This window comes from Salvelinus namaycush, chromosome 28 (assembly GCF_016432855.1).
Source record: "Salvelinus namaycush isolate Seneca chromosome 28, SaNama_1.0, whole genome shotgun sequence".
NCBI lineage: Eukaryota > Metazoa > Chordata > Actinopteri > Salmoniformes > Salmonidae > Salvelinus > Salvelinus namaycush.
Window position 1 is genome coordinate 17,476,914 of NC_052334.1, and position 288,358 is coordinate 17,765,271.

The 288,358-nt window shown below is 43.5% G+C and overlaps 2 protein-coding genes across 2 annotated transcripts; both read left to right on the forward strand.

Annotated features, from left to right (window-relative positions):
• Window positions 1–39,892: 39,892 nt before the first annotated feature.
• crim1 (cysteine rich transmembrane BMP regulator 1 (chordin-like)) lies at window positions 39,893–217,303 on the forward strand. The gene is made up of 17 exons (XM_038967679.1): window positions 39,893–40,204; window positions 61,956–62,129; window positions 129,701–129,943; window positions 130,850–130,970; window positions 131,110–131,231; window positions 162,935–163,117; window positions 174,750–174,947; window positions 187,490–187,618; window positions 190,141–190,297; window positions 195,483–195,604; window positions 197,348–197,560; window positions 197,801–198,016; window positions 201,079–201,300; window positions 201,606–201,794; window positions 205,485–205,607; window positions 212,676–212,866; window positions 213,370–217,303. Exons 1-17 carry the CDS (start codon window positions 39,904–39,906, stop codon window positions 213,553–213,555), a joined length of 3,090 nt encoding a protein of 1,029 aa, XP_038823607.1. The 5' UTR covers window positions 39,893–39,903; the 3' UTR covers window positions 213,556–217,303.
• Window positions 217,304–244,253: 26,950 nt separating this feature from the next.
• Window positions 244,254–285,723, forward strand: LOC120023237 (sodium/potassium/calcium exchanger 4-like). Its single transcript, XM_038967282.1, has 17 exons — window positions 244,254–244,332; window positions 247,975–248,088; window positions 275,018–275,094; window positions 275,600–275,674; window positions 276,382–276,466; window positions 276,685–276,788; window positions 279,576–279,650; window positions 280,469–280,494; window positions 280,598–280,651; window positions 280,941–281,032; window positions 282,610–282,779; window positions 284,193–284,349; window positions 284,540–284,706; window positions 284,956–285,070; window positions 285,202–285,314; window positions 285,429–285,494; window positions 285,571–285,723. The coding sequence occupies exons 1-17, from the start codon at window positions 244,254–244,256 to the stop codon at window positions 285,721–285,723; spliced, it is 1,722 nt and encodes a 573-aa protein (XP_038823210.1).
• Window positions 285,724–288,358: the final 2,635 nt, after the last annotated feature.

The following is a 288,358-nucleotide window of genomic DNA, read 5'->3' on the forward strand; positions in this document are numbered from 1 at the left end:
CCACCGAGCTGTCTGTTCAGATGACTAGCACAGAGTTCAGACACCCATACATACCCCACAAGACATGCCACCAGGGGTCCCTTCACAGTCCCCAGTCCCCAGAACAGACTTTGGGAAATGCACAGTACTAGAGCCATGACTACATGGATCTCTATTCCACATCAAGTATGGGGCATTCTACCTGCCCTCCAGGACACCTACACCACCCGATGTCACAGAAAGTCCAAAAAGATCATCAAGACAACAACCACCGAGCCACTGCCTCTTCACCCCGCTATCATCCAGAAGGTGAGGTCAGTACAGGTGCATCAAAGCTGGGACCAAGAGACTGAAGAACAGCTTCTATCTCAAGGCCACCAGACTGTTAAATAGTCATCACTAGCACCTTAGAGGCTGCTGCCCTATACACAAAGACTTGAAATCACTGGGCACTTTAATAATTGGAACACTAGTCACTTTAATAATGTTGAAAAATGTTGCACTACTCATCTCATATGTATATACTGTATTCTATTCTATTCTACTACTATTCTATTCTATTCCGACATTGCTCGTTCAAATATTTTTATATTCTTAATTCCATTCCTTTACTTTAGATTTGTGTGTATTGTGTGTATTGTTTGATATTACTTGTTAGATATTACTTGTTAGATATTACTGCATTGTTGGAGCTAGAAACACAAGAATTTCTTTACACCCGTAATAACTGCATGTGACCAGTACAATTTCATTTGATTTGATTTACATGTACATTGTAACGTTTCAAACACACCGACAGCGTCATTGCATTTTGCTACACCCTAATTATATTAATTTCCAATGAAACGCTGCGTTTACCTTGTAGCATTGCATTGCAGAGGCAGTTGCAGTGCGTTCGGTGTGGTGCAGACGTTGGATTTATCAAACGTATGCGTCAAACAGTATGCGTAGACGGCTTGGCAGAAATGGTAGCAGAAGGTGAAGGTTGAACTTTTGTTACATACATATCCAGATGATGCTGTGTACTATTTTGCGCAATGACGCTGTCGTTGTGTTCGAAGCGTAATGTTGTAATATTGTTGTATTGTGGTATTATACATTTTGTATTGTAGATATGTAGTGGTAGAGTAGTGGGGTTCTAATGTGTTGTATAATGTAATATTTAATTTTTTACATTTTAAAATGTTTTTTTTATGTAATTGCCTTAATTTTGTTTTGACCCCAGGAAGAGTAGCTGCTGCCTTGGTAGCAGCTAAGGGGGATCCTTAATAAATAAAAAGACATGTTTATCAGAAGGCCTATAACTCTGTCATTACCTCATCCCTGGTTCCCTACGGTAAAAGTGGATTTCAATTCTGTGTTATGAAAATGAGTCATAGCAGCTCCTTGTTGTTCCCTAGTAAAGTAGAAGGATGCGTCCCAATTGGCACTCTATATCCTGTGCACTAGCTACTTTCGATCAGGGTAGGGCTCTAGTCAAAAGTAGTGCACTATGTAGGAAATAGTCTAGGGTGCCATTTGGGATGCAAGCAAAAGGTCAAACCCTGGCCACCATGGCTTTGCAGACTAAACAATAAGATAAGACCACAATAGGTATACAACTTCCATTTTGCTTTAGTGGAGTTGGAAAGAACACCACGCACAGATGACAGGGACAATCTGACAAAGAATCTGTTTCCTTAAGAAACTGGAAGCCTAGTTAATTTGTAGAACAGCAACAGGGAGATGTAACCTAGGTTATATAGTATATACCGAACCTATATACCAAACCTACCGAATATGCAGATAGGTCATATGGAGAGGCCTACAAATGACAAAAAATTATGAAAAATAGTTGCTGACAAAAATACTTAAAGGGATAGTTCACCCCCCCCAAAAAATGTTATATTGGTTTCCTTACCCTGTAAGCAGTCTATAGACAAGGTATGACAGCAATCCATGTTTTGGTTTTGTTTACCTGGCCACTGTATCAAATGTTAACTTTTTAGCATTTGTGGCATTTGACTTTTTGTTTCACAAAAAGTCAATATTACGTATATTAGCATTTTTGCACATCATGTCCAGATCATCTACAAGTAACTTTGAGTTACACAATCCATTTTTTTATATTTTAGGATGATGTGGACAAGAAGCGTGAACATGCTAATATACAGTGCATTCGGAAAGTATTCAGACCCCTTTACTTTTTCCACATTTTGTTACCTTACAGCCTTATTCTAAAATGGATTCAACTGTTTTTTCCCCTCATCAATCTACACACAATACGCCATAATTACAAATCAAAAACAGGTTTTTAGACATTTTTGTTGAAGCACCTTGAAGCACCATTGGCAGTGATTACAGCCTCGAGTATTCTTGGGTATGACACTACAAGCTTGGCACACCTGAATTTGGGGAGTGTCTCCCATTCTTCTCTGCAGATCCTCTCAAGCTCTGTCAGGTTGGATGGAGAGCGTCGCTACACAGCTATTTTCAGGTCTCTCAAGAGATGTTTGATCAGGTTCAAGTCCGGGCTCTGGCTGGGCCACTCAAAGCCATTCAGAGTCTTGTCCCGAAGCCACTCCTGCGTTGTCTTGGCTGTGTGCTTAGGGTCGTTGTCCTGTTGGAAGGTGAACCTTCGTTCCCATCTGAGATCCTGTGTGCTCTGGAGCAGGTTTTCATCAAAGATTTCTCTGTACTTTGCGCCGTTCATCTTTTCCTCGATCCTGACTAGTCTCCCAGTCCCTGCCACTGAAAAACATCCCCACAGCATGGTGCTGCCATCACCATGCTTCACCGTAGGGTGGTATTGGCCAGGTGATGAACGGTGCCTGGTTTCCTTCAAACGTGATGCTTGGCATTCAGGTCAAAGAGTTCAATCTTGGTTTCATCAGACCAAATAATCGTATTTCTCATGATCTGAGTCCTTTAGGTGTCTTTTGGCAAACTCCATCGGGCTGTCATGTGCCTTTTACTGAGTCATTTATGTCTGGCCACTCTACCATAAAGGCTTGATTGTTAGAGCACTGCAGAGATGTTTGTCCTTCTGAAAGGTTCTCTATCAGAGTGACCATCGTGTTCTTGGTCATCTCTCTGACCAAGGCCCTTCTCCCCTGATTGCTCAGTATGGCTGGGCGGGCCAGCTCTAGAAAGAGTCTTGGTGGTTCCAAACTTCTTCCATTTAAGAATGATGGAGGCCACTGTGTTCTTGGGGACCTTCAATGCTGCAGACATGTTTTAGTACCCTTTCCCAGATCTGTGCCTCGACACAATCCTGTCTCGGAGCTCTATGGGCAATTCCTTCGATCTCATGGATTGGTTTTTGCTCTGACATGCACTGTCAACTGTGGGACCTTATATAGACAGGTGTGTGCCTTTCCAAATCAAGTCCAATCAATTTAATTTACCACAGGTGGACTCCAATCAAGTTGTAGAAACATCTCAAGGATGATCAATGGAAACAGGATGCACCTGATCTTAATTTCGAGTCTCTTAGCAACGGGTCTGAAATACTAATGTAAATAAGGTATTTCTGTTTTCGCTTTGTCATTATGGGGTATTTTGTGTAGATTGATGAATAAAAACAGTAATTTAATACAATTTAGAATAAGGCTGTAACTTAACAAAATGTGGAAAGGGTCAAGGGGTCTGAATACTTTCTGAATGCACTGTAGGTACCATTGACTTGAATTGGATTTGTGCCACAAATGCTAAGCAAACAAACATGTGATTTTGTCATTTGGATGAAATATCCCTTTAGCAATAAATGTACTTTTATAAGTATATAAACAATAGACTACTATAATGACTAGGCTACTCGAGAACAAAGGCAAAATAGCCTCAAACACAGGGTAAAACCCTCATAAATATTTGAGGGGGTAGCAGAGCTAGGCCTACAGTATGTAGAGTAGGCTACCTGCATGTTACCTCAACAAACTTCTCTCCCTGAATGAGGAGCACGGGCGTCCTAAAAGGACCTGCCCCAACCTGGCATGACCCATTCATACATACGATAGACGGTGATAATGACATATGAAAGGCATTGCTACTGCATACTTTCCATTACAACAGACATTACTTCCCTTGTTAATAAGTCAAAACAAAGACATGATTGGCATAATTATTAAACATGCAGTCCAGGATCTTAAGCACGACAAATTCATAACATATTGTATGAATTTGTCAGGGTTGTGTGCGGAGAATATTCGGAGTCAAACGCAGGACACAGGTGTTGAGCGAAACCACAGTGTTTTACTCAAAATAAATGCAAAATTCCACAAATGGAAATAATCAGATACATACACGTATAAACCACAACCACTAACGCACAAACAATCACGGACAAAACAGAAATGAAAGCCAGAGGGTTAAATAAGGAACATGATGGGGGAATTGAAACCAGGTGTGTATAATACAGACAAAACAAAACGAAAGTGAAAAATGGATCGATGGTGACTAGAAAGCCGGTGACGTCGACCGCCGAACACCACCCGAACAAGGACAGTACCCCTCCCCTGACGCGCGGCTCCAGCAGCACGGCGACACCGGCCTCGGGGACGACCCGGAGGGCGAGGTGCAGGGCGATCCGGGTGGAGCTGGTGAAACTCTTGTAACATGGACGGATCTAGAATATCCTCCACCTGTACCCAGCATCTCTCCTCCGGACCGTACCCCTCCCACTCCACGAGGTACTGAAGGCCCCTCGCCCGACGTCTAGAATCCATGATGGCCCTTACGATATACGCCGGGACCCCCTCGATGTCAAGAGGGGGCGGAGGGACCTCCCGCACCTCAGACTGCTGGAGCGGACCAGCCACCACCGGCCTGAGGAGAGACACATGGAACGAGGGATTAATACGGTAATCAGGGGGGAGTTGTAACCTATAACAAACCTCGTTCAGTCTCCTCAGGACTTTAAATGGCCCCACAAACCGCGGACCCAGCTTCCGGCAGGGCAGGTGAAGGGGTAGGTTTCGGGTCGAGAGCCAGACCCGATGCCTCACTGCGGTGGCGGTCGGCACTCGCCTTTTGTCTCCTGATGGCCCGTTGTAACCGCACATGGGCAGCGTTCCAAGTCTCCTCTGAGTGCCTAAACCATTCATCCACCGCAGGAGCCTCAATCTGGCTCTGATGCCATGGTGCCAGGACCGGCTGGTAACCTAGCACACACTGAAACGGTGATAGGTTGGTAGAGGAGTGGCGGAGGGAGTTTTGGGCCATCTCCGCCCAGGGGATGTAAGCTGCCCACTCCCCCGGCCGGTCCTGGCAATAGGACCTCAGAAACCTACCCACATCCTGGTTGACTCTTTCCACCTGCCCGTTGCTCTCGGGGTGGAAACCTGAGGTAAGGCTGACCGAGATCCCCAGGCGTTCCATAAACGCCCTCCAGACTCTAGACGTAAATTGGGGACCCCGATCAGAAACTATATCCTCAGGCACCCCGTAGTGCCGGAATACGTGGGTGAACAGAGCCTCCGCAGTTTGTAGAGCCGTAGGGAGACCGGGCAAAGGAAGGAGACGGCAGGACTTAGAAAACCGATCCACAACGACCAGGATCGTGGTGTTACCCTGCGACGGGGGAAGATCCGTCACAAAATCGACCGATAGGTGTGACCACGGTCGCTGTGGAACGGGAAGGGGTTGTAATTTCCCTCTGGGCAGATGTCTAGGTGCCTTGCACTGTGCACATACCGAACAGGAGGAAACATAAACCCGCACGTCCTTAGCTAAAGTGGGCCACCAGTACTTCCCAGCAAGGCAGCACACCGTCCGACCGATACCAGGATGACCAGAGGAGGGTGACGTATGAGCCCAACAGATCAAACGATCGCGGACATCAAACGGAACGTACATACGCCCAGCTGGACAGTCAGGTGGAATGGGCTCTGAACGTGACGCCCGTTCGATGTCCGCGTCCACCTCCCATACCACCGGTGCCACCAGGCGAGAGGCTGGAATGATGGGAGTGGGATCTGAGGACCTCTCCTCTGTATCATACAGCCGGGACAGTGCGTCTGCCTTAACGTTCTGGGAACCTGGTTTGTAGGAAAGGGTGAAATCAAAACGGGTGAAAAACATGGCCCACCTTGCCTGGCGAGGGTTCATTCTCCTCGCCGCCCGGATGTACTCCAGATTGCGGTGGTCAGTCCAAATGAGAAAAGGGTGTCTTGCCCCCTCAAGCCAATGTCTCCACGCTTTCAGAGCCATGACAACAGCCAGCAACTCCCGGTCCCCCACATCATAGTTTCGCTCCGCCGGGCTGAGCTTCTTCAAAAAGAATGCACAGGGACGGAGCTTTAGTGGCGTACCCGAGCGCTGAGACAGCACAGCCCCTATCCCCGCCTCGGACGCGTCCAACTCAACTATGAATGCTAAGGAAGGATCAGGATGAGCCAGCACGGGAGCTGAGGTAAACAGAGCCTTCAGCTGACCAAACGCCCTGTCCGCCCCAGCTGTCCACTGCAGTCGCACTGGTCCTCCCTTCAGCAGTGAGGTAATGGGAGCCGCTACCTGACCAAAACCCCGGATAAATCTCCGGTAGTAGTTGGCAAACCCTAAAAACCGCTGCACCTCCTTTACCGTGGTTGGAGTCGGCCAATTACGCACGGCTGAAATGCGGTCATTCTCCATCTCTACCCCTGACGCTGAAAAGCGGTACCCTAGGAAGGAGATGGACTGTTGGAAGAACAGACATTTCTCAGCCTTGACGTACAGGTCATGCTCCAACAGTCTACCAAGCACCCTGCGCACTAGGGACACATGCTCGGCGCGTGTAGCGGAATATATTAGAATGTCATCTATATACACCACTACACCCTGACCGTGCAGGTCCCTAAAGATCTCATCCACAAAGGATTGGAAGACTGATGGAGCATTCATTAACCAGTACGGCATGACGAGGTACTCATAATGCCCAGAAGTGGTGCTAAATGCTGTCTTCCACTCATCTCCCCCCTTGATAGGCACCAGGTTGTAAGCGCTCCTGAGGTCCAATTTTGTGAAGGAGCGCGCCCCGTGTAATGACTCGGTCATACTCGCTATAAGTGGTAGCGGGTAACTGTATTTTACCGTGATCTTATTTAATCCGCGATAATCAATACACGGGCGCAAACCTCCATCCTTCTTCTTCACAAAAAAGAAACTCGAGGAGACAGGTGAGATGGAAGGCCGAATGTATCCCTGTCCCAAAGATTCGGTGACATATGTCTCCATAGCCACCGTCTCCTCCTGTGACAGAGGATACACGTGACTCCTGGGAAGTGTAGCGTCTACCAAGAGATCTATCACACAATCCCCCGGTCGATGGGGTGGTAATTGAGTCGCCTTCTTCTTACAGAAGGCGAGTGCCAAATCGGCATATTCGGGAGGAATGTGCATGGTGGAAACCTGGTTTGGACTTTCCACCGTAGTGGCACCTAAGGAAATACCTACACACCTCCCTGAACACTGACAGGACCATCCCTTGAGAGCCCTCTGTTGCCACGAAATAATCGGATCATGAGAGGCTAATCAGGGAAGACCCAACACAACAGGAAACGCAGGAGAGTCGATCAGGAAGAGACTAATTCTCTCCTCGTGATCCCCCTGCGTTCTCATAGCGATGGGCGCTGTGACCTCCCCAACCAGCCCCGACCCCAAAGGACGACTATCTAAGGCATGTACAGGGAAGGGAACATCAACCGGAATAATAGGGATCCCTAAGCTATGAGCCAAAGAGCGGTCAATAAAGTTCCCAGCTGCGCCTGAATCTACTAGCGCCTTATGCTGGGGATGTGGGGAAAACTCAGGAAATTCTATAGATAACCACATGTGTGCAACAGAAGGCTCTGGGTGAGTTATGTGCCTACTCACCTGAGACGACCCACCAGTGCTCCGCCTGCTATCTCGACTTCCAGGAGAAACACCCCAGCACCGGACAGCAGTGTGCCCTCTGCGTCCACAGTTGGTACATGGAGTGGTTCCCCCTCCGGTCTCCCTCCTAGCAGCCCCTCCCAACTCCATAGGGGTTGGATCCAAGGAGCTGGGTAATGGAATGGACGGACCCCGATCTAGACGCCCGCGGGAGGCCAACAGGTTATCCAGCCGGATAGATAAATCCACCAGCTGGTCCAGGTTGAGAGTGGTGTCCCTGCAGGCTAGCTCCCTACGAACGTCCTCTCGTAGACTACACCTGTAATGATCGATCAGGGCCCGCTCATTCCATCCCGCACCAGCGGCCAGAGTACGGAAGTCCAAGGCGAAATCTTGAGCGCTCCTCATCCCCTGTCTTAGATGGAACAATCGCTCTCCCGCCGCTCTCCCTTCAGGTGGATGATCAAAGACTGCCCGGAAGCGGCGAGAGAAGTCATCATAGTTATCCAGGGTAGATCCCTCTCTTCCCCAGATGGCGTTGGCCCACTCCAGGGCTTTACCAGTCAGACAGGAGATGAGGGCGCCTACCCTCTCGTGTCCCGAAGGGGACGGATGAACAGATGCCAGGTATAGCTCCAGCTGTAGGAGGAAACCCTGACACCCGGCTGCTGTTCCGTCATACGCTCCTGGGAGCGAGAGCCGAATTCCACTGGTTCCGACCGGTGGAGGGATGGATGGTGGTGTAGGTTGAGGTGCGGGTATTGGTGCTGGGGTATGATTTACTGGGAGACCTCCTCTCTCCCATCTGTCCATTGTTTGCAGCACGCGATCCATGGCTGTCCCTAAACTATGCAACATGGTCGCGTGCTGTTGAACCTGCTCCTCTACTGGGAGAGAAGGGCTGGCTGCGCCTGCTGACTCCATTTGAAGTTGGTCCGTGATTCTGTCAGGGTTGTGTGCGGAGAATATTCGGAGTCAAACGCAGGACACAGGTGTTGAGCGAAACCACAGTGTTTTACTCAAAATAAATGCAAAATTCCACAAATGGAAATAATCAGATACATACACGTATAAACCACAACCACTAACGCACAAACAATCACGGACAAAACAGAAATGAAAGCCAGAGGGTTAAATAGGGAACATGATGGGGGAATTGAAACCAGGTGTGTATAATACAGACAAAACAAAACGAAAGTGAAAAATGGATCGATGGTGACTAGAAAGCCGGTGACGTCGACCGCCGAACACCACCCGAACAAGGAGAAGGGCCGACTTCGGCGGAAGTCGTGACAGAATTTAATTTGTAACATATATGAATTGCAGTACGTTACATATACGAAATGGATGACGTAGTACACAATTGGATGACGTAGTACACATAAAACGGGGAGCTGTTTTGGCTCATAAGCACCACTTTCAAAACTACTGGCTGAAATTATACAAAAGTTCCTGAGCATCCTTTTAATGTTCCTAATAAGCAAAGAAAACCACCAGAAATGGGAGAAACCAAATAAAGAGAGGCTTGCAACCTGTGGCAAGAGCTTTGAACTTGCCGGCATGCATCGTTCATAGCCTAAGCAGCCAATAGTGAGCTCTAATTGTGCACTATCGTCTAGTATTGATGTCCCCAGCCGGTAATACACTTGTGTCCCCCATGGACTGGATCGTACATAAAGCATCCTCTATTCAGGCTGCAAATGCATAATTTCCCTCCTTAGCTAGTTTTAATGGTGAGAAGTCGGAAGAAAACATGAAAAATAGGTGTACAGTACACAATTTTCCACCACCTATTTTGGGATGATTTTTTTTAAGACAGTTGATAAGCTTGTTAAGGAGGGAAATTATGCTTTTGCAGCCTAAATGGAGGATGCTTTATGTATGAGACAGGCCACAGGGGACACGAGTATATTACTGACTGGGTACATTAATCCTAGACAATAGTGCAGATCTCTAGCGCCCACCATCGGATGCCAAGGCTACATCGTTCAATTAAGGCATACAGAGTTTTTCCTGATCTCATAACTAGGTCAGGTAAAACTCTGGGTCCTATTCGTAGGCTATGATGACAAAATATTATTATTATAGATAGCTCCCTTTTCATCTTTGCTATGACTATAGGGCTGGGGGTTTTCTTGTTTGGTCAGGTGAATTGGAAACACTCATAGCCTAAGGTGGATCACAACCAATTATTTGTTCATCTGATTACAGTGCTCTTCTGCAATTATTCATTCTGTAAGCTTTATGTAAGGCAGAGTTACATTTAATACTATACACAGTAGACTTTGTAATAAGGCAGGGTTACATTTAACACTATACACAGTAGACTTTGTAATAAGGCAGGGTTACATTTAACACTATGCACAGTAGACTTTGTAATAAGGCAGGGTTACATTTAACACTATGCACAGTAGACTTTGTAATAAGGCAGGGTTACATTTAACACTATGCACAGTAGACTTTGTAATAAGGCAGGGTTACATTTAACACTATGCACAGTAGACTTTGTAATAAGGCAGGGTTACATTTAACACTATGCACAGTAGACTTTGTAATAAGGCAGGGTTACATTTAACACTATGCACAGTAGACTTTGTAATAAGGCAGGGTTACATTTAACACTATGCACAGTAGACTTTGTAATAAGGCAGGGTTACATTTAACACTATGCACAGTAGACTTTGTAATAAGGCAGGGTTACATTTAACACTATGCACAGTAGACTTTGTAATAAGGCAGGGTTACATTTAACACTATGCACAGTAGACTTTGTAATAAGGCAGGGTTACATTTAACACTATGCACAGTAGACTTTGTAATAAGGCAGGGTTACATTTAACACTATGCACAGTAGACTTTGTAATAAGGCAGGGTTACATTTAACACTATGCACAGTAGACTTTGTAATAAGGCAGGGTTACATTTAACACTATGCACAGTAGACTTTGTAATAAGGCAGGGTTACATTTAACACTATGCACAGTAGACTTTGTAATAAGGCAGGGTTACATTTAACACTATACACAGTAGACTTTGTAATAAGGCAGGGTTACATTTAACACTATGCACAGTAGACTTTGTAATAAGGCAGGGTTACATTTAACACTATACACAGTAGACTTTGTAATAAGGCAGGGTTACATTTAACACTATGCACAGTAGACTTTGTAATAAGGCAGGGTTACATTTAACACTATGCACAGTAGACTTTGTAATAAGGCAGGGTTACATTTAACACTATGCACAGTAGACTTTGTAATAAGGCAGGGTTACATTTAACACTATGCACAGTAGACTTTGTAATAAGGCAGGGTTACATTTAACACTATACACAGTAGACTTTGTAATAAGGCAGGGTTACATTTAACACTATGCACAGTAGACTTTGTAATAAGGCAGGATTACATTTAACACTATGCACAGTAGACTTTGTAATAAGGCAGGGTTACATTTAACACTATGCACAGTAGACTTTGTATTCATGTTTTTTTTTATGTGTAAGTCATAAAACCACTAACCTTGTGTTGTTGTCCTCGGCACCATCTGCCCACCAGAGCTTGTGTTGTTGTCCTCAGCACCATCTGCCCACCAGAGCTTGGTTCCCTGGTTCTCACCGTAGGAACGGATTGCCTGTAAAATCCATATATTTAATCATTAAATCAACTACTTTCAACATTTTTATTGAAAATAATATCCTCCTTTTCATGAAGTAGATTTTATTGAATGTCACTCATTCTACTGCACTCTAATTTTTTATATATATAATTTTGGTCACTTTTTAACCTTTTTTTTCAACCTAATTGGTACTTACAGTCTTGTCCCATCGCTGCAACTCCCGTACTGACTCGGGAGAGGCGAAGGTTGAGGGCCATGCGTCCTCCGAAACACGACCCTGCCAAGCCACACTGCTTCTTGACACACTGCTCGCTTAACCTGGAAGCCAGCTGCACCAATGTGTCGGAGGAAACACCGTACAACTGGCGACTGTGTCAGCGTGCATGCACCCGGCCACAGGAGCCGCTAGAGCACAATGGGACAAGGACATCCTGGCAGACCAAACTCTCCCCTAGCCGGGACGACGCTGGGTCAATTGTGCATCGCCTCATGGGTCTCCCGGTCGCGGCCAGCTGCAACACAGCCCGAGATCGAACCCGGATCTGTAGTGACGCCTCAAGCCCTGCAGTGCCTTAGACCGCAGCGCCACTTGGGAGGCCCCTACTGCACTCTATTCTAACCAAACCTGCATTACCAGTTCATATCATTAGATGTCACCATGCACTGTATTTGTGAAAGTTATGGTGGTGCTAGAATCCCTCAATTCTCTCTTTCTGCATTAGCCATCCATCTGTTATGGTTGGACAAATGTGTTCATTTTGTCTGTGCAGACTGCTCTGTGGCGAAATGTGTAGGTTTTTTACTTTTAAGAAGGTGAAATTTGAACCACAAATGTTTGTGAATAAATTAAATAATAACAAACATTACTGGATTAACTGGCTGCATGATTGCATCAACCTAACTAGCTAATGTTAGCTATCTACCTATCTAGCTAGGCTATTCTAAAGCTACCGTTAATAGTTTTGTTTGCTAGCTATAGATTGGATTATTCTAGATCGTTTTAGAGGATGACTAAACTTCTTTTAAGGAATTCCTTTTATTAGCACATGCCTTGTTTTCCATGAAAATGTGTGTTCACTCTATCATGAGGCAGGCACCAAGACAGGCAAGAGAGGAGGGTTTCCAATAGATAACACAGTCACAAAGAAATATTTAATTTCAGAATTTCTTAGGTTAGGGTAAGGGTTAGGGTCATGGTTAAGGGTTTGGTTAAGGTTAGGGTTAAGGTAAGGGTCGGTTTTAGTTTTTGGCTTGTCAGTTTAAGCGTCAGCTGTGTCCTTGTAGTCTCTCCCAGTCAAACAACGGGGTGCTGGTACAACCAAACTATACTGAACAAAAATATAAATGTAACATGTAAAATTTTGGTCCAAATGTTTCATGAGCTGATATAAATTATTCCAGAAATGTTCCATATGCACAAAAAGCTTATTTCTCTCAAATGTTTGTTTACATCCCTGTTAGTGAGCATTTATTTCTCCTTTGCCAAGATAATCCATTGTACTGACAGGTGTGGCATATCAAGAAGCTGATTAAACAGCATGATCATCACACAGGTGCTCCATGTGCTTGGGACAATAAAAGGCACCTCTAAAATGTGCAGTTTTGTCACACAACACAATGCCACAGATGTCTCAAGTTTTGATGGAGCATGCAATTGGCGTGCTGACTTTAGGAATGTCCACCAGAGCTGTTGCCAGAGAATGTAATGTTCATTTCTCTAACATTTTTTATTTATTATTTATTTTTAACAGCTTTACTTAACTAGGCAAGTCAGTTAAAAACAAATTCTTATTTACAATGATGGCCTACCAAAATGCAAAAGGCCTCCTGCTGGGACGGGGGATTCAAATAAAAATTTAGAAGAAAACACACATCATGACAATAGAGACACCACAACACTACATAAAGAGATACCTAAGACAACAACACAGCATGGCAGCAACACATGACAACACAACATGGTAGCAATACAACATGACAACAACACGGTAGCATAAGCCATAAGCCACCTCCAATGTTGTTTTAGAAAATGTGGCAGTATGTCTAACCGGCCTCACAATCATAGCTGAGAATCAGGTTTGTGTGTTTATTGCATTGGACTGCCTTTTCATATCATTACTGAAAGGTTGTTGGATCGAATCCCTGAGCTGACAAGGTAAAAATCTGTCGTCCTGCCCCTGAGAAAGGCAGTTAACCCACTGTTCCTCGGGTGCCGAAGACATGGATGTCGATTAAGGCAGCCCCACGCACCTCTTTGATTCAGAGGGGTTGGGTTAAATGCAGAAGACACATTTCAGTTGAATGTATTCAGTTGTACAACTGACTATATATCCCCCTTTCCCATTATAATAGTGAGTCGACAGCACTTCGAGGGATCCTAGCAACTTGTGATTGTTCCTGGAAATGTTATCTTTACTGGTGCAATGAGTTGTAGTGGAGGAAACATGGGGAAATGGATTCTGGCTTGTTCTTGGATATGGATAGGGGTGACAATGAGTTTTAATAAGAAACAATATCATTTCTAGATCGTATAGAACATGTTTTTGACTAGGAATTTGAATTAAAAGAGATTCTGTCAATTTATGAAACAGAGAATTGTGAATTTATCAGACAGAACAGGGCTCTTAGCCCCCACACTGGCATGCATCACACTGGGAATACTATCTGACTTGGCATCAGCATCCCTTTCACTACACTGTTCCTGATAGATAGCCTACACATCAGACGTCTCTTTGCAGAGCATAGTGCATGGGGACAAAAAGGAACTAGCTAAGGGATGAGAGTCTCACTAATGAACCTGACCTTTAGTGAAATGCTGTTTGTATTTAGTGATTTTTACGGGGGATGATGGTGATACCAATCTATAGATCTTATAATGAGAAAGTGACCGGTAGGCCAGCCGCTATTATTAGTCTACTGCTCCTTTTCTTAGTGGTAGTGACTCATACATCTCTTTAGCCTTCAAGTGGCTTGGGGTAAACAACAAGACAATGAGATACAATGATAGGAGGAATAGGAGGACAATGATATGAGGAAAAAAATATAGTTTCTATGGACCACTTGGTCTCATCATACGTCCGCTTCATTATTTGCACATAAATGCATGTTCATTATAAAGTATTTGATGCTTAAAATCCCTCTTTTTCACTGTGCCAGCAAACAGTATCATTACAAGTAATGTTCACGTGTTTATATGAAACTCTCCTCAAGCTATCACGTACAGAGTAGCTTACAGTTGTAGATCTTATGATACAATTATGATTTGACTCGTGTGAGAAACTAAAAACAGTGCTTTTATTTGATTTGTTGTTTTTACCCCTGGGGATGTCCCAGTCTACAGAGTCTAACACACACACACACACACACACACACAGGTAAGCACTTTCCAGAGACATGAAAATACATTTCTCTCTCTTTTCTTTTCCATCTCTTCATTCAGCCTTGATGGAAAGGGGAAAAACACTTGGAGTGAAATTGAACCATACAAAGATCAATTCTTGGAAATGCAGCAGACTGAGCATGCATACAGTACAGCCTTTATGCCTTGATATTATTATGTGATTCATACTAGAACACAATTGCCCCTAGGTAATGACTGTTTAGGGTTTGCTCTTGAGTTGCTTGACTTTCTTTACTGATTCAAAATCAGACGTCCCCAGAGGTAAAAATAAGAATGCTGAGAAAAAAGACTGCCGGTCCCACGGTAGTTGACCGTTCATTAATATAAACACGTTTAGTACCTCCAGGCCTCCACACATACAAGCTGCATACAAGCCACTGATGGTCTTACAATTTCCCCTGGTCTCCCCTAAGCGAGTGCGCGTCTCTCAAACAATTTCCCCCAGTCTCCCCTTCCAGGGGAGCAAGGAAATTTCGAAGAGTGTGAAGATTTGAGGATATGTTTCAATAAAAGTAAAGGACAGTAGTGGTATGAGTAAAGTAGAAAGCCCAGGTTTTAATAGGCTATAAGACACAGGTATAAATGAGTCATGAAAGGAGTGTGGATCTCTGGCCTGGCAAAGCAGTTTTAAGCACTGACTGAACAGGGGCTAATAATTCTGAGATTTAAAAATCTTGGGAACAAACAAAACATTCCCCTAAACATGCGTGTGCCAGTTTTCATGCAAGAGTTGGCATTTATATAAACTTGACATGAGAATGTGCTTATCCTCCTGCAATTTTTAGACCATGCGTACACACAGTTTCTAGCGGTTGAAGTATTGCAAAAAAAAACACTTGGAGCTTTGTGCAAATGGGGAATATACATTGAGTGTACAAAACATTAGTAACACCTTCTCTTTCCATGACTTCGACTGACCAGGTGAATCCAGGTGAAAGTTATTATCACTTATTGGTGTCACTTGTTAAATCCACTTCAATCCGTGTAAATGAAGGGGAGGAGACAGTAATCCTTAAGTCTATTGACGCAGCCGTGCGTCAATCTAAGTGAAATAATTTAAAAAATCCCCATCACAATCTGTCAGTTTAAGCTAGAGATATCTGGGCTGCGTGTCAATCCACCGTATCCACCTATGTCGGCCTTCTGCATCTGTGGTTAAAGATAGCCGAGCTACAGTGGTGTTTGTCAGACCATGAGACATCCCGAAAATCGGTCTTGTCATGAAAAAATGTAAGAACGGTTTGGCCAAACTAACATGATCATAGAAAGATGAGACTCTCACAAACACAATGGTGTCCTAGGTTTTTCTATACAACCCCCACAAGTATCAAGGGACTCGTCTGAAATAAATGGAAGTGTGGAGGTAGTTTTGTGCCAACAAAAATAAGTGGTTAAATATGTGTCCAAAAAACTCTTATATCTCCTAGATATTGGACAGACACTTCAAAACCTTATTCCTTCTTATTTATTTTCACCATTTATGAATGTGTTATTCATTGCGTTACTATGGGTTATAGTAGTAAAGGCCAAATTCTATATTTTATCAAATACATTATTTTATTTTTTTTGATACCTAAAGGGGTCCTAAAATTCTAAATCCCCCCCACTGGCTTAGACTTTTAGAAGCATTTTAGAATGATTTTTAAGCCTTGAGACAATTGAGACATGGATTGTGTATGTGTGCCATTCAGAGTGGGCAAGACAAAAGACACAAGTGCCTTTGAATGGTGTATGGTAGTAGGTGTCAGGCGGTTTGAGTGTGTCAAGAACTGCAATGTTCCCAGGTTTTTCATGCTCAACAGTTTCCTGTGTGCATCAAGAACGTCCTTTACCCAAAAGACATCCAGCTAACTTGACAAACTGGGAAACATTGGAGTCAACATGTGGCAGCATCTCTGTGGAATGCTGTACTGAGGGGAAAATGAGGTGTTTTGTACACTCTGTGCATGATGACACTTTTATTCACAACAAAAAAACAGGTAGCTAAATATAATAACAAGATGCAATCGTTTGCCGTTAGTGAGAAGGCAGTTATATACACTGCTCAAAAAAATAAAGGGAACACTTAAACAACACAATGTAACTCCAAGTCAATCGCACTTCTGTGAAATCAAACTGTCCACTTAGGAAGCAACACTGATTGACAATAAATTTCACATGCTGTTGTGCAAATGGAATAGACAAAAGGTGGAAATTATAGGCAATTAGCAAGACACCCCCAAAAAAGGAGTGATTCTGCAGGTGGTGACCACAGACCACTTCTCAGTTCCTATGCTTCCTGGCTGATGTTTTGGTCACTTTTGAATGCTGGCGGTGCTCTCACTCTAGTGGTAGCATGAGACGGAGTCTACAACCCACACAAGTGGCTCAGGTAGTGCAGTTCATCCAGGATGGCACATCAATGCGAGCTGTGGCAAAAAGGTTTGCTGTGTCTGTCAGCGTAGTGTCCAGAGCATGGAGGCGCTACCAGGAGACAGGCCAGTACATCAGGAGACGTGGAGGAGGCCATAGGAGGGCAACAACCCAGCAGCAGGACCGCTACCTCCGCCTTTGTGCAAGGAGGTGCACTGCCAGAGCCCTGCAAAATGACCTCCAGCAGGCCACAAATGTGCATGTGTCTGCTCAAACGGTCAGGAACAGACTCCATGAGGGTGGTATGAGGGCCCGACGTCCACAGGTGGGGGTTGTGCTTACAGCCCAACACCGTGCAGGACGTTTGGCATTTGCCAGAGAACACCAAGATTGGCAAATTCGCCACTGGCGCCCTGTGCTCTTCACAGATGAAAGCAGGTTCACACTGAGCACATGAGCACATGTGACAGACGTGACAGAGTCTGGAGACGCCGTGGAGAACGTTCTGCTGCCTGCAACATCCTCCAGCATGACCGGTTTGGCGATGGGTCAGTCATGGTGTGGGGTGGCATTTCTTTGTGGGGCCGCACAGCCCTCCATGTGCTCGCCAGAGGTAGCCTGACTGCCATTAGGTACCGAGATGAGATCTTCAGACCCCTTGTGAGACCATATGCTGACACATGCACATTTGTGGCCTGCTGGAGGTCATTTTGCAGGGCTCTGGCAGTGCACCTCCTTGCACAAAGGCGGAGGTAGCGGTCCTGCTGCTGGGTTGTTGCCCTCCTACGGCCTCCTCCACGTCTCCTGATGTACTGCCCTGTCTCCTGGTAGCGCCTCCATGCTCTGGACACTACGCTGACAGACACAGCAAACCTTTTTGCCACAGCTCGCATTGATGTGCCATCCTGGATGAACTGCACTACCTGAGCCACTTGTGTGGGTTGTAGACTCCGTCTCATGCTACCACTAGAGTGAGAGCACCGCCAGCATTCAAAAGTGACCAAAACATCAGCCAGGAAGCATAGGAACTGAGAAGTGGTCTGTGGTCACCACCTGCAGAATCACTCCTTTTTTGGGGGTGTCTTGCTAATTGCCTATAATTTCCACCTTTTGTCTATTCCATTTGCACAACAGCATGTGAAATTTATTGTCAATCAGTGTTGCTTCCTAAGTGGACAGTTTGATTTCACAGAAGTGTGATTGACTTGGAGTTACATTGTGTTGTTTAAGTGTTCCCTTTATTTTTTTGAGCAGTGTATTTTGTCTTGCCCACTCTGAATGGCACACACAGACAATCGATGTCTCAATTGTCTTAAAAATCCTTCTTTAACCTCTAAAAGTCTAAGCCGTTGTGGGGGTTAACATATGGCATTGTTTTAAGATGGTCATACCATGGATAATTTAGCTATTTGATTTAGAGGACCCCTTTAGGTATCAAAAATATATTTAAAAAAATGATTTGATAAAATGAAGAATCTAGGCCTATTTATTTTATCTTTGGATTCTAAAATAATTTGAAATAAGCATCTAATTCCTATTATTTATTTCATTTCCATGATCATTGCAGAATAAATTCCTCACCTTTTCTGACCGTGAAGAGTTCATATTTACGAAGTAGCCATACAACAAAATACCATTGACATCTCTCATTTAATTAGACCTATTAGATTGGACCTATTATATTTGGTTTTTGCTCTATGCATCCGAAAGGGAGTGCGGTTATAACATAGGCCTACAGTAGAATTTGACAAGTGAACAGACAGTTGATCTTTTGCGTTGGTGTGGGCTACCACTGTAAGTAGGCCTACTATAGTTTTCATTTTTTTTTCAGAGTAGACAATGTTTCAGAATTCGCGGGCAGTGCAGCATATTTAAGTTTGGGGAAAAAGTAAATGCAAAACATTAGTGTATGCAAATGATCTGTGTACTGGTCCAAAACAATTTTCAAATGTTTTTCTCTTTCGGAGACGGTAAGATACATCAAAGACATTTGATCAAGTTCGCCAATGCTATTTTTTGGCCTTATTCCAATACTGCAAAAGTATACAGCAAAGAAGGGCATTATTGTCAGATTAAAAGGGGAACGATGGGCATTTTTCAGGTGGAGTTATAATGCTTGTTCATGGGCTCACAGTTTTACAACAGGTCTGATATATAAGGGAAACATGTATATGCATGGCTTGCAGTCTCGAGTACTACAACAATGATTCTAACAATTAGCATATTTGAGAACCCCCCCCCCCCCCCCCCACAACATATACAGTGCATTTGGAAAGTATTCAGACCCCTCGACTTTTTCCACATTTTGTTACGTTACAGCCTTATTCTAAAATGTATTAAATTATTATTTTTTCTCCTCAATTTACACACAATACCCCATAATGACAAAGAAAAAACATATTTTTGGAAGTGTTTGCAAATGTATTAAAAATATATAACAGAAATACCTTATTTACATAAGTATTCAGACCCTTTGTTATGAGACACCAAATTGAGCTCAGGTGCATCCTGTTTCCATTGATCATCCTTGAGATGTTTCTACAACTTGATTGGAGTCCACCTGTGGTAAATTCAATTGATTGGACTTGATTTGGAAAGGCACACACCTGTCTATATAAGGTCCCACAGTTGGCAGTGCATGTCAGAGCAAAACCAAGCCATGAGATCGAAGTAATTGTCCGTAGAGCTCTGAGACAGGATTGTGTCGAGGCACAGATCTGGGGAAGGGTACCAAAAAATGTCTGCAGCATTGAAGGTCCCCAAGAACATAGTGGCCTCCATCCTTCTTAAATGGAAGAAGTTTGGAACCACCAAGACTTCCTAGAGCAGGCTGCCCGGCTAAACAGCAATCGGGGTAGAAGGGCCTTGTTTAGGGAGGTGACCAAGAACACGATGGTCACTCTGACAGAGCTCCAGAGTTCCACTATGGAGATGGGAGAACCTTCCAGAAGTACAACAATCTCTGCAGCACTCCACTAATCAGGCCTTTACAGTAGAGTGGCCAGACGGAAGCCACTCCTCATTGGAAGGCACATGACAGCCTGCTTGGAGTTGCCAAAAGGCACCTAAACACCTAAACAACAACAAGATTCTCTGATCTGATGAAACCAAGATTGAACTCTGTGATCTGAACGCCAATTGTCACGTCTGGAGGAAACCTGTCACCATCCCTATGGGGAAGCATGGTGGTGGCAGCATCATGCTGTGGGGATGTTTTTCAGTGGCAGGGACTGAGAGACTAGTCAGGGAAAGGGAAATGGAGTAAAGTACAGAGAGATCCTTGATGAAATCCTGCTCCAGAGCGCTCAGGACCTCAGACTGGGGTGAAGGTTCACCTTCCAGCAGGACAACGACCCAAAGCACACAACCAAGACAACGCAGGAGTGGCTACGTGACAAGTCTATGAATGTCCTGGAATGGCCCAGCCAGAGCCCGGACTTGAACCTGATCGAACATCTCTGGAGAGACCTGAAAATATCTGTGCAGCGACTCTCCCCATCCAACCTGTCAGAGCTTGAGAGGATCTGCAGAGAAGAATGGGAGAAACTCCCCAAATTCAGGTGTTCAAATCTTGTAGTGTCACACCCAAGAAGACTCGAGGCTGTAGTTGCTGCCAAAGGTGCTTCAACAAAGTACTGAGTGAAGGGTCTGAATACTTATGTAAATGTCATATTTCTGTTTTCTATTTTTACTAAATTTGCAAACATTTCTGAAACCTGTTTTTGCTTTGTCATTATGGGGTGTTATGTGTAGATTTATAAGGATGAATAAGGATGTAATGTAACAAAATGTGAAAAAGTAGAGGGTTCTGAATACTTTCCGGGAATGCACTGTAAGGGAATTTCTGAGCTACACTTTGGCAATGTCATACAAGTACTTGTGAGATATAGCTAGCTAGATAATATTTCTCAGCGCCTCTTCTTTTTCTCAGTCTGCTGAAGTGCCCTAGCCGCCAGAAGGAGCAGTAGGCTACAGGCGACGATAGGATGAACGAGATGCCATTACAAAACTCACACAGGCTTATGCTTTCTCTGACACTTAATGAACAATGTCACCCAAGCACAAAGCCATAATCTGGTAATGTGTTTGATTTCCCATAACAAGTTCCAATGGGCAGGCTTTGTCACCTCAATACCGGGGTTGCTCTGAACAATATATAGCGATTGTGTTCATAGCCAAAATAATTTATAGTTATAAAAACCATATAATGTCAATCTAAATCATCTAAACCAAAACTGTCAATCTAATTTCAGCATCCCATAATGATGACAGATAAGCTATCATTACTGTTGCCCTGGCAACCACATTGTTTCTTCCAGATTATAGCCTATGATTTGTTCATTGTTTGTTCTCTACAAAAACATCTGGCTGTGATTTCAGTTTCCCTTGTGATAGCAGAAGAGAGGGAATCGTTTTGAACATCAAATAATAGTTAGGGAGAAAGCAAAAGAAACACATAGTTGGCCACCTCTGTATAACATGAATATAGCCCATGTACTTTATCAATAATGCTTTCACTAGGTGTCATTCCCAAATGGAACCCTATTGGCAATGTAGTGCATTACTTTTGACCAGATTCCTATGGGTCCTGTTCAAAAGTAGAAGGCCTACAGGGAACACGGTGCCATTTGAGATGTAGCCAAGGTTTTACTTCCCCCTATCCATCTTTCCATTCCTTCAGGCCATTTAAACTCATTTCCCTATTCCATTATTCTTGTGTACTTTCAGACCCTTAAAGGCTTATGTGTAACAGAGATAAGTATTCCAAATGCCACCTCATTGAACTGGGCTCAAGAAAACATATAGGAGCCTACCAGACAGACTCTATTGGTAAACAAAAGGGTATTGGCCATTTAAGAGAAGTGGTCCTCTGTAGCTCAGTTGGTAGATTATGGTGCTTACAATTCCAGGATAGTGGGTTCAATCCCGGGGCCACCCATACGCATAAATACTATATATTATAGGATTCACCCCGTGGAAATGAAGGTCTGAATGGATTGGAGCCATGATGGAGGACTCCATCAAGCTGTGTGACACCATGGTGGTGTCCCAAATGGCACCCTATTCCCTATATAGTGCACTACTTTTGTCCAGAGCCCTATGGGAATAGGGTGCCATTTGGGACATAATACGTGGTCTGGATAACGTCCTCTTTGGCAGAGCCACCATGACATGATGGAGCAAGCTAAGTGATTATCATGGCTGTCTTGTTTCAAAGATAATCATTTTATGCAACAAAAAAACTGTTATTATAGTGAACAAAAATATCAACACAGCATGAAGTGTTGGTCCCATGTTTCATGAGCTGAAATAAAAGATCCCAGAAATGTTCCATACGCACAAAAATATTATTTATCTCAAATTTGGTGCACAAATTTGTCTGCATACCTCTTAGTGAGCATTTCTCCTTTGCCAAAATAATCCATCCACCTGACAGGTGTGGCTTATCAAGAAACTGATTAAACAGCATGATCATTACACAGGTGCTCCTTGTCCTGGAGACAATAGAAGGCCACTCTAAAATGTACAGTTTTGTCACACAACACAATGCCACAGATGTCTCCATTTTTGATGGAGCGTGCAATTGGAATGCCGACCGCAGGAATGTCTACCAGAACTGTTGCCAGAGAATGTAATGTTCATTTCTCTAACATAAGCAGCCTCCAATGTTGTTTCAGAGAATTTGGCACTACGTCCAACCGGCCTCACAACCGCAGACCATGTGTAACCATGACAGCCCAGGACCTCCACATCCGGCTTCTTCACCTGCGGGATCGTCTGAGACCAGCTGATGAAACTATGGGTTTGCACAACCAAAGAATTTCTGCACAAACTGTCAGAAACCATCTCAGGGAAGCTCATCTGCTTGCTCGTCATCCTCACCAGGGTCTTGACCTGACAGCAGTTCGGCGTCGTAACCCACTTCAGTATGCCAATGCTCACCTTTGATGGTCACTGGCACACTGGAGAAGTGTGCTCTTCATGGATGAATCCCAGTTTCAACTGCATCAGGCAGATGGCAGACAGTGTGTATGACATCATGTGGGTTTGCTGATGTCAGCGTTGTGAACAGTGCCCCATGGTCGCGGTGAGATTATGGTATGGGCAGGCATAAGCTACAGACAATGAACACAATTGCATTTTATTGATGGCCATTTGAATGCACAGAGATACCATGACGAGATCCTGAGGCCCATTGCCGTGCCATTCATCTTCCACCAGCACCTCATGTTTCAGCATGATAATGCACGGCGCCCCCACTGGAAGCTGAACATGTCCCAGTTCGTCCATGGCTTGCATACTCAACAGACATGTCACCCATTGAGCATGTCTGGGATGCTCTGGATCGACGCGCATTCCACTCCCTGCCAATATCCAACTCCACACATCCATCGAAGAGGAGTTGGACAACATTCCACAGGCCACAATCAACAGCCTGATCAACTCCATGTGCAGGAGATGTGTCGCGCTGCATGAGGTAAATGGTGGTCACACCAGATACTGACTGGTTTTCTGATCCATGCCCCTACCTTTTTTTTAAGGTATCTGTGACCAACAGATGCATATCTGCATTCCCAGTCATGTGAAATCCATAGGTTGGAGCATAAGGAATTTACTTCAATTGACTGATTTCCTTATATAAACTGTAACTCTGTAAAATCTTAGAAATTGTTCAGTGTATTTTGTAGTCCTTTGAGTGTACTTTTGCCATTGTCGTGTAATCTGTAAAATGCTATATGACAATGTCCCCTCATGTAAAGTAACAATATGAAGGTGTATTGCTACTTTACATGAGACCTATACTTAATTAAATGTTCCCATTGACATGCAGAACCACTCTATGTTCTCCCATTTAATTTACAATCTACTGTGACCTTTTGACCCAGAGTAAGTTAGCACACTCTCCCCTTTCAAACAGTCACCTCTTCCAGTGCAGGTTGAATCCCCAGCAGGACCTTTCCTGGCTAAGGTCCTTAAACAATAACAGAACTTTGGTCCAAAAGGCTTAGTGCAATATTGCAGGTATTAATGTTGTTATGAAGTATATATTTTCTGCTAGTCCCAAGGGGGTGCTTGTCAGTCGCACAGCTGTGATTAATTTTTTTGTGAACATTGTTTGCTAAATTTAAAGTAATGAGAATTTGGGATGTGTCACAGGGGCTCCGGACCTTGACAGTATGCAGAGTACATGTGTAATCAATCTCAGCTAATGCTATCCTGGGCTGATGCTAGACCTACCAACAACGTATCTGACCTTGCAGAACATTTAGGCAGCTGTACTGTGCTGTGCTGGTCTCATGGATGCATGCAAGTTGCATAGCCTACACATGGCTAAGCTTTGTTAAAACATCATTATCTACCTTACAGTGCCTTAACTGATACAGTATCATTATAGTGAGCATATTAAGATGGATTTAACCTCTCTGTGTGATACATAGTTGTAATGATACACCCTATTCACTTAGTACAGGTTCATAGACTGTAGCTCTAAAGGACGGATGCCCCTTCCTGAACTCCAAGGCCCTGTGATAACATAGTCATTGATAACCATCATTGAACTCCATTGTTAAACATTCATCTTGCCCCCTTGAGCCTAGGGGACACCACATACCTCCCACTACACCACACAACAGAGCTTCTTTGTTCAGTCATGTTGTTTCATGACCGACTCCATAAAATGCTAAACTAAGCTTGCATCCCAAATGGCACCCTATTCTCTATATAGTGCACTACTTTTGGCCAGAGCTCTATGGGTCCTGGTCAAAAGTAGTGCACTAAATAGTTAATAGGGTGGCATTTGGTACACGCTCCTAAATAAAAAATCTCTCTGGGTGCTTCTTTGTTATTCCCTTCATCACATTATGCTTCCAGTCAGGGCAGTGATAATGTCTCCATCTCTGTGGTTCTTAATGGGAGCCATGGTAATGAAGTCTCTCAGCTCGCTTGGTGAGCCAAGACCAATGTAATTTTGAGTGGGCATTAAGGTCTGAGCAGTACAATGACTGCAGTGGGCTGTACTTGTGGCTGGCTAATTGATATGTGAGGACAATACTTTTATGAGAGCTCGCTTCCTAATGGTAGCAATAAAAGTGTTAAGAGCTTCAGCGATCTAAAAGGCTCACTTTGTGGAGCTGTTGCCGATGTTATTCTATACCGCAACTCGGCAGGGTTCAGCATGAGTTGTACAGAAATTAAACCTATAAAATGTTGCAGAAAACAAACTCCAATCAAAAGACATTAAATACCACAGAGAATTGTCATCTAGCTTATCTCAGGCATCTTCTCATTATCTTTTGTTGGATCAGCAGAAATACAGTTATTGAGCTAAATAAAAGCATGTATACATCAAAGTGACAGGAAACAGTGCAGTACCTATTTCTCTCACGCTGGTTCATATGCACACACACACACACACACACACACACACACACACACACACACACACACACACACACACACACACACACACACACACACACACACACACACACACACACACACACACACACACACACACACACACACACACACACACACACACACACACACACACACACACACGCATGCACACACACACATGCATAAATAAAAGCACACACACAAACACAGCTCAATGAAGGTACAAAACTGTAGTTTCCTATATACAGACAAGGGCATACCAGGACAGATTTTCTAAGTTTTACCATTTTATATTCTTCAGAGCTGAAGCAGGTGGATATCTCAATAAGATTAAAACATTTATGCTTTGAAGGCTAGAAACTGCAATCACCCAGGCAAAGGTAGCAAATTACCCCCTTCAAAGGAAACACATATCCAACACAGTATGTTAAAAAGCTGGGATAATGACGAGAAATTGTGATCTGAATCTTGGAGGCTTAAATTGAATTTCCTTATAAGGGTTTGAATTTAGAAAAGAAACCCATATCTGTGTCTATAATGGAGCAGCAGATTGCACCAAAGGTTTTATGGGGGTATAGCCTAAGTGAATTCTCTCCTTGCATAATGACTGCCTTTTCTCCGGCATTTATGAAGCGGTCTCTTTTGTGTGTGTCCCTCCATTCTGTGTCAGCTTCATCACAACCTGTGGTGCCACCTGCTTAAGGTTCAGATACCAGCAGTGGTGGAAAAAGTACCCAATTGTCATACTTGAGTAAAAGTATAGATGCCTCATTAAAAAAGTTACTCAAGTAAAAGTGAAAGTCACCTAGTAAAATATTACTTGAGTATTCCATTTAAAAAAATGTTTTTTTAGTAAAAGTCTAAATTCAAAAGGCACTCGCAAATCTGAGCAATCTTTTTTGCAGGTGCATGATAACAGTTGGACAAGATGAGGGAAAAAGGAAACCGCACACTGCTCTTGATAGTATCACTGATCTTTAATAAGCTTACGTATCGGCCTCATGGCCTTCAAAGCTTCTTAGTAAAAGTCTAAAAGTATTTCGTTTTAAATATACTTAAGTATCAAAAGTCACTTTAGTTGCTAAAATATACTTAAGTATCAAAAGTAAAAGTAAAAGTTTAAATCATTTAAAATTCCTTATATGCAGCAAAGAGGACGGCACCATGTTCATGTTTTTTAAATTTACGGATAGCCAGGGGCGCACTCCAACACTCAGACATCATTTACAAACTAAGCATTTGTGTTTAGTGAGTCTGCCAGACCAGAGGCAGTAGGGATGACCACGTGTTCTCTTGTTAAGTGTGTGAATTTCACAATTTTCAAGTTCTGCATACAAAATGTAACGAGTACTTTGGGTTGTCAGGGAAAATGTATGGAGTAAAAAGTACAATATTTTCTTTAGGAATGCAGTGAAACAAAAGTAAAAGTTGTCAAAAATATAAATAGTAAAGTGTGTGTGTGTGTGTGTGTGTGTGTGTGTGTGTGTGTGTGTGTGTGTGTGTGTGTGTGTGTGTGTGTGTGTGTGTGTGTGTGTGTGTGTGTGTGTGTGTGTGTGTGTGTGTGTGTGTATTCTTTTTTTTAACTTCAGATTCTGGCATTAAATCTAATGTAGGCTACTGTTGTTATTCATAGTGTTTGAAAGTTGTGTCCCTGAGGTGTTCTTCCCTGGGGTTGGAGTGTACGAGGGCCCCAGACATCCCCTCACATTCAGGTTGTCACATTGAGCAGTGGAGCTGAAAATGACATGGAAACACCCTCCTGCAGTGCACAGTAAGTTATGGCAAATTTCTCCCTCCCTCCCTCTCTGTCTCTCTCTCTCTCTCTCTCTTCTACGAGTAGGGGGATTAGTCTACTTGCTGAGGCTGTGGTATGTGCACTTCTTTATATGGAAAAAAGCTATAACTTCCCTAAACACAGTAAAAAGCCCAGACTTCCAGGACCCTCCCCTCCCCTGCCTCCCAGTTCTCACAGGCGGGTGCTACTGCAAAGGCTGCTGGCGCCGTGCTCACTGGCATTCCCAGCATTCTTTCATCATGTGCTCATGAAATGAAAACGGAAAAATGGAGACAGGGAATAGACAGAGAAAAATTGCAATGAGTTAACCATTGCATACTTACAGTGCTTAGTGGATAGTGGATTTGGTTAGTGTTTAGTATACAGTATCTGTCTGTGGGGCACCATGTGAAATGAGGGATCCAATTGAAAGAATAGAAACTACATTTCATGGTATTAAATTAATGTTTGGGAGAAAAGGGGGAAGATACAGAACACGAGATAGAGATGAAATGAGACAGAGAGAAAGAGAGAGAGAGCTGGGTAGGGAGAGAGGAATAGAGGGAATGAGACAGAGAGAAAGAGAGCGATAGAGGGCTCCACTTCCAGAAAATATGCTTTGTGTTTGTGCACATAATTAGACACAGTTATCTGCAGTTATTTCATAAATCAATACCAATTATCAAACTAGTTTTGTGAGAATTTTAACAGCCCAATTAAAGCCCACAGCAATTGAACATATTTGTCATATTTGGAATGTTCAGATGATGACTTGGAACGTCCGGTGAATAATACAGTCTGTTAGTTAGTTCCCATGCTATGCATGCTTCATGGTCGGACAATGCTCATAAACTCCAGTTCTCTAAGACTCTATTAACACAAAAAAATGACTTCATAGCTGAAGTTTAATGGAGGAATTCTTTCCAACTCAGTTTGGGTAACTTTATGCCCTGACTCCTCATGGCTTTGCGTCATGATCCATGTGCCTGTGCTTCATCCCTGCGAAGACAAACCTTCATGAACTGACATTTTCACGTCAGACAGGCATCTCTGCATCAGCCACAACGTGGCGTTTATAACCATTAACCATTGTCTGTCTATGGCAAGGCCTGTATCCCTTTAGTGCACTACTTTTAACCAGAAGTCGCATATAGCATTTACAAAAACATCAGCCCATTTTATTCCTCGAAGTTCCCACACCAACCCATTTTTTTATGGAAGCCCCAATTTTTGCCAAATAATGATAGTTTTGCGGCCCCAAAAATCAAGTTAGACAGGCCCACAAATGCTCCAGCCTATCAGGCATTTGCACAAAGTGCCAAATTGCCAGTCTGCCCTTGCTAGAGCCCTATGGGCCCTGGTCACCCTATTCCATAGTGTACTACTTTTGACCACTATATGGGATAGGGTGCCATTTCAGAAGCAGAAAATGATTAATAAAACATGATATGAAATGACAAAAAAAAACATAATTTATAATAATGGCTGCCTTTCTTATGTAGTCTGAATAATGTAATGTAATAACACAGGATTAGGCTAGTGAGAAGGGTTTGACGTTGCATTTAATGTGAAAATGCTAATGATTCTGACGCATCTATCTTCTGCTTTTAGACTTTAAAAGCAGGGCTTCTTTTTCTTGAGTTTGTTTTAATGTCTATGTTTTAATGTTTGATGTTCAGTATGTATCACTTTTTAGGGAAGACCCAGATGCAGACAGTGTCAAAGTATCAAAAGTGTATTACTAGAACGGGGCAGGCAAAACGACAGGTCAAGGGCAGGCAGAGGTCGGTAATCCTGATCAGAGTCCAAAAGGTACAGAACGGCAGGCAGTGTCAGGGTCAGGGCAGGCAGAGGTCAATCATCCAGTGTGATGTGACAAGGTACAGAATGGCAGGCAGGCAGGCTCAGGGCAGGCAGAATGGTCAAAACTGTGAAAACTAGAAAACAGGAACTAGAAACAGACAGGAGCAAGGGGGAAAATGCTGGTAGGCTTGATGAACAAAACGAACTGGCAATAGACAAACAGAGAACACAGGTATAAATACGCTGGGGATAATGGGGAGGATGGGTGACACCTGGAGGGAGGGTGGAGACAAGCACAAAGACAGGTGAAACAGATCAGGGTGTGACAGTATGAGTGCTTAATTGGAAAACACATTAACAGAATAACAATGTGCCAACAATGAAGGTGTTTGAATTCCCACAAACAAAAAATGTCACTTTTAATAGAATTAGTCACACAAAGTTTCCAGGCATCCCATGGTGAGGTGTTTGAATGTAGCCCCTTCAGTAGCTAGGGCTCTCAGATAAATATGTGGTGCTATAGGGTGGTGATGTGTGGTGTGCTTTTGCAGAAACAGCAGCTACTCTTCCTGGGGTCCACAAAAAACACAAACATGACAAATAACAAAACACTGATACACTGATAGACAATGACAGTCACACAAATTTGAAATACAACGATATACAAACAATACAACCAAATAATAATGTGTGTGTAGATTGTGTGTGTTAGAGTGTGATGGACAGTGTCTGTGTGTGTTTGTGTGTGTCATTTCACAGTATCTATTGTCCCATGAGATTATGTTTTATATATTTTTTTTAAAGGTAATTTTGCTGTTTGCTTGAGTAATTGGAGATGGAATCGAGTTCCGTGCAATCATGGCTCTGTATAATATTTTGCTTTGAATTCATTTTGGAGTTTAGTTTCCTCAACTTGCTCAATGCTCACTCCCTTTATACACAACTCCAGTTGATGTTTAGGTCTTAGAGAATGTTTAGAAACAAATACAATGCTTTTAGTTTTAGATGTATTTAAGACCAGTTGATATTAATCACACATTCTGATAATGACTGTAACTCCTTTTTCAGTGAGCTCACTAGCTTTGGGTGCTGAGATGTAGAGTGTGGAATCATCCGAATACATAGTCATTCTAGCTTTTGTAAGACCAGTGGCAAATCATTTGTAAAAATAGAGAAGAATAACAGCCCAAGGCAACTGCCCTGACGGACACCGCACTGAACATATCTGATGTTAGAGAAGCTTCCATTGAAGAACACTCTCTGGGTTCTATTGGATAAATAACTTTCCAACCATTTGATGGCAGGTGATGTAAAGCCATAGCAAGTAAGTTTTTTCAATAACAATTTATGATCAAAAACATTAAAGGCTGCACTGTAATCTAACAATACAACTCCAACTATCATCTTATTGTTTCCCTCCCTCTCGCCCCTCTCTCCATCTCTCTCTCTACCTCTCTCCCTCTCTCTCTGTGTTTCCATCTCTCTCTCCCTCTCTCTCTCTCTCCTCTCTCTCCCTCTCTCTTTCTGTGGATGATTAATGGGGCAGTTAGCTCAGTGCCTGCAGAGGCGTTCCACTCTCCATGGCTCTATGGCCCCCGTCATCACAGCTCCAACGTGCCCAACACCAGCCAACGCCAAGCTGACATTTTACAGTTGATGTGTATTGGAGAGGCTCAGGAATCAAATTGCCTCATGAATCTTAACCCGCCACTTCTTATTGTGAGAATATTACTTATTTGTTTTTTGTTGTAGTCTGTTTTTCTCTTCTTCGTCTACCCCACTGTTGGAAATAAAGCTTATTGGTAGCTTAAGTGTTTTGTTATTTAATTTAAGATACACCATTAATCTAGAGACAATTGTTTCAGGCGTAAGTGGAGAGAGAGACAACAAGCAAACAGAGTAGCAAGTGCCAAGGTAAACAGCAGTGGGTGGTAAATAATGTATTATACACACGTACTGAATGTGGTTGGGGCCTTATCAGAGCTTATTTGAATTTCTCTGGGATTGGAGTGCTAACTGAGCAAACAGTTCCTGGCTCAGTTCCTCTCGGAAAGCCATCATGTACAAATGACACAGAGGAACACAACTTTTTCCAGCATTTAAAATAATATAATTTGATTACTTCTGATGTCACATAATCACCACATCATAATCCAGTAACATGAATTTCCCCCCACTTTTAGACAGAGAAAATATTTTGCAGTGCACCCAGTGACATTTCTAAAGGCTCTTCTCATATTTTCCTGACGTTCTCCAAATATTAACAAATATTGTTTTGTAGAAAGTAAATGCTTTGATACTTTTTCTCAATGAAAAGATTTAACAGGTCATTGTAAGACTGTAAATTGCAACAGAGATCTGAGATCACAGCTAAATGTAATGTTCTACTCTCAAGAGTCAAAGTATGTTGTTGTTGGGCACTCATATAAAATGATTTGGAATTAAGAAATTGATATTACATGTATTTTACTGAATAGACTGCAGTTCCAATTGCATTGGACCTTACCCTTTACACATCATTTTGTCAGGAACGTGAACGGCTGGAAACCTTTCTCTACAGTTGAGAAAGCTTCCAAAGACAGATATTTTATTCAGATTTCCATACTTTATCAACACAATATAGGTATAACAAATGACACTTTTATATGACAAACCATCCTTGATTATGAGGGCATGATAGGGCTGCCAGGGACCTCATGTTGCTATATTATCAGGTGCCGATGCTATATTATACTTAGGTGCCGATACTATATGTATCACGATTCTATATGTATTGCTTTTATTGTGATTCGATGTTCCAAACATATTGCTCACTATATTTATGCTGCAGAGGAACAAGCGAGAGCCATGAGAAAATGAGTTTGAGGTAAAAGTGCTCAACACATATTGACTCAGCATTTGAAATGTTTAAAAAGAAAAAGGAGAAGTGATGAGAAATACTGGAGTTTTTATTATTGAATTTTTTAACATATCAATACTTGGAGACACAGTATCGATATAAAATCTGAAAAACTAATATACTCTACTGTATATCTTTTTTTACCCATCCCTAGTAAATGACAGATCACTGCCTGAAGGTAATTCAATAGGGACTGGTGCCAATTGAATCACAACCAAAACAAACACTTACAGTCATAACTGTTTGTTCACACTTTAACGATTTGATTTAGATTTATTTATTTCCGTAATATACACCAACTGGTGCCCAACCCAGATGGACTTATAAGACACGATATCATGTATGTCTGCTGTGCAGAAAACACAAACCAAATTGTTTACATTAAACAAATGAAATGCATTTAACAATTACATGCATAATTAGCACTCATGACAAAGTACAGTTTTCACCTTGTCACATTACACAAACAATACACCTCTCCTTCTCTCCCAGGCTTTGAAAAAAAATTGTGCAATGTCAAAAAGTCCCTTTCTGAAAAATAACTGCAGCCTGTGTTCATCCCGTAGCCAGAACACTTCAGGGTGAGCACCAACAATTTTACCAAACAAAACATGTCTCAAGTCATTGTGCAGAGAGCAATACAACTTTACTTTCTATTTCCCCGAGATCAAACAATACATATAATCTTTCCTCTTCGGGGATTCTGTTGAATCTAAATTGTCTCTAGTGCCAGAGGGAGGAGGCAGGATCTTAGCTCAGCACAAACTGTCCTTTTGAACTTTTGTTAGATTCAGATTTATACTGAACAAAAATATAAACTCAACATGTCAAGTGTTGGTCCCATGTTTCATGAGTTTAAATAAAAGATCCCAGAAATGTGTAATAGAAACAAAAAGCTTATTTCTCTCAAATGTTTTGCACAAATTTGTCTGCATACCTCTTAGTGAGCATTTCTCCTTTGCCAAAATAATCCATCCACCTGACAGGTGTGGCTTATCAAGAAGCTGATTAAACAGCATGATCATTACACAGGTGCACCATGTGCTGGAGACAATAAAAGGCCACTCTAAAATGTTCAGTTTTGTTACACAACACAATGCCACAGATGTCTCAAGTTTTGAGTGAGAGTGCTGCCTGCATGAATGTCCACCAGAGCTGTTGCCAGATAATTTAATGTTAATTTCTCTACCATAAAACGCCTCCAAAGTCATTTTAGAGAATTTGGCAGTACGTTTGGCAGCCTCACAAGTGCAGACCACGTGTAACCATGCCAGCCCAGGATCTCAACATCCGGCTTCTTCACCAGTGGGATCGTCTGAGACCAGCCACATGGACAGCTGATGAAACTGAGGATCATTTCTGTCTGTGAAAAACAACCCCACAGCATGATGCTGCCACCACCATGCTTCACCGTAGGGTTGGTGCCAGGTTTCCTCCAGACGTGACGCTTGGCATTCAGGCCAAAGAGTTGAACCTTGGTTTCATCAGACCAGATAATCTTGTTTCTCATGGTCTGAGAGTCCTTTAGGTGCCTTTTGGCAAACTCCAAGCGGGCTGTCATGTGCCTTTTACTGAGGAGTGGCTTCCATCAGGCCACTCTACCATAAAGGCCTGATTGGTGGAGTGCTGCAGACATGGTTGTCCTTCTGGAAGGTTCTCCCATCTCCACAGAAGACCTCTGGAGTTCTCTGGAGCCCTTCTCCCCCGATTGCTCAGTTTGGCCAGGTGGCCAGCTCTAGGAAGAGTCTTGGTGGTTCCAAACTTCTTACATTTAAGAATGATGGAGGCCACTGTGTTCTTTGGGACCTTCAATCTTGCAGAAATGTTTTGGTACCCTTCACCTGATCTTTGCCTCGACACAAACCTGTCTCGGCACTCTAAGGACAATTCCTTCGACCTCATTGCTTGGTTTTTGCTCTGACATGCACTGTCAACTGTGGCACTTTATATACAGGTGTGTGCCTTTCCAAATCATGTCCACTCAATTTAATTTACCACAGGTGGACTCAAATCAAGTTTAGAAACATCTCAAGGATGATCAATGGAAACATGATGCACCTGAGAGCAATTTCGAGTCTCATAGCAAAGGGAGTACTTATTTAAATAAGGTATTTCTGTTATTTATTTTTAATACATTTGCAAAAATTCCTAAAAAACAGTTTTAGCTTTGTCATTATGGGGTATTGTGTGTAGATTGATAAGGGACATTTAAAAAAAAAACTATTTTAGAATAAGGCTGTAACGTAACAAAATGTGGAAAAAGAGAAGGGGTCTGAATACTTTCCGATTGCACTGTAGGTAACAATTCTGTAGCACACAGATAGTTATGAGTAAGGTCCCAGTCAAACACCTTTTTAGTGATTCTGTCTTATTTATCAATCTGTTCCATAGACGTGTACCAGATAACAATACATAACCTGATTACACAAGAACACGGAAACATTACAAAATCCCTCTTGTTGGGCAGAGCTAGGTGGACTGTCATTTCATAAGTGGCTTAAAAATGTGTTCGCTCCCAGGTTTCGGCACCAAATTAACTAAATATGAATTTGCTTTCTCCACATCCTTTTGTACACCTCTTCTCCCAATTATACACAATACCTTCAACAATAGGGCTTAGTAAAGTGCACATTGTCACTATATTAAAGATGAGCAGACTGTTGAATGTGTTAAGTGTTTGGTTTTTGTTCCATTATTCTAACCAATACAAAAAAAAAATACTTATATTTAACGAATAACCCCAAATAACTTGCTCTCAGCTGAGTGATTGATGACCCTGTTATAATTGGTCTACACTAATTGCTAGACTATCATTGGCCGGCTCTGCTCGCAGCCTGGGTCAACAGTTATTTTGTCTCTTTTCTACAGAGCAGGATTCTGTGCGGTGCGAAAGCAGGGTAGACTGATTGTCCCTGCCAGAATTAAATGCCTGGTGTCCTCTGTCCTTCTAAAAATGCATCTCCGCTGCCAACCGGTTAAGAGCAAGTAGCACCTAGCTAGGGATGACATACCACATTTCATCAAACTATAGTAAGAGAATCATACACATACAGTCTTCCTGATCAGCCGCATTCGCATACATAACAAATTACACATCCAAATCTCTGAGAGCGATACGTAGATCAGTAAGCGGAAGGATAGGGTATAAATAAAGCTAGAGGACATTGGGCTTAGGGGAGATCCCTCAGAACTGCCTCCTGGAATGAAAGACTGTCATCCCGTGGTTTGGTTTCAAGCCCAACCAGCCACAGAACCACGGAAACCTGACAGTTCTTGGAAGGGAGAATAAAAAAGAGGAGCAAAAAGAGCAAAAAAGATAGTGGTTTATTGATCCATAAAAAAAGGCCTTTCACCCCATCAACGCTGAGGTCCCCTCTGACTTGCCTCCAGGGATATAGATGTCCAGCTCATACATGGTCAAATACAATGGAATCAAGGGAAAGGGGGTAGCCGGCTCCATTTTACCACCTCTTGCCCTCCTGTCACAGATAAAAGATAGAAGAGTGCCCTGAATAAGATGAGCACATCCAGAAGAAATGACAAGATCAGTAGCTAAGTAGTCTGGGAATATATGACCGCAAAAACTCTTGGGTCTAGGCTACTGTAGATGTTTTTAAACTGAAAACCTTGGTGGTACAGGCTGTAAGAGTTGTGTTCTTCAGGTTTTTTCAAAGATGCTTTTTTTTTTACACACAGCAATAGATGCTGTTAAAAACACCTAAGCATGTCTTCACACTAAATCACAGTGTTAGACAAAGCAACTGAAGGACAATAATGCTGACAAAAGAGGTGTGGGAGCCTCATATTGACTCCATGCACAACACAATTAAGGTAATTAGGATCCTATACTACAATGCAGATAGATTTCAGCGCAACTGACGATGCAGTGGTAGGCTAACACAAAATGCTTTCTTCTCTACCACACAATCAATGACCATGGCGAATATCTGATGATTTTGTCTTCTAACAAATATTTTTTTAATTACTTATAAATAATGTTTTTATATAATGGCATAATGTTTTAATGACTTGTTGAATGAATTAGAGAATACATTATTTCATCATTATCACGAGGGAAGGAATCCATCATTTCACTTCTTGAGTATCCTATGCCTAAATGTTTAAAAGACCACATGCACGTGACCTTGCCATGTCAACTTAAAGTGTAGGGGAATCAACCAAACCCATCCCTAGACATTAACACTTGGATCAATAATCACTTTGAGCCGTTATAATGTGAATTGTGGTTATCAACTATGTTATTAATGAAAATTGCTTTGCTACACACCGATCTGGCTCTATAGCAAAATGGTCTGTACTTATTCATTTTCCACATCCCCTAAAGTATATTACAATTAACCCATCAATTTATCTCAAAAGGCATTTATAAAAGAATGAAACACACATTTGCCTTTTACCTGATTGATGTTGAGAATAAAAAAACTATTGTAGCCTATATTTGGATAATTTGTCTAGTGAACAAAATAATTTGGTTCTTGGTTCCAAGATTAATATTTGGGTTTGGGCATATCAGTTATCGTTAATATTGCGTTATAAACATTTGACTAATCTGTTATAACCTAGTTAAGTTACATATTTAGTTATTATGATGAATAGGTTACATTATGAATAGTGCCTACATATTAAATAAATAGGCACAACTGGCTACATTGTTTTTGTAATAAGCATGTAATAAGCCTTGCCAAAACAACTAGTTGATAGTCTAGTCCACTATTTACACTTCAAATCAAATCAAATGTATTTGTCACATGCTCCGAATCAAATAAAATCACATTTTATTAGTCACATGCGCCGAATACAACAGGTGTAGACTTTACAGTGAAATGCTTAGTTACGAGCCCCAAACCAACAATGCAGTTTAAAGAAAAAATATGAGTAAGAATAAGAAATAAAAGTAACAAGTAATTAAAGAGCAGCAGTATAATAAAAATAGTGAAACTATACACAAGGGGGTACCGGTACAGAATCAATGTGCGGGAGCACCGGTTAGTTGAGGTAATATGTACATGTAGGTGGGGGGGGCAATGCAAATAGTCTGGGAAGCCATTTGATTAGATGCTCAGGAGTCTTATGGCTTGGGTGAAGAAGCTGTTAAGAAGCCTTTTGGACCTAGACTTGGCGCTCCGGTACCGCTTGCCGTGTGGTAGCAGAGAGAACAGTCTATGACTAGGGTGGCTGGAGTCTTTGACAATTTTTAGGGCCTTCCTCTGACACCTTCCTCTGACACCGGTGTAGAGGTCCTGGATGGCAGGAAGCTTGGGCCCAATGATGTACTGGGCCGTACACACTACCCTCTGTAGTGCCTTGCGGTCGGAGGCCAAGCAGTTGCCATACCAGGCAGTGATGCAACCAGTCAGGATGCTCTCGATGGTGCAGGTGTAGAACCTTTTGAGGATCTGAGGGCCCATGCCAAATCTTTTCAGTCTCCTGAGGGGGAATAGCTTTTGTCGTGCCCTCTTCATGCCTGTCTTGGTGTGTTTGGACCATGTTAGTTTGTTGGTGATGTGGACATCAAGGAACTTGAAGCTCCACTACAGCCCCGTCGATGAGAATGGGGGCGTGCTCAGTCCTCTTTTTCCTGTAGTCCACAATCATCTCCTATGTCTTGATCACATTGAGGGAGAGGATGTTGTCCTGCCACCACACGGCCGGGTCTCTGACCTCCTCCCTATAAGCTGTTTCGTCGTTGTCGGTGATCAGGCCTACCACTGTTGTGTCATCGGCAAACTTATTGATGTTGTTGGAGTCGTGCCTGGCCGTGCAGTCATGAGTGAACAGGGAGTACAGGAGGGGACTGAGCATGCACCCGAGGGTCCCGTGTTGAGGATCAGCATGGCGGATGTGTTGTTACATTCCCTTCCCACCTGGGAGCGGCCCGTCAGGAAGTCCAGGATACAGTTGCAAAGGGAGGTGTTTAGTCTCAGGGTCCTTAGCTTATTGATGCGCTTTGAGGGCACTATGGTGTTGAAAGCTGAGCTGTAGTCAATGCATAGCATTCTCACATAGGTGTTCCTTTTGTCCAGGTGGGAAAGGGCAGTGTGGAGTGCAATAGAGATTGCATCATCTTTGGATCTGTTAGGGCGGTATGCAAATTGGAGTGGGTATAGGGTTTCTGGGATATTGGTGTTGATGTGAGCCATGACCAGCCTTTCAAAGCACTTCATGGCTACAGACGTGAGGGCTACAGTCGGTAGTCATTTAGGCAGGTTACCTTAGTGTTCTTGGGCACAGGAACTATGGTGTTCTGTTTAAAACATGTTGGTATTACAGACTCGGACAGGGAGAGGTTGAAAATGTCAGTGAAGACACTTGTCAGTTGGTCAGAGCATGCTCGCAGTACACGTCCTGGTAATCCGTCTGGTCCTGCGACCTTGTGAATGTTGACCTGTTTAAAGGTCTTACTCACATCGGCTGCGCAGAGCGTGATCACACAGTCTTCCGGAACAGCTTGTGCTCTCATGCATGTTTCAGTGCTATTTGCCTCGAAGCGAGCATAGAAGTAGTTTAGCTCATCTGGTAAGCTCGTGACACTGAGTACAACCTTACCGTGAAATGCTTACTTACAAGCCCTTAACCAACAATGCAGTTCATGAAATAGAGTTAAGAAAATATTTACTAAATAAACTAAGTAAAAAAATCAAATCAAATCAAAAAGTAATAAGAAAATGACATAACAATAACAATAACGAGGCTATATTCTGGGGTACCGGTACCGAGTCAATGTGCGGGGGTACAGGTTAGTCTAGGTAATTTGTAAAGTATGCATAGATAATAAACAGTGAGTAGCAGCATTGTAAAAACAAAGAGGGGGTGGTCAATGTAAATGGTCTGGGTGGTCATTTGCATATCGTTTGAGGTCAGTGCCGACCTGTTGTGTAATTACAGTGTCCTAATATGCAGATATTCACTGTGTAGTCTCTTCTGGTCTAAGTATTATCCTCCCATGCAAAGCAGGACTGATTAACAGTGTAAACTGCTGTTTTCCTGAGACCATGTTTGGACCAAACTGCACCTGCCCTGTTCCTAAACTACATCCCCAACCCGCGTATCACTAAACATAATACGAAATGCTCTGAGACCAGGTTGCACTGACTCTGCGGCGTCCTGTGTTCCATATCTGGAATGAACTATCCAATGGAGCAAAGAAATGCAAGATGGGAGTGGTTCCGTTATGAGGTCACAGTGGGGGGACTGAACTACCAAGTGGGCGCAGCAGCAGGCGTAGAGAGCTACACTGGAGTACGATAACATGAGAGAGACACACTGAACCTGCGGTATCAGGGAAACATTTTTTTTCAATTAGGCAAAGCGAATCTCGCATAACAAAACGAGCAGAGTAACCTATTGCGCTTCCACGAGAGGGAACGGATAGATTATAGAGCCTCTCTGTTGCAGTTATGGACGAACTGAATAGGAAGAATTCCCTTGCTTTCTGAGAGCGAGACGGAGTGACTCGGAGGGGAAGGAGAAGGAGCCATATGAGTACAGTGAAGAAAGTTGCCATTTCTTAAAACAAACTGAAACTCACGATTTACAGTGCGTAACGAAGAAACCATGTATGGGATAGTTGCGGTTTCATGAGCATTTTAACGGATCCTTTACTTTCCTGGTTTACAAGCACCGTGACAAAAGTTTCTCTAACGGAAAGTATAACAACCTACAGCACAAATCTAGACGGTTTACCGGAACTTTGAGCCTCGTTAGAAGAACTGCGTGGTGCTTTTCGCGTTGCATAGTTTAGCTGGGGTTTTCTACCTCGCTGGACTGGTGATTGGGGGTCTGGGGGGGGGGGGGGGGGGGCGTTGTGGATATATATAAATCAAATTCTACATGGCCTCTGCCAGGATGTACCTTATAACGAGATGCATTCTGATCTCCCTGGTTTGGAAGAGCAGTCTGGCACTTTTATGTCTGCCGTGTGATGAGTCTAAATGCGAGGAGCCAAAGCATTGCTCTGGCGCGGTTGTGCTCGGTATCTGCGGCTGCTGCTCGGTCTGCGCCAAGCAGAAAAACGAAAGCTGCGGTGGTGTCTACGGTCTGTATGGGACTTGCGACCGCGGGCTGAGGTGCGTGATCAGATCGCCGCTAAACGGTGGATCCATCACGCAGTATGAGGTCGGAGTCTGTGAAGGTTTGTATTCTATTTACACTGTTTCATCATTATGACTAGAGCCTATGCTCTGTCTAAAAGTTCACAGAAAACATGTCCATTGTACAAATGTATGGTTCCACTTCGGCTACGCATGGCAGTCTATTATAAGCTATAGTCTCAAAATCAGATAGCGGAATACAATGCATAATAGGCTATATCATATAGAATCCATTCAAATGACTTGAAACGAATAGCAATGAGCAATGTTTGAGTTCTACAGAATGTGCACCTGGCATTTCTGTCATGATATATAATACATTCTTAGTCCTATTGCTCTAGTAGGCTACTAAAAGTTACTACACAGTAATAGGCCTAATAATGTTGGGTTAATAATAATGCTGAACATAAGTTTATTATTTTGTGGCTACTAGGAAGTTCTTACTATTTTCAAAAGTGAATGCTGTTGCTTTTCATGCTGTTTATTTATACAGTCAAGGTAGAGCTATAACTTGCAGTTGCATAAACATGTCTCTCCATGCTGCTGGTCTTGCGGTATGGTGGGGGTCTGGAATAAGAGAGATATTGAGCAAGCGAGCTGGTTAATGTGTTTGCAGCATGTCGGTTTTCCAATTCTTTAGGGTATTGCTAACGGATTCCTTGCTGTTGTTGGACGCGGTGCCAGCCCCTCTCTTTCCGCCGTGGCTTGTGTGTTTTTCATTGGAATATCTGCTATGCAACTCAACATACGCTTCAGCCCGGTATATTTTACATCGTCACAAACGAATAGGACGTGCCCCGCAAATAGGGTGGGCTACCTGGAATCACAGGTGTAGCCTATTATATTTTGTGGCTATGTAGTGTTCGCAATTCGTGGTGACTCAATTAGTGACGCGGCTGTTTCTGGCTCTCTAGAATGCTGTAGTTTTGCGCAAGTTTATATAGCCAAATTGCACTTGTGGAATGTTGATGAAGGTGGTCGATTCCTTGAACATTGAAGAAAAATAAATATTAATCACATCTGAGAGATTTTGATTCTATATTTCATTCCTTATACATAGGATAATCAATATGTTCAATACAACCGACACATTCAATGTGATTTCGTTGAAACAACGTGGAAAACTGATTGGATTTGCAAAAAGTAATCAACATAAGGAAATGTTGTATTTTTTCATCCAACTTTTAACCTAAATCCAATGTCAGGGTGACATTTTCTGGGGGATTTCACGTTGAATTCACGTTATTTCACAACTCAACCAAATGCAGCACTCCCTTTCAACTATAGAATCTGAGTGGAGAGGAAAACGGATATAATGATTTTAAAGTGCAAATTAAATTGTATTTGTCATATGCGCTGAATACAACAGGTGTAGTAGACCTTACAGTAAGCAATACAACAGGTGTAGTAGACCTTACAGTGAAATGCTTACGTACAAGCCTGTAACATCCTGACCAGAGTTCTTATGTGTTTTGCTTGTTTAGTGTTGGTCAGGACGTGAGCTGGGTGGGAATTCTATGTTGTGTGTCTAGTTTGTCTGTTTCTGTGTCCAGCCTAATATGGTTCTCAATCAGAGGCAGCTGTCAATCGTTGTCCCTGATTGAAAATCATATATAGGAGGCTTGTTTTGTGTTGGGATTTTGTGGGTGATTGTTTCCTGTCTCTGTGTTTGTGTTCTGCACCAGATAGGTCTGTCTCGGTTTTCACATTTGTTATTTTGAATTTTGTATAGTGTTCACGTATTCGTCTCTTTGTTTATTAAATATGTTGAACACTAGCCGCGCTGCATGTTGGTCCTCTCCTTCACCAATGGAAGAAAACCGTTACAAAGCCCTTAACCAATAATGCTTTAAGAAGTTAAGAATTAAAAAAATAAGTGTTAAGTAAAAAATAGATGAGTAAAAAATAGAAAATAGAAAAAATTAAACAGCAGCAGTAAAATAACAAGTGAATATACAGGGGAACAAGTATATACAGGGGGGTACCGGTACAGAGTACAGAGGCAATGTGCAGGGGCACCGGTTAGTCTACCTGCATGTACATATTACATTGCCCCGAGGGAGGAGTCATGTTTCAACAGGGGCAGCCATTAATGAAAACATGTTGATGAGCGTCTCAAATGTTTGGCCAGTAAGTAGCCTATGTAGTCTCTCAGGCAGGTGATGTCTATTGTAAGGCATGTGGATAAAACAGCAGCTATAGTTTGTCTCTGCAATAGTCCCCTGGAGGGTTGAACCAGAGCAAAGTATGGAACACCAGTTATTGAAAGTACAGAGCATGATCTTCACCCCATAGCACACCTCTGTCTCCAACCTTAAATGTTCCCCGTTCCCCACAGGGCCTTTCCCCAACACATTAGAGCTATAGTCGCCACCACCTCTCACCCCCAACCACTAATGTTCTCTAGCTTTCCCTCAGAGGCCCTATATTCACCCAGCACATCAGAGCCCCATAATTCACCACCACTTACATACCTGCTGCTGTTCATAGTGTCACAGAGGCAGAGCACACAATGTGTCATGCCATGTGACAGCTAATGTCAGCTTACTCATTATGAATGATGATGAGTGTCACAACGATGCAGGCGGTGCACAGGCCTTTGTTGGTGTAACACAGGGAGCTCGACTCCGCCAGTCTCCCGAGGTACCTCAGTCTGATATTGTTATCAGCGGAGAGCGTCTCTCTCTACGCGAAGGGTCAGATTAAATAAATGCCTTTTAGCCCCTGAATTTATACCCATGCAGTCCCAAGCCAGGTAGGTGTTGAAAAGATTCCGATCACATTTCCAAAACCAACAGATTATGTCAGCCAAAGCCAGTGACACTCACTGATCACTCTCAGTTTGGACAATCACACTGGGTAAGGGTATAAGTGGCTTACCCCGAGCTCACATCCAACAGATCCCCAGAACAGTACCTGGCTAACAGCTCACCTCTAACAGATCCCCAGAACAGTACCTGGCTAACAGCTCACATCCAACAGATCCACAGAACAGTACCTGGCTAACAGCTCACCTCTAACAGATCCCCAGAACAGTACCTGGCTAACAGCTCACCTCTAACAGATCCCCAGAAACGTACCTGGCTAACAGCTCACATCCAACAGATCCCCAGAACAGTAGCTGGCTAACAGCTCACCTCTAACAGATCCCCAGAACACTGCCTGGCTAACGGGACAACATGTAACAAAGAGCACCATCAGACGAGTCTCTCTGGGGGTTCAGGGTCGTCCCACTTGGGGTGATGGCCCTGCTGTGGATGTTATATATTTTTTTCTGTCCCAGTTCCCCAGTTAGTGCTGTCGGATGGTCAGGGTCTCAGGGGATATTAGTTACTCTCTGCCACAGAAGTTACATTACCCCCCAGGCAGCTGGGCAGGCAGGCTTACAGGCAGCTCCAGCTTCAGGCCATTTCACTGCCTCCAGGTTCTCAGCACAGCATCACTGCAATGTACTTTGCAACATACTGACTGTCTGACACCCTATCTGTCATTTCTATTTCTACATCATTTTGCCATTGTATAGTTTGACAGCCATTTGAGTGAAAAATAACTGCAATGATTATTGTTATCTGACTCTGAAAAGGAGCACAGCACCACCACAAAAGTGTTTGTAGTCAGTCATTGACATGGTTCTTGAAGTATGTGGAATAATAATCTCTCATGAATATGTATGCATGTCTCACTGAATTATACATATTTCACAGAATGTTTAGAGGAACAAGAGGAGGAAGGAAGGAGTGTTTCCTGTTCACGCGGGCCTATTAAAGAGGAAATTGTGATAAGGAATAGGTTCTACCCTGTCCTTGATGTTAACCATATTGAAAGTCATTGATTACGTGCAACCGTTGTTTAGCGTCTGAAAGGTCTGTCTCATAGGAATAGCTCCCAGGTCTACCGGGGGGCAATATGCAAATAACAGGCAACAAATCTTGCAATAATAAAAAAAATATATACCATTTAGCAGATGCTTTTATCCAAAGAAACGTACAAAACAATAAGTACATACCATTTTTGTGTATGTGGCACCATTGGGAATCAAACCCACAACCCTGGTGTTACTACACCACCTTCCCCTAGCCTCAGTGGGGCTTACACAATAGGATCTTCTTGAGGTGTCTGTCACTCAACGCAGAGCCTTCAAGTGAGCCCAAATGGCAAAGCTATAACTGTGAATGACTTTGAAGTGACACTGTTCTAAATAGGTGTGCCATGTATCCCAAGCATGGAGTACCTTGCACACCACGGTGTCACAATACACCATTGTCACATTGTTTGAGTGGCTCTTGGGGGTTGTCCTATTAATGTTCATGCTCTCTCAATGAGTAATAGGCAAAATAAACCAGATGACAATTGTACAATTACAGAAATGGTTAAGTAATGATCATAACCAATGAGTCTATGAGAAAATGACTGCTTTGTTTCCTGCGTGGATTATCATTGTGGTTATGAACTCATCTAAAGATAATTCATCAACCATTGGACTGTGGTCAGTACAAGATTCATTGCATCAGTGCTTTTCAAATCTAAATTAAAGTCCCTTCATTGAGGCCCAGTAGCAGTGTTGATCAAATGTTGATTGTAAAATTAAATGTCATTGAGATAAGAACAGAGCTGTGCCAAAAAGCTAGAAAAACATGCACTCACTGCGTGCCGTGCAATAAGTTTGGCTCCCTTGTTTTTCAAATGGTAATGTGGCCAAATGAAATTGGTTTCTTTCTATACTGAACAAAAATATAAACGCAATATGTAACGTGTTGGTCCCATTTTTCATGAGCTGAAACAAAAAGATCCCAGAAATGTTCCATACATACAAAAAGCTTATTTCTCTGAAATTCTGTGTAAAAATTTGTTTACATCCCTGTTAGTGAGCATTTCTCCTTTGGTAGATTAGCTCAGTTGGTAGATTATGGTGCTTGCAATGCCAGGATCGTGGGTTCAATCCCGGGGCCACCCATACTTAAAAAATGTATGTACGCATAAATGCTATATAGTGCACTACTTTTGTCCAGAGCAAGATGGGAATAGGGTGCCATTTGGGACACACCCCGTGGTCTGGATAACTTCCTCTTTGGCAGAGCCACCATGACATGATGGAGCAAGTTAAGTGATTATCATGGCTGTCTGGTTTCAAAGATAATCATTTTATGCAACAAAAAACAGTTTTGTGTTGTTATTATAGTGAACAAAAATATCAATACAACATGTAAAGTGTTGGTCCCATGTTTCGAGCTGAAATAAAAGATCGCAGAAATGTTCCATACACACAAAAATATTATTTATCTCAAATTTGGTGCACAAATTTGTCTACCTACCTGTTAGTGAGCATTTCTCTTTTGCCAAGATAATCCATCCACCTGACAGGTGTGTAATATCAAGAACCTGATTAAACAGCATGATCATTACACAGGTGCACCTTGTGCTGGGGACAATAAAAGGCCATTCTAAATGTGCAGTTTTGCCACACAGCACAATGCCACAGACGTCTCAAGTTTTGATGGAGCGTGCAATTGGCATGCTGACTGCAGGAATGCCCACCCGAGCTGTTGCCAGAGAATTGAATGTTCCTTTCTTGACAACCGCAGACCACGTGTAACCACGCCAGCCAAGGACCTCCACATCCGTCTTCTTCACCTGCGGGATCATCTGAGTGGGGGGGGGGGGGGGGGGGGGTGTATTTCTGTCTGTAATAAAAAAGAAAATCTTTCGGATTGGCTGTGCCTGGCACCCCAGTGGGTGGACCTGGCTCCAAACTGTGTGGGCCTATGCCCTCCCAGGCCCACCCATGCCCTGTCATGTGAAATTAGGGCCTAATTTATTTATTTAAATTGACTGATTTCTATGAACTATAACTCAGTAAAATCTTTGAAATTGTTGCATGTTGCGTTATATTTTTGTTTATATTTTTGTTCAGTATACATAGAAATGACTGTCTTCTGTCAGGAAGATGGTTAAAACGTTGAGAGGAACTAGGACACGTATTTCTCTTGTTTTAACAGTTTACTCTTGGAATGTGTGCACTTGGCTCACAGAAGCGTATCTGGAAGTTAGCGAAGCTGGCTGCTTGTTAGACTGGCAAGCCTGATGCCAAATAATTTAGTGCTTTAAAGACAACATTAAATAATTCTGAGTGACAAAAAAACAGGAATCCAATGTAACAGAGATTCTAACACGAGGATAGAATGTTCTGTTTTTTTTGTGTTCTGTTGCTGTTTAGCATTCCTCTCTAGCTTCTCTATACAAGCTACATGCATGCTATGGCATGAGGGCTGGGGAGGAATAATAATAATATATTTGCTTAGCTCACACCCTTGTCTAAGGCGACATGCATAGTTTACATTTTTACTTTGTGATGTTAGCCATTTCTGCAGCTGGGTATTTACAAAATGAGATGAGCTCCACAAAAATCCATTCCCATTCCCATCTGTTAGACAGATGGCCACCTGGGACTTACAGACAGGGTTTTAAGGTGCAGTTCTCTAAATGGGGTTTAAAGATACAGTTCTCTAAACCAGGTTTAAAGGTTCGTTTCTCCTGAACAAGATTTAAAGGTGAAGTTCTCTAAACAAGATTTAAAGGTGAAGTTCTCTAAACAAGATTTATGCTGCTGCTACTCTCTGTTTATCATATATGCATAGTCACTTTAACTATACATTCATGTACATACTACCTCAATTGGTCCGACCAACCAGTGCTCCCGCACATTGGCTAACCAGGCTATCTGCATTGTGTCCCGCCACCCGCCAACCTCTCTTTCACGCTACTGCTACTCTCTTTCCATCATATATGCATAGTCACTTTAACCATATCTACATGTACATACTACCTCAATCAGCCCGACCAACCGGTGTCTGTATGTAGCCTCGCTACTTTTATAGCCTCACTACTGTATATAGCCTGTCTTTTGTATATAGCCTCTACTGTTGTTTTATTTCTTTACTTACCTATTGTTCACCTAACACCTTTTTTGCACTATTGGTTAGAGCCTGTAAGTAAGCATTTCACTGTAAGGTCAACACCTGTTGTTTACAGTGAAATAATAGCATGCTATTGTTTGAGGAAAGTGCACAGTTTTGTACATGAAAAGTTATTAATAAACAAATTAGGCACATTTGGGCAGTCTTGATTCAAAATGTTGTACAGAAATGCAATGGTTAATTTTATCAGTCTAAAACGTTGGACATCCACTGCTGCCATCTAGTGGCCAAAATCTAAATTGCACCTGGACTGGAATAAAACATTATAAACATTTCTCTTGCATTTCAAAGATGATGGTTCAAAAAAACTACAAAAAAACGGCTGGTTTATTCATTGTTTTATCTTTTACCAGATCTAATGTGTTATATTCTCCTACATTCCTTTCACATTTACACAAACTTCAAAGTGTTTCCTTTCAAATGGTACCAATAAAATGCATATCCTTGCTTCAGGGCCTGAGCTACAGGCAGTTAGATTTGGGTATGTCATTTTAGGCGAAAATTGAAAAAAAGGGGCCGATCCATAAGAGGTTTTAACTTCTCTAGGGTATGTGGGACGCTAGCTACACTGGTTGTGAATCCAGCCAACATGTCAGAATTCAAATAGGTTTGTCGTCGAAAGCAAACGATGCTGTTATCTGAGGATAGCACCATAGTAAACAAAGAGAGAGAAGCATATTTCAACCCTGCAGGCGCGACACAAAACGCAGAAATAAAAATATAATTCATGCCTTACCTTTGACGAGCTTCTGTTGTTGGCACTCCAATATGTCCCATAAACATCACAAATGGTCCTTTTGTTCGATTAATTCCGTCGATATATATCCAAAATGTCAATTTATTTGGCACGTTTGATCCAGAAAAACACCGGTTCCAACTTGTGACGTGACTACAAAATATCTCAAAGGTTACCTGTAAACTTTGCCAAAACATTTCAAACTACTTTTGTAATACAACTTTAGGTATTTTTTAACGTAAATAATCGATAAAATTGAAGACAGGATGATCTGTGTTCAATACAGGATTAAAACAAACTGTAGCTAGCTTTCTGGTCACGCGCCTCTAACAAACAGGACACTTCGAGTGACCCTCGTTCAAGATGGCCGTACTTCTTCATTACACAAAGGAATAACCTCAACCAATTTCTAAAGACTGTTGACATCCAGTGGAAGCGGTAGGAACTGCAAGAAGGTCCCTTAGAAATCTGGATTCCCAATGAAAACTCATTGAAAAGAGAGTGACCTCAAAAAAAAAAATCTGAATGGTTTGTCCTCGGGGTTTCGCCTGCTAAATAAGTTATGTTATACTCACAGACATGAATCAAACAGTTTTAGAAACTTCAGAGTGTTTTTTTATCCAAATCTACTACTAATATGCATATCTTATCTTCTGGGGATGAGTAGCTGGCAGTTTAATTTGGGCATGCTTTTCATCCAAAATTCCGAATGCTGCCCCCTACCCTAGAGAAGTTAAGAGTGTACCGTGTAACTACCTAGCTCAAATCCTGAAAACGAAATTTAAACAAGACTATAGCGTCCATAAAGTGACCATTGGACCTAAAAAATCCTGGATTGACTAAGTTTTGTAGGCGCAACAGTTTTTATTAAATGTATAATTTCCCGTTAACTTCTACTTCATCACAATCCCGGATCCGGGAGCACCCCCATCAGTAAAAAAGCTGACTAGCATAGCCTAGCATAGCGTCACAAGTAAATACTAGCATCTAAATATCATTAAATCACAAGTCCAAGACACCAGATGAAAGATACACATCTTGTGAATCCAGCCATCATTTCTGATTTTTAAAATGTTTTACAGGGAAGACACAATATGTATTTCTATTAGCTAACCACGATAGCAAAAGACACAACTTTTTTTTTCCACCATTTTTTTCCTGCATAGGTAGCTATCACAATTTCGACCAAATAAAGATATAAATAGTCACTAACCAAGAAACAACTTCAATTTTTCGAACAAAACATAGATTTATTGTATAACATGTTATAAGACTGTCATCTGATGAAGTTGTTTCTTGGTTAGTTTGGTTGGTTCTTGGTTAGTTAGGTTGGTTTTGTGCACGCTACCTGTGCTGTGAAAAATGTCTGTAATTTTTTGTATTTGGTGGTGAGCTAACATAAATATACGTGGTGTTTTCGCTGTAAAACATTTAAAAAATCGGACATGTTGGCTGGATTCACAAGATGTGTATCTTTCATTTGCTGTATTGGACTTGTTAATGTGTGAAAGTTAAATATTTCTAAAAAATATATTTTGAATTTCGCGCCCTGCACTTGGCCTGGCTGTTGTCATAAGTGTACCGACGTCGGGCTTGCAGCCCAAAGAAGTTAAGAAACAAAGATGTGCTACCTTTTTGTAGCATTTCTGACAATGCTAACATATTTTTTAGCCGAAACTCAGCATTCTAACACTGGGTCGTTGCTTGGCAGTGTATGCAAACAAACCCAGGCTACTGTATATAGCTAGATATATGGTGGTATTCAAGCTGAGGGAAATCAATAAATTCAAACAGATATTTTTATTTTTATAACGTTACCAGCTAGCTAATGTTACCTAGATAACAAACAGGCAAACAAAGGTAGCTAGCCAATGAATGTGTTATTTTGATTAACAAGTGTTATACCAGTTAGATGAGAGCTAACATTGGCTAGGTAGCTAACCAACTAGCGAGGACAGCTAGCTAGCTAGCTATATTTTGCAAACTGTACGATCTACAACTAAGACTATCTTACCAACGGGACATAAAATACTGTAATATCTTATGTTTCACAAAATGTGGCTGATCAACGACACGGATAATATAGAGATGGCTGGCTTCTCAGTGCATCAGCAGGATAGAGAAGCTACGTCTGGTAAGACGAGGGGCGGGGGTGTGTGTCTATTTGTCAATAACTGCTGTTGGGCAATGTCTATTATTAAAGAAGTCTCGAGGTATTGCTGGTAGAATACCTCATGATAAGCTGTAGACCACACTATCTACCTAGAGTGTTCTCATCTATATTATTCGTAGCCGTCTATTTACCACCACAAACCGATGCTGGCACTAAGACCGCACTCAATGAGCTGTATAAGGCCATAAGCAAAAAATTAAATGCTCATCCAGAAGCGGCGATCCTAGTGGCCGGGGACTTGAATGCAGGCAAACTTAAATCCCTTTTTACCTAATATCTACCAGCATGTCACATGTGCAACCAGACGAAAAACTCAAGACCACATTTGCACCACACACAGAGACGCATACAAAGATCTCCCTCGCCCTCCATTTAGCAAATCTGACCATAATTATATCCACCTGATTCCTGCTTACCAGCAAAAACTAAAGCAGGAAGCACCAGTGACTCGGTCAATAAAAAGGACTGGAATATATTCTGGGATTCATCCAATGGCATTCAGGAGTATACCACTTCAGTCACCGGCTTCATCAATAAGTGCATCGACGACGTCGTCCCCACAGTGAACCAGAATCTATGGATTACAGGCAACATCCGCACCGAGCTAAAGGCTGGACACTAATCCGGACGCTTATAAGAAATCCCGCTATGCCCTCAGAAGAACCATCAAACAGGCAAAGCGTCAATACAGGACTAAGATTGAATCCTACTACACTGGCTCTGACACTCATCGGATGTGGCAGGGCTTGAAAACTATTACGGACTACAAAGGGAAATCCAGCAGCGAGCTACCCAGTAACGTGAGCATACCAGACGAGCTAAATACCTTTTATGCTTACTTCGAGGCAAGCAACACTGAAGCATGTATGAGACCACCAGCTGTTCTGGACGACTGTGTGATTACGCTCTCCGTAGCCGATGTGAACAAGACATTTAAACAGGTCAACATTCACAAAGCTGCAGAGCCAGACGGATTATCATGTACTCACATTTTATTTATACATTTTTATATCACCTTTTTTTAACCAGGTAGGTCAGTTGAGAACAAGTTCTCTTTTACAACTGCGACCTGGCCTAGATAAAGCAAAGCAGTGCAACAAAAACAACACAGAGTTACCATGGCATTAACAAACGTACAGTCAATAACACAATAGAAAAATCTGTATACAGTGTGTGCAAATAAAGTAAGGAGGTAAGGCAAAAAATAGGAGTGATATACAGTTGAAGTCGGAAGTTTACACACACCTTAGCCAAATACATTTAAACTCAGTTTTTCACAATTCCTGACATTTAATCCTAGTAAAAATTCCCTGTCTTAGGTCAGTTAGGATCACCACTTTATTTTAAGAACGTGAAATGTCAGAATAATAGTAGAGAGAATGATTTATTTCAGCTTTTATTTCTTTCATCACATTCCCAGTGGGTCAGAAGTTTACATACACTCAATTAGTATTTGGTAGCATTGCCTTTACATTGTTTAAGTTGGGTCAAACGTGTTGGGTAGCCTTCCACAAGCTTCCCGCAATAAGTTGGGTGAATTTTGACCTATTCCTCCTGACAAAGCTGGTGTAACTGAGTCAGGTTTGTAGGCCTCCTTGCTCGCACACGCTTTTTCAGTTCTGCCAACACATTTTTTATCGGATTGAGGTCAGGGCTTTGTGATGGCTACTTCAATACCTTGACTTTGTTGTCCTTAAGCCATTTTGACACAACTTTGGAAGTATGCTTGGGGTCATTGTCCATTTGGAAGACCCATTTGCGACCAAACTTTAACTTCCTGACTGATGTCTTGAGATGTTGCTTCAATATATCCACATACTTTTCCTGCCTCATGATGCCATCTATTTTTGTGAAGTGCACCAGTCCCTCCTGCAGCAAAGCACCCCCAAAACATGATGCTGCCACCGTCATGCTTCACGGTTGTGATGGTGTTCTTCGGCTTGCAAGGCTCCCCCTTTTTCCTCCAAACATAACGATGGTCATGACGGCCTATTTTGTTTCATCAGACCAGAGGGCATTTCTCCAAAAAGTATGATCTTTGCCCCCATGTGCAGTTGCAAACCGTAGCCTGTTTTTTTATGGCAGTTTTGGAGCAGTGGCTTCTTCCTTTCTGAGCGGCCTTTCAGGTTATGTCGATATGGGACTCATTTTTCTATGGATATAGATACTGTTGTACCTGTTTCCTCCAGCATCTTCACAGGGTCCTTTGCTGTTGTTCTGGGATTGATTTGCATTTTTCGCACCACAGTACGTTCATCTCGAGGAGACAGAACACGTCTCCTTCCTCAGCGGTATGATGGCTGCGTGGTCCCATGGTGTTTATACTTGCGTGCTGTTGTTTGTACAGATGAACATGGTACCTTCAGGCGTTTGGAAATTGCTCCCAAGGATGAACCAGACTTGTGGAGGTCTACGATTTTTTTTCTGAGGTCTTGGTTGATTTCTTTAGATTTTCCCATGGGTCAAGCCAAGAGGCACTGAGTTTGAAGGTAGGCCTTGAAATACATCCACAAGTGCACGGCAGTTAGCCTAGTGGTTAGAGCGTTGGACTAGTAACCGAAAGGTTGCAAGATCGAATCCCCGAGCTGAAAAGATAACAATCTGATCTTCTGCACCTGAACAAGACAGTTACCTCACTGTTCCTAGGTTGTCATTGAAAATAAGACTTTGTTCTTAACTGACTTGCCTAATTTAAAAAACTAAATTGACTCAAATGATGTCAATTAACCTATCAGAAGCTTCTAAAGCCATGGCATCATTGTCTGGAATTTTCCAAACTGTTTAAAGGCACAGTCATCTTAGTGTATGTAAACTTCTGACCCACTGGAATTGTGATATGGTGAAATAATCTGTCTGTAAACAATTGTTGAGAAAATTATTTGTGTCATGCACAAACTAGATGTCCTAACCAACTTGCCAAAACTTTAGTTTGTTAACAAGAAATTTGTGGAGTAGTTGAACAATGAATTTTAATGACTCCAACCTAAGTTTATGTAAACTTCCTACTTCAACTGTACAGTCGTGGCCAAAAGTTTTGAGAATGACAGAAATATTAATTTTCACAAAGTCTGCTGCCTCAGTTTGTATCATGGCAATTTGCATATACTCCAGAATGTTATGAAGAGTCCTGAGATGATTTGCAATTAATTGCAAAGTCCCTCTTTGCCATGCAAATTAACTGAATCCCCAAAAACATTTCCACTGCATTTCAGCCCTGCCACAAAAGGACCAGCTGACATCATGTCAGTGATTCTCTCGTTAACACAGGTGTGAGTGTTGATGAGGACAAGGCTGGAGATCACTCTGTAATGCTGATTGAGTTCGAATAACAGACTGGAAGCTTCAAAAGGAGGGTGGTGCTTGGAATCATTCTTCTTTCTCTGTCAACCATGGTTACCTGCAAGGAAACACGTGCCGTCATCATTGCTTTGCACAAAAAGGGCTTCACAGGCAAGGATATTAACCATTTATCGGATCATCAAGAACTTCAAGGAGAGCGGTTCAATTGTTGTGAAGAAGGCTTGACGGCGCCCAAGAAAGTCCAGCAAGCGCCAGGACCGTCTCCTAAAGTTGATTCAGCTGCGGGATCAGGGCACCACCACTACAAAGTTTGCTCAGGACTGGCAGCAGGCAGGTGTGAGTGCATCTGCACGTACAGTGAGGCTTAGACTTTTGGAGGATGGCCTGGTTTCAAGAAGGGCAGCAATGAAGCCACTTCTCTCCAGGAAAAACATCAGGGACAGACTGATATTCTGCAAAAGGTACAGGGATTGGCCTGCTGAGGACTGGGGTAAAGTCATTTTCTCTGATGAATCCCCTTTCCGATTGTTTGGGGCATCCGGAAAAAAGCTTGTCCAGAGAAGACAAGGTGAGCGCTACCATTAGTCTTGTGTCATGCCAACAGTAAAGCATCCTGAGACCATTCATGTGTGGGGTTGCTTCTCAGCCAAGGGAGTGGGCTCACTCACAATTTTGCCTAAGAACACAGCCATGAATAAAGAATGGTACCAACACATCCTCCGAGAGAAACTTCTCCCAACCATCCAGGAACAGTTTGGTGACGAACAATGCCTTTTCCAGCATGATGGAGCACCTTGCCATAAGTCAAAAGTGATAACTAAGTGGCTGGTGGAACAAGACATTGATATTTTGGGTCCATGGCCAGGAAACTCCCCATACCTTAATCCCATTGAGAACTTGTGGTCAATCCTCAAGAGGCGGGTAGACAAACAAATTCTGACAAACTCCAAGCATTGATTATGCAAGAATGGGTGCCATCAGTCAGAATGTGGCCCAGAAGTTAATTGACAGCATGCCAGGGCGGATTGCAGAGGTCTTGAAAAAGAAGGGTCAACACTGCAAATATTGACTCTTTGCATCAACTTCATGTAATTGTCAATAAAACCTTAAATTAATTAAAAACGCCTTTGGGTTCGTGGAGTGGAAGTCAAGTGGCAGTGAGTGTGGTGGTGTGTACTGCTGCATGTATCTTGCTAGAACAGAGGAGAGATCAGCTCTCAGACTCTCCTATGGCAGGGTTTCCTAAACTCGGTCATTACCCCGCAAACCAGGTGCACATTTTGGTTTTTGCCCTAGCACTACACAGCTGATTTAATCATCAAGCTTTGATTATTTGAATCAGCTGTGTGGTGCTAGGGCAAAAGCCCCAGGACCAAGTTAATTTGTGGAATTTATTTCCTTAATGCGTTTGAGCCAGTCAGTTGTGTTGTGACAAGGTAGGGGTGGTATACTGAAGATAGCCCTATTTGGTAAAAGAACAAGTCCATATTATGGCAAAAATAGCTCAAATAAGCAAAGAGAAACAACAGTCTATCATTACTTTAAGATATGAAGGTCAGTCAATCCGGAACCTTTCAAGAACTTTAAAAGTTTCTTCAAGTGCAGTCGCAAAAAACATCAAGCGCTATGATGATACTGGCTCTCATGAGGACCGCCACAGGAAAATACGACCCAGGGTTACCTCTGCTGCAGAGGACAAGTTCATTAGAGTTAACTGCACCTCAGATTGCAGCCCAAATAAATGGTTCACAGAGTTCAAGTAACAGACACATCTCAACATCAACTGTTCAGAGGAGACTGCGTGAATCAGGCCTTCATGGTTGAATTGCTGCAAAGAAACCACTATTAAAGGACAGCAATAATAAGAAGAGACTTGCTTTTGCCAAGAAACACAAGCAATGGACATTAGACTGGTGGAAATCTGTCCTTTGGTCTGATGAGTCCAAATGTAAGATTTTTGGTTCCAACCACCGTGTCTTTGTGAGATGCAGAGTAGGTGAACGGATGACCTCTGCATGTGTGGTTCCCACCGCGACGCATGGAGGAGGAGGTGCGATGGTTTAGGGGTGCTTTGCTGTTGACACTGTCTGTGATTTATTTAGAATTCAAGGCACAGTTAACCAGCATGGCTACCACAGCATTCTGCAGCGATACACCATCCCATCTGGTTTGCGCTTAGTGGGATTGTCATTTGTTTTTCAACAGGACAATGACCCAACACACCTCCAGGCTGTGTAAGGGCTATTTCACCAAGAAGGAGAGTGATGGAGTGCTGCCTCACATGACCTGGCCTCCACAACCACCCGACCTCAACCCAAATGAGATAGTTTGGGATGAGTTGGACTGCAGAGTGAAGGAAGAGCCTCCAACAAGTACTCAGCTTATGTGAGGAGTCCTTCAAGATGGTTGGAAAAGGATTCCAGGTAAAGCTGGTTGAGAGCAACAACGGCTGAGCCACGAAGCGATAGGCCACACAAACTCACAGAATGGGACTGCCGAGTGCTGAAGCGCGTAGCGGGTAAAAATTGTCTGTCCTCGGTTGCAACACTCACTACCGAGTTCCAAACTGCTTCTGGAAGCAAGGTCAGCACAAGAACTTTTCGTTGGGAACTTCATGAAATGGGTTTCCATGGCCGAGCAGCTGCACACAAGTTCACAATGCGCAATGCCACCTTTTGTGGTGAGTGGGCACCTACTTTTTTTTATTGACATGTTTTGCTAAAATAAGGAAATACGGGCATGCACCACATTAATACAAGACAAAACAGCTAATTCATGCTTTCCACCTGGCTACCCCAACCCCGGCTAACAACTCTGCACCCCCCACAGCAACTGGCCCAAGCCCCCACACTTCTCCTCCACCCAAATCCAGGCAGCTGATGTTCTGAAAGAGCTGCAAAATATGGATCCCTACAAATCAGCTGGGCTAGACAATCTGGACCCTCTCTTTCTAAAATTATCCGCCGCCATTGTTGCAACCCCTATTACTAGTCTGTTCAACCTCTCTTTCGTATCGTCTGAGATTCCTAAAGACTGGAAAGCAGCCGCGGTCATCCCCCTCTTCAAAGGGGGAGACACTCTAGACCCAAACTGTTACAGACCTATATCCATCCTGCCCTGCCTTTCTAAAGTATTCGAAAGCCAAGTGAACAAACAGATCACCGACCATTTAGAATCCCACCGTACCTTCTCCGCTATGCAATCTGGTTTCCGGGCTGGTCACTGGTGCACCTCAGCCACGCTCAGGGTCCTAAATGATATCATAACCGCCATCGATAAAAGACAGTACTGTGCAGCCGTCTTCATCAACCTGGCCAAGGCTTTCGACTCTGTCAATCACCGTATTCTTATTGGCTGACTCAACAGCCTTGGTTTCTCTAATGACTGCCTCGCCTGGTTCACTAACTACTTCTCAGATAGAGTTCAGTGTGTCAAATCGGAGGGCCTGTTGTCCGGACCTCTGGAAGTCTCTATGGGGGAGCCACAGGGTTCAATTCTCGGGCCGACTCTTTTCTCTGTATATATCAATGATGTCGCTCTTGATTCTTTGATCCACCTCTACGCAGACGACACCATTCTGTACACATCTGACCCTTCTTTGCACACTGTGTTAACAAACCTCCAGACGAGCTTCAACACCATACTACACTCCTTCCGTGGCCTCCAACTGCTCTTAAATCCTAGTAAAAGGAAATGCATGCTCTTCAACTGTTCGCTCTCCGCACCCTCCCACCCAACTAGCATCACTACTCTGGACGGTTCTGACTTAGAATATGTGGACAACTATAAATACTTAGGTGTCTGGCTAGACTGTAAACTCTCCTTCCAGACTCACATTAAGCATCTCCAAAGTTAAATCTAGAATCAGCTTCCTATTTTGCAACAAAGCCTCCTTCTCTCATGCTGCCAAACGTACCCTCGTAAAACTGACTATCCTACTCATCCTTGACTTCCGCGATGTCTCCGTGCTTCTACACCTGCATTGCTTGCTGTTTGGGGTTTTAGGCTGGGTTTCTGTACAGCACTTCGAGATATTAGCTGATGTGCAAAGGGCTATATAAAATAAACTTGATTTGATTTACAAAATAGCCTCCAACACTCTACTCAGCAAATTGGATGCAGTCTGGATCACAGTGCCATCCGTTTTGTCACCAAAGCGGCATATACTACCCACCACTGCGACCTGTATGCTCTCGTTTGCTGGTCCTCGCTACATATTCGTCGCCAAACCCACTGGCTCCAGGTCATCTATAAGTCTTTGCTAGGTAAAGCTCCGCCTTATCTCAGCTCACTGGTCACCATAGCAACACCCACCCATAGCACGCGCTCCAGCAGGTATTTTTCACTGGTCATCCCCAAAGCCAACTCCTCCTTTCCTTCTTGTTCTCTGCTGCCAGTGACTGGAACAAATCGCAAGAAATCACTGAAGTTGGAGACTTATATATCCCTCACTAACTTTAAGCGTCAGCTGTCAGAGCAGCTTACCAATCGCTGCAGCTGTACACAGCCCATCTGTAAATAGCCCATCCAACCAACTACCTACCTCATCCCCATATTTGTTTTTGTTTTTCTGCTCTTTTGCACACCAGTATTTCTACTTGCACATCCTCATCTGCACATATATTACTCCAGTGTAAATTTCTAAATTGTAATTTAACTTTGCCACTTTTGGCCTATTTATTGCCTTACCTCCTTACTTCATTTTGCACGCACTGTATACAGCTTTTTCTATTGTGTTATTGACTGTACGTTTTTTTATCCCACGTGTAACTCTGTGTTGTTGTTTTTGTCGCACTGCTTTGCTTTATCTTGGCCAGGTTGCAGTTGCAAATGAGAACTTGTTCTCAACTGGCCTACCTGGTTAAATAAAGGTGAAATAAATTAAATTAAATAAATTCAAGCCTGATGGTCTTGTAAGTATGAAAACAAAGCTGGCTTTCATTTAATGAATAAAATAAGTAGCGTAATGGGATAATGTCTTATTGTGGTGTGTGAAGAATCCAATACTTGAACATGTATGATGTACAACTCACGTTCATGCACCTCCTCTAAGAGTATCAATTAAGTTGTTTGAGAAGGTTTGAATTATAAGCAACTGACCTACACATAGTTTGAAGTACATTACCAACATAGCTACTGTAGTAGGTCAAAGTTGTGTGCTGGAAAACCTTGGTAGAGCATGGATGGAATAGGCATTGTGGTGCTCGTGAATTTCCTTTCTTTTCTGTTTCAGACCAATGCCTATTCTCACTTCATACAAAGTTTTTTGTTTTTAATAACCACTATTATTGTGGCTAGAGTTTCAGTCTTTTCATTGATGAAGATTTCCATCAGGCGTAATTGTCAAGCACATGACAAACACTCCTGTACCCAGATGCACCTGAAGCATGTACTTTAACCATGACTCTCCTCATTAGTGTTGTGCTCAGAACACAGATGTCCCTTCTCATTTGCAGGTTTGCACTGATAGTGGATCCAAACTTCTGCTGTCTGTTCTCAGAAACAGTTCTGTTCTGTCTGTTCTCAGGCTCAACTGTTCTCTTTTTCAACCACTTGTAATGACATCCATCCATCTAAAAATCCATCTAAAACTAAACAACACAATCTGTAATTTGAACAGGCTGACTCTGCCACTTTGTTTGGTAAGCTGAGGAATGGGGCTCTGGAAATAACCATCTCAAATTTAAAATCTCCTGTCAGAAGGAATGGTTGCCTGATGGCTATATAAAAATAACAGAATATAGATTATATCAGTAGAGCGGCGCATAGGGGTTGTGAACCAGCCAAGCTAAACCAATCCCAGATGCCTATTCTCTTACACCCTCCAGTCATTCGCTGGGTTGATTTATGAATGGATTTCAACTCAATAAAATATTGTTTCCACTCACTCTAATGTGATTTGGGGGATTAAACTGTGAGATAACAGAAAGAAATGAAGACACATTTAATTGAGTGACGCCAGAGGCCATGACAGGCTCACCAGCTCAAATAAAATCCAGAACACTCGGTGGTGAGACAACCCTTTAACACCTTTGCCCAAAGATGGATGTGACTGCTGTGACTGCCGCCAAGGGTGATTTTGTGCCCCAGTGTTTTTCTGATGCTCCCACAAATAGGGCCAGTAAAGGCTGGATGAAATTTGGCGTCTGTAGTGAGGGAAGACAAGCGGAAATATTTACCTCCTTCTCCACTGCTTCTTCCTTGTCACGCTCCCCCCTTTTCGTCCCTGAAGTCTCTCAAACAGACCGGGGTTCAAATACTAATACGAACTAATTTCAAATACTTTATCTGGGCTTGATTGTGCTTGCCGTACATAAAAGGAACCAATAGAATAGTTGTAAAAGAGCAAACCCCAATTATCTTGCACTCCAGCCAGACTAGAGCAAATGCTAAAAGTGTTGTAAAGACTTAACATAGTATTTAAACCCAGGTATTCCATCAACTGGTAGTCTGTCCTCATGGGAATCGTGGGCTTGGGAGAAGTGATAGAATTTCCAGGGCTGGATAGTGGATATAATTTAGAACCAGAAGAAAAGATGGAGGGGTTAGGGTTGGCTGGCAGAACTAAATAAGAAATAAAGCCCTAGGTTAGGTTAGAATCCTGAGCTAGCGAAAAACACATCCCCAGGATAGGAAGAGCAGAGCATCTTTTGTAGTTACTGTAAATCCATTAAAAAAGATCCTCTTTTCTTAAAGGCTAAAGCCATTTTTATTTGTGCTTTTGTTGCATCATTTTGTCAGACGACGATAGTTCTTTCATTTTCCTCTCCTACACGAAATTACTGTACATTTAAAAGCTTACATGTTTGAAATATCTTTGTCTTGAGTAATTAATAGGTACCTTCAGTACCATCTAATACAAATACTGCCTGCTCCTTCATGCAGCCAGGCAGGGCCCCCTGCTAAGATAACTATCAGGTGCCACCACAGTGTGCTGTCTGAGACTGGAACCAGGGCGCTATCCTCAAACAAAATCACAGGGACTTCAGATGCCATGGGGCCACAACTTTATCCCTTTTCTTTTAGCATTGCTTTGGTGTTGGGTTTACTGTTTCAATGAAGATTTCATCCAACTTTTAAAACTAGTTCTAATTTCAGATACAGAATGTGTTCAATGCTGCATAACTCAAAATGTCACATAAATCATACTTTGATGTCAGTGGGAGTTTTCTAAAAACACTTGAGTTAGGCAATGCCCTTGTAACGCTCCTCCTCCTCGTCTGATGATGAGGAATAGGAATCATCGGACCAACACGCAGCGTGGTAAGTGTTCATAGTAAATTTAATCAAATAAACTGAACACTGAATGACAAAAAACAACAAAGAGAGTGAACGACACGAAACAGTCCTGTAAGGTGAAAAAACACAAAACAGGAAACAACTACCCACAAACACAGGTGGGAACAGGCTACCTAAGTATGGTTCTCAATCAGAGACAACGATTGACAGCTGCCTCTGATTGGGAACCATACCAGGCCAAACACATAGAAAAGGACAACATAGAACAACACATAGAATGCCCACCCCAACTCACGCCCTGACCAAACCAAAATAGAGACATAAAAAGGATCTCTAAGGTCAGGGCGTGACAGCCCTTATCAATTACAACCGCATTTTGAAAGATAAATGATAATTTAACATCTTCCGTTTTGATTTTGATAAAGTAGTGAATAACATGATTTTGGAATGAGATGTTTGACAAGCAGGTGTCCACATATTTTTGGGCTATGTATTGTTACTGTATTATTAATGCTAGATGTTTATATAATGATGAGTCACGTGTACATTGTGTTCTCTGAACTTGAAGCGTATGCATTTCACACACAGTTATTGACAATAATATACACATACTTTACTGTATCTGTCCATACGCACACACTCAAACATTTACCCACACACTTTCGCTCAATGTCACTTCTATGCTCAGAGATAGAAGATGAAAACATTATACTCTATGCCAACAAAAGCGCTAGAGTGGGCACACGTGCTCAAGCGGGCACACACACACACACACACATGCACATGCAGGCACACACCCACGCACACACGCATAATGCCTTATTTGCACTGCAAATCCAACTTCATAATGTTGCTGTCAGATAGCAGTGTGTTGGGGTCTAGGGGCTGAGACTGACTCTGTGGGGAAAAAATCACTGACGATGAGGTGGGGAGCTAGATAGTGGAATGGAATGCTTCTTCCTACACTTGGATATACTGGGTTCGTCCCAAATGTTACCCTCTTCCCTATGTAGTGCACTACTTTTGACCAAGGCCCATATGGCTCTGGTCAAATGTAGTGCACTATAATAGGGATAGGGTGCCATTTGCAATGTTCCCACTGTAACATACTGATCAATATTTCAGCTGAGGAGGTGAAAATTACTGACCTTTATAGTGTCTTATTTGCAATACGTTCTTGGGGGATAGTGTGAGTACCGGTAATGCTTTCCAGTTAGGATTGTTGGAGGCGTTATGAAAACAAATCTGGAATTGAAACATTAATGAAATGTTATATTGTCAACTTGATAAAACAAAAGTGTTGATGCCCTTGATTTGATGTAGTCTTACAATTACATTGTCCTCACTCTACCTTTCTTGGTCCCGATCAGATGAAAACTGGGACGACGACCAGCTGTTGGGATTTGAGCCGTGCAATGAGAACCTGATCACTGGCTGCAACATCATCGACGGGAGGTGTGAGTGTGACAGCATACGGACCTGCAACAACCCATTTGAGTTCCCCAGCCAGGACGCATGCCAGACCTCTCTGAGGAAGATTGAAGGTATGATGCATGTCAATTAATGTTTATCAATGAAATATTAATGTTTGTCCTCTTGGTCCTGTATGGCTCAGTTGATAGAAGAAGGATATTTAGAAGGAGGAACATTATTCCCAGAATGGAACACATCTCGACAAAACACCTTTCTCTCTCTCTGGCCTGCATGATGCAGTTCCTAAGAGTGGGTAGAGTAGTGCATGCGTGGTCATGTTTCAGGTTTCAAGCCACAAGCACCCAAGGTGTTTTCATGCAGTAATGTATGCTATGTAGTCTACTGTTAGTTACCATCTGTATGGATGGTTTGTTAGATGCTATGACTTTAAATGGATCATCCAAGTGCGTGGGTAGTTTGAGTTCGGATCTGACTCGTGCTGTTAGGTTTTCATAGTGATTTTCTCGATATTATGTTCGCCCCATATGCCTCTGCCAGTTCTATAGGATTTATTATTGGCAGTAATTAACTCAGCTAATTTTATGTGCTTCTTTATTAATTATTAAATACCCAGACATAAATCAAACTGAATTGTCAATTCCCAGCTTCGGTTAGGGGTGGTATGCGGCCTCCATACTGATTGAATAGCTGTCACTGAGCTTGGTTTTCAGGATCTTCATCCTTTTCTGTTGTTCCCCCAGCATATTTAAAATTCTGTTACAGTTGCACTTTGAATAACAACTCGTAAATCTCTGGCGCTACACAATTTTGTCATTTATTTATCTGCTCTTTGCTGCTCCTGTTTTCTCCCATTTTTTGTTTTTTAGTGTGAGGGGTTTTGTTTGTTTAGTCATATATTTTTTCTCTGACAGGCTCTCCTCAGTGCATCACCAAACAAACAAACAAGCTTTTTGTTGAAAAGCTGATAAGGATTCTAATAGGCCTATCATAATGCAGTCCCCCATGGTTACCCAGACTTTATCTCAGTGTCTGCTGTTGTGTTCACAGTTCTCTGGCAGCAGACGGCCAATTAAATCACCAGAATATTGGTTTGTTATGGCAACCAACCATCCTAGCAATGGGGATGAGGGCACTTGTTGTTAAATTATGGCAGGTATACCTTCACATGCTGACCAGACCACCGCACACGTGCGTTCGTGCGTCGGCGTGCGCAATTTTGCGCAAGTTGATTTTGTTCACCCACACCAGACACGAACAGGACATGCAGGTTGAAATATCAAAACAGACACTGAACCAATTATATTAATTTGGGGACAGGTCAAAAAGCATTAAACATTTCTGGCAATTTAGCTAGCTAGCTTGCTGTTGCTAGCTAATTTGTCCTGGGATATAAACATTGGGTTGTTATTTTACCTGAAATGCACAAGGTCCTCTACTCCGACAATTAATCCACAGATAAAACGGTAAATTTGTTTCTCATCATCTCTCCTCCTTTGTTCAGGCTTCTTTTTCTTCTTTGGACTTTATGGCGGTTGCTAATCAACTTCATAGCATTACTACAACCGACTGGAGTGTGTTAATCTTTCCATCACCCACGTGGGTATATGCTCCTAAAAACCAATGTATCCTGTTGTGTCCTGTTTGGCTGGTTCAGTCATTTGTTATGGCTGGTGTTGTGAACGTTGGTGGTCTGTCTGTCTGTCGGTCGGTCGGTCGGTCGGTCTGTCTGTCTGTCTGTCTGTCTGTCTGTCTGTCTGTCTGTCTGTCTGTCTGTCTGTCTGTCGGTCTGTCGGTCTGTCGGTCGGTCGGTCGGTCGGTCGGTCGGTCGGTCGGTCGGTCGGTTTTGGTTCAATGAGTCTCAGAAATTGCAGCCCAAATGAATGCTTCACTTAGTTAAAGTAACCAACACATCTCAACATCAACTGTTCAGAGACTGCGAGAATCAGGCCTTCATGGTTGAATTGCTGCAAAGAAACCACTACTAAAGGACACCAATAAGACGAAGAGACTTTCTTCGGCCAAGAAACACGAGCAATGGACATTAGACTGGTGGAAATCTGTCCTTTGGTCTGATGAGTCCAAATTTGAGATTTTTGGTTCCAACCACCGTATCTTTGTGAGACGCAGAGTAGGTGAACGGATGATCGCATGTGTGGTTCCCACCGTGAAGCATGGAGGAGGAGGTGTGATGGTGTGGGGGTGCTTTGCTGTTGACACTGTCAGTGATTTATTTAGAATTCAAGGCACACTTAACCAGCATGGCTACCACAGCATTCTGCAGCGGTATGCCATCCCATCTTTTTTGCACTTAGTGCGATTATCATTTGTTTTTCAACAGGACAATGACCCAACACACCTCCAGGCTGTGTAAGGGCTATTTGACCAAGAAGGAGAGTGATGGAGTGCTGCATCAGATGACCTGGCCTCCACAATCACCCTACCTCAACCCAAATGAGATGCTTTGGGATGAGTTTGACTGCAGAGTGATGGAAAAGCTGCCAACAAGTGCTCAGCATATGTGAGAACTCCTTCAAGACTGTTGGTGAAGCTGGTTGAGTGAATTGTTTTTTGGTTACTACGTGATTCCATGTGTTATTTCATAGTTTTGATGTCTTCACTACTATTCTACAATGTAGAAAATAGTAAAATTAAAGAAAAACCCTTGAATGAGTAGGTATGTCCAAACTTTTGACTGGTACTGTAAGTATTCACACCCCTGAGTCAATACTTTGTAGAAGCACCTTTGACAGCTGTCACACCCTGGCCTTAGTATTCTTTGTTTTCTTTATTATTTTAGTTAGGTCAGGGTGTGACATGGGGAATGTTTGTGTTTTGTCATGTTGGGTGGTTATATGGTAAAGGGGGTGTTGGGTGTAGTGGATGAGTTTGTGTTGAGTGAATGTTTCTAGGTATGTCTATGTGTAGTGTTTGTGTCAGCACTATTTTGTCTGTATAGCTTCACGGTCGTCAATTTGTTATTTTGTTAGTTTATGTATAGTGTTCGTGTCGTTTTCGTCTTCTTTCTTTAATAAAGAAGATGTACTTTCCACACGCTGCATTTTGGTCCTCACTCTCTTCGCAAGACGATCGTGACAGAATTACCCACCAATGCGGGATCAAGCAGCGTGATAAGCGGCAACAGGAGCAGCGCAAGGAGGAATGGCAATGGGAGCGTAATCTGGACTACACTACGTGGGAGGAGATCGACAGGTGGGCGATCGACCCAGGGCGAGTGCCGGAGCCCGCCTGGGATTCTCTGGCGCAGTGCGAGGAGGGATACCGGCGAATGGAGGCAGCACGACGACGCGGTAGGAAGCCTGTGAGTCAGCCCAAAACATTTCTTGGGGGGGGCTTAGAGGTAGTGGGCCGGCGCCACCTTCCCGCCCCAGTCCAGTTCCACCAGTGCCTACACCACGCAACAGGCTTCCAGTGTGTCTCCAGAGCCCTGTTCCTCCTCCACGCACTCGCCCTATGGTGCGTGTCTCCAGCCCGGTACCACCAATTCCGGCACCACGCACCAAGCCTCCTGTGCGTCTCCAGAGTCCTGTGTATCCTGTTGCTGCTCCCCGCACTAGCCCTGAGATGCGTGTCCCCAGCCCGGTACCACCAGTTCCGGCACCACGCACTAGGCCTAATGTGCGTCCCCAGGGTCCAGTATGCCCTGTTCCTTCTCCCCGCACTAGCCTGAAGGTGCGTGTCCTTAGCCCGGTGTCTCCAGTTCCGGCACCACGCACCAGGCCTACAGTGCACCTCATCCGGCCAGAGCCATCCGTCTGCCCAGTGCCATCTGAGCCATCCGTCTCCCCAGCGCCATCTGAGCCATCCGTCTCCCCAGCGCCATCTGAGCCATCCGTCTCCCCAGCGCCATCTGAGCCATCCGTCTCCCCAGCGCCATCTGAGCCATCCGTCTCCCCAGCGCCATCTGAGCCATCCGTCTCCCCAGCGCCATCTGAGCCATCCGTCTCCCCAGCGCCATCTGAGCCATCCGTCTCCCCAGCGCCATCTGAGCCATCCGTCTGCCCAGCGCCGTCTGAGCCATCCGTCTGTCCCGAGCCATTAGAGCCGCCCGTCTGTCCCGAGCCGTCAGAGCCGTTAGTCAGTCAGGAGCCGCTAGAGCCATTCGTCAGTCAGGATCTGCCAGAGCCGCCAACCAGACAGGATCTGCCAGAGCCGCCAACCAGACAGGATCTGCCAGAGCCGCCAACCAGACAGGATCTGCCAGAGCCGCCAACCAGACAGGATCTGCCAGAGCCGCCAACCAGACAGGATCTGCCAGAGCCGCCAACCAGACAGGATCTGCCAGAGCCGCCAGCCAGCCATGAGCGTCCAGAGCCGTCAGCCAGCCATGAGCAGCCAGATCCGTCAGCCAGCCATGAGCAGCCAGATCCGTCAGCCAGCCATGAGCAGCCAGATCCGTCAGCCAGCCATGAGCAGCCAGATCCGTCAGCCAGCCATGAGCAGCCAGATCCGTCAGCCAGCCTTGAGCAGCCAGATCCGTCAGCCAGCCATGAGCAGCCAGATCCGTCAGCCAGCCATGAGCAGCCAGATCAGCCAGCCAGCCATGAGCAGCCAGATCAGCCAGCCAGCCATGAGCAGCCAGATCCGTCAGCCAGCCATGAGCAGCCAGATCCGTCAGCCAGCCATGAGCAGCCAGATCCGTCAGCCAGCCATGAGCAGCCAGATCCGTCAGCCAGCCATGAGCAGCCAGATCCGTCAGTCAGCCATGAGCAGCCAGATCCGTCAGCCAGCCATGAGCAGCCAGATCCGTCAGCCAGCCATGAGCAGCCAGATCCGTCAGTCAGCCATGAGCAGCCAGATCCGTCAGCCAGCCATGAGCAGCCAGATCCGTCAGCCAGCCATGAGCCGTCCAGCCAGGATCCGCCAGAGCCGTCCAGCCAGGATCTGCCAGAGCCGCCAACCAGACAGGATCTGCCAGAGCCGCCAACCAGACAGGATCTGCCAGAGCCGCCAACCAGACAGGATCTGCCAGAGCCGCCAACCAGACAGGATCTGCCAGAGCCGCCAACCAGACAGGATCTGCCAGAGCCGCCAGCCAGCCATGAGCGTCCAGAGCCGTCAGCCAGCCATGAGCAGCCAGATCCGTCAGCCAGCCATGAGCAGCCAGATCCGTCAGCCAGCCATGAGCAGCCAGATCCGTCAGCCAGCCATGAGCAGCCAGATCCGTCAGCCAGCCATGAGCAGCCAGATCCGTCAGCCAGCCTTGAGCAGCCAGATCCGTCAGCCAGCCATGAGCAGCCAGATCCGTCAGCCAGCCATGAGCAGCCAGATCAGCCAGCCAGCCATGAGCAGCCAGATCAGCCAGCCAGCCATGAGCAGCCAGATCCGTCAGCCAGCCATGAGCAGCCAGATCCGTCAGCCAGCCATGAGCAGCCAGATCCGTCAGCCAGCCATGAGCAGCCAGATCCGTCAGCCAGCCATGAGCAGCCAGATCCGTCAGTCAGCCATGAGCAGCCAGATCCGTCAGCCAGCCATGAGCAGCCAGATCCGTCAGCCAGCCATGAGCAGCCAGATCCGTCAGTCAGCCATGAGCAGCCAGATCCGTCAGCCAGCCATGAGCAGCCAGATCCGTCAGCCAGCCATGAGCCGTCCAGCCAGGATCCGCCAGAGCCGTCCAGCCAGGATCCGCCAGAGCCGTCATCCAGCCAGGATCCGTCCCTCAGTCCGGAGCTGCCGTCCCTCAGTCCGGAGCTGCCCCTTATCCTGGTGCTGTCCCTTATCCTGGTGCTGCCCCTTATCCTGGTGCTGCCCCTTATCCTGGTGCTGCCCCTTAGTCCGGTGCTGCCCCTTAGTCCGGTGCTGCCCCTTAGTCCGGTGCTGCCCCTTAGACCGGTGCTGCCCCTTAGTCCGGTGCTGCCCCTTAGTCCGGTGCTGCCCCTTAGTCCGGTGCTGCCCCTTAGTCCGGTGCTGCCCCTTAGTCCAGTGGGGTTAATGTGGAGGGTGGCCATTTGGAGGAGGCTACGAAAGCGGGTAGTGACTATGGTGGGGTGGGGACCACGACCAGTGCCAGAGCCGCCACCGTGGACAGACGCCCACCCAGACCCTCCCCTAGACTTTATGCTGGTGCGCCCGGAGTTCGCACCTTAAGGGGGGGGTTATGTCACGCCCTGGCCTTAGTATTCTTTGTTTTCTTTATTATTTTAGTTAGGTCAGGGTGTGACATGGGGAATGTTTGTGTTTTGTCATTTTGGGTGGTTATATGGTAAAGGGGGTGTTGGGTGTAGTGGATGAGTTTGTGTTGAGTGAATGTTTCTAGGTATGTCTATGTGTAGTGTTTGTGTCAGCACTATTTTGTCTGTATAGCTTCACGGTCGTCAGTTTGTTATTTTGTTAGTTTATGTATAGTGTTCGTGTCGTTTTCGTCTTCTTTCTTTAATAAAGAAGATGTACTTTCCACACGCTGCATTTTGGTCCTCACTCTCTTCGCAAGACGATCGTGACAACAGCGATTACAGCTGAGTCATCTTGGGTATGTCTGTATCAGCTTTGCACATCTGTATTTGTGATTTTCTCCCATTCTTCCTTGTAGATTTTCTCAGAGTCTGTTAACTTCTTATGGCTGCAAGCCCGAAGCCGGGCACAATATGACAACAGCCACTTCAAGTGCAGGGCGCGAAATTCAAAATATATTTTTTTGAAATATTTAACTTTCACACATTAACAAGTCCAATACAGCATTTGAAAGATAAACATCTTGTGAATCCAGCCAACATGTCCGATTTTTAAAATGTTTTACAGCGAAAACACCACGTATATTTATGTTAGATCACCACCAAATACAAATAAGGACAGACATTTTTCACAGCACAGGTAGCATGCACAAAGCCAACCTAACTAACCAAGAACCAACCAAACTAACCAAGAAACAACTTCATCAGATGACAGTCTTATAACATGTTATTCAATAAATCTATGTTTTGTTCGAAAAATGTGCATATTTGAGCTATAAATCAGTTTTACATTGCAGCTACCATCACAGCTACCGTCAGAAATGGCACCGAAGCAGCCAGAGTAATTACAGACACCAACGTCAAATACCTAAATACTCATCATAAAACATTTCTGAAAAATACATGGTGTACAGCAAATGAAAGACAGGCATCTTGTGATTCCAGCCAATATTTACGATTTCTTAAGTGTTTTACAGCGAAAACACAATATAGCATTATATTAGCTTACCACAATAGCCAGAAACACAAGCCATTCCCCAGCAGCAAAAGTTAGCGATCGTAACAAACCAGCAAAAGATATATAATTTTTGACTAACCTTGATAAGCTTCATCAGATGACAGTCCTATAACACCAGGTTATACATACACTTATGTTTTGTTCGAAAATGTGCATATTTAGAGCTGAAATCAGTGGTTATACATTGTGCTAACGTAGCACCTTTTTCCCACAACGTCCGGATATTTTTCTGGCACTCACATATTCTGACCAAATAACTATTCATAAACATAACTAAAAAATACATGTTGTATAGGAAATGATAGATACACTAGTTCTTAATGCAATCGCTGTGTTAGAATTCTAAAAATAACTTCATTACGATATGCAGTTTACGTTATGGCGAGAGCGTGCCCAAAACCTGGCCGCAACCTACTAGTACAACATGTTCGACAGATATATGAAATAACATCATAAAATGGGTCCTACTTTTGATGATCTTTCATCAGAATGTTGTACAAGGGGTCCTTTGTCGGGAACAATCGTTGTTTGGATTTAGAATGTCCTCTTCTCCAGTCAATTAGCACGGAAAGCTAGCAAAGTGGCGCTAAGCTCTCCTTCGTGAACAAACGCAGATAACGCAACACGCCTAACGTCCCGAAAAAAATTCAATAATCTAATAAAACTATATTGAAAAAACATACTTTACGATGATATTGTCACATGTATCAAATAAAATCAAAGCCGGAGATATTAGTCGTCTATAACGACAGCTGTACAGAAGGCAAAACCAGGTCCCTTCACGCGCTCTCCAGAAAACAGGAAACTGGTGACACGTCATACAAAGAGCATTTATTCGAGCCCAGATCAAGTTATACACTCAATTTCTTCTCTCACTGCCTGTCGACATCTAGTGGAAGACGTATGAAGTGCATGTATTCTAATAAATATCAAGGACATTAATAGGCAGGCCCTAGAAGAGAGCATCGATTTCAGATTTTCCACTTTCTATCAGGAAGTTTGCTTCAAAATGAGTTCTGTTTTACTCACAGATATAATTCAAACGGTTTTAGAAACTAGAGAGTGTTTTCTATCCAATAGTAATAATAATATGCATATTGTACGAGCAAGAATTGAGTACGAGGCCGTTTGAAATGGGCACCTTTTATCCGGCTACTCAATACTGCCCCTGCAGCCCAAACAGGTTAAATTAAGCCGTGTTCAAATTGGCAGTTTGATGTGACTCAAATCCTGTTCATTTGCATATCCGATTTGAATCTTTTCTTTTTCCTGCAGTCCGAACAGCCAAAAAGCACATGGTATCGGTGTCCATAAGCTGTTTTAGGTCATAGGAAATGATTACAGAGATGTTATGTACAAAAAGTTAAGATCAGCGTAAAAACACACACAAAATAGCAGAATTGGTCAGGTAAATCCAAATACTACTCTCTAGGTTTCTTCCTAGGTTCCTGACTTTCTAGGGAGTTTATCTTAGCAACCGTGCTACATCTGCATGGCTTTCTGTTTGGGGTTTTAGGCTTGGTTTCTGTATAAGCACTTTGTGACATCTGCTGATGAAAAAAGGGCTTTTCAAATAAATGTGATGTGATATGTCATCAGGAAACAGCCCCATGATAATGGGCCATTTCCTCTTTTCCTGAGAATCATATTTCGAGACAGAATTATTCATTTTCTGGGCTGTTACATAAAGCCGGGTTGTTTTTCATTTTTGCACTACTTGGGGGAAGCAAGCTGATTGATTCTGAATGTGAAAGTGGAGAGGGGTGCATTTGTCCAGTTGTAATACCATACATTTTCATGCCTGCTATTTATGGCCATGACTGTTGTTCGTGACTCATCTGGTTGTCTTATCTTTAGTATCCGGAGTGAGTAGACAATACCCATATTGATTTCATATTAAACAATTGCCCCCATCAAATGAAGAGGTATTATTACCATAATTCTTGATTATACAATGGCCGTGTTCCAGGCTGACTACATTCCTGCCTGATCTCACATCTCCTGGGTAGGTGTTTAACATACACTACATGGCCAAAAGTATGTTGAAACTGCTTAAAATTAGTGGATCCAGCTATTTCAGGCACACCTCTTGCTGACAGGTGTATAAAATCGAGCGCACAGTCATGCAATCTCCATAGACAAACATTGGTAGTAGAATGGCCTGTACTGAAGAGCTCAGTGACTTTCAACGTGGCACCATCATAGGATGCCACCTTTCCAACAAGTCAGTTTGTCAAATCTCTGCTCTGCTAGAGTTGCCTCGGTCACGGTCAACTGTAAGTGCTGTTATTGGGAAGTGGAAACGTCTAGGAACAACAACGGCTCAGCCGCGAAGGGGTAAGCCACACAAGCTCACAGAACGGGACTGCCGAGTGCTGAAGCGCGTAGCACGTAAAAATCGTCTGTCCTCGGTTGCAACACTCACTTGCAACTGTAAGGTTTGGTGGAGGAGGAATAATGGAATAACTAATGCCCTTGGGGCTGAATGGAAGCAAGTCCCCGCAGCAATGTTCCAAAATCTAGGGGAAAGCCTTCACAGAAGAATGGAGACTGTTATAGCAGCTAACTACATAAAAACGACATAAAAACCAACTACATAAAAATGCCCATGGTTTTGGAATGAGATGTTCGACGAGCAGCTGTCCACATACTTTTGACCATGTAGTGTATCAGCTAACCATTTGATATAGTAATCCGCTGCAATGTAGTCTGCCTGGATTGCGACCAAAGCCTTCTCCTTCTGTCAATGAATAAGGCCCAATCCAGATGCACACAATAGCACTAGCAGCCATGTCCTTGTAAAAGATTACCAATCTGACTGAAAAAGTACCTCTGGACAAATGTACAGTATGTCAGGAATGTAAATTATGTGATCTGTCATGAGTTTGTTGAACAAATACATCTTAAATAATCTGTGCGGTACATCTCCAAGCCTGTTGTGTTGTGATAGGCCTGATGACCTCTGAAGGTGTGTTGTGATAGATTGGATCTGTATCCCCGGTTGATGCGCTCTGATAGGTTGAGCATCACCCCTGATGATGTTTTCTGATAGGCCGAATGACCCCTGATGATGTGTTCCGATAGGCTGAATGACCCCTGATCATGCATTCTGCCCTAATGGCCTTTAATAACTCTCTAACACAGAGACAAAGGTCTCCTGAAAGTTCAACAGGAGATTGATAATGCTCTTGCTCTTTTCGCTCCTACTGACACCCATGTTCCGCACGCCTGCTTCTACTACAGAAAATCAATCTTCAATGAAACTGGAATAGCATGTTGACCTTTCAAGCCTTTAAAGATATTTTTAGCTTAGAAAACTGTATTTTTTGTCATATCATAACCTGATAAGGAGTCTTCAGGTCTCTTTGTTCACTGAGGGCTATATTTTAATAAACATAATGCTAGTGGTTAGATCATTGGGCCACTAACCGAAAGGTTGCTGGATCGAATCCCCGAGCAGACAAGGTAAAAATCTGTCGTTCTGCCCTGAGCAAGGCAGTTAACCCACGGTTCCCCGGCACAGAAGACGTGGATGTCGATTAAGGCAGCTCCCCGCACCTCTCTGATTCAGAGGATTTGGGTTAAATGCGGAAGACACATTTCAGTTGAAGGCATTCAGTTGTACAACTGACTAGGTATCCCCCTTTCCCTATGGTGAATCTAAGCACTGCCGGTAGCGTTATAGGTCAGGGGGTGTGTCATAAATATTTTTGCTATTTTCACAGCTGTTATTTTGAACGCAATAGCTGGCTGTGGCGCAAAAGGCCTGGGTTCTGATGAATAAACAAGTTGTAGGTGTGACGAGGGCTTGGCCACACACTGGCCAATCAAGCGGTTCCATGGCTTATTATTGCATGCATTTGTCTCAATTTCTGTAGGTTTTTGAAGGTCTTTGCATTGTCATCAGCTCAAATTCAGCTGGGGGCACGGAATATTCTCGTCCAATCCCAGCATAGGCTACAGTAACAAGTGATATCAAAAGTTTAAAAAAACATCTAGCATCTGCTCAATATGTTTGGTGTTGTCACGTTCGTCGTAACATTGAAGAGAGGAGGACCAAGGCGCAGCGTGAAATGAATACATATTTAATTAACGAAGACGAAGAACACTTAAACAAACTATACAAAAACAACAAACGAACGTGAAGCTATAATACAATAAGTGCAGACACAGGCAACTTACACATAGACAATCACCCACGAACTACCTAATGAATATGGCTGCCTAAATATGGTTCCCAATCAGAGACAACGATAGACAGCTGTCTAATTGAGAACCAATCTAGGCAACCATAGACATACAGACACCTAGACTAGACACTGCCCCATAAACATACAAAACCCCTAGACAATACAAAACACATACATCCCCCATGTCACACCCTGACCTAACTAAAATAATAAAGAAAACAAAGATAACTAAGGCCAGGGCGTGACAGGTGTGTTGACAGTCAACATTGTTGTAATTGGCTTTAACGAGTATAACCCTTTACGCATTGAAAGTCTCCTCAAATATAATACTAGGCTCACGTAAATTGTCTTGTATGTGGGAGGCACATTCTCAATAAGCACAATAGGCCTACTGTTGATACGGCATTATAGGACTGAAAAATTTGAGCAGTCTATGTTTGTTGGAGTCTTTGGTCACCGGACATGAGGCACTCTTTGGAAATGGGGATGGATACAAGCCGAATGGAGTATGCACTGCAGGTAGGCCTATGTGAACTGTGAATAATGCAAAAGCATTTCGGCAAAACCCTCATGAGTAGACCATTTAGAAACCTTTTATGGATAGGTTCCTTGGCTAATGCATGGCCAAGATCAGAAAGACACCAGATGCATTGCTGTTGAACCAGCTTTTGTTATAGTAGGGTAAGGGCTTGTTTTTTAATCAAACTAAATGGAAAACAAGCGATTGTTACTGGAAAATAACTTAAACGTTTCTAAATATTAGTGCCACCGGATGATCTCATCTCACGTTCGATGGTGGGCATATAGCCTATATGGAGGTGCCACTGGATTATCTCATCTCAAGATCCATGGTGGGCATATAGCCTATATGGAGGTGCCACTGGATTATCTCATCTCAAGATCCATGGTGGGCATATAGCCTATATGGAGGTGCCACTGGATTATCTCATCTCACGTTCGATGGTGGGCATATAGCCTATATGGAGGTGCCACTGGATTATCTCATCCCACGATCCATGGTGGGCATATAGCCTATATGGAGGTGCCACTGGATTATCTCATCTCACGTTCGATGGTGGGCATATAGCCTATATGGAGGTGCCACTGGATTATCTCATCTCAAGATCCATGGTGGGCATATAGCCTATATGGAGGTGCCACTGGATTATCTCATCTCACGTTCGATGGTGGGCATATAGCCTATATGGAGGTGCCACTGGATTATCTCATCTCACAATCCATGGTGGGCATATAGCCTATATGGAGGTGCCACTGGATGATCTCATCTCACGATCCATGGTGGGCATATAGCCTATATGGAGGTGCCACTGGATGATCTCATCTCACGATCCATGGTGGGCATATAGCCTATATGGAGGTGCCACTGGATTATCTCATCTCACGATCCATGGTGGGCATATAGCCTATATGGAGGTGCCACTGGATTATCTCATCTCACGATCCATGGTGGGCATATAGCCTATATGGAGGTGCCACTGGATTATCTCATCTCACGATCCATGGTGGGCATATAGCCTGCATGGAGGGGTTTTTACGCACATCCAAAATAATAGCAGGAGCTGGCTAAAATAATGTAATAGATTAAAAAAGGATGTCTACTCACTGTTTTGCCGCCGCCAAACTTGATCTTTTAATAAAGCTTTGGTGATTTAGATTTATTTCAAAGCTCAAATGCATGACAAACAAAAGAGGCTTCATTGAGAAGAGGGGAGGCTATGCTTGGTTTGTAATCAAATTAAACTAAATGTGAAAAAACATTATGTTTGTATGTTTCTAAATACAAGGTTTAGGTGCACAAAAAGCACATCTCTCATGTTCCATGGGCATTGTGCATCACGGCTGGATAGACTGCACTTCCGTTGTCAAAATCCATGCCAAAACCAACAGCATTACTGCTAAGACCAGCTTTTGGTTAGTATTAAATATCCCAACCAGCACATACTGAAATTGGCACTTTGGCGCACGTTTTTAAGACATACCTCAGACATTGCCACCCCTCCCACCTCAATGCAAGCAAGCTCACATAAGACAGGTAAATTACCAATCCTGGAACAATGGTTTGAAAATAGAAGAGCGATGGCTTTAACAGGTCGAACCTGCAAACAAGCGTGTTTGACAATTGCGCTGGCTTAACGCCGGCCGAAAATTGAGCCCTCAGTGTTTAAGGAAATTCTTTAGTCCCAAGTAGCTGTTGTGTTGAGACACTCCGATCAAGGTCCTTAGTTGGAGTTGGTCAAGACCAGCTGCTTGACGAGTTAACTTTTAACTGATCTATAAACTCCTGTGTGGGTTTATTACTGAACAAATATCTGACCAAAATGAATGTAGTAATAGAACAAACTGACAGGTGTCACATTCTTTGTCACAGCAATTTGAGTAATGAGACAACAGTATGTTTCCATATTGAAGATATTTAATATATAGGACTGACAAAAACCAGCAACACAGAAAGAGAGGGCAAGAACAAGCTACAGACAGACATCTTGTCTTCAGATCATTAAAAGTTGATAAGAAAGGGTTTTATTGTGCCAACTTTAGAGGCAGTGCAATTATGAGGAGCGTCCTGACAGATAAGGTTGGCAGGCTGTGACTGCAGTACATACAGGCTGGCGCGGTGACAGCCATATCACGTGTAGCATCAAGACTTCTCTCTCTCTCTCTCTCTCTCTCTCTCTCTCTCTCTCTCTCTCTCGCGAGACGAAGACGAAGACGAGGGGGGATTTGCGGCTGCTTCATGTCTAAATCAACATGTTTCTGTACAGGCAGGCAGAGTTCCCTGATTCTATGTGCCTCCTCTATTCAATATGGTGCTGTTTTCATGGAGCCTTCCACCACCACGGAGAAAGGACTATACTTTCACAACAGAATATGTAACTCAGATCGAGGCAGTGAAATATTATGCAAGGGGAAGGTTATGCCGACAGAATATGTATGTCATTCAGATGGAGCAGTGAATGAATGTGCCTAATAAATGTCAGGCAGAGGAAAGGCCCTATTTGTACGCCCTATTTCTCAGCGTGTGTGTGCACATTAACTGATTATGTGGGACACAGGGAAAGTTATTCATTTTAGAGGTCTGTAAACAGATCCATGGCATGCATTGCTTTCTGCAGTGAGTTTCACCTCAGACGAGTTTGGCAGACGCAAATGTTTTTGGAACATGTGTCTATCTGTCCAGTGCTGCGCTGCACAGCCGTACGGCCTGCGAACGTATTCTGTTCCACCACCTGACCTCAGCCAAGATTTAGAGCCACTGCGTCTGCGGCTTCCTAAACTCATTCACATTAATCTGTTGGGCCAGTGGGACACTGAGTCTTGCCGAGGCTGTAACGCTATAGTCACAGAGACATGTGTTAATAGGCTGTGGCCGTGTCACATTTATAGGGCAACAAGGCTAATATGGCCAGCACTGTTTGAATATGTTATGTGGTGAATGGTCTTGATTGAATAATCTTTTTTTTAAATGTGAGCACTGGACAGAAATCAAATCAAATCAAATTGTATTAATCACAGGATTCGTAACAATACTTACTTTACGAGCCCTTCCCAACAATGCAGAGTGTGAGAAAATAGAGAAATAATAGAAAAGTAATAACACATAATTATAAAAGTAATAATAAATGCACAATGAGTAATGATAACTTGGCTATATACACTGGGTTCCAGTACGGATTCCATGTGCAGGAGTACGAGGAAATAGAGGTCCGTATAACTAGGAATAAGGTGACTAGGAATAAGGACAGATAATAAACAATAGCAGAAGCATATGTGATGAGTCAAAAAAAGTGATTGCAAAAAGGTTCAATGCAGATCACAGAAGGCTGCTGTAGGGAGAACGGCTCATAATAATGGCCGTAACGGTGCAAATGGAATGGCATCAAACACCTGGAAACCATGTGTTTGATGTATTTGTTACCATTCCACTGATTACACTCTAGTCATTACCACGAGCCCGTTCTCCCCAGTTACGGTGTCACCAACCTCCTGTGATGCAGATAGTCCTGGTAACTATTTAGCAGTTTAATGGCTTGGGGGTAGAAGCTGTACAGGGTCCTGTTGGTTCCAGACTTGGTGCATTGGTACCGCTTGCCGTGCGGTAGCAGAGAGAACAGTCTATGACTTGGGTGGCTGGAGTCTTTGACAATTTTTAGTGTCTTCTTCTAACACTGCCTGGTACAGAGCTCCTGAAATGCAGAGAGCTCGGCCACAGTGATGTACTGGGCCATACGCACTACCCTCTGTAGCGCCTTGCGGTCGGATGCCAAGCAGTTGCCATACCAAGCGGTGATGCAGCCAGTCAAGATGCTCTCGATGGAGCAGCTATAGAACCTTTTGCGGAACTGAGGGCCCATGCCAAATCTTTTCAGCCTCCTGAGGGGGAAGAAGCGTTGTCATGCCCTCTTCACAACTGTGTTGGTGTGTGTGGAACATGATAGGTCCTTAGTGATGTGGACACCAAGGAACTTGAAGCTCTCATACCCACCCCAATAAAGCCCCATCGATGTGAATGGGGACGTCAGCTCCTTTGTCTTGCTAACGTTGAGGGAGAGGTTGTTGTCCTGGCACCACACTGCCAGGTCTCTGACCTCCTCCCTCTCGGCTGTCTCATCGTTGTCGGTGATCAGGCCTACAAGCGTCATGTCGTCAGCAAACTTAATGATAGTGTTAGCGTCGCGTGCGGCCACGCAGTTGTGGTCAATGAACAACATTCTCACATAGTTGTACCTCTTGTCCAGGTGGGAGAGGGCAGTTTGGAGTGCAATAGAGATTCTGCCATCTGTGGATCTGTTGGAGTGGGTCCAGGGTGTCTGGGATGATGGTGTTGATGTGAGCCATGACCAGCCTTTCAAAGCATTTTATGGCCACAGATGTGAGTGCTATGGGGCCATAGTGATTTAGACAGGTTACCTTGGCATTCTTGGGCACAGGGACTATGCTGGTCTGCTTGAAACATGTACTGTAGGTATTACAGACTGGGTCAGGTAGAGTTTGAAAATGTCAGTGAAAAAACTTGCCAGCTGGTCAGCGCATGCTCTGAGTACGCGTCCTGATAATCCGTCTGGCCCTTTGTCACACTCTCTGTCAAGACAGAATAAAATACATGAAAAAGATCAATTAGATGTTGACCCATAGACTCTCCTTTGGTTGGTTTTCATGGTGTTGAAATCAATATCACATTTTGACCAGAAATAGAAGAACAGTTGTTCTGAATGGTCAAAGAATCACCTTTTTTTATGTTTTGTTTTGCTGTCACTACACTCTTAGAGAAAAAGGTGCCATCTAGAACCTTAAAGTGTTCTTCGCTTATCCCCATAGGAGAACCCTTTGAAGAACCCTTTTTGGTTTCAGGTAGAACCCTTTTGGTTCCAGGTAGAACCCTATTGGGTTCCATGTAAAACCATTTCCCCAGAGGGTTCTACATGGAACCCAAAATAGTTTTACCTGGAACCAAAACTTCTAAAAAAGGTTTCTCCCATGGGGACAGCCGAAGAATCCTTTTGGAACCCTATTTTCTAAGAGTGTAGAGAGCAAATTAGTTTTCACTAATTAGTCATGGTTGATATACTGTACGTTACAGAGAATATTCAGGACAGATTGCTAACTCTACATCCAAGTATGCATTTTCCTCAATGGTATCATAAGCATTGGCACTGTAAAATATAGATACCAAAGCAGATAAACACACTGTCGCCCTCAACCAGCAACCACAAGTCAACCAAACCAGCACTACCACGTGTGGGGCCTCCTGTCCTCTAACCCAGGGCTTCTTTAGTCTCTACCACCATGCAGTGACTCAGACAGGAATCCAGTGAAAACCCAGTGGTCAATGTATGACACACGTGACCAGAAAGGGCCACTGTGTCCTTTGTGTTGGGGACAAAGGGAAATCAAATTAAAGTATCTAAAATCGCCAATGGTGGTTGTAGTGGTGGTGGTGGTGATGGTGGTGGGGCCTCTGTTCGATATTTAGCAGCCCCACACACCACATGTTCCTGTTGGCACCTTAATTGGGGAGGACAGGCTCATAGTAATGGCTGGAATGGAATTAATGGAATTTTATTGTCACATAGAACACATGGTTTCCTTGTGTTTGATACCATTCCATTCACTCCATTCCAGCAGTTATTTATTATGAGCTGTCCTTTCTCACCAGCATCCTGTGCCACGCACACACCACGGGGCCCACGTGTACATCACTCTGCAGCCTGACCTCATAGTATTGGCAGGTCCTCTCAGGCGGAAGTTTTGAGGCCACAGACAGAAAACGGTCAGCGGGCACATGCAGGAACCATCAGATTAGCAGAGCTCAGGGAGCATGGGGCTCGAAACTTTTACACCATTCGAAGTCCCACAATCACGCGTGTGTGTGTGTGTGTGTGTGTGTGTGTGTGTGTGTGTGTGTGTGTGTGTGTGTGTGTGTGTGTGTGTGTGTGTGTGTGTGTGTGTGTGTGTGTGTGTGTGTGTGTGTGTCTGTGTGTGTGTGTGTGTCTGTGTGTCTGTGTGTGTGTTTGGGCGTTTCACCATTGCAAGTCCCAAAGCCCTATTCTCTGTAGTTCAAATGGCTCCTGCTGGACAAATGCAGGGTGATTGGGTGGTGACCGTGAGCAAGGCTAAACATTATGAAGAATGTTCCCTGACATGTTCCTCCATTCTCTCAGAGGTGTTTTTTAACAGTATACTGTTGACCCAGTGCCTGTCCTATTTGAACTGTCGGAGAGACACAGACCAATGAGCACAATAACCGGTGTTCTGTGTTATACACCAATGAGACATTGTCATCAGACTATAGTCTACATCTGACCTCTCCAGTGGATCAAGCAGTACTGTAAAAAGAACATGGATCCTGGGACTCCCTGGAAAACAGTGGTACATGTTACTGAGTGAACTATCCTAGATAAATAAATACAAATTTAAATGAATGAAACATCAAACCTCTTTGTTATATTCTAAGAAACATGTTTCCTGACAAAACATAAAAGATGAGATATGTTTATTTTTTCTTGTGTTCCTTCATTTGGATTTGATTTGGATTTAGGCGGATGATTACCTTCTGCCAAAGATTGCAGTTCATCATCTCCTGTTGTTCTATACTTAAACCAGGGATGGGCAACTTTGATGGGGGTGGGGGCCACCAAAAACTGGACTGTTTGTGATCTGGACTGTTTGTGATAAGCTTGTCTCCTGCCTAGCCTCTAGTTCTGTACTGGTCTTATAAGATACAGTAGCTACAGTGGCAGTGGCAGACTTGAAAAGACTTGACCGTGTGTTGGTTTCTTATTGAATTCCATGGGTATGTTTGTTTGGTCACTAGAGGTAAAACATTATGTTGTCTTTGTGTTGAATTCCAGCGGAACGGAAGCTACTGTTCATGCGTGCCTCTCATTTGTCCCGCCTCTCCTAACGATAACAAAACACCTTTCACAGAAAACATTTGTTGTTGCTCCTTTCTAATGTGATTGTATAGTCTGGTCTGTTTTGGTTTTTGTAAATGGTTTGTGGGAGATGTGGTAGGAGCCTTATTTTCTGCTCGCTCGCTACCGTCTTGTGATAAAAGTGTGTGTTTGTTTATTTATTTATTGAAACCAAATGTTATTGGTGTTGCAATCTGGAGAAACAGCTCTATTTTATTACCTTGTCACTGAGGATAGCAGTATGGGCTGTCAACAGATTTTTTTCTGCTCTGGCTTTGCAGTTGAATTACTCCGTTCAGTTGGGCCAAAACTCTTTGTATGCAAATATGTGCTTCCCCGGGTCAGAAATGGCTTGGCCCATCAAATTCACGGTGACCTATGGTCGAGTGCAAATACCACCACTGAAGGGAAAGGGCATTGCAAACAGTCACCATGTGTCACTCCATTCATCAGGTACCGTATGCATGAACGCACATTCGACAGACTCAGGAAATTGCTCAGGTGAAATACATGTGAGTGACTGTTATGGTGGTATCAGAGTGGACTAGGCCATCAGCATCTGCCAAGCACAGTCACATTCAGCCATGGAATGGAAATGAATGTCAAGCCAGAGGAGACACTCCATTTTATAGCAGGAGATAATATAAGTTCCATTTCCAGATTGATGTCCCTGACTTTCCTCCGAATTGCTGTGTTTATCCCATTTAGTGTTGCCAGTGTCGGTTAGTTTTCAAGTGAACGTTAGCAAATAGATTCATTGTTTACCAGTCATGTCCAAAACTATTGAGTGTTTCTTTCTGATTTTAAATGACCCCCTCAAAGGCAATGGTGTGACAACTGGGCTGGAAAATAACTGTGAAGTGCTCGTAATATGTGATCTCTGTCAACTCTCTGGAGAGGTCTCTTGTCCCTGTTTGTGAGCATGTGCTAACCCTATGTGTATTTTTATGAGCTTGTGCTAGCCCTGTATGTATGTTTATGAGCATATGCTATCCCTCTGTGTATGTTTCTCAGCATATTCTAGCCCTGTATGGGAAAGGGGTAAGGGAAAGGAAAGGAAGGGGATAACTAGTCAGTTGTCCAACTGAATGTATTCAACTGAGATGTGGGATACCTAGTCAGGTGTAGAACTGAATGCCTTCAACTGAAATGTGTCTTCTGCATTTAACCCAACCCCTCTTCTGCATTTAACCCAACCCCTCTGAATCAGAGAGGGTGTTTGTGAGAGTGTGCTAGCCCTGTATGGGTGTTTGTGAGAGTGTGTTAGCCCTGTATGGGTGTTTGTGAGAGTGTGTTAGCCCTGTATGGGTGTTTGTGAGAGTGTGTTAGCCCTGTATGGGTGTTTGTGAGAGTGGGCTGTGCGGCTGTCGAATGTAATGTCTGTGTGTTTTTGTGTGTCTGATTGTGAATGTGTGCTATAGCTCTTCATGTGTTAAAAGAAGAACTGGAAGTATGCATGTTTGAGAGACTAAAATATTGTTAGAGAGGTACTTTGAGTTACTTTGAGTTTAACGGGTCCTTAATTTGAACCTTACCTGAAAGTGGTTGGATTGAATGAAAAACGAGCTCAAAAAGAGCCTATTGTTTTCAGGCTGCCTACAGACTCAGAAGGGTCTGTTTTGACTAGCAAATGCAGCAGAAAAGCATGACGCTTGTTTCTTTCATTGCAACCAAGAGAAAGAAGAGAAAAAATATCACATTTACAGTATGTCTGTCTATTTCTGAATGTGCTCATTCTGGAAATCAGGATGAAAGAAGTGATGCAGACACAGAAAGGGGAATGTGTTTCAAGTAGAGTCGACAGTGCTTGTCCAACAGCATAGTTTTCCACCATACAGTTTACTATGGCTATGTATGAGCTTCTAAGATAAGGTCAAGCTATTTGAAAACAACTTATACTCAATTTGGAAATGTTTAAGGTACTATATTAAGGTACTTAAGGTACTGTTATGCAGAAAAGTTGTTTAAATTCATATAAAAAAGAATCCCAAGCACCTTTTTTCCTAAAGTTCTCAACTCTGCTGGTTTTAACCCTGATAGGCACAGTATTACATTATTGATTATGTGCGCTACAAAAAGTCTAAGGGAAATAATTTTTTCAAACAAAGGTTTATGAAGCTTCAATATACCTCCACCTGCCTGTGCCTCCTTCTGCGCTCCCTCTCCTTCTGCGCTCTCTCTCTCTCTCTCTCTCTCTCTCTCTCTCTCTCTCTCTCTCTCTCTCTCTCTCTCTCTCTCTCTCTCTCTCTCTCTCTCTCTCTCTCTCTCTCTCTCTCTCTCTCTCTCTCTCTCTCTCTCTCTCTCTCTCTCTCTCTCTCTCTCTCTCTCTCTCTCTCTCTCTCTCTCTCTCTCTCTCTCTCTCTCTCTCTCTCTCTCTCTCTCTCTCTCTCTCTCTCTCTCTCTCTCTCTCTCTCTCTCTCTCTAGCTCTCTCTCTAGCTCTCTCTCTCTCTCTAGCTCTCTCTCTCAAGCTCTCTCTCTCTCTCTCTCTGACAAGCTCTCTCTCTCTCTCTCTCTCTCTCTAGCTCTCTCTCTCAAGCTCTCTCTCTCTCTCTCTCTCTGACAAGCTCTCTCTCTCTCTCTCTCTCTCTGACAAGCTAGTAGAAGGCCCCTTCTACACTTCTGTTAATAATTCCTCATAGAAGCCATCAAAGCCTTTGTTCATGAATTCCAATATTAGCATCTGCAGGCCTAATGGTTCCATGTATTATGTAACAGGGTCTCTCAAATCAAGGATTTCTTATGTTTGCAGGACATGTTTAGACATTGCCTGGAATGTACAAGGCAGACAGCTTCTCTTATCGCCCCTTTTGTTAGAGATATGGGTTAATTTATCCCAACACACTCACGCATGTGCACATGCACACACATTGCCCCTCTGTAAGGAGAACTCTCAAAGAAGGATGCTTTAATACTGCTGAAAATAACTGATCTCAGTATGGGGGTGTGATGGTGTGCCTCGTGTGATAAAGGGCTGCTTATAGGGGAGGGTGGTGCTGGGGTCAGTGAGATATAGACTGGAACCAGAACTCCATCCATTTCCATTATCACCACAAAGCTGTGCGCTCAATTCATTCTATAGCCTATAGAATTGTGCAGGAGTGTAATTGACTGGCTTATTGAATTCCAGATTCCCTTCCTGACTTGAGGAAAATAAGCCATTGTTTGTTTCCCATCCCAAAGTCCCTGTGATGGTGCTGCACAGCTTGGCTTCCTGCTACCCATCATGCCTGGAGGGGACATCACCAGTGAATGGGCTAGGCGGCTCCGATACATTAGTGTCAGGAGTTGGGATGTTTTCAAGCAGAGCCGGCTATGGCTATCATCAGCAGAGGTCGACAGTATTGATTCTTCAAGGTTGACAGACACTAATACACCAAAGGCCAACATAACACCACTAACGACAGGTATACAGAGACATACAAGCCATCATAAATGCATAAATCATGGACATTAATGAACTCAAAACTCATGAACTAACTGATTATAAGTTCAAAAAGAAACCAGTGTCAAATTAAGTAAAAGCTCTTGTGGATAATTGAGTATCATAGCAATCAGTTTCAAAGGCAGTCCACTCTGAAGTCAGGGGGGTTGCTGAACTCTATGGTACGTGCTGCTTTACAACTTCAACACATCTATGAAAAATGCACAAGATAAAATGGACTTCATCTTGACTTCGTCTTCCATTGGCTGCCACAAATTGAGAAAAAAGACACGATAATAAAGAATGTGCTTATTAATTACTCAAGAGTCTTAACACAGTCATAACAGTTTTTTATTAAAGGGATAGTTCACCCATGTTACAAAATGACACATTGGTTTCCTTACCAGGTAAGAAGTTTATACACAAGGTATGACAGCAATGGTTTAGTTTCCCTGGCACTGTTTCCAAATGCTAACGTTTTAGCCTTTGTGGCACAAATCCGATTTAAGTCATGGTACCGATAATAGCATTTTTCTTGCATCATGCTCAAATCATCTATAAGTGACTTTGTTGAGCTTCACAATGAATTTTAGATGCTTTCGGATGGTTTGGACATGATGCAAAAAATCTAATATCGGTACCATGACTTGAATGGGATTTGTGCCACAAGTGCTAAAATATTAGCCTTTGGAAACAGTGCCAGTGAAAGCATGGATTGCTGTCATACCTTGTCCATAGACTGCTTCCAGGGTAAGGAAACCACTGTGTCATTTGGATGAACTAAAGCTCTGGAGATGAGATACTTTGATAACAGTAGGCTACAGTTTTTTCTTTATTTTCCCCCTTTTAGTTGAGCATCCTGGTCTTGATATCTCTTCATCATCACCCCCAGTTGTTAGACAATGTACGTGTGATGCTACGTCTCCTGAAGATAACAGTCCGTACTAGCAACATGCCAGACAGGGCATTGCATTCAAGTTGTTAGATGGCCAGTGAGATGACGTTTCTCTCCAAATACTTTTCACAGTTCAAACTCAACAAGGTTGCACATTGTCACCAGTGCAGCTCCAATAAGTTGCAACAAACGTATTGTTGTCACAGTATGTAAAGTTAGTGCTCAGATTTTTCACTTTAAAACTTCTTAAGGCTAGGGGACAGTATTTTAACGTCCGGATGAAAAGCGTGCCCAAAGTAAACTGCCTGCTACTCAGGCCCAGAAGCAGGGATTTGCATATTATTAGAATATTTGGATAGAAAACACTCTGAAGTTTCTAGAACTGTTTGAATAATGTCTGTGAGTATAACAGAACTGATTTGGCAGGCGAAACGCCGAGCACAATCCATCCAGGGAATTTTTCTTTTTAGATCAATGTGTTTTCTATACGCTCTTTTTAATAGGAATTTGCTTGCAGTTCCTATGGCTTCCACTAGATGTCAACAGTCTTTAGAAATTGGTTGATGTTTTTCTTTAGAGAAATGAAGAAGTAGCCCTATTATTTCCATGTGTCACGCAGAGGGACTCAAGTCTTTTGGTGCGCACGACCTGGAACGTGCTTCACTTTGTTTTCGTCCGGTATTGAACTCAGTTTATCCCGTCTTAAATTTGATTGATTATTTACGTTTTCTGATACCTAAGGTTGGATTAGGAAAGTTGTTTGAAATGTTTGGACCAAGTTTACAGGTAACTTGTTAGATACTTTGTAGGCATGTTGGGCAAGTTGAAACCGGTGTATTTCTGAATCAAACGCGCCAAATAAATGGACATTTTGGGAATATAAAGAAGATATTTATCGAACAAAAGGACCATTTGTGATGTTTCTGGGACATTTTGGCATGACAACATAAGAAGATCTTCAAAGATAAGACATGAATTATATCGTTATTTCTGATTTTTGTGTCGCATCTTTCTGGTTGAAATAGGATTCTCTTGTGTTTGTATGCGGAGTGCTGTCCTCAGATAATCGCATGGTCTGCTTTCGCCGTAAAGCCTTTTTGAAATCTGACACTGTGGCTGGATTAACAAGAAGTTAAGCTGTATTTTGATGTATAACATTTGTATGTTTAATGAATTCTTATTATGAGTATTTCTGTTTTTGAATTTGGCACGCTGCAATTTCACTGGATGTTGTCAAATCAATCCCGTTAACGAGATCCGAGCGGGAATGGGGATGAAGGGATCCCTAAGAGGTTTTAAATGTATGCCAAACAAAAACCATAGATTTAAAAGTTGAGCTAACCATACATCTTTATGCACAAGGACTACTTTTAACAGCATACACGGAATTTACAAAAACACATTTACTGGAAGAGCTGTGCAGATGCTAAGTTTGGTAACAGAATGTCTGTAAAATCTCCCTCTGTTTTTTATGTAACCCCGTTTTCCAAAACTCTGTTAAATATCTGTTCTGAATGAAGATTCAAAGATGTCTGCAGAAAGAATGGTGTCATCCATGACATGACACCTTGAGTTTGAAAAATATATATTTTTAGGTTATTAACCTACAGTAAGTGAAGTGGATTTACACCCAGTAACAGAATTGCAGTAACGGAACTTCATCATGGGTTCCTGATCTGTCTTACACAGGAATACATAATTATGGATCTGAACGTCATCTTCATGGTGATGTATCCTAAATAGGAACACAAAGGTAAAAAATATGCAATATTCTCCATTGCATATTTGGGTATTATTCTATACACTGGCTATTATTTTAATGAGCTCCACCACCAAACAAGACCAAATTTGGTTGGTCCGGATCGGTCCAAATCTGAACCAATCATAGATGTCTATGTTTTACAAGTTTTGACATCAAAGTACAGCACAGTAGAGTATGATAGAGTACAGTACAGCACAGAACAGTAGAGTTCAGTACAGTACAGTAGATCTCAGTACTGTACAGTAAAGTAGAGTGTAGTTCAGTACCATACTGGACATTATAATGTATTCAACTCGTGTGCTCTACTGTGTACTGTACTGAACTCTACTCCACTCTACTTTACTGAATTATACTCTACTTGTCTTTACTGTACTGTACTGTTTTGTACTCTACTGTACTCTACTGTACTGTACTGTAATCTGCTGTCCAAAATGGTGAAACATAGACGTCTATGATTGGTTCAGATTTGGTCCGGTCCGGACCAGACCAAATCTGAACCAATCATGGATGTCTATGTTTTGGCAAATAAAGGCCAGTCCAGACGTCTGTGTATGATAAAAACAAGGCTCGTCTGCACCAGACCAAAAAAACGGCATCAGTGGACAATGAAATCAAGGTCAGGATGGACTGACCAAATGTCAACTACTTTTCAACGTCCATAGACGTCCGGTGTTGGTTGGTGGCTCAGTGGGTGAGGATGCTAGTTACAATAAATTAAAGAGAGGGGGCTCATTGGTAGGTGTCAGTAAGAGCTGGTAGTAGTGACATTAATTGGAGAGAGAGAGAGAGAGACTGGCCAGACTTTTCACTCTCTTGCTTTGACCACCAGACGACAGAAAGAGAAACAGTATGCCAGTGGAAGGGAGTACAGTCACAGGTGACCCAACAGGAGTTTGTGACTACTATGATTTCCCATTGTAGCCAATTCATTTGCAGAAATTATGTTACCTATTTTTGGGAAATTATATTAGCGGAAAAAATTATGTTTTAAAATTGATATCAGTAAAAACACTGTAACTAATTGGTGGATCTACCTTTACTTGTTACTTCTGTGAACTTTCATTACAGTATCCTCCCTCCTCATGAGGGAGAGAAATTAGAATATATCTAAAAGATATGTGGGTTTTTGGTAACGGAAGGCACAAGGCAATTTTTCTTAAACTTACAGAAGACAGAACAAATTCTCCTAAGCTGATATGTGTTGATAGTCTTTACTTCAACATGATTGCTTTTTGATGTATTTCTAATACCTTTTAAGACTTTTTCTGGTAGATGTTTTCTAAGACCCCTTATCATCTCTTTGACAAGAAATCAAAGCCGTTGCTTATTAATTTCCCCAAAATATAGACTCTTAGCTTTAATTTCACACTCGATTTGACATGCTCCTATGAATTTCACATGTTGGTGCTCATGGGTCCTTTTACAGTACATGAAAATAACCATAGGTTACCAGTCCTCCCCCCCAAAAAGCCTTAAAGTCAGGAATAAAGACATGAGATGGATGAAGCTGTCAGCTGTGCTTATCTTCTTGTCACCTCCCTTTCCAGCCATCGCAACCCTCATTGATCTATGTGTGTTGAAATCCACTGGCTTGGTGTGGCAGAGCGGAGCGGCAGAGAGGCGTTGGGACGCTGCGTGGTGCTAACTCCCTCCATCTCTCTCTCCCTCCCTAACCTCCCTCCCTCCGTTGCATCTCCAATTGTCTCCCACCAGCCCACGCGTCACACAGATGCATCCATCAGGCTCGGGATTTTGCTCTCCTTGCAAAAGAAAAAGCAGGGATCGAGAGAAAAAATAAAACATTCCCAGTCTCCACTCTTGGTCGGGTGTCCTTCATTTGTAAAAGCTGACTTGGGTGGGTGCAGCAGCTTGGATTAATGCCGCATGTCAGGCCTGTCGGCTTTGAAGGCTGAGGCTGTAATATAGTCAGACCACATGGTTTAAAGACCTGAGGAAGGCTCGGATACAATCACACCACGGAGTGAGAGATGTCATCTAATCCCACACTGTTTAGATAAAACATTTACAATCACACCAAGCGTGAGATATGGTAATATAATACATATATATGCCATTTAGCAGACGCCTTTATCCAAAGCAACACAGTCATTTATGCATTATTATTATTCACGTATTGGTTAGTCCCGGGAATCGAACCCACAGCGCTTGCGGTGCAAGCAATACACTCCACCAACTGAGGTATATAGGACCACTATAATTATAACACCATAACTGACTCAGGAGGGTGCGGTGTAAAGATGAAGCCATGCTTGGGCAGAACACCTTCTAGGGTTTTCTTCTTGGATAATCATGTTTTTGGTGCTTTCAGTTTCTTATTCAAGGAACTAGTTTCATAGTTACAATTCCAAGTCATTAGTTTCATAGTTAAGATTCATTTTACATTGCTGTGTTGTTGTATTTGCAGACAAAGGATAAAATAAATTCAAAATGTTTTTGTCACATGCTCCGAATACAACAGGTGTTACTGTGAATTGCTTACACACAAACTTCTTATGGCTGCAATCCTGTTAACGGGATCGATATGACAACAGCCAGTGAAAGTGCAGGGCGCCAAATTCAAACAACAGAAATCTCATAATTAAAATTCCTCAAACATACATGGATCTTATACCATTTTAAAGGTAATCTTGTTGTTAATCCCACCAAAGCGATTTCAAATAGGCTTTACAGCAAAACCACCACAAACGATTATGTTAGGTCACCGCAAAATCACAGAAAAACACAGCCATTTTTCCAGCCAAAGACAGAGTCACAAAAGCCAGAGTCACAAAAAGCAGAAATAGAGATAAAATTCATCACTAACCTTTGATGATCTTCATCAGATGACACTCATAGGACTTCATGTTACACAATACATATATGTTTTGTTCGATAAAGTTCATATTTATATCCAAAAACCTCAGTTTACATTGGCGCCATGTTCAGAAATGCCTCCAAAATATCCGGAGAAATTGCAGAGAGCCACGTCAAATAACATAAATACTCATCATAAACTTTGATGAAAGATACATGTTTTACATAGAATTAAAGATACACTTGTTATTAATGCAACCGCTGTGTCAGATTTCAAAAAGCTTTACGGCAAAAGCACAATATTCAATAATCTGAGAACAGCGTTCAGCCACAAAAGGAAGCCATACAGTTACCCGCAAAATTGTGCAGTCAACAAAACTCATAAAAAGCATTATAAATCTTCACTTACCTTTGCTGATCTTCATCGGAATGCACTCCCAGGACTCCCACTTCCACAAGAAATGTTCGTTTTGTTCGGTAATGTCCATCATTTATGTCCAAATAGCTATTTTTGTTAGCGTGTTTGGTAAACAAATCCAAAGTCAGGAAGCGTGTTCACTAAAAGCAGACGAAATGCAAAAAGTTCCGTAACAGTGAGTAGAAACATGTCAAATGATGTATTGAATCAATCTTTAGAATGTTTTTAACATAAATCTTCAGTAACGTTCCAACCGGAGAATTACATTGACTTCAGATGTGCGATGGAACAGAGCTCCCTTTCATGTGAACGCGCATGGTCAGAGCATGGTCAGGTCATGGTAGACCTGACTAATTCCTGTCTCCTTCGGCCCCACTTCACAGTAGAGGCATCAGACAAGGTTCTACAGACTGTTGACATCTAGTGGAATTCGTAGGAAGTGCAAACTCATCCATATCCCAATGTGTATTCAATAGGGGCTGGGTTGAAAATCGACCAACCTCAGATTTCCCACTTCCTGTTTGGATTTTTTCTCAGGTTTCTGCCTACCTAATGAGTTCTGTTATACTCACAGACATTATTCAAACAGTTTTAGAAACTTCAGAGTGTTTTCTATCCAATACTAATAATAATATGCATATATTAGCAACTGGGACTGAGGAGCAGGCAGTTTACTATGGGCACCTCTGGGCACCTTTCATCTGAGCTACTCAATACTGCCCCTGCAGCCATAAGAAGTGTTAACCAACAGTGCAGTTCAAGAAAGAGTTAAGAAAATATTTACCAAATGCACTAAAGTAAAAAATTATAAAAAGTAACAATAAAATAATAATAATGAGGCTACATACAGGGGGTACTGGTACAGAGTCAATGTGTGGGGGTTCAGGTTAGTCATGAGGCTATATACAGGGGGTACTGGTACCGAGTCAATGTGTGGGGGTTCAGGTTAGTCATGAGGCTATATACAGGGGGTACTGGTACAGAGTCAATGTGTGGGGGTTCAGGTTAGTCATGAGGCTATATACAGGGGGTACCGGTACCGAGTCAATGTGTGGGGGTTCAGGTTAGTCATGAGGCTATATACAGGGGGTACCGGTACCGAGTCAATGTGTGGGGGTTCAGGTTAGTCATGAGGCTATATACAGGGGGTACTGGTACAGAGTCAATGTGTGGGGGTTCAGGTTAGTCATGAGGCTATATACAGGGGGTACTGGTACCGAGTCAATGTGTGGGGGTTCAGGTTAGTCATGAGGCTATATACAGGGGGTACTGGTACAGAGTCAATGTGTGGGGGTTCAGGTTAGTCGAGGTCATTTGTACATGTAGGTAGGGGTGAAGAGACTATAATAAACAGCATAGCAGCAGTGTAAAAAGCAAATGGAGGGTGTCAATGTAAATAGTCCGATGGTCATTTGATTAATTGTTCAGCAGGCTTATGGCTTGGGGGTAGAAGCTGTTAATGGTCCAAGACTTGATGCTCCAGTACCGCTTGCCGTGCAGTAGCAGAGAAAACAGTCTATGACTTGGGTGACTGGGGTCTTTGACCATTTTGGGGGCTTTCCTCTGACACCGCCTAGTATATACAATTGAAGTCAGATGTTTACATACACCTTAGCCAAATACATCTAAACTCAGTTTTTCACAATTCCTGACATTTCATCCTGGTAAATATTCCCTGTCTTAGGTCAGTTAGGATGACCACTTTATTTTAAGAACGTGAAATGTCAGAAAAATTTGGACTAATCTTCCAAGAGTCCTTAAACATTCAAATAAAATACGAAATACGAACACATTTCCACATATAACACACTATTACAAACATACATAATATACTAACATAATGACCCAATAAATACTCAATCTAAAAAAATATTGATTCTTCATCCACTATAGTCCCACAACATTTCTATGTATTATATTTAAATCGTTTTAAAATAATGTTGAAATTTATATATTGAACGGTTCTAGTTTGAGAGAATGATTTATTTCAGCCTTTATTGTCATCAGCAAACTTAATGATGTTGTTGGAGTCGTGTTTGGCCACGCAGTCGTAGGTGAACAGGGAGTACAGGAGGGGACTAAGCACACACCCCTGAGGGGCCTCCGTGTTGAGAATCAGCATGGCTGACGTGTTGTTACCTACCCTTCCCACCTGGGGGCGGCCCGTCAGGAAGTCCAGGATCCAGTTGCAGAGGGAGGTGTTTAGTCCCAGGGCCCTTAGCTTAGTGATGAGCTTTGTGGGCATTACGGTCTTGAATGCTCAGCTGTAGTCAATGAACAGTGTTCTCACATAGGTATTGCTTTTGTCCAGGTGGGAAAAGGGTAGTGTGGAGTGCGATTGAGATTGTGTCATTTGTGGATCTGTTGGGGCGGTATGCGAATTGGAGTGGGTCTAGCGTATCCAGGAAGATGCTGTTGATGTGAACCATGCCCAGCCTTTCAAAGCACTTCATGGCTAACGACGTGAGTGCTAAGGGGCGGTAATCATTTAGGCATGTTACCTTCGCTTCCTTGGGACTATGGTGGTCGGCTTGAAACATGTAGGTATTACAGACTCAGTCAGGGAGAGGTTGAAAATGTCAGTGAAGACACTTGCCAGTTGGTCCGTGCATGCTTTGAATACATGTCCTGGTAATCCGTCTGGCCCCGTGGGTTTGGGAATGTTGATCCTGTTGAACTTCTTATGGGCAGGTGGGACGGTAGCCAACATCCGGTGAAATTGCAGAGCGCGAAATTCAAACTACAGTATTATAAATATTTAACTTTCATAAAATCACAAGTGTAATACATCAAAATAAAGCTTAACTTCTTGTTAATCCAGCTGCTGTGTCAGATTTCAAAAACGCTTTACGGCGAAAGCACACCATGCGATTATCTGAGGAAACCCCCCCTGCATACAAATACATGAAAAACATATCAAAATGCATACAAAATTAATCCCAAATGTTACTAATAACCTTTTCCAAACAAGTCAAACAACGTTTATAATCAAACCTTAGGTACCCTAATACGAAAATAAACCATAAAATTTAAGACGGAGAATCGTTATTGTCTTTACCGGAGAAAAATACCAAAGAACGCGCTCGGAAACACTACAGCCAAAATGGGAGCCACCTAGAAAAACTACAATTTCTGGCTCATTTTTCCAAAAACCAGCCTGAAACTCTTTCTAAAGACTGTTGACATCTAGTGGAATCCCTAGGAACTGCAATCTGGGAGGAATTGGCCTTATAATAAAAGTAATAGCCTTTGAAAATAGTTGTAGGCTGAAATTATTATTTTTTGGGTTGGTTTGTCCTCAGGGTTTCGAATGCCATATCAGTTCTGTTATACTCACAGACATAATTTTCACAGTTTTAGAAACTTTAGAGTGTTTTCTATCCAAATCTACCAATTATATGCATATCCTAGAGACCTGAGTAACAGGCAGTTTACTTTGGGCACGCTTTTCATCTGGACGTCAAAATACTGCCCCCTACCCAAGAGAGGTTAAAGGTCTTGCTCACATCGGCTACCGAGAGCGTTGTCACACAGTCGTCCAGAACAGCTGGTGCTCTCATGCATGCTTCAGTGTTGCTTGCCTCGAAGTGAGCGTTAAAGGCATTTCGCTCGTCTGGAAGCCTCACTGGGCAGCTTGCGTCTGGGTTTCCCTTTGTAGTCCGTAATAGTTTTCAAGCCCTGCCACATCCGACGAGCGTCAGAACTGGTGTAGTAGGATTCAATCTTAATCCTGTATTGATGCTTTGCTTGTTTGATCGTCCGTCTGAAGGCATAGCGGGATTTCTTATAAGCTTCTGGATTAGTGTACCGCTCCTTAAAAGCGGCAGCTCTAGCCTTTAGCTTGATGCGGATGTTGCCTGTAATCAATTTTTTCTGGTTGGCATATGTACGTACGGTCACTGTGGGGATGACTTCGTCGATGCACTTATTAATGAAGCCGATGACTGAGTTGGTATACTCCTCAATGCCATTGCATGAATCCCGGAACATATTCAAGTCTGTGCTAGCAAAACAGTCACTTGTACTTCCTGCTTTAGTTTCTGCTTGTAAGCAGGGGTCAGGAGGATATAATTATGTTCAGATTTGCCAAATGGAGGGCGGGGGAGATCTTTGTATGTGTTTCTTTGTGTGTAGTAAAGGTGGTCGAGAGTTTTTTTTCCTCTGGTTGCATATGTGACATGCTGGTAGAAATTAGGAAAAACTGATTTAAGTTTGCCTGCATTAAAGTACCTAGCCACTAGGAGCGCCGCTTCTGGATGAGCATTTACTTGTTTGCTTATGGCCTTATACAGCTTGTTGAGTGTGTTCTTAGTGCCAGCATCGGTTTGTGGTGGTAAATAGACGGCTACGAATAAAATAGATCGGACCACTCTTGGTAGATAGTGTGGTCTACAGCTTATCATAAGGTACTCTACCTCAGGTGAGCAATACCTCGAGACCTCTTTTATATTAGACATCGCGCACCAGCTGTTATTGACAAATAGACACACACTCCCGCCCCTCGTCTTACCAGATGTAGCTTCTCTGTCCTGCCGGTGCATGGAACATCCTGCCAGCTCTATATTATCCGCGTCGTCATTCAGCCAGTGGATCAGTGTAAAAGGAAGTGTTGTGTGGGTGGTTAGATACCTCAGTCATTCCCCCTTGTTGGGTGGGTGGTTAGATATCTCAGTGTTTCCCCCCATGTTGGGTGGGTGGTTAGATACCTCAGCTGTTCCCCCGTGTGACGACGTCATTGGGAGTTTGACAATTTCTGGGATATTAGTATAACCATGATACAAAATGCCACAAAATAAATATACACTCACTGGCCAATTTATGCAGAACAGCCTGCCTCCAGAACAGTCTGAATTGTTTTGGGCATTCTCAAAGGTATCGTAAACATTCCACATGGATGTTGGTCAACGCTGATGTGATGGCACCACGCAGTTGTTGCAGATTGGACGGCGGTACATTCATGCTGCGAACAGCCCATTCAATCTCAACCCAATGATGTTCTATTGGGTTGAGGTCTTGGGCCTGCACAGGTCACTCAAGTAAACTGAACTCTCTGTCATGTTTTTCCACTCCTCAATTGTCCAGTGTTGGTGATTGCGTGCCCTTTGGAGCTGCTTCTTGTTTTTGGTTTATAGCAATGGAACCCTGTGTGGTCGTCTGCTGCAATAGCCCATTCGTGACAAGGATCGTCAAGTTGTGCGTTCTGAGATTCCGTTCTGCACACCACTGTTGTACTATGCCGTAATTTGTCTGTTTTTGGGCTTCCTGTTAGTTTGCACGATTCTTGCCATTCTCCTGTGACCTCTCTCATCAACGAGTTGTTTTATCCCACTGGACTGCTGATGACTGGATGATTTTTGTTTGTCATACCATTCTCTGTAAACTCTAGACACTGTCGTGCGTGAAAGCCCAGAAGGGCGGACGTTTCTGAGGTACAGGATCCGGTGTGCCTGGCACCGACGATCATACCATGCTCAAAGTCGCTTAGGTCACTTGTTTTGCCCATTTAACATTAAATTGAACAGCAACTGAATGCCATAATGCCCGTCTGCCTGCTTTATATAACAAGCAACAGCCACATGACTCACTGTCGGTAGGAGCAATCCATTTTCGTGAACAGGGTAATGTACCTAATAAACTGGCTGGTGAGTGTAAATGCCTCAGGGGGACTATTTTTAGGATTTTTAGGACAAAAAATCTGACCTCATCATGAGGGGCAGCAGTGGCTCGCGGGTCTGCGTACCAATATCCATACACATGCAGTCAGCCTTTTGGGGGGCCTAAGTGACATTTTGTTGTGGGGCCACCCTTCAACTTGTGAGCAAAACATTTAGCAGCCACCCAATTGACAGCGGAGGGAAAAGGTTTTAGAGTTAATTTCCTGCAATTCTACACATTTTGCCATGGGGCGTAAAGAAAATGTTACAGTTTTAAAGCAAGTTTGATGCAATTGTACACATTTTGCCATGGGGCGGAGAGAAGATTTTTTAAATTTCCTAACTAATTTCATGCCATTCTACACATTTTACCATAGGGTGGAGAGTCATTTTTGCAGTTTTTAATATCATATCTGATTGAAAGTGACTACAAAAAGGGGGTGGCCCATGGGCCCCCAGTCGCCCATCCATGATTTAAAGGATTAAAGCTGACAATTTGTTTTTTATATTCAGTAAAGTACAGTGCAGTAGGTGTAACCCCAAGCCCCCAGATGAATGATCTCTCCCAGCTCGAATTGGGTGTTGGCCTGAAATTCCTCTAACACAGAGACACCCAGTATTGAAATACTTCAGTACAATAGGACCTTCCATAGTGTAGATAGAAATATACAGTGAAATGAGAAGTCCAGTTAATCACAGTAGCCTACTTGTCTATCCACCTTATCCAGCCTGGCAACAAGGGCGCAGACAATTTGTTGCAGTTTCCAACTTCAGGTACATTGACACACATCTGGTGGTGTTGTTATATAAATTACATTTGGCAAAACTATTAAATAACGTGCCCAGAATTTGAAAGTTATGGTCATTTTCTGGTGAGGAAAATATTAAAACATTGTTTCCATGCCAATGTTTTACGGCAGTTAGCATTCCCATAGATTTAAAATTGGGCGGTTAGCTACTTAGCTATGTGCCACAACAGATTGCAAATATCCTACATAAAAACATCTTGGCATTGATGTTCCTCACTACCTTCAGGCTATGCTCAAACCCTACACCCCAACCCGAACACTCCGTTCTGCCACCTCTGGTCTCTTGGCCCTCCCACCCCTATGTGGGGGGTCAGCTCCCACCTCCCGCTCAGCCCAGTCAAAGCTGTTCTCTGTCCTGGCACCCCAATGGTGGAATTAGCTTCCACCTGACGTCAGTACAGAGGACTCCCTGCCCATCTTCCGAAAATGTCTGAAACTCTACCTCTTCAAAGATTATCTTAAATAAATCCCACACATATAAAAAAAAATGTAATCATTGTCTCTTCCTACTTGAACTGACTTTGCTGATGCTCTTGCGATGACTGTGATAGTAGGTTGTCTCACCTAGCTATCTTAATATGAATGCACTAATTGTAAGTCACTCTGAATAAGTGTGTCTGCTAAATGACTAAAATGTATTGTAAATTCATTGTTTCTGTCCTTTGTCAATGGTATTCTGTGTCTAACAACAATAACAACAGTGCCCTTTCAAGTATTGGTCTTTGATTGAAAAGGGAAATAGCCTGTGTGGATAACGACCATTAGAGACAGTCTAACTACACTAGCTAGCTAAGCATCCATGTTAAGTCTATGGGAATGCTAACAGCACTTACGTTGGCTTATAAGACATGAAAATAAAAGTTTAAATAGTTCAAGTAATTTACCTCAACAGAGAAATATCTTTCCAATTCTGTGACCATTATTTAATAGCTTTAAAAATGTTAATTCATATTTAACGCCATATCCTTCCTGTGTTTGCTTGTGTGTCAATGCACAGCAAGTTGAAGACAAACACGTTCGAAATGGCTCTGGCGGGGCTACATAAGGTGGATAAACTCATTTAAACTCGCAGTATTGTGAGTCTCATGATTATGTATCATAACAGCACTAACTTACATTAACACCTTTTATACTGTAGATAGAATTGTACAGAGAAAACAAAAGCCTAATTAACAATAACATACAGTACTTCTAGACATATTTAGTTTCTCCTTGCTGTAGCTCTGGCACTGCGGCAGGCAGGCAGGTGGACACAGGTCAAACAGATAAGTCCACCTGTCTATAGCGCCACTGTAAATATGATGTTGAAATGTAGATAAGTCTTTAACATGACAGAAGGAATCGTAAAACAATGGAAGGGAGAAGTAGAGAGAGGGGGTAGAGATAAGTAGCGAAAAAGAAGGAGGGAGAGAGAGAACCAGGAGAGCAACGCATTGTATCACTTGTAAACTGGCAATCAGCTGATCTATCTCTGGTGAGCCACTTGCTGGGTTTTATTAATATGATTAATTCACAAGACAAGACATTTTTTATTTATTCCATTTTTTATAGTATTTTTTTTATGGCTGCCAGGTTTTCCTGGGAGATCAGTGAGGAGCTACAGCAGTTATGTTGAGAAATGATTCTGAAGGGGATTTGTTTCCATGCTGCTCTGCGTGCTGAGACTTACTCGTGGCTGACAACCCCCAAGGAAACAGAATGATAAATGGAGGAACGCGGTAGCCATTCCAGCTTTATAGTTTAAAATGTTAATAAACCTAGGTTTGTTCTGCTGTAAATGGACTGCAATAGCAATAGCTGTATTTCAACTATACCGCACACTGTGAGTGATGAATGTTCAGGTTGCTCTTCTGAAGATGGGAATTTGCTGACGTGAACGAACACAGTGAAGAATGTTCAAGTGTGTTCTGAAAGCAGACACTATTTATTCTACACTCCTTTTCTTTCTTCTCCTTCTGCTGATTTAATTTCAGTAGGCCTACTACAGGAAAGGAAATGTCATTTTATACCATGCTATGACAAGACAAAGAGTTCACTGTGAACATTGAGCACATTACCTAGCAAAAAAACATAGAAGGAACCTTCTTTCAGCATTTCAATAGAATAATACATTTTAAACACACAGCAGCACAGATATTAACTTATATGGAGCCAGACATGGATTCCGATTCAACAACAGTCCATCAGACCTGGGTTCAAATACATATGTATTTGAATGTTATTTAAATACTTAAATGTTCTGAATATTTGAGTATTTTCATATAATGTTGCCCGAATCAACTACTTCTATTGGAAGTACAGTATTTGAAAGTATTTTCAATTAATTTCCTATAAATAGCCTACTATTTCAAAGTATTTCAAATACTATTTTAAAATACATGGGTTAAATGAGTGTATTTGCCAGCAGCCAGCAGCATACCACCCTGCATACCACTGCTGGCTTGCTTCTGAAGCTAAGCAGGGTTGGTCCTGGTCAGTCCCTGGATGGGAGACCAAATGCTGCTGGAAGTGGTGTTGGAGGGCCAGTAGGAGGCACTCTTTCCTCTGGTCTAAAAAATATCCCAATGCCCCAGGGCAGTGATTGGGGACACTGCCCTGTGTAGGGTGCCGTCTTTCGGATGGGACGTTAAACGGGTGTCCTGACTCTCTGAGGTCATTAAAGATCCCATGGCACTTATCGTAAGAGTAGGGGTGTTAACCCCGGTGTCCTGGCTAAATTCCCAATCTGGCCCTCAAACCATCATGGTCACCTAATAATCCCCAGTTTACAATTGGCTCATTCATCCCCCTCCTCTCCCCTGTAACTATTCCCCAGGTCGTTGCTGCAAATGAGAACGTGTTCTCAGTCAACTTACCTGGTAAAATAATGGTAAAATTAAAAAAATAATAATTAATTTGAATCAGTGTATATGAGTATTTTCAAATACATGCAAATACTTTCCCAGATACCAACACTAGTCTGTACAACACAACTCTATCTGTCAGACACCTGGACAAACCACCAGTCTGTAGGTCTGGGAACCAGGGTAACCAGGGCTGTTGCTGCCACTGCCAGCTCCTCTAACCAGGTAACCAGGGCTGTTCCTCCCACAGCCAGCCCCTCTAACCAGGTAACCAGGGCTGTTGCTGCCACAGCCAGCTCCTCTAACCAGGTAACCTGGGCTGTTGCTGCCACAGCCAGCTCCTCTAACCAGGTAACCAGGGCTGTTCCTCCCACAGCCAGCCCCTCTAACCAGGTAACCAGGGCTGTTGCTGCCACAGCCAGCTCCTCTAACCAGGTAACCAGGGCTGTTGCTGCCACAGCCAGCTCCTCTAACCAGGTAACCAGGGCTGTTGCTCCCACAGCCAGCTCCTCTAACCAGGTAACCAGGGCTGTTGCTCCCACAGCCAGCTCCTCTAACCAGGTAACCAGGGCTGTTGCTGCCACAGCCAGCTCCTCTAACCAGGTAACCAGGGCTGTTGCTCCCACAGCCAGCCACTCTAACCAGGTAACCAGGGCTGTTGCTGCCACAGCCAGCTCCTCTAACCAGGTAACCAGGGCTGTTGCTCCCACAGCCAGCCCCTCTAACCAGGTAACCAGGGCTGTTGCTCCCACAGCCAGCTCGTCTAACCAGGTAACCAGGGCTGTTGCTGCCATAGCCAGCTCCTCTAACCAGGTAACCAGGGTTGTTGCTGCCACAGCCAGCTCCTCTAACCAGGTAACCAGGGCTGTTGCTTCCAGAGCCAGCCCCTCTAACCAGGTAACCAGGGCTGTTGCTTCCAGAGCCAGCTCCTCTAACCAGGTAACCAGGGCTGTTGCTGCCACAGCCAGCTCCTCTAACTAGGTAACCAGGGCTGTTGCTGCCACAGCCAGCTCCTCTAACCAGGTAACCTGGGCTGTTGCTGCCACAGCCAGCTCCTCTAACCAGGTAACCAGGGCTGTTGCTTCCAGATCCAGCCCCTCTAACCAGGTAACCAGGGCTGTTGCTTCCAGAGCCAGCCCCTCTAACCAGGTAACCAGGGCTGTTGCTTCCAGAGCCAGCCCCTCTAACCAGGTAACCAGGGCTGTTGCTTCCAGAGCCAGCCCCTCTAACCAGATAACCAAGGCTGTTGCTGCCACAGCCAGCTCCTCTAACCAGGTAACCGGGGCTGTTGCTGCCATAGCCAGCTCTTCTAACCAGGTAACCGGGGCTGTTGCTGCCACAATGTATTTCCAAATACATTTAAATATTCAACTGCTTGTCTTTTTCAAATAAAAAAATATCTGAATACGTACCTTGAAATGTATTTGAAAGTGATTGAAATATTTGAAATAGTATTCTGCTGTCCATTCATCAAACAGTGTCTACAGAACATGTAAATGCATTTAATGGTGTCATTGGATCACTGTATTGTGGATGTTCTTGTTGACAGAGACAGCATCATTACCTGATGACCTGCCTGCTACCCTGCGTTTGTCACACACGTGCACACACACACCGCATGACCTTCCACTCTATGTCTGTCTAAGCTTCTGTCTCAGCTGTCAGACATTTTCATCAAGATAAACAAAGCTGTGGAACACACAGTTATTATGGGAGGCCCTGCTTACAGTACACACAACAAGTCAATGAAACACAGCCAGGCTAACATATTCACACACACACGCATAAGAATGACACACACAAGAACGTCACTCCAGAGCTCCACTCTAATCTATTTCCTGTTGATTTCCTTACTTTGTGAACCCTTTTACAACCTCCTCCCTCTGAAAAGCAGGGGCCTGCAGTTTGTGCTATGTTGTTTATGAAGAACTCTTCTGAACACGTTAGGAAATCATTTGTGTGCCCCGACTGGGAGACGTTCTGCATGACGGGCCCGGCGCTACGGGAGGAATGCAGGAAGTCTGACACGGCAGCAGGTAGCAGGAGGTATCGACTCGGTTGTTGAGGGCGACAAGGACGAGCTAGGAACTGAGGGGAGGGAGACAGAGAAAGAGAGGGAGAGAGACAAGGAGAAAGAAAGAGGGAAAGGAGAGAGAAAGAGAGGATGGCAGAGAGATAGAATGAGAGGAAGGGCGCAGAGAAAGAGAGGATGGCAGAGAGATAGAACGAGAGGAAGGGCGCAGAGAAAGAGAGAGAGGATGGACAGATGCGATGATGACAGTTATATTATTATGTGCGTTTTTGCATTATGAAGTCAGTCACGGTGACATTTTTTTAATGTATTAAAGCCAAGGTTATTACAGGGGAGAAGGGGGAAATTGAGCTGGCATTCAGATAGACAGAGAGAGAGAGAGAGAGAGAGAGAGAGAGAGAGAGAGAGAGAGAGAGAAGTCTTGATGCTACACGTGATATGGCTGTCACCGCGCCCACCTGTATGTACTGCAGTCACAGCCTGCCAACCTTATCTGTCAGGACGCTCCTCATAATTGCACTGCCTCTAAAGTTGGCACAATAAAACCCTTTCTTACCAACTTTTAATGATCTGAAGACAAGATGTCTGTCTGTAGCTTGTTCTTGTTCTTGCCCTCTCTTTCTGTGTTGCTGGTTTTTGTCACTGATAATGAATTACAACGATGCATGTGTCAGATGTGTTCCTGGCATGGCAGCACTGGGAGGGCTTTGTTTGAAAGATTTCCCCATTCCACTGTGGTGGTGGCTGAAGAAAATAATCCATCTTGTGATGCGATCAAAATCAGATGCTCTCCCACTAGTCTCTGTCCTAGACAACTTCAGAGGAAACTGCTTCATGGCAATTTGAAGAAAGTTAGCTTCACTACACAGCCAATTGATGTGATTTTCAGTATTTTCTCTCTTCTCAGTTGGGACTTTTTCAAAGGAGTTGTCTTGTTATATTCATGTCTCAGCCATTCTAGTGGGATTGCAGCATTACGCAATCGGTGTTTGGAGATTAGGAGCTGGATTCAAGCCGTATCACAGAAGTATCACTTTAGACAGCTCGATTGAAATTTAAGACTCTGTGAATTGGTGCTGCCACAATAAACATAATATACAGACAAAAAAAATATAGATGCAGAATTTCCATAGTTCCACGTACTATGAACACTATCAGGTACATTATAATTGATGCATGTAAGAGATGTGCAGAGAGTACAAAGTCAATGGCTGAGAGGATCATCGGTTGGTGAGGGCCACGGCGCGGGGGAAGAAACTGTTCAGGTGGCGGGAGGTTCTGAACCGTTTGCCAGAGGGGAGTCTTTGGAAGAGGGGGTGGCAGGTGGCAGCCAATGACCCTCTCAGCAGACCGAACAATCCGTTGCAGGGATGGAGGAGGTGAGGAGGGAATCAGTACACACAGCATTCAAGGACAAAACAACACCATGCATTCACCAAACATTGCACTGAGGAAAACATATTTTTTTATAGTAATTGTCTGATTGGGAACTACCATTGTCTATCAATTACAGAATTCCAAATTATTTGAATTTGGCAGTTGAAGTTTTATTGAATACAGTCGTATAGGGGGTCTCATCAGATCAAATGTTATCAGCAAGCCAGAGCCATTTGTGGAAAGAGCACAAGTAGAAGAAAGATATAATGCAAACAGATAATAAATGCATCGTTCAACATAAGATTCCACCTAAAACAATGACATGAGCTCTGTCGCAATTAATCTCTGCTCTGTACCAATCCACGCGACTTGTCAGTCAGTATGGCTCCTTATTGAACAGCCTACTGTCATTTCATGCCCAACCCAACTTGTGGAAAACTATCCTCCTATAGGTTTCACTTCATCCCTAACCCACACTACTCATATCCCCAGAGTGCTGTGCATAGAGGAAAGACAAGGTAAACTACTTGGAACATAATGGACTCCTGTATCTCCTGTCTCTGACAGCTGAGCAGAGAACAACTTCACCAAAACATATAAGTGATAGTAGACATGCATGGAAAGAGGGATGGAGAGAGAGAAATGGTTTGAGGTCATTCTCATTTATTGTAAATGTACAAAAACTGACAGAGGAAAAGTTATCAAATCTTTATTTCAAATCAGACTACCTCAAAGTAGTTGGTTCAGACCCTGACCTCTCTTGGCTCCCCCTCCTCAATCACTGACCTCTTCCCCAGTGAGGTTCTTCCCTGTCTGTTCTCACCCTGCCTCTTCCCCCTCTTCTTCCATCCAGTCATGCTGGTCATCCAAATCCTTCTCCTTTACTAAACCCCTCCTCGACTAATCTACAATGCTCTTAGTTAAACCAGAGACGAAATGAAACCACCTTGGCAATATTGAAATCATAGTTGATTAGCTATCTATTTGGTAAGCTAGTTTCTCTACTGAAAAAATATCAAACTTACCTCTATTGTCAGCCATCATTCATCTTTCACCGTCCCTGTCACGCCCTGACGTTAGAGAGCCTTTTTATTTCTCTATTTGGTTAGGTCAGGGTGTGATTTGGGATGGCATTTGTCACGTTCGTCGTTTGGATGAAGAGAGAAGGACCAAGGCGCAGCGTGATACGAATACATTCTTCTATTTATTTAACACGAAACAAAGAACACTTAAACAAACTAAACAAAACAACAAAACGAACTTAAAGCTATATATATAAAGTGCAGACACAAGCAACTTACACATAGACAATAACCCACGAAATACCCAACGGAATATGGCTGCCTAAATATGGTTCCCAATCAGAGACAACGATAAACAGCTGCCTCTAATTGAGAACCAATCTAGGCAACCATAGACATACAAACACCTAGACTAGTAAACACCCCATAAACATACAAAACCCCTAGACAAGACAAAACACATACATCCCCCATGTCACACCCTGACCTAACCAAAATAATAAAGAAAACAAAGATAACTAAGGTCAGGGCGTGACAGCATTCTAGTTTTCTATTTCTTTGTTGGCCGGGTATGGTTCCCAATCAGAGGCAGCTGTCTATCGTTGCCTCTGATTGGGAATCATACTTAGGCAGCCTGTTTTCCACCCTAGTTTGTGGGATCTTGTCTTTGTATAGTTGCTGTTTAGCGCTACAGAGCTTCTCGTTCGTTTTGTGTTTTTTTTTTGTGTGTAATTTTAAATAAAGTAAAATGTACGCCTACCACGCTGCACCTTGGTCTCCTTCTAACGACGGACGTAACAGTCCCCTTTCGTCTCTATAGTCCAAAATCTGGTTAAAGAGCAGTCAAGCCGTGATTGGTTCAAAAACCTGACCAATTGCGTTTCAGTAGACTGCTTCAGGATATGTTAATTGGCTAGATTTTCCCCTCTGTTATGAAATTATAGTAAGCAGTTGCGAGAGCAAAATGGATTTTGGAGAGCAAACTGGAAAATTGGTATGAGAGGGAGAGGAGACGTCCGTGTGTGGACGCTGCTTATTTGTGAGAGTTCAGTCATTTCTTCAGGCAAACAAAAATCTCTGCTCTCGAATTAATTTACTGTGTGCAGCAATGCAGTTCTGCTCGGTCATAGTCACACTCGCAAGCTCTCAAGTTTAATTTGCGCACACCATGCTGGCCTGCGCTTGTGGGACCTGTCCTCTGCTCGCACAACCACATTTCTTCTCTCTCGACTCAAGTGTTTGCCCGCGCAATGATGTTTCATCTTGCTCACACGGGCCATCTCTCAACCGTTCAACTTTTAATTCGGATTTTACACCATACACCCTTGTAACCAACAGGAAGAAGAGGGGATAGCCCAGGGCCCCACGTGATTTGTCTAGGAGTAGTTCTGGGCTCCACATGATTTGTTTCTGAGGGTACCGTAATCCCCTGCTTCCTAGGGAGAGTTCCATTTGACTCACAGGCGTCACACTGAAACTATTCCCCCCTCATGGTGTAGACCTATCTCCTCTACACAGGGTGAGAGCAGAAGGAAAAATAGAGAGAGAGAGAGAGAGAGAAGGAATGAGAGAGGGAGGGAGAGAGAGAGGGGCCAGAGAAAGTGGGAGAGAGAAAGGATAGAGAGAGAGTGATAGAGGGGGCAGAGAGGGAGAGTGGCCAGAGTTTCCCATGCTTCATCCCAATGGAGAGCACCATCCAAACAGGCCCCGAATTAATGTCCTTCCGCTGTGGGCGTCTTAATCTTAATCCAGCTCATGACCCCTGGGGCCTCTGTCCCTGGAGCTGGTGGGAAAGCACACTGACCGACCGACGAGGTATACTTTACCTCAGGGTTACAAGCTTCAAGTTTATTAGTAAATGTTAACGCATATGAGAAAGAATGGGAAAGAATTGTACAGTACAGAACAGTATTGTATGTTAGTTCTTTATTGTTTGAACACTGCTGAACAATCACAATCATGTTCTACTATCTTTAATAATGCAACAAACATGCTATTGTTGGAAGTAACTGGTTTGGGTTAGTGTGAAACTTCCAGAAATAGCATGCCTGTTTAGGGCATGGTCATGTACCTTTAAAAGGGTTTGCAGTGTATAACGTTGTGTGTAATTGTATTGGTCATGTATAGGATTTGGAAGTCAGAGCAGTAGACTTTACAAACTGACTTAAAATGGTTGCTGCTATGGTGTTTAGAAAAGTCCAGCTTTCCTTCCTACTTTCTCTGGGACAGCTAATCCCCCATGGAATTTAGTTTGGAAACCATGTTAATCTTATGGGAAATATCAACGAACTAGGCATACAGGGGCTGTTAGAGCTAAAACTACCAAGGGGCAAGACAATGAAATAAAACTGTCAATTGTTCTCCAATTTCATTTGAGTAGCAAGTAACCATACTTGTCATTGAGCAGGTTTAGCTTTAAGGAATAAATGCTATTTTTGTGTGAACTGTTGGGTATTATTAATAATATTGTTTATGTATGTCATCATGCTTGTTTTTGTGTGTTACTGACATTGTGTCATTTTTAAAACTATTACTCCTGAAATTGATCATTTTGCACCATCATATACAATAGAAATGGAGAGAGGGTTTCTCTCAGAAATCTGAGGTCTTCTTATAAGACCAAAACACTCTAATATGTAAAGTGTACACACACGCGCGCGCGCACGCACACACAGACACACACACGCACACACACACACACACACACACACACACACACACACACACACACACACACACACACACACACACACACACACACACACACACACACACACACACACACACACACACACACTTTCACATCCCATGAAACCCATTTAAAAGTAGTTTAGTTTATCGGAGCAACAGTGCTGCATTCCGAGGTGTCACCAATGATGTCTATAAACCCTGGATTGCTGATGCTATGTATATGCCATTGAGAGGCTTTGAAGCCACAGATCGGCCATATTGAGATGGAGAAGTCCTCCATAGGAATGAATGGGATTCTACAGTATTTCAATTAAATGTTTCAAGAACAAAATTACATGTATTTAAGTATTTTTTTATTGTAGTGGGGAAAGTAACATTGGTAATCTCCAAAAACTATATTTTAAGGAAAACATTTGTGTATATTATTTAATTTTTTATTTGTATGTTTAGCTCACATAATATAATTTAAGTATGCATTAAGGTGTCTGTAATATAATATGTGGCAAATAAATACGTTTCTATAGCTTCCAAACATATTTTTTTACAATGATGGGGGAGTGCCAAGATGGTGGCATGGTGGCTTTAACACAGCACCCATATCAGTCATTTAGTGTATATAAATCATTGGGCATAACACTGTCTCCTTGCATGACTTTAGTACGGAGTGAGCTGATGTCTAGTATTAAAAGTGTTACAGTCTTTGTTTTTTTGTTTTCTACTTCGATTTCGAGCTTGGTTCTATTTGGGTGTGGACGTGCACTGATTGGAGTCATCGTCGTTTGTCATGATGTGCTTGTAATGCGTCTGTGTGTAGCTGGTGTAGATGAGTCAGGCGCAGGACAGCAGGTTTATTTTTATTTTTTATTTCACCTTTATTTAACCAGGTAGGCAAGTTGAGAACACATTCTCATTTACAATTTAAATTTAATTTAATTTTTTTAAATTTAAAATTTAATTTAAAATAAATAAAAAAACAGATATGAGTAATGTACGCAATTTTACTCAACAATAATACAATACACGTCAAATAAATCCAAGGCCACACATAACGGACCGCAATACAATAAACAATCACTCACAAACAAACATGGGGAACAGAGGGTTAAATAATGAACAAGTAATTGGGGGATTGAAACCAGGTGTGTAAGACAAAGACAAAACAAATGGAAAATGAAAAGTAGATCGGCGATGGCGAGAAGGCCGGTGACGTCGACCGCCGAACGCCGCCCGAATAAGGAGAGGGACCGACTTCGGCGGAAGTCGTGACAGTGCTGCACCTGTCGCCTCATTAGTCAGTCATTAATTTCACCTGTGCTGGTACATGTGAAATTTAAGAGCTGCAGAGCCGATGCTCCGGTGGACATGAGAGATGTTGGAAGAGCTAGACCTCGGTTTAGCGTGTGCATCTTCCTTAAGTTTGTGAATACAAAGCCTTTTATTTTGTTTCTCCCTGTTTGGTTTATTTTCACTCCCTAACCTAAGTTGGTGTGGGTTTTCTTTTAGTTTGTCTGTTATCAGGCAAATCTAGTGGGCGTCCATGGAGGGTGTGCATTAAGACCCTACTTGAGTTTGCTTGGCCAGCACTCAGAATGCACCCCCATGGATGCCTTTCAGAACTCATTTTAAAACCCCACCTGGTTTCGTTTTGGTTGTCAGTGACTCAGTTGTTAGTTCCCTTTTTCTGTTGAGCAGAGATTTTTGGTTTCTTAATGGAGAACAAAATTACAACTACTATGTTCCTGCTTCAGTTTTTATCTGGGACACATCTGACTTGATCAACCTGAAGATGGGTCAAATGTTGTCATCTCATTTACTCCAATGGCTTGCCATGTGTAGCCCTTTTGCATCAGTGCAACACTCTATAACTAGGAGAAAACAAGGCTAGCTAGTCTTCTTGTCTCTGCCTTACTGTATGTGCCAGTAGGCAGGAAGAAGATAAGTAAGGGAGTAGTACTATTCCCAGGGTAGAGTGGTAGCTACCAAGTGAGCTTTAACCTGGCAGCCATGTTGGAAGTGCTTCCATTAGTCTTTGTAATGATTAAATAGTTATATTCAAAGGTTATATTGCTACATTAGCTGTTAATGATTTACAAGTCTGGCTGTGATTCAGTGAAGGAGCAGTTTGGGTGGCTGCAGAGTGTGGAGAGAGAACAGGAGACTCCCCATCCATGTAATGAGCTCTCTGACATGTGAGGAACATGAGTGGAGAGAGAGACAGGGAGAACAGGGAACATATTGCAATGCCTTATGGATCTTTCTTTCTTCCTCAGCCACGTGGAACATCCCTCTGCTCTCACTACCCTAGTGCTTTGATTCATTAGCACACATTGTTAAATGACAGATTCAAGGCTGAGTTAAGGGATGAGGCTGGAGGCATGAGGCTGGTCTCTATGTAGATTCAAGGCAGAGTTAAGGGATGAGGCAGGAGGGATGAGGCTGGTCTGAATGTAGATTCAAGGCAGAGCTAAGTGTGGGGATGGATGGATGAGGCTGCATTACATTATTCATGCGAACTTGTGTGACTCTGGTGGAGCAAGGGACAGATTGATCCTCTGACTTGACTGACTACGAGCCAGGAAGCTGCGGATCACACTTATTATTTTTCCACCCATCTTGCCTCCTCCCTCTCTCTATCCTTTCCTCACTCCTTTCCTATCTCTCTCCCACCTTCACTCTTGCTCTCTGGCATGTCAAGGCGACAGCAGCCCAGCTGTCACTAGGGTGTCAGTTATCTTGAGGAGGGCGAGCCGGGGCCTCACCTGACACACACACACACACACACACACACACACACACACACACACACACACACACACACACACACACACACACACACACACACACACACACACACACACACACACACACACACACACACACACACACACACACACACACACACACACACACACTTGAGGTGGATGGAGAAGCAGACACAACTTAGGCTTGAAGGCCAAACACTTTAAATACTCATCCAGACGTGAATGTGTCAGAAAGCGAGGGGGGGAGAGGGATATTTGGACCAGTTAAATTATGAATATGGGGACTAGTTAGGTTTGTTGTTTGATGGGGCCATGCACTGTGCACTACATGTGTCATGTGAACAGTTATATTCAAGTGCAGTGGGGTCGCAAAAATGTCATGAAAAATAAAATACACATAACAACAGAAATTAGGAACGAAATGTTTTGAGTACAGATTATGGTATGGGACAATATACAAATGTTTTTGAGAAAGATAATTTAAAAATAACATTTTGTTTAGTAAATCTATTTATTGGTTTATTTTTATTTTGTAAAAATCTAAATGTACCGTTTTCTAAGGTTGTGTCATTAGATTTGGGGTGGTTTCGTGAGAAAAAGTTTGAATACCACCCCACTGGGCTCAGGTGTCAATTCAACGTCTATTCTACGTAATATAGAGGCCGCTCAAATCAAATCTTATATTACATGCGCCGAATACAACAGCTGTAGACTTTAGCATGAAATGCTTACTTACGAGTCCTTTCACAACAGTGCAGGGTTTAAAAGTAAGAACATTTTCCCCCAAAAAAATGAAATAGTAACACAATAAAAAACAATATTGAGACTATATACAAGGAGTATCGGTATCAAGTCAATGTGCAAGTGTACAAGGTAGTTCCGGTAATTGAGGTAATATATACATGTAGGTAAAGGTAAAAGTGACAAGGCAATCTGTATAGGTAATAAACAGAGTAGCAGCAGTGTAAGTGTGTGTCTTATGTGTATATAAGCCTACAGTCCATTCGGAAAGTATTCAGATCCCTTGACTTTTTCCACATTTTGTTACGCTACAGCCTTATTCTAAAATCTACACACAATACCCCATAATGACAAAGTGAAAACAGGTTTTTGGACATTTTTGCAAATATATAAAAAAAAAAAAACAGAAATACCTTATTTACATAAGTATTCAGACCCTTTGCTGTGAGACTTGAAATTTAGCTCAGGTGCATCCTGTTTCCATTGATCATCCTTGATGTTTCTACAAATTGATTGGAGTCAACCTGTGGTAAATTCAATTACATTTGACATGATATAAGGTCCCACAGTTGACAATACATGTCAGAACAAAAACCAAGCCATGAGACCGAAGGAATTATCCGTAGAGCTCTGCGACAGGATTGAACACAGTGGCCTCCATCATTCTTAAATGGAAGAAGTTTGGAACCACCACCACTCTTCCAGAAGGACAACCATCTCTGCAGCACTCCACAAATCAGGCCTTTATGGTAGAGTGGCCAGACAGAAGCCACTCCTCAGGAAAAGGCACATGGCATCCCACTTGGAGTTTGCCAAAAGGCAGGTAAAGACTCTCAGACCATGAGAAACAAGATTCTCTGGTCTGATGAAACCAAGATTGAACTCTTTGGCCTGAATGCCAAGCGTCACTTATGGAGGAAACCTGGCACCATCCCTAAGGTGAAACAATTTGATTTGATTTGCATTTGTCACATGCGCCGAATACAACAGGTGTAGGCCTTACAGTGAAATGATTACTTACAAGGCCTTAACCAACAATGCAGTATAGACAATACCTAAAAAAAGTAACAAATAAAAGTAACAAATAATTAAAGAGCAGCAGTATAATAACAATAGCGTGGCTATACACAGGGGATTCCGGTACAGAGTCAAAGGGCACCAGTTAGTCGAGGTAATTGAGGTAATATGTACATGTAGGTAGAGTTATTAGAGTGACTATGCATAGATAATAACAGAGAGTAATAGCAGGTAGAAGGGGGAGGGGGGGAAATGCAAATAGTCTGAGTAGCCATTTGATTAGATGTTCAGGAGTCTCATGGCTTGGTGGTAGAAGCTGTTTAGAAGCCTCTTAGACCTACACTTGGAGCTCCGGTACCGCTTGCTGTGCGATAGCAGAGAGAACAGTCTATGACTAGGGGGGCTGGAGTCTTTGACAATTTTTAGGGCCTTCCTCTGACACCACCTGGTATAGAGGTCCTGGGTGGCAGGAAGCTTAGCCCTGGTGATGTACTGGGCCATACGCTCTACCCTCTGTAGTGCCTTGCGGTCGGAGGCCGAGCAGTTTCTATACCAGGCAGTGATACAACACGTCAGGATGCTCTCGATGGTGCTGCTGTAGAACCTTTTGAGGATCTGAGGACCCATGCCAAATCTTTTCAGTCTCCTGAGGGGGAATAGGTTTTGTTGTGCCCTCTTCACGACTGTGTTGGTGTGCTTGGACCATGTTAGTTTGTTGGTGATGTGGACGCCAAGGAAGCTCTCGACTACTTTTTGTTTTCTTGAAGCTTTCAACTTCTTTTTGTTTACTCTCAAACATGTCGGCACACTTATTCTTTGTCACTGTTCTTCCGTAAATCTTGTTGTTGTTGTTGAAGCAAACTTTTAAAGGCAGAATCGGTCCTGGTCTGGACAATGAAGTGCCTGCAGCAGATGGTATAAAGCCTTTATGATACAGAATTTGAAGAATTTTCTCAACGTCCTTCACGAGTCTTTATGATGACGGTTAAAACAGTAATTAATTGCAGTTGCTGCATAGTCGCACAGAGCATTATATTGATAATAGGAGACAGTGTGTGAGTAGACAGTGTGCTTAGAAATGATTTACATTTCCTTAAGAAGATTATTAAGTCCAATCTGTATCCCCACAGAAGGAATCCACTGTTAAAATGCTTATTAGTTGTGTTGGGACTTGAGCAAGATGTATGCATCACTTTGCTTACTGTTGTCAGATTACTGTAGTCCTCTAAAGCTGCCTTACTGCAGATATACATACTGTAGCAGTACATTAAAGGGCAAGTTGCACAATATATTTCAACAAGTCTAACAACACAGATTTTTTGATATTCCATCTAACCAGGCTTCATGCAGAAGTTTAAACCAAATTACAATCACAAAGTCGCAAAAGAAAAAATCTGTAGATGCAGAAATTTTGAGTTAATTTCCAAAATGTTATATCCACAAATGTTTCGCATTTATGTTTTTTCACCAGAAATGATTGTTTATGGGTACTTTCATGTGTGTGCAAAATATTACTATTCTCAGATTTTTTATTAATCGATTTTAGGTGTGTATTAAAATATTTTTTGTTGTTGCAAAAACAATATATCCATTGTTTAGCTGGAATGGATACAGCCTGAAATCAAACCCAAGCCCAAGGTCTGTTTCTGTGGCAGCAGAAATGCAAAAGGTTCATGGTTAGTGTAGTTTTTTGTGCTCTCTGGAAACAGCAACTGATGGAAAAAAGATGACTTCTTAACACAGAGGTTGAAACAGATGGGCACTACATCAACATACAAATAGTTTTTGCAATCACTGGAGAAAATAGAATGTCTACGTTGCACATTAATATTGCTATCACTAACATATGGTTCATTTTAGGGTTGAGGAGACTTCGTGAAATCTGAAGACACGTTATTCATTGTTTCAAACATTAACTTCCACGCTGCACAGGTGTGTGATTCATCTTTTTTTTGCCTTTTTAGGGCATTAAACTTTGTGGTTTCTTTAACACAGAAGAGGTTGCTGTTATACCTGAATTCTCCCCAAAACCAACGAGGAAGTCTGCAGTGTTGAGAACGGTTGAATGAAACCAAACGGTATGTCAAGAAAAGCTCTCAACCATGCCAGCCCGCTGGATGAAACTGTCATCACAACCAGCATTGCCCATTGGGCTTCGTCTACCAGCATAAGTCTGAAACAGTTAGGCAGAATGATGCATGGTGTTATCTGGGTTCTCTAGTAGTATATTAGCTGGACTGTCTATCTATCTATCCCCATGTTACTTCTAAGATATATGCTATGAGGGAGAAGAAAAAACACTTTGATACAGGCACCATGCTGAGCAACCAAAGAGCTTTCTCTATGTGTCAGAATAATATTGACAGTGCAGCAGACTGTGTTTGCCTTGGTCAGATGAAATGCAGCACCAGTTACAGCAATGATTTGTGAGGTTGAATCTGGATAATCATTGAGCTGTCAATCACGATTTGGAAGTGAACTGAAATTGAATGCAAAGTCAGAAATGGAATGGAATGGGGACTTGGGATCTTCGTAATTAAAAAACAAGTTTGCTTCGGTAAACTGCTGCATGTCCATTGCAAACTCCATAGCCTGTCAAAAGTCATTTCAAGCAGACAAAATCTATATGAAAGAAGGTGAGTACAGGAACAGGTGTGAGATCAGCCAGGGTGACAGGGTACAGGAACAGGTGTGAGATCAGCCAGGGTGACAGGGTACAGGAACAGGTGTGAGATCAGCCAGGGTGACAGGGTACAGAAACAGGTGTGAGATCAGCCAGGGTGACAGGGTACAGGAACAGGTGTGAGATCAGCCAGGGTGACAGGGTACAGGAACAGGTGTGAGATCAGCCAGGGTGACAGGGTACAGGAACAGGTGTGAGATCAGCCAGGGTGACAGGGTACAGGAACAGGTGTGAGATCAGCCAGGGTGACAGGGTACAGGAACAGGTGTGAGATCAGCCAGGGTGACAGGGTACAGGAACAGGTGTGAGATCAGCCAGGGTGACAGGGTACAGGAACAGGTGTGAGATCAGCCAGGGTGACACGCATTGGGATGCTCTCTCTCTCTCTCTCTCTCTCTCTCTCTCTCTCTCTCTCTCTCTCTCTCTCTCTCTCTCTCTCGATGATGATGTAGGTGAAGACATCAGTCTAATGATGATAACGACTCACTCACTGTAGTCCTTCTTCAAGCCTTTTGATACATATTTCACAAGTGTTTGTGAAGCCACTAATATTTTTGTTCCGCGTTCATAGCTTAGGGTGTTATTCAATAACATTTCAGCTGTATAGTATGTCAGTAACAGTATCCTTTAAAAGACGTGGATGTCAAATGGGTTAGCAGACTAACAGCATTTAATCATTTTCTTCAAGTTTCTAATTTGGCTATGCAAATGAGGATATCAAGGAGCACATTTGCTTTACTACAAGGAATTTACTACCAACCATCCTCACAAACATATTTATTAATCTCTGAAGAATATTGTAGATTATGAAGCATGAATTTGTGTGTCTCACTTGAAGGATTATGACAATGCTCCTCCAGTTGAATCTAGTTAGAAGGACACAGATGTTTTGCACTCCAGAGGGAAAGTGTGACCAAATGCAGTAAAATTGGTTGCCAGAGAAACCATGGAGGGGGAAAAAAACTGGTTGCCATAGTGATGAGGTCAAAATGGAACCACAACAATCAGGGAGCTCATGTTACCTTGGAGGACACAACACACACACACACAATGTTGTGGAGTGTGTCGTGTGAATAGCAGCACTGCAGTGTGTATGTGTGCATGTTTGCGTCGTGTCTCTTGTGAGCCATACTGTATTTTATGTCACAGCAGATGTTGTTTCCCGTAGTATGACATGGGCCAGCTGGTTGTCATATGTTATCTGAAACAAAAAAGAGTGTGTGGATGATAATTATGAAAGGAAAAGCGAGGGAGAGAAAAAATAGAGGGGGATAGAGAGAGGTAAGGATAGAGGAAGAGAGAAACAGAGATAAAGGAGGTAGAGAGAGAGGTAGACAGCGTGAGAGGTAAAGAAAAAAAGAGGTAGAGAGAGTGTGCGTTTTTGTGCAGTGCTGTGTGTATTTGTATTTATTATGGATCAGCTACTCTTCCTGGGTTCTAGAAAAATTAAGGCACTTATATACAATTAAAAACATTACATTACGGGGCTCCCGGGTGGCGTGGTGGTCTAGGGCACTGCAGCGCTAGCTGTGCCACCAGAGACTCTGGGTTCGCGCCCAGGCTCTGTCGCAGCCGGCCGCGACCGGGAGGTCCGTGGGGCGATGCACAATTGGCCTAGCGTCGTCCGGGTTAGGGAGGGTTTGGCCGGTAGGGATATCCTTGTCTCATCGCGCACCAGCGACTCCTGTGGCGGGCCGGGTGCAGTGCACAAGGTCGCCAGGTGCACAGTGTTTCCTCCGACACATTGGTGTGGCTGGCTTCTGGGTTGGATGCGCGCTGTGTTAAGAAGCAGTGCGGCTTGGTTGGGTTGTGTTTCGGAGGACGCATGGCTTTCGACCGTCGTCTCTCCCGAGCCCGTACGGGAGTTGTAGCGATGAGACAAGATAGTAACTACTAACAATTGGATACCACGAAATTGGGGGGTAAAAAAAAATAAAAAAAATAAAAAAAACATTTCAAAACAGATTTCACATTACATTAAGTGTGTGCCCTCAGTTCACTACTCTACTACCACATATCTACAACACAAAATCCATGTGTGTGTCTTCACAGTCCCAGCTGTTCCATATGGTGTCTTTTTATCTGTGTGACTGACTTGATTAAGGAGATTCGTTAATGAGTGGATTGAGAACCATATCTACGCCATCTCATATTCATCTCATTCTTCTCCATGGATACCCTCCTCTGCCCCCGCTTCCAGACACAACACAGCTCCATGGATACCCTCCTCTGCCCCCGCTTCCAGACACAACACAGCTCCATGGATACCCTCCTCTGCCCCCGCTTCCAGACACAACACAGCTCCATGGATACCCTCCTCTGCCCCCGCTTCCAGACACAACACAGCTCCATGGATACCCTCCTCTGCCCCCGCTTCCAGACACAACACAGCTCCATGGATACCCTCCTCTGCCCCCGCTTCCAGACACAACACAGCTCCATGGATACCCTCCTCTGCCCCCGCTTCCAGACACAACACAGCTCCATGGATACCCTCCTCTGCCCCCGCTTCCAGACACAACACAGCTCCATGGATACCCTCCTCTGCCCCCGCTTCCAGACACAACACAGCTCCATGGATACCCTCCTCTGCCCCCGCTTCCAGACACAACACAGCTCCATGGATACCCTCCTCTGCCCCCGCTTCCAGACACAACACAGCTCCATGGATACCCTCCTCTGCCCCCGCTTCCAGATACAACACAGCTCCATGGATGGATGAAAAAACAAATTAAAAGAGATTGTACAGCAAATATTATAGCATAGACCATTACAAAAAACATTGGGATTTTCAACCCTTTGATCTCTTTGATCTCTGTAATATTTTGTCCACTGGACCCCATTTGTTTCTCTTGCTGTATTTGTGGATATTTGGTAGCCTGCTACAAGGTCTGTTTGTGCTGTATTTGTGCTGACTCCTATAGTTGCATAACAGCCAGTATACAGGCAACTGCCAAAATAATGGAAACACTTGAGTAATTGAGGGACACAAAGTATATTGAAAGCAGGTGCTTCCATACAGGTCTGGTTCATGAGTTAAGTAAGCAATTAACATCCCATAATGCTTAGGGTCATGTATAAAACTGCTGGGCAGGCCATTATATTGGCCACAATGGCTATGCCCCCATAAGATGAGAATGCCCCCATCCACAGGGCTCGAGTGATCACTTTATGGTTTGATAAGCATGAAAATGATGTAAACCATATGCCATGACTGTCAGTAACCAGTCTCAATCCAATTGAACACTTATGGGTGATTCTGGAGCGGCGCCTGAGACAGCGTTTTCTAACACCATCAACAAAACAACAAATTGTGAAATTTCTAGTGGAAGAATGGTGTCACATCCCTCCAATAGAGTTCCAGACACTTGAATCTATGCCAAGGTGCATTGAAGCTGTTCTTGCTCGTGGTGCCCAACACTTTATTAAGACACTATATGTTGGTGTTACCTTTATTTTGACAGTTGCCTGTATACCTCATAAACAGATCTGGGACCATGCTAGATATTTGGGACCCCTACTGAATGACCAAAACCATAAAGCTTTGTTCACATTGGCAGTTTGCAGTCTGAACGGCTAAAAAGGACATGGAATCTGATATTTCAAGCCACATTTCAAAACACCTTCGTAGGTGGTTTGAAGTCAGATACAAATCTGATTCCTGGCCATGCGACTTGTGTCTGAACGGTCAAATCTGATTGATTTGCCCTTCAAGTGTTTTTTAGACTGTTATTAGGCATATGTTGCTGCTTGCTAGCTACTCTGACAGTTTGACAAGAACATGTGCTAGCTTGTTAATTGTTTACAAACAAATTAGTGAATGTACTAGAAAGCGTAACAGGTACCTAGCTAGCTAGTTGACTGCTGTGGTTAGCCAAAAATGACTAGTTTTGAAAGTTGGATCATCTTATCTTTTGAGGCTTCAAAAGTATTCGTTCACAGCAACTGGGAAACATCTATAGAAGGCATTGTTGTCACTTTAGCTTGCTACATAACTTCTGAGCGATAGGAAGCACAAGCACCACCACCAATCAGCCTACACCACTGTGCACACACCCATCATTACTATGACAACTAACATAACCATGTTAGCAAATTATTGCTGTTTGGACAGTCAGTATTCCAAAACGGATTTGAACAACAAAACTGATTTGAGCATTAAGGCCTGCAGTGTGAACAAGGCTTTAGACTTCCTGTGAGAGATGAATACGCTACCTGCTTGGACAGAAAATATTAATAAACAATTTGGTTCGGGCACCATTAAGTAATTCAACCAGACGACTAATTTGACAGTTAAAGCTGAACAAAGAACTCAACTGTTTGTTTATATATCCTCCTATTTTCTCTTGCAAAATGCTTTAATGAGTTGAGATGTCACATATTTTGCATTCAGTATTTTAGAGGTTGTTTGTGTTGATCCCATGGGGCTCTCTTTCTATGCATCAGCAAGGTGTGAGGATTTCTCATCCTTTCTCACTCGCTCTATATGGAATATCAAATAATTGCTTACATTTATAAACCTGAAGCATTGCATTGGAGTCTCTCTCAGCAGAGCAGGGCCTTGTGTGTGGTTTAGTCTTACAGATTGGACAATTATCCGCAGCTTTGATGTACTTAGTGGGTTGTATTAAAAATAAATGTACTTGAATTTCCTTCACCTGGTGTTCATTATACTGTGTGTGTGTGTGTGTGGGTGCATGTATGTTTGTGTTTGTCACCAAGATCCAAGGGAAGTGGCCTAATCAGTTTGATTGTATTGTATCCGTTTCATTGCACTGTATACTAGATGTAATGGCAGCACTGTCTTTCTTTATTTTAACAGGCAGATTTATTTGCCATCAAGATCTTAAAGAAGGCATGGTGTGGCCAATCAATTTGATTGTACACCCATTACAATGGATTTCAAGTGCCTATCCAGATGTTTGGCAACACACACACACACACACACACACACACACACACACACACACACACACACACACACACACACACACACACACACACACACACACACACACACACACACACACACACACACACCACTCTGATGTGATCAAATCCCACCAGCTGCCATTGTCAAAACACAAATCAGAGGGAGGAGGAGAAGGAAGGCATTTAAAGTGACTGCCCAGTGAAATTCTTACTTTTAAAAGTTCATATTCTGTTAACTTAAATCAAAATGATGTTGTTGACTCATCCTATAATCACATTTGTGGCCAAAGCATAAATTGGAGAAAAAACATTTTTAAAAGCCTACCTCAAACTTGTATCTCAAACAGACCATTTAAAAATGCTTGCCATTTTCCCATAGAACATGTAATCTCTCTGAGGAGGATGAACTGGCCAATCAGCTGTCTAGTGCAGGGGTTCCCAAACATATTCCCTCAGGCCCACCTTCCAGCATTGGGGAACATCCCGCACCACATTTATTTCTATGGGCACAAGCACTGTTGATGACAAAAACTGTTCACACCCCTCTTGTTGGCTGAGAGAAAATTCTTAAGCTTTCAAAGCTTATTTCCTGCAATTCTACACATTTTGTCATGGGGTGCAGAGAAAATGTTGCAGTTTTAAAGCTAATTTTCTTACAATTCTATACATTTAGCCATCCCTAATGTGTATTAATGTGATAAAAGGGACTCAAACATTACAACAAAATCTATGGGCTTAAAAAAACGAACTAAAAAACGTTAGCTGACATGGGCTAGTTGATCTGGACATTTCTGACAAGTTATAAATAGCTCTCTAAGGTATGCAATGACTGACATGACCAGAGGAAAACTGATGATGTACCCTCCAATTTCGTAAGTTGAAAAGCCGGACTGAGTTCCCACAAAAATATGTTTTTTGGGTGGGGGGGACCCCGTGCCACAGTTTGGGAACCACTGGTCTAGAGGATGATGAGCTGGCCAATCAGAGGTCTATTTGCATGAATATTTTTTATTACCGGTATACGCCTGCACCATTCTGTTGTTGGCATACGCTCACACCATTCCAACAAAGAAAAGCTGCTTTTTAACATAGTTAATTATAATTTTTTGAAAGGGAAACTATTTCACTCATATTGTAAGTAATTATAGATAATATATCGTAGAAATCTGAAAACATTGGGCAGTTACTTTAAATCACGAGTACATTTAAGGCTGCCCAGACTGCTTCACTTGCTAGGCTAGAGATGACAGAGGTATGATTTGGAGTTGCTGCCTTCCTTCTCATTTCAAGGATACCACTATGAACTATAAAGTCTCTCTCATTCAAAGAAATGTCAGAAACCAAGGTTCCTCTGGCTCATGATTTATGGAAAAGTGTGTGGTGTACAGGTGAGTAAACCTGTCTTCTGTACACAAAGCAGATCAATGAAAAAGCTATTTGCACATTACCCCAGCTTCATCCATGACATTATGATAGATGTACATTTATGATGTGGACCGCACATAGCATTGACACATAGTACTGACACTCACTCCACAGTGGTTGGGAATGGGTATGGGAGCTGAACACGCAGCAACCCAGGCCCCTCTACTGTCAGAGATTACACATACTGACAAAAAAATTATGTATTATTTAATTTGTTGTTATTATTATTATTATAATAACCTTACGTTCAGTGTTTAATGACAACACCTTTAAAGCAAGACAAGTAAGTCCCAAATAAAATGTTGCAATTTTTTTCTGGTTTAATATATCTCGAAATGTATAGATGAAATTTTTATTTGCCATTTGGATCACTTCAAAGTGATACAAATTAAGGTTTTACGGAGTATAAGTACAGCAGCTTTGTTTACAAATTGCAGATCAGATTTCTCCAGGTAATTATGATGCAACGGGCCATTGATAATTGATCTCATGCATATTCTATATGTCCCTCTGATCCATCCATGACTACAGCATCACATCAACAATACATATGTAGCAATATCCCTCTCAATCAATGCAAACTAGACTCATAAATGAGAGTTGAGTGATACAGAATAAACGTGTAATTTTGCTGACAAATGCTGACAGGTAGTGTAGTATTCAATTGCTTCAACAGAGTCTGGATGAAACTAAGACATCTAGCACAAAAAAAATACTGAAAGAAGCTTATTCTACACCAAAGAAGTTGATTGCCAAGTTATATCAAGGTTTGATTGAAACTCTACCTGATGGTTCAGAACCTATAAGGGGAAAAAAGGATGAAATTGATATGTGAAAATGTTCATACCTGCTCCTACAACCAAAGAGAAACTACTGCAATTTAAGATAATTCATAGGACTTACTACATGCATGTAATGCACCCAGAAATGTCACATCTGTTGGAGATGCAAAAAGCACAAAGGAACCCTATTATATATGCTGTGGTCCTGTGATAAACTGACAGCATTTTTGGACAATGTATACTACCGTTCAAAGTTTGGGGTCACTTAGAAATGTCCTTGTTTTTGAAAGAAAAACTACTTTTTTGTCCATGAAAATAACATCAAATTAATCAGAAATACAGTGTAGACATGGTTAATGTTGTAAATTACTATTGTAGCTGGAAATGGCAGATTTTTAAATCTACATAGGCGTACAGAGGCCCAATTTCAACCATCACTTCTGTGTTCCAATGGCACGTTGTGTTAGCTAATCCAAGTTTATCATTTTAAAAGGCTAATTGAACATTAGAAAACCCTTTTGCAATTATGTTAGCACAGCTGAAAACTGTTGTCCTGATTTAAAGAAGCAATAAAACTGGCCTTCTTTAGACTAGTTGAGTTTCTGGAGCATCAGCATTTGTGGGTTCGATTACAGGATCAAAATGGCCAGAAACAAATAACTTTCTTCTGAAACTTGTCTGTCTATTCTTGTTCTGAGAAATGAAGGCTATTCCATGTGAGAAATTGCCAAGAAACTGAAGATCTTGTACAACGCTGTGTACTACTCCCTTCACAGAACAGCGCAAACTGGCTCTAACCAGAATAGAAAGAGGAGTGGGAGGCCCCGGTGCACAACTGAGCAAGAGGACATGTACATTAGAGTGTCTAGTTTGAGAAACAGATGCCTCACAAGTCCTCAACTGGAAAAACTATTACTATTGTAAAAAAACAACAACATGTGGACTGAGCTGAAAACTAGAATCAGTGCCTAAAGTTCAGGTCTATTTGTAATGTTCTGCTCGCTAAAAACAATTTATCCTGAAGTAAACCCAATGTGTCATACATGGGTAGCTACTGTACATTATTTAAGGGAGTAATATGAAAATAGGTTTTCTGATGATACACTAAGAAAGAAACAGGAACATAATGTCAAAGGATTAATAGATGAATCAGAACAGAGTAGATGGACAAGAAAGAGAAGGTGCGAGCCATGCCATTGCTTTTAAGGAAATATTTAGCCCATTGAAATAGAAATCCACAATTGGGTCAGGAAATGCATTTTCAGAACTAACAAAATCGATAAACAAAGAAAATGCAGATACAACATTTTCTCTGTCTTTTGCAGGTGAAAAATACTCTTTGACGTTGACATGTGCTGCTACACTGAACATAGAGAGAGGAGGATTTGACTTGCAAATTGGCAACATTTAATTGGCAATTTGCTAGCTACATATGTTAACACGTTGAGTAGGTCTCTATAACACACACACTGCTGAAATATTATTACATTACACACATCCACTGTGGTTCCTACTATAGCTGGATGTGTGTAATGTAATAACCTTTCATAATTAAAAAAATAAGCTATATTTGAATGTAGACACTCATATGGAGTCAATGACTAAAATGAGGTACCAATATCAACTGTAAGTGAATTGTTGCCATCTATTGATCTGGTTGAACTTCCCAGCTAGCAGGCAAAACTGGTTGAACTTCCCAGATACAGTAGCAGGCAAAACTGGTTGAAATGACGTCATTACAACATTACAGTTTTGTCCGCTGGGTTGTTAGTGTGATCAGAAGAGTCCAATTTACCATCCTCTGACATTCACAGATGCTCTAAACCAGAGCATCTAACAGACCTAAAAGTGTCATAGTGTCAGCTACGAGTCAGGTCTAAGTGAAGGAGTAGTAGGATGTTGTTACCGTACCAACATCAATTGGTCCATTTCTTCTAAAGATGTTGTTTACTTCCAAAGTTGTTGTTTACGTCACATATGTTCCATGGATAAACCATGTCATTTGATATCCATTTTGCGTTGACCTTTTTACCTTCAGCAGAAATGTTTCCACAGTCCTTTTAGTGAGCGGCCCATGAGATGTGATACAGCTGTATAATCACACAAACACAGTCGTTAAATATGATCAGGTCTTATCTCTTCCGTAGTTCTTCTTTTGTAGTAATTATCCTCCTCCGCTCAGTATCACTGCTCTCTTTGAGGGCCTTCATTCTATCTTTCTATTTTTCTTTCTTTCTCTCTCAGACATCACACAGAATCAGTAACTTCCAGTAGAGAGACAGAATGGATGCATTTAATACAGCGGATGTGCTTTTCTAAGAGCCAATGTAAAACAAGTTAGTACAAAGGTGGATTCTATAGTACTTTTTCCACTATTTTCTATACAGATCTGAACTCGGCTCACTGGCCTAATATAAAAAGTTAGGGGATGCTAATTGAACACAGGTATCTCAATCAAACCGTAATTAAAGAGTCTAGAATCATTATCTTGTTTTCTCTTTCAGCTGTTTCCTACTTCGTTGCTTTACCCTGGATCCTGATAGGATTTGAAAAAGAGATACAACAGAAAGCTGCCCTTGCCTTCAGGATTTTTGCTAGGCTGCAGTCATTTGAAAATTCTAGATTGGCCTTATTAGACAGGCCCTTTGCTGAGGTAGCTGGAGCCTGTCTTCACAGTGAAGCTCTATTCTGTGTTAGTTCAACTTGACCCGTCACAGACAATCACTATACTACAGAAGCTTTCGTCCAACCCAATGTGAAACTTTCTATTCTTTTTTATTCTTCAAGCCCAACAAAAACAACAAGAACAACACTTCAAAGCTAGTCTTACCAAGTAGGCCTGCTTCCCTCAGAAAGATCTAACATTCTAGATGTGCCTCCAGAGCTTCAGCCTAGCTCTGTTCCTTGCTGCCATACCAGACTTGGAGGCTGTTCTAAAGCAAAGTGAATTAGCTTTTCATTTGCAGTGTTTGACTTGTATATGTTCTTTTTTTACAAAATAATTTGGGCCAGGATAGTCCACTCAGTAACAATTGCCACTGTTATACAGGGAGTTCTGGGTTCCAAAGAATTAATAAAAATGTACACATCACATAACAGTGATGTTACACAGAAGCATATACAGCATTCCCAGTAGCATGCGTACCAACGCACAGCTAACACAACATACACAGAAGGAACCATCAGACGCAATTGCATAAATACAAAATTATACTCACATTACATCTGTCTAGGTTTGTGTACAGCTCTTTTGAAGGCGGACATGGTAGCTAGCTTTCGTGTGGATAAGTCCAGCTTGTTCCAGAGCAGTGGTCCAAAGAACTGCAGACTGCCTTGGAAAGCCATGTTTTTAACTGATGGTTATGCCAGCAGGTACGTTTCCCATTGTTCATAGGCTTTGGCTGTTGCACTGGTGCACTCCCAGAAGATGGGTGGAGATTCACACCTGAACAGGCCTGACATGTATTCAGGCAGTTTGTGCTGTGTCACCTTGAAAACAGTCACTAGGGTGTTGTAATGGATCCTGTCCGTCAGTTAACCTCTGTTTTATGTGCTCCCTCCATGAATGCCCGGTCATGATATGAGCAGCCCTGTTGATGATACGCTGTAGCTGATTTAGGGATGGACATGAGTAATCCAGTATTCTGGTACTGAAATGGACATTAAAGCTTAATCTTTAACCAGAGATCAAAAACACATTTAGTGGAATGTGCTTTGTGGCTGCGCGATTGGGCATATTAAATTTAATTTAGTCTTGAAGACAACGTTAATTTACTTTGACTCTAGTGTTCCATTTCTGCATGTGCGGGGCACAACAAAAAATAAACCAAGCCAAGCATCACACCATTCTTCTCCCTAAATTCCCTTTCCCCTTCGTGTCTCATTCATTCAATTACATTCCGACCACTCCCTCCACACCAGCTCCCGTTAATCCTACAGAAAAAAAATACTCCAAAAATGTATCTAACTGATACACAAGCTACATTCTTTGCCAAATGACGACCGTTTTATCACAAATTCAAAATGGACTGGTTGATTGAAGTAGGAAAATATGTGTTCCAACAACGAGCTGCAGTTTTGGAATGATTGCGTCCGGTCTATTTTCTGCTTGAGCTACTTTGCAAACTGCTAGTGGCATTTTAAATTGGTTAGCCTAGGCTATAACCCCCCAAAACATAAATAAGTTCACCACTGAAAATTTACAAAAAGAATAGTTTGATTAGTTTGATAAAGACAAATAGGCCTACTCACCAAACAGATGTCTAGGCCGTAATTCATCACCATGCAGTGTTCAATATCGAATTATTAATCTGTTTATAAAATTCCAAAGAACAAGCAGAATAAACAGAAAACCTTTATAAAATGTTTGTATATTGAAAAGAAGACAGATTTTGGTTTGTAACTCTCAAAACATTATTTCAACTCGCCAAATTGAGCCCTGTTTAAAATGATGACTGTTCCAGGCACAATATTCTTCAGATATATGTATTATATATTCTATCCATATACTGTCCATAACTGTTCCCCGGGCGTCGAAGACGTGGATGTCGATTAAGGCATCCCCCCGCACCTCTCTGATTCAGAGGGGTTGGGTTAAATGCGGAAGACACAGTTGAATACATTCAGTTGGACAACTGACTAGGTATCCCCCTTTCCCTTTCCCTTCATGTCTATACATCCGATCATATACACTATATATACAAAAGTAAGTGGAAACCCCTTCAAATTAGTGGATTCGGTTATTTCAGCCACGCCCATTGCTGACGGGTATAAAATCGAGCACACAGCCATGCAATCTCCATAGCTAAACATTGGCAGTAGAATGACCTTACTGAAGAGATCAGTCACTTTATTTAAAAAAATCTTGTCTCATCGCTACAACTCCCGTACGGGCTCGGGAGAGACGAAGGTCGAAAGCCATGCGTCCTCCGAAACACAACCCAACCAAGCCGCACTGCTTCTTAACACAGCGCGCCTGCAACCCGGAAGCCAGCCGCACCAATGTGTCAGAGGAAACACCGTGCACCTGGCTACCTTGGTTAGCGCGCACTGCGCCCGGCCCGCCACAGGAGTTGCTGGTGCACGATGAGACAAGGATATCCCTACTGGCCAAACCCTCCCTAACCCGGACGACGCTAGGCCAATTGTGCGTCGCCCCACGGACCTCCCGGTCACAGCCGGCTGCGACAGAGCCTGGGCGCGAACCCAGAGTCTCTGGTGGCACAGCTAGCGCTGCGATGCGATGCAGTGCCCTAGACCACTGCACCACCCGGGAGGCCCAGCTCAGTCACTTTCAACTTGGCACTGTCATAGGATGCCACCTTTCCAACAAGTCAGTTCGTAAAATTTCTGCCCTGCTAAAGCTGCCCCGGTCAACTGTAAATGCTGTTATTGTGAAGTGGAAACGTCAAGAAGCAGTAACGGCTCAGCCGCGAAGTGGTAGGCCACACAAGCTCACAGAACAGGACCGCCGAGTGCTGAAGTGTGTAGCGCGTAAAAAACGTCTGTCCTCGGTTGCAACACTCACTACTGAGTTCCAAACTGCCTCTGGAAGCAACGTCAGCACTAGAACTGTAAGTCGGGAGCTTCATGAAATAGGTTTCCATGGCCAAGCAGCCAAACACAAGCCTAAGATCACCATACAGTACACAATGCCAAGCAAATCAGATAAAATTGTATTTGTCACATGCACTGAATACGACAGTTGTAGACCTTACCATGAAATGCTTTCTTACAAGCCCTTAACCAACAATGCAGTTTTAAGAACATATAGTTAAGAAAAGATTTACTAAATTAACTAAAGTAAAAATTTAAAAGTAACATGAGGCTATATACAGGGGGTACCGGTACCGAGTCAATGTGCGGGGGTACAGGTTAGTCGAGGTAATTTGTACAGTAAAGTGACTAGAGTAGTGTAAAGCTCAGCTGGAGTAGTGTAAAGCTCAGCTGGAGTAGTGTAAAGCTCAGCTGGAGTAGTATGAAGCTCAGCTGGAGTAGTATAAAGCTCAGCTGGAGTAGTGTAAAGCTCAGCTGGAGTAGTATGAAGCTCAGCTGGAGTAGTATAAAGCTCAGCTGGAGTAGTGTAAAGCTCAGCTGGAGTAGTATAAAGCTCAGCTGGAGTAGTGTAAAGCTCAGCTGGAGTAGTGTAAAGCTCAGCTGGAGTAGTGTAAAGCTCAGCTGGAGTAGTGTAAAGACCCGCTGGAGTAGTATAAAGCTCAGCTGGAGTAGTGTAAAGACGAGCTGGAGTAGTATAAAGCTCAGCTGGAGTAGTGTAAAGCTCAGCTGGAGTAGTGTAAAGCTCAGCTGGAGTAGTGTAAAGCTCAGCTGGAGTAGTATAGAAGCTCAGCTGGAGTAGTATAAAGCTCAGCTGGAGTAGTATAAAGCTCAGCTAGAGTAGTGTAAAACTCAGTTGGAGTAGTATAAAGCTCAGCTGGAGTAGTATAAAGCTCAGCTGGAGTAGTGTAAAGCTCAGCTGGAGTAGTATAAAGCTCAGCTAGAGTAGTGTAAAGCTCAGCTGGAGTAGTGTAAAGCTCGCCGCCATTGGACTCTGGAGCAGTGGAAATGCGTTCTCTGTAGTGATCAAATCTCGGTTTGGCGGATGCCAAGATAACGCTACCTGCCCCAATGCATAGTGCCAACTGTAAAGTTTGGTGGAGGAGGAATAATGGTCTTGGGCTGTTTTTCATGGGTCAGGCTAGGCACCTTAGTTCCAGTAAAGGGAAATCTTAACGCTACAACATACAATTACATTCCAGATGATTCTATGATTCCAACTTTGTAGCAACAGTTTGGGGAAGGCCCTTTCCTGTTTCAGTATGACAATGCCCTCGTGCACAAAGTGAGGTCCATACAGAAATGGTTTGTCGAGATTGGTGTGGAAGAACTTGACTGGCCTGCACAGAGCCCTGACCTCAACCCCATCGAACACCTTTGGGATGAATTGGAACGCTGACTGCGAGCCAGGGCTAATTGGTCAACATCGGTACCCGACCTCACTAATGCTCTTGTGGCTTAATGGATGCCAGTCCCTGCAGCAATGTTCAAACTTCTAGTGGAAAGCCTTCCCAGAAGAGTGGAGGCTGTTATAGCAGCAAAGGGGGGACCAAATCCATATTAATGACCATGATATTGGAATGAGATGTTAGTCGAGTAGTTGTCCACATACTTTTGGTCATGTAGTGTGTGTGTGTATATATATATATATATATATATATATATATATATATATATATATATATATGGAATCATGTAGTAACCAAAAAAGTGTTATTTTTTTATATTTGAGATTCTTTAAAGGAGATGGTTTGGGATGAGTTGGACCGCAGAGTGAAGGAAAAGCAGTCAACAAGTGCTCAGCATATGTGGAAACTCCTTCAAGTCTGTTGAAAAAGCATTCCAGGTGAAGCTGGTTGAGAGAATGCCAAGAGTGTGCAATGCTGTCATCAAAGCAAAGGTTGGCTACTTTGAAGAATCTGAAATATAAAATGTAGTTTGATTTGTTTAACACTTTTTTGGTTACTACGTAGAAAATAGTAAAAAGTTAAGAAAAACCCTTGAATGAGTAGGTGTGTCCAAACTTTTTACTGGTACTGTAAATGTTTTCAAAATTTCTCCAGCACTGATGTAAGGTCATTTATGTAAATGGAGAACAGTAGGGGTCCAAGCAAACTCCCTTGTGGGAATCCATTCACCACAGGTTCCTGGCCTGACTTCGTGCTCTGCAGTTTGGTGTACTGACTCCTCTTTTGTAAGTATGATATGAACCACTTGATTGCAGTGGTGTCAAAGCCAAATTTTGCAAGCTTCCTCAGGAGCGTGTTGGGGTGAACAGTGTCAAAATCTTTCTTCAGATCCAAGAACAGTGCTGCTGTGTCCTCCTGGCTGTTACAAGCCGACTTGATGTTCTACACAACCATTTGCACTGCTGTAGATGTGCTGTGTATCTTCCTAAAGTCACTTTGATAGGCTGTTGAGTGATAAATAGTTGACACCCTGTGTGTGCACCAGCCTTTCCAGCACTTTGGAGACAGCACAATTTATACTGGATGGTAGTTGGCCATATCCGATTGTGTGTGCGTCCCACTTTCGATTTTGTGTTAATGGGTTTGTGTGCGTGCATGCCACATCCGATTGTTTGTGTGTTCAGCTTTCTGCCTGTTAGCCTCCTGTGTCTGTGTTTTCCGGAGAGTGAGGGCATTAGCGCGCCATACCTCACTCAGTTCCTGTTTGTTTGCTGTACTCATAATTTCAGCAATTTAGATTTACACTTCATTCGCGTTCACGTCAATGTTGAATGCTTGTTTTACCTGCCCATCTGATGCACTTTTATACTTCCTTCATCTAGCTCTCTTTTTAAATAAAGGTTGGAGTCAGAAAGAAACTGTTGTGCTTCTGATGGAAAAGTGTCTTTACTGATTGTGTGTATAAAATCTTGGACTTTGACCTGAATGGAAAATAGTCAATTCGATTGACTGCCCAGCCGACGCATTTTAGGTCCTTGAATATCCTTTGTAGGTTCTTAAAGGTTAGCAATAACGTTCCCAATTCCTCTAACGTCCATTTGCCGAATGTTCTGGGTGTCCCAACAGTGTTCCTTTCAGAAACATTCCCTGAGAAAAACAGACATGTTTTAAAGTTTCAGTTTGAAATTCCTTGAAATGTTTTTACCCATTACACTAAAAGTAACAGCCAGGGCAGATTATTTCATCTGTAACTGTACACATATCGTCTTAAAGCTACAATCAACAATCTGATCTCTCTCTCTCTTGCAGAGGAGCGGCCTGACTGTTCTAAGGCACGGTGTGAGGTGCAGTTCTCACCCCGCTGCCCTGAGGACTCGGTGCTAATCGAAGGCTACGCACCCCCTGGAGAGTGCTGTCCCCTACCCAGCCGCTGTGTCTGCAGCCCTGCAGGGTGCCTGAGGAAGGTGTGCCAGCCTGGATACCTCAACATCTTGGTAGCCAAGGGCTCTGGGAAGCCTGGAGAATGCTGCGACCTGTACGAGTGCAAACCAGGTACACTAGCTACCAATAACAATTTCTAGCAACTATTTGTGACATGGCAATATTGTTTTCTGACTCTGATACTTAGCTCATTGTAGTAATAATAATAATAATGATTATTATATTCCATTTTCTGAACGCATTTCCCAAGCTCAATGCCCACATTGTAGGCTACATATGAATGTGTTTACACTCATGAATGGCAGCTGCATCCTTCGACAGTGGTTTATCACCTCGAGTTGTGGTGTAATGAAGGCCCTAGCCCACAGAAGGAGTTGTTGCCAGGATAGGAATGTGCTGGTGCCGTGATCTCCCTGTTCACATAAACATACAGCATGACATATCACGTTGCAGTTAAAATACTGACACGTCTGTTTTCTTAACACACACTACTCCCAATGTGCTCTTCTACATGATTTTTCATGGTTGTCTCTGTGTTATGCCCTCCCTACAGGTATGCTATCTTAATTTGATCACTCTGTTATCGCATAAAATGTTTCTGCATTGCAGGAAATGTAAATTGTAGTCTATTCGATGTTTAAAAAGTATTTTAAAGTTTGTAATTTCCACTTAAAAATGTCAAACTTGATTTGCCCTTCCGAAAAATTTATCAACCCCTACAAAAATGTACATTAATAATTCACATTTCCTGTTGCTGCAAGATTGTTTTCCTGCTGTGAGAAACTGGTCAAATTAACATACTTACTGCAGCTCTGATGATTCTCTCTGTGTTGTGTCCTACCTAGCGTTTAGTGTGGACTGCAGGACTAATGGTTGTCTCTGTGTTTTACCCTACTGTACCTAGTGTTTTGTGTGGACTGCAGCTCTGATGATTCTCTCTGTGTTGTGCCCTACCTAGTGTTCAGTGTGGACTGCAGCACTAATGGTTGTCTCTGTGTTTTGCCCTACTGTATCTAGTGTTTAGTGTGGACTGCAGCACAGTGGAGTGCCCTCTTGTCCTGCAGGTTCAGTGTCCACCTGACAGTTATGAGACCCAGGTGCGTCTCACCGCAGATGGCTGCTGCACCCTTCCCACCAGGTGTGCCTCAACCTCCCCGTGAATGCAACAATCAATGCACTTTCTTTGGCTGTTATATAAAGTAGTCAGGTGAAATAAGTCAGGTATGAGGGTGTATCCATCTGATGTGTACTAACTCTACGAATCCCCCTCTCTCTAGGTGTGAGTGTTTGCCTGGTCTGTGCAGTTTCCCGCAATGCACCGTGGAGAGCTCCCCTCAGGTGGTCTCCCGCGGCGACGGTACCCCCGGGCGATGCTGTGATGTGTACGAGTGTATCAACGGTGAGCTTGGCCCTTCTCTCTCCCTCTGCTTGGCTCTGAGCTGAACTGCACAGCACCAGGCTAACTGTGTCTGAGCTGTTATGCAGGGTGATGGTAAAGCCCTGTTTTCCTGCTTTCTTCTCTGGTTACTTTTGAAAGAATATTGTGCCAGGCCAGCTAACGGGGGAGGTTAGGAGATAAGCACTAAGACATGAAGATATTTACACTCAATATATTTACACTCGGTGGGCGTCTTTGATAAATACAACCGCATACCTTGCTGGATGTTAGGTGGAACCCGCTATGTGAAAATCCTTCTAACAACAAGATGGCATATTGACTGTTGAAGAGGGTTGTGTTGGTGGCATGTACTCGGTGAGAGGATGGCAAATGTCATATCTTTGATTTGTTTAACACTTTTTTGGTTACTACATGATTCCATATGTGTTATTTCATAGTTTAGATGTCTTCACTATTATTCTACAATGTAGAAAATAGTAAAAATTAAGAAAAACCCTTGAAAGAGTTGATGTGTCCAAACTTTTGACTGGTACTGTATACTAAATAATTGCTTAAACAGATGGGTTTATTGGTTTTAAAATACACCAGTTATGCTATTGTGGACCACCAGGCTGGTGGTGTCATGCAGCCTGTCATTTTTGTGTTTATACTTTTTCATAAGAACAACGACAAGTTGAATGTCGGACGACAATGTTCATGATGTCACTGCGACAACTGTATACAGACATGTCGATAGACGTATTATAAACCAGCCTTTAGTATTGAAATCTTTGTTGTTTAGTTCACTACCGTACTCACTCTGTTTAGTAGAAGGCCTCACATGTGAATTCTTAAAGAGATGGGCGGGGCTAAGGCTTAATAGAATGCTGAATTGGTATAAGCAAAGATGAGCTCTCCAGTAGGTGTTCCAAAACATTCAAGGGTCATTTTCTGAAAAGTGGGGTTACAAGTTTATCAACTTTCAAAGCAGAATAATTTCCCAATTTTCCTCAACTGTAGTGTATGATATACCATTTTCTACTTTTATCCAATGTAAAAAACACCATTTCAAATGTTGCTACATAAGACTGAATCCAGCCTGTCAGTCACAAATTAGCGAGAGTGTCACGCCCTGACCTTAGAGAGCCTTTTGTATGTCTCTTTTTGGTTTGGTCAGGGTGTGATTTGGGTGGGCATTCTATGTTCTTTATTTCTAGGTTCTGGTTTTCTATGTTTTGGCCGGGTATGGTTCTCAATCAGGGACAGCTGTCTATCGTTGTCTCTGATTGGGAATCATACTTAGGCAGCCTGTTTTGCCCCTTTAGGTTGTGGGATGTTGGTTTTGTTAGCTCTGTGTAGCCTTCAAGACGTTACGGTCGTTGTTGTTTTGTTGTTTTGTTTGGTGTTGGGTTTTTTAATAAAGAAGCATGAACACGTACGACTCTGCACCTTGGTCTTCTTCCCACGAGCGTTACAGAGAGAGTAGGAGAGAGGAGGTTGAATGGGCAGAAGATTATTTTCATATTAAAGCAAATTCTCAAGGATTTACCGAGCCCACATTATGAGCGGCGGTGAACTTTCAAGTGTGAGCTAGCTGTTAAAATAATAATTTCAAGACCTTGCATTTAAAATAAGGAAATCTCCAGTATATTTACTCTGAGAGGAAGTTTAAGAGAGCCATGGCATACTGTATGTTGCAAATGATGTGGGGAAAAGCAAATCTAGCGAGGAGGAGATTTTTCTGTTGGTTGACGTTGGGGCGACAGGGGAGAGGGTGTGACAGGCAGTGCAGCGCTTCCCTTCCCCTCTTAGCCCTATTAGCTAGAACAAACATCTGTTGGCGATGTAGAGCCAGGGGTCTGTGTCATCCCTACATCCTGCTGTGAAATTGCCTTTTGTATATTTAGTGATTTCAGAACAAAGAGACATGCGTTCAGAGATCTACCCTCAGAACATCAAAGCACCAAACAGAAATATACACTGATTGAACAACTGGCTCTATGGTGGCTTTATCTGTCTGCCTGAAGGGAAGGAAGGAGCTGGAACTAAGAATCTCCAGCTGAAGGGGGTGGAGGGTGGAAAGGAAATGGGGAGTGAAGATGAACTCATCCCAAAGGGTGGAAACTGAACTGGGGATCAATAGAACAGCAGCTGTTGAGTCAGGTCACCCATGTAACACACACACACACACACACACACACACACACACACACACACACACACACACACACACACACACACACACACACACACACACACACACACACACACACACACATCACCCCTGCAACACTACAGCTCTGTTGAAATACTATCTAAGGTTTGCTGTGACTCCCAGTAATTAACATAAAACAAATGAATGCCAAACACACAAAGACACCATGGTAAACCCTCACTCTCAAGACATGCACAACCACTGTTTAGTGAAAGAGCTACAAATACTGAGGTATTTCTACACTATTATTGATCACTGTGTGTGTGTGTGTGTGTGTGTGTGTGTGTGTGTGTGTGTGTGTGTGTGTGTGTGTGTGTGTGTGTGTGTGTGTGTGTGTGTGTGTGTGTGTGTGTGTGTGTGTGTGTGTGTGTGTGTGTGTGTGTGTGTGTTATCATCCTACTTACATAGGTGTTGTAAGTAATTGATAAGCACCTACGTCTGGCTGCTCAATATGGCTGACACACTGTTTTTGTGTGTGTGTGTGTGTGTGTGTGTGTGGAACAACATGCTGTTCTCAATCAATGACTACTCACAGTGTTTCAGTGTTTCGCTACAGGGGAACTGAAATTCCAACAGCTGTGTTATGGCGTACTCCGTGTGTGTGTGTGTGTGTGTGTGTGTGTGTGTGTGTGTGTGTGTGTGTGTGTGTGTGTGTCTGTCTGTCTGTCTGTCTGTCTGTCTGTCTGTCTGTCTGTCTGTCTGTCTGTCTGTCTGTCTGTCTGTCTGTCTGTCTGTCTGTCTGTCTGTCTGTCTGTCTGTCTGTGTGTTTGACTGGGATCACTCCTTCAGCCAGCTAATCGAGGCTATCGACCTCTCTAAGTTACCTCCATGGCAGGAGCAGAGAGAGCCCACAAACCTGACAAAGACCTGCAGTTGAACTACTGACAGGAGCCTCGATTATCTGGCAGAGGGAGAGATCCTGGTCACACACACACACACACACACACACACACACACACACACACACACACACACACACACACACACACACACACACACACACACACACACACACACACACACACACACACACACACACACACTGCACTCAGGAGGAAAGATGCCAAGTTCATGATGTTGATGACCATTCATGTCTCCTCAGTCTGCTCCGAAAACAGTGAGACAAATAGAAGCACGTGTTTTGGCAAAGCAGTTGTTTTTGTCTGTTTTCTAGTCAATAAGTCAGCTCTTATGTATGTATGTGTCCCTTTGATGCTGTGTGATGTTGTCCGATGTGAAGATGCTCAGAGGAAATGGAAAGCCTCTTGTCTAGTTGGTTTGAATGGCATATGAGAACAAAGTATTGTTCATAGTGACTGTTGTTCCCATGATTGTAAATTAAATGGCATATGGTGTTGTTCGTGTTATAAACTGGGAAGTTATTGATCTAAACACTCACTCAGCAGGCTACAGGTCTTACCAAGGAAGTTGATAAAGACCAGACTTTGTAATAAATATGGAATTAGTTTGTGAGTCATGGAGTTAGTGTAGTTTGCAATGCAGGAAATGTAAAACTTGTAGTGTTTTCGTGGTTTAAAAAGGCTCCTGAAATGTACAATTTCCACTTTAACATTTCAGTCTTACATTTTCTTACAGAAAAATGTATCAACCCCTACAAAAATGTCCATTAATTATAATCCACATACTAATTTTAATTTCCTGTTGCTGCAGGGTTATTTTCCTGCTGTAGCAAATGGGCTCAAATTAAGATCCTACATCTGTACACTACAACTTATGCTGCATTTAGTGGAGCCAGATGTTTTATAGATGTGCCTGTTGTGTCTTTATTTTTAGCCACTTGTTTATCCGTCTGCGGTGTGCTCTACTGTCTTTCCGAGCGTCATGCTCGCAAAGGAGCAGTAAAAGCTGCCAATCTCTGTTGGCACTTATGGCAGGTACACTTAAAGTTGGCATTTCTATTGAATGTGTGTGGCATTTGGATCGAGTGTGTAAAGTGCTACTATTGCAAGTGGACATGCTGGTCTATCCTTTATTCAATGGTAGCCGAAGGCCACTCATGCTTGAAGGAGGCAGTTGAGAGGAGCCTTCTGTCAGGAATACGAGGGGACTCACATATTTGAGCAATCTTGTTGACTCTGTACTGAAATTGCTAACTTATCATTTTGGGGTTGGGGAGTTTGTACAAATGAACAAGTATGTTAGTTTGGTTTCATGTACTTTGAGATGACATACAGTATCTGCCTATTCATGCCCTGCAACGAATATAGTAAGAAGCAGGTTGATGCTATCCCAGGCAGGCTGTGGCTATCTAACAGAATCTAGACAGCCATCTCTTTTCTGAAGACTGATCCGACCACATTGATGTTGTTAGCAGTTGATGTTATTCTTTAATAACACAGACCCCAAAGAAAATCAGGGGGAGGAAAATAGGTTCATTCAAAGAGGATAAATCATAGATGGTATGCTGAGAGGTAGATGGTAGATGGTAGTTCCTTCCCTGTCATCAGTGATTCTCTCTCAGTGATTCTCCCCTGAACAAAGGGACAGGATGTAGTTTATAGCCCAGCCCTAGCCTGTGGTTGACCAATTAGAATTCCTTGCAATAAAACTGTGCCAATGGTCAAATAACAAGTATCCTATTTCAGACTCAACATATAGACAAAATCCTCCCATGTCTCTGCATTAATCCCCTGTTACAGAAAAAACACTATTTCCATTGATCATTCGTACTCTATTGACTTTTAGTCCTCTTGACCTTTAGTCCTGTATTGATCTCTCATCCTCTGGCTCTGCATTTTGTATTTATCTTCTAAATATTCTTATACTCCTCTAAACCATTTTTTAAAAATACATATACTTAAAATGTATTTTAAGAAACCAATAGAAAACATGAAAAAATAGACAGTATAAAAAAGCATTAGCAGTAAGCATAAAATCATTCACATTAAACACCTTGCATTTCTATCAAACACAAAGGACATATTGTACTTGCTGTTACAATAGGATATAGATTTCAAACAAAGTTATAGAAAATAAGTATTAACAGGTGTAATGATGATGTCCCTTACGATTCCTACCACATCCTGTATTAGGAGGAAACTCACACAAAAAAATGATTGTCAATGTAACGGTTGTCGTCTGGAGGAGAAGAAGAGGACCAAGGTGCAGCGTGGTAATTGTTCATCTTGTTTAATGAAGGTGAACACTCAAAATAATAAAAAAAAAAATGTGAAAAAACCGAAACAGTACTGTCTGGTGCAGACACACAAAGAGAGAAAACAACCACCCACAAAACCCAACACAAAACAGGCTACCTAAATATGGTTCCCAATCAGAAACAATGACTAACACCTGCCTCTGATTGAGAACCATATCAGGCCAAACACAGAAATAGAAAAACATAGATAAACAAACATAGACTACCCACCCCAACTCACGCCCTGACCATAGTAAATAAAGACAAAAAACAAAGGAAATAAAGGTCAGAACGTGACAGTACCCCCCCCCCCCCCCCCCCCCAAGGTGCGGACTCTGGCCGCAAAACCTGAACCTATAGGGGAGGGTCTGGGTGGGCATCTGTCCGCGGTGGCGGCTCTGGCGCAGGTCTTTGTCCGCTTTAGTGTCCTCCTAGGAACGGCGACCCTCGCCGCCGACCTAGGATTGGCAACCCTACTAAATGGCCCCACTGGACTGAGGGGCGCCTCTGGACTGAGGGGCGCCTCTGGACTGAGGGGCGCCTCTGGACTGAGGGGCGGCTCCGGACTGAGGGGCGGCTCCGGACTGAAGGGCGGCTCCTGACTGGCGGACGGCTCTGGCGGCTCCTGACTGGCGGACGGCTCTGGCGGCTCCTGATTGGCGGACGGCTCTGGCGGCTCCTGACTGGCGGACGGCTCTGGCGGCTCCTGACTGGCGGACGGCTCTGGCGGCTCCTGACTGGCGGACGGCTCTGGCGGCTCCTGACTGACGGACGGCTCTGGCAGCTCAGGACAGACGGGCGGCTCTAGCGGCTCAGGACAGACGGGCGGCTCTGACGGCTCAGGACAGACGGGCGGCTCTGACGGCTCAGGACAGACGGGCGGCTCTGACGGCTCAGGACAGACGGGCGGCTCTGACGGCTCAGGACAGACGGGCGGCTCTGACGGCTCAGGACAGACGGGCGGCTCTGACGGCTCAGGACAGACGGGCAGCTCTGACGGCTCAGGACAGACGGGCAGCTCAGGCGGCGCTGGACAGACGGGCAGCTCAGGCGGCGCTGGACAGACGGGAGACCCTGGCGGTGCTGGACAGATGGAAGACTCAGGTGGCGCTGGACAGACGGGAGCACCTGTAGTGAGGAGACAGAGAGACAGCCTGGTGCGGGGGGCTGCCACCGGAGGGCTGGTGCGTGGAGGTGGCACCGGATAGACCGGACCATGGGGGCACACTGCAGGTCTTGAGCACCGAACCTGCCCAACCTTACCTGGCTAAATGCTCCCCGTAGCCAGGCCTGTGCGGCGAGGTGGAATAGGCCGCACTGGGCTGTGCTGGCATACCGGGGACACCATGCGTAGGGCCGGTGCCATGTACCCCGGCCCGAGGAGACGCACTGGAGACCAGATGCGTTGAGCCGGCTTCATGGCACCTGGCTCGATGTCCACTCTAGCCCGGCCGATACTAGGTGCTGCTAAGTACCGCACCGGGCTATGCCTGCTCACCGGGGACACCGTGCGCCTCACGGCATAACATGGTGCCTGCCCGGTCCCTCTCTCTCCAAGGTAAGCACGGCGAGTTGGCTCAGGTCTCCTACCTGGCTTAGCCACACTCCCAAGAACATTTTTGGGGCTGCCTCTCTGACTTCCAACCGCGTCTACGTGCAGCCTCCTCATACCACCGCCTCTCCGCTCAGCTCAGCTTTGGGGCGGCGATATTCACCAACCTGAGTCCAGGGTCCCTTGCCGTTCAGAATCTCCTCCCAGGTCCAGGAGTCCTCTGATCGCTGCTGCTGTTGCTGCTGCCCGTTACCACGCTGCTTGGTCCTTTTTTGGTGGGTGGTTCTGTAACGGTTGTCATCTGGAGGAGAAGAAGAGGACCAAGGTGCAGCGTGGTAAATGTTCATCTTGTTTAATGAAGGTGAACACTCCAAATAAAAAACAACAAATGTGAAGAAACCGAAACAGTACTGTCTGGTGCAGACACACAAAGACAGAAAACAACCACCCACAAAACCCAACACAAAACAGGCTACCTAAATATGGTTCCCAATCAGAGACAATGACTAACACCTGCCTCTGATTGAGAACCATATCAGGCCAAACACAGAAATAGAAAAACAGAGATAAACAAACATAGACTGCCCACCCCAACTCATCCCCTGACCATACTAAATAAAGACAAAAAACAAAGGAAATAAAGGTCAGAACGTGACAGTCAACAAGACAATAATATTAAATCGTCCTGTTGGCAAGGTAATCATTCACCAAGTCCTTTAAAAGTTATCAGCTCTTCCACACTGGTATCAGTCCCACATAAATAACTATTAGAAATGATGTTCTGACAGTCTGCCGGTAGTGAGGAATTCTTCTTCCGTTCCACTGGTTGCACTTCACCGGTGATCTTGTATCGTTTCAGGTACAGTCCTTGAATCGAAGGATATTGCTTCAGCTTCAGACTGTAGATTCTCATAACCTGTAACGAAGGAAACAAAAAAGTGAAAAAAACATGTCGTGGTTTCAATAGAAATTGATATTTCACATAGATTTCCCTAAGTAAGCATGTCCCGATTTTCAGGAAAAAGTTGGACATTTCACCTAGATATCCCTAATATGATGACTCTGGTATACAACATAGAAGCTTATCAGGTTCTGATCATCTTACTATGCTTCTTCACCCGAGATTGGCCCCTGATTGCTAATCAATCAGTTATTTATTCTCCAGGCTCCGCTTTGTCATCAAAATGGACAACCTTGCAATGAGTGACATGTATCCATCGTGATTTTCCCTGGACTTTTACTGCTGACCTCGTTATGAGCAAAACTTGATAAGGACCTTCCCATCTTGGTCCTAATGTCTCTGTTACATGTTTTTTTATCATCACTCTCTGTCCTGGGACTACGTCATGTCCCCCCTCAGGACTTATTCCCCACATCTCTTTTACTTGTCTGTCTCCTTCCCCTACTGCATTAGAGAGTTGTATGCAATAGCATTGTGTCACTCATAAAGTGAACATCTGCTTTTCTCAAATCTAACGTGCCTGTCACTTTCACATTGTCCATTGTAGCTGCCCATCCTGCCTTCCTCACACCCCCCTCCACAATGCTTGAACCGTCTGTGTATAAGATAAACTCAGGGTTTTCCAACGGATGACTCTTAGTAAACCCATCAGAGAGCTGATCCAAAACCAAATCACAACAGTAATGTTGAAGTAATGTGGTATCTGGAGGAAGCACCAGAGTAGCTGGATTATATGGTGTGCCACGTTGAATGAGGATGTTAGGAGCCTCCAACACAGTTGACCATTTGTTCCAACGAGCAGCTGTGATCTGTGCAGCTCGATTCATTGTCAAAAGAGTATGAACAGCATGTGGACACTTGATGGTAAGATGTTGGTCGAGAACAAGCGATGCCACCATCGACACAGCGACGTAAGTAGCCTGCGTAGCTCTGAGTACCTTTGACCCCATCCCAATGCCATATCATCCAACTTCTTCTAATAGTAGCCTACAGGTTTCTGACAATCACCATGGTCTTGTGTCAGCACTGAGATCATGTAGCCATCTTTTTCAGCCACAAATAGGGTGACCGGTTGGCCTGAGTCCGGAATGCCCAAAGCTGGTACTGATGACAAAGCTAGTTTGAGCTTGCCAAAAACCTCTTTCTGCTCTTCCGTGAAGGCTACAGTCGTTTGAATCAGGGTCTCCCTTGAGGAGGTCATTAAGGAGTTGTGCAATTTCGGCGAAGGAGTCCACACAGCATCTGTTGTAATTGCACAAGCCCATGAAGGAGCGAAGTTCTTTAATAGTAGTGGGCTCTTTGGCAGCTTGTATGACAGTCGTACGACTTTGTGTCATCTCTCTTTTTCCCTCTGAGACCAGTTGACCAAGGTAGATAACCTGTGATTGCATGAGTTGGGCCTTCTTAGGGCTAGCTTTATGGCCTTTGGCATGCAAGTGGTCTAACAGTGATTTTAGATCCTCAACATGTGTTTCCTAATTTTGTGAGGCCAACAATATATCACCAACATATTGTATGACAACAGATGACATCTGAGGGAGATCTTGGAGATGTCTCCTCAATGCCTGATGGTAAATCAAATAACTTTTATGAAGGCCCATAGGAGTCCTAGTCCACTAATACTGTTGACCATCCACAGAAAAAGCAAGCCATGGACGGACCTCTGGATGTAAGGGTACTGACCAGAACCCATTAGCCATATCAATGACTGAGAACACAGAGTGAGCAGGTGACAATGAGGAAAAAGTGGTTGAAGTGTCAGCCACCAGTGGAGTGAGCTTGGAGATGGCTTCATTTGCATTCCTGTAGTCCACAGTCACTCACCAGTCCCCACTTGATCTTTTCACTGGCCATACTGGGCTATTAGAGGCACAATGTGTCTTTTCAACTATACCCATGTCCCATACATCTTTAATCTCTACTTTTGTAGCGACCATAGCTTCCTTGCTAATGGGATATTGTTTTGTGCAAGGTGGGCAACACCTGTCAAGCACACTCGTTCCATATCCAAAGTTCCACACTCATTTTTCTTCTTAGTCCAAATAGAATCAAGGCCTAAAATTGTTTGTTCAAATTAGCCTATCCACACCCCTGCATCAATCTTCATTGGACCAATAGAAATTGATAATGGTTTGGTTTGTTTCATGTCTGTCCCCCTCCCCTCAAGTTCAGGTGGTGGAGGGAAGTGTGAAGTGCAATTGAGATTGCATTATCTATGGATATTTTTTTATTTTGTTTATTTTTATTTAACTAGGCAAGTCAGTCTATGGATCTGTTCTGCGGTATGTGATTCGGAGTGGGTCCAGGGTTTGGGATGATGGAGTTGATGTTTGTCATGACCAGCCTTTCAAAGCACTTCATAATTACAGATGAGTGTGCTACAGGGCGAGAGTCATTTAGGCAGGTTACCTTGGAGTTCTTGGTAACAGGGACAATGGTGGTCAACTTGGAACATGTTGAGATAACAGACTGGGACAAGAAGAGATTGAAACACTTGCCAGCTGGTCTGCACATGCTTTGAGAACACGCCCTGGTATTCCATCTTGTGAGTGTTAACCTATTTAAAAGTTTTACTCACATCGGCCACGGAGAGTGAGATCACATAGTCATCTGGAACAACAGGGGCTTTCACGCAAGACTCAGTGTTGTATTCCTCGAAGCGAGCATAAAGGGCAATTAGCTCTTTTGGGTGTTCTGCATCACTGGACATCTCACGTCGCTGATCTAACCAGAGTTAGTTTAAGGTACCGGTATTAAAGTAGTAATCCCTCAAATAGCGAACTGCCGGCTGCCTCTGTTGAACATTCCGAGGCTCCTTCATAACTTGATGTGTGGTAATCTGACCATGGCTGTAAGAGAGAACACATTGTTCTGTCTGGCTTTCTCCATGTCATCCCAGAGCAGGCAGAACAACCCGGCCCTATACACAGCTAGGGATTATCCCTGGGCTAATTGCTTAAGGTCTGGTACACACACTGCTATGGATGGGTGAAGCCTGGGGCTGACACAGCAAAGATATTACTCAAAAAGGGAAAAGGAGCCTCAGAAAAACCGACAGCATGAGCTCAAGACGTTTAAGGTGGTTTCCCGTCTCTCTCTCAGACCATGTGTTGAGTAGATTACATAAACTGTCAATCACCTGCCTCACCACGGCAACCACTCATCATGTTTCAACCAGCAATCTGCCCTCTTCTCTCTTCTCTTCTCTCTCAGCCCTCAAATGGGCAGGCTGAATAAACTTGAACTGACCTAAGCATGAATGATCTGAAAGTCAATACTTTGTGTTCTGCTTTCATCAGAAAGAATAATGTCTGATCCATAGAGATAGATAAATAAGTACTCATATAGTCTGTCAGTCAGTGTGTGCATGTGTGTTATACATCTGATATATGTTTATGCAAAGTCTCATGGGAAAATGGAGAGACATTATAAGAATATTTAGAAGATAAATACACAACGCAGAGACAGAGGACGAGAGGTCAATACAGGACTAAAGGTCAAGAGGACTAAAAGTCAATAGAGTACTAACGATCAATGCAAATAGTGTTTTTTCTGTAACAGGGGATTAATGCAGAGACATGGGAGGATTTTGTCTATATGTTGAGTCTGAAATAGGATACTTGTTATTTGACCATTGGCACAGTTTTATTGCAAGGAATTCTAATTGGTCAACCACAGGCTAGGGCTGGGCTATAAACTACATCCTGTCCCTTTGTTCAGGGGAGAATCACTGAGAGAGAATCACTGATGACAGGGAAGGAACTACCATCTACCATCTACCTCTCAGCATACCATCTATGATTTATCCTCTTTGAATGAACCTATTTCCCTCCCCCTGATTTGCTTTGGATGTCTGTGTTATTAAAGAATAACATCAACTGCTAACATTTGGTGCCGTGACCAGAATGAATTGGTCTCAACAACAACAAGAAAAACTCAACTGTGTGTTGCTCCAGGAGAAAGAGAGAAGGCTGAGCACAACCCACTTTGGGAGAGTCAACTCTTAATCTCCCGATTGATGGCAGAAGTGCTGGGTGAGTCTAGACCAATATAATTTTAAAAGAACCAAATCAGGTTAAAATATGCTCCAACATATGGAGGACCCTTTGTTCCTTCAATCCACCCTCAGGCTGAGTTGCACAAGGATGATCGGGTTTCAAGCATCAGGTCAGCACTGCCTGGCTTTGAGTCAACAGATACTGACAGAGGTGACAAACGATGTCTTAGGCCAACCAGAACACAGGCTGTAAAAGGTAGTAAAGAGAAACCTCCGGTGACAGTATTCACACATTAATCAGCATCTCCAAAACAGTTGGATGAATGGTTAAACATGTTGAAACATCACGGAGAAGTGGGTATGAAAACGTTGAAACATCCCAGAGAAGTGGGTATAAAAACGTTGAAACATCCCAGAGAAGTGGGTATAAAAACGTTGAAACATCCCCTAGAAGTGGGTATAAAAACGTTGAAACATCCCCTAGAAGTGGGTATGAAAACGTTGAAACATCCCAGAGAAGTGGGTATGAAAACGTTGAAACATCCCAGAGAAGTGGGTATGAAAACGTTGAAACATCCCCTAGAAGTGAGTATGAAAACGTTGAAACATCCCCTAGAAGTGGGTATGAAAACGTTGAAACATCCCAGAGAAGTGGGTATAAAAACGTTGAAACATCCCAGAGAAGTGGGTATAAAAACGTTGAAACATCCCAGAGAAGTGGGTATGAAAACGTTGAAACATCCCCTAGAAGTGAGTATGAAAACGTTGAAACATCCCCTAGAAGTGGGTATGAAAACGTTGAAACATCCCAGAGAAGTGGGTATAAAAACGTTGAAACATCCCAGAGAAGTGGGTATAAAAACGTTGAAACATCCCAGAGAAGTGGGTATGAAAACATTGAAACATCCCAGAGAAGTGGGTATGAAAACGTTGAAACATCCCCTAGAAGTGGGTATGAAAACGTTGAAACATCCCCTAGAAGTGGGTATGAAAACGTTGAAACATCCCCTAGAAGTGGGTATGAAAATGTTGAAACATCCCAGAGAAGTGGGTATAAAAACGTTGAAACATCCCCTAGAAGTGGGTATGAAAACGTTGAAACATCCCAGAGAAGTGGGTATGAAAACGTTGAAACATCCCAGAGAAGTGGGTATGAAAACGTTGAAACATCCCCTAGAAGTGGGTATGAAAACGTTGAAACATCCCCTAGAAGTGGGTATGAAAATGTTGAAACATCCCCTAGAAGTGGGTATGAAAACGTTGAAACATCCCCTAGAAGTGGGTATAAAAACGTTGAAACATCCCCTAGAAGTGGGTATGAAAACGTTGAAACATCCCCTAGAAGTGGGTATGAAAACGTTGAAACATCCCCCAGAAGTGGGTATGAAAACGTTGAAACATCCCCTAGAAGTGGGTATGAAAACGTTGAAACATCCCCTAGAAGTGGGTATGAAAACGTTGAAACATCCCAGAGAAGTGGGTATGAAAACATGGAAACATCCCCTAGAAGTGGGTATGAAAACGTTGAAACATCCCAGAGAAGTGGGTATGAAAACGTTGAAACATCCCAGAGAAGTGGGTATGAAAACGTTGAAACATCCCATAGAAGTGGGTATGAAAACGTTGAAACATCCCCTAGAAGTGGGTATGAAAACGTTGAAACATCCCCTAGAAGTGGGTATGAAAACGTTGAAACATCCCCTAGAAGTGGGTATAAAAACGTTGAAACATCCCCTAGAAGTGGGTATGAAAACGTTGAAACATCCCCTAGAAGTGGGTATGAAAACGTTGAAACATCCCCTAGAAGTGGGTATGAAAACTTTGAAACATCCCCCAGAAGTGGGTATGAAAACGTTGAAACATCCCCTAGAAGTGGGTATGAAAACATTGAAACATCGCAGAGAAGTGGGTATGAAAACGTGGGACCATTTGAAGCGCTATTTGAAACTCTACAATCTACATCCTTATGATGGGTTGCAGTTGTTAGCCTTTGTTAGAACAACCGTGAACATGGTGTACTTGATGAAAAGGTTTATAGAGCTGTGGGTGAGCAAGATGTGGTCGATGGATGGAGAGCCATACATATTTTCCTTACGGTTCTGACCAATGCATCCACCAATTGGGGAGAGATAACCAAATGTATTCAAAAACCGAAATAACAATTTTTTGAATTTGAAGAAAGGTTTAGAGCAGAGGTGTTTAGACACTGTGGATTACCCGACATGGAAGATGAGATACACTCAATTCCTCCAAAAATGAGGCAGTCACTCATCAGATGATGCAATCCATACATGATGATTTGTGAAAAACTGTTGTTTCCACAACTACTGACTGGGAGAGACAAAACTACGGCGACATCATCGACAGGTTGTCTCGACTGGACGGAGACATCAATCAACATAATAAACTGGCTGTTATCAGAGTTGTGCAGGTTTCCCCGAGTGAAACCAACAACATTATTCGTTCAGCAGAAGAGGAACCTGGTGTATGTTATTATTGCGGGATTTCTGGTCACTGGCAAAGAGAATGTCGGAAGGGGGATGACCTTATGAGGAATGACCAGGAGAAGCAGGGTCTGTCTAACGGAAAATGGAATCAGATCAACAGCCCCAACAACACAATGTTCATGCAGAAATGTAAGAAGCTCTCTCCAGTTCAGCAGCAGAGTGTGCAGGGATGCTGTGGAGGGAACTAATAGACCCCCTCTTACGTCCCATCTCAGCTGGTGTACATATGAAATTGGATGGACTATATGTGACAATGATGGTTAACAACTTTGCAGTAGATTTTTTCATAGATACGGGTGCTGAAGTCACTGTATTGCCCATATCTTATGCAAAACATATATGTCCTCAGTACACGGACAACAAGATGAGAGCAACAGGTAGGGGGACAGATATGAAACAAACCAAACCATTATCAATTTCTATTGGTCCAATGAAGATTGATGCAGGGGTATGGATACGCTCATTTGAACAACCAATTTTAGGCCTTGATGCTATTTGGACTAAGAAGAAAAATGAGTGTGGAACTTTGGATATGGAACGAGTGTGCTTGACAGGTGTTGCCCACCTTGCACAAAACAATATCCCATTAGCAAGGAAGCTATGGTCGCTACAAAAGTAGAGATTAAAGATGTATGGGACATGGGTATAGTTGAAAAGACACATTGTGCCTCTAATAGCCCAGTATGGCCAGTGAAAAGATCAAGTGGGGACTGGTGAGTGACTGTGGACTACAGGAATGCAAATGAAGCCATCTCCAAGCTCACTCCACTGGTGGCTGACACTTCAACCACTTTTTCCTCATTGTCACCTGCTCACTCTGTGTTCTCAGTCATTGATATGGCTAATGGGTTCTGGTCAGTACCCTTACATCCAGAGGTCCGTCCATGGCTTGCTTTCTCTGTGAATGGTCAACAGTATTAGTGGACTAGGACTCCTATGGGCCTTCATAATAGTTATTTGATTTACCATCAGGCATTGAGGAGACATCTCCAAGATCTCCCTCAGATGTCATCTGTTGTCATACAATATGTTGATGATATATTGTTGGCCTCACAAGATGAGGAAACACATGCTGAGGATCTAAAATCACTGTTAGACCACTTGCATGCCAAAGGCCATAAAGCTAGCCCTAAGAAGGCCCAACTCATGCAATCACAGGTTATCTACCTTGGTCAACTGGTCTCAGAGGGAAAAAGAGAGATGACACAAAGTCGTACGGCTGTCATACAAGATGCCAAAGAGCCCACTACTATTAAAGAACTTCGCTCCTTCATGGGCTTGTGCAATTACAACAGATGCTGTGTGGACTCCTTCGCCGAAATTGCACAACTCCTTAATGACCTCCTCAAGGGAGACCCTGATTCAAACGACTGTAGCCTTCACGGAAGAGCAGAAAGAGGTTTTTGGCAAGCTCAAACTAGCTTTGTCATCAGTACCAGCTTTGGGCATTCCGGACTCAGGCCAACCGGTCACCCTCTTTGTGGCTGAAAAAGATGGCTACATGATCTCAGTGCTGACACAAGACCATGGTGATTGTCAGAAACCTGTAGGCTACTATTAGAAGAAGTTGGATGATATGGCATTGGGATGGGGTCCCTGTCTCAGAGCTGTGCAGGCTACTTACGTCGCTGTGTCGATGGTGGCATCGCTTGTTCTCAACCAACATCTTACCATCAAGTGGCCACATGCTGTTCATACTCTTTTGACAATGAATCGAGCTGCACAGGTCACAGCTGCTCATTGGAACAAATGGTCAACTGTGTTGGAGGCTCCTAACATCATCATTCAACGTGGCACACCATGTAATCCAGCTACTCTGATGCTTCCTCCAGATACCACATTACTTGAACACAACTGTTGTGAGTTGGTTTTGGATCAGCTCTCTGATGGGTTTACTAAGAGTCTTCCATTGGAAAACCCTGAGTTTATGTGAGAATGGTGTCCATAGACTACTGCTCAGCGTTCAACACCATAGTGCCCTCCAAGCTCATCACCAAGCTGGTGGACCCTGGGACAGAATACCTCCCCCTGTAAAATGGATCCTGGACTTCCTGACGGGCCGGCCCCAGGTGGAGAGGGTAGGCAATAACACCTCAGCTACGCTGATCCTCAACATGGTGGCTCCCCAGGGGATGGGGGGGTGGGGTGTTTAATCCCCTCCTGTTCTCCCTTGGGTCCCTGAGACTGACTTAGCAGTGTGGTGCCAGGACAACAACCTCTCCCTCAACGTCAGTAAGACCAAGAAGCTGATCGTGGATTACAGGAGAAAGACGAGAGAGCACGCCCCCATCCACATTGATTAGGCTGCAGTGGAGCAGGTCAAAAGATTCAAGTTCCTTGGCGTCCACGTCACTAAGGACTTAACATGGTCCACACACATCCGCACAGTCGTGAAGAGGGCAGAACAGTGCTTCTTCCCCCTCAGGAGGCTGAAAAGATTTGTCATGGGCCCTCAGATCCTCAAAAAGTTATACAGCTGCACCATCGAGAACGACTTGACTGGCTGCATCACTGCTTGGTATGGCAAATGCAACGCCCTTGACCGCAAAGCGCAACAGAGGGTGGTGCAGACATTCCAGTACATCACTGGGGCCGAGCTTCCTGCCATCCAGGACCTCTATATCAGAGGTTGTCAGAGGAAGGCCAGAAAAATTGTGAAAGACTCCAGCCACCCTAGCCATGAAGTGTTGGCTCTGCTACCGTCCGGCAAACGATACCGAAACATCAGCTCTTGGACCAACAGGCTCTGAGACAGCTTCTACCCCCCAAGCCATAAGACTGCTAAATAGTTAATTAACTCACAAGACTATATATACACACTCACACACATTCACATACACTACATAAGCACACACACAACACACACACACACGCATACCGACACAACCTGTGCGATTGGGTCCTGGACTTCCTGACGGGCCGTCCCCAGGTGGTGAAGGTAGGAAACAACATCTCCACTTCGCTGATCCTCAACACTGGGGCCCCACAAGGTTGTGTGCTCAGCCCCCTCCTGTACTCCCTGTTCACCCATGACTGTGTGGCCATGCACGCCTCCAACTCAATCATCAAGTTAGCAGACGACACAACAGAGTGGTCTTGATCACCAACGACGAGACAGCCTATAAGGAGGAGGTGGAAAGTTCCTCGGCGTACACATAACGGACAAACTGAAATGGTTCACCCACACAGACAGTGTGGTGAAGAAGGCACAACAGCGAGGCTAAAGAAATTTGGCTTGTCACCAAATTTGGCCTGTCAACAGATGCACAATTGAGAGCATCCAGTCGGGCTGTATCACCGCCTAGTACGGCAACTGCACTGCCCAAAACCGCAGGGCTCTCCAGAGGGTGGTGCGGTCTGTACAACGCATCACCGGGGGCAAACTACCTGCCCTCCATGACACATACAGCACCCGATGTCACAGGAAGGCCAAAAAGATCATCAAGGACAACAACCACCCGAGCCACTGCCTGTTCATCCCGCTACCATCCAGAAGGCGAGGTCAGTACAGGTTCTTCAAAGCTGGGACCAAGAGACAGAAGCTATTTTTCAATCTCAAGGCCATCAGACTGTTAAAAAGCCATCACTAACACAGAGAGGCTGCTGCCTACATACAGATTTGAAATCATTGGCCACTCTAATAAATTAATCACTAGTCACTTTATTAATGCCACTTTAATAATGACGTTTACATATCTTGCTTTACTCATCCCATATGTATATACTGTATTTTATACCATCTATTGCATCTTGTCTATGCCGCTCGGTCATTGCTCGTCCATATATTTATATGTACATATTCTTATTCCATCCCTTTACTTAGATTTGTGTGTATTAGGTAGTTGTTGTGGAATTGTTAGATTACTTGTTGATATTGCTGCACTGTCAGAGCTAGAAGCACAAGTATTCCGCTACACTCGCAATAACATCTGCTAACCATGTGTATGTGACCAATAAATGTGATTTGATTTGATTTGACAACATAAATACACACGCACATACACGAACACACACACTTTTACAGTCATCATATGCTGCTGCTACTCTGTTCTCTTATTATTATATATCCTGATGCCTAATCAGTTTACCCTGCCTTCATGTAAATATCTACAGTACCAGTCGAAAGTTTGGACACACCTACTCATTCAAGGATTTTTCTTTATTTTTACTATTTTCTTCATTGAAATAACACATATGGAACACATGAAATAACACATATGGAATCATGTAGTAACCAAAAAAGTGTTAAACAAATTTAAATATATTTTATATTTGAGATTCTTCAAAGTAGTCACCTGCCTTGATGACAGCTTTGCACACTCTTGGTATTCTCTCAATCAGCTTAATGAGGAATGCTTTTCCAACAGTCTTGAAGAAGTATGCTGAGCACTTGTTCGCTGCTTTTCCTTCACTCTGCGTTGCAACTCATCCCAAACTATCTCAATTGGATTGAGGTCATGTGATTGTATAGGCCAGGTCATCTGCTGCAGCACTCCATCACTTTCCTTGGTCAAGTAGCCCTTACACAGCCTGGAGGTGTGTTTTTGGGTAATTGTCCTGTTGAAAAACAAATGATAGTTACACAAAGCGCGAACCCGATGGAATGGCGTATCGCTTCAGAGTGTTGTGGTAGCCATGCTGGTTAAAACCTCTACGGACCACCCATCCCGGATCCGGGATCATTCTCATCAGAAACGCTGACTAGCATAGCCTAGCCTAGCGCCACAGGGATATCATATAATATAATTTCATGAAATCACAAGTCCAATACAGCAAATGAAAGATAAACATCTTGTGAATCCAGCCAACATGTCCGATTTTTAAAATGTTTTACAGCGAAAACACAACATATATTTATGTTAGCTCACCACAATAGCCCAAAACACAACGCCATTTTTTCACCTTAAAGATAGCTTTCACAAAACCCACAAATAGAGATAAAATTAATCACTAACCTTTGAACAACTTCATCAGATGACAGTCTTATGACATCATGTTATACAATACATTTATGTTTTGTTCGAAAATGTGCATATTTATAGCTACAAATCGGGGTTTTACATTGCCGCCATGGTCACAAATGGCACCAAAATGTCCGGAGAAATTTTAGACAGCCACGTAATCTAACAGAAAATCTCATCATAAACTTTGCTGAAAAATACATGTTGCACATATAATTAAAGATACACTGGTTCTTAATGCAACCGCTGTGTTAGATTTAAAAAAATAACTTTAGTACAAAGCACAGCATGCAATAATCTGAGACAGCGCTCAGCCATTCTCCACCATGTTGGAGTCCAAAGAGTCCACAAAAATACAAAATAACATCATAAATATTCCCTTACCTTTGATGAACTTTCATCAGAATGCAGTGCCAGGAATCCTAGTTCCACAATAAATCGTTGTTTTGTTTTAGAATGTCCATTTCTTCTGTCGAATTAGCAACTTTGGCTAGCATGTGTAGCTCACGTGTCCATGAAGATTTTACGCATGAACGAAAAATTCAAAAAGTGATAATAAAAGTCGAATAAACTGGTCAAACTCAGTTGAGAATCCATCTTTAGGATGTTTTTCACAAATATATCCAATAACGTCCCAGACGGAGCATTTCTTTGTGTCTACCTAACACATTGCAGACAAAGATATGACAAGCCCTAAGTGCGTAGCCAAATACTGCCAAAATGGCTGACCTCTCACTCCAACGACTCACATCCAGTCCCAGAGAAGGCTAGACACTTCATTCCATGTTCTACTGCCTGTTGACATCTAGTGGAAGGCGTATGAAGTGCATACAGATCCATAAATACAAGACAATTGAATAGGCGAAGCCTTTCACAGAGACCCATTTCAGAATTTTCACTTCCTGTTTGGAAGTTTGCCTGCCAAATGAGTTCTGTTTTACTGACATATATAATTCACAGTTTTAGAAACTTCAGAGTGTTTTCTATCCAATAGTAATAATAATATGCATATCATATGATCTAGGACAGAGTACGAGGCCGTTTAAATTGGGCACAATTTTATCCAGAAGTGAAAAGGGCGCCCCCTATTTCCAAGAGGTTAAGTGTGCCTTGAACTCTAAATAAATCATAGACAGTGTCACCAGCAATGCACCCCATACCATTACACCTCCTCCATGCTTCACGGTGGGAAATACACATGCAGAGATCATCAAGACGTGGCGGTTGGAACCAAAAATCTCATATTTGGACTCATTAGACCAAAGGACAGATTTCCACATGTCTAATGTCCATTACTCATGTTTCTTGGCCCAAGCAAGTGTCTTCTTCTTATTGGTGTCTATTAGTAGTGGTTTCTTTGCAGCAATTCGACCATGAAGGCCTGATTCCCGCAGTCTCCTCTGAACAGTTAATGTTGAGATGTGTCTGTTACTTCAACTCTGTGCAATTTCAGGTGCAGTTAACTCTAATAAACTTATCCTCTGCAGCGGAGGTAACTCTGGGTCATCCTTTCCTGTGGCGGTACTCATGAGAGCCAGTTTCATCATAGTGCTTGATGGTTTTTGCGACTGCACTTGAAGAAACTTTCAAAGTCCTTGAAATGTTCCGTATTGACTGACCTTCATGTCTTAAAGTAATTAGAAACTGTCATTCCTCTTTGCTTATTTGAGCTGTTCTTGCCATAATATGGACTTGGTCTTTTACCAAATAGTGCTATCATCTGTATACCACCCCTATCTTGTAACAACACTGATTGGCTCAAATGCATTAAGAAGGAAAGAAATTTCACAAATTAACTTTTAACAAGGGACACCTGTTAATTGAAATGCATTCCAGGTGACTACCTCATGAAGCTGGTTGAGAGAATGCCAAGAGTGTGCAAAGCTGTCATCAAGGCAAAACGTGGCTACTTTAAAGAATCTCAAATATATTTTGATTTGTTTAACACTTTTTTGGTTACTACATGATTCCATATGTGTTATTTCATAGTTTTGATGTCTTCACTATTATTCTACAATGCAGAAAATAGTAAAAATAAAGAAAAACCCTCGAAGGAGTAGGTGTGTGCAAATTTTTGACTGGTATTGTACCTCAAATACCTCATTGATCTGGTATTGCTACTCCCTGTATATACAGTAACTCAATTATTTTGTATACCTCTTGTGTTACTATTTGTAATTTTATTAAATGTGTCAAATTAAGCATTTTACGGTAAAGTCCACACTCGTTGTATTCGGCGCATGTGACAAATACAATTTGATTAGATTTTTGGATTTGATTTCATGTTAAGTCAGTTCGCAGACGGAGGTTAGAGTAAACAATATATTTCTGGGCTAGACAGTCAAAGGAGAACCTGGTGCTGTTATTGGCTTTAGAAACAGGAAGTTCACTAAAAGTATTTCTGGAAAGAAATATCCATACTAGCTTAGGCTGGAGTACCACATAAAGTGAAGCAAAGTATTTATTTTTACCTTTTTTTAACTAGGCAAGTCAGTTCAAAATAAATTCTTATTGTCAATGACAGCCTAGGAACAGTGGGTAAACTGCCTTGTTCAGGGACAGAATGACAGGTTTTTTCCTTGTCAGCTCAGGGATTTGATCTTGCAACTTATCGGTTACTAGTCCAACGACCTAACCATTAGGCTACCTGCCGCCCGTATTGGACATGCGTTCTACGTGTTATGCAAATATAGGCATTCAAACACAGTGACTGACTAGGCGCAACAACTTAATCTGTAAAGTATGTGGAGGAGATTAGAATAACATTTGACCGGGCCTGGGAGCCATTGTGGGACCAGATATTTTTTATGTTTCATTCCATTGCTGTAAGCAGTAAGCACTAGCTATCTCACTCAATAAATTCACATTACTCTAAACTCTGAGGCTGTATGTGTGATGCAGCCTTGATTTGCAGGTGCTGTTGCCTGCCAGGCTGGTGTGTTATTCTGTTCATCCACAGAGCTGAGGCTTGTCTGCCTGTCTGCTGAGGGAGAGAGGGAGGCACACCTGTCGAGTGCTGCATGTTATGACATTATTTAGTCTCTGTCTCAGCAACACAGACAAAACATGAGGGTGCGGTGGCATGGGGGAATGAAGAGATCTGGCTAGCTGGCTGGGAGAGAGGGCGGAAGGGTCTGGTCCAGACATATGGGAGAGAGGGGGAGTAGGGGTGGTGGCAGGGGTGGGGAAAGCCAAAGAGAATTAGAGAAGAACAGATAATAGCAGACAGACAGACAGGCAGGCGGGCAGGCAGGCAGGCAGGCATCGAGATAGATATACAGGGAGACAGATTGGTAGGAGAGGAGTGCACCAGGAGTACATGGTTCTCACAGGTTCCTGATAACTAAGAGATAGCCATTACATGGGAGGTTTAGTACAGAGGAACAGACAGAGGCCTCTGCTTTTCTGTTTTCTATAAACATGATGGTGATAATAATCCTGTAGAACATTGTCTGCTGCAAACAAACTACAGGACCCACTGTGTGTTTATCTAACCTCAATGTAACTGATTGTTGTTTTTTACCATGGGAAAGTACACACATACTGTAGCAGGGGTATATTATTAAATATCTATTATTCTGTATATATATTTCTATGACCACAGTTACCATAGGATTGGACTGCTATTAGTAGCATTTTCATTTGTAGATATCAAATGAAGGCCGTTGGCATTCGAAACCTTTTCATTTGAACCTTAAAAGACCACTAAAATCAGCTTGTAATATAATATAATATAATCAATATGTTTGTCTCAGTTCTAATATGTAGCTATACTAGTCACAGTGGGCCTGGTATGAGATATACCATTAAAGCAGATTACATGGCACATTACATTATGTAAATCCTCCACTCCTCTCATATAAACTCAGCAAAAAAATAAACGTTCTCTCACTGTCAACTGCGTTTATTTTCAGCAAACTTAACATGTGTAAATATTTGTATGAACATAAGATTCAACAACTGAGACATAAACTGAACAAGTTCCACAGACATGTGACTAACAGAAATGGAATAATCTGTCCCTGAACAAAGGGGGGGTCAAAATCAAAAGTAACAGTCAGTATCTGGTGCGGTCACCAGCTGCATTAAGTACTGCAGTGCATCTCCTCATGGACTGCACCAGATTTGCCAGTTCTTGCTGTGAGATGTTACCCCACTCTTCCACCAAGGCACCTGCAAGTTCCCTGACATTTCTGGGGGGAATGGCCCTCCGATCCAACAGGTCCCAGACGTGCTCAATGGGATTGAGATCTGGGCTCTTCGCTGGCCATGGCAGAACACTGACATTCCTGTCTTGCAGGAAATCAGGCACAGAACGAGCAGTATGGCTGGTGGCATTGTCATACTGGATGGTCATGTCAGGATGAGCCTGCAGGAAGGGTACCACATGAGGGAGGAGGATGTCTTCCCTGTAACGCACAGTGTTGAGATTGCCTGCATTGACAACAAGCTCAGTCCGATGATGCTGTGACACACCTCCCCAGACCATGACGGACCCTCCACCTCCAAATCGATCCCGCTCCAAAGTACAGGCCTCGGTGTAACGCTCATTCCTTGGACGATAAACGCAAATCCGACTATCACCCCTGGTGAGACAAAACCGCGACTCGTCAGTGAAGAGCACTTTTTGCCAGTCCTGTCTGGTCCAGCGACGTTGTTGCCGGTGATGTCTGGTGAGGACCTGCCTTACAACAGGCCTACAAGCCCTCAGTTTAGCCTCTCTCAGCCTATTGTGGACAGTCTGAGCACTGATAGAGGGATTGTGCAATCCTGATGTAACTCGGGCAGTTGTTGTCGTCCTGTACCTGTCCCGCAGGTGTGATGTTCAGATGTACTGATCTTGTGCAGGTGTTCTTACACGTGGTCTGCCACTGTGAGGATGATCAGCTGTCCGTCCTGTCTCCCTGTAGCGCTGTCTTAGGCGTCTCACAGTACGGACATTGCAATTTATTGTCCTAGCCACATCTGCAGTCGTTTGTTTTTTTGCTGAGTTTATGTGTGTGTGTGTTAGGACTAGTAGCTCCCTCCTTATTCTCTCTCATCACACACTCTCATGCTGTCCTTCACACTTATATAATTTAACTCCAAACTCATAGCATACAGAAAGCCTGTATTCAGTGAACCAATTTTGTTTCGACTGCAGTTGAATCAATTTTGTTTCACTGAATACAGGCTATCTGTATGCTATGAGAAAAGAACTGCAGTTGAAACAAAATTGGTTCACTGAATACAGGCTTTCTGTGTGCTATGAGAAAAGAACTGCAGTTGAAACAAAATTGGTTCACTGAATACAGGCTTTCTGTGTGCTATGAGAAAAGAACTGCAGTTGAAACAAAATTGGTTCACTGAATACAGGCTTTCTGTATGCTATGTATTTGGAGTTAAATTATATAGGTGTGAAGTTTGTAGTTGTTCATGCATGCAGCACTGTAGGCCTTATCCTTAGTCTTAGCTTGTGAGTTAGCAGTCAAAGACGCTCACACAGTGTACGAGTAAGAGTTGGTTTACTAAGTGGTTCGAGCGATGCTCTTTTCTTAACAGCATGAGGAAATGTGTAGCCTAAGTATTTCTTTGAACTCTGACTGACTTTATCGCCTATTAGACTGAGTGACTGATGGATATGAAGACAGAGAACAGTAATCCAGATGACAAAGCATAGCGAAGCGCTGCATGTGTGTGTGTGTTGGTGAAAGTGAAAGTGAGGCTGTGGAACAGAGCTGTGTGTTGTTTGATTATTGTAGCCATGGCAACACGTGCCTGTCAATATTTTGATTGACATCCAGGTTTTGCTTTTGGAAGTGTGATTTGTAGACATAATGGGAATGCTAAGTGAGACAATGTTTGCAGCACACACCACTACAAGAGCAAGGAAACAGTGTTTAGGGTAAAGAAGGTGAATGAAGGTGTAAATGTGTACTATGTGACGTGGAACATGGACATGGAACACTGAGTGTAGAAAACATTAGGAACACCTTCCTAATAATGATTTGCACCCCCCTTTGCCCTCGGAACAGCCTCAATTCGTCGGGGCATGGACTCTACAAGTTGTCGAAAGCTTTCCACAGGGATCTTGGCCCATATTGACTCCAATGCTTCCCGCAGCCCTTTGGGTAGTGAACCATTGTTGATACACACAGGAAACTGTGAAGCGTGAAAAATCCAGCAGCTTTGCAGTTTTTGACACCGGTGCGCTTTGCTCCAAATACCATACCCCGTTCAAAAGCACTTCAATATTTTGTCTTGCCCATTCACCCTCTAAATGGCACACACACAATCCATGTCTCAATTGTCTCAAGGCTGAAAAATCCTTCTTTAACCTTCTCCTCCCCCCTTCATCTACGCTGATTGAAGTTGATTTAACAATTGACATCAATAAGGGATCATAGCTTTCACCTAGATCCAGCTAGTCAGTTTATGTCATGGAAAGAGCAGGTATTCAAAATGTTTTGTACACTCAGTGCACATTCAATTGTGTCCCTGATACACAGTTCAGCTATTTCACAATCTGAAGAGTTTACTTTTTTTTGTTGCATGAAAGGCATAACATCATAATAAGTTCTGGTTTGTTTTGGCAATACCTTTCCAACTATATTCACAGAATGCAAATCACAACAGGTACAGTAGCTATTACAATTTCTTTTTTAAAATGTTGTTCCCTCCAAAGCGTTTCACAGCCAATGGTGAATCTGTATGCAGGTTGTTGGTGGGTTATCAAATATTTATAGGATTCCTCTATCACGCAGTGCCACACCATGCACATCTGTTGTTTTTGATTAATTGATGTCCTTATGCTCTTTGGCTCTCTGGCTTGGCAGGCACACCATTGTTTATCTACTGCCAAAAGATGAAACTCTACTACTGCTCTATCAGAAGTAGATTATGAAGGTGCTTAGAAAGGTGTTTTTCTCTATTGAATCAAGACACACAGATACATCCATTGAAAGCACATGCGCACACATGCACGCACGCACGCACACACACACACACACACACATCAAAACACACACACATATTGAAACACACATGTTGCCAAGCCATGTTGGATCCCTGCCTTTGCTTTATAGGCTTCTTTATAGGATTATATCTGAGACAGTGGACTCATCCATCACCATGGTGAAACTAAATAGTCCTCCAGGTAATGAGATCTAAAGCCTTGTTAAAAGTTACCAATAAGAGTGTATTCTCTCTACATGAGAGCAGGACTTTCATTGAGCATGCCCAAGGGGAACACATTGGCAATAAGAGTGTTTTTAGAAATAAACACTTTAGCCATTGAAGTAAGTATCGATGTTTCATAGCCCTGGCTGTTTGTAATATGCTGCCTGCCAAACTGTAATATCATAAGTTGTTTTCTGGTTGAGTTTTGAGTGATTCAAGCTTCAAAGGTCTGATCCCGATCCTGCATTAGTGTTTACTATTTGAAAGGTTGGTTAAGGCTTGGTTATATGGAGGTGTATTGTGGACCAACAGAACTATAGCAGCAATACTATTCGGCGAGGTGAAGTTATCTGGTATGGATAATGTACTGTACATAGCTGAATATTTCTATGGCTGTAGCTTGCTGGATCTAGATATATGCTTAAGATATTCAACCATGTCTTTCTGATTAAAAAACAACACATTTCTGTCAAGTGTTCCCTGTCAGGGCTCTGTACCCTTCCAGCATGAGACAAAAACACGCATGCACACACACTAGAGCCACTAGAAGCGATGACATCGATTTCCATCAGGCCAGGTGGGCGACGTGTGTTATGAAATATGAAATATGCAAATGCTTTTGGATGCAGTCATCCCCTTAAGAAGTATTTTTCTGTGAAGGCTCATAAAAAGGAAATCACCTGGAGACAAACTCCAGAATGGCATTTTAGGATTGATATTGCCAAACGGGGTTCAGTTCAACCAAAAATCTAAAAGCCCAAATGGCTACAAAATCTGGTAATTCATTCCATGTTGGAAGACTTTTCTCACCAAACAATGAAGAAACATACTGGTATTATGACTATCCTAGTCATAGATTGCAGTACAAATGCCAGATTATATGTCTATTGAGAGAGGTAGGTCACAAAACACTCAGCAACAATCAAAATTCACAATTTGCTAAATTATTGTCTGCAAATCTCATCCTGCTTATCTGTGAAGAGAAAGATCTTCAGCTTGGTTTCTGCCCAAGCAAACTGCTTACACAATCAGTCAGTCTCCAAGACTCATTCATTGTCATGGAATAACAATGTGGAGAATATCCAGGTGGATAATAACCATGTGGAGAATATCCAGGTGGAGAATAACCATGTGGAGAATATCCAGGTGGAGAATAACCATGTGGAGAATATCCAGGTGGAGAATAACCATGTGGAGAATATCCAGGTGGAGAATAACCATGTGGAGAATATCCAGGTGGGGAATAACCATGTGGAGAATATCCAGGTGGAGAATAACCATGTGGAGAATATCCAGGTGGAGAATAACCATGTGGAGAATATCCAGGTGGAGAATAACCATGTGGAGAATATCCAGGTGGAGAATAACCATGTGCTTCAAATGCATCATGATGTACAGGTAACTGCCAAAATAATGGAAACACCAACATAGTGTCTTATAGGGCATTGGGCCACCACGAGCCGCCAGAACAGCTTTAATGCACCTTGGCATAGGTTCTACAAGTGTCTGGAACTCTATTGGAGGGATGCGACACCATTCCTCCACAGGAAATTCCATAATTTGGTGTTTTGTTGATGGTGGTGGAAAACGCTGTCTCAGGCGCCACTCCAGAATCTCCCATAAAGGTTCAATTGGGTTGAGACCGGTGATTGAGGCGTACTGAAGTAGCCAAAGTAATGGGCAATTGGGCCTGCTCAGCATTTTTATACATGACCCCTACGCATTATGGGAGTTAATTCCACAGCTGTGTGGAAGCACCTGCTTTCTACAGTATATACTGTGTATCCTTAATTTACTCAAGTGTTTCCTTTATTTTGGCAGTTACCTGTATAGTGAGAAGCAATCGTCCCAGAGGACCTCTCTGGCCCTGTCCAATCACAAGCCTATAGTATGGATGTGTTGTTTCCCATGCATCAGAAACAGATACAACATCAGTCTGTCCTGCATCATTGGTACCCCCTAACCACAGTACAGTGTTTTGCTGTAGTAGCCATTAGTGTTGCTGGCCTGTGGTTTTCATGTGCCAGTGGGTAACTGTTTCATTTATAAAGGCAATCATACCCAAGACGGAGGCACTCAGTGAACATCTGGGAAGGAAGTGTGCGATGCCAGAATTACCATCTGCCATGTTCCTCCTAATTAAGTAGGACTGCCCCACAACTCTCTTACCACTCTCCCAGGCAGCTCTGATCCACTACAGTCTGCAGTTCTGGAGACCCCAGCTTTTCTTCCAAGTACTTGGACCAGTTCTTGATTGAGTTTCCCAAAAGTGCCAACTCTACCCATCTCCATTACCTGCACTCCAGGCAGGCCCAATCACATGCTCAATGTATTTGAAAGAAAACACAAATATTATTTGTGTTTGTATGAATCACAAAGAGGACCTTGAAACACTGCTCCCGAAATACATGCATTGTATAGTGATGTCCTTGTATGACACCTACACACTGATGCCATCATAATAGACAGTAAATCGGGCCGGGACGATACCAGTATCGTAATACTTGTTAGTATTGTGACAAGCAAACAAAACACGAAGTGGATTTAAATTCTTTAGGAAAACAGCCCTAATGTTGGAAGCAAATCATTATGTTGTCATCCAGAGTCACATGTATTTATTTTCCAAGCTATAGCACACAATATTTTACATACTGCAGGTTTTTAAAGGACCAAAGAGTTCGGACTGCTTTGTGTTTACATTTTTGCTGTGAAAAAAATATTGTGATACCCCCTCCTACACACACACACACGCACATGCACACACACCTTCCAATGCTTTACACACACCATAGCAGTATACGAGGAGGGAGGCACGCACACATACACAGAACAGCATTTAAGAACATATGAACAGAAGTGGCCCTGATTATAAAATTGTTGAGTGAATTCACAGCCCTCACTGGTGTGACAACCATGCGTGCAGTATCGCCCCATCACGTTGTTATTCATTGAACCACAACTAATTGACAAAACGAATAGCAGAAAATGAAAGACCCCACATTCCATATTGGCAGGCCCTGTAATTGTAAACATGTAGAGACCAATTTTCCTGTGCCATTGATTCCTGGGAATGAACTGTTCTCTGATACAGCTGCACTAGATTAAATGCTTGTGCGTTTTTTAATCTTTTTTGAACCAGACATTTTTTTAATGGTTTTTAATAGCTGAAGAGGACAGACAGATTTTTTTTAAATTTATTTTTATTTCACCTTTATTTAACCAGGTAGGCTAGTTGAGAACAAGTTCTCATTTGCAACTGCGACCTGGCCAAGATAAAGCATAGCAGTGTGAACAGACAACAACACAGAGTTACACATGGAGTAAACAATAAACAAGTCAATAACATGGTAGAAAAAAAGAGAATCTGTATACAATGTGTGCAAAAGGCATGAGGAGGTAGGCAATAAATCGAATAATTAGAATTTAGCAGATTAACACTGGAGTGATAAATCATCAGATGATCATGTGCAAGTAGAGATACTGGTGTGCAAAAGAGCAGAAAAGTAAATAAATAAAAGCAGTATGGGGGTGAGGTAGGTAAATTGGGTGGGCTATATACCGATGGACTATGTACAGCTGCAGCGATCGGTTAGCTGCTCAGATAGCAGATGTTTAAAGTTGTTGAGGGAGATAAAAGTCTCCAACTTCAGAGATTTTTGCAATTCGTTCCAGTCGCAGGCAGCAGAGAACTGGAAGGAAAGGCGGCCAAATGAGGTTTTAGCTTTAGGGATGATCAGTGAGATACACCTGCTGGAGCGCGTGCTACGGGTGGGTGTAGCCATCGTGACCAGTGAACTGAGATAAGGCGGCACTTTACCTAGCATCGCCTTGTAGATGACCTGGAGCCAGTGGGTCTGACGACGAACATGTAGCGAGGGCCAGCCGACTAGGGCATACAGGTCGCAGTGGTGGGTCGTATAAGGTGCTTTAGTAACAAAACGGATGGCACTGTGATAAACTGCATCCAGTTTGCTGAGTAGAGTATTGGAAGCTATTTTGTAGATGTAGTCAGTTTTACTAGGGTAAGTTTGGCGGCGTGAGTGAAGGAGGCTTTGTTGCGAAATAGAAAGCCGACTCTAGATTTGATTTTGGATTGGAGATGTTTGATATGAGTCTGGAAGGAGAGTTTGCAGTCTAGCCAGACACCTAGGTACTTATAGATGTCCACATATTCTAGGTCGGAACCGTCCAGGGTGGTGATGCTAGTCGGGCGTGCGGGTGCAGGCAGCGAACGGTTGAAAAGCATGCATTTGGTTTTACTAGCGTTTAAGAGCAGTTGGAGGCCACGGAAGGAGTGTTGTATGGCATTGAAGCTCGTTTGGAGGTTAGATAGCACAGTGTCCAAGGAAGGGCCAGAAGTATACAGAATGGTGTCGTCTGCGTAGAGGTGGATCAAGATTACCAGTTGCTCTTGGAGCGAACAGACTCCTCCTGAGAGGGATAAGAGTTAAGACCCCACTAGGCACAGATGTCAATTCAACGTCTATTCCACGTTGGTTCAAGGTAATTGAAATGACTTGGAAACAACCTTGATTCAACCAGTATGTGCCAGTGTGTGCCATTCAACCAGTTTGTGCCCAGTGGGACAGTTGTGTTGTGTTGGAGATCAAATGGGTTGAAAGTTATTCATTGTTAATAACTTTGTGTGTGTGTGTGAATGTGTGTGCCTTGCATCAAATGTCTTCCTATAGTGGTGCAGTTTCCATCCATCTGTAGGTACTATAGTTTACAATCTGTCTCTCTCATACATTGATATCTGTGAGTTGTACTCACTGACGCACACTCACCACTGTAGGCCTTATATCAAGAAAGGTGAATTCTTTCACCTTGTGTTGCCATGGAGACCAGGAGAGACCAATTTCATAGCCTTCTGAAACTCTGCTGTGTCTTTACAACAGACACCGCGCTAGCTGTCTGATGGGAATTTTGGACCACTTTTGTCATCGTTATAATCTGTTTTTCTCTTTTGTTCCTACTTAAAATAAATGTTGTTCTTTGCTGTTGCTTGGTCAGGGGGCGTAATAAATAACCCTGAAAGAAAAGGAGTTTTTCCCAGACAATGGGCCTCTGCTTCTGCTTGCTCTTTGGGATCAGGGCAGGTTATTGTAAAAGCACTTAGTGACAACTGTGGATGTAAAATAGGGGCATTATTAATACATTTGATTGATTGATTGATTGATGAATTTCTCTCATCATAAATCCTTTCTCCTCTCTAGAGACGAAGCCGGCTTGCAGCTTCAACGGGTCAGAGTACCATGACGGAGACATGTTCCGAATGGACGCCTGCCGCTTCTGCCGCTGTCAGGGAGGGGTATCGGTGTGCTTCACCGCCCAGTGTGGCATCCTGCACTGTGAACGCTACTACATCCCTGAAGGAGAGTGCTGTCCTGTCTGTGAAGGTATGACATCATCACCAAATGACATCGCTCCTGACTCCTCCCTCCCTGTATGACATGACACAGACTCCCTCTGTATTCACAAAGAGTCGTCTCAGAGTAGGAGTGCTGATAAAGGATCGGATTTGCCTTTCAGATCATAATGAATACGATTATATGGACATGTGGTACCTGATCCTAGATCAGCACTCTTACACTGAGACGATTTTTTTATACCGGCCCATATCACCATAAATGAGAAATCCCATAATAGTCACTGTTTAGGAACAGAATCAAATGAAACATGTTCCTTTAAGGGGAATCACCAAACCAAACCTCGTCCTTGCACGACTCACTATTGTATGTATTCAGATCGTGATCAAGCCTATGAGCAATGTAACATCGGTTTCTAAAGTTCCCTCAAGGTCAGAGATGTGGCAACAGAAATTACAGTCTGCTGAGACCAATGCATTTCATACCATTTCATTGAAATGAGTGCCTGTGGTAAAGAGCAGATTTGCTCTGCCTGAGTGCAAAGCATTAATAAACATCAGGAGAGGGATGAGCTGAGGCAAATGCCTAACGCCTACACCACCGTGACAATACCCAGATATAGGCAATTAAAGCCTGAATGATGAGATTACTTCAACAGTCACTGAGTCAGTCGTTCTCCCTTCTGTTTCTCACTCAACCTATCTTTGACTGACTGTCTTTGGCTCAGACACACACACACACACACACACACACACACACACACACACACACACACACACACACACACACACACACACACACACACACACACACACACACACACACACACACACACACACACACACACACACACACACACACACACAGAGAGGGCTTTATTTTATCAAACCTAACGCAATGGTAAATCTAAGCCCTGCCGGTAGTGCTATAGGTCCGGGGTGTGTCAGAAATATTTTTGCTATTTTCACAGCGGTTATTATGAGCTCAATAGCTGGCAGTCGTGTGAAAGGCCTGGATCTTGATGAATAAACAAGTTGTAGGTGTGACGAGGGCGTGGCCACTCACTGGCCAATCCAGTCGTTCCATGGCTTAATACTGCATGCATTTGTCTCATATTCTCTAGGTTATTGACGGTCTTTGCGTTGTCATCAGCTCCAATTCGGCTGGGGGGCATGGAATATTCTCGTCCAAGTCCATTGTGGATTAATACTGTAGCCTATGCTATTTAATAAACTGTAGTAACAGTTAGAAAACATGCAGTGTTTGTTCAATATGTTTGGAGTGTTGACAGTCAACATTGTTGTACTTGGCTTCAATGAGTATAGGCCTTTACGCATCACACTTCTCCTCAAATAAAAAATACTAGGCTCCCGTAAATTGTATTGTATGTTTGAGGCATATTTTCAATAAGAAGAATATAGCCTAGGCCTACCGTTGATATGACGTTATAGGACTGAACATTTTGAATGGAGGAGCGCGTCTTTGGTAACCGGACATGAGGCGCTCTTTGGAAATGGGGACGAATACAAGCCGAATGGAGTATGCACTGCAGGTAGGCCTATGTGAACTGTGAATAATGCAAAAGCATTTCAGCACAACCCTCATGAGTAGACCATTTAGAAACCTTTTATGGATAGGTTCCTTGGCTAATGCATGGCCAAGATCAGAAAGACACAAGATGCATTGCTGTTGAACCAGCTTTTGTTATAGTAGGGTAAGGCCTCACCAGCCAAACCCTTTATCGATAGTCTTGACAACTTGGAGAATGCATTGGGCATGAAAAAACCCCCGCCTTAAACCTCTTAAGGATTAGGGGTGGAGTTTACACTTTTGGGGAAAATCGTTCAAAATTTAAAACGGCCTCCTACTCAATTCTTGCTCGTACAATATGCATATTATTATTAATATTGGATAGAAAACACTCTCTAGTTTCTAAAACAGTTCTAATTATTTCTCTAAGTGAAACAGAAATCTTTTTACAGCCCATTTCCTATCCGGAAGTGAGATTTTCAAAATCGAGGTCTCTCTTCAAAAGCTTGTCTATAAAAGGGCATGTCACTTATGACTGTAGAAACACGCCATACGCCTTCCCCTGGGTGTCATGCGGAAGTGAGAGCAGAAATGAGGTGATTATCTCGTTCAGGGAATGAATACAACCTCTTTGATTGAGAGGACCGCCATTTATTTTTTGTTGGGAGGCGCGAATTTGGACCTGGTATTGCCTCCTGGAAAACCGTCCTTATTGATGAATATGATCTCTGGCTTCGATTTTATTCGATACATGTCACAGAATCATCCTAAAGTATGTTTTTTCAATATAGTTTAATTATATTATTGAAATTTATTCTGGACTTTAGACGTGATGCGACGCAAGAATTTTGTCAAGATGGAGAGGTTAGCGTCGCACTGCCAGTGTGCTTGCTAATTCAAGAGGGAAATCGTTCGTTCTGGATCGAAATAAATACGTTTCTGAACAAAGGACCCCTTGGAGAACATTCTGATGGAAGATCAACAAAGATAAGGACCCAATTTGGGATGCTTTTTCATATATCTGTCGAACTGTGCTATGCTACCGTTCGACTAGAATCAATGCTGCTGTGTGCTAGCTAATGTAGTAAGCTAATATAACGATATATTGTGTTTTCGCTGTAAAACACTTAGAAAATCGGAAATATTAGCTATATTCACAAGATCTTTGTCTTTCATTTGCTATCCACCATATATTTTTCTGAAATGTTTTATGATGTGTAATTAGGTAGTTGACGTTGGTGTCTATTTACTCTGGCTGCTCCCGTGCTATTTCTGACTGTAGCTATGATGGTAGCTATGATGGTAGCAGTAATGTAAAACTGATTTATAGCTCAAATATGCACATTTCTTGAACAAAACATAGATTTATTGTGTAACATGTTATAGGACTGTCATCTGAGGGAGTTGTTTCTAGGTTAGTTAGGTTGGTTCTAGGTTAGTTAGGTTGGCTTTGTGCATGCTACCTGCATGCTACCGGTGCTGTGAAAAATGTCTGTCTGTCTTTTGTATTTGGTGGTGAGCTAACATAAATATACGTGGTGTTTTCGCTGTAAAACATTTTAAAAATCGGAAATATTGGCTATATTCACAAGATCTTTGTCTTTCATTTGCTATCCACCATATATTTTTCTGAAATGTTTTATGATGTGTAATTAGGTAGTTGACGTTGGTGTCTGTATTTACTCTGGCTACTCCCGTGCTATTTCTGACTGTAGCTATGATGGTAGCAGTAATGTAAAACTGATTTATAGCTCAAATATGCACATTTTTTGAACAAAACATAGATTTATTGTGTAACATGTTATAGGACTGTCATCTGAGGGAGTTGTTTCTAGGTTAGTTAGGTTGGTTCTAGGTTAGTTAGGTTGGCTTTGTGCATGCTACCTGCATGCTACCGGTGCTGTGAAAAATGTCTGTCCTCTTTTGTATTTGGTGGTGAGCTAACATAAATATACGTGGTGTTTTTGCTGTAATACATTAAAAAAATCGGACATGTTTTCTGGATTCACAAGATGTTTATCTTTCAAATGCTGTATTGGACTTGTTAATGTGTGAAAGTTAAATATTTCAACAACAAAAAAAATTTGAATTTCCCGCTCTGCCTTTTCAGTGGAATGTGGGAGGAGTTCCGCTAGCGGAACCCCTATCCTAGACAGGTTAATTGGTTTTTAATCATTTGTTTTTTATGTTTCTAAATACGAGGTTTACGGGCACAAAAATAACATCTCTCTTGTTCCATGTCCATATGGTCCCTGTGCTTCAAGGCTGGATAGGCTGTGCTTCCGCTGTCAAAATCCATGTCATAACCAAACACATTACCGCTAAGACCAGCTTTCGGTTGGACTTAAGTATCCCCAACTAGCACATACTGAAATTGGTACTTTTTAAGGACACTCAGATATTGCCACCCCTCCCACTTCAGTGCAAGTGAGCTCATTTAACACAGGTAAATTACCAATCCTGGTGCTTTTAAGAGCACCACATACAGTGCATTCGGAAAGGATTCAGACCCTTTGACGTTTTCCACATTTTATTACTTTACAACCTTATTCTAAAATAGATTATTTTTTCATCCACACACAGTACCCCATAATGACAAAGCAAAAACAGGTTTTTAGAAAATGTTGCTAATTTATATCACATTTACATTAGTATTCAGACCCTTTACTCGGTACTTTGTTGAAGCACCTTTGGCAGCGATTAGCGACTCAAGTCTTCTTGGGTATGATGCTAAAAGCTTGGCACACCTGTATTTGGGGAGTTTCTCCCATTCTTCTCTGCAGATCCTCTCAAGCTCTGTCAGGTTGGATGGGGAGCGTTGCTGCACAGCTATTTTCAGGTCTCTCCAGAGATGTTCGATCGGGTTCAAGTCCGGGCTCTGGCTGTGCCGCTCAAGGACATTCAGAGACTTGTCCCGAAGCCATTCCTGCGTTGTCTTGATTGCTTAGGGTCGTTGTCCTGTTGGAAGACGAACCTTCACCCTAGTCTGAGGTCCTGAGTGTTCTGGAGCAGGTTTTCATCATGGATCTCGCTGTACTTTGCGCCGTTCATCTTTCCCTTGATCCTGACTAGTCTCCCAGTCCCTGCCACTGAAAAACATCCCCACAGCATGATGCTGCCACCACCATACTTCACCATAGGGATGGTGCCAGGTTTCCTCCAGGCGTGAGGCTTGGAAGAGTTCAATCTTGGTTGCATCAGACTAGAGAATCTTGTTTCTCATTATCTTAGAGTCTTTAGGTGCCTTTTGGCAAACTCCAAGCGGGCTATCATGTGCCTTTTACTGAGGAGTGGCTTCCGTCTGGCCTGATAAAGGCCTGATTGGTGGAGTGCTGTAGAAATGGTTGTCCTTCTGGAAGATCCTTCCATCTCCATAGAACTCTAAAGCTCTGTCAGAGTAACCATTGAGTTCTTGGTCACCTCCCTGACCAAGGCCCTTCTCCCACGATTGCTCAGTTTGGCCAGGCGGCCAGCTCTAGGAAGAGTCTTTGTGGTTCCAAACTTCTTCCATTTAAGAATGATGGAGGTCACTGTATTCAATGATGTAGAAACGTTTTGGTACCCTTCCCCAGATCTGTGCATTGACACAATCCTGTCTCAGAGCTCTATGGACAATTCCTTCGACATCATGGCTTGGTTTTTACTCTGAGATGCACTGTCAACTGTGGGATCTTATATAGAGAGGTGTGTGCCTTTCCAAATCATGTCCAATCAATTGAATTTTCCACAGGTGGACTCCAATCAACTTGTAGAAACATCTCAAGGATGATCGATGTCAACAGGATGCAACTGAGCTCAATTTCGAGTCTCACAGCAAAGGATTTGAATACTTATTTAAATAAGGTATTTCAGTTTTTGATTTGTAATACATCTGCAAAAATGTATAAAAACCCGTTTTCACTTTGTCATTATGAGGTACTGTGTGTAGATTGATGAGGATTTGTATTTATTTAATCCATATTTTATAACTTAGCTAGTCATCGAACAAGCTTTCAAATTATGCGCACCTGACCCAGATTACGATTTGAAATGGATCGTTTTTGGATTGCGTAAAACAACAATAGTAATTATGTGATGGTGAGGATGCAGGGTTGTGTTCCAAAGAAAACAACTGAACTCAGCAAAAAAATAAACGTCCTCTCACTGTCAACTGCGTTTATTTTCAGCAAACTTAACATGTGTAAATATTTGTATGAACATAACAAGATTCAACAACTGAGACATAAACTGAACAAGTTCCACAGACATGTGACTAACAGAATTAGAATAATGTGTCCCTGAACAAAGGGGGGTCAAAATCAAAAGTAACAGTCAGTATCTGGTGCGGTCACCAGCTGCATTAAGTACTGCAGTGCATCTCCTCCTCATGGACTACACCAGATTTGCCAGTTCTTGCTCTGAGATGTTACCCCACTATTCCACCAAGGCACCTGCAAGTTCCCTGACATTTCTGAGGGGAATGGCCCTAGCCCTCACCCTCCGATCCAACAGGTCCCAGACGTGCTCAATGGGATTGAGATCCGGGTACTACGCTGGCCATGGCAGAACACAGGAAATCATGCACAGAACAAGCATTATGGCTGGTGGCATTGTCATGCTGGAGGGTCATGGCAGGATGAGCCTGCAGGAAGGGTACCACATGAGGGAGGAGGATGTCTTCCCTGTAACGCACAGCGTTGAGATTGCCTGCAATGACAACAAGCTCAGTCCGATGATGCTGTGACACACCGCCCCAGACCATGACGGACCCTCCACCTCCAAATCGATCCCGCTCCAGAGTACAGGCCTCGGCGTAAAGCTCATTCCTTCGACAATAAACGTGAATCCCACCATCACCCCTGGTGAGATAAAACCGCGACTCATCATTGAAGAGCACTTTTTTGCCAGTCCTGTCTCGTCCAGCGACGGTGCGTTTGAGCCCATAGGCAACGTTGTTGCCGGTGATGTCTGGTGAGGACCTGCCTTATAACAGGCCTACAAGCCCTCAGTCCAGCCTCTCTCAGCCTATTGCGTACATTCTGAGCACTGATGGAGGGATTGTGCAATCCTGGTGTAACTCAGGCAGTTGTTGTTGCCATCCTGTACCTGTCTCGCAGGTGTGATGTTTGGATGTACCAATCCTGTGCAGGTGCTGTTACACATGGTCTGCCACTGCGAGGACGATCAGCTGTCCGTCCTGTCTCCCTGTAGCGCTGTCTCCCTGTAGCGCGTCTCACAGTACGGACATTCCAATTTATTGCCCTGGCCACATCTGCAGTTCTCATACCTCCTTGCAGCATGCCTAAGGCATGTTCACGCAGATGAGCAGGGACCCTGGGCATCTTTATTGTGGTGTTTTTCAGAGTCAGTAAAAAGGCCTCTTTAGTGTCCTAAGTTTCATAACTGTGACCTTAATTGCCTACCGTCTGTAAGCTGTTAGTGTCTTAACGACCGTTCCAGAGGTGCATGTTCATTAATTGTTTATGGATCATTGAACAAGCATGGGAAACAGTGTTTAAACCCTTTACAATGAAGATCTGTGAAGTTATTTGGATTTTTACGAATTATCTTTGAAATACAGGGTCCTGAAAAAGGGACGTTTCTTTTTTTGCTGAGTTTTTGCACATGAGTGCTTGCTCTAGTTCCTCAACGGCACAGCCAGGAGAAAAAAACACCTTAGAGTTCAAGACTTTTCCTGTCATAAAAGTGCACTGAAATAACTTAGGAACTGTGCACACTTTGGAGAGGTGTATGGCCACTTGGAGACACAAGTTAGTCCTCTCACTCAAACCCTTGTATTTTTGTTTTTTTGTCTTATGTTGCACCTTTCTCACATTTTCCAGTAATAGTCTTATGTTTCTGAATGTATACAGATTATTTTCAGATTTTGTTATCAACAAATGTGGTGAAGAGTTCAGTAAATGTAAAATTCACATAAAATCAACAGTGTAATGTTTGGATTCAGTCCTATGTCAGGTGAACTGTTGTGTCCTCAACTTTGGTCTAATAATTTTCCCATGATCTCCAAACGGTTCCCTTTCAATTGCTACCATGCTTATGCATAATGCTTTTCATATTTCTTCTGTAAGAAACATTTCAATTAGCCCCTATCCATTTAGGCCAAGTTCCAGGGGTTAAACTATAAAACTCTAACCTTTTGGGGACAAATGTCATTTACAACAGCAAACATTTTTATTAATGTAATATTGACCTCATGAACATTCAGTCCTTGCATCCATAGCTCTGCTCTCCCTTGACCGTGGTTACATTTCTTCAGCCCCATCCCTTAGCTTTATATCAAACCTAATCTCTCGTGGACAGATACACTACATGACCAAAAGTATGTGGACACCTGCTCGTGGAGCATCTCATTCCAAATCATGGGCATTAATATGGAGTTGGTCCCCCTTTTGCTGCTATATCAGCCTCCACTCTTATAGGAAGGCTTTCCAATAGATGTTGGAACATTGCTGCGGAACTTGCTTCCATTCAGAGAACAAGAGCATTAGTGAGGTCAGCACTGATGTTGGGCGAATAAGCCTGTTCGATGGAGTTGAGGTCAGGGCTCTGTGCAGGCCAGTAAAGTTCTTCCACACCGACCTCGACAAACCATTTCTGTATGGACCTCGCTTTGTGCATGGGGGCATTGTCATGCTGATACAGGAAAGGGCTTTCCCCAAACTGTTAAGATTTCCTTTAACTGGAACTAAGTGGCCTAGCCCAAACCATGAAAAACAGCCACAGACCATTATTCCTCCTCCACCAAACTTTACAGTTGGCACTATGCATTCAGGCAGGAATACGTTCTCCTGGCATCCGCCAAACCCAGATTCGTCCATCGGACTGCCAGATGGTGAACTGTGATTCATCACTCCAGACAACGTGTTTCCACTACTCCTGGGTCCAATGGCAGTGAGCTTTACACCACTCCAGTCCGACGCTGCTCGGCCATGGAAACCCATTTCATGAAGCTCCCGATAAACAGTTATTGTGCTGACTTTGCTTCCAGAGGCAGTTCGGAACTGAGTGTTGCAACCAAGGACAGACGATTTTTACGCGCTTCAGCACTCGGTGGTCCCATTCTGTGAGCTTGTGTGGCCTACCAATTCGCAGCTGAGCCGTTGTTGCTCCAAGACGTTTCCACGTCACCATAACAGCACTTTTGACCGGGGCAGCTCTAGCAGGGCAGAAATTTTACAAACTGATTTGTTGAAAAGTTGGCATCCTATGACAGTACCACTTTGAAAGTCACTGAGCTCTTCAGTAAAGCCATTCTACTGTCAATGTTTGTCTGTGGAGATTTCATGGTTATGTGCTCGATTTTATACACCTGTCAGCAACGGGTGTGGCTGAAATAGCCGAATCCGCTAATTTGAAGTGGTGTCCACATGCTTTGTATGGTGTATACACTGTGTGTAAAAAACATTAGGAACACCTACTCTTTCCATGACATAGACTGACAAGGTGAATCCAGGTGAAAGCTATGATCCTTTAATGATGTCACTTGTTAAATCCACTTAAATCAGCGTAGATGAAGGGAAGGAGAAAGGTTAAAGAAGGATTTTTAAGCCTTGAGACAATTAAGACATGGATTGTGTATGTGTGCAATTCAAATGGTGAATGGGAAAAACTAAATATTTACGTTCCTTTGAACGGGGTATGGCAGTAGGTGCCAGGCGCATCGGTTTGAGTGTGTCAAGAACTGCACCTCTACTGGGTTTTTCACACTCAACAGTTTCCCGTCTGTATCAAGAATGGTCAACCACTCAAAGAACTGTGGGAAGGATGCATCGGCGTCAACATGGGCCAGCATCCCTGTGGAACGCTTTCGACACCTTGTAGAGTCTATTCCCCGAATTAATTGAGGCTTTTCTGAGGGTGCAAGTCAATATTAGGAAGGTGTTCCTAATGTTTGTACACTCAGTTTATGTAAACATAACTGGTAGCATAGAATCTGTCGGGAAGGAATGGGGTAATGAGCAGCAGTAGTTCCGGTGTTTAGGTTTTCGTCACTGGTTATTTGGACGTATCAAGGTTGGGTGAAGGGTCTTAAACTGGGGGCGGGGTCTTGGCTGCGAATTTTCCATTTGCGAGGGTGTAAACTTTGTGGACAATACCTTTTTTTACACATATGCCCCCAGACCTTAATCGAGAATCTGACAAAATTACACAATATTTTAGTTCTGGGTTAACCAAGATTATAGCAAACCAAGTTTTTTTTATTACGTTTCCTTGCTTCACTTCTTCCTCAAACCATTTGACAGAGGAAAATGTCCGCTCAGAGTCATGACATCTATTACAGTATTATACAGTCTAGTGAGAGTCTGTGGAGTAAGTAGGGTGAGAGTTGACCTGGTATTATATGGGCACCAACCCGAGGAAGAGGGATCTCCTGATCTCTGCAAAATGGAATTTTTTCCACCTTTATTTAACCAGGTACGCCAATTGAGAACAAGTTCTCATTTACAACTGCGACCTGGCCAAGATAGAGCAAAGCAGTGCGACAAAAACAACAACATAGAGTTACACATAAACAAACGTACAGTCAATAACACAACAGAAAAATCTATGTACAGTGTGTGAAAACGTAGAAGAGTAGGGAGGTAAGGCAATAAATAGGCCATAGAGGCAAAATAATTACAATTTACCATTAACACTGGAGTGATAGATGTGCAGATGATGATGTGCAAGTAGAGATACTGGGGTGCAAAAGAGCAAGAGGATAAATAACAATATGGGGATGAGGTAGATGGGTGTGCTACTTACAGATTGGCTGTGTACAGGTACAGTGATTGGTAAGCTGCTCTGACAGCTGATGCTGAAAGTTAGAGAGGGAGATATAAGACTCCAGCTTCAGTGATTTTTGCAATTCGTTCCAGTCATTGGCAGCATTAGAACTGGAAGGAAAGGTGGCGAAAGGAGGTGTTGGCTTTGGGGATGACCAGTGAAATATACCTGCTGGAGCGCGTGCTATGTGTGGGTGCTGCTATGGTGACCAGTGAGCTGAGATAAGGCGGGGTTTTACCTAGCAAAGACTTATAGATGACCTGGAGCCAGTGGGTTTGGCATAATTCAAGGCATAATGTAGACAAGGGTATGGTTAGATGTGAGTACAGTGGTGGTAAACCTAGGCATTGAGTGACGATGAGAGAGGTTTTGTCTCTAGAGGCACCAGTTAAGCCAGGTGAGATCACCGAATGTGTGGGGGGTGGAACAAAAGGGCTATCTAAGGCATATTGGACAGGGCTAGGGGCTCTACAGTGAAATAAGACAATAATCACTAGCCAAAACAGCAATAGACAAGGCATATTGACATTAGGGAGAGGCTGCTACGCTAGGCAAGCTGGAGACACGGCGATTCAGACAGCTAGCGGGCCGGGGCTAGCAGATGAGCATCCTGCGACTTCGCAACGGAAGAGCCTGTTGAAACCACCTCGGACGGTTACGTCAGCAGACCAGTCGTGATGCATCGGCGGGGCTCCGTGTTGGCAGTAAAGGGTCCAGGCCAATTTGCAAAAGAGGTGTAGCCCAAGAATTGGCTGGTGGACCTCTTTGGCTAGCCGGGAGATGGGCCTAGCTCTGGGCTAGGTCCAGGCTAACTGGTGCTTGCTTCGGGACGGAGACGTTAGCCAGGAGTAGCCACTTGGATAGCAGCTAGCTAACTGTGATGATCCGGTGTAAAGGTTCAGAGCTTGCGGTAGGAATCCGGAGATGTGGTAGAGAAAAAGCAGTCAGACATGCTCTGGGTTGATATCGCCTTGCTCAGACTGGCAGGAATTGACTGGGTTGAGGCTGGCTGATGTCCGAGTTAACGGTGAGGACCGCTAGCAGTGGCTAACTGACTACTAGCTAGTAGCTAGTTAGCTGGCTAGCTTCTGATCGGGGTTCTGGTTCTGAAGTATAAAAATAGCAGATCCGTACCACATTGGGTACGGGTTGCATGAGAGTATATTCAGTCCGTAGATGGAAAGTGAGATTAAAATATATATAAAATATATACGAAGAAAACGATATAAACAAGGGACAGGACGGGACAAGACAAAAACACACGTCCGACTGCTATTCCATCTTGGATTCAAGTTACGGGCTCCTGTTCTATTGTTTTGGGGTCTTTAATCTTAATCAATATTTTCTCCAACTATCTCTTTTCCAGACCCCATCTACCCAGTGCTGAACTTCGCAGGTTGCTACGTGAATGGGGAGATCCTAGCACACGGAGACCACTGGCGTGAGGACGACTGTACGTTCTGCCAGTGTGTGAGTGGTGACTCCCGGTGTGTGGCCGCTGCTTGTGGGCACAGCTGCCTCAACCCAGTGACTGTACCCGGAGAGTGCTGTCCAGTGTGTGAGGGTAAGTGTGTATGCGTGTGTGTGCGTGTGTGTGCGTGTGTGTGTGTGCGCGCGTGTGTGCGTGTGTGTGTGTGTGTGTGTGTGTGTGTGTGTGTGTGTGTGTGTGTGTGTGTGTGTGTGTGTGTGTGTGTGTGTGTGTGTGTGTGTGTGTGTGTGTGTGTGTGTGTGTGTGTGTGTGTGTGTGTGTAAGGAGAGCAACACACACCGCCACCTGACATGCCCTCTCACCTCAACCTGTCTGTCTCTGTTTGTGTCTGTCTCATTGCCTCTGTCTGGTTGCATCTCCTAGTATGTCTCTACTCAGTTGTTGTCTAATTCTATCTCTCATGCTAGCTGTGCCTGTTTCTATCTCTTTCTCTTTTTTACTTTCTCTCTGTCTACATTTTTTGCCTCTTTCTCTCAGCTTAAGTTTCAGTTTGTCTGCTTCTCTGTCTCTCGCTTTTTCTCTCTCCACATTACCCCTGTCTCTCTCTGCCGTTGTGTACTGTACATTTTATGTTTATTTGTCTTTTATCCATATGGACCTGTCTATGTGTCTGTATGTTTTATCTACTTGACAGTGCAGTGTGACTCAGTGGACAGACAGATTCTAATGTTAACGTCTTTGTTTACTCCCTGGTAAAAATCCAAACATCCAAATAATCAGATAGTAGCAGTAGAACAGTAGTCTGTGAAGGGCTCCTAATCAGCCCGACCAGGGAAATCTAGGGAAATCCAGGCACATCTATTTGAAGCTGAGCAGAATCACATAATTTCAGTTAGCAGGTGCGTGCCTCGGCTCCTCTACCGCTGGTGTCATACAGCAGCAATCTGCATACAAACGGTGACACACAAATCTTCCCTGGTGTTCTTTTCCCCCAACATGCACTGCTTTAGTTTCATCATGCATGTGTATCAGAATACCACATTACCTCCTTTATTCTCATATTGGTTTGGGAAGACCACACTGGGGACTTAGGTTGCTGCTTGTTGCTCGTTTGTCTGGTTAGTGGAAGCAGTGAGCTTAGCGGCTTACGGAATCATAATCTTTTATTAGGCAAGTCTGAATTATGGATTTTTGCAAAGCTATCTGGGGAAGTTGTTGTGTTATCTTTCTAAGGCTCTCTCTGGCTTCCTATCACTGATGAGATTACATCTAAGGTTCAAGGGGCTAGCGCAGTGTAGTATGCTGCCGGTTTCTATATCACACACACCCACACACAAGCATATATTGGATCGATGGTACTGTAGGTGAAGATCTTGGTTGATTATAGTCTCTTTTACCTTTGTAGCCAAGTACCACGTTTGTAATACAGTATAACCCCTTATCTAATGGATACCAGGAACACTATCTATGGACTAAGCACTGTGTCAAATGGCCTTTTACCAAACGTATATAGGTGTATAAAAATGTCTTTAATCATAACCAGTCAGAACATCGTAGGTGGAAGTCATGATGAAACAAATCTTCAAGAGTCAGCAAATGCCAAAATCAGTGATGCAAGATATGGATACATTGTTTTTGTATTGTTAGGTATTACTGCACTGTTGGAGCTAGAAACGCATGCATTTCCCTGCATATGCAATAACATCTGCAAATATGTGTGACCAATACACTTTGATTTGATTGTTACAGCTTAACATTGTTAGCTGTTAAACAATGAACTGTAAGACCCCTATTAGCATTAGCATACTCTCAATACTGTGGCCTTGAATGCTTGACTTACCGCACATTAACTTGAAGGATATATCTGCTGTAATAAATAGTATTTGTATTTAGATGAGTTGGACTCTATCATGCAGTCAGTCAGTGGATGGATGATCTGACAGGGACCAACAGGGGAATTAGTAAATTAATCGCATATCATTAATGAGACAGATTAATATTTCCCACTTCCACTTCTCCCTCCAATTAAACAGTCCAATATTAGACTATCAAAGCATTTTAAAACAAAATCAATGACTAACAAGGAATTTAAAATTAGCAACATAATACATTACAAGCTCAACCCAGTGGATTTGTGGTGAGTTTTGTTTTGTAATCAGGATGCAAAGATCTCCACTTAGGTAGCTAGTTTCACTGGCCTGGGGTCATTTCCACTCCTGTGTCTGCAATAATGTGTTCCTGGGGTGGGTGAAGGGAGGGAAGGAGGGAAGGGAGGGGGGGGGAGGGAAGGGAAGGGAGAGAGGGAGGGAAGGGAAGGGAGAGAGGAGGGCAGTGACCCATGCCATGTCTTAATGCCTGCAGGTCCCGTTGCCTCTACCCCATGGTGAGCACGCTCACCCCCACCACCTTCCATTAAGTTTTTATGTGCCTGTCTGCCTCTGAAGAAATGATGTGTTTTTTTGACTGACCGAGCCTCACACCTAGAGAGGGAGAGGCAGGTAGGGTCACCATGTTGTCCCCAGTCCTCCCACGCTAACCCAATCGTCACATGCCTGGCCATGCACTTTGAACGGTAATATGAATAATAACAGATCATATGTATTTATGCATTTATAGACCGTATTTTATTTCTGTATTATGTAAAATAGGTGAAATAAGCTCAAAATGGTTCACTCAATACTACTATTTCACAGTAGGCACACTATTTGTGTTGCTGATAATGATCTTTTTGTGTGTTCTGTCCTCCTCATTCGAGCAATATGTTTCCAGGGTTTTTCAGATCAAAGCTGAGATAGATAGGTGGGTGTAGATATTATTCCCTTCTTTGATATGCTCGTGCTCACACACATTTACAGCCATTACATTTACTGATAGGAGTTTGGGGAATGGAATCCCTATGGGGCATAATGTTTTTTGTCACTAGGATAGGTTTGGCTTTGATTGACTTCTAATTAAACAATGTTTTAAGAGAGATGAAAAATTAATATAATTGCAAAATGTGATTTCTCCCAAACACCTATTCATATTTGTATTCCATTCATGGATGGGATGAGTTTTTGTATTATACTGTAAGATGGGTTTCACCATCTGTGCTATTGGGGATATTGACCATTGTGTCTTGGTGGGGGACGTGAGAGATACTCTATGAGAGATATGCTATGATGACAGGGAGCAGCAGAGTTTAATGCATGCCCTCACATCGTTATCCCTCTCATGACCTTACTCTGCCTCCTCAACAAAAACTCCTGACATTGGTGATATGTAGCAGGCTACCCTTAATAGAGATCCCCCACTTCTCACTGGTTAGGGCCTCAACCTTATTTCACTGCCATCTAGAATCATCTGAGAAACAATGAATGGGATTGCCTCATCTATCTACCATATCAAATATTACTCAAACACTATTACAATGTTTTTTTGATTTACACCAATGTAGTCACCAACTTGCAGTGTTGGTTTGTGACATGCAGTTGTTGCCTGTTAGAGCCCATCAGCTTTAAACCTGAGGCTGGGTCAGTCAGTGTGAGCTGTGGGACTGGACCTCTGTGTGTACTGGGTCTGGGCCTCTGTGTGTACTGGGTCTGAACCTCTGTGTGTACTGTGTCTGGACCTCTGTGTGTACTGGGTCTGGACCTCTGTGTGTACTGGGTCTGGTCCTATGTGTGTACTGGGTCTGGACCTCTGTGTGTACTGTGTCTGGACCTCTGTGTGTACTGGGTCTGGACCTCTGTGTGTACTGGGTCTGGACCTCTGTATGTACTGGGTCTGGACCTCTGTGTGTACTGTGTCTGGACCTCTGTGTGTACTGGGTCTGGACCTCTGTGTGTACTGGGTCTGGGCCTCTGTGTGTACTGGGTCTGGACCTCTGTGTGTACTGGGTCTGGGCCTCTGTGTGTACTGGGTCTGGGCCTCTGTGTGCACTGGGTCTGGACCTCTGTGTGTACTGGGTCTGGGCCTCTGTGTGTACTGGGTCTGGACCTCTGTGTGTACTGGGTCTGGACCTCTGTGTGTACTGGGTCTGGGCCTCTGTGTGTACTGGGTCTGGGCCTCTGTGTGTACTGGGTCTGGGCCTCTGTGTGTACTGGGTCTGGACCTCTGTGTGTACTGGGTCTGGACCTCTGTGTGTACTGGGTCTGGGCCTCTGTGTGTACTGGGTCTGGGCCTCTGTGTGTACTGTGTCTGGGCCTCTGTGTGTACTGGGTCTGGACCTCTGTGTGTACTGGGTCTGGACCTCTGTGTGTACTGGGTCTGGACCTCTGTGTCTGCTGTGTCTGGGCCTCTGTGTACTGGGTCTGGGCCTCTGTGTGTACTGGGTCTGGACCTCTGTGTGTACTGGGTCTGGGCCTCTGTGTGTACTGGGTCTGGGCCTCTGTGTGTACTGGTCTGGGCCTCTGTGTACTGGGTCTGGGCCTCGGTGTGTACTGTGTCTGGGCCTCTGGGAACAACCAGGTAAACACAAGCCAGGTCCTGCCACTGTCACCCCTGACCTTGTACCTCCCAGCCAGTAGACACACACACACACACCCCTGCCCTTGTCCCAGCGGCCCCAGGGAACACGGCCTTGTGCTCCCGGCAGCTTCATTTACCTCCTCCACAGTCAGGCCAGCTCTTTATGCATTTTATTTCATAATTATTATTTGTTAGGAGAGGTGGTTTCCTCAATATGACACTCCCTTTATGTCAGGGTGGGTATTGTACCAGATGCACTATGTGTAGTTAAGCAAATGAAGGCTGTCATATTAGGATGAAGCCTTCTGGAAGCCTCTGCGATACTTAATGCTGCACAACTTATAGCGGAATCCCACCTCAACAGGTGTGTGTGCGTGTGTGTGTGTGTGTGTGTTTTGTAACTGTTTGTGTGTATAGTCTTTTACCATGCCTCTGCTACTGTAGCCACTAGGCTGTTGTCATCCCGCCAACCAATTGTTTGTTAATAGGGATACCTTGTTTTAGCCCTAGTTTTTAGCTAGTTAATGAAATCAGAGAGAGAGTGCTCATTTTTAAATCATAACATCTAAAAGTCCTGAAATAAATGAATGGAGGTGTTCGTCAGAGACAAATAACCTTGAGAGGAAAGCAGATGGGGGAAAAATGGTTTTATAATTTTGTTACTTTTATCTGCTGGGGCTTAATTAAATGTGCAACTCCAGAATAATTGGTACTGCGTTGTTTTCAGAAAGACCTACTCTCCCTCCCTACCTGGCCATTTTGTGTTTACCAGGAATTCATTCATCACAAAGTGACCCCAAATTGTCAGCAACAATTTTGTTTTGCCTATGTTTAATGAAATGTTTCTCTCTATAGGCTACTATCTATTTACTTTTAAATGGTTTCCAATAGATTGAGCATTGTTATTATTAGCATTATCAGTATGTTTTATTTCTACTACTTATGTTGTGCATCATTTCATTCATAGTCTCTGGTGATGGACTACCCAGCAAACCAAAATTGGTTCTGTGAACGTTCCCAGAACATTCATTAGGTTGTCCCAAAAGTTCTAAAAACAAAACAAACTGTCCAGTTGTGCTGATGATAACACCTTTTTTGTATAAAACATTCAACTGATGTTGCAAGAATGTCCCCAGAACACATTTTGTTCTAACATTACCTAGAAATCAAATAAGAACCTTAGGGGAATGTTCTGTGGGGGTTGTTACAGATTTACATTTTAGTCATTTAGCAGAAGCTCTTATCCAGAGCGACTTACATCTTAAAGTGCATTCATCTTAAAGGAAAACCACCCAAAAACAATATTTTGGTATTTGTTTCATTAGTACATTGTTAATTAATATAGTCCCAAAATGTTTTTCATGTCAGCAATCAGTTTTCAAGATATATAACTTGAAGAGGTAGGGAGGGTTTCAGATGTTTTCGGAAGATTGGCAGGGACTCTGCTGTCCTAGCTTCTGGGGGAAGCTGGTTCCACCATTGGGGTGCCAGGGCAGAGAAGAGCTTGGACTGGGATGAGCGGGAGGAGTGAAAGGGCCAACAGACCAGAGGTGGCAGAACAGAGTGCTCGGGTTGGTGTAGGAGCGGGGTAACATGGGAAAACTTGGGAAGGTTGAACACCAGGCGGGCTGCAGCCTTCTGGATAAGTTGCAGGGTTTAGATGTCACAAGCGAGTACCCCAGCCAACAGTGAGTTTCAGTAGTTCAGATGGGAGATGACAATTGCCTGGATTAGGACCTTCACCGCTTCCTGTGTGATGTAGAATTGTACTCTTAGGATGTTGTAGAGCATGAACCTGCAGGAGAAAGTCACAGGTTTGAGGCAGAAAACAACAGGGTCTTGTCCAGGATCACGCCAAGGTTCTTTGCACTCTTGGAGGGGGACACCGTGGAGAGAGGTCTTGGAGCGGGCAGGCCTTCCCCGGGAGGAAGAGTAGCTCCAGCTTATCAAGGTTGATCTTGAGGTGGTGATTTTTTTGGGGTATTTTATTATTTTATATGGATCCCCATTCGCTGTTACAACATCCAAGCTGAGATATCTGCCAGACATGCAGAGATGTGTCGCCACCTGGGTGTCAGAAGGAGGGAAGGAGAAAAGTAGTTGAGTGTCACCTGCATAGCAATGATAGGAGAGACCATGTGAGGATATAACAGACCCTAGTGACTTGGTGTAGAGAGAGAAGAGGAGAGGGCCTTGATCCGAGCGCTGGGGGACACCAGCAGTGAAAGTACATGGTGCAGACACAGATCCTCTCCATGTCACCTGGTAGAAGTGGCCTGCCAGGTAGGATGCAATCCAAGAGTGTGCAGAGCCTGAGATGCCCAGCCCTGAGAGGGTGGAAAGGAGGATCTGATGGTTCACAGTGTCGAAGGCAGGGGATAGATCTAGGATAAGAACAGAGGAGAGAGAGTCAGCTTTGGCAGTGCGGAGAGCCTCTGTGACACAGAGAAGAGCAGTCAATCTTGAAGCCTGACTGATTAGGGTCAGGAAGATTGTTCTGAGAGAGATAGCGAGAGAATTGGTCAGAGACAGCACGCTCAAGTTTTTTGGGGAAAAAATTAAAAAGGGATACCGGTCTGTAGTTTTTGACGTCAGAGGAGTTGAGGGTTTCTTGAGGAGGGGAGCGACTCGGGACATTTTGAAGTCAGATGGGACGCAGCCAGTGGTCAGGGATAAGTTGATAAGGGAAGTGAGGAATGGGAGAAGGTCTCCAGAGATGGTCTGGAGAAGAGAGGAGGGGATCAGGTCGAGTGGGCAGGTTGTCGGGAAGCCAAACCTCACCAGTGGCCGAACCTCACAGCATTTCATCTGGAGAGAGAGGGGAGAAAGTTAGTTAAGTGCGAGTGGAATCAGTGCTCAATTGGCTGGGTGAATGAGGAGTGGATGTCATCAATCTTCTTTTCAAAGTGCTTGACAAAGACGTCCGCAGAGAGGAAGGAAGGAGGGGGTGGAGGATTAAGGAGGGAGGAGAAGGTGGAAAGAGTTTCCTAGGGTTAGAGGCAGAAGCTTGATATGTAGAGTGATAGAAAGTGGCTTTAGCAGCGCATTCAGAGGAAGAAAAGGTAGAGAGGAGGTAGTGAAAGGATGAAAGGTCCTCCGGAAGTTTGGTTTTCCTCCATTTTTGCTCAGCTGCCCGCAGCCCTCTTCTGTAAGCTTGCAATGAGTCACTCAGTCACGGAGCAGATGGGGAGTGCCTAGCCAGCCGGGAGTAAAGGGGATGCGGAAAGGGAAGAGAGTTGGGTCGAAGATGGCAAAATCAGGAGACAGGAGGGAGAAGGATTTATCAGAAGAGACAGATGATAGAACAGAAGAGGAGAGAGTAGTGGGAGAGAATGTATGCACTCACTACTGTAAGTAGCTCTCGATAAGAGTGTCCGCTAACTTACTAAAATGTAAAATGTAAATGAGAGTGAGAGTGAAGATTGCAATGGCGCATGACAATCTGGGTATGTGCTGAGTGGCGAGGGTTGGAAGAGAGGGAGACGGGAATGTTCCCAGTTTGCTGGGTAGACTGTCCAGTGCACATGTGATTTGGTTCTGGGTTCTGAGATGAAGAAGCAGCAGTTACTCACTGGTGTCTCCTCTGACCTTGACTGTTCTCCCCGCAACTCTTCCTGGCCACCTCCTCCCCACCTCCACCTGTCGTCCTCCTACCTCCTCCTGGCCACCTCCTCCCACCTCCCTTCTCCTCCCCACCTCTCTTTTCCTGTCCTCTTCCACACCTAACTTCTCCTGTCCTCCTCCCCACCTCCCTTCTCCTGTCCTCCTCCCCACCTTTCTGCCCCTGTCCTACACCTCCTATGATCCTCCTCCTCCCTACCTCCTCCTGTCCTATTCCTAACCTCTTTCCCATGTCCTCCTCCCCACTCCTTCTTTGACTTCCTGGTCTGGTCTCCTCTACAACCCTTGTACAACCCTCGTCATATTTATCATCACAGCACAGCACTGGTCCTGGCCCTGTGCTCAGCAGAGAGGAGATCCATACAGCAGATAGCAGCCAACCAGGCAGGGTGACAGGCATCAGGCAGGAACTTGTCAAAGCTGTCATAACTAAACCTTGTGCTGGTGTCCATGACTGTGAAATATGGTGAGCCAGCACCCTACGATATGATATTAAATGCTGTATATGGATTGAAATACACTGATTGAAATACACTGAACTGAAATGTAGACACTTCATTTTAAGAGATACACTGAACAAAAATATAAATGAGTCATGCAACAATTTCAACGATTTTACTGAGTTACAGTTCATTAAGGAAATCTGTCCATTAAAATCAATGAAATAGGCCCTAATCTATGGATTTCACATGACTGGGCAGAGGCGCAGCCATGGGTAGGCCTGGGAGGGCATAGGCCTACCCACTGGGGAGCCAGGCCCAGCCAATCAGAATAGGTTTTTCCACCAAAAAAGGTCTTTATTACAGACAGAAATACTCCTCAGTTTTATCAGCTGTCCGGGTGGCTGGTCTCAGACGATCCCGCAGATGAAGAAGCGGGATGTGGAGGTCCTGGACTGGTGTGGTTACACGTGGTCTGTGGTTGTGAGGCCTGTTGAATGTACTGCCAAATTCTCTAAAATTAAGTTGGAGGCTGCTTATGGTAGACCAATGAACATTGAATTCTCTGTCTCTGGTGGACATTCCTGCAGGCAGCATGCCAATAGATCGCTCCCTCAAAACTTGAGACATCTTTGGCGTTTTAGAGTGGCCTTTCATTGTCCCCAACACAAGGTGCACCTGTGTAATGATCATGCTGTTTAATCAGCTTCTTGATATGCCACACCTGTCAGGTGGATGGATTTTCTTGGCAAAGAAGAAATGCCCACTGACAGGAATGGAAACTAATTTCTGCACAAAATTTGAGAGAAATAAGCTTTTTTGGAATGGAAAATTTCAGGGATCTTTTATTTAAGCTCATGAAACATCAAGATTTTTCTGTAATGAGTCTGACATGAAGGATATACTGCTTTGTCTAGACTAGGCCCAAATCCCCATCATCAGTGTGAAGAAAAGACAGAGAAAAAGGGGGAGGAGGGTGGGGTGCCTTGTAAGAATTCACCGATAAGTAGGTAAACCACCACTACCTTCTGTATTATTGGCCAATGTGCAATTATTAGAAAACAAACTGGACGATCTACGATTAAGAATATCCTACCAACAGGACATTAAAACCTCTCTAGGGTACATGAGACGGTAGCGTCCCACCTCTTCAACAGCCAGTGAAACTGCAGGGCGCCAAATTCAAAACAACAGAAATCCCATTATTAAAATTCCTCAAACATACATGTATTTTACACCATTTTAAAGATACACTTGTTGTAAATCCAGCCACAGTGTCCGATTTCAAAAAGGCTTTACGACGAAAGCAAACGAAACGATTATGTTAGGTGAGTGCCTATTCACAGAATAACACAGCCATTTTTCCAGCCAAAGAGAGGATTCACAAAAAGCTGAAATATAGATCAAATTAATCACTAACCTTTGATGATCTTCATCAGATGACACTCATAGGACTTCATGTTACACAATACATGTATGTTTTGTTCGGTAAAGTTCATATTTATATCCAAAAATCTGAGTTTACATTGGCGCCTTACGTTCAGAAGTTCCAAAACATCCTTTGATTTTGCAGAGAGCCACATCAATTTATAGGAATACTCATAATAAACATTGCTAAAAGATACAACTGTTATGCATGGAATATTAGATGCCCTTCTCCTTAATGCAACCGCTGTGTCAGATTTCAAAAAAGCTTTACGGAAAAAGCAACCATGCAATAATCTGAGTCGGCGCTCAGAGCCCAATCAAGACACAAATATATCCGCCATATTTTGCAGTCAACAGAAGTCAGAAATAACATTATAAACATTCACTTACCTTTGATGATCTTCATCAGAATGCACTCCCAGGAATCCCAGTTCCACAAAACATTTTTGTTTTGTTCGATAATGTCCATAATTTATGTCCAAATTCCTCCTTGTTGTTCTAGCTTTCAGTACACTTTCCGAACTCACGACACGCGGGCAAGTCCAGCGGAAAGTACGGACGAAAAGTTGAAAAAGTTATATTACAGTCCGTAAAAACATGACAAACGAAGTATTGAATCAATCTTTAGGATGTTTTTAACATAATTCTTTAATAATGTTCCAACCGGAGAATTCATTTGTCTTCAGAAGTGCGATGGAACAGAGCTCGGTCTCATATGAACGCGCATGGTCAGCGCATGTTCAGGTTATGATAGACCTTACTCATTCCCCTCTCATTCGCCCCCACTTTACAGTAGAAGCATCAGACAAGGTTCTAAAGACTGTTGACATCTAGTGGAAGCCTTAGGAAGTGCAACATTACCAATAGCCCACTGTACCCTGGTCCCGTGTGGCTCAGTTGGTAGAGCATGGCGCTTGCAACGCCAGGGTTGTGGGTTCATTTCCCACGGGGGGACCAGGGTTCAATTCCCACGGGGGGACCAGGATGAATATGTATGAACTTTCCAATTTGTAAGTCGCTCTGGATAAGAGCGTCTGCTAAATGACTTAAATGTAAATGTAATGTATCTTCAATAGGAGCTGAGTTGAAAATCGACCAACCTCAGATTTCCCACCTCCTTGTTGGATTTTTTCTCAGGTTTTTGCCTGCCATATGAGTTCTGTTATACTCACAGACAAATCAAACAGTTTTAGAAACTTCAGAGTGTTTTCTATCCAAATCTATAATATGCATATTCCAGCTTTTATGGCTTTGTAGCAGGCCGTTTACTCTGGGCATGCTTTTCATCCGGACGTGAAAATACTGCCCCCTAGAAGTTAAAAGCTGTAATATCTTTGTTATTTTACTGCTGCTCTTTAATTATTTGTTACTTTTATTTTATTTTATTTTTCTTAACTGCATTGTTGGTTAAGAGCTTGTAAGTAAGCATTTCACTGTAAGGTGTATTCAGCGCATGTGACAACTACAATTTGATTTGATTTAGACCACAATATCTACCAAGAGAGTTCTCATTCATATTATTCGTAGCCGTCTATTTACCACCACAAACTGATGCTGGCAATAAGACCGCACTAACCAAGCTGTATAAGGCCATAAGCAAACAAGAAAATCCTCATCCAGAAGCGGCGCTCCTAGTGGCCGGGACTTTAATGCAGAGGGTAGGTTGGTCGTGCCGTTATAATGGATATTAATTATTGCTCTCTGATATTACCCGCATTAATGGAAGGTATTGAGGGTTTGCAGAGAAATTGCTTTTGACTCTGATGACTCCTATGAGTATATTTGTGTTGAGGGTATGTGTGCGTGCGTTGTTGTGGAAATTTCCTGTATTACTCAATAGAGAGAGAGAGAGAGCCAACCACACACAAGTCAGAGTACTAATTATATATTCCATCTTTAATATATATATACAAGCTTCACCAAAGCCCTTTAATGACTCTCAGATCAATTCAGTGTCTATAAATGAATTCTCTGAGAGTGCTTATGAAACAATTCTTAGTTTCATTTATAGCCAAGGTACACCCCTCTCAACTTACAAAGAATCCTTTACCCGAAAGAGGAGTATCCTATCGCTAGACAGCATCAGCTATAAATCATCGTTCAGTTTGATCTCCCAAGACAAGGTTTAAATCTCATGCTTGACACTTCACTGTCTACCAAAGCATTACCTCATCCAATGGCATATATCAATTGTCATTTCTAGATACTCCCAAACCTGGACAAACTCAAAATCAGACAGTGAGCCCCTTAGGTCAAATACTAGGTCAAGATAAGGGCAACCTCAGAGGGGACATACAATGGTCCCAAACACGGCCAAACTCCTTCCCCCTATGAGAAAAGTAGGGAGTGACTAGCGTACAGACATTGTATGAGATAGTGACAATGGTTCCCCATTAATAACACCATCCCTTCCCATGGTTTAGGAATAGTTACATTGACATATGAAGACAATCTGACCTCTCCCCTCTCTGCGCCCCAATGTGACTAAGCCCTAGCTGAGAAGTGATAACTGCAACTACCAACCCTATAGACAAAGGGAAAGGTTTTAATGTCAAGTATCTCACAAGCATATGATGAAAATAAAACATCTTATCTATCTGTTACTTAGCTAAATCTGATTCTGCCACGACAGCGTGCGTATGCATGTGTGTGTGAGCATCATATGCATGTGTTGAGTGAAGTTCCTCATTTGTCAGTGACTCACCTCCAGAGTGGTTTGTGTGATTTGTGTTCCTACAGAGCCCACCTACATTACTATGGCACCGCCTGCCTGTCAGTCACTAGAGAACTGCTCCCTGTCAGAGAAGCACTGCTTATATGGCTTCCAACTGGACCTGAACGGCTGTCGCACCTGCCACTGCAAGACACGTGAGTACTGGGCCATATTCATTAGGGCACACAGTGGAATACGTTTTAAAACATTTTCCAATGTAAAACGAAAATGAGTGTTTCTTATTGGACAAGTCCAGGTAGTGACCTCCCTGGTCTGGTCTGACGTCTCAGTCAGTCAAGCATATTATGCAAAATATGTATATTTTTTCTTCTGAACAGTTTGGTTTATATAGAGGAGAGAACTCGCCCTGAGCCAATGACATTGAGACATTGTTCTCTGGTGTTTTCTCTCACTGTCCTGAATGTCTGACTCTCGGTTAGAGGTCGACTGATTATGATTTTTCAACGCCGATACCGATACCAATTATTGGAGGACCAAAAAAGCCGATACCGATTAATCGGCCTTTTTTTTTTTTTTTTGTAATATTGACAATTACAACAACACTGAATGAACACTTATTTTAACTTAATATAATACATCAAAAAAATCTATTTAGCCTCAAATAAATAATGAAACATGTTCAATTTGGTTTAAATAATGCAAAAACAAAGTGTTGGAGAAGAAAGTAAAAGTGCAATATGTGCCATGTAAGAAAGCTAACGTTTAAGTTCCTTGCTCAGAACATGAGAACATATGAAAGCTGGTGGTTCCTTTTAACATGAGTCTTCAATATTTCCACGTAGGAAGTTTTAGGTTGTAGGTATTATAGGAATTATAGGACTATTTCTCTCTATAGCATTTGTATTTCATATACCTTTGACTATTGGATGTTTTTATAGGCACTTTAGTATTGCCAGTGTAACAGTATAGCTTCCATCCCTCTCCTCGCCGCTACCTGTGCTCGAACCAGGAACAAACACATCAACAACAGCCACCCTCGAAGCAGCGTTACCCATGCAGAGCAAGGGGAACAACCACTCCAAGTCTCAGAGCGAGTGACGTTTGAAACGCTATTAGCGCGCACCCCGCTAACTAGCTAGCCATTTCACATCGGTTACACCAGCCTAATCTCGGGAGTTGATAGGCTTGAAGTCATAAACAGCGCAATGCTTGAAGCATTGCGAAGAGCTGCTGGCAAAACGCACAAAAGTGCTGTTTGAATGAATGCTTACGAGCCTGCTGGTGCCTACCATCGCTCAGTCAGACTGCTCTATCAAATCATAGACTTAATTATAACATAATAACACACAGAAATACGAGCCTTAGGTCATTAATATGGTAGAATCCGGAAACTATCATCTCGTATTTCTTTCAGTGAAATACGGAACCATTCCGTATTTTATCTAACGGGTGGCATCCATAAGTCTAAATATTCCTGTTACATTGCACAACCTTCAATGTTATGTCATAATTACGTAAAATTCTGGCAAATTAGTTCGCAATGAGCCAGGCGGCCCAAACTGTTGCATATACACTGACTCTGCGTGCAATGAACGCAAGAGAAGTGACACAATTTCACCTAGTTAATATTGCCTGCTAACCTGGATTTCTTTTAGCTAAATATGCAGGTTTAAAAATATATACTTCTGTGTATTGATTTTAAGAAAGGCATTGATGTTTATGGTTAGGTACACGTTGGAGCAACGACAGTCCTTTTTCGCGAATGCGCACTGCATCGATTATATGCAACGCAGGACACGCTAGATAAACTAGTAATATCATCAACCATGTGTAGTTATAACTAGTGATTATGATTGATTGATTGTTTTTTATAAGATAAGTTTAATGCTAGCTAGCAACTTACCTTGGCTTCTTACTGCATTCGCGTAACAGGCGGGCTCCTCGTGAGGCAGGTGGTTAGAGCGATGGACTAGTTAACCGTAAGGTTGCAAGATTGAATCCCTGAGCTGACAAGGTAAAAATCTGTCGTTCTGCCCCTGAACCAGGCAGTTAACCCACCGTTCCTAGGCCGTCATTGAAAATAAGAGTGTGTTCTTAAACTGACTTGCCTAGTTAAATAAAGGTGTAAAAAAAACATTAATAAAATAGGCAAAATCGGCGTCCAAAATTACCGATTTCCGATTGTTATGAAAACTTGTAATCGGCCATTCCGATTAATCGGTCGACCTCTACTCTCGATATGAATATACCTGTCTGGGCCGTTATCAGACGTGGACCAAAGGCACTCAGAGGGCACACTGAAACATCCTGAAAGGGCTTTTAAAAACAAACATGTTTTTGGTTTGTGTCCCTGCCTGTTAGAATATGATATGCTGCAAAGGGCATTATCATAAGTTATGACTTATGAGTTTCAATAAAAATCATAATTTGGAGTGTCTGCACCTCTAATCCATTGCCACAGGTCATAAAATAATAAGTGGACTTTTAGAACTATTAAATTGCATTGTAGTTTTGGCCATATATTGAGCAGAGGAGGCTGGTGGTAGGAACTATAGAATGACAGGCTCATTGTAATGGCTGGAATGGAATAAATGGAAACCACTTTTTTGACTCTGTTCCAAAGATCCATTCCAGCCATTACAATGTGTCCTGCTATAGCTCCTCCCACCAGCCTCCTCTGATAATGATGTCTGATGTGTCTATGTCCTTCCTACAGGAGAAGAGCTGTGCAGTGCCCTGATCTCTGTCTGTACCCTGAAGTGTCCCTTCGGCCTGCAGACAGATGCCCACGGCTGTGACGTGTGTCAGTGTCGCCCTAGGCCCAAAAAGTGCAAGGCTGTGGTCTGTGACAAGGCCTGCCCCTTCGGATTCATGTGAGAAAGCAATTCTCTCTCTCCCTTGCTCCCTCCTTCTCTCCCCTCCCTCCCTCACTCCCTCCATCCATCCATCCCTCGCTCTGTATATTGCTACCTCCCTATCTCCCCCTTCTCCCCCCTCCTTCCCTCCCTCCATTTTCCTCTGTAATTCTCTCCCTCCCTTTCCCCTTTCTTCCTTTCCTCCCTCCCTCTCCCAGTCTTACCGACACACTACCCACTCAGACACACTTAAAAAACAAAATGCCGATTCCCAGCTCATGCAATTATCATTTACTTTAAACTCCAGCACTCCACGCTTTGAAATATGAAGCGATTTCAAATCTGCATCGTTTCAGAATAAATGAGCCCTACTTTGCCAGTCACTTTCAGACGTTAAAAAGCAGTAGAACTTCACGGAGACAGCTAGACAGATGGCCAATTGAAATTGAAATCGCGGCTCCTTCAAACTTATGTCACAAATTACTCCAGTTACCTGCTTTGCCTGTTATGCTTAAGTGAGTTTTGCTCGTAAACTGACAAAATGATCCCTTTTTCCTTCTCCATAACTCATTTTGGCTAAACAGGCGTTGTGTGTAGAGTTGACAGTTTAATTAGCTCCACCCAGGTTACTGATTGGGTTTGCTGCTTGTGTTGCTGTTGCGCGTTGTACGGGATGGCCTCTGATAGTGAAACTGAAACGTTTAGCTTCCGGCCACTAGTACCATGCTTGTAAGCTCATCGCATCCCTCCCCGAATACTCTGATTGCCATTTACACAGAAATACATCAGGAAAGCAATGTATTACAGCTTTCACTAGGGAATCTTGTCTGCTGGTTAACAAGATATGAACACAGACCTGGCACAAACGTGAACAAACACACAAATACACACAAACACACACAGATATAGATAGATAGCAATAATGGGTGATTTGAAAAGTCATAGTCAGTCGATCAATAATGTAACGAGTACTTTTGGGTGTCAGGGAAAATGTATGGAGTAAAAAGTATATTTATTTTATTTTGGAATGTAGTAAAAGTTGCCAAATATATAAATAGTGAAGTACAGAAACCCTTAAATATTTAAGTAGTACTTTAAAGTATTTTTACTTAAGTACTTTACACAACTGGTAGGGTTAGCGGTAGGGTTAGCAGATGTCATCGTGGCAAAGGGAGGCTACTTTGAAGAATCTCAAATATAAAATATATTTTGATTTGTTTAACACTTTTTTGGTTACAACATGATTCCATATGTGTTATTTCATAGTGTTGATGTCTTCACTATTATTCTACAATGTAGAAAATAGTAACAATAAAGAAAAATCCTTGAATGAGTAGGTGTGTCCAAACTTTTGACTGGTACTGCATATATTTACAAAAAATATATATATGGGGGATTGGAAATTATGCAGACAATTACTTTGATGGAAGCTACAATCTATCTGCAATATTAAAGCTGAACCCCCCCCCCAAAAAATCAATTAATAAATACACGCACACACTTATAACGCCTAGGCTTGCTGTGCATAAACAAAAGCTTTCCTAGAGCAGTACAGTACTGTATAAGAATGGACAATTACAGCACATGCCCAACTGGCATACCACCTTCTGATTAGTTTGAAATGACCCATAACCAAAACAATATGAAATGACTCAATCTCAGGTGATGAGCTTGTTAATAGATCATTTACCCCCACATCAGCGCAACGTATTTATTACATTAACAAGAGTTGGAGAAGCTATGATATCTGTCAGTGGTTCAGAATGATTCAGGACCCCTCAGGCTCTTTCACTCCCAGTCAACTTATAAATGCCTCATGAGCTCATAGTACAACTTTCTTACCCCATCATAACACAAAATATAAAGTTGTTTAACGCCATAGCTTTATAGACAAAAAAGTAGCGGGCTTCTGTAAAATAAATGTAAGAATTGCAGATTCCCCCTTTAATGGCTGCTGATCCAGTTCCTCGTAGTAATAGTAGTACGCATTCTCTTCCATAGAGCGGCTAGCAGCTTTTCTATTGGACCCTGGGGAGGCCAGTCCTGCTGCACAATATTCCATCTGCCCTGTATTTTAACTGTGGTGTGAACCGACCAGCCGGCCTGCCTGCTAGGGATTATTATGACAGAATAGTTCTGGATATGACAGAGATTAAAACGCTCAAGCAGCAGGCAGTGTCCTGTCAACACGTTAATCTTCCTATCTTAACCTAAACTCTCACTCATCAACTGTCTGTCACATTAAGCTGTTACTCCACTGGTCTGTCTGCATTGAACCGACGGTTCTCTCTCTCGCTCTCTCTTTCTCTCCCTCTCTTTCTCTCTCCTTTCTCACAAATGAGTGTTCATGGGGTGAATGGTTGCATCTAAGATTCTAATTTTAGATATCTATTATGCCCTATCAAAGTTATACCTTACCCCTATGTTTTCGAGCAGCAAAGTGTATCGTTTGAATAATTCAACAGACCGCGTTCTTCTCTGATGTTCCCCACAACTGAAATGGCCCCTGATAGATCCTTATCACCAAACCAAATGAAGATTGCTATTTTTTCTCGCTCCTATTGTTCATGAGATAAGAGAGGGAAGAGGGGGAGGGTGGAAGAAGGAGAGGGATAGAGGGGAGGATAGAGGGATAGAGGAGGGGAGGATGGAAGGATAGAGGGGGAGAGGATGGAGGGATAGGATGTGAGGATGGAAAGATAGAGGAGGGGAGGATAGAGGGATAGAGGAGGGGAGGACAGAGGGATAGAGGAGGGGAGGACAGAGGGATAGAGGAAGGGAGGATAGAGGGATAAAGGAGGGGAGGATGGATGGATAGAGGAGAGATAGGATGGAAGGATAGAGGAGGGATAGGATGGAATGATAGAGGGGAGGATGGAGGGATAGAGGAGGGGAGGATGGAAGGATAGAGGAGGGGAGGATGGAGGGATAGAATGGAAGGATAGAGGAGGGATAGGATGGAATGATAGAGGGGAGGATGGAGGAATAGAGGAGGGGAGGATGGAAGGATAGATGAGGGGAGGATGGAAGGATAGCGGAGGGATAGGATGGAATGATAGAGGGGAGGATGGAGGGATAGAGGAGAGGAGGATGGAAGGATAGAGGAGGGGAGGATGGAGGGATAGAGGAGGCGAGGATGGAAGGATAGAGGAGGTGAGGATAAAGGGATAGAGGAGGGGAGGATATAAGGATAGAGGCAGAACTGGATGGGATAGGGATGTGAATTTTAACTTAGGTAAGTGAAGGTGCCCTGCGCGGTCTGGTCAGAGCAGCAAGCCACGGAGCGAAGCGTATGTTTGATATGTCCCTATGGTCAGTCATTTGTGCCATCTGTTGGCGCACACACACCTGTTCACGCAAACAATCTCTCTCTCTCTCTCTCTCACACACACTTATCTCTGTCCTTGTTTTAACTGATAACACCGGTGCTGCTTGTCATTGGCACCTGGCTGGAATGTACCCACTGCCTGACTCTGCTATACAAAGATTTGTTTGGCTGTTTGCTATGTGTTTACCTCTCTGTGCAATGACAAAAACCATGTCAAACTAATGAAACAGATACTACGGCAAGCAAACACAATGTTGTTGGTAACTAAAGCATGTCACACAAACAAACACAATGGCAAAGTAAAATGTGATGGACGTCATCTGTAATCAGTGCTATTGTGTTATGGAACAAGGTGAGAGATGAAAGTACCATAGCTTAATATTCTTACTTTCACTATAGATTCAACGTTGCGCTTCTGTAGCTTGCATCATTTTATTTTTGCACAATTTTTGTCATTACAATTTTCAATGACACGGTATTGTGGCCTGTTTATTGAATTGCAATAGTTGTGATTTGCTATCTTTTTTTCCGAAGGCTGAAGTACAATGTATGAGAGTTTGTGGTCGTGCATGCCGATTCATTTGGTTTTGGCACTAAACATTTTGTTTGCAGCTCCACACTAATTGCTCTTCTATTCATGCATTTGTTGTTTAAAAGTATAACTACAAAGTGATCACTAATGAGTATGATTAATACTAAAGTTAAGCTAAAGACATGTAAATGCTTACTTTATTTGTCCTCGTAGGCTAATTGTAGATGGGTCCTTCATCTATCCTCGTCAGAGATTGTTACAGGCAAACGGAATGGCGTTCAAGAGCTCAATGTTTAAACTGTGTTGTGGTTCATGCAAACCTGTTAATTCTCCCGGGGGGAGGATTGAAATGGGAAATTGCACAGTATGTTCCATGATGAAATGCATTATGGGTAAGAGGTATTCTTCAACCCCTAATTTCCTGTTTTGGCCACACAGTGGAAGGTCTGGCTATACTGTAGGCCTACTTGCCGCAGCTCAGGCAAATTGCTATCAGGCATTATTGAGGCCTGGGTTAGATCAGTGCAGTGACATATGTTGCTCTTTGTCCTGTTTACTAAGCACTTTTGTCACCTATTTATTCTCTACTTTGTTAAAAAAAAGGCCAAACCTGAGACAGAAAAACGATATTATTTCTGCCTCCTCACTGCAACACCCACCGCTATGGACAGTTTGGCCACCCTCACGGCTTTGATCCATAAGCAGCGATGCTTCGCCTAGCCACATTAGCTTCGTCCAGAGTGGCTCGTCATGTGGTTGCTAGCAAGTCGACAGCATGCTAGGTATCAACAGCCAAACCAGTCGGGGCTAGAAGCTATAGTGAGCTTCGATTGGTCAATATTGAGCCATGATATCGCTGATTATTTGCATTAAGTTAATCTTTCCCCAACTGACAGTACCAGTCAAAAGTTTGGACACACCTACTCTTTCTCGGATTTTTCTTTATTTTTACTATTTTCTACATTGTATAATACTAGTAAAGACATCAAAACTATGAAATAACATATATGGAATCATGTAGTAGTTTTGATGTCTTCACTATTATTCTACAATGTAGAAAGTTGTAAAAAATAAAGAAAAATCCTTGAATGAGTAGGTGTGTCCTGTTCATGCGCCCACTTCGCTTCTCCTTGCTTTTCTTCTATTGAAAATGTATGAACCTTTGTCGTTTCATCGCCCGACATCATCCCTAGTGGACATGGGCTATCCATTTTAGATTCTGTGGCGTAAACTGTAAAAATTAGGACCTATATTTTCTAAACTTATGAAGAACTGATCTTAACCTCTCTCTCTTTCTCTCTCACCCTCTATATATCTCTCTCTCTCCCTCTCTACCCCATCAGAAAGAATAAGCATGGTTGTGATATCTGTCGCTGTAAGAAGTGTCCAGAGTTACCTTGTGACAAAGCCTGTCCAATGGGCTTCCAGCAGGACAAGTTGGGCTGTCTGAAGTGCCAGTGCAGAGGTGAGTGCCATCTATTGATAACCTTTGATGCTTATGCATTCATCATTTAGAGACTGCTGATAATACTTTTTTCTCAAACTCTCTCCTCGCTTTCCCTGTCAGACTTGGAGAACCACTAATGTTTTAACTATTGTTCTGTCAATGTTTTACTGCTTCTAACTATTCCACCAATAGAGGGTTGTCTGGTTAGTCTCTTGCTGTCAGACTTGTTCTGAAGAAACCTGGAACGGCTAGAAATCATTTCACATTCCTTATATTAAGCAACCCAGACGGCATGATTTTCTTGTTTTTTAAATTTACGGATAGCCAGGGGCACACTTCGACAGTCAGACATAATTTACAAACGAAGCATTTGTGTTTAGTGTCAGTAGGGATGACCAGGGATGTTCTCTTGATAAGTGTGTGAATTAGACAATTTTCCTGTTCTGCTAAGCATTCAAAATGTAACTAGTACTTTTGGGTGTCAGGAAAAATGTATGGAGTAAAAAGTATATCATTTTCTTTTGGAATGTAGTGAAGTAAAAGTAAAAGTTGTCGAAAAAATAAATAGTAATGTACAGATACCCAAACACACTACTTAAGTAGTACTTTAAAGTATTTTTACTTCATTACTTTACACCTCTGCCTAAAAGGCACCCTAAAGAAAATGTACGCTTAATCCAGTATAAACTAATGTATATAATTTATTATACAAGAGACAAAATGTACAAATTCTACCAGCACAACGGAAGAGTCATGTCTTAAGTGTAAAACTAATATTGACTCAATAATAATATTGACCCTTTCTGGGAATGTGATGAAGTCCCAAATTTATGGGCAGAGCTAGAAAGTTGTCTGTCAGAAGTATTACAATGTTAAATTACTTTTAATCCATCTGTCTGCATATTTCAAGACATGGCATATGGGGGTGTAGTGAGATACCCAACAGGCTGGACGATTCTCTTCTCATCACTTATCTTGAAAAAACGTATACTAAAAACTTGGAAATCCATCAATCTGCCATCGTTAACAGAATGGAAAAATCAAATGATTTATTATTTAAATATTGGAATAGCATGGGCGACAGAGAAAAACAAATTGGTACAATTTAAGGCCAAGTGGCCAACAATAGTGCAAGAACTAGGGATGGGGGTGTGGGCATGCGGGTCTGGGCAGATGAGATGTAGTCGTTGTTTGTGTGCATCTGTAAGTTGTTGTTCGTATGTATAAATTTGGATCTGGTGTAAAAAAAATAATAATAAAAAAATAATAATAAATAAAAGGCACCCTATTCCCTATATAGTGTACTACTTTTGTAGTAGTGTATTATATAGGGAATAGGGTGCCATTTGGTGTTTTTGACACCACCTGTTGGTGCATCCAGAGGGCAGACTGGGGTCATCTCCTCCACACAGATCTATTATTGATGCTCCTCTTGTGTTCTACTGTGATTCGCACTAAATAATTAAATCGTTGTGAAAAATGTATGAATCAGCATTGAAAACTCCTCTTTTAATGAGGAAAAACGTTTTAATCTGTCTCCCTTTTGAATTGGTGAAATTTGGCATCCACCCAGAATAGCTCAGAGTCTCAGACAGAAGTTTAATCAAGGTGTTTTTTTCTCTCCCTGGTATTAATCTGGTCGTGGTTGGACCGTGCTCAGAAAAGCCAGTCAGTAATTGGTCCGCCTAACACTGTTCTTTATGGGTTATGTTGGTAGTTGTATCTCTAAAATCTTTCCTCTCTCCTCTGTCCCTCTTCCAGACCAGAGCTCCTCGTCAGTGGCCCCGTTAGTGAAGAAGGGTTCCTGTCTGTCCATGGATGGAAGACGGCACGAGAACGAAGAGAACTGGCATGATGGCTGCCGGGATTGCTACTGCCACAGCGGCAGGGAGATGTGTGCCCTCATCTCATGCCCTGTACCATCCTGCGACAGCCCTGCCATACAGTCCGGACAGTGCTGTCCATCCTGCCCAGGTAGAAAACCTTAAACAAACAAATTAAATATGGGAAGAAAACTGTGCACTGGTAATAGGCTATTCTTAGATAGGCTAGTTGTTGTTTTAGATGTATACAGGTTTACACACCATTTTCCCATCCTCCTCATTGTTTCATATAATAGATAATGTTGATAATGCATTATACACTAATGAAAAAGCTGTTTCCAATATGTTTCACCCTTGACCCTGTGCTCTCTCTTCCGTCCTCCTCCCTCAGAGGAGCCCAGCTCCCACAAACCAGACCTGGGGGATTCGTCAGTGTGTCTGGCCCCGGGGGGAGAGTACTTTGTGGAGGGGGAGACGTGGAACATCGACGCCTGCACCCAGTGCACCTGTCACAGTGGGCGTGTCCTGTGTGAGACAGAGGTGTGCCCGCCCCTGCTCTGCCAGAGCCCAATCAGAACGCAAGACTCATGCTGCCCCCACTGCCCAGGTGAGTTTGAGCAGCCATTGGTTTTTTGAGTTGGCTTTGAAACACTATTGGTCTTTAAGTCTCTATATATTTGAGTCTGTCTGGCAAAAATAGTCTGTATGATGTTTTACTTTATAATAGAGAGGGGCGGCCTCATTATTAAACGCAGCATAAGCCCTAAGCCATGTATGAAGGTAGAGGTGAATGTGAAGGGGATAGGGTCTCAAAGTTGTCTTGACTGAGCTGAGGTCCTTAAGGTAATTAATTATTGCTGCTCAGACCTGGCATTGAGAGAGATGCTATTTTAACATTTTCTATTTGTCTTGGCACATCTAGCCACTGGGAATTTTGCCCATTCTTCAAGGCAAAACTGTTCCAGCTCCTTCAAGTTGGATGGGTTCCGCTGGTGTACAGCAATCTTTAAGTCATACCACAGATTCTCAATTAGATTTAGGTCTGGGCTTTGACTAGGCCATTCCAAGACATTTAAATGTTTCCCCTTAAACCACTTGAGTGTTGCTTTAGCAGTATGCTTAGGGTCATTGTCCTGTGGGAAGGTGAACCTCCATCCCAGTCTCAAATCTCTTGAAGACTGAAACAGGTTTCCCTCAAGAATTTCCCTGTATTTAGCGTCATCCATCATTCCTTCAATTCTGACCAGTTTCCCAGTCTCTGCCGATGAAAAACATGGTGTTCTTGGGGTGATGAGAGGTGTTGGGTTTGCGCCAGACATAGCGTTTTCCTTGATGGCCAAAAAAGCTGCATTTTAGTCTCATCTGACCAGAGTACCTTCTTCCATATGTTTGGGGAGTCTGCCACATGCCTTTTGGCGAACACCAAACGTGTTTGCTTATTTTTTTCTTTAAGCAATGGCTTTTTTCTGGCCACTCTTCCGTAAAGCCCAACTCTGGGGAGTATACGGCTTAAAGTGGTCCTATGGACAGATACTACAATCTCCACTGTGGAGCTTTGCAGCTCCTTCAGGGTTATCTTTGGTATCTTTGTTGCCTCTCTGATTAATGCCCTCCTTGCCTGGTACGTGCGTTTTGGTGGGCTGCCCTCTCTTGGCAGGTTTGTTGTGATGCCATATTCTTTCCATTTTTTTTATAATGGATTTAATGGTGCTCTGTTCAAAGTTTTGGATACTTTTTTATATTCCAACCCTGATCTGTACTTCTCCACAACTTTGTCCCTGACCTGTTTGGAGAGCTCCTTGGTCTTCATGGTGCCGCTTGCTTGGTGGTGCTCCTTGCTTAGTGGTGTTGCAGACTCTGGGGCCTTTCAGAACAGGTGTATATATACACTGAGATCAGGTGACAGATCATGTGACACTTAGATTGCACACAGGTGGACTTTATTTAACTCATTATGTGAAGATAATTGGTTGCACCAGATCTTTTTTAGGGGCTTCATAGCAAAGGGGGTGAATACATATGCATGCACCACTTTTCCGTTTTTAAGTTTTTTTCATTTCACTTCACCAATTTGGACTATTTTGTGTCTGTCCATTACATGAAATCCAAATAAAAATCCATTTAAATTACAGGTTGTAATGCAACAAAATAGGAAAAATGCCAAGGGGGTGAATACTTTTGTAAGGCAACAACACAGCAGCACAACAATAGTATGTCTGGCCAAACAGACTAGAGAGTGATGGCCAAAGAGACAGAGATGTAGAGAGAGACCAAGAGGTACAAAGATGTAGAGACATAGAGGTACAGAGATGTAGAGACAGAGAGGTACAGAGAGAGAGAGACAGAGGTACAGAGACAGAGAGATACAGAGACAGAGAGAGACACAGCGAGGAGGATAAGAGAGAGGGGAGAAATAGTTTCTGACGGTAAACAGCTGGAGAAAAAAACACCGATCGGAGCCCAGAATCAAACTCCGTAGAGAGAGTAAAAAAAGAATAATGCATAAGTTATGGAGCTCTAGAGATGAATAGTGCATGAGAAAACTTAGACATGGCAAACCAAGCCAAACATGAAACAGGCAGCAGTGCTTTGGGCCTCTGTCATTGTAAAACACAGTGTAAGAGGACTGAGATACCTGGAAGGCCACCAACTCAACTCTCACATACATGGATATCTGGTGTGTTTCCATCTCTTAAGCTGTTTGTTTGAGATGTTTTAGTCGAATAAACCAAAGACGCAAAAATGAACATTCTACCGTTTGAATGTCATCTATATTTTAAGCCCTGTATTATGGGTTTTATTAGCTGCTCTAAGAGCTACAGTCAGGCTTAAAGAACGCATCTGTCACGCCCTGACCTTAGAGAGCCTTTTTATTTCTCTATTTGGTTAGGTCAGCGTGTGATTTGGGGTGGGCATTCTAGTTTGTATATTTCTTTGTTGGCTGGGTATGGTTCCCAATCAGAGGCAGCTGTCTATCGTTGTCTCTGATTGGGGATCATACTTAGGCAGCCCTTTTTCCCACCTTCAGTTGTGGGATCTTGTTTTGTGTTTAGTGTTTCTGCCTGACAGAACTGTGCGCTTTCGTTTTCACGTTTGTTATTTTGTTTGAGTGTTTTTTGAAATAAAAGAACCATGAACACTTTCCACGCTGCGCTTTGGTCCACTCTTGCTACCACCAACGAGAGCCGTAACAGCATCTTTAAAAGTAGGGCTGGGAATTGCCAGTGACCTTACAATACAATATTATCATGATACTTAGGTGCCGATACGATATGTATTGCGATTCAATACTGTTTTTTATTGTGATTCGATGTGCCAAACATATTGCTCACCATATGTCTGCTGCAGTGGGAGAATAGAGAGCCATGAGAAAACGAGTTTTGATCAGTCATGGAAATAAAAGTGATGAAAACAAATTTGTTACCTATTTAAAAAGAAGATGAAGAACAACCTATGAAGGAAAAGTACTAGTGTTTTGGTACAGCCAACTACCGCAAAAAAAAAATGATACGATATTGTTAAAAATAATATCCCGATATGTAACTTTCGATTTTTTCCCCCCATCACTATTTAAAAGCATACCCGAACAGGTGAAGAAATGTATTCACTGTGTGTTCAGTGCAGTCAGTTGATCCTGTGTGTGTGTGTTTGTCCCTCTCTCCTCTATAGACGAGCCCATCACCCCCCATTCTCCCAGTAATGACAGCTTACCCAGCTACTGCAGGAACAAGGAGGGGGACATCTTCCTGGCAGCAGAGTCCTGGAAGCCCAACACCTGCTCCAGCTGTGTGTGTCTGGACGGTCAGATCAGCTGCTTCTCAGAGTCCTGCCCGCCCGTTGGTTGTGCCAGGCCCGTGCTGCGCAAAGGACAGTGCTGCCCCTACTGCCTCGGTATGCTGCACACACACAGATCATTGGACATACCTGTACTATAGACAATGTGGGGAGGTATCCAGAGACGTGTTCACATGATACATGGGTTGAGGCTTATCATTACCTAAGCCTTAACTCTAACCTGATAAGGTGGTGTGTTCGCACCAATGTTTGAAACCACAAATGTGTGAAATTGTATTCATCCCAATCGGTGAGATGGTCTTGCCTATATGTTTGTGTGTATTTACTGAATGAGTATCTTCCATATTTTTTCCTGTCTTGGAGGTGGATCCTATTTGATCTTCTCCTATGTCTCCTGGCAGATGCCACACCAAGAGCCGTGTGCCACTTCAATGGGAAGACGTATGCAGACGAGGAGCGCTGGGACATAGACAGCTGTACACACTGCTACTGCCTTCAGGGACAGACCCTCTGCTCTACTGTCAGCTGCCCCATCCTGCCATGCCACCAACCCACCATAGTGGAGGGCAGCTGCTGCCCTATGTGTTCAGGTGTGTGTGTTGGCATTCAGTCTCATTGCCTCTAATGACTTCCTTCCCCCTTAACACACGCCCTTGCAAAATATGCTTTTTCCTGGTCATCAATATTGCTTCTATGTATTCACTTCACTATTTTTAAATAAGGACTATGAAGAGTGCATACCAATCCCATTGTTGGTATGTATAGGTCATTATCAGTAAAACGTCACAATATGGTGCAGAGCGTTCGATTTGGCTGCTGGGGGTCAAGGAGACCCCCAGATCTGCAAACAATTGACAACTACGTGCCGTTTAAGGGATTGTTAAATAAATGTTAACTATTTGGTTTTAATATCCTCACCTCTTGAAGAGCATAGTCAGAAGTACACATCTCCGATTATTCTACATTTAACTCTATCAGAGTTATACAGCAAGTCACTGCATGTTTTTTATGATAAGTGACGTTATATTGATAATGACTCATTCACACCATGTCCCTCAAATATTTATTCGGTTGACTGTTAAGCTATCATTAATTGAGGACAACCACAGCAAACACCTTCATTGACATTAATCATCTGAATGGAGGGATTAGGGTTTGACTGGTGATGTCAAGTAAATTAGCATGCTTTGCTTAGGCTAGGATAATGGATTGATAATAGCTCCCTCTGTTCTCTCTCACCGTCCTGCCATGGATCGATGAGATGCAGTATAATTAGCTGACGAGAACTCCACTGCCCGTAATTCATCCCTGGGTTCAAATACTATTTGAAAACATTTAAAATACTTTATCTTTCCTAGATTGCACCCACCTGTCACTCCAAGCAGACAAGAGCAAATGTTAAAATTATTGTTGTGGTGCCCAACAATAACTGGTTGAACAGTTGGAGAAGAGGGCTGATAAAGATCAGACAGAGTCATGTAATCCCTTATTGTGATTGGCTGGAGATTAAAAGCTAAATTTGACCTCTTCTCAGATTCAGGCACAACTAATGAAGAGTAGAAGGTCACTTTATTTTTTTTTATTTCACCTTTATTTAACCAGGTAGGCCAGTTGAGAACAAGTTCTCATTTACAACTGCGACCTGGCCAAGATAAAACAAAGCAGTGAGACAAAAACAACAGAGTTACACATGGGATAAACAAAAGTACAGTCAATACACAATAGAAAAATCTATATACAGTGTGTGCAAATGGAGTAAGGAGGTAAGGCAATAAATAGGCCGATGGTAGCGAAGTAATTACAATTTAGCAAATGAACACTGGAGTGATAGATGTGCAGATGATGAGTAGAAATACTGGTGTGCAAAAGAGCAAAAACAAGTTAATAAAAACAATATGGGGATGAGGTAGGTAGTTTGATGGGCTATTTACAGATGGGCAGTGTACAACTGCAGCGATCGGTAAGCTGCTCAGATAGCTGATGCTTAAAGTTAGTGAGGGAGATATAAGTCTCCAACTTCAGCGATTTTTGCAATTCGTTACAGTCATTGGCAGCAGAGAACTGTAAGGAAAGGAGGAGTTGACTTTGGGGATGACCAGTGAGATATACCTGCTGGAGCGTGTGCTACGGGTGGGTGTTGTTATGGTGACCAGTGAGCTGAGATAAGGTGGAGCTTTATCTAGCAAAGACTTATAGATGACCTGGAGCCAGTGGGTCTGGCGTACATACATCATACAAACTTTGTGTAGCGGCAGTCAAACAAAAGTCAAATGACCAAATTTTCTAAACAGCTTCAACAAATGACAGAATATCTCCTATATTTAGAAAAATCGAATTAATGATTATACAGATTGAAGATCGGCTCATGAATAACTGGGAGATAAAGAGATTAAATAGCAAAGTATCTTAATGGGGACCAACTCTCTTTTAAACATATCCATATATACTCTCATACCGTTTGTTGATCACATTCTCTGCCAAAGCTCTCGTAACGGCAGCAAGTAGGGGAGACCGGGGATGGTTGTAACACTTTTAGCTAGCCATTTTTGTTGTTATTTTTGTTGTATTATAATGCTAAATAATGCAATTATTTTTGTTGTATTAATGCTATTTAATCTCTCCTCAGACTAATATTATTCTGTTTGTCCTTTGCAAATGTTCCACCCCTTGTGTATTGCGCTGTCATGGTGTATTTGTTAGCAAATACACCATGACAAAATTAGCATTTTTTGTTAATTTCTCAGAGATTGCGCTACTACATTCAAAATGTGTGCGTGAGGGGTGTGTGTGTGTGTGCGCGTGATTAACCCTCCATTAACTTCTCAACTGAATGTGTGTGTGTGCGTGCATGCGTGCGTGCGTGCGTGCGCGTGTGTGTAATTAGCTAGCTTCAATTTTAGCTACATATTAAAACTTTAGCATTGCTAAATTACATGAAATATATAAAGACACACTGGTTATTAACCTGGTATATGTTTGGTGAATCTAACTACAAAGCAGGTGATGCCATCACAAAAATATATATAAATTCTTACCTCAAAATGTGCAGAGTCTTGCTTCTTCACGTGAGGGTTGATGTAACGTGTACGCTAATAAAACAGGAAGCAAGTACAGGGAATGAATTTAATAAATACACGAACATGGAACAAAAAAGAAACACGAGAAATGTACAGACATGAAACATATAACCAGAATCAATAACGCCTGAGTAAAGAACCTGTCACGTTCGTAATAAGGACGGAACCAAGGCGCAGCGTGATTGAAGTTCCACATCTTTATTACGGTGATACTTTAAACAAAAACAATAAACCAACAACGAAACGTGAAAGTAGTGGTGCACATGCACAAAACAATATCCCACAAACACAGGTGGGAAAAATGGCTACCTAAATATGATCCCCAATTAGAGGCAACGATTACCAGCTGCCTCTAATTGGGAACCATACAAAACACCAACATAGAAATATTGAGCTAGAACACCCCCTAGTCACGCCCTGACCTACTACACCATAGAGAACCAAGGGCTCTCTATGGTCAGGGCGTGACAGAACCAAAGGGAGTGACAGATATAGGGGCGGTAATCAGGAGGGTGATAGAGTCCAGGTGAGTCTCAAGAGGCGCAGGTGTGCGTAACGATGGTGGCAGGTGTGCATAATGAGAACTGGCGACAACAAGCGCCAGAGAGGGGGAGCAGGAGTAGACATGACAGTACCCCCTCCCTGACGCGCGGCTCCAGCCGCAGGACGCCAAACTCTAGGCGCGGTAACCCGTAGAAATGGCTGAGGCGCAGGAACCCGTAGAAACGGCTGAGGCGTGGGAACACGTAGATCCGGCTGAGGCGCGGGAACCCGTAGATCCGGCTAAGGCGCGGGAGCCCATAGAGCCGGCTGAGGTGTGGGAGCCTGACAAGCCATCCGAGGTGCGGGAGCCTGACAAGCCAACCGAGGCTTGAGAACCTGATGAGCCAACCGAGACTTGAGAACCTGACGAGCCAACCGAGGCTTGACAACCTGACGAGCCAACCGAGGCTTGAGAACCTGATGAGCCAGCTTCGGCAATGGAAGTCTGACGAGCCAACCAGGGCTTGTGAACCTATCATATTAGCTGAGGCATGGAAGCTGGTCGAGCCAGCTGAGGCATCCCCGGTTGCGTCGGGGAATGTAAATGTAAATGTAAAGAGTGTTCCCGGTTACCCATGTTAATCCCTACTCACCACATATTTCAATATAACTCCTAATTCCTCTCTCTCTCTAACCATGTGTTTCCATATTATGTTACAGAGATGTACGCACCAGCCCCCACCAACATGCCAATTGAGAAGACAGACCAGCACAGAGGTAGGAAGCAGCACCAGCCTGCCTGGCCCACCCGCAGTGAGAACGACATCATGCCCCAGTTCAAAGGTCAGAGTTCAAATCAAACACTTCCTTGTCTGAAAAAGAGACACATGTGCCCACACAGCATGCGCTCACACACACACAAACACACTGTCTGTCTCCTCAGTGCTACTGTAGCTGCTAAATGTTTCTGCTGTCGTCCATACAGTGCCTTCGTAAAGTATTCAGACCCCTTGACTTTTTTCACATTTTGTTACTTTATAGCGTTAGTCAAAAATTTATTAAATTGTATTTTTTCTCATAAATCTACACACAATACCACATAATGACAAAGCAAAAACTGGTTTCATTCCAAGGTTTTACTTTATTTTTCCATTATCTACATTGTAAAATAGTGAAGATATCAAAACTATGAAATAACGTAGTAACCAAAAAAAGTGTTAAACAAATCACAATATATTTGAGATTTGAGATTCTTCAAAGTATCCACCCTTTGCCTTGCACAGCTTTGCACACTCTTGGCATTCTCTCAACCAGCTTCATGAGGTAGTCAACTGGAATGCATTTCAATTAGCAGGTGTGCCTTATTAAGTTAATTTGTGGAATTTCTTTCAGTCTTAATGCGTGGGGGCGGGGGGGCCCGTCAGGAAGTCCAGGACCCAGTTGCACAGGGCGGGGTCGAGACCCAGGGTCTCGAGCTTAATGACGAGTTTGGAGGGTACTATGGTGTTAAATGCTGAGCTGTAGTTGATGAACAGCATTCTTATATAGGTATTCCTCTTGTCCAGATGGGTTAGGGCAGTGTGCAGTGTGATTGCGATTGCGTCGTCTGTGGACCTATTGGGGCGGTAAGCAAATTGGAGTGGGTCTAGGGTGTCAGGTAGGGTGGAGGTGATATGGTCCTTGACTAGTCTCTCAAAGCACTTCATGATGACGGAAGTGAATGCTATGGGGCGATAGTCATTTAGCTCAGTTACCTTAGCTTTCTTGGGAACAGGAACAATGGTGGCCCTCTTGAAGCATGTGGGAACAGCAGAATGGGATAAGGATTGATTGAATATGTCCGTAAACACACCAGCCAGCTGGTCTGCGCATGCTCTGAGGACGCGGCTATGGTTGCCATCTGGGCTGGCAGCCTTGCGAGGGTTAACACGTTTAAATGTTTTACTCACGTTGGCTGCAGTGAAGGAGAGCCCGCAGGTTTTGGTAGCGGGCCGTGTCGGTGGCACTGTATTGTCCTCAAAGCGAGCAAAGAAGTTGTTTAGTATGTCTGGGAGCAAGACATCGTGGTACGCGACGGGGCTGGTTTTCTTTTTGTAGTCCGTGATTGACTGTAGACCCTGGCACATACCTCTCGTGTCTGAGCCGTTGAATTGCAACTCTACTTTGTTTCTATACTGACGCTTAGCTTGTTTGATTGCCTTGCGGAGGGTATAGCTACACTGTTTGCATTCGGTCATGTTTCCGGTCACCTTGCCCTGATTAAAAGCAGTGGTACGGGCTTTTAGTTTTGCGCGAATGCTGTCATTAATCCACGGTTTCTGGTTGGGGAAGGTTTTAATAGTCGTTGAGGGTACAACATCACGATACACAAACTCGCTCACTGAATCAGCGTATTCATCAATGTCATTGTCCGATGCTATGCGGAACATATCCCAGTCCACGTGATCGAAGCAATCTTGAAGCGTGGAATCCGATTGGTCGGACCAGCGTTGAACAGACTTGAGCACGGGCGTTTCCTGTTTTAGTTTCTGTCTAGTTTCTGGCTGGGTGCAACAAAATGGAATCGTGGTCAGATTTTCCGAAAGGAGGGCGGGGGAGGGCTTTGTATGCGTCGCGGAAGTTAGAGTAACAATGATACAGGGTATTGCCAGCCTGGGTCGTGAATTCTGATAATTGCTGATAAAATTTAGGGAGCATTGTTTTCAGATTAGCCTTGTTAAAATTCCCAGCTACAATACATGCAGTCTCAGGATATGTGGTTTCCAGTTTACATAGAGTCCAATGAAGTTCTTTCAGGGCTGTCGATGTGTCTGCTTGGGGGGATATACACGACTGTGATTATATTCGAGGAGAATTCTCTTGGTAGATAATGCGGTCGGCATTTGATTGTAAGGAATTCTAGGTCAGGTGCGCGTAAACTAACACCACATAACATGAAACAATTACACTCAAAACATGATGGGAAACAGAGGGTTAAATACAAGTAGATTGATTGGGGAAATGAAAACCAGGTGTGTATGGAAACAAGACAAGACAGATGGATATATGAAAAAATGGAGCGGTGATGGCTAGAAAGCCGGTGACGTCGATCGCCGAACGCCGCCCGAACAAGGAGAGGAGCCGATTTCAGCGGAAGTCGTGACAGTAAGAAATAATACATAAAAAACGAAATACTGCATTGTTTCCTACGAATGCGCAGCGAGGCGGCTATCTCTGTCGGCGCCGGAAGTTGAGTACAGAGTTATCTCTGCTGCAGAAGATAAGTTCATTAGCATTACCAGCCTCAGAAATTTCTGCCAAAATAAATGCTTCACAGAGTTCAAGTAACAGACATATCTCAACATCAACTGTTTAGAGGAGACTGCATGAATCAGGCCTTCATGGTTGAATTGCTGCAAAGAAACCACTACTAAAGGACAAAAATAATAAGAAGAGACTTGCTTTGGCCAAGAAACACGAGCAATGGATATTAGACTGGTGGAAATTCCAGCTTCACCTGGAATGCTTTTCCAGCAGTCTTGAAGGAGTTCACACATAAGTCCGGGCTCTGGCTGGGCCACTCAAGAACATTCAGAGACTTGTCCCGAAGCCAAGACAATGCAGGAGTGGCTATCTGCTTAGGGTCGTTGTCCTGCTTGTAGGTGAACCTTTGCCCCAGTCTGAGGTCTTGAGCGCTCTGGAGCAGGTTTTCATCAAGGATCTCTCAATACTTTTCTGCGTTCATCTTTCCCTCGATCCTGACTAGTCTCCCAGTCCCTGTCGCTGAAAAATATTCCCACAGCATGGTGCTGCCACAACTATGGTTCACCGTAGGGATTGTGCCATGCTTCCTCCAGACGTGATGCTTGGCACTCAGACCAAAGAGTTCAATCTTGGTTTCATCAGACCAGAGAGTCTTTCTTCTCATGGTCTGAGATTCTTTAGGTGCCTTTAGGCAAACTCAAAGTGGGCAGTCGTGCATTTTACAGAGGAGTGGCTTCCTTCTGGTCACTCTACCGTAAAGGCCTCATTGGTGGAGTGCTGCAGAGATGGTTGTCCTTCTGTAAGGTTCTCCCATCTCCATAGAGGAACTTTAGAGCTCTGTCAGAGTGACAATCGGGTTCTTGGTCACCTCCCTGACTAAGGCCCTTCTCCCCTGATTGCTCAGTTTGACCGGGTGGCCAGCTCTAGGAAGTGTCTTGGTGTTTCCAAACTTCTTCCATTAATGAATGATGTAAGCCACTGTGTTCTTGGGGACCTTCAATTCTGCAGAAATGTTTTGGTACCCTTCCCCAGATCTGTGCCTCAACACAATCCTGTCTCGGACCACTACAGACAGTTCCTTCGCCCTCATGGCTTGGTTTTAACTCTGACATGCACTGTCAACTATGGGAACTTATATAGACAGGTGTGTGCCTTTCCAAATCATGTCCAATCAATTTAATTTACCACAGGTGGACTCAAATCAAGTTGTAGAAACATCTCAAGGATGATCAATGTATTAAAGATGGCGCCGAAGAACATGGATGACGTTTTACATTCTCCCAACCAATTGTGCTGTTTTATTAGTTTTTTTTGCGTTTTGTGTAACTTATTTTTTCAACATCCTCCCGGACACCCTAGACCCACTCCAATCCGCATACCGTCCTAACAGATCCAAAGATGATGCAATCTCAATCGCACTCCACACTGGCCTTTCTCACCTGGACAAAAGGAACACCTATGTGAGAATGCTGTTCATTGACTACAGCTCAGCGTTCAACACCATAGTGCCCACGAAGCTCATCACTAAGCTAAGGACTCTGGGACTTAAAACTTCTCTGGGATATATGGGATGCTAACGTCCCACTTGGCCAAAAGCCAAAAAAAATGCAGCGCGCCAAATTCAAATATATTACTATAAAAATCTATCTTTCATGAAATCACACATGAAAGACACCAAATTAAAGCTACACGTGTTGTGAATCCAGCCAACATGTCTGATTTCAAAAAGGATTTACGGCGAAAGCACACCAAACTTATGTTAAGTCAGTACATAGCCACAGAAAAACACAGCCATTTTCCAAGCCAAAGATAAAGCAGAAATAGAGATAAAATTAATCACTAACCTTTGATGATCTTCATCAGATGACACTCATAGGACATCATGTTACACAATCCATGTATGTTTTGTTCGATAATGTGCATATTTATATCCAAAAATCTTAGTTTACATTGGCGCCATGTTCAGAAATGCCTCCAAAATATCCGGAGAAATTGCAGAGAGCCACGTCTAATAACAGGAATACTCATCATACACTTTGATGAAAGATACATGTTTTACATAGAATTAAAGATACACTTGTTCTTAATGCAACCGCTGTGCCAGATTTCAAAAAAACTTTACGGAAAAAGCACACCATGCAATAATCTGAGACGGCGCTCAGATATAACAACATTTCTCCGCCATGTTGGAGTCAACAGAAATACGAAATTATATCATAAATATTCCCTTACCTTTGATGATCTTCATCAGAATGCACTCCCAGGAATCCTAGTTCCACAATAAATTGTTGTTTTGTTCAATAATGTCCATTACTTATGTCTAAGTAGCTACTTTTGCTAGCACGTTTAGTGCACATGTCCAAACGCTCGCGCAGATGCATGCGAACTCGGACGAAAACTTCAAAAAGGTATATTACAGGTCGAATAAACTGGTCAAACTAAGTACAGAATCAATCTTCAGGATGTTGTTATCATAACTATCCAATAACGTTCCAACTGGAGAATTCCTTTGTGTCTCTAGAAGTAATGGAAAGCAAGACGATATCATTTGGAATGCGCGTGACCAGGAACTGGCATTCTGCCAGACCAATGACTGAAACACCTCCCATCCGGCTCAACATCACAGTAGAGGCTTCATTCCACGTTCTACAGACTGTTGAAATCTAGTGGAAGGCGTAGGAAGTGCAAACAGATCCATATCTTACAGGGAATTGAATAGGCGATGAGTTGTACATCGACCAGCCTCAGAATTCTCACTTCCTGTTTGGATTTTTTCTCAGGTTTCTGCCTGCCATATGAGTTCTGTTATACTCACAGACATCATTCAAACAGTTTTAGAAACGGCAGAGTGTTTTTTTATCCAATAGTAGTAATAATATGCATATATTAGCATCTGGGACAGAGTAGGAGGCAGTTCACTATGGGCACGCTATTCATCCAAAAGTGAAAATGCTGCCCCCTATCACAAAGAAGTTAACACCTCCCTCTGCAACTGGATCCTGGACTTCCTGACAGTCTGCCCCCAGGTGGTAAGAGTAGGCAACAACACGTCTTCCACGCTGATCCTTAACACTGGAGCCCCTCAGGGGTGTGTGGTTAGTCCCCCCTGTACTCCCTGTTCACCCATGACTACGTGGCCAAACACGACTCCAACACCATCATTAAGTTTGCTGACAAAACAACAGTGTTAAGCCTGATCACCGACAACGATGAGACGGCCTATAGGGAGGAGGTCAGAGAACTGGCACTGTGGTGCCAGGACAATAACCTGTCCCTCAATGTGAGAAAGACTAAGGAGCTGATCGTGGACTACAGGAAAAGGCGGCTGAACAGGCACCCATTAACATCAACGGGGCTGTAGTGGAGCGGGTCGAGAGTTGTCCACATCACCAACGAACTAGCACGGTCCAAACATACCAAGACAGTTGTGAAGAGGGCACGACAAAACCTTTTCCCCCTCAGGAGGCTGAAAACATTTGGCATGGGTCCCCAGATCCTCAAAAAGTTCTACACCTGCACCATCGAGAGCATCCTGACTGGTTGCATCACCGCTACAGAGGGTAGTGCGAACGGACCAGTACATCACTGGGGCCAAGCTTCCTGCCATCCAGGACCTATATAATAGGCAGTGTCAGAGGAAAGCCCATAAAATTGTCAGAGACTCCAGTCACCCAAGTTATAGACTGTTCTCTCTGCTACCTCACGGCAAGCGGTACCGGAGCGCTTCCCGTTAGGACCAAGAAGCTCCTCAATAGCTTCTACCCCCAAGCCATAAGACTGCTGAATAATTAATCAAATCGCCACCGGACAATTTACATTGACCCCCCCTCCCTTTTGTACACTGCTGCTACTCGCTGTTTATTATCTATGCATAGTCACTTCACCCCCACCTACATGTACAAATTACCTCAACTAACCTGTACCCCCGCACACTGACTCGGTACCGGTGCCCCCTGTATATAACCTCAGTATTGTTATTCTTATTGTGTTACTTTTTTATTATTACTTTTTATTTTAGTCTACTTGGTAAATATTTTCTTAACTCTTCTTGAACTGCACTGTTGGTTAAGGGCTTGTAATTAAGCATTTCAAGGTAAAGTCTGCACTTGTTGTATTCGGAGCCTGTGACAAATAAAGTTTGCATTGATTTGGAAACAGGATGCAGCTGAACTCAATTTCGAGTCGCATAGCAAAGTACCTGAATACTTTTGTAAATAAGGTATTTCTGTTTTTTACTTTTAATACATTTGCAAACATTTCTACAAATGTTTTCGCTTTATCATTATGGGGTATTGTGTGTAGATTGCAGAGCATTTTTTAGAATAAGGCTGTAACTTACAGCGTAGCACATTGTGTAAAAACTCAAGGGGTCTGAATACTTTCGAAGGCACATATGTAACTCTTCATCTCCCCACTTGGAGCAGAGTCTGCTGTTTCCTTTTAACTACTACATATAAAGGCAAATCCCACATGGAACCATTCGCCAGTTAATGAATAATATACCCTGATGAAGACAGCTTGGCTGTCGAAACGTTGGATATTAACATTTTTGCATCTGAGCTCCTAGAGTGTGCGGCTTTCCTTTATTTTCAAATTAATAATGTATAAACATCTCGTGATACAGACTTTTAGGTGTGTCATAATGTTTGTGTGCTGCCTCTGTCACAGGGAACTTTGGTAGTCTCCAAATGCCCTATCTGGATGGGAAGACCCCCGTGCCTAGAGAAGACACCACGCTGCACTCTGTGGCATGGGTGGCACTGCCCATCATCATGATGCTGTTCACCATCACAGCTCTGCTCTTCATTAACCAGAAGAAGCAGTGGATCCCCGTGCTCTGCTATCGCACCCCAACTAAGGTAGGGGGTGCCATTACCCACATTTACAGTATGCCTTGTTGGTTTCTGTACTGGTTTGTTGTTGTTGTAATATAGTTGATGGTCTAAAACGCCAGAGAATATCACATCAGCAGCTTATGGAGATGCATACTTGATCAATGTCTATACATTTGAATCTTGAAATAATTTAATGTAAAAAAAAGTTGTGCTATTACATAGAATGATTACATTGCCTAGCTTTATAGTAATGATGAGCAGCAAATGCTGTCTTTACTGTATGTATACAGCCTGAGCAGAGCCTTATTGAGAAATATAATATAGTATGAATATATCAATAAAATCTAAAGCTCTGAGCCTAACTAGAGTGTGATCTGTGGAGGTAACTAACTGTGTGTGTGTGTGTGTGTGTGTGTGTGTGTGTGTGTGTGTGTGTGTGTGTGTGTGTGTGTGTGTGTGTGTGTGTGTGTGTGTGTGTGTGTGTGTGTGTGTGTGTGTGTGTGTGTGTGTGTGTGTGTCCTCTTTAGCCCACCTGCCTCAACAACCAGCTGGTATATGTGGACTGCCAGAAAGGCACCAAGGTGCAGGTGGACAGTTCACAGTGCATGCTCCGGATCGCTGACCCTGACTCCAGGTACAGCGGTTACTACAGCATGCAGAAACAAAACAACCTCAACAATCTGCAGGCTGACAATTTCTACCAGACTCAGTGAGACAGAGAGACTGGCCTGGCCTCGCCTCGTGTCCAATACTCAGCAGTCAGCAAGCAGCCAAAACGAGAGCGAGAGAGCGCATTACCTACAGTACCGTAACAACAACTATTACTTAACACAGACGGGTGGAAAAATGACACCAAACCTATCAATGATAAAATAACTAGCAAACTAGCAAAGTTCACTAGCAAAGACAGATAAATGAAAATAATAATCTCCTCAAGATGAATAACTAATCAAACAAAATATAATGATGATGATTTTAAACTACAGCTAACACAATGGAAGAACCAGAATCCAGATTTTCCTAGATTATTATTCAACTTCTTTTTGTTTGGTGTGTGTGATGGAGGCGTGCTTCTGTATGTGGATCTTTGTGAATGTGTGTGTGTGTGTTCAAAGTTAGATATACATCTTTGTGATTAGGAAAAAGTGGGTATTTTTCAAAGTATGGTATTTTCCTGCATTCCTGCTTCCTTGAAAAAGGCCTTTGAAGAGATAAACAGAATAATTCAAGCTAGTGTTTTCTGTTGAACACTGAACTTTTAGAACCAAAGCTCTGCTGACTGTATGTCGAATCAAAACACACCCTGTAAGAGAGATGCTAGAGGAACACTGTGGCCAGTCTGATCTGAGCCGTGGCACGACGGACTGACGACTGCCAGACTCTATGTGGCGCTGAGCCAAAAGAGAGAGAATGAGAGAAAGAAAGAGGTCAGATACCGTAGACCCCGTCACAGACAGAACTCAGCTGAGCACCTCTCTCAGGTCTGTTCAAGCTGGACTATTGCTCTCTTCTTTCCTTCCTCTTTTCCTCCCCTCCTTTGAAAACGTTGACATTGGTTTGTTGTCTTGTTTTCCCTCGTGGAACGTCACCTGTTGGATAGAAGGTGGAAAGGAAGAAGAAGCTTCATTCACTCCATTTATTTTCCTTTGATATTCTGCTCAACGTGTATAAGTGTTATTTTCCTTGTCACTTTCAAATCTCCATAATCTTTTGGCTAAATGTATTTAACAACAAAGGGCAGGCTGACGCTGACTTTCACACACACCAAAAAATGGTGTCTTTTATTTGGATAAAGAATAAATGTGTTCGGGTTGATAAAGGCAGGATGAAGCTTCAAACTGGGCACAGATGGGTGTAGATTCCACGTTGGTTCAACGTAATGTCATTGAAATGACGTGGCAGCAACGTTGATTCAACCAGTGTGTGCCCAGTGGGTAGTGTAGTTCTTGAGGATTAACAATTTGAGCATATGCTTTACAAGCTTTTCTGCTTTGTTGCTGTAAGTCCTGTTTTACATGGAGTTACACACACATAGGGATACTATTTAGCTCCTTTAGGAAACACTGAGGATACAAGAAAACATAGAATCAAAGAATATGTTCAAATGTGTTTTCTCTCGGGGTTCTCTGAAGACGAGCTATATTAAAGTAGCTCTGATATTTTTCTCGTTTTGTTTTACTGGCTGTAAGACTAACAGTCTCCTCTTCTCGATATTACCCAAGCACCTTTGTCTTCATTTATTAATTGCAAAACATTATACAGTAGGAACACGTATGTACATATTACTGCTGAAGATGAAAAATACATGAAATATTGTGTGACTATATACAGTACGTATGTGTCTATGTATGTTGTTTATTCATATATGTACATGTGTCAACCCACATGCATGCACACATGCTTTTTTCTTCACATGTACATTTCTCAATTAATTTCCTATTGAATGTATTTATGATTGAGAAATAGATTTGATCTAATAATAGAAAACATGATGAGAACAAACATTTGCATTGCTTGTTTGAAAAGAGGAGTGATAGAGACAGGACAGAAAAAACACAAACATCTTATTCAATCTGTTTTCCCCTCATTTATTTGATGTCATTTTCATATTTTTTTTTTAAGAAAAAAAATTGTCTATGAGGGCTTTGTTTGATTGGTCTGTGAGTATCTATTTGAGTCAATCTGTTTCCCTGAATGAAGCAATGTTCAAAATGCCAACCATATATAGACAAGTGAGTTCTGAGCTGAGCAGTACCAGGTTCTCTCGATCTGTTATTCTTCTCTTTCATTTGTCGCTTCTGAAGTCAAACTATTGAAAGTGGGTGGACATAAGCTCTGGGAGAGAGGGTGGGATGGAGGAAGGTAGGGGTAGTAGTTGACTTTTATAGTTTGTCTTCGGTGTATCTTAATCTGTCTGACAAAAAATTTAGTTGAATCATACATCTTGGCACTTTTATATAGAAAATAACCTTTTTTGGTTAGTTTTTTTAAACATACTTTTCATTGAAAGAGTTGCCCTTAGTTTTTTTCTGAGCCCTGTCAGACCCAGTGTTACAGTTAGGTTCCAGTTGTTTCTGAATATTTGATCTACAAAACCTAAATTAACTTAGAACTCTCACGGTCATTGTATGCAGGCACTGCATTTCTGTTTATAGGTGTGGATTTCCGGCAAGAACAAGAGGGGTAAATATTTACCTTTCAAAACATTAATTGCAGCTGAAGCTTGCTCTGTTTTCTCCTAGTCTATATGTATTCTCCAGACATAGGAAAAACATACTCAAATCTACTGTATAACCGACATGTACTGTATGTAAATGCTTTTTCAAAGATGGTTGATTGGTTTGATTCTCCAGCCATTATATATAGGTCTGTCTATCATCTGGACACAAACCACAGTCAAACCTCACTTAAATACACAATCCACATTATTTCCAATCGGTGAAGTGATGGATCATAATAATTGATTTGATTAAGGACCATAAGTTCTATTACACTCGCATCACATTGACTGGCTGAGTTCTTATGTGACTTGGCTCTATGTTGCAGGATGTGGTGCTACATCCCCTACAGTATGGTTGAGTAACGTCATACAGGAATGCATCTTATTCACAATGGGTCTTACAGGGTGAAATCTTTGTATCTTTCAGTGCATCCCCCAAGTATTGTTGTAAATACTTGAGTATCACTTGCCAAAATAAAAAATAAAAAAACATTTTTGGAAAAGAAAGAGAGAGGGAAAAATTTTGATTTAATTTATTATGTTAAATGACCTAAATAATTTATTAATGAGCAAGATAATTGAACATGAACATAATAGGCCTTAAACGATGATGCAGCTGAAATTGTGAAACTATTTTAATGTTGTGTCAGTCTCTCAAAGAGCATGTAAATAAGGTTGTACTTTAGGTAGGTGGAGAAGTTGGAGGATCCAAGCTTTCACATCTTTTCAGGGTTTTTGGTCTCATGGACCTGATTTAGCCTGATCCCAGATCTGTTTGTGCTGTCTTGCCACCTCCTATGGTCACTGTCACGCAGTTTACTGTAACACACTGTGACAAAGAACATAGGAGTTGGATAGCTAGACAACACAAACTCATCTGATCAGGCTACATATGCCTTGTCCAAGGAGCACAAAAGCCTGACACCCTGATGAGCATTTTTCTCTGTTCCAATAAAGATAGCCCGTTGAGAGGGAAATATCTCTCTGTCCCCATTCTTTCCTGTTAATCCTTTTATTTACACAACTACCAATCCCCTTTAGAGTCTGTATATTACTGGTGTTTCATGCTTATGTAAAAATAAAAATAAATATGTTGATATTGATAATGATGATATTGCAAAAACAAGATTTATTAAGAGGATAGATTCATATTTGACTGAATTTCCCATAGCACAGCAGATTATTTTTTGCAAGTTCTTGTATTATTATTTTTTGTTTCTTTGCAGCACAATAAATACTTTGAAAACAGCTATGTGGATCTTCCGTGCAATCATTATTAGTATTACTGGTACTGGTGTTGTCATTCTTACCTCTAAGGGAATTTGACACAAACCTGTCCATCTCCTCTGTGATTTCTCTTCTGGGATTTCTGCCTCAATCATGAAATGTCAATGGTGCACTTTTTTGGCTATTTTCTGCTTGAGGAAGAAATCTTTGTGGGTTTAGAGATAGAGGATAGGTTCAATCAACAACAACAAAAATTCAAGAGGAATAAAAACACAATTTCACCTGCAGCACTTTGAAAATATACCAGCAGGTCAACCCGTTTAGCGATTACTCACTCAGTAGGGGATGGCACCAAAACATTTTATTAGACCCAGCCAGCTGAGGCAGATAAATAATGTGTGACCACTTCCAGTTGTCTGCTAAGTGATACAGTACCTGGCCCTGTATGTCTCAGTTACCAAGAGCATAGCGCAAGGTAAAAGGTTCAACTCCAGCAGGGATTACAAACATACTACAAATGTATGCGCACATTGTGCTGTAAATCGCTTTGGATAAAAGAGTTTGCTTTTTTCCATAAAAATGTTTACCCATGGATCTGGTCAAAGCAACCCATAAGCCTTTATTTATATATGAATACATTTTCATACAGCAGTTTAATGGGCTTTACACACAAGAGAGAGTATTAGGTAGCTATAATGACCTTGGTACTCCATGTAGACTTTCCTCTAACATAAATATGTTCATAGGAATTGTTTCTCAGTTGCAACAATTCAAAATAACACTGAGTCAATAAATGAGATTCCATCTCATTTTTAACAGTACGCGGTAATGTACAGTATCCTCTCAGTAATGGACCAAAGTCAATGTCGGTATGTGGGTGAACAGGGTCTGGACAAAAGGGTTCAATTACTATGTCACATTATCTGGTACTGTGCAGCACATGCACAAATGACCAGTACAAGCCACAGGGAGGAGACAGAGCTTTTAGAGAACCACGATGGCACATCAAAATAGGCTGATATCCCCTTTCCAGTTCCTGTACCTTTTATACTTCATTCACATATTACATGTCTACAGTTATCCCTTTAGGATTAGTTTGACTCATGATCTGTTTACTACACACATGTTAAGACATGACGTATGTGACTGATTATGCTGTTGATAGTAAGACTAAGTCATTCATAACCTCAGTCACATCCATTCTAGGGAAAGGGAAATACCTAGTCAGTTGTACAACTGAATGCATTCAACTGAAATGTGTCTTCTGCATTTAACCCAATTCCTCTGAATCAGAGAGGTGCGGGGAGCTGCCTTAATCGACATCCCTGTCTTCGGCACCCGGGGAACAGTGGGTTAACTGCTTTGCTCAGAGGCAGAGCGCGATTCGATCAGCTAGGCGATTCGATCCAGCAACCTTTCAGTTACTGGCCCAAAGCTCTAACCACAAGTCTATTCGGTGATGATGATGTTGTATAAGTACATTGTTAAGTGTTGCCAAGTGGAATGTAGCAGTCAGCCATCACAGAAGTTCTATATATATTTTTTTACAGCAGTAATATTTGAATGTATGGATAAAAATATATATATATATTCTGTGCAAATGTGCCCAATATCTTCAGTGATTGTTAACTGTGTGTGCACATCCGTGCCTGTGTATATATATATGTCTTCATCCGTGTGAGTAAGGGAGAGGGAGAGATGAGAGGGGGCGGGTGTCGGTGACATAGCATGGCAGCTCTACCTTTTTGACCATTTTCATAATTGACCAGGCATGACAGAAATGTCCATCAACTAATCCTCTTATTTCATCCCTAATGCCGACTCTGTCACAGAAGCCCTTATGTTAATGTAACAAGGGGCTCAGCCTGGCAGTGAGTATAGTGTGTGTGTTTGTGTGTGTGTGTGTGTGTGTGTGTGCATGTGCGTGTGTGTGTGTGTGCCAAAGGCCAAGGTTCTCCCTCTCTCCCTACTGGCCAGAAAGTATTGGCTATAGCCGTGGGCAGCAGCATGCAGTCTGGTGATAATATCTGTAAACTAATATTTTTATCTCTAAACAAGAATCATGATTTGCAGAGAGATATTTTTGGAAGTCTTATACATCTAAGTGGACTTATTTTGTGATTTCCAGCTAATGTGGTCAATGATCAGCCCGAACAGTCAATGGATTTCCCTTTACGTTCTTGTGAGTTCAAGAGAAGCTTCTTTGAAATTACGTTAAGTACGTAGTTTTACAATGCTAGTCATGGATTAGTTGGAAGTGCTCATTATAAACCACTACACTCACTTTAAACACACACATACACACACACATATACACTGATAATCCCCACAGCATCATACTGTGTTGAATGTGGTTAACCCCTTAGCTGAATTTCTGACTGGTGCCTCGTATTCTTGGGTAGGACACTACAAGCTTGGCACACCTGTATTTGGGAAGTTTCTCCCATTCTTCTCTACAGATCCTCTCAAGCTCTGTCAGGTTGGATGGGGAGCGTCGCTGCACAGCTTTTTTCAGGTCTCTTCAGAGATGTTCGATCGGGTTCAAGTCCGGGCTTTGGCAAGGCCATTCAGAGACTTTTCCCGAAGCCACTCCTGCATTGTCTTGGCTGTGTGCTTAGGGTCATTGTCCTTTTGGAAGTGGAACCTTCGCCCCAGTCTTTCCCTCGATCCTGACTAGTCTCCCAGTCCCTGCCGCTGAAAAATATCCCCACAGCATGGTGCTGCCACCACCATGCTTCACCGTAGGGATGGTGCCAGGTTTCCTCCAGATGTGATGCTTGGCATTCAGGCCAAAGAGTTCAATCTTGGTTTCATCAGACCAGAGAATCTTGTTTTCATGGTTTGAGAGTCTTTAGGTGCCTTTTGGCAAACTCCAAGCGGGCTGTCGTGTGCCTTTCACAGAGGAGTGGCTTCCGTCTGGTTGAGTGCTGCAGAGATAGTTGTCCTTCTGGAAGGTTCTCCCATCTCCACAGAGGAACTCTGGAGCTCTGTCAGAGTGACCACAGTGTTCGTGGTCACCTCCCTGACCAAGATCATTCTCCCCCGATTGCTCAGTTTGACCGGGCGGCCAGCTCTAGAAAGAGTCTTGGTGGTTCCAAACTTCTTCCATTTAAGAATGATGGAGGCCACTGTGTTCTTGGGGACCTTCAATGCTGCAGGCATTTTTTGGTACCCTTCCCCATTTCTGTGCCTCGGCACAATCCTGTCTTGGAGCTCTATCAAATCAAATCAAAATGCATTGATCACCTACACATGGTTAGCAGATGTTAATGCGAGTGTAGCGAAATGCTTGTGCTTCTGTTTCCGACAGTGCAGTAATATCTAACAAGTAATGTAACAGTTCCCCAACAACTACATAATACACACATCTAAAGGGTGAATAAGAATATGTACATATAAATATATGGATGAGCGATGGCTGAGCGGCATAGGCAAGGTGCAATAGATGGTATAAAATATAGTATATACATATGATATGAGTAATGTAAGAGATGTAAACATTATTAAAGTGGCATTATTTAAAGTGGCATTGTTAAAAGTGACTAGTGATCCATTTATTAAATTGGCCAGTGATTTGGTCTCAATGTAGGCAGCAGCCCCTCTGAGTTAGTGATTGCTGTTTAGCAGTGTGATGGCCTTGAGATAGAAGCTGTATTTCAGTCTCTCGGTCCCAGCTTTGATGCACATGTACAATCTCGCCATCTGGATGGTAGTGATGTGAACAGACAGTTGCTCCGGTGGTTGTAGTCCTTGATGATCTTTTTGGCTTTCCTGTGACATTGGGTGCTGTAGGTGTCATGGAGGGCAGGTAGTTTGCCACCGGTGATGCGTTGTGTAGACCGCACCACCCTCTGGAGCGCCATACGGTTGAGGGCGGTGCAGTTTCTGTACCAGGCTGTGATACAGCCCAGCCCGACAGCATGCTCTCGATTGTGCATCTGTAAAGGTTTGTCAGGGTTTTGGGTGACAAGCCAAATTTCCTCGGCCTCCTGAGGTTGAAGAGGCGCTGTTGCGCCTTCTTCGCCACACTGTCTGTGTGGGTGGACCATTTCAGTTTGTCCGTGATGTGCACACCAAGGAACTTAAAACTTTCCACCTTCTCCACTGCTGTCCCTTCGTTGTGGATAGGGGGGTGCTCCCTCTGCTGTTTCCTGAAGTCCACTATCATCTCCTTTGTTTTATTGACGTTGAGTGAGAGGTTGTTTCCTGACACCACACTCCGAGTGCCCACACCTCCTCCCTGTAGGCTGACTTGTAGTTGTTGTTAATCACGCCCACTCTGTTGTGTTGTCTGCAAACTTGATGATTGAGTTGGAGGTGTACATGGCCACGCAGTCGTGGGTGAACAGGGAGTACAGGAGGTGGCTGAGCACGCACCCTTGTGGGGCCCCAGTGTTGAGGGTCAGCGAAGTGGAGATGTTGTTTCTTACATTCACCACCTGGGGCAGCCCGTAGGAAAGTCCAGGACCCAATTGCACAGGGCGGGGTTGAGACCCAGGGCCTCCAGCTTGATGATGAGCTTGGAGTGTAGTATGGTGTTGAATGCTGAGCTCTAGTCAATGAACAGCATTCTTACATAGGAATTCCTTTTGTCCAGTGATAGGGCAGTGTGCAGTGTGATGGCGATTGCGTCGTCTGTGGACCTGTTGAGGCGGTATGCAAACTGAAGTGGGTCTAGGATGGCTGGTAAGGTGGAAGTGATATGATCCTTGACTAGTCACGCAAAGCACATCATGATGACAGAAGTGAGTGCTATGGGGCGGTAGTCATTTACTTCAGTCATCTTTGCCTTCTTGGTACAGGAACAATGGTGGCCATCTTGGAGCATGTGGGGACAACTGACTGGGATAGGGAGCGATTGAATATGTCCGTAAACACACCAGCCAGCTGGTCTATGTATGCTCTGAGGACGCGGCTAGGGATGCCGTCTGGGCCATCAACCTTGCGAGGAATGACACGTTTAAATGTTTTACTCACGTCGACCACAGAGAAGGAGGGGGTGGGGGCGCAGTCGTTGTTAGGGGGCAGCGACGATGGCACTGTATTATCCTCAAAGCGGGCAAAGAATGTGTTTATATTCAGCCATTTTCCCAGACCTCTTTCCATGGTAAAATGCTGTGGTTTGCGGTTTCAGTTTTGCGCGAATGCTGCCATCCATCCACGGTTTCTGGTTAGGGTGGGTTTTAATAGTCACAGTGGGTACAACATCTCCAATGCACTTCTTTATAAACTCACTCACCGAGTCAGCGTATAGGTCGATGTTGTTCTCTGAGGCTGACCAGAAACATATTCCAGTCTGCGTGATCAAAACAATCTTGAAGCGTGGCTTCCGATTGGTCAGACCAGCATTGAATGGTTCTCGTCACTGGTACATCCTGTTTGAATTTTCGCCTATAAGATGGTAGGAGCAAGATGGCGTCGTGGTCGGATTTGCCGAAGGGAGGGCGGGGGAGGGCTTTGCATGCATCGCGGAAGTTAGAGTAGCAGTGGTCGAGTGTATTGCCCCTGCGCGTAGTGCAATCAAAATGCTGATAGAATTTAGGTTGCCTTGTTCTCAAATTTCCTTTGTTAAAATACCCAGCTACAATAAATGCAGCCTCAGGATGTATGGTTTCCAGTTTACATAGAGTCCAGTGAAGTTCCTTTAGGACAGCCTTGGTGTCTGCTTGAGGGGGAATGTACACAGCTGTGACTATAACTGACGAGAATTCTCTTGGTAGGTAAAATGGCAGCATTTGATTGTAAGGAATTCTAGGTCGGGCGAGCAGGACTTGAGTTCCTGTATGTTGTTATGATTACACCATGAGTCGTTAATCATGAAGCATACACCCCCGCCCTTCCTCTTCCCAGAGAGGTGTTTATATCTGTCAACGCGATGCATGGAGTAGCACGGTGGCTGAACCGATTCCGACAACATATTCCGAGAGAGCCATGTTTCCGTGAAACAGAGAATGTTACAATCTCTGATGTCTCTCTGGAAGGCAATCCTTGCTCGAATTTCGTCTACCTTGTTGTCAAGAGACTGGACTTTAGCGAGTAGCATACTCGGGAGCGGTGGGCGATGTGCACGAGCCTGACCAGGAGAACGCTCCGTTTGCCCCTTCTGCGGCATCGTTGTTTTGGATCAGCTACTGGGATTTGATCCATTGTCCTGGGTGGTGGTCCGAACAGAGGATCCGCTTCGGTAAAGTCGTATTCCTGGTCGGAATGTGGGTAAGTTGACGTTGCTCTTATATCCAATAGTTCTTCCCGGCTGTATGTAATAAGACTTAAGATTTCCTGGGTAACAATGTAAGAAATAATAAAATAAAAAAATACTGCATAGTTTCCTAAAATTCGAAGCGAGGCAACCATCTCTGTCGGCGCAATCTTATGTATCTATGGACAATTCCTTCGACCTCATGGCTTGGACATACCGGGGACCTTATATAGACAGGTGTGTGCCTTTCCAAATTATGTCCAATCAATTGAATTTACCACAGGTGGACTCCAATCAAGTTGTAGAAACATCTCAAGGATGATCAATGGAAACAGGATGCACTTGAGCTCAATTTCGTGTCTCATATCAAAGAGTCTGAATACATGTGTAAATAATATATATATTATATATAAATAATACACTGCTCAAAAAAATAAAGGGAACACTTAAACAACACAATGTAACTCCAAGTCAATCACACTTCTGTGAAATCAAACTGTCCACAATAAATTTCACATGCTGTTGTGCAAATGGAATAGACAAAAGGTGGAATTATAGGCAATTAGCAAGACACCCCCAATAAAGGAGTGGTTCTGCAGGTGGTGACCACAGACCACTTCTCAGTTCCTATGCTTCCTGGCTGATGTTTTGGTCACTTTTGAATGCTGGCGGTGCTTTCACTCTAGTGGTAGCATGAGACGGAGTCTACAACCCACACAAGTGGCTCAGGTAGTGCAGCTCATCCAGGATGGCACATCAATGCGAGCTGTGGCAAGAAGGTCTGCTGTGTCTGTCAACGTAGTGTCCAGAGCATGGAGGCGCTACCAGGAGACAGGCCAGTACATCAGGAGACGTGGAGGAGGCTGTAGGAGGGCAACAACCCAGCAGCAGGACCGCTACCTCCGCCTTTGTGCAAGGAGGAGCAGGTGGAGTACTGCCAGAGCCCTGCAAAATAACCTCCAGCAGGCCACAAATGTGCATGTGTCTGCTCAAACGGTCAGAAACAGACTCCATGAGGGTGGTATGAGGGCCCGACGTCCACAGGTGGGGGTTGTGCTTACAGCCCAACACCGTGCAGGACGTTTGGCATTTGCCAGAGAACACCAAGATTGGCAAATTCGCACCTGGCGCCCTGTGCTCTTCACAGATGAAAGCAGGTTCACACGCACATGTGACAGACGTGACAGAGTCTGGAGACGCCGTGGAGAACGTTCTGCTGCCTGCAACATCCTCCAGCATGACCGGTTTGGCGGTGGGTCAGTCATGGTGTGGGGTGGCATTTCTTTGGGGGGCCGCACAGCCCTCCATGTGCTCGCCAGAGGTAGCCTGACTGCCATTAGGTACCGAGATGAGATCCTCAGACCCCTTGTGAGACCATATGCTGGTGCGGTTGGCCCTGGGTTCCTCCTAATGCAAGACAATGCTAGACCTCATGTGGCTGGAGTGTGTCAGCAGTTCCTGCAAGAGGAAGGCATTGATGCTATGGACTGGCCCGCCCGTTCCCCAGACCTGAATCCAATTGAGCACATCTGGGACATCATGTCTCGCGCCATCCACCAACGCCACCTTGCACCACAGACTGTCCAGGAGTGTGACTCCAAATCCAGACCTCCATGGGTTGATAAATTTGATTTACATTGATCATTTTTGTGTGATTTTGTTGTCAGCACATTCCACTATGTAAAGAAAAAAGTATTTAATAAGAATATTTCATTCATTCAGATCTAGGATGTGTTATTTTAGTGTTCCCTTTATTTTTTTGAGCAGTGTATATTTTTTAATACATTTGCCAACATTTCTAAAAATCTGTTTTCGCTTTGTCATTATGGGGTATTGTGTGTAGATTGATGAAGAAAAATACAAATGCAATACATTTTAGAGTAAGGCTGTAACGTAACAAAATGTGGAAAAAGTCAAGGGGTTTGAATACTTTCCGAATGCACTGTAACTCACACAGAAGTTACCCACCCCCTCACCCACTCTCATACACTCTCACACACTCGTGGAGAATTCAAGCTATTCACATGACCACACTGTGCATGTCAGGGCCTTCTCTCTAAGTTGCTGCCATACCCTGTTGCTGTCCACGGGAGGGAAGGAAGGCAATGGGGCAAGGTGGAAAACACTGCTGCCATACCCTGTTGCTGTCCACGGGAGGGAAGGAAGGCAATGGGGCAAGGTGGAAAACACTGCTGCCATACCCTGTTGCTGTCCACGGGAGGGAAGGAAGGCAATGGGGCAAGGTGGAAAACACTGCTGCCATACCCTGTTGCTGTCCACGGGAGGGAAGGAAGGCAATGGGGCAAGGTGGAAAACACTGCTGCCATACCCTGTTGCTGTCCACGGGAGGGAAGGAAGGCAATGGGGCAAGGTGGAAAACACTGCTGCCATACCCTGTTGCTGTCCACGGGAGGGAAGGAAGGCAATGGGGCAAGGTGGAAAACCCTGCTGCCATACCCTGTTGCTGTCCACGGGAGGGAAGGAAGGCAATGAGGCAAGGTGGAAAACCCTGCTGCCATACCCTGTTGCTGTCCACGGGAGGGAAGGAAGGCAATGGGGCAAGGTGGAAAACACTGCTGCCAGATTGACACTGGTTCCGCTTGTTTTGTTAACGAATGTGGTATGAATTTACCTGCTTAATTATTTGTGTTGGTATCCCTTTAAAATCCGACACCAGCTATAAGAGGCTTATAAAGGTACTATAGATATCTAACAGTGTATTTATTTTTTCAAGGAATCGAAAATAGCATTCAATCTGAAAATTGTATTGAATGTCATCATCATCATTTATGTTTGACAGGAGTTTTGTAGCTAGTCCCTTCTTGTCTTTATAATAACATTTGAGCCCTAATCATTTATGAGCCTGTCATGTGACCATGATGATGACATATGATGTCATCATCATTAGAAAGTGCACTTTCATTAGAAAGTGCATTGACGATGTCGTACCCACAGCAACGATTAAAACATTCCCAAACCAGAAACCGTGGATTGATGGTAGCATTCGCGTGAAACAGAAAGCGCGAACCACTGCTTTTAACCAGGGCAAGGTGACCGGAAACATGACCGAATACAAACAGTGTAGCTATTCCCTCCGTAAGGCAATCAAACAAGCTAAGTCCCAGTATAGAGACAAAGTAGAGTCGCAATTCAACAGCTCAGACACAAGAGGTATGTGGCAGGGTCTACAGTCAATCACGGATTACAAAAAGAAAACCAGCCCCGTCGCGGACCAGGATGTCTTGCTCCCAGACAGACTAAATAACTTTTTTGCTCGCTTTGAGGACAATACAGTGCCACTGACACGGCCCGCTACCAAAACCTGCGGGCTCTCCTTCACTGCAGCCGAGGTGAGTAAAACATTTAAACGTGTTAACCCTCGCAAGGCTGCAGGCCCAGACGGTATTCCCAGCCGCGTCCTCAGAGCATGCGCAGACCAGCTGGCTGGTGTGTTTAACCTCTAACGCCTCCCAAACCCAGATCCGGGAGCACCCCCATCAGTAGAAAAGCTACTAGCATAGCCTAGCATAGCGTCACAAGTAAATACTAGCATCAAAATATCATTAAATCACAAGTCCAAGACACCAGATGAAAGATACACATCTTGTGAATCCAGACATCATTTCTGATTTTTAAAATGTTTTACAGGGAAGACACAATATGTAAATCTATTAGCTAACCACGTTAGCAAAAGACACCATTTTTTTTACTCCACCAGTTTTTTACTCCATCAGTAGCTATCACAAATTCGACCAAATAAAGATATAAATAGCCACTAACCAAGAAACAAATTCATCAGATGACAGTCTGATAACATATTTATTGTACAGCATATGTTTTGTTAGAAAAATGTGCATATTTCAGGTATAAATCATAGTTTACCATTGCAGCCACCATCACAACTCGACTAGAATAACTACAGAGAGCAACGTGTATTACCTACTTACTCATCATAAAACATTAATTAAAAATACACAGCGTACAGCAATTGAAAGACACAGATCTTGTGAATCCAGACAATATTTCAGATTTTCTAAGTGTTTTACAGCGAAAACACAATATAGCGTTATATTAGCTTAGCACATGTGCAAACATCACCCCAGCATTGATTCAAGGCAAAAAGAGCGATAACGTATTCACCACCAAAATACACTGCTCAAAAAAATAAAGGGAACACTTAAACAACACAATGTAACTCCAAGTCAATCACACTTCTGTGAAATCAAACTGTCCACTTAGGAAGCAACACTGATTGACAATAAATTTCACATGCTGTTGTGCAAATGGAATAGACAAAAGGTGGAAATTATAGGCAATAAGCAAGACACCCCCAAAAAAGGAGTGATTCTGCAGGTGGTGATCACAGACCACTTCTCAGTTCCTATGCTTCCTGGCTGATGTTTTGGTCACTTTTGAATGCTGGCGGTGCTCTCACTCTAGTGGTAGCATGAGACGGAGTCTACAACCCACACAAGTGGCTCAGGTAGTGCAGTTCATCCAGGATGGCACATCAATGCGAGCTGTGGCAAAAAGGTTTGCTGTGTCTGTCAGCGTAGTGTCCAGAGCATGGAGGCGCTACCAGGAGACAGGCCAGTACATCAGGAGACGTGGAGGAGGCCGTAGGAGGGCAACAACCCAGCAGCAGGACCGCTACCTCCGCCTTTGTGCAAGGAGGTGCACTGCCAGCGCCCTGCAAAATGACCTCCAGCAGGCCACAAATGTGCATGTGTCTGCTCAAACGGTCAGAAACAGACTCCATGAGGGTGGTATGAGGGCCCGACGTCCACAGGTGGGGGTTGTGCTTACAGCCCAACACCGTGCAGGACGTTTGGCATTTGCCAGAGAACACCAAGATTGGCAAATTCGCCACTGGCGCCCTGTGCTCTTCACAGATGAAAGCAGGTTCACACTGAGCACATGAGCACATGTGACAGACGTGACAGAGTCTGGAGACGCCGTGGAGAACGTTCTGCTGCCTGCAACATCCTCCAGCATGACCGGTTTGGCGATGGGTCAGTCATGGTGTGGGGTGGCATTTCTTTGTGGGGCCGCACAGCCCTCCATGTGCTCGCCAGAGGTAGCCTGACTGCCAATAGGTACCGAGATGAGATCCTCAGACCCCTTGTGAGACCATATGCTGACACATGCACATTTGTGGCCTGCTGGAGGTCATTTTACAGGGCTCTGGCAGTGCACCTCCTTGCACAAAGGCGGAGGTAGCGGTCCTGCTGCTGGGTTGTTGCCCTCCTACGGCCTCCTCCACGTCTCCTGATGTACTGGCCTGTCTCCTGGTAGCGCCTCCATGCTCTGGACACTACGCTGACAGACACAGCAAACCTTTTTGCCACAGCTCGCATTGATGTGCCATCCTGGATGAACTGCACTACCTGAGCCACTTGTGTGGGTTGTAGACTCCGTCTCATGCTACCACTAGAGTGAGAGCACCACCAGCATTCAAAAGTGACCAAAACATCAGCCAGGAAGCATAGGAACTGAGAAGTGGTCTGTGGTCACCACCTGCAGAATCACTCCTTTTTTGGGGGTGTCTTGCTAATTGCCTATAATTTCCACCTTTTGTCTATTCCATTTGCACAACAGCATGTGAAATTTATTGTCAATCAGTGTTGCTTCCTAAGTGGACAATTTGATTTCACAGAAGTGTGATTGACTTGGAGTTACATTGTGTTGTTTAAGTGTTCCCTTTATTTTTTTGAGCAGTGTATATTAATTTTTTCACTAACCTTCTCAGAATTCTTCAGATGACAGTCCTGTAACATCATATTACACAATGCATATAGAGTTTGTTCGAAAATGTGCATATTTAGCGGCACAAATCGTGCTTATACAATGAAAATAGTGTCCAAATACTCAAGCAATCTGTCCGGCGCCATCTTGGAAAGACACCTATTCTTATCGAAAACTATTCATAAACTTGACTAAAAAAATACAGGTTGGACAGCAATTGAAAGACAAATTAGTTCTTAATGCAATCGCTGAATTACATTTTTAAAATTAACCTTACTGCGCAATACAGGGTGCGATAACGCAAGGCTACACTGCAAGAAATGGCGTCTTATGCATTTGACATTTTTCAACAGAACAATGAATTATCAGCATAAATAGTTCTTACTTTTAGATGACCTCCCATCAGAATCTTGGGATAGGTGTCCTTTGTCCAAAAGAATCGTTGCTGGGTTGGAGAACGTCCTCTTCCACGTTGCAATTAGCAGTAAACAATGGCATGCGAAAGAGAGATACCCAACTTTCTACAACGTCAGAAAATGAAATACCCGAAAATCGCAATATACTGACATAAACTGATATAAATCGGTTTAAAATAACAAGATTATGATGTCTTTAAAGCCAATATCGAATAAAAACAGAGCCGGATATATCTAGGAGCTAAAACCAGAGCTTCTAAAACGACATGCCAAGACCCTCTCTGCGTCAGCGCGAAGATCCAAAAGGGTGGACACATCGATTCCAATCAATTTATAGACTTTCGGCTCTGCGTAGAGACTCCATTTCAAGGCCCTCTATTCGCTGACACCCAGGGGAAGGCGTATGCAGTGCATCTCAACCAATAGAAGACAGGGAGAGTTATACACAAGTCTGGGAACAGGTTGGAAAAATCTGTATTCTCAACTCCACATAGGGAAATTGCTCTAAGTCCAGTTCTGTTTCACGCACAGACATAATTCAAACGGTTTTAGAAACTAGAGTGTTTTCTATCCAATAGTAATAATAATATGCATATTGTACGAGCAAGAATTGAGTACGAGGCAGTTTAATTTGGGAACAAAAAAAAAAATAGTGCTAACAGCACCCCCTATTGCCAAGAAGTTTTAAGGACATATTCAATCAATTCTTATCCCAGTCTGCTGTTCCCACATGCTTCAAGAGGGCCACCATTGTTCCTGTTCCCAAGAAAGCTAAGGTAACTGAGCTAAACGACTACCGCCCCGTAGCACTCACTTCCGTCATCATGAAGTGCTTTGAGAGACTAGTCAAGGACCATATCACCTCCACCCTACCTGACACCCTAGACCCACTCCAATTTGCTTACCGACCCAATAGGTCCACAGACGACGCAATCGCAACCACACTGCACACTGCCCTAACCCATCTGGACAAGAGGAATACCTATGTGAGAATGCTGTTCATCGACTACAGCTCAGCATTTAACACCATAGTACCCTCCAAACTCGTCATCAAGCTCGAGACCCTGGGTCTCGACCCCGCCCTGTGCAACTGGGTCCTGGACTTCCTGACGGGCCGCCCCCAGGTGGTGAGGGTAGGTAACAACATCTCCACCCCGCTGATCCTCAACACTGGGGCCCCACAAGGGTGCGTTCTGAGCCCTCTCCTGTACTCCCTGTTCACCCACGACTGCGTGGCCATGCACGCCTCCAACTCAATCATCAAGTTTGCGGACGACACTACAGTGGTAGGCTTGATTACCAACAACGACGAGACGGCCTACAGAGAGGAGGTGAGGGCCCTCGGAGTGTGGTGTCAGGAAAATAACCTCACACTCAACGTCAACAAAACAAAGGAGATGATTGTGGACTTCAGGAAACAGCAGAGGGAGCACCCCCCTATCCACATCGACGGGACAGTAGTGGAGAAGGTGAAAAGTTTTAAGTTCCTCGGTGTACACATCACGGACAAACTGAATTGGTCCACCCACACAGACAGCGTGGTGAAGAAGGCACAGCAGCGCCTCTTCAACCTCAGGAGGCTGAAGAAATTTGGCTTGTCACCAAAAGCACTCACAAACTTCTACAGATGCACAATCGAGAGCATCCTGTCGGGCTGTATCACCGCCTGGTACGGCAACTGCTCCGCCCACAACCGTAAGGCTCTCCAGAGGGTAGTGAGGTCTGCACAACGCATCACCGGGGGCAAACTACCTGCCCTCCAGGACACCTACACCACCCGATGTCACAGGAAGGCCATAAAGATCATCAAGGATAACAACCACCCGAGCCACTGCCTGTTCACCCCGCTATCATCCAGAAGGCGAGGTCAGTACAGGTGCATCAAAGCAGGGACCGAGAGACTGAAAAACAGCTTCTATCTCAAGGCCATCAGACTGTTAAACAGCCACCACTAACATTTAGTGGCCGCTGCCAACATACTGACTCAACTCCAGCCACTTTAATAATGGGAATTGATGGAAATTATGTAAAAATGTATCACTAGCCACTTTAAACAATGCCACTTAATATAATGTTTACATACCCTACATTACTCATCTCATATGTATATGTATATACTGTACTCTATATCATCTACTGCATCTTGCCATCGTTATGTAATACATGTATCACTAGCCACTTTAAACTATGCCACTTTATGTTTACATACCCTACATTACTCATCTCATATGTATAGACTGTACACTATACCATCTACTGCATCTTGCCTATGCCGTTCTGTACCATCACTCATTCATATATCTTTATGTACATATTCTTTATCCCTTTACACTTGTGTGTATAAGGTAGTAGTTGTGGAATTGTTAGGTTAGATTACTTGTTGGTTATTACTGCATTGTCGGAACTAGAAGCACAAGCATTTCGCTACACTCGCATTAACATCTGCTAACCATGTGTATGTGACAAATAAAATTTGATTTGATTTGATTTGATGATGACGCAAACATAAGGCTGGGAGTCAGTCAGTGCCCAAGGGTATACAAACTGCCAATCACCTTGAAACCTACAGTACCAGCCACTATGCTGCTAGCTACCTGTCACGTTCCTGACCTTATTTTCCTTTGTTTAACGTTGTTTAGTTGGTCAGGACGTGAGCTGGGTGGGCAGTCTATGTTATTTGTTTCTTGTTTAGGTTTATTGTTAATTAGCCTTATATGGTTCTCAATCAGGGGCAGGTGTTTGACGTTTCCTCTGATTGAGAACCATATTAAGGTAGGCTGTTCACACCGTTTGTTTGTGGGTGATTGTCTTCCGTGTCAGTGTTTGTTACCACACGGGACTGTTTCGTTTGTTTAGTCTGATCCTGTTCGTGCGTTCTCCTTTATATGTAAGTTCACATGTCCAGGTCGGTCTACGTCGTTTTGTTGTTTTGTATTAGTTTGTAAAAGTGTTTGTTTCGTCTTCGTTATAATTAAAGAACATGTATTCTCCACAAGCTTTTTTTGGTTGTTTTGGTCCGATCCATGCTCCTCCTCAGACGAGGAGGAGAACAATCGTTACACTACCGTCTATAGACTATTAAATATTCCACAATTATTTCTCCATGCCTGTGTCCCAAATGGCATCCAACTCTCTATTTAGTGCACTATTTTTGACCAGGGCTCACAAATACTCTAAATATTCCTGATTTAGTGCACAAATTTTAACCAAACTTAAGAAGTGCACTTAGGGAATAGAGTGCATTTGGGACACATCCCATGACTCTGATCTCTGACTCCTGACCAACAATAACTAGTGCATTATAACTGTTAATGCCATGTGTTCACACTACAAGATGCAATTTGATGTGTGTGACTTCCTCTTCCACCTCACAGTGTCATGTCATGTTGTGTCCCTAAATGTGCCCTCTGTATGACACTGAACCTGGCTCCTTGACACATCAAGCAGCCCATTTCAGATATTTGGCTAATTTATGGTCTTTTGACCAATCAGATCAGATGTTTGCTAATAAATTGCAACTAAATCAAATTAAATAGTTTTTGTCAAACGCATCAAATACAACAGGTGTAGACTTTACCGTGAAATGCTTATTTAAGAGGCCTTTTTCTGAACAATGCAGAGTTAAAAATTAAGACAATTCTCAAATCAAACACAGTAAATAACAATAACAAGGCTGTATACAAGGAGTACTGGTACCTAGTCAATGTGCAGCATTACGAGGTAGTTGAGGTAATATGTACATGTAGGTAAGGGTAAAAGTGACTAGGCAATTATTCAGGATAGATAATAAACAGAGTAGCAGCCACGTACGTGTAGAGTGTGTGTCACACCCTGGCCTTAGTTATCTTTGTTTTCATTATTATTTTAGTTAGGTCAGGGTGTGACATGGGGAAGTTTGTGTGTTTTTGTATTGTCTAGGGTGTTGTATGGTTTAGGGGGTTTAGTAGAGTAGATGGTTTAGTGTTCAGTGTAGGTGTCTAGGAAAGTCTATGGTTGCCTGAATTGGGTCTCAATTAGAGACAGCTGGTTATTGTTGTCTCTGATTGGGAGCCATATTTAAGGCAACCATAGGCTTTAGCTGTTTTGTGGGTAATTGTCTATGTGTAGTGTTTGTGTCAGCACTAGCTGTATTTATAGCTTCACGGTCGTCTGTTTGTTGTTTTGTTTCGTTTTTCCTTCTTATAATAAAGAGAAGATGTATTTTTCACGCGCTGCGCCTTGGTCCTCTCTCTCTCCCTTTGACGATCGTGACAGAATTACCCACCAAACCCGGATCAAGCAGCGTGACAAGCGGCAACAGGATCAAGGCATCAAGGATTCATGGACATGGGAGGAGATATTAGATGGAAAGGGACCTTGGGCACAACCGGGAGAATATCGCCTCCCTCGTGAAGAGCTGGAGGCAGCGAAAGCCGAGAGGAGGCGATATGAGGAGGCAGCACGGAGGCAAGGCTGGAAGCCCGCGAGTACTACCCAAAAATTTCTTGGGGGGGGGCTAAGAGGTAGTGGGCCGAGGGCAGGTAGGAGACCTGCGCCCACTTCCCAGGCTAACCGTGGAGAGCGGGAGTACGGGCGGACACCGTGTTACGCAATAGAGCGCACGGTGTCTCCTGTACGTGTTCATAGCCCGGTGCGGGTTATTCCACCTCCCCGCACTGGTAGGGCTAGATTGGGCATTGAGCCAGGTGCCATGATGCCGGCTCAACGCGTCTGGTCTCCAGTGCGTCTCCTCGGGCCGGCATACATGGCACCAGCCTTACGCATGGTGTCCCCGGTTCGCCTACATAGCCCGGTGCGGGTTATTCCACCTCCCCGCACTGGTCGGGCGACGGGGAGCATTCAACCAGGTAAGGTTGGGCAGGCTCGGTGTTCAAGGGAACCAGTACGCCTGCACGGTCCGGTATTTCCGGCGCCACCTCCCCGCCCCAGTCCAGTACCACCAGTGCCTCCTCCACGCACTAGCCCTATGGTGCGTGTCTCCAGCCCTTTACCACCAGTGCCTAAACCACGCACCAAGCCTCCTGTGTGTCCCCAGAGTCCTGTGCGTCCTGTTGCTGCTCCCCGCACTAGCCCTGAGATGCGTGTCCCCAGTCCGGTACCACCAGTTCCGGCACCACGCACTAGGCCTAATGTGCGCTCCCAGGGTCCAGTATGCCCTGTTCCTTCTCCCCGCACTAGCCTGAAGGTGCGTGTACTTAGCCCGGTGACTCCAGTTCCGTCAGCCAGCCATGAGCAGCCAGATCCGTCAGCCAGCCATGAGCAGCCAGATCCGTCAGCCAGCCATGAGCAGCCAGATCCGTCAGCCAGCCATGAGCCGTCCAGCCAGGATCCACCAGAGCCGTCCAGCCAGGATCCGCCAGAGCCGTCCAGCCAGGATCCGCCAGAGCCGTCCAGCCAGGATCCGCCAGAGCCGTCCAGCCAGGATCCGCCAGAGCCAGCCAGCCAGGATCCGCCAGCCAGCCAGGATCCGCCAGAGCCAGCCAGCCAGGATCCGCCATTCAGTCCGGTGCTGCCCTTCAGTCCGGTGCTGTCCCTCAGTCCGGAGCTGCCGTCCCTCAGTCCGGAGCTGCCCCTTATCCTGGTGCTGCCCCTTATCCTGGTGCTGCCCCTTATCCTGGTACTGCCCCTTATCCTGGTGCTGCCCCTTATCCTGGTGCTGCCCCTTATCCTGGTGCTGCCCCTTATCCCGGTACTGCCCCTTAGTACGGTGCTGCCCCTTAGTCCGGTGCTGCCACTTAGTCCGGTGCTGCCCCTTATTCCAGTGGGGTTAAGAAAGCGGGTAGTGACTATGGTGGGGTGGGGACCACGACCAGTGCCAGAGCCGCCACCGTGGACAGACGCCCACCCAGACCCTCCCCTAGACTTTATGCTGGTGCGCCCGGAGTTCGCACCTTAAGGGGGGGGTTATGTCACACCCTGGCCTTAGTTATCTTTGTTTTCATTATTATTTTAGTTAGGTCAGGGTGTGACATGGGGAAGTTTGTGTGTTTTTGTATTGTCTAGGGTGTTGTATGGTTTAGGGGGTTTAGTAGAGTAGATGGTTTAGTGTTCAGTGTAGGTGTCTAGGAAAGTCTATGGTTGCCTGAATTGGGTCTCAATTAGAGACAGCTGGTTATTGTTGTCTCTGATTGGGAGCCATATTTAAGGCAACCATAGGCTTTAGCTGTTTTGTGGGTAATTGTCTATGTGTAGTGTTTGTGTCAGCACTAGCTGTATTTATAGCTTCACGGTCGTCTGTTTGTTGTTTTGTTTCGTTTTTCCTTCTTATAATAAAGAGAAGATGTATTTTTCACGCGCTGCGCCTTGGTCCTCTCTCTCTCCCTTTGACGATCGTGACAGTGTGAAAGTGTATGTGTGTATATAAACTCAGAAAAAAAAGAAATGTCCTCTCACTGTCAACTGTGTTTATTTTCAGCAAACTTAACATGTGTAAATATTTCTATGAACATAACAAGATTCAACAACTGAGACATAAACTGAACAAGTTCCACAGACATGTGACTCACAGAAATGGAATAATGTGTCCCTGAACAAAGGGGGGTCAAAATCAAAAGTATGTCAGTATCTGGTGTGGCCACCAGCTGCATTAACTACTGCAGTGCATCTCCTCCTCATGGACTGCACCAGATTTGCCCGTTCTTGCTGTAAGATGTTACCCCACTCTTCCACCAAGGCACCTGCAAGTTCCCGGACATTTCTGGGGGGAATGACCCTAGCCATTGGCCCCCTGGCTCTTCGCTAGCCATGGTAGAACACTGACATTCCTGTCTTGCAGGAAATCATGCACAGAACGAGCAGTATGGATGGTGGCATTGTCATGCTGAAAGGTCATGTCAGGATGAGCCTGCAGGAAGGGTACCATATGAGGGAGGAGGATGTCTTCCCTGTAACGCACAGCGTTGAGATTGCCTGCAATGACAACAAGCTCAGTCCGATGATGCTGTGATACACTGCCCCAGACCATGACGGACCCTCCGCCTCCATATTGATCCTGCTCCAGAGTACAGGCCTCGGTGTAATGCTTATTCCTTCGACGATAAACGCAAATCCGACCATCACCCCTAGTGAGACAAAATCACAACTTGTCAGTGAAGAACACTTTTTGCCAGTCCTGTCTGGTCCAGCGACGGTGGGTTTGTGCCTATAGGCGACATTGTTGCCGGCGGTGTCTGGTGAGGACCTGCCTTACAACAGGCCTACAAGCCCTCAGTCCAGCCTCTCTCAGCCTATTGTGGACAGTCTGAGCACTGATAGAGGGATAGTGCGTTCCTGGTGTAACTCGGGCAGTTGTTGTTGCCATTCTGTACCTGTCCCGCAGGTGTGATGTTCGGATGTACCAATCCTGTGCAGGTGTTGTTACACGTGGTCTGCCACTGCGAGGAAGATCAGCTGTCCGTTCTGTCCTGGCCACACTTGCAGTCCTCATGCCTCTTGCAGCATGCCTAAGGCACGTTCACTCAGATGAGCAGGGACCCTGGGCATCTTTCTTTTGGTGTTTTTCAGAGTCAATAGAAAGGCCTCTTTAGTGTCCTAAGTTTTCATAACTGTGACCTTAGTTGCCTACCATCTGTAAGCTGTTAGTGTCTTAACGACCGTTCCACAGGTGCATGTTCATAAATTGTTCATGGTTCATTGAACAAGCATGGGGAACAGTGTTTAAACCTTTACAATGAAGATCTGTGAAGTTATTTGGATTTTTACGAATTATCTTTGAAAGACAGGGTCCTGAAAAAGGGTTTGTTTTTTTGTTGAGTTTATGTGTGGCGTCAATATGCATGTATGTGTTTTTTTGTGTTTTGTGTGTCAGTGTTGTTTATGACTTGGGTGGCTAGGGTCTTTGACCATTTTCCGGTTCTTCCTCTGACACAACCTGGTATAGAAGTCCTGGATGGGAGGGGGCTCGGCCCCAGTGATTTACTGAGCCGTCCGCACCACCTTCTGTAACGCCTTGCGATTGAGCGTGATGCAGCCAGTCAAGATGCTCTCAATGGTGCAGCTGTAGAACTCTTTGAGGATCTGAGGGGCCATGTCAAATCTTTTCAATGTCTTGAGGGGGAAGAGGTGCTTTCACACCTTCTTCAAGACTGTGCTGGTGTGAGAGGACCATGTTAAGTCCTTAGTGATGGGGACACCGAGGAACTTGAAGCTTTCGACCCGATCCACTACAGCCCTGTCAATGTGGCTGATGGCGTTCTCACCCCTCCGTTTCCTGCTCCTTTGTCTTGCTGACATTGAGGGAAAGGTTGTCTGACAGCTGATGCTTAATGTTAGTGCATGATATCAGTCAATGGTGCATTACCTGAAGAGCACTGGGTCTCCATGCAAAATAAAACATTATTTTGTTTTTGCTGATTTCAGTTGAAAGGATCAGGGGTGGCTACAATCAGGAGACCAGTCATCTGATTCCAGGCCAGGCATGGGCTACAATCAGGAGACCAGTCATCTGATTCCAGGCCAGGCATGGGCCAGTCATCTGAGTCCAGGCCATGGGCCAGACAAAGCCTCAGCTCTAACAATGTTATATACATATACAAGAAACGTATTCACTCACTGTTATTGTTTCTTGTATATGTATGAGATCCCCCACAACCTTGGCGTGATCTTATACCACCTGAGCCACACAGAGTGGCACAGTAGGGTGGGTGGTTGCTCCACTGCCTGTCCCTGCTGCTACTGCCAGACTACTGCCGTGAGAAACACAAAGAAGGAAGTGTGCTTCTCTCTCTCTCTCTGGGCAGCACGTCACATGATGTCATAGAGCTGAGGCTTTGTCTGGCCCATGGCCTGGACTCAGATGACTGGTCTCCTGATTGTAGCCCATGCCTGGCCTGGAATCAGATGACTGGTCTCCTGATTGTAGCCCATGCCTGGCCTGGAATCAGATGACTGGTCTCCTGATTGTAGCCCATGCCTGGCCTGGAATCAGATGACTGGTCTCCTGATTGTAGCCCATGCCTGGCCTGGAATCAGATGACTGGTCTCCTGATTGTAGCCCATGCCTGGCCTAGAATCAGATGACTGGTCTCCTGATTGTAGCCCATGCCTGGCCTAGAATCAGATGACTGGTCTCCTGATTGTAGCCCATGCCTGGCCTGGACTCAGATGACTGGTCTCCTGATTGTAGCCCATGCCTGGCCTAGAATCAGATGACTGGTCTCCTGATTGTAGCCCATGCCTGGCCTAGAATCAGATGACTGGTCTCCTGATTGTAGCCCATGCCTGGCCTAGAATCAGATGACTGGTCTCCTGATTGTAGCCCATGCCTGGCCTGGACTCAGATGACTGGTCTCCTGATTGTAGCCCATGCCTGGCCTGGAATCAGATGACTGGTCTCCTGATTGTAGCCCATGCCTGGCCTGGACTCAGATGACTGGTCTCCTGATTGTAGCCCATGCCTGGCCTAGAATCAGATGACTGGTCTCCTGATTGTAGCCCATGCCTGGCCTAGAATCAGATGACTGGTCTCCTGATTGTAGCCCATGCCTGGCCTGGAATCAGATGACTGGTCTCCTGATTGTAGCCACCCCTGATCCTTTCAACTGAAATCAACAAAACAAAATAATGTTTTATTTTGCATGGAGACCCAGTGCTCTTCAGGTAATGCACCATTGACTGATATCATGCACTGATCAGTGATGGCTGGTTGCACTTTGAATCGGAGGACGGCTCATTGTAATGGCTGGGACAGACTTAATGGAACAGTATCCAGGTGCTGAGAATAAAATACTTATAAATGATGCATAGTTGAACACTTGCTGTGGTGCTTGGGGAGTTAAGACATATCCTGAACTAATTTTAATATCTATGTAACTTATATGTAACTTATGTAGGCTAAGTGAGATGCATGTAGGTAAAGTGTATGTGAAGATAGTCCTCTTGATTAGCTAGATTTGAATAATGCACCAGATTTGACACCACAGTTGTCACGCCATGATCTGTTTCACCTGTCCTTGTGCTTGTCTTCACCCCCTCCAGGTGTTGCCCATCTTCCCCACTTATCCTCTGGGTATTTATACCTGTGTTTTCTGTCTGTTGCCAGTTCATCTTGTTTGTTCAAGCCTACCAGCGTTTTGTCTCAGCTCCTGCTTTTCCAGTATCCCTTTTTTCTCGTCCTCCTGGATTTTGACCTTTCCTGTCCTGACCCTGTACCCGCCTGCCTGACCACTCTGCCTGTCCCTGAGCCTGCCTGCCGTCCTGTACCTTTGCTCCACCTCAGGATTACCGACCTCTGCCTGACCTGACCCTGAGCCTGCCTGCCATCCTGTATGTTGGCCTCTACTCTGGATTATCAACCCCTGTCTGCCTTGACCTGTCGTTTGCCTACCCCTGTTACCATAAACATTGTTACTTCACACATTCTGCACTTGGGTATTACCTTGGTTCCTGATAACAGTAACACAGTTTTCTTATTATTGTGTAGCCAACTGTTGGTGTCATTACTATGTAGCTACAGTGTATCAAGTATTTTATTTAGTACTCATCGTTAGGGTTACTGGTGTCCATAGTAACTATGGTTATTTTAATGTTTACAGGGACAGTGCACATTAATCAACGTTTCAGTAAAAGTGACGGATTTAGCCAACTGGCTAATTTTCAACCGCAGTCCCTGGGCAGGCTATTAAAAACAATTACAATAATAATACAAACAAAAAATGAACAGTGAGCATATGCAGAGCAAAATAGAACAAGCAACACGTAGCACGCAGACAGCAATTGCACAAAAAGCAACAAAACAAAATACATAAACGCAATAGTGTTTCCACACCTCACAAGCTACAGACAAGCTACATACACAGGTAGGGATTATGTTAACAAGTCTGATTGGCCTTTAGCCATGTCTATGTTTTTTTGTGAAGATGGGATAGGTGGTGCAGTTATGTGTGTCTGATGGCAGTGTGCTCCAGACATTGGAATCTCTCACAGAGAAAGCAGATTGTCTAAATGTGCTTTTCCTTAAGGGAACTATACAGTCACCGCTCATGGCAGACCTTGTGGATCTGCTGCCATGGGTTTGGGATCGGACGCTTTTTTCCCATTTTCGCCTATAATGACATCCCCATATCTAACTGCCTGTAGCTCAGGACCTGAATCAAGGATATGCATATTTGAAAACCATTTGAAAGGAAACACTTTGAAATGTGTGGAAATGTGAAATTATTGTAGGAGAATATAAGTCATTAGATCTGGTAAAAGATAATACAAATAATAAAATATGTGTTTTCTATTATGTTTTTCATCATCTTTTGCATGCAAGAGAGAGGCCATAATAAATTGTAGTTTAGGCGCAATTTAGATTTTGGCCCCTAGATGGTAGCAGTGTGTGTGTGCAAAGTTTCAGATTGATCCAGCATTGCAATACTGGACAATATTTGTCTTCCAAAATGTGCCAAATTGGTCAATTGATACATTTTTAAGTACATAACTATTGAGAACATACAAAAATTACATGGTAATACAACATTTAAGTTTACACAGTATCAGGAATGTCATACATGATGGATCATTAGCTTATACACTAACTTTCACATATCTAGGTGGCCGGGTGGGGTGGGTGTGGAGCCAGAGACAGCAGGGGTTCAAACTGTAGAACCCAGTTCCTACGTTTGAATATAGAAATATTAAAAATATCAAACTAAACTACGCTACATTTTATTTCTGGGACCCTCAGGATGACAAATCAGAGCAAGATTACTGAATATAAGTGCATGATTTAGCTTCAGTGGTGAACCAGTTGCCGTGATTAAAGTTTTTTGTTGTTGTGCATTCTCCTCAAACAATAGCATGGTATTTTTCACTGCAATAGCTACTGTAAATTGGACAGTGCAGTTAGATTAACAAGAATTTTAGCTTTCTGCCCATATAAGACATGTCTATGTCCTGGAAAGTTTGATGTTACTTACAACGTCATGCTAATCACATTAGAACACGTTAGCAACAACCGTCCTGGTATAGGGACACCGATCCTGTAGAGGTTTTAACAAAAGTACTAAGTGGAGGGGGAGCCAGGCCATTTAGGATCTTGAATACAAGGCGTGTTGGTGTATTGCACAAGATTTATCCTGACTCAGGAGCTCATACTTTCTGAGGATGTAACAGTGATGATGGCTATTGGGCTTCCTATCAAGCACTTTGAGAGCCTGTTTGTAGACAGACTGAATGGGTTTTAATATGGTACAGCAAGCTTGGGCCCAACTAGTCAAGCAGTATGTTAAGTGGGGGAGTATCAAAGATTTGAAATACAGTTTTGCTGCCTCTGTAGTCAAACAATTTTGTATGAATCGGAAATTAGCTAGGTTGAATTTGGTTATTTGAGGTACCTTTTTCACCTGCTTTTTAAAAGAGAGGTTGGAATCAAGTATGATACCAAGGATACCACCTGGAGCTTCTCCCCTGACACATAGACATCTGCCTCAGTAGCATCAGTTGCCCTCTCTGTGAAGAACATGCAGACTGTTTTTTCCCATCGAGATGCAAACATGAGTCACTGAGACACTTTGTAACCTGGACCATTACAGTAGGTAGTTCTTGTGCAGCTTGTTGTTTGCTCTTTGCATGCACATATATCACTGTATCATCTGCATGCATTTGAACTACAAACCCAGTAGGTCATTAATGTACAGGCTGTACAGGAGGGACCCCAGTATTGACCCTTGGGGCACACCCACATCATAGCTGAGAGTGGGCGACAGCTCATTGCTCACTCTGACACACTGGGTTCTGCCTTCAATGTATGATTTCATCCATCTCAAGGCATCGGGGGAAAGTTGAACTTGGACAGTTTTGTGATGAGATCCTCATGGTTAACAGTATCAAAAGCTTTCCTTAGGTCTGGAAATATAGCCCCAACAACGCCCCCTTTGTCCACATTTTCCAGAAGAAAGCAGTTGGCCGTTTCTGTGGAGTGTTTTGCTCTGAAGCCAAACTGCATGGAGTGTAATGTGAAGGGGCTGTTGTTGAGGTGGGCAATCCATCTCAACAACAGGATGCTGTAAAGTCTTATTGAGGAACACAAATCATGTGTAAATAATTTATTTAACCATAATATGAGTTTGATCAAATATTTGCAATTGTAAAATATATATCTAATAATAATAAAAATAACATGCAACGTCACAGTAGCCAAAAATAATCTGTTTCAATGAGGATAAAATACTAAACATGCAAGTGATTAATTTAACATGAATTAATGCATATAAAGGTGCAATATGCAGACATTTCTGCCATTTACTGGTTGCTAAAATGCTAATAGTTTGCTTAATTTCAGTTTATGTGACAAAACAAGCAATTTATAGTATAGTAAAGAATCATTGTACCATCTAAACCGCTGGAAAATATATGTTCAATTACCATAAATATTGTATTTTCAACTGTTTGAAGCTGGTGTACAAAACCAAAAGTAGTCAAAAAGATGCAAAAAGGAAACTTAAAAACAGGAGCATAGAAATTGCACACAAAGAACAGATCTACCGCTTCTTAGACTTGCTTTCAATGAGAATGACAGATCTAGAAATAACATTTCTACATGAATTTGGTCACTATCCAAAAAGTTACATACTGCAGCTTTAACTATTACTATAATTTACAGTTGATTTTACTTTTACCACCTCTGCAATTCTGTCCTGCATCAGTAAGATGACCAATTTAGGCCAGGAAGGTAGGATGGACAGAGTAGGCCAGTAGATACAGGCAGCTGGCCAATTTTTTCCAGCTAGGAGGCTGGTAGATACACGCATAGTTGTAGGCTACCACCGCGGAGGAGAAGCGTCACGTGTACATTCCACTCACATGTAGAAGTTGCCGCTGCATGTGGGGGAGCGCGCGCTGTCATGGAACGAAAGTGTGGGATGAGCTAATATTTTTTGCTGATAATGTTTTAGCCCCGGAGCATTTTGCGGAGAAGGAGACAATACCAAGCGGATGGAACAATATTGGAGAATGACCTATTTTCAACGGCCAATAAATCAACCTTGTTGTCAAGAATCCACGGTGGACCGACTGACGGGTGCACATGGGGACATATAAATGGGCTGTCGGCGGCTTTTGAAGATGCCAACTGGCATCTGCTTGAGAAATAGTGGGCTGCTTGAGAAATCGTGGTATATTTAGAATAAACGTATAGCCTAGGCTGTAGTCTCACTAGCCTGCCTATATAATAATGGGAAGATTGTGTAATTTCATTTGATTACACTATAGCAGCATTCTCACGCCACAGGACACAATTCCCACGTGCGGTTTTCATAATCCAACATCTGAGCAGTGTTTTCCCTGCGGCTCCCAGGGAGCGGGGACTGAGCTCACACATTCACACGTGCGAGCTGTTCGTTCCGCTGCCTCCGTCAGAAGATCCGCGCCTCGGCTATTCGAAATGAGGACGGCAACCCGACCCGTGGCTGTTTGAAACTATAGGCCTACTCGGCATCTGTGGCACGGCGCTGAGTGGGACGCTATCTGCAGTGATAGGGAGGAGGACGAGTCTGCTGTCCGCTATACCCCAGCCTGGTCCCCGCGTACCGTACAGACATGGAGCCGCTACCGGAGCAGAACTGCACCATGTCAAAAAAGAGAGCTATAGCTAAAATCTTCAAAGTTCGCAAGAGGAGACAGATGCTTTTCGTTCAAGTCTGTTTTATCTGCAGTTTTCTATGTTTGGCATGGTGCATGTCCGCCCTGCTCACAAAAACAGGTGAGAAGAATACGAGGGGAAAGGGATCCCAGGGTGGCCCGGGAGGAACGCGTTTATAATCACCAGACTGTGTGGAGCAAAAAATGAATTTCATGTGATTGCGCAAATTGGCACGCACTGCATTGGTGCTAAATTAATATATCATAAATCTATGACATTATGTCTCTAAAGGTCCTTCTGCTTGCCTGCCTCAGAATATACATCCGCTAGAATCGGCATAGCGGGACGCTATAATAATAACCATGGTTCGGGATGGAGATTTGTGTTTTTTTGTGGCATGCGCGTCATGTCCCATTTTGGGAGATTCTTGCATTTTCAACAAAAATGACATGTAGGCTGCTCATGATTTCAACTAGGCAGGCAGGCAGCACACCTGACTGTTCTGTTTGTAGAATGTGTTGATTCCCACTGCATCTGGGACACTCATAAAAGTATAGTTTATGGCCCTGGCTGACTCACGTGGAGAGGTAATCGCAGTGTTTGTTTGTGTGTGTGTGTGTGTGCAGGTTCTATAATATAATGTGAGTGGCAGGTCATTCTCAGTCAGTTTTGATTTACACCAAATACTGTATTCCCTTCTTCAAGACTGTCATAGACATGTTTGTTTTTGTCTCCTATTCATTTTATTTGACATGTGCTGTCTCTGTCGCCTTGGCCTCATATGAGAACTATTGGGGCACGCGGAGGTGGGTCCCTCGCCCGCTGGGTGGGTTTGTGGAGACCATGTCGGTTTCAACCAGCCTTACTTCAGCCAGAATATGACCTCTCTGTTTAACTGTATTACATCCTTCTGAAGAAAACTGAAAAGAGACAGGACAACAGTATCTATTGTCAGTATCAGATCATAAAACCTGTTATTTTTTTTGTATAGAACATGATTCAACACACATTTACCTGTATGCACTTAGCCCTTTTGGTGCCATACATTATGTGTGAGAGCTGAAAGAGAATAACTATTACCTACGTTTACAAAATTATTTACAAGGACATAAAATATTCTATATGAACTGTGACAAGTCCTTGAATTATTACTTCAGGAGAGGTCACTCAATTGTCAGTGTTAATCTGTTGTTCTTGATCACTGAATAAATTGTTACATAAATGTTACAAAATAATGGTAACAATAGAAAGATAGGGATAGTGGGGAACAGTCAAGACTTGGCTTTGAATCAGCAATTTATTACAGGACAAGCCATGGAAATAGTATTATGGCATTATGGTATTAAATGTTCTATCGCCAATATCGAATAATCACTTTTTGTCAACATTAAGTTAAGTACTCCAGAATGCACAATCATTTCAGAGGCAAGCTGTCACGACTTCCACCGAAGGTGGCTCCTCTTCCTGTTCGGGTGGCGCTCGGCGGTCGTCGTCGCCGGTCTACTAGCTGCCACCGATCCTTTTCCCTTTTCTTTTGGTTATGTCTGTTTTGTGTTTCACCTGGTTTCATTTTGGTTAATTAGGGGGGTGTTTAATTCGACATTTCCTTTGGGGTTTTGATTGTTTTCGTTTGAACTGTCAGTGAGTTTGGGTTTCGTTTGTATTAGCTCATGTTTTACAGGTGTTTTTCCCTAGACTGTGTCTGAGTGGGGTTTTCGTGGCTGTTGCTGTAGTCCGGTGTTCATGTTGTTTTTTGAGCTAGTTAAATAAAACGCCCTTTTCTTTGGAACTTGTTTCTCCTGTGCCTGACTCCACACCCACATCTCCTTGGGGAGATCTGACACAAGCATTTGTGAATGTGTCCATGTTTGATGCTGTCTTGCCTTTGATATTAATTACCCCTCACTTATTGATGCCAGATTAGTTCACAACTGGTGTGTGGAGATTTAATGAACCACACATCCATCAGATTCCTGACTCCTAAAATATGTTCATTTCTGTAACTTTCTCCACACACACACACAAACACACACTCACACACACAATAAGTCACAGGGCTGGTGTGTAAATTCTTTCCTACTTACCATTTCACGTTACACTTGCATTAGGGCTCGCTGTATCATAAGACCCATTTTTATATGGTGCCATAAAAGATGTCTCTGTAGTCGTATGTCCCTGTTTGAACATAATAGGGCGCTATCGAGTTGAACCAGGTGTTGGAACCGAAAGGATTTTCCAATCGTTCCATTCCGAGCAGAACCCATACTTGTTTGGTTCCGTTCCAGTGCTCTGACCAGCATAATAAAGTTCTGAACCGGTTCAAACCCCCAAAAAGTAACGGTTCATATTGTTCCTTTTCATAGATTTTTTACCTCCTAAAATCCACATTGTTTTTAAATTTAGCTTGTGAATTTACTCAAATGTGTATGTAAATTGTAAAGTATTTTTGTCTCTGTCTTTTTCGTTATGTGTCAGACCCCAGGAAAACTATCTGTTACCATTGGCATTGGCTAATGGGGATCCTGATAAAATCTAAATCCACCAATTTGCTTGGATAGAGCAGCGCTATGGAATGGGTTAACTAGTTGTTTACATGTTTGATGGACAGATACGTGCTTGAAGCACTGAGCATCATGAGATGACGTGAATTGGAAGGTGTTTAGACTATTACTAGCATCATAACTACACTGTTTTACATAATTATATACTAGACATTAGGAATATTTTTGGAACAACAAATGACATTATTAACCGGATCCCAAGATTAGAAAATAACGGTTATTTTCAGGGACACTAGAGATCACATTCGTTTCCGGTTTTGTTTCCCTTCCTCAAATAACTTAGTTATTTTCCAGGTTTAGTTTTTTCCCCCTGAACCTGTTCCAACCCCTGATTTGAACATCAACTGTTTGGATAAAATCTGTCACAGAGAGAGTTCACTAATTGTATTAGAATGTATTTTACTAGGCAAGTCAGTTAAGAACAAATTCTTATTTACACTGACAGCCTACCAGGGAACAGTGGGTTAACTGCCTTGTTCAAGGGCAGAACAACAGATTTGTACCTTGTCAGCTCGGGGATTCGATCCAGCAACCTTTCGGTTACTGGCCCAAACCTCTAACCACTAGGCTACCTGCTGCCCCAGAATAACAAGGAGCTTAAGGGATTATAACAAATGATATCATGTATAAGAGGATGGAAGATACATCACCACAGACAAGCAACTGTTAGAGCTGGAAATAGCACTGTCTTGTCCGTTGTAAGCAGGCTTGTTGTTTTACATGCAAACGAGTCCTATTATATTCAGTCACGCAGTGGCATCAGGTGATTTATATGTTGATAAGTTGATAAAGCACAACACAGAGCTCAATAAGTATTATAGACTGCCATCCTTATAGCATTGGTTAGTCCTAACTACATTTTAAGCTTCTGGCTTCCTGGTTAGACCTTCCTAGATTTATTTCCAGGGATTCTCCAAGTGGGGAGTGGTTGCACCTGGGACGGTCACTGTCCACTCTCTTGTGGCGCTGAACTTTCACATTTCAGTGTTGTCGCTCTGCTTTAATGGTGCTGAATATCTGACCACCTCTATTACAGCTTGTTTGTTTAATCGACATTGGACCTTTTGCTCCTCTGACAGATTCACCACATAAATCTGCACCACATCAGCCCTGGACAAATTAAATGCACTATATAGGGAATAGGGTGCCATTTGGAATGCAGGGTGTCAGTGTTTCAATACCTGTCTCTTTCCTGTTGTAGGACATGGTCTGGTCCTGGAGCAGGGGCTGGCTGACACATCTGACCGTCTGGGACGCAGGCTGATGGCCTTGGACGGGGACAATAACACACGGGATAAGAATTGCACCGAGCCAGGTAGGTAGTGTTCCCTAACCCTTTACCCCTACCATTACCCTAACCCTATACCCTAAACCTGCAGAGAGCCAGATAATGTCTCTAAACCTGCACTGAACAAGGCAGTGTGGTAGTGAACCCTAATTTTGTCTGGAGCCATGTTGTGTATCTTATACCTGCACAGAGCTAGATGCTGCACTGTACCCTAAATCTGAACAGTCAGCTAGCTACTGCAGCTTGGGAGGACTTCATAGGAAAGCTCTTCAGAGTGTGTTATACAATGGCACAGCCCTCATGCTTCCTACAGCCTACACATGCTCTGAGTCAGTCAGAAAAAGAACAGATGGAGTGAGATGGGAAAAGATTGGTTACCTTAGATGTTTCACTAAATCTACCACCACTAGCTCTCTAATTGGTCTATTTGTTCGTCAGAAGAGCCACAGTTTTTACTACTGTGGTAGTGGTGCAGATGAGATTTGCAAATGTGGGCAACCTGGGTGTCCAGGTGGGTGGGTGGGGTCTCCAACTGAATGACGAATGAGATGAGTTAGTGTTGGAGGCACAGGATGGAGCTGTAAATCTTAACTATGTAGGCGATAAGGAGAGAGAGAGAGAGAGAGAGAGAGAGAGAGAGAGAGAGAGAGAGAGAGAGAGAGAGAGAGAGAGAGAGAGAGAGAGAGAGAGAGAGAGAGAGAGAGAGAGAGAGAGAGAGAGAGAGAGAGAGAGAGAGAGAGAGAGAGAGAGAGAGAGAGAGAGAGAGAGAGAGAGAGAGAGAGAGAGAGAGAGAGAGAGAGAGAGAGAGAGAGAGAGAGAGAGAGAGAGAGCAGAGGACTGAAGCCTGACAGAAAGCAAGCTCAATTACTGGTCCAGTTCAGCATGCAAAACCATGATGTTCTGTTCTGCACATAATCATTTCAAAATTATGAACGTAACAAATGATAATATCATGGCGGAACTGACGGTGGTATCATGACATTTTAAATAAAGCTTTTCATTGCTGTGTGTTCACTTTTATTAAATTTTTTATTCTTCCTCTTTTGGAGCTGGTCTCAATTTGATCTTTTTTTGAGGGTATATTGATTTATCATTGGTTCATTTATGATGCACTTATGTGTTCATAATGATGCTATAATAGTATACACAACCTTCTGCATCAGAACAGCACACAACAGTGCTGATAGTTCCCTTCCTGACAGGACCATTGATGTGCTGATAGTCCCCTTCCTGACAGAACCACACAACAGTGCTGATAGTTCCCTTCCTGACAGAACCACACAACAGTGCTGATAGTTCCCTTCCTGACAGAACCACACAACAGTGCTGATAGTTCCCTTCCTGACAGAACCATTAATGTGCTGATAGTCCCCTTCCTGACAGAACCACACAACAGTGCTGATAGTTCCCTTCCTGACAGAACCACACAACAGTGCTGATAGTTCCCTTCCTGACAGAACCACACAACAGTGCTGATAGTTCCCTTCCTGACAGAACCACACAACAGTGCTGATAGTCCCCTTCCTGACAGAACCACACAACAGTGCTGATAGTTCCCTTCCTGACAGAACCACACAACAGTGCTGATAGTTCCCATCCTGACAGAACCACACAACAGTGCTGATAGTCCCCTTCCTGACAGAACCACACAACAGTGCTGATAGTCCCCTTCCTGACAGAACCACACAACAGTGCTGATAGTCCCCTTCCTGACAGAACCACACAACAGTGCTGATAGTTCCCTTCCTGACAGAACCACACAACAGTGCTGATAGTTCCCTTCCTGACAGAACCACACAACAGTGCTGATAGTTCCCTTCCTGACAGGACCATTGATGTGCTGATAGTTCCCTTCCTGACAGCACACAACAGTGCTGATAGTTCCCTTCCTGACAGCACACAACAGTGCTGATAGTCCCCTTCCTGACAGCACACAACAGTGCTGATAGTCCCCTTCCTGACAGGACCACACAACAGTGCTGATAGTCCCCTTCCTGACAGGATCACACAACAGTGCTGATAGTCCCCTTCCTGACAGAACCACACAACAGTGCTGATAGTCCCCTTCCTGACAGAACCACACAACAGTGCTGATAGTCCCCTTCCTGACAGAACCACACAACAGTGCTGATAGTTCCCTTCCTGACAGAACCACACAACAGTGCTGATAGTTCCCTTCCTGACAGAACCACACAACAGTGCTGATAGTTCCCTTCCTGACAGGACCATTGATGTGCTGATAGTTCCCTTCCTGACAGCACACAACAGTGCTGATAGTTCCCTTCCTGACAGCACACAACAGTGCTGATAGTCCCCTTCCTGACAGCACACAACAGTGCTGATAGTCCCCTTCCTGACAGGACCACACAACAGTGCTGATAGTCCCCTTCCTGACAGGACCACACAACAGTGCTGATAGTCCCCTTCCTGACAGGACCTTGGATGTGCTGATAGTCCCCTTCCTGACAGGACCATTGATGTGCTGATAGTCCCCTTCCTGACAGGACCATTGATGTGCTGATAGTCCCTTTCCTGACAGGACCTTGGATGTGCTGATAGTCCCCTTCCTGACAGGACCTTGGATGTGCTGATAGTCCCCTTCCTGACAGGACCTTGGATGTGCTGATAGTCCCCTTCCTGACAGGACCATTGATGTGCTGATAGTCCCCTTCCTGACAGGACCATTGATGTGCTGATAGTCCCCTTCCTGACAGGACCTTGGATGTGCTGATAGTCCCCTTCCTGACAGGACCTTGGATGTGCTGATAGTCCCCTTCCTGACAGGACCTTGGATGTGCTGATAGTCCCCTTCCTGACAGCACACAACAGTGCTGATAGTTCCCTTCCTGACAGGACCATTGATGTGCTGATAGTTCCCTTCCTGACAGGACCATTGATGTGCTGATAGTTCCCTTCCTGACAGGACCATTGATGTGCTGATAGTTCCCTTCCTGACAGGACCATTGATGTGCTGATAGTCTCCTTCCTGACAGGACCATTGATGTGCTGATAGTTCCCTTCCTGACAGGACCATTGATGTGCTGATAGTTCCCTTCCTGACAGGACCATTGATGTGCTGATAGTTCCCTTCCTGACAGGACCATTAATGTGCTGATAGTCTCCTTCCTGACAGAACCATTGATGTGCTGATAGTCTCCTTCCTGACAGGACCATTAATGTGCTGATAGTCCCCTTCCTGACAGGACCATTAATGTGCGGATAGTCCCCTTCCTGACAGAACCATTGATGTGCTGATAGTCTCCTTCCTGACAGGACCATTAATGTGCTGATAGTCCACTTCCTGACAGGACCATTAATGTGCTGATAGTCCCCTTCCTGACAGGACCATTAATGTGCTGATAGTCTCCTTCCTGACAGAACCATTGATGTGCTGATAGTCTCCTTCCTGACAGGACCATTAATGTGCTGATAGTCCCCTTCCTGACAGGACCATTGATGTGCTGATAGTCTCCTTCCTGACAGGACCATTGATGTGCTGATAGTCCCCTTCCTGACAGGACCATTGATGTGCTGATAGTCTCCTTCCTGACAGGACCATTAATGTGCTGATAGTCCCCTTCCTGACAGGACCATTGATGTGCTGATAGTCTCCTTCCTGACAGGACCATTAATGTGCTGATAGTCCCCTTCCTGACAGAACCATTAATGTGCTGATAGTCCCCTTCCTGACAGGACCATTGATGTGCTGATAGTTCCCTTCCTGACAGGACCATTAATGTGCTGATAGTCTCCTTCCTGACAGGACCTTGGATGTGCTGATAGTCCCCTTCCTGACAGGACCATTGATGTGCTGATAGTCTCCTTCCTGACAGGACCATTGATGTGCTGATAGTCTCCTTCCTGACAGGACCATTGATGTGCTGATAGTCTCCTTCCTGACAGGACCATTAATGTGCTGATAGTCCCCTTCCTGATAGGACCATTGATGTGCTGATAGTCCCCTTACTGACAGGACCATTGATGTGCTGATAGTCCCCTTCCTGACAGGACCTTGGATGTGCTGATAGTCTCCTTCCTGATGTAACAATTTAACTTTATGTCTGTCCCCTCGCACCGATCGGGGCGCGAACCAGGGACCCTCTGCACACATCAACAACAGTCACCCACGAAGCATCGTTACCCATCGCTCCACAAAAGCCGCGGCCCTTGCAGAGCAAGGGGAACCACTACTTCAAGGTCTCAAAGCGAGTGACGTGACCGATTGAAAAGCTATTAGCGCGCACCACCGCTAACTAGCTAGCCATTTCACATCCGTTACACTCACCCCCCTTTCGACCTCTTCCTTTTTCCGCAGCAACCAGTGATCCGGGTCAACAGCATCAATGTAACAGTATAACTTTACGTCCGTCCCCTCGCCCATACCCGGGCTCGAACCAGGGACCCTCTGCACACATCAACAACAGTCACCCACGAAGCATCGTTACCCATCGCTCCACAAAAGCCACGGCCCTTGCAGAGCAAGGGGAACCACTACCTCAAGGTCTCAAAGCGAGTGACGTAACCGATTGAAACGCTATTAGCGCGCATCACCGCTAACTAGCTAGCCATTTCACATCCGTTACACTGACAGGACCATTAATGTGCTGATAGTCTCCTTCCTGACAGGACCATTAATGTCCTGATAGTTCTCTTCCTGACAGAACCATTGATGTGCTGATAGTCCCCTTCCTGACAGGACCATTGATGTGCTGATAGTCCCCTTCCTGACAGGACCATTGATGTGCTGATAGTCCCCTTCCTGACAGGACCATTGATGTGCTGATAGTCCCCTTCCTGACAGGACCATTGATGTGCTGATAGTCCCCTTCCTGAGAGGACCATTGATGTGCTGATAGTCTCCTTCCTGACAGGACCTTGGATGTGCTGTCTAATAATAGAAGATTGTGCTATTTTTAGACCACAATACAGCAGTGAGCTGTACAGTATAGACTGACTGACTCTGACTGACTGCTACTCATACGTCAGAAAAAAGCAGGGACAAAGACAAACCTTAGAAAACCACTGACGACACAGACATTTTATTACTCTGTTCATTTGAAAGAATGAAGTTATTCAAATGGGATAACATGCAGTCATCATTGACAAAAAAGCAAGTTGTAGTTAAGCTGCTCACATCTGTTCACACTGCCTAGCCTGTGTTGACATACACATTGCCATCCTTTGTGTTTTGAACAGCTGGACACATTTCTGGTGGTTTAGTAGATGAATTGAAAACATCAAGGCACAGCACCTAACCCCTGAGTGCTGAATTAACGAACTGGAAATATTTTATGGATTCAGAATAGAGTAAAACACATCTGGCGAGTTCAGTTCGTGAAGCAGACATTCAGAAGGCCTTATACTGCAATCAATTAATTAATCAATCAAATGTATTCATAAAGCCTGTTTTACATCAGCAGATGTCACAAAGTGCTTACAGAGAAACCCAGCCTAAAACCCCAAAGAGCAAGCAATGCAGATGTAGAAGCACGGTGGCTATGGAAAACTTTCTAGAAAGGCAGGAACCTAGGAAAGAACCTAGAGAGGAACCAGACTCTTCGGGGTGGCCAGTCCTCTTCTGGCTGTGCCTGGTGGAGATTATAAGAGTACATGGCCATTAAGGCCAGATCGTTCTGAAAGATGTTCAAACATTCATAGATGACCAGCAGGGTCAAATAATAACCACAGTGGTTGTAGAGGGTGCAACAGGTCAGAACCTCAGGAGGAAATGTCAGTTGGCTTTTCATTACTGAGAATTCAGAGGTTGAGACAGCTGGTGTGGTAAAGTGAGAGAGAGAGAAAGAGAGAGGGAAATGGAGAGGGAGAGAGAGGGCCGAAACAGTAGGTTGGTGCTGCAGTGGATAGCTGCCATCTTACGAGCTCCTGACCAATTCGGCTATTTTGTGTGTTTTTTTTTTACACTAATCAAAACTTTTTTTGTCCATAATATTTCCGCCATCATTTCCTATGACCGAAAACAGCTGCTGGACCTCAGAACAGTGGACATCAGAATAGCTGTGTATATACTGCTCATTCCGGAACAGGCCCTAATCCCCGGAACTCGAAGAGAAAGAGACGGCGCAAGATTTGCAAATCCCTGACGAGACGAGACATCCTTAGTTCTATTGGCGAACATAAAATCACTAGAGAACAAAGTGGACGAGCGCCGTTCCAGACTATCCTATCAAGGGCACCTGAAGAACTGTAATATCCTATGTTTCTTGGAGTATGAACAAGGACATGGATAATATACTCCACATCTGGAGCAGGTTGAGAGCTTCAAGTTCCTCGGTGTCCACATCAACAACAAACTAGAATGGTCAAAACACACCAAGACAGTTCCCCCTCAGGAAACTAAAAAGATTTGGCATGGGTCCTGAGATCCTCAAAAGCTTCTACAGCTGCAACATCGAGAGCATCCTGACTGGTTGCATCACTGCCTGGTACGGCAATTGCTCGGCCTCTGACCGCAAGGCACTACAGAGGGTAGTGCGTACTAGAGGTCGACCGATTAATCGGAATGGCCGATTAATTAGGGCCGATTTCAAGTTTTCATAATAATCGGAAATCTGTTTTTTTGTGTGTTTTTTTTACACCTTTATTTAATTAGGCAAGTCAGTTAAGAACACATTCTTATTTTCAATGACAACCTAGGAACGGTGGGTTAACTGCCTTGTTCAGGGGCAGAACGACAGATTTTTATCTTGTCAGCTCAGGGATTCAATCTTGCAACCTTACGGTTAACTAGTCCAATGCTCTAACCACCTGCCTCACGAGGAGCCCGCCTGTTACGCGAATGCAGTAAGAAGCCAAGGTAAGTTGCTAGCTAGCATTAAACTTATCTTATAAAAAACAATCAATCAATCAATCATAATCACTAGTTATATCTACACATGGTTGATGATATTACTAGTTTATCTAGCGTGTCCTGCGTTGCATATAATCGATGCAGTGCGCATTCGCGAAAAAGGTCTGTCGTTGCTCCAACGTGTACCTAACCATAAACATCAATGCCTTTCTTAAAATCAATACACAGAAGTATATATTTTTAAACCTGCATATTTAGCTTAAAGAAATCCAGGTTAGCAGGCAATATTAACTAGGTGAAATTGTGTCACTTCTCTTGCGTCCATTGCACGCAGAGTCAGGGTATATGCAACAGTTTGGGCCGCCTGGCTCATTGCGAACTAATTTGCCAGAATTTTACGTAATTATGACATAACATTGAAGGTTGTGCAATGTAACAGGAATATTTAGACGTATGGATGCCACCCGTTAGATAAAATACCGAACGGTTCCGTATTTCACTAAAGAGAATAAACGTTTTATTTTCGAGATGATAGTTTCCGGATTCTACCATATTAATGACCTAAGGCTCATATTTCTGTGTGTTATTATGTTATAATTAAGTCTATGATTTGATAGAGCAGTCTGACTGAGCGATGGTAGGCACCAGCAGGCTCGTAAGCATTCATTCAAACAGCACTTTCGTGCGTTTTGCCAGCAGCTCTTTGCAATGCTTCAAGCATTGCGCTGTTTATGACTTCAAGCCTATCAACTCCCGAGATTAGGCTGGTGTAACCGATATGAAATGGCTAGCTAGTTAGCGGGGTGCGCGCTAATAGCGTTTCAAACGTCACTCGCTCTGAGACTTGGAGTAGTTGTTCCCCTTGCTCTGCATGGGTAACGCTGCTTCGAGGGTGGCTGTTGTCGATGTGTTCCTGGTTCGAGCCCAGGTAGCGGCGAGGAGAGGGATGGAAGCTATACTGTTACACTGGCGATACTAAAGTGCCTATAAGAACATCCAATAGTCAAAGGTATTTTATTTGTATTTATTTTATTTATTTCACCTTTATTTAACCAGGATGGCAAGTTGAGAACAAGTTCTCATTTACAATTGCGACCTGGCCAAGATAAAGCAAAGCAGTTCGACACATACAACAACACAGAGTTACACATGGAGTAAAACAAACATACAGTCAATAATACAGTAGAAAAATAAGTCTATATACAATGTGAGCAAATGAGGTGAGATAAGGGAGGTAAAGGCAAAAAAAGGCCATGGTGGCAAAGTAAATACAATATAGCAAGTAAAACACTGGAATGGTAGATTTGCAGGGGAAGAATGCGCAAAGTAGAGATAGAAATAATGGGGTGCAAAGGAGCAAAATAAATAAATACAGTAGGGGGAGAGGTAGTTGTTTGGGCTAAATTATAGATGGGCTATGTACAGGTGCAGTAATCTGTGAGCTGCTCTGACAGCTGGTGCTTAAAGCTAGTGAGGGAGATAAGTGTTTCCAGTTCCAGAGATTTTTGTAGTTCATTCCAGTCATTGGCAGCAGAGAACTGGAAGGAGAGGCGGCCAAAGGAAGAATTTGTTTTGGGGATGACCAGAGAGATATACCTGCTGGAGCACGTGCTACAGGTGGGTGCTGCTATGGTGACCAGCGAGCTGAGATAAGGGGGGACTTTACCTAGCAGGGTCTTGTAGATGACCTGGAGCCAGTGGGTTTGGCGATGAGTATGAAGCGAGGGCCAGCCAACGAGAGCATACAGGTCGCAGTGGTGGGTAGTATATGGGGCTTTGGTGAAAAAACGGATGGCACTGTGATAGACTTCATCCAATTTGTTGAGTAGAGTGTTGGAGGCTATTTTGTAAATGACATCGCCGAAGTCGAGGATCGGTAGGATAGTCAGTTTTACGAGGGTATGTTTGGCAGCATGAGTGAAGGATGCTTTGTTGCGAAATAGGAAGCCAATTCTAGATTGAATTTTGATGGAAGAAGTTTGGAACCACCAAGACTCTTCCTAGAGCTGGCCGCCCGGCCAAACTGAGCAATCGGGGTGAAGGGCCTTGGTCATGGAGGTGACCAAGAACCCAATGGGTTCTCAACTGACAGCTACATTAAATAGTACCCGCAAAACACCAGTCTCAACGTCAACAGTGAAGAGGCGATTCCGGGATGCTGGCCTTCTAGGCAGAGTTCCTCTGTCCAGTGTCTGTGTTCTTTTGCCCATCTTAATCTTTTATTTTTATTGGCCAGTCTGAGATATGGCTTTTTCTTTGCAACTCTGATTAGAAGGCCAGCATCCTGGAGTCACCTCTTCACTGTTGATGTTGAGACTGGTGTTTTGCGGGTACTATTTAATGAAGCTGCCAGTTGAGAACTTGTGAGGCATCTGTTTCTCAAACTACACTCTAATGTACATGTCCTCTTGCTCAGTTGTGCACCGGGGCCTCTTACTCCTCTTTCTATTCTGGTTAGGGCCAGTTTGTGCTGTTCTGTGAAGAGGTTAGTACACAGCGTTGTTCGAGATCTTCAGTTTCTTGGCAATTTCTCACATGGAACAGCCTTCATTTCTCAGAACAAGAATAGACTGACGAGCTTCAGAAGAAAGACCTTTGTTTCTGGCCATTTTGAGCCTGTAATCGAACTCACAAATGTTGATGCTCCAGATACTCAACTAGTCTAAAGGAGGCCAGTTTTATTGCATCTTTAATCAGCACAACAGTTTTCAGCTTGGCTAACATAATTGCAAAAGGGTTTTCTAATGATCAATTAGCATTTTAAAATTATAAACTTGGATTAGCTAACACAACATTCCATTGGAACACAGGAGTGATGGTTGCTGATAATGGGCCTCTGTATGCCTACAGTATGTAGATATTCCATTAAAAATCATTCATTTCCAGCTACAATAGCCATTTACAACATTAACAATGTCTACACTGTATTTCTGATCAATTTGATGTTATTTTAATGGATAAAAAAGGTGCTTTTCTTTAAAAAACAAGGACATTTCTAAGTGACCCCCAACTTTTGAATGGTAGTGTATATATTTACAAAAAATATATATGGGGGATTGGAAATGATGCAGACAATTACATTGATGGAAGCTACAATCTATCTGCAATATTACAACTGATCTACCCCCTAAAAAAATATATAAAAAATGGTCATCTCTACCGCCTCTGATCTGGCGGACTCACTAAACACGCATGCTTCGTTTGTAAATGAGTCTGAGTGTTGGAGTGGGCCCCTGGCTAGCCTTAAATAAAAACATAAAACAATAAAATGGTGCTGTCTGGTTTGCTTAATAAGGAATTTTTTATTATTTAAACTTTTACTTTTGATACTTAAGTTTATTTTAGCAATTACATTTACTTTTGATACTTAAGTATATTTAAAACCAAATTATTTTAGACATTTACTCAAGTAGTATTTTACTGGGTAATACTTGAGTCATTTTCTATTAAGGTATATTTACTTTTACTCAAGTATGACTGTCACGTTCCTGACCTGTTTTCTCTTGTTTTTGTATGTGTTTAGTTGGTCAGGGCGTGAGTTGGGGTGGGCATTCTATGTTATGTGTTTCTATGTTTAGGTTCATTGTCATTTAGCCTGATATGGTTCTCAATCAGGGACAGGTGTTTTACGTTTCCTCTGATTGAGAACCATATTAAGGTAGGTTGTTCACACTGTTTGTTTGTGGGTGATTGTCTTCCGTGTCTGTGTATGTCGCACCACACGGGACTGTTTCGTTTTCGTTCGTGTATGTAGTCTGTTCCTGTTCGTGCGTTCTTCGTGTTTATGTAAGTTCGTTTGTTCAGGTCTGTTGACTTCATTTATTGTTTTGTAGTTTGTTCAAGTATATTTTCGTCTTCGTTATTATTATTATTAAAATTCATTATGTATTCATCACATGCTGCATTTTGGTCCAATCCTTCTCGCCTCTCCTCATCCGAGAAGGAGGAAAAATATGACGACCGTTACAGAATCACCCACCAACCAAGGCCCAAGCGGCGGAATAAAAAGCAACAGCAGCGATCGCAGGATTTCTGGACATGGGAGGAAATACTGGACGGTAAAGGTCCATGGGCTCAACCTGGAGAATATCGCCGCCCTCGTGAAGAGCTGGAGGCAGCTAAAGCCGAGCGGCTGCGGTATGAGGAGGCAGCACGGAAGCAGGAGAAGGATCTGGGCTACACTACGTGGGAGGAGATCGACAGGTGGGCGATCGACCCAAGGAGAGTGCCGGAGCCCGCCTGGGATTCTCTGGCACAGTGTGAGGAGGGATACCGGCGAATGGAGGCAGCACGACGACGCGGTAGGAAGCCTGTTAGTCAAGCCCAAACATTTCTTGGGGGGGGGGGGAGATAAAGGGTAGTGTGGCGAAGTCAGGTAGGAGACCTGCGCCAACTTCCCGATCTTACCGTGGAGAGCGAGAGTACGGGCAGACACCGTGTTATGCGGTAGAGCGCACGGTGTCTCCTGTACGTGTGCATAGCCCGGTGCGGGTTATTCCACCTCCCCGCACTGGCCGGGCTAGATTGAGCATTGAGCCAAGTGCCATGAAGCCGGCTCTACATATCTGGCCTCCAGTACGTCTCCTCGGGCCGGCATACATGGCACCAGCCTTACGCATGGTGTCCCCGGTTCGCCTACATAGCCCAGTGCGGGTTATTCCACCTCCCCGCACTGGTCGGGCTACGGGGAGCATACAACCAGGTAAGGTTGGGCAGGCTCAGTGCTCAAGGGAGCCAGTACGCCTGCATGGTCCGGTATATCCGGCGCCACCTCCCCGCCCCAGCCCAGTACCACCAGTGCCTACACCACGCACCAGGCTTCCTGTGCGTCTCCAGAGCCCTGTTCCTCCTCCACGCACTAGCCCTGTGGTGCGTGTCTCCAGCCCATTACCACCAGTACCGGCACCACGCACCAAGCCTCCTGTGCGTCTCCAGAGCCCTGTTCCTCCTCCACGCACTAGCCCTATGGTGCGTGTCTCCAGCCCATTACCACCAGTGCCTACACCACGCACCAAGCCTCCTGTGCGCCTCCAGAGTCCTGTGCGTCCTGTTGCTGCTCCCCGCACTAGCCTGAAGGTGCGTGTCCTTAGCCCGGTACCTCCAGTTCCGGCACCACGCACCAGGCCTACAGTGCGTCTCAGCCGGCCAGAGTCTGCCGTCTGCCCAGCGGCGCCTGAACTGCCCGTCTGCCCAGCGGCGCCTGAACTGCCCGTCTGCCCAGCGGCGCCTGAACTGCCCGTCTGCCCAGCGGCGCCTGAACTGCCCGTCTGCCCAACGCCGTCTGAACTGTCCGTCTGCCAAGCGCCGCATGAACTGCCCGTCTGTACTGAGCCTTCAAAGCCGCCCGTCTGTACTGAGCCTGCAAAGCCGCCCGTCTGCCATGAGCCTTCAGAGCCGTCCGCCAGACAGGAGCCGCTAGAGCCGTCCGCCAGACAGGAGCCGCTAGAGCCGTCCGCCAGACAGGAGCCGCTAGAGCCGTCCGCCAGACAGGAGCAGCCAGAGCCTTCCGCCAGACAGGAGCAGCCAGAGCCTTCCGCCAGACAGGAGCAGCCAGAGCCTTCCGCCAGACAGGAGCAGCCAGAGCCTTCCGCCAGACAGGAGCAGCCAGAGCCGTCCGCCAGACAGGAGCAGCCAGAGCCGTCCGCCAGACAGGATCAGCCAGAGCCGTCCGCCAGCCAGGATCAGCCAGAGCCGTCAGCCAGCCATGACCAGCCAGAGCCGTCAGCCAGCCATGACCAGCCAGAGCCGTCAGCCAGCCATGACCAGCCAAAGCCGTCAGCCAGCCATGACCAGCCAGAGCCGTCAGCCAGCCATGACCAGCCAGAGCCGTCAGCCAGCCATGACCAGCCAGAGCCGTCAGCCAGCCATGACCAGCCAGAGCCGTCAGCCAGCCATGACCAGCCAGAGCCGTCAGCCAGCCATGACCAGCCAGAGCCGTCAGCCAGCCATGACCAGCCAGAGCCGTCAGCCAGTCCGGAGCTGCCCCTCAGTCCGGAGCTGCCCCTCAGTCCGGTGTTGCCCCTCAGTCCGGTGTTGCCCCTCAGTCCGGTGTTGCCCCTCAGTCCGGTGTTGCCCCTTAATCCAGTGGGGTTAATTTGGAGGGTGGTCATTGGGAGGAGGCTACAAAAGCGGGGATTGACTATGGTGGGATGGGGACCACGCCCAGAGCCTGAGCTGCCACCATGGACAGATGCCCACCCAGACCCTCCCCTAGACTTTTGGTGGTGCGTCCGGAGTTCGCACCTTGAGGGGGGGGTTATGTCACGTTCCTGACCTGTTTTCTCTTGTTTTTGTATGTGTTTAGTTGGTCAGGGCGTGAGTTGGGGTGGGCATTCTATGTTATGTGTTTCTATGTTTAGGTTCATTGTCATTTAGCCTGATATGGTTCTCAATCAGGGACAGGTGTTTTACGTTTCCTCTGATTGAGAACCATATTAAGGTAGGTTGTTCACACTGTTTGTTTGTGGGTGATTGTCTTCCGTGTCTGTGTATGTCGCACCACACGGGACTGTTTCGTGTATGTAGTCTGTTCCTGTTCATGCGTTCTTCGTGTTTATGTAAGTTTGTTTGTTCAGGTCTGTTGACTTCATTTATTGTTTTGTAGTTTGTTCAAGTATATTTTCGTCTTCGTTATTATTATTAAAATTCATTATGTATTCATCACACGCTGCATTTTGGTCCAATCCTTCTCGCCTCTCCTCATCCGAGGAGGAGGAAAAATATGACGACCGTTACAATGACAATTGGGTACCTTTTCACCAGTGCTCCTCTTCTCCACTCCTGACTACATGTCCTGCTGCTGCAGGAAGAAGGTGTTGCCTATACAACCAAATACTTTGCTTTTTTCAGCAATGAGCAACAAAGTTTAATCACGTTTGTAAAGTCCATGTAACCACGGAATTGGACTCAATCGCACTAATGCCCTGCCGTCCCGTCTTCCACTGTCCGTTACACCAGAAAATGAAATAAATGACGGTCTTCATCCATAATCGTCGGTTACATGATTATACGGTAGTTGTGCCACCCCTAATTATCACTCTGACGTCACTTCTGGAGTGGTGTTGAGAAGTACACAGCTGTACTGTGCAAAGGTCGTCTGTCTGTCTGTCTGGGGCATAAGGCAGAAAGGAGCTTTGCGTGGTTGTTGTTTAAAATTGTAAATGTGCTGTATGCCTGCGATTTGTCCCGGCCCCACCAATCCACTCTACACCAGATACCCCTCTATCTGTCTCGCCTTCATTTCATTTCCTTTCAATAAACACAAACAATATGAAAGGAGGGTGGATATCCAAACAAAGTCCTAGTCTTCTAAGACAGTCAACAATGTTCAGTATCTCCACATTAGTAGCTGTAGCATTGCAGCTGGTATCTGCAAGATGCAAAGCCATATCCCAGGTACAAAGCAAGCAATTATGTATGTAATGAGTTAATTATGAGTCTCATCTGAGATAATTAGATGTGTATTTTCATTATTGATTTACTCTGCCATTAAAAAGATCAAAAGCAATTATATAATTATTATGCCTTCTTAATGCTAAAAATGCATCATCCCTTTCAATAAAGCACCAGCATCACTTTTATCCTTCAACTTGAATTTCAACCATCATTACAAATCAGGAGTCATATTTAGAAAATGTTTAATATTTGGCAATGATAAACATAATGTAGTGTATCTCAGCAGGCTTTGATATACCTAACAATTGTTTTTCTTGGCCTTGAGAATGAAAGTAAGTAGCTAAATATGGTTGTCATTAGTAATGGCTAGTTCACAGAGACACTCTTTAGCTCAAAGAGGAATCATAAACCCCACTTCTCTTTCTTCTGCTCTTTGTGTTTGTAGTGTTCAGACAGAGTAGAGTACGTCTCTGAAATACCTCCAGCTTCCTTAAGGAATAGAGCGCACTGGAGTTAGTCATTACTACTGGGATTTAGAGAGGGAGAGAGAGGGGATAGAGAGGAAGGGAAAGTTAGAGGGAGGGATGAAGGGAGCGAGAGAGAAAGGGTGGGAAAGAAAGAGAGGGAGAGGGAAGGAGGGGGGAGCGAGAGGGAGGGGGTGAGGGGAGAGGGAGAGAGAGAGAGAGAGAGAGAGAGAGAGAGAGAGAGAGAGAGAGAGAGAGAGAAAAAAGTAGGCAAGTTGTTGTTGCTTGTAGTTTTTTGCATAAGCAGTGCAGTCAGTTGCCCTAGAATAGTCAGTCAGGGGGTTATTTTTAAGATGTTGATTTTATCTAGTGAAGCCAAGGGAGTGCTCCCTGAGATAGGTATTTTTTAAGAACACAACAAAACCAAGAAACATGATAGTAGAGGGACAGTAGTAATAAGCCATTTGGTTGTTGTCCTAAATATGCCACCATACACTACCTACTGTTTATACACACTACTAGCAGTCCCATTGTAGGTTTCACATTCCTATTCAGGTCTCCCCCGGGAAAATAGGGATTATATCCTGGTTGAATAAAGGCTAAATTAAAATGAAATTCAAGTTTTAATGTCACATGCACAAGTACAGTGAAATGCCTTACTTGCAATCTCCAAACCCAACAATGCAGTAATCAATATCAATGTAGCACCAAAAATAACATACGGTAGAACAAAAACACAGGAAATAAGAACATGAGAAAGTAAGAAGCTATATACAGGATCAGTCCCAATACCATATTTACAATGTGCTGGGATACTGGAGTGATGGAGGTATTAGTTATGCATGGTTGACTCACCCGCAGTCACTGTGGTTATATCTGTGGGGCGGGCGGGTTTAGTGTCATGAAATATTCTGTGCATGAATGGCGGGTGGGCTGAATAAAAATAAAACGATACCTTAAAAATCCATGAATGTATCATTCTTGTGCAGTTTATATCTATAGGCTACATTGAGGTTTTATTTTCATTATTTTAGGCCAGCCTTTCTTAAAGTATGGGTCGCGATGTGTCAGAGTAAATGTATCATTATTTCATTAATTACTGGAATTGATTTGGCCAAGTGCGTCTGTGCTCTCTGTTCAGTGCGCTCTCTGCTTAGCAGCGGTCTCTAGTTTGGTAGCTGCGCGAGTGGGAGAGGGAGATGCCTGTGTGTTTCGCGGTTTGCCAGATCTTTTTTCTGCAGTTTTCTTTACAAGAAGAGCGAGAAACTAATCGCTGTATATGCGTTTCATGACAATTGAGCTCAGTCAGAACTTGCAGCTAGCATGAGTGCATTTGATGACAGCGGTGAGTGATGGCGATTGGGAATGACAAGTCAGTGACAGACAGCGCATCATCTGCTGCTGAACGACAGCACACGACGCAGCGCTGTCGTTCAGCAGCAGATGCTGCGCTGTCTGTCACTGACTTGTCAGTGCGCCCACAATGTGTTTTGTGCGGGGAAGTGCTTAGTAATGAGTCTCTCAAAACGAACAAATTAATTAAATGACACGTCCTGACCAAACATCCACGTCATGGTGGTAAACCCAGGGAGTTCTTTCAGAACAAGGCAGAATGCTTCAGGAAACAGTGCTTCGACAGTGGAAAAGCAAGTCAGCTAGCAAGGCATTGTTGTCATTTTATACCAGGTGATGATAAGCAGAAATAAGGGAGTACTAACTATCATAGTAGTAGATGTGAGTTTCTTTTTCAAACAATCCCCTGGCCTTGTACACAGCTAATAGCTAACATTCGCCAAAGCAAGCTAGCTACTGATAGTGCAGCCCAAATAACAGTAAAGATGAAGATGAAAACTGATCAGACCTGCTGTACATCTTACTGTAGAAATTATTGTTGAAAGAAAGTCTAGGTTGGAACTGTTGCTGTTAAAATAAATGTAATAATTTTAATTCTTAACTGGAATAAACTGATTGAAGCAAGATGCTGTTTGAGGCAAACACTCACACAGTTCTGTGTTGCTCATCTACAGCAGGAAGTGGTCTCCTGCCTGACAGAAAGCAGTAGATGTTCTGATCCAGTTTGGCACCACATACCTATGCGAGTCAGGGTTCTCAACTCTGAAATACTTAAAAAACAAGTACAGAACAGTTTCAAGGCCGAGCATGACCTCGCACTGTCAAAAACGGAGCCCAAATAGACATGATTTTTGAAAACTTCAACCAGCCACATACCTCTCATTAGGACTGTGTGTGTGTGTGTTTTCTACATCTGTGTGATGTGATCAATCAGTTTATTCCAGTTCAAAATAAACATGATTTATTGTATTGTAACAGCACCACTTCCAACCTAAACAGATATGTACAGTTGAAGTCAGAAGTTTAAATACACCTTAGCCAAATACATTTAAATTCAGTTTTTCACAATTCCTGACATTTAATCCGAGTAAAAATTTGCTGTTTTAGGATCACCACTTTATTTTAAGAATGTGAAATGTCAGAATAATAGTAGAGAGAATGATTTATTTCAGCTTGTATTTCATTCATCACATTCCCAGTGGGTCAGAAGTTTACAGACACTCAATTAGTATTTGGTAGCATTGCCTTTAAATTGATTGTTTAACTTGTTTAAAACATTTCGGGTAGCCTTCCACAAGCTTCCCACAATAAATTGGGTGAATTTTGGCCCGTTCCTCCTGACAGAGCTGGTGTAACTGAGTCAGGTTTGTAGGCTTCCTTGCTCGCACACGCTTTTTCCAGTTCTGTCCACAAATGTTGTGGAATTGAGGTCAGGACGTTGTGATAGCCACTCCAATACCTTGACTTTGTTGTCCTTAAGCCATTTTGCCACAGCTTTGGAAGTATGCTTGTGGTCATTGTCTATTTGGAAGACCCATTTTAAAATGTTAAAATGTTATTTCACCTTTATTTAACCAGGTAGGCCAGTTGAGAACAAGTTCTCATTTACAGCTGCAACCTGGCCAAGATAAAGCAAAGCAGTGCGACGCAAACAACAACACAGAGTTACACATGGAATAAACAAACATACAATCAATAACACAATAGAAAAAAATCTATATTTTGGTGCCGGCAGCGACCGGTTGAAGAGCATGCATTTAGTTTTACTTGCATTTAAGAGCAGTTGGAGAAACGGAAGGAGAGTTGTATGGCATTGAAGCTCATCTGGAGGTTAGTTAACACAGTGTCCAAAGAAGGGCCAGAAGGATACAGAATGGTGTCATCTGCGTAGAGGTGGATCAGAGAATCACCAGCAGCAAGAGCGACATCATTGATGTATACAGAGAAACGAGTCGGCCCGAGAATTGAACCCTGTGGCACCCCCATAGAGACTGCCAGAGGTCCGGACAACAGGCCCTCCGATTTGACACACTGAACTGTGTCTGAGAAGTAGTTGGTGAACCAGGCGAGGCAGTCATTTGAGAAACCAAGGCTGTTGAGTCTGCCCATAAGAATGTGGTGATTGACAGAGTCAAAAGCCTTGGCCAGGTTGATGAATATGGCTGCACAGTATTGTCTTTTATCGATGGCGGTTATGATGTCGTTTAGGACCTTGAGCGTGGCTGAGGTGCACCCATGCCCTACTCGGAAACCAGATTGCATAGCGGAGAAGGTACGGTGGGATTCAAAATGGTCGGTGATCTGTTTGTTAACTTGGCTTTCGAAAACTTTAGAAAGGCAGGGTAGGATAGATATAGGTCTGTAACAGTTTGGGTCTAGAGTGTCTCCCCCTTTGAAGAGGGGGATGACCGCGGCAGCTTTCCAATCTTTGGGGATCTCAGATGATACGAAAGAGAGGTTAAACAGGCTAGTAATAGGGGTTGCAACAATTGCGGATAATTTTAGAAAGAGAGGGTCAGATTGTCTAGCCCAGCTGATTTGTAGGGGTCCAGATTTTGCAACTCATTCAGATAATCAGCTATCTGGATTTGGGTGAAGGAGAAGGAGATTTGCGACCAAGCTTGATTGTCTTGAGATGTTGCTTCAATATATCAACATAATTTCCCCTCCTCATGATGCCATCTATTTTGTGAAGTGCACCAGTCCCTCCTGCAGCAAAGCACCCCCACAACATGATGCTGCCACCCCAGTGCTTCACAGCTGGGATGGTGTTCTTCGGCTTGCAAGCCTCCCCTTTTTTCCTCCAAACAAAACGATGGTCATTATGGCCAAACAGTTCTATTTTTGTTTCATCAGACGAGAGGACATTTCTCCAAAAAGTACAATCTTTGTCACCATGTGCACTTTCAAACCGTAGTCTGGCTTTTTAATGGCGGTTTTGGAGCAGTGGCTTCTTCCTTGCTGAGCGGCCTTTCAGGTTATGTCGATATAGGACTCGTTTTACTGTGGATATAGATACTTTTGTACCCGTTTCCTCAAGCATCTTCACGAGGTCATTTGCTGTTGTTCTGGGATTGATTCACACTTTTCGCACCAAAGTATGTTCATCTCTAGGAGACGAACGCGTCTCCTTCCTGAGCGGTATGCCGGCTGCGTGGTTCCATGGTGTTTATACTTGCATACTATTGTTTGTACAGATGAACGTGGTACGTTCAGGCATTTGGAAATTGCTCCCAAGGATGAACCAAACTTGTCTTTTTTTCTGAGGTCTTGGCTGATTTCTTTAGATTTTCCCATGATGTCAAGCAAAGAGGCACTGAGTTTGAAGGTAGGCCTTGAAATACATCCACAGGTATACCTCCAATTGAATCAAATGATGTCAACTAGCTTCTAAAGCCATGACATAATTTTCTGGAATTTTCCAAGCTGTTTAACCTCTCTAGAATCCAGAAAAATGTAGCACGCCAAATTCAAATATATTATTATAAAATTCTAACTTTCATTAAATCACACATGTAAGATACCAAATTAAAGCTTCACTCGTTGTGAATCCAGCTAACATGTCAGATTTCAAAAAGGCTTTTCGGCGAAAGCATAAGATGCTATTATCTGATGAGAGCACAACAGTAAACAAAGAGTGTAGCATATTTCAACCCTGCAGGCACAACACAAAACGCAGAAATAAAATATAAATCATGCCTTACCTTTGATGAGCTTCTTTTGTTGGCACTCCAATATGTCCCATAAACATCACAAATGGTCCTTTTGTTCAATTAATTCCGTCCATTTATATCCAAAATGTCCATTTATTTGGCGCGTTTGATCCAGAAAAAAACAGCTTCCAATTTGCGCAACGTCACTACAAAATATCTCAATAGTTACGTGTAAACTTTGCCAAACATTTCAAACTACTTTTGTAATACAACTGTAGGTATTTTTAAACGTTAATAATCGATCAAATTGAAGACGGGACTATCTGTGTTCAATACAGGAAGACAACAAACTGACGCTACTTTTCAAGTCAAGCGCCTCTCTCAAAAAGTACACTTCAAGTGACACTCATTCAAGATGGCCGTACTTCTTCATTACACAAAGGAATAACCTCAACCAATTTCCAAAGACTGGTGACATCCAGTGGAAGCGGTAGGAACTGCAAACAAGTCACTTAGAAATCTAGTATCCCAATGAAAACTCATTGAACAGACAGTGACCTCAAAAAAAGAAAAATCTGAATGGTTTGTCCTCGGGGTTTTGCCTGCTACATAAGTTCTGTTATACTCACAGACATGATTCAAACAGTTTTAGAAACTTCAGAGTGTTTTCTATCCAACGATACTAATAATATGCATATCTTATATTCTGGGGATGAGTAGAAGGAAGTTGAAATTGGGCACGCTATTTATCCAAAAGTGAAAATGCTGCCCCCTATCCTAGAGAAGTTAAAGGCACAGTCAACTTAGTGTATGTTAACTTCTGACCCACTGGAATTGTGATACAGTGAATTATAAGTGAAATAATCTGTCTGTAAACAATTGTTGAAAAAATTACTTGTGTCATGCACAATGTAGATGTCCTAACCGACTTGCCAAAACTATAGTTATTTATTTTTTTATGTAAATTTTTTTTATCCCCTTTTCTCCCCAATTTTCGTGGTATCCAATCACTAGTAATTACTATCTTGTCTCATCGCTACAACTCCCGTACGGGCTCGGAGAGACGAAGGTCGAAAGCCACGCGTCCTCCGAAGCACAACCCAACCAAGCCGCACTGCTTCTTAACACAGCGCGCCACCAACCCGGAAGCTAGCCGCACCAATGTGTCGGAGGAAACACCTGCACCCCCTTGGTTAGCGCGCACTGCGCCCGACCCGCCACAAGAGTCGCTGGAGCGCGATGAGACAAGGATATCCCTACCGGCCAAACCCTCCCTAACCCGGACGACGCTAGCCCAATTGTGCGTCGCCCCACGGACAGAGCCTGGGCGCGAACCCAGAGACTCTGGTGGCGCAGCTAGCACTGCGATGCAGTGCCCTAGACCACTGCGCCACCCGGGAGGCCCCTCCAAAACTATAGTTTGTTAACAAGAAATTTTGAAAAACGAGTTTTTTATGACTCCAATCTAAGTGTATGTAAACTTCCGACTTCAACTGTAAGAGTGTTTTTATTGGGGGAAAATAAACATGAATAGATATTTATATGGATTTTTCATTTGATTGTTATTTGTTGTTGTCTGTATTGCATTTGTTTTAGGCATACGGGCAATGAAATGTACTGAAATTGATGTATAGTTGCATATTTTCCTAAGCTTGGGTCCCAGGAGAAAATATATTTTTGGGGGGGTTCCAAGCTGAAAAAGTTTAAGAACCCCTGTTTTAGGCTATCTTAAAGTTTAAACTTTAAGACCTAACTGTACGCACGCCAAGTAGCCTACATGCCAATCATCAAATGCTTTTTGGAATGGGCAGAACAAGTTCATGTCGATCCACAAAGGCAAAAAGGACAATGTCAGAGTTTAATTCAATAATAGAAAAGTTGCGAAATGGAGATTTGAAAATAAAGAAAAGGGAGGACCAGAAAATGTATGTTTGGGGAAGATTTGGTGAAGTGGTAAACGAGGATGATAGAAGTGTTATGTGTGATGATTGTGAGGCGCTGTTAGATACTGCTGGGAGTCGGGAAGCAAGTTCAGGGAGTGCATAATTTAATAAACAAATGAACAAAACAAGAAACACGAATAACGCACAGACAAGAAACAGAAACAATGACACCTGAAGAAGGAACCAAAGGGAGTGACATATATAGGGCAGGTAATCAAGGAGGTGATGGAGTCCAGGTGAGTCTGATGACGCGCAGGTGCGCGTAACGATGGTGACAGGTGTGCTCCATAACGAGCAGCCTGGTGACCTAGAGGCTGGAGATGGAGCACAGGTGACAGAAACCATCTGTAGAGGTACTATCTTGATCAAGATCATAAAAGCTGATAGTATTCATCCACATAAAATATGCGTACATGCCAAACTGAAATCCTATCAGAAACATGTTGGGTCAAACTGATGTAATTTGGAAATTTGGCACCGAAAATCTTTTCAGTTGTCTTTAGAGTCAGGCTATTGCATTTTGTCCCCGGTTCCTAAACGTCTTTGCTCCACGAAAGAAGCAGAGACGACAGAGAAAACTTTACTGATAGCAACTAGATTTATGCATTGATTCAATTGATCTATTACATTATTCTGGTGAGCCAGGGTTTATTTAGTCTTATATGACAACATATAATGACAGAAGAGAAGCTGCATGTATCTAATTATAGACAAGTTGACTAACAACTAAAATGTCTGAAATTATAAGCTGAAACATGCTGTATCTAAATCAGGCCCAAAATAATACTGCAAACCCTGTCAATAAATAGTTCAGCTGTCTCTGACTGTAGCCTACAGCGCATTTTCTATATTAGCGGGTTAGGTTCCAGTGTGTGCCTCAGATTTTAAATGTATCAAATATAGTTGAGTGATTGTAGATGGGTTGTTAGCAATTGCGGGTGGGTACAGGTGAACAAACAGCTGACCCGCCCACCTCGAGTAGATATGTATAGGAGTAAGGTGACTAGGCATCAGGATGTATAATAAACAGTAGCAGTAGTGTAAATTATGATTGTATGTGAGTGTGTGTGCATGTGTAGTCAGTATACATGTGTGTACATGTTATGTGTGTGTTGGAGTGACAGTGTGCATGAGTGTGTAGAGACCTGTGAGTGTGCATAGAGACAGTGCCAAAATCTAACTCAAATAGTCCGTGTAGCCATTCTGTTAGCTATTTAGTAGTCTTATGACTCAGGGATAGAAGCTGTTCAGGAGTCTGTTGGTGTCAGACTTGATACACCGGTACCACTTGCTGTGTGGAGGCAGAGAGAACAGTCTATGGCTTTGATGGCTAGAGTCTTTAACGATTTTCCATGCCTTCCTTTCACACCGCCTGACATAGAGATCCTGGATGGTCGGGAGCTTGGCCCCAGTGATGTACTGGGCTGTCTGCACCACCCTCTGTAGCGCCATGCGATTGAGGGCGGTGTAGTTGCCATACCAAGAAGTGATGCAGCCAGTAAAGATGTTGTCAGTGGTGCAGCTGTTGAACTTTTTGAGGTTTTGAGAGCCCATACCAAACCTTTTCAACTTCCTGAGGGGGAAGAGGCGCTGTCGCACCTTCTTCACGACTATGCATGTCTGAGCTCTTGAACCCGCTCCATTGCAGCCCTGTCGATGTGGCTGCAGTGTACTCCCTGTTCACCCATTTGATACAGATGATGAGTTTTCTCTGTCTCTGCACATGCTTAGTTAACCAAGCATCATACATGTAATTAAACAGCCACTATGAGGTTGTAATGTAGATTTGACCTGCCAAAAATGTATGTGTGCCAGCCATGGGTGTCTCCCCCCCCCCCCCCCTCTCTCTCTCTCTGTCTCTCTCTCTGTCTGTCTCTCTGTCTCTCTCTCTCTGTCTCTCTCTCTCTGTCTCTCTTTCTCTTTCTAGCTGCCTAGTTATTTGTTAGAGAAATGAAGAAATTCAGTAACAGTCAACTTCACCCACAGGACCATTTCCATGACTCTGCAGGTGGAGGGCAGCTGTTTGTTTGATTGAAAGAAATATGAAGGCCAGGGCCAGTGGGGGAAGTTGATTCAGTACACTCTTTATAGACACTTAGACACACACACAAACAGAGAGCTCTCAGGATAAACGCACTGTGTCCAAACCTAACTTCTGGATTGCATGTCTGTCTCTTCACATTTGTTGTTGTGAGACATGGCACTAGCTGAATGCGCTGGCTGGCTTTTGTTTATGGTGTAATGGTGTTGTCTTCAATTATTGATCACTGCTGGTTGGGTTCCTCAAACATGCTTTTAAGGGAGCACCTGTCAGGACAGGAGAATCCTGGAGGATCCTGGGTAGGAGGACTGTGGCAGAGAGGCATCACCCATTAGGGGAGGTAACATCCATGACACCACACAAACATTTGGCTGACCCTGGTCCATGGTCCCCGATCGGTCACAGGGTTGTTAGGGTGGGAGTCCTCCTATGGCACATTTCATGTCCAGTCAGATTTGAGACAGCAGTGAACCCAAGACAGATTGATCTGTGCTATTTCTGGGGGTTAGTGTTATGTGTGTCTTGATTAACGATGTGTAAACCAAAGATCTACAATTTGTTAGCCAAAGATCTACAATTTGTTAACAAAAATTACAAGAGCAAAGGTTTAAAAACCCAAAACTGATTTCAATGCATTAGGCTATTATACAAACGCTTAACTTATTAACCAATACATTTATAATGAATCTGTTTAGTTACAGTATATACTGTAGTCTATATGGGAAATTAAAACTGCCTCACTCTTTCGCTAGCTCATGTAACAATTGTGAACATACTGTATCAGAATGCCAACTCCAAATTGCATGAGTTGTCAGGTTGAATTGTTTAATCAAGGCTAGCAGACAAGGCTAGTGGTGTGACAATGACAGACTGCGTAAGCGCTATGTGGACTGGAGCAGGAGACTGCTGATGAAGCTACGCTGTATCTAGCTTACAGCTCAGATAGATGCTCTCCCGTCTCCTTCCCTTCCTCTCTTCCCCTCCCCTCCCTTCCTCTCTTCCCCTCCTATTTTCCCTTCCCAGGGGGTGATCTTGAGGCCTGTCTTCTGTTATGGAGGAGGGTGGGGGAGGGAATCAGCTGCTGAGGGCCTGCTGGATATCTGATCAAGGCTAGTGTCCCCACCATTTGATATGCCTCTGGGAGGAAAGCTGCTAGTACTACTACTGCTGCTACGTCTGCTATTCTCGGTGCTAGAGAATACTACTGTACTGTTGATAATAATGTCAATATATGCAGTTATTCATGTCCTTATTGAGTGAACCCGTTTGCTCTTTGATTCTTTTATGTTGCATTTTCAGTCGGTACAGTATAATATTTAGAATTGCGTTATTATATTTGACGTGATAATAACAGATATATTAATTTGCTACTATTTTGATTTAAAGGGAATGTAATCAGCCTAGATTGATTTGGTGAGAGAGAAAGACTTCTGTTCATTAGTTGTGTATCTGTACTCTCTGTGTGGTTTGATTGGAATCGGATTACATACATACGTCTCCCTTATGTATCCCTTGTGGGCATCTTATGTCTAGTGGGCTTCTGTCCAACCTCCAGAGAGAGATGCAACTGGATGACGTGGTGAGAGAGGGGGGAAGGAGACAGAGAGAGTGGTGACAGAATGCAATGACATCATTGATTGGAGAGGTTGCAGATGGACACGTGGATCTCGCTGTGTCTCTGGAGACGGGGTACTGAGTAGGCCGCTGATCTGATCCAGGAACAGATGGACCGTTTGGGCAACAGAGCCTAACCCACCACAGCTTACCATTCCTGAGGGAGATCACCCTGTGGTGAAGCATGGCTCTCACCCACATAGATCTAGAGGCAGGACTGAGATTCACCCACATAGATCTAGAGGCAGGACTGAGACTCACCCACATAGATCTAGAGGCAGGACTGAGACTCACCCACATAGATCTAGAGGCAGGACTGAGACTCACCCACACAGATCTAGAGGCAGGACTGAGACTCATCCACACAGATCTAGAGGCAGGACGGAGACTCACCCACACAGATCTAGAGGCAGGACTGAGACTCACCCACACAGATCTAGAGGCAGGACTGAGACTCACTCACACAAATCTAGAGGCAGGACTGAGACTCGTCCATACAGATCTAGAGGCAGGACTGAGACTTACCCACACATAACTAGAGGCAGGACTGAGACTCACCCACACAGATATAGAGGCAGGACTGATACTCACCCACATCGATCTAGAGGCAGGACTGAGACTCACCCACACAGATATAGAGGCAGGACTGATACTCACCCACATAGATCTAGAGGCAGGACTGAGACTCACCCACACAGCTCTAGAGGCAGGACTGAGACTCACCCACATAGATCTAGAGGCAGGACTGAGACTCACCCACATAGATCTAGAGGCAGGACTGAGACTCACCCACACAGATCTAGAGGCAGGACTGAGACTCACCCACACAGATCTAGAGGCAGGACGGAGACTCACCCACACAGATCTAGAGGCAGGACTGAGACTCGCCCATACAGATCTAGAGGCAGGACGGAGACTCACCCACACAGATCTAGAGGCAGGACTGAGACTCGCCCATACAGATCTAGAGGCAGGACTGAGACTTACCCACACAGAACTAGAGGCAGGACTGAGACTCACCCACATAGATCTAGAGGCAGGACTGAGACTCACCCATACAGATCTAGAGGCAGGATGGACTCTCAGACTTTTAGAATTTGTCTGAGACAACCAAACTCTTTTAAGCAGGTTAAGACTCACCCAAACTCACCATGTCAGCTCTAGTTTGGAAGCAGGACTTTCAGACTCGTCTAGCTCTTTGAGGCAGGACTTTCAGACTCATCTAGCTCTTTGAGGCAGGACTTTCAGACTCATCTAGCTCTTTGAGGCAGGACATTCAGACTCATCTAGCTCTTTGACGCAGGACTTTCAGACTCATCTAGCTCTTTGAGGCAGGACTTTCAGACTCATCTAGCTCTTTGACGCAGGACTTTCAGACTCATCTAGCTCTTTGAGGCAGGACATTGAGTGTGATGAAGGCACAGATATCTTTGGATAATTCTATAAAGTGGCAAATACCTGGTACAGAAGTCTTGTAGACAAAATAGCCCTAATTATTATCATTTAAAAAAAAATATATATATATTTGATTTAACTAGGCAAGTCACATTTTTACATTAAGTTGATTTGATTGTTGTTGTTTGTTTTATACCCAAATTATTTATTTGAACTATATAGGTTGTTTTGCTATGTGTGATGTTGTAAGACCAACACATGACTTTGGAGATGTTTCTGTTTTCTTTCAGCCATCAATGAGTTCCCTGAGGATATCTTCACCACCTACCAACGCACAAGAGGAGCTCTCCTGCTGCACATATTTGCGGTATGTGCAGCAAGTTTACCATGTGGTTCAGTAAATCAGGCATGTGTTGTCGACTGTGTGTGTGTATGTGTGTATGTGCATGCTTGCGTATATATGGGGCATGTTTCTGGTGTGTGTGTGTCCATCCATGCACTAATTAGTGGACTACAATATTACCCTACTGTGTCCTGGCCACTTCATTCGGGATAAGTTGTGCAGCTCTCTGTCTCTGACAGACAATTTTATGACAATTATAAATATTCTGTCAGCCTTGTGTCGTTGTGTATGACCTGGTATCTTCCTGTCATGTGATGTCCTGGGCTGTGCTGTGAACAACACGGGTTGGTTTGGACACAGTGCCCCAGGAAGGGCCTGTCATCGCAGTCTTACACAACAAAAGTCACATTAAACATGCAGCCTCAGATGACTCTGCTCTCTCTTTGGCAGGAAAAACAACATTCTACTTTGTGAGGGCATGATAGAGGATAGCAGGATATGTGTACAGATGTTTCTCTCTCTCTCTCAGGCCCTGTACATGTTTTTGGCATTGGCAATCGTCTGCGATGACTACTTTGTGATGTCGTTGGAGAAGATCTGTGAGGTGGGTGAATTGGAGTCCCAATAACAACCTCCTCTAGGCCATAAACCTCCTTCCTCTCCTTATTACGCCAGTGAGGTGTTGATGTGATGTGTTTGTGTGTTGGCAGTGGTGAAAAAAGTACTCAATTGTCATACTTGAGTAAAATTAAAGATACCTTAATAGAAAATTACTCAAGTGAAAGTCACCCAGTAAAATACTACTTGCGTAAAAGTCTAAAAGTATTTGGTTTAAAATGTACTTAAGTATCAAAAGTAAAAGTATAAATCATTTGAAATTCCTTATATTAAGCAGACAAGACAGCATGATTTTATAGCATTTTTTTTAATTTATGGATAGCCAGGGGCATGCTCCAACACATACTTTACAAACGAAGCATTTGTGTTTAATGAGTCTGCCAGAGCAGAGGCAGTAGGGATGACCAGGGATGTGTGTGAATTGGACCATTTTCCTGTCAAACTGTAACAAGTACTTTTGGGTCTCAGGGAAAATGTATGGAGTAAAAAGTATGTTATTTTCCCAAGGAATGTAGTGAAGTAAAAGTAAAAGTTGGCAAAAATATAAGTAATACAGTGAAGTACAGATACCCAAAAAACTACTTAAGTAGTACTTTAAAGTATTTTTACTAAAGTACTTTACACCGCTGATTGATAGGTAATGTATGAGACTTCAGTATGAGACTGTGCTTCTTCCCTCTGTGTGTCTGTCAGAAACTGGACCTGAGTGAAGATGTGGCAGGAGCTACGTTCATGGCTGCTGGCAGCTCAGCACCAGAGCTGTTCGCCTCGATTATAGGTGAGGCGGGCTGTCTGATACTCTCACACAAACACACTTACACTGTACAATACCATTATTAGTATGTAGACTGTGTGTTCAATTCTCCACATTGAGTAGGTTTGAGATCAATGTTGTCTAAGAGGTGATCATATTGGGTTGATAGCTGACTCTCTCTTTACCACACTCTCATTCTCTCTCTCTCTCTCTCTTCCTTTCTCTCTCTTTCTCTCCTGGAGGTGTGTTTATCACTCATGGAGATGTGGGTGTTGGAACCATAGTGGGCTCAGCAGTATTCAACATTCTATGCATCATCGGTGTGTGTGGAATCTTCGCTGGGCAGGTGTGTTTGTTTGCGTGCGTGCAATCTCCATGTGCCTCAGTCTGTATTAGTGCACACTGCCAGAAGGAGACCATTGTCTTAATCACAAATCACACATACTGCATGCTGTAACACATGCTATCTTATGCCCAGTGGCGTAGTGCAGTTTTGCACCGAGCAAGAAGTCTGGGTTACTTCTATTTGTTTCCTGCCTGTGAATTTGATGGCAAATCAGTTCTTTCAACATAGCTCGCTAACAATGCTAGCAAGCTAGTTAGCTAGTGTGTTTGATTTGAAAACACCAACCTGTTCTTTGGTTGTTTCTACATTCTCCTAACCCATGAGGACGACTGCATTGGATGACGAGCTGGCAGTGATGAATTCATTGCTCAGTCTGAGAATTCCTCTGACGTTTTGTGCCGCTGTCATCATTTAGTGAGTGGGAACTTCATCTCGTACAAGACCGAATCAACGGCTATGGAGAAGTCGCAGTCAGATGGCGGGGAAGGCGAGGTGCCGGTGAGACCCCTTGAATGGAGAGCGAACTGTGCTGCCTGCATACCACTGAAGGACCTGCTCATCTCCCCCTTGTTGACAAACCCCTCCCTCTGCTCGACTGTCACTCCGTCTGTTGGAGGCTTGAAAATCCCAAAACGTTCAACTAGCTGACAGTTGTCGTAGTAGCTACATGTAGCTACATATATATTTTATTTTCAAGCACCTTCAGATTTTGGTAATGAAAAGCTCTATATAAGCTGAATAAATAATAATAATAATTAATAGTATTATTATGAGGCTGAGAGAAAACGTTGCAGTTTTAAAGCACATTTCCTGTAATTCTAAACATCTTTATTCATGGCTTATGACAAGTTCATATGCTATCTGGGGGGGTCCGACCTCCGGGGTACCCCAAACCCCAACCCAAATAACACATACAGTATTAGATGTGTATATATACAGTATATACAGTTGTGTACCAGACAGATGCCCACATGATCCTAGCAAGGGTTTTACCCTAAAACAGTTAAACTGACGGGATTATGTCATCATGTTTTTAAACTGTGTTTTGTCTGATAACTGCAACAGAGCAAAAAGCCCTACTGGTCTGGTTGCATTTAAAGTGCTGCCTGCTGCCTGCTGCCTGCAGCCTCAAAGACTATCAACTGCTTTTGACAGGACAAGAGAAACAACGATAGCACTGAGGAGTAGACTTTTGTTTTTTAAAATTGCTTTGTTTTGTAGCTACTGAAGGTTTTTAACTCGTGCACATTTTTCTAAAGGAGTACGCTAATGGTATTTGCTTCAATAGTTTGTATTAATTGTTAATTTTAATGGAACTGGTTGGGTTGCCTTAAGCTCTTGTTACCCAACGTCACCCGTAGTCATCTCACTACTGTATTACTGTAGCTGCGTCGTTCCACCAAATGAGTGCCTTTTGCATCCCTTTGATATTTTAAGTAAAAACATTGTGCACCAATATTGCATTTTAAAAGCCTGTTATATTCAATGAAGTGCCCTTTAATATAGACCACATGGAGAATTCAATAATTCCAATTTTTTAAAATAAAATTCAGCATTTTGACATTTCCTTCCGTACAGCCTTTGTGACGTCCAGTAAGATTTTAACCCACCTAAACCCAACATTTCTCCAAGTTTTCACCATCATTGTAAAGCCCTCGTTATTTTGTTACATTGACAAAGTCATTTCTTAAGATTATTATTTATTTCATGTGATTAGTGATTCATTTGAAGCTTAAAAATAAACCTTTTTTAAGATCAAACCTGTTATGTGAACTGAACTCTCATTTTAATATGGTAAACTAAACTCCTTTTTAAATATTTCCTTCAAAAGAAACATTGAACATCTAATAGTCAAATCATAGTATAAAAGCAGGTGAGCTGCTTCTACTCTTTTTCACAATTATTTTGTGTTTTGTGGTGGAGAACTGAGTGGGTCGAGCATAGCACGTCAACCGTGTTACCCATAGATAGACAGGCTAGAAATGTTTTAATAATACATTTTTTTGTGAATCAATTGCCCCTCCCTGTTTCACACAACAAGGTCACAAGGGGTCTTGTGGCTGATTTAGGCTGAAATCGTCAACCCTGTTACGGTCAACCCTGTTATTTTATTTGTCACTTAATAAGTACTTACTATAGTTGTATTTTATTTAACCTCTGGAGATGGGAAAACATGTTTTTTATTAAGTTTAACATGTGCTCTTTATGACAGAATGTTACAACTCTTTTTCACTAAGTTACACTTCTCAAAAGGCACCAAATTGGTGGAACGACTTAGCTATTGTAGCGAGGTGTCCTTGACTTGGACAGTACCTTTGTTTTCCTTAACCTTTCAGCCTCCATAGTGCTAATGTAACCCTTTATGATATCACATATCACAGCTGAGTTGATATGTCAACATCAAGGTTACAAAGTTGCACAACACTAAAATAACATGTGATCTAACCACAATGGCCAAGAGGATAGTCTATTTCCACGGTTCTTGGAACAACTTGATATATTGAATGTGCGTATTGAATATAGTGTATATGACTCTTGTTGACCTAGTGTTTAATCTAAGAACGTGCACAAAAGGAATGTGAAATCGATTTCACACTTCCTCACTCACCAACCTTTCTCTCTCCCTCTCTTTCTGTCTCTCTCGGTCTCTATCTGTCTCACTCCTCCTTTTGTCTTTCTCTCCTCTCTCTCTTTCACCCCTCTCTCTCAACCTTTCTCCCACTTTATTTCTCTTTCTCCTCTCCTTTCCCACTCTCCTCCTTCTGCCTTGTTTTCTCTCTCATCCAGGTGGTGTACCTGACTAAGTTTGCAGTGTTCCGTGACTCGTTCTACTACACTCTGTCTGTGTTGGCATTGATTGCAGTGAGTAGCTGATCATCTCATCTCTAGTCTACTTTACATAATGAGGCCATTCAAACTGATAGAGCCCCCAGTGGCTGTTAAACCTTAATTTACTGTCTAACTGTCTAGCCCACTGGGCTACTAGAGGGTTGTGGGGAGGAGATGGTCAAGCAGCTGCTTGTGTGTGTGTGCGTGTGTGTTTCTGGGACTCTCTGTAATATAACAAGAACCCGGTCCATATATATGTTTCAAGCATCTCAGAATAGGAGTACTGATCTAGGATCAGGTCCCATCTGCCCACGTAATCATATTCGTTGTGATCTTCAAGGCAAAACCGATCCTAAGTCAGCACACCTACTCTGAGAAACTTGATACATACAACCCCTGTATGGTATTGTAGAAGACACTGCATACCGTTTCACACTATCATACTTTACATAATGAGGTCATTCAGACAGAGAGCCCCTAGTGGCTGTTTAACCCTCATTTCCTGTCTACTCCACTAGGTTCATAGAGAGGCCCTGTGGGCTGATAGACAATCATCATGAGATTAAGAGAGTAGTACAGAGAGAGTACAGAGAGAGATCTCACAGAGACTTCAGAAACTCACTGCATACTATGTCATTGCTTTTCTAGTAAACAGTGTACAGGAAATGTTTTTGGACTGTGTTGCTTTCTCACAGCATCTGTCTGACAGTAATTAGACACACTTGATGCATCGCGACATTCAAGTTTTTCTGAGTTAGAAAAAAAAAGGGTGATGCTCTTCTCCCTAAAAGTATGTACTGTTTAATTAATTCATTTTTTTATTAAATGTTTTCCCTCTTTCATTTTGTCAGTTCATCTATGATGAGAAGATTGTGTGGTGAGTACCCCGCAGTGTGTTTACCTTGTGTCTCAGCAGAGGGTGTATGTGTGTGTGTGTGCGCACCTGCAGACATGTGACTCTAGTCTGTCTGTCTCTGCAGGTGGGAGAGCTTAGTGCTGGTAGTGATGTACTTTGGGTACATTCTGATCATGAAGTGAGTTCCACTGGGACCTGTTCCTTCCTGCCTCAAAGACACACACACACACACACACACACACACACACACACACACACACACACACACACACACACACACACACACACACACACACACACACACACACACACACACACACACACACACACACACACACACACACAGTAGAGCACCTGAGCGCACGCAACAAATAGTAAAATCCACTTATATACTCATACTTTGCACTCACTAAGTTACATAAACTCTCAACTGAATATGTAAAACATTTTCTCTTTTCTCACATCAGATTTAACACCAGCATCCAGAACTATTTCTCAGGGGAGGAAGACAAGAGCCTGGCCAACAGTAACACGGTGATCAGCAGCGAGCTGGAGGATGGTAATGGTTGTTATGACAGTTACATATGGGATGATCTGTCCAAGCCGTTACTCTCTCCAGGTAAAGGTAACCAGGCAGGCTTTATGGTCACCTCTCAGCCAACCCTCTGGCACTCTGACTGGCCTTCTATCAAAACAACTACTCTACTGTATCTGGTTGTTCTAGTAAACCTAGAAACTACTCTCAGGCCCTACTCTTGGCTCTTCCTATCTGGTTTAACATTGTCAACAGTGCTTTCCACTTTGGCTTGATGTCGTTCGTACCCCTTTGTAAACTCTTAGATCTGATCCTTCAAACAGAGTTACAGACATTTATTTTCTATAACTACGTATTTTAGACTTCCACTGACTTTCACTGTGTCTTTAACCGAGTGACTCTGAGAGCTCTCCTCTCCTGTCTGGTCTAGTAGAACCAAGCTAACCTCCCTGCTGCCGTGTGGCAGCCCTGTCGCTACTGTATAGAAGCCTGTCTGTTTAGCTTTACTAAACCTAACTGCCTGCCGTGACCTGGTCTGTCAGATGTGAGATGTATTGCTGTGCTGTGCTATGCTGTGCCCTGTCACGCCCTCTTCTGCTGTGTCAAGTACAGTCCATTATTCCAGAGTCACAACATGTGCATGCATCTGTAAGGGTGTATGTGTGTGTGTGTGTGTGTGTGTGTGTGTGTGTGTGTGTGTGTGTGTGTGTGTGTGTGTGTGTGTGTGTGTGTGTGTGTGTGTGTGTGTGTGTGTGTGTGTGTGTGTGTGTGTGTGGAGACATTTATATGTGTGCGTGACTGTGTGTATGGTATGTGTGTGTGCCTGTGCGTGCTTGCATCTGTATGAGTGTGTGTGTATATGTCACACACACACACACACACACACACACACACACACACACACACACACACACACACACACACACACACACACACACACACTGAAGGTTTTAGTCTGCCTCACTCTGATGGCTGATGTGATCTCATCTGACAGTGTCTTCAGGGGGGCTTCAATGGGCCTTGAACTGGGCCCAGTGGGGCCCACTCTGCTGTCACACAAACACTTTAATTACACCTCCTGACATACTGTATCCTCCGGCTGTTTCAAGTTTCAAGTTTTCAAGTTTTAATGTTAAAGTTTTAATGCCACGTGCACAATTACAGTGAAATGCCTTTCTTGCAATCTCCAAACACAACAATGCAGTAATCAATATCAATGTAGGACTAAAAATAACATACGGTAGAACAAAAACACAGGAAATAAAAATAAGAAGAACACGAGAAAGTAACAAGCTGGTGTGTGTATGTGTGTGTGTGTGTGTGTGTGTGTGTGTGTGTGTGTGTGTGTGTGTGTGTGTGTGTGTGTGTGTGTGTGTGTGTGTGTGTGTGTGTGTGTGACAGAGAGTCTGCTGGTCTGGCATGTGAGTGTATTAGGCACGTGTGTCTGGCCATCCTTGAAAAAGGCATGTCTTTGTGGTTGTATACAGTACTGTAAGAGTAAAACAGCATGTCATCTCCTTCGTCTTGGTTGGTGTGTACAGTTAGTCCTACTTGATGCGTCTGTCTGTGTTCTATATCTCACCATCTCTGTGTATCTCCAGTGAAGCCCACTAAGAGGTACAGTCGTAGCTCTGTGGTGATGGTAGATGAGATTATCAACTCCAGCCCTCCTAACTACCGTTTCCCCGATGCCGGCCTGCGCATCATGATCACCAACCACTTTGGCCCCAAGACACGCCTCCGCATGGCTAGCCGCCTCATCATCAATGAGGTGGGTGAGGTCACTGGGGTCGGGGGTCCGTCAGGCTTATTGGAGAGGAGCTCAGTTAAAGTGATTTACTTAGAAGTTAAGAAAGCTCGGCTAGTTCAGTTATTTTACTAGTGTAAATCAAATCGAATTTTATTGGTCACATACATGTTTTTAGAAGATGTTATTGCGGGTGTAGCAAAATGCTTGTGTTTCTATCTCTAACAGTGCAGTAATATCTAACAAGTAATATCTAACAATTTCACAACAATACACACAAATATAAAGTAAAGGAATGGAATTAAGAATATATAAATACTTGGATGAGCAATGTCAGAGCGGCATAGACTAAGATACAGTAGAATAGAATAGAGTATATACTTATGGGATGAGTAATGCGAAATATGTTAACATTATTAAAGTGACTAGTGTTCCATTATTAAAGTGGCCAGTGATTTCAAGTCTATGAATATAGGGCAGCAGCCTCTAATGTGCTAGTGATGGCTGTTTAACAGTCTGATGGCCTTGAGATAGAAGCTGTTTTTCAGTCTCGGTCCCAGCTTTGATGCACCTGTACTGACCTCACCTTCTGGATGATAGCGGGGTGAACAGGCAGTGGCTCGGGTGGTTGTTATCCTTGATGATCTTTTTGGCCTTCCTGTGACATCGGATGCTGTAGGTGTCCTGGAGGGCAGGTAGTTTGCCCCCAGTGATGCTTTGGGCAGACCCCACCACCCTCTGGAGAGCCATGCGGTTGCGGGCGGTGCAGTTGCCGTACCAGGCGGTGATACAGCCCGACAGGGCCTTCTTCACTACACTGTCTGTGTGGGTGGACAATTTCAGTTTGTCAGTGATGTGTACGCTGAGGAACTTGGAGCTTTTCACTTTCTCCACTACTGTCCCGTTGATGTGGATAGGGGGGTGCTCCCTCTGCTGTTTCCTGAAGTCTACGATCATCTCCTTTGTTTTGTTGATGTTGAAAGGTTATTTTCCTGGCACCACACTCCCAGGGCCCTCACCTTACCGGTAGTAAGCTAGGTCTACTGGAGAAAAGTACATTGTAGGATGATTTACTATTGTAGAAAGCTAGGAGAGGAGTACAGCTTCCAGTGATAATTAGCCGGTGGACTGCATGCTATAATCATACTTGGCACATCATATCTAGTAGAACCAGAACTGTGTTGGTGAAAATATCCTGGGGGATATTCATAAAACTTTACTAGCTCATAAAGTAACTGTTTAGAGAGGGGAAACACATACATATCCCAGTAAATCAGGTGGGTGATGTTGACTGTGTGTGTGTGTGTATGTGTGTGTGTGTGTGTGTGTGTGTGTGTGTGTGTGTGTGTGTGTGTGTGTGTGTGTGTGTGTGTGTGTGTGTGTGTGTGTGTGTGTGTGTGTGTGTGTGTGTGTGTGTGTGTGTGTGTGTGTGAGCAGCAACAGAGGTTGGTGCAGGCATCTAACGGTGTGGACAACGTGACCATGGTGATCACTGATGGTAAACCTGAGACCTTGGAGAACGGCACTGTACCAGAGGACAAGACTGTTGAGGAAGAGGAGGGAGAATCCCTGAATTCACCCTTCACCGTCCCTGGTGTGTGTGTGTGTGGTGTGGGAGTGTGTGTGTGCATGTATGTGTGTTATATCTTCAATTACATTGGCTGGTAAACCAATAAGCTACTTTTACACACTTTCACACCATACTGAAACTGAACACTCACCTCCTCAGTGTACTCCATTGGTTGTAATGAAGCTGATCTGCTGTTCCTTGTTCCCTCCACCAGGGGGCTGCAGGGGGACAGTGAAGTGGCTGATCTCCTGGCCCATCCTGCTGCTACTCTACTTCACTGTGCCAAACTGTGCCAAGCCTCGCTGGGAACGCTTCTTCATGCTCTCCTTCTTCCTCTCCACCGTGTGGATCGCCGTCTTCTCCTACTTCATGGTCTGGATGGTGGGACACGTTGGACATTCTTTAGAACGTACATGTCACTGTCATTTTGTGTTCCAAACCAGAGTTGAAAAAGTTTGATCTTTATACAAATGATCAGTGATGAGACGTCCTGATAACCAATCAGGTAGGGAATCTCTCTCTTCTAGTCGCTAGCTAGCTCTGACACAGTGCTAGATATAGGCTACCAACCAAGGTGCATGTTGTTTGGAAGATTTCTGTTTAATTCGTTAAATGTGTGTCTGTGTGCAGGTCACCATAATTGGCTACACTCTGGGCATCCCTGATGTGATTATGGGAATCACCTTCCTGGCAGCTGGCACCAGTGTCCCCGACTGTATTGCTAGCCTGATCGTTGCTCGACAAGGTACATCACTGCTCTCTTTTTTTCGCTATCTCTGTCTCTCTTCAAAATCTTTAAAAAGAATTGTACCAGTGTACAGTATACTGTATAGTCTGTACAGAATTTTCCATATCTTTATGTCTATCCCTCTCTAGGTCTTGGGGATATGGCGGTTTCCAACACCATTGGTAGTAATGTCTTTGATATCTTGGTGGGACTGGGGCTCCCCTGGGCGATACAGACCATGGCTGTGGACTATGGTTCTGAGGTAAACGAACTCGGTCTTTACACTGTTTTCCCCTCAATGGGCCTATGTTACTACTGCTTATCAATACTTCATGCCTCTTGATCTTGATCTAAAATTCTTTCTTTCCCTCTCTAGGTGATGATCAATAGCAGAGGGCTGGTCTACTCTGTGGTGCTTCTTCTGGGCTCTGTGTTTCTGACAGTGAGTTATTAAAGGAGACGTCTCTCTCGCTCTCTTTCGCTCTCTCTCTAACACGCTGTCCCTCTGTGTCCTGCAGGTTCTGGGGATCCATGTGAATCATTGGAAGTTGGACCTGAAGCTGGGTGTGTACGTGCTGGTGATGTACGTCATCTTCCTGTGTTTCTCCATCATGATCGAATACAACGTGTTCACCTTCGTCAATCTGCCCATGTGTCTGGAGCAGCTGTAGGACGGCCTACACCACCAGACAGGTGTCCCTGCTGAATTATAGACTCACATAGCCCTCTGAATCTAAACTTAGCCACTAACTACTCAATCATTTCTATCCTGAAATCCCCCTCCCCCCCACACACACATACACTTCTTTTACACACCTCTTTTTCATTCCAGATGTAAATGTCTGCCCTTGCTATATCCCTTTTCCATTCCTTCACTATCTATCAATAATATAGAGATCCCTGGATACATATATTCATTCACAATATCTTCAGTTCCCCAAACACTCTCCCTACATGTTTTTCTGCTGTCAATGAGAAGAGGAGATACCAACAGAACCGTATGGATTCTCCTTACTAACCCAGAGGAACCGAAGGCTACTCTTCGTCTTTCCCTCCAGAACCCAACTCACCGTCCAAAGGAGAGATACACAGCTCACCTCTACACAGAACCCATCTAGCTGAAACCCTCCTAGTCTTCACAACATAACCCAGGACCACCATTACACTTCCTATACTTCCGTCCTCCTCTGTTTGTATCTCATCCGGTCTCAGAAATATTTTTTGGGTCAGGCAGCTCACCGACCTTCATCCCTACTAAAGAAAAGGACCCAAGCATTTATGAATTCTTCATTTATTGCCATTTTGATTTATTATATTATATTCTTCCTTTGGAAGTAAAACAAACATACATTTCATGAACATACTGCACTTTAGATGTTGCGCGTGAAATGAAGTAGTGTATATATATGACATAATATATGATATTTTTCAGTGTTACAGTTCTTCCTTTGTGTGGTTCAATAAGGAGAGAGAGGGGGAGGCAGCATGTGCCAAATCCTATCTCTCACTCGCTGGCAGGAAGAGGAGAGTCCAGGGGAGAACCTGTCATTCTTCTGTTTCTGGACACTCCAACTGCAAGAAACTGCTGACCAAGACATTGATATGCCGTTTCCTGTGTTTGAGTGTGAGTGAAAGTACGTGAGACATTGCAAGGAAGGGAGGAGAGTCTCCTCTATTAGTATTCAGCACCACTGTGGAGAGGAGAACACATCTTGGAAGACTATGCCCCATTGGTGCTTGGTGGATGCTGATTTAACACAAAGCTCAAGTGGACCGAGAGAACAGGACTTGGGCCCAGCCCCTTTGGCTGAGGAAAAGCATGGATTTATTTTGGCGTGCTGTAGGTTGGACTGCCCGAGCCAGGCTCGTCCTCCTGAGTCATGTTGATTTGTTTTGATTGCTTAATTGTGTGTTTGATATCTTCAGCTCCTTCAGCTTGTGTTCTGTCTGAGGCCCGTTCCATCAGATACAATACAGACCCATTCAGTTTCCTCACCTCCCTGTGCTCCAGCCTGTCCGTCTCGGCGGGCTGAAGAGATGCTGCTGATGATGGGGATCTGTGCTTCACAATGGTACACTTCTTTGTGTTGTGTGTTTGTTTATATGTAAATACGACCTGTCATGCACAAGCTGAGGTTCTCTCGTTGTGAATCCAGTGCTACCTTAATTCTGCCAGTCGGGCAAGTCGGGGAAAGTGGGATGCAGTTCCTGTGTAGATATTTTAAACTGCTTCCGTCTTTCCCCTACCCTGCTCCAAATCCTTCTCTTCCTCCTCCTCACTTCTTTTTCTCCTCCTGGCTCTCTCTCATTGTGATTTTATCTTCTCTAAATGCACGATGGGACATTTATTTATTTCTCCTGCGGAGCAGAAGCTTAGCGTGATGGGATCCCTACCCTGTCCGTCCGTCAACCTCCAAATATTGGCAGCTACGAGTTGAGTTGCCCTCCGCCCATCTGACTGACCTTGTTAAGGGTCGTGTTCATCAGGGCACACAATGGAAAACACCTTAAACCAAAAAAGTGTTTCTTATTGGACAAGTCTATGTAGTTGCTTCCTGTTTCAGTCTGTTTTCTTCCGTTTGGTACCTAATGAACACAACCCAGTTCAGGGGTCACTATGGGAGCAGAGGGTGGCACCTGTGTCAATGTCAGTCGTGACTGGGTGTTTCAGTGTTGAGAAGTTCTGTCACTGTTTTCTGTGTTAAAAGGCAGACATTGGATGGAGTGTGTGGTATATACACTCAGTGGCTAGTTTATTAGGTACACCAATGGTTAGCTCCTACACACAGTGAGTCACTTGGCCATGGCTTACTATATAAAACAGGCAGACAGGCATCGGGGCATTCAGTTACTGTTCGATTGAACGTTAAAATGGTCAAAACTAGTGACCTAAGCGACTTTGAGCGTTGTTTGATCGTCGGTGCCAAGTGCGCCGGTTCTGGTATCTCAGAAACAAACGGCCAGCCTTCTGGGCTTTTCACGCACGACAGTCTAGTGTTTACCGAGAATGGTGTGACAAACAAAAAACATCCAGTCAGCGTCAGTCCTGTGGGCAGAAACAGCTCGTTGATGAGAAGTTGAAGGAGAATGGCAAGAATCGTGCAAGCTAACAGGCGGGCCACAAACAGGCAAATAACGGCGCAGTTCAACAGTGGTGTGCAGAACGGCATCTCGAAACACACAACTCTTTGGTCCTGGTCACGGATGGGCTATTGCAGAGACGACCTCACTGGGTTCTACTCTTATCAGCTAAAAACAAGAAGAAGTGGCTCCAGTGGGCGCGCGATCACCAACACTGGACAACTG

What these genes read in the sequence shown, in the direction of transcription:
- crim1 (XM_038967679.1), top strand. Translation starts at nt 39,904, where the DNA reads ATGGCCTCTGCCAGGATGTACCTTATAACGAGATGCATTCTGATCTCC. An exon ending in GCCTGCCCCTTCGGATTCAT is followed by an intron (nt 190,298 to 195,482) that starts GTGAGAAAGCAA and finishes CTACCCCATCAG; the next exon opens with AAAGAATAAGCATGGTTGTG. An exon ending in GTGCTGTCCATCCTGCCCAG is followed by an intron (nt 197,561 to 197,800) that starts GTAGAAAACCTT and finishes CTCCTCCCTCAG; the next exon opens with AGGAGCCCAGCTCCCACAAA.
- LOC120023237 (XM_038967282.1), top strand. Translation starts at nt 244,254, where the DNA reads ATGCTTTTCGTTCAAGTCTGTTTTATCTGCAGTTTTCTATGTTTGGCA. An exon ending in CAGCAGCGAGCTGGAGGATG is followed by an intron (nt 281,033 to 282,609) that starts GTAATGGTTGTT and finishes GTGTATCTCCAG; the next exon opens with TGAAGCCCACTAAGAGGTAC. An exon ending in CCTACTTCATGGTCTGGATG is followed by an intron (nt 284,707 to 284,955) that starts GTGGGACACGTT and finishes GTCTGTGTGCAG; the next exon opens with GTCACCATAATTGGCTACAC.